The 283,454-nt window shown below is 46.0% G+C and overlaps 17 protein-coding genes and 2 long non-coding RNA genes across 39 annotated transcripts; 10 read left to right on the top strand and 9 right to left on the bottom strand.

The window, feature by feature from the left end:
* Positions 1 to 32,875: 32,875 nt before the first annotated feature.
* On the bottom strand, positions 32,876 to 39,724 carry LOC1270776 (1-phosphatidylinositol 4,5-bisphosphate phosphodiesterase gamma-1). The gene is made up of 9 exons (XM_061656997.1): positions 39,183 to 39,724; positions 38,910 to 39,111; positions 38,312 to 38,832; positions 37,535 to 38,238; positions 37,065 to 37,458; positions 36,789 to 36,970; positions 35,154 to 35,337; positions 34,014 to 35,082; positions 32,876 to 33,921 (listed from the first exon to the last, which is right to left on the bottom strand). Exons 1-9 carry the CDS (start codon positions 39,342 to 39,344, stop codon positions 33,665 to 33,667), a joined length of 3,675 nt encoding a protein of 1,224 aa, XP_061512981.1. The 5' UTR covers positions 39,345 to 39,724; the 3' UTR covers positions 32,876 to 33,664.
* Positions 39,725 to 42,639: 2,915 nt separating this feature from the next.
* Positions 42,640 to 44,945, bottom strand: LOC133393627 (uncharacterized). Its single transcript, XM_061659286.1, has 2 exons — positions 43,338 to 44,945; positions 42,640 to 43,267 (listed from the first exon to the last, which is right to left on the bottom strand). Exons 1-2 carry the CDS (start codon positions 44,562 to 44,564, stop codon positions 43,256 to 43,258), a joined length of 1,239 nt encoding a protein of 412 aa, XP_061515270.1. The 5' UTR covers positions 44,565 to 44,945; the 3' UTR covers positions 42,640 to 43,255.
* A 1,326-nt stretch (positions 44,946 to 46,271) lies between these two features.
* Positions 46,272 to 47,672, top strand: LOC1268932 (grpE protein homolog, mitochondrial). Its single transcript, XM_307508.6, has 4 exons — positions 46,272 to 46,525; positions 46,667 to 46,877; positions 46,941 to 47,102; positions 47,177 to 47,672. Exons 1-4 carry the CDS (start codon positions 46,443 to 46,445, stop codon positions 47,438 to 47,440), a joined length of 720 nt encoding a protein of 239 aa, XP_307508.4. The 5' UTR covers positions 46,272 to 46,442; the 3' UTR covers positions 47,441 to 47,672.
* A 37-nt stretch (positions 47,673 to 47,709) lies between these two features.
* LOC1270778 (putative pre-mRNA-splicing factor ATP-dependent RNA helicase PRP1) lies at positions 47,710 to 51,412 on the bottom strand. The gene is made up of 7 exons (XM_061662294.1): positions 50,828 to 51,412; positions 49,356 to 50,674; positions 49,013 to 49,276; positions 48,810 to 48,932; positions 48,544 to 48,734; positions 48,306 to 48,468; positions 47,710 to 48,221 (listed from the first exon to the last, which is right to left on the bottom strand). The coding sequence occupies exons 1-7, from the start codon at positions 50,875 to 50,877 to the stop codon at positions 48,094 to 48,096; spliced, it is 2,238 nt and encodes a 745-aa protein (XP_061518278.1). The 5' UTR covers positions 50,878 to 51,412; the 3' UTR covers positions 47,710 to 48,093.
* A 379-nt stretch (positions 51,413 to 51,791) lies between these two features.
* LOC1270780 (large ribosomal subunit protein uL14m) lies at positions 51,792 to 52,277 on the top strand. The gene has a single exon (XM_564374.4). The coding sequence runs from the start codon at positions 51,792 to 51,794 to the stop codon at positions 52,245 to 52,247; it is 456 nt and encodes a 151-aa protein (XP_564374.4). The 3' UTR covers positions 52,248 to 52,277.
* On the bottom strand, positions 52,222 to 54,580 carry LOC4577824 (probable ATP-dependent RNA helicase DDX56). Its single transcript, XM_564375.4, has 6 exons — positions 54,417 to 54,580; positions 53,593 to 54,341; positions 53,268 to 53,367; positions 52,851 to 53,191; positions 52,640 to 52,781; positions 52,222 to 52,570 (listed from the first exon to the last, which is right to left on the bottom strand). Exons 1-6 carry the CDS (start codon positions 54,477 to 54,479, stop codon positions 52,319 to 52,321), a joined length of 1,647 nt encoding a protein of 548 aa, XP_564375.3. The 5' UTR covers positions 54,480 to 54,580; the 3' UTR covers positions 52,222 to 52,318.
* Positions 54,581 to 57,631: 3,051 nt separating this feature from the next.
* LOC1270783 (uncharacterized) lies at positions 57,632 to 63,394 on the bottom strand. 2 transcript variants are annotated; one of them, XM_061657746.1, is made up of 4 exons: positions 63,008 to 63,394; positions 59,261 to 59,414; positions 58,201 to 58,337; positions 57,632 to 58,125 (listed from the first exon to the last, which is right to left on the bottom strand). In XM_061657746.1, exons 2-4 carry the CDS (start codon positions 59,345 to 59,347, stop codon positions 57,930 to 57,932), a joined length of 420 nt encoding a protein of 139 aa, XP_061513730.1. In that variant the 5' UTR covers positions 59,348 to 59,414; positions 63,008 to 63,394; the 3' UTR covers positions 57,632 to 57,929. The 2 variants fall into 2 exon arrangements, with proteins under 2 accessions (XP_061513730.1, XP_309503.3); XM_309503.4 differs by lacking the exon at positions 63,008 to 63,394 and adding an exon at positions 62,320 to 62,823 and having other exon boundaries at positions 57,657 to 58,125.
* A 37,212-nt stretch (positions 63,395 to 100,606) lies between these two features.
* On the top strand, positions 100,607 to 162,586 carry LOC1270784 (homeobox protein unc-4). Of its 3 annotated transcripts, none has more exons than XM_061657333.1 (7): positions 100,608 to 102,031; positions 129,806 to 129,859; positions 137,892 to 137,976; positions 138,044 to 138,170; positions 158,760 to 158,934; positions 159,118 to 159,877; positions 160,792 to 162,586. In XM_061657333.1, exons 1-7 carry the CDS (start codon positions 101,599 to 101,601, stop codon positions 161,159 to 161,161), a joined length of 2,004 nt encoding a protein of 667 aa, XP_061513317.1. In that variant the 5' UTR covers positions 100,608 to 101,598; the 3' UTR covers positions 161,162 to 162,586. The 3 variants fall into 3 exon arrangements, with proteins under 3 accessions (XP_061513315.1, XP_061513317.1, XP_061513316.1); XM_061657332.1 differs by having other exon boundaries at positions 100,610 to 102,031; positions 159,118 to 159,913; XM_061657331.1 differs by having other exon boundaries at positions 100,607 to 102,031; positions 158,760 to 159,913.
* LOC133393262 (uncharacterized) lies at positions 129,161 to 129,796 on the bottom strand. Its single transcript, XR_009766058.1, has 2 exons — positions 129,477 to 129,796; positions 129,161 to 129,410 (listed from the first exon to the last, which is right to left on the bottom strand). It is a non-coding gene; the product is annotated as an uncharacterized LOC133393262 (long non-coding RNA).
* Positions 162,587 to 162,894: 308 nt separating the features above from the next.
* LOC1270785 (kelch-like protein 18) lies at positions 162,895 to 166,042 on the top strand. Its single transcript, XM_061654997.1, has 4 exons — positions 162,895 to 163,505; positions 163,583 to 163,713; positions 163,776 to 163,916; positions 163,980 to 166,042. Exons 1-4 carry the CDS (start codon positions 163,230 to 163,232, stop codon positions 165,304 to 165,306), a joined length of 1,875 nt encoding a protein of 624 aa, XP_061510981.1. The 5' UTR covers positions 162,895 to 163,229; the 3' UTR covers positions 165,307 to 166,042.
* A 210-nt stretch (positions 166,043 to 166,252) lies between these two features.
* Positions 166,253 to 177,262, bottom strand: LOC1270786 (tubulin-specific chaperone cofactor E-like protein). 6 transcript variants are annotated; one of them, XM_061655000.1, is made up of 8 exons: positions 177,122 to 177,262; positions 174,070 to 174,337; positions 172,353 to 172,482; positions 171,658 to 172,277; positions 167,629 to 167,691; positions 167,453 to 167,552; positions 167,068 to 167,387; positions 166,253 to 166,999 (listed from the first exon to the last, which is right to left on the bottom strand). In XM_061655000.1, exons 2-8 carry the CDS (start codon positions 174,189 to 174,191, stop codon positions 166,804 to 166,806), a joined length of 1,551 nt encoding a protein of 516 aa, XP_061510984.1. In that variant the 5' UTR covers positions 174,192 to 174,337; positions 177,122 to 177,262; the 3' UTR covers positions 166,253 to 166,803. The 6 variants fall into 6 exon arrangements, with proteins under 6 accessions (XP_061510984.1, XP_061510983.1, XP_061510986.1 ...); XM_061654999.1 differs by having other exon boundaries at positions 177,090 to 177,229; XM_061655002.1 differs by lacking the exon at positions 177,122 to 177,262 and adding an exon at positions 176,888 to 176,992.
* A 173-nt stretch (positions 177,263 to 177,435) lies between these two features.
* On the top strand, positions 177,436 to 178,649 carry LOC1270787 (protein canopy homolog 4). Its single transcript, XM_309508.4, has 2 exons — positions 177,436 to 177,942; positions 178,046 to 178,649. The coding sequence occupies exons 1-2, from the start codon at positions 177,758 to 177,760 to the stop codon at positions 178,494 to 178,496; spliced, it is 636 nt and encodes a 211-aa protein (XP_309508.3). The 5' UTR covers positions 177,436 to 177,757; the 3' UTR covers positions 178,497 to 178,649.
* Positions 178,650 to 178,941: 292 nt separating this feature from the next.
* On the top strand, positions 178,942 to 193,167 carry LOC1270788 (plexin-B). The gene is made up of 11 exons (XM_061659874.1): positions 178,942 to 180,355; positions 181,336 to 182,553; positions 182,629 to 182,860; positions 182,941 to 183,332; positions 184,961 to 185,767; positions 185,846 to 187,589; positions 188,434 to 188,977; positions 189,061 to 190,561; positions 190,653 to 190,832; positions 190,919 to 191,003; positions 191,067 to 193,167. Exons 2-11 carry the CDS (start codon positions 181,630 to 181,632, stop codon positions 191,099 to 191,101), a joined length of 6,444 nt encoding a protein of 2,147 aa, XP_061515858.1. The 5' UTR covers positions 178,942 to 180,355; positions 181,336 to 181,629; the 3' UTR covers positions 191,102 to 193,167.
* A 1,888-nt stretch (positions 193,168 to 195,055) lies between these two features.
* Positions 195,056 to 223,067, top strand: LOC1270789 (unconventional myosin-XVIIIa). Of its 13 annotated transcripts, none has more exons than XM_061659859.1 (9): positions 195,057 to 195,459; positions 197,171 to 197,618; positions 197,689 to 201,180; positions 201,276 to 201,509; positions 207,615 to 207,977; positions 216,672 to 218,716; positions 218,788 to 218,967; positions 219,175 to 220,069; positions 221,252 to 221,392. In XM_061659859.1, exons 2-8 carry the CDS (start codon positions 197,301 to 197,303, stop codon positions 219,800 to 219,802), a joined length of 7,260 nt encoding a protein of 2,419 aa, XP_061515843.1. In that variant the 5' UTR covers positions 195,057 to 195,459; positions 197,171 to 197,300; the 3' UTR covers positions 219,803 to 220,069; positions 221,252 to 221,392. The 13 variants fall into 13 exon arrangements, with proteins under 13 accessions (XP_061515846.1, XP_061515843.1, XP_061515844.1 ...); XM_061659860.1 differs by lacking the exon at positions 221,252 to 221,392 and adding an exon at positions 220,645 to 220,782; XM_061659861.1 differs by lacking the exon at positions 195,057 to 195,459 and adding an exon at positions 196,320 to 196,687.
* A 704-nt stretch (positions 223,068 to 223,771) lies between these two features.
* On the top strand, positions 223,772 to 226,165 carry LOC1270790 (ketimine reductase mu-crystallin). The gene is made up of 3 exons (XM_309511.5): positions 223,772 to 224,703; positions 224,772 to 225,371; positions 225,431 to 226,165. Exons 1-3 carry the CDS (start codon positions 224,493 to 224,495, stop codon positions 225,724 to 225,726), a joined length of 1,107 nt encoding a protein of 368 aa, XP_309511.5. The 5' UTR covers positions 223,772 to 224,492; the 3' UTR covers positions 225,727 to 226,165.
* Positions 225,758 to 229,170, bottom strand: LOC1270791 (testin). The gene is made up of 3 exons (XM_061659872.1): positions 228,543 to 229,170; positions 228,311 to 228,460; positions 225,758 to 228,244 (listed from the first exon to the last, which is right to left on the bottom strand). Exons 1-3 carry the CDS (start codon positions 228,667 to 228,669, stop codon positions 226,791 to 226,793), a joined length of 1,731 nt encoding a protein of 576 aa, XP_061515856.1. The 5' UTR covers positions 228,670 to 229,170; the 3' UTR covers positions 225,758 to 226,790.
* Positions 229,171 to 229,200: 30 nt separating this feature from the next.
* Positions 229,201 to 233,159, top strand: LOC3291255 (synaptosomal-associated protein 29). Its single transcript, XM_061659873.1, has 2 exons — positions 229,201 to 229,678; positions 229,845 to 233,159. The coding sequence occupies exons 1-2, from the start codon at positions 229,583 to 229,585 to the stop codon at positions 230,970 to 230,972; spliced, it is 1,224 nt and encodes a 407-aa protein (XP_061515857.1). The 5' UTR covers positions 229,201 to 229,582; the 3' UTR covers positions 230,973 to 233,159.
* Positions 233,160 to 235,221: 2,062 nt separating this feature from the next.
* LOC133393593 (uncharacterized) lies at positions 235,222 to 236,058 on the bottom strand. The gene is made up of 2 exons (XR_009766273.1): positions 235,972 to 236,058; positions 235,222 to 235,862 (listed from the first exon to the last, which is right to left on the bottom strand). It is a non-coding gene; the product is annotated as an uncharacterized LOC133393593 (long non-coding RNA).
* A 4,469-nt stretch (positions 236,059 to 240,527) lies between these two features.
* On the top strand, positions 240,528 to 276,651 carry LOC1270792 (LIM/homeobox protein Lhx1). The gene is made up of 6 exons (XM_309513.4): positions 240,528 to 241,622; positions 245,009 to 245,204; positions 248,312 to 248,526; positions 259,603 to 260,015; positions 273,245 to 273,509; positions 273,618 to 276,651. Exons 1-6 carry the CDS (start codon positions 241,580 to 241,582, stop codon positions 273,986 to 273,988), a joined length of 1,503 nt encoding a protein of 500 aa, XP_309513.4. The 5' UTR covers positions 240,528 to 241,579; the 3' UTR covers positions 273,989 to 276,651.
* The last annotated feature ends 6,803 nt before the right edge of the window (positions 276,652 to 283,454 follow it).

Here is a 283,454-nt window from a genome sequence, read left to right as displayed (position 1 = left end):
TGCTACTGCCCGGGGGTTAAATATATCTATTAACTTATCAATCATTTAACGTCTCTGTTAAATCCATGTCGTTCCGTGTTTTGTTGTCCGCGAGTTGCCATTACCGCACGCTATGCTCCCCCCCCTTCCCCCCTATTACTGCGCGTCTAATGAGCAAAGGCAGTAAGCTCGATATCCGAACGTGCCCGGGTTCGAGGTGAGCACCTCCTATTAAGCAATGTCTAAATTTCAAACCCCCTCGCGCACACCCGAGATCCGATTGGTGTGGCGAAAAAATCAATTTTGTTTTACTTTTTAACGGCCGCCGTAAAGTCGGTGGAATCATTGCCCCACCGGGGTTGGGTAGTGGAAGAGTGCACGGGCGTAACACGAGCTGTTTCGAGAGCTGGACTCTCGTAGCGATTTGACTGACAAATGGGTATGGGTGTGAATGTTGACAGTGATTATTAATTTCATTAAACGGGCATAAAATTAACGAGAGAGATATGTTAAGCGCTCGCGCTCGGACCTCTTTTGCAAGCTAATTAATAACCGCGGCCGCAGTAACAGAGTAGTGTACCGGGGGTTCTGCAGATGCTTGAGAGAGAGATTTTCAACAGCACAGATGAAAACAAAATCCCAACTCCCGATAGTTTGAATAATTCAATAAAAGTGTTATCCTCGGCTGACGATCTTGGCGGGCATATGATTCTCCGATGTCATAGATATAGCTGCTACACAGCGCAGCTATGAAAAGCAGATGATGAAATGCTGCCCCGATGCGATGCAAAAGAAAGCTCCAGATGAACGGCGATAAAATGGTAACTGCTCGGCGGTCGGGGTCGAGCACGGGGAAACAAAACGCGCGCGCGTAACAAAACAAAAGAAACGAGGAGGAATGAAATAGAAACTGGCGGGCCGGTGTGTGTGTGTGTCTAGGGCCTGCAGCTATTACCCCTTTGCGACCGCATCGTCATCATCCTCGTCAGCAGCATAAAAAGACGTTGCGAAGCGACAGCAGCAGCAGGCGGCAGCAACCACAGCAGCCGCAGCAGCAACAAACCACTGCACAAAGAATGTGAAATGTAAATAACACCATATCGCACACACATACACAGCGTGTACGGGGCCGTTAGAGAGGAAGGGTTAATGGGGCAGGAGAGGGTCAATGTGAAGGAACCAGGGGAGAAGCGCGACCGTGTTACGGAGAAAACGCCAACGGTTCAAGCCCAGGGTTTGAAGGAAGGCGGACACTGCTTCGCGCTTATGTGCGGGTCTACCGGGTCTACCGGGGGTCTATTGAATACTCACTCTCTCTCTCTTTCTCGTGCACAAGCTCTAGATGTCCTCTGCGGTCTTCGGTCTCGATCCTTTAGGAGTTTCATGTTCGGCAGCATATCGGTTGATTTCCGTTAGCATACTTGAACCTCAGTCAGGTCAGAATGCTTTAGCCCTTTCAAGCAATTGAAGATATCATAACGTAATATGCACAAGATACTATCCCGAAACTACTAAAACACTCTTTTGAGTGAGATCAATCGGAATAGAAGAGTGAAGAGTAGAGAGTGAAATGTCCTACTCTCTTTACAGATCCATAGCTAACTATTTTTTATTCAACTAACTCACTCTTTGAATCGAAGAGCAATTCACTCTTTAGAAAGAGTGATTCAAAAATGGTGAGTTATCGGAATGCTTTCTTGAGCACTCACTTAAGTGGTTCTAGTGACTAGCTCGCTTCTTTCATTCAACTCACTTGCTCTTCGTGCTGACCAAAAAATCACTCTTTTAAGATTTAATTCACTCTGGGTGAGATGCGCGTCAGTTTAATAGAAAAAGAGTTTTAAAAAAAAGCTCTACCAGCTGAGTTATATCCATATCTTCACTAGCAAGATTCAAATCATTCATTTAACCTCTTACTGCGGGTGCACATCGCTAACGCTAATGCTCCCATTTGATTCCTGCTGCTTGCCTCTGTACTGCAATAAGCTAAACCTCATGCTTTCCCAACCTTCCAACTGACTAGCCCTCCGGTCCCAATGGTCCCGTGTTCGATGACTTACCTATTAACACTTGGGCAGTCTCTGCATAAGCCTCGGAGCCCGCCTTCCAGCATCTTGACGCTGGTTGCTCATTTAATGGCAGTGCAGAGCTCGCAACGTTAGCCGCTCGAAAGCAAGGCAGGCGCTTTCATGCCACCTAGTTATGTTTGCATGTCTGCCTGCCTGCCTGCACTCGACGGTGGGCCCAAACTCCGAGAAGTGCAGCGATGCCTCTTCTCGCGCGTTTGTGTGCAACAAAACGCGATGTTTGATTTTCTCTTTGTCTACCACACGGGCGGTGCTTGAAGCACTTGTGCCCGACCGGGTTACATTACTTTTTCACCCACCCTTCCCAATCCCCCCCGTCTGCCATTCATTCCCCTCGGAGTCTCCGCTTTGCAGAAGTTTGAAGATGTCCTTTAACCTTTCGCTTTAAAAAAAAATCCCCGGCCCCGGTATAGGTGCCACCAATGCCTAATTTGTTGTCCTCTTGGCGTTTTAGCAGGTCGACAGCAGGTTTTTCTTCGGCAAACACCGGAGTCCTCAGCCTCCGAGGGGAAAGCGAGTGGCTTGGGTTTGCTTTTTTTGCACTTTACCACTCCGTAGCATGATGGAAATGGACCCCCAGCTGGGCTTGAAGCTTCGCCGGCGATCACCCGGCGTGTCTGTGTCCTTGCCGTTGTTGCTGGGTCCGGGCTGGATAGATAAAACTGTGCGCTTTCAACCTCCCGGTCTGTTTGCCTCCTGTAAGTGTGTACATTCCGAAACAGTTAATCTTGTTTGTTGCTTTTCACTTCTTGTGAAGGTGATTCTTGGATGCATCTTGGGAAACAAACAACACGGCCGTACTCCAGCTTTATGCTCTTGCCGTGTGTTTTGTTTTTGCGCCTTCGCTTGTGATTGCGTGTATGTGTGTTTTGTCTTATTTTTTCTGCCCCCTTTTCCGTTGTCTATTGACTTTAGGAACAATCTAACCAAATTACGCCGGGGCTCGCCGTCTGGAGAATACGCCGTCTGTGCGGCCGCTGCGCTGTTTTTTTGCTGTAAGGTCGGCCTTTTTTCTGCTGCTCTTCAGCATTTTTGCTTGGAGTGTGAATTTTTCGCCTACTGAGACCGAAATACACACACACACACATACTACATTCTCCTTTCGTTTATGCAGCAGTGCGTCCCGGTAGGTAGACCGACGACGGCGTAGGAGTGTGTAAACACTTGTCCGAACCTACGGCCAGCCACGTTTGGCGCAAAAGCTGACGATAATGATGTATGGTGGTTCTTTTTGTTTTTTTTTTCTTCTTCAAGGTTTGCCTTTTTCGGCGGGGAAAGGAACGCTCGGTTTCGGTTACGTCGTTCGCGTACCGTTTCTATCACCTCGCCTCGGAGTGGTGTTCGTTATGGGTCTCTTCCAAAGATAATATTTACCCACCCCGACAAATGAGGATGATGGAATCTCACGTTGGAAGTTACCCCGTAGCCGTTTCGTTTTTGTTTTATTTTGCTCTACCACCTTTTTGCACTCCCGTCATAAAATCTCTCCTCCGAGTGGTTTTTTTCGGCTGAAGTTGAAGGGGTTCCGGGAAGGAGTGCCAAAATCCTTGCACGGTCTGGTGAGAAGTAGTTCCGAAAAATCCGAAACCTTGGGCTAGACGGGCTAGAAGCTGACAATTGCAGTGAAATAAAACTAAAAAAATATAGAAACTCACACACACACACACACGCACGGAGAGACGAACAAATAAAGGTAGCATTAGATGGGCGTTTCGTCATTCGAACCGGGCGCAACAAATAGGGCGAAAGATAAGGCGCGTTGCGCGCTCGCTCATTAAGAAACAAGGCCCGAGGCCCCGAATTGAACAAATGAAGGTCTGCCTTTGTTTTGCTAACGTTATGCGTTTGTTTGCTATCAATTATGTTTCGTGGATAATGCCTGTTTGCCTCGAGCGAGTTAGTGTTGCTAATTCGGAAACGTTTTTACTAGAAAGAGAGGTAGAACAGAAAAGGTTCGTTCTTCCGAAATGTGTTCCAATGGACCGCTGAATATTTGTAACACGCAATAAATGGCACGATGCTCATTGTAACACCTTTACACAACCAAACATGCACTATTGCTGGCAATCTTTAAGCTGTTCAAAATGAGTTTTCTTCGACCTTTTCGGACACATTTGCACTCCAACATACTCCTCTTTAGCGCATCACTCACCCTCTCTCGTGCAGTCGCGCTGGGTGTTCACAACCGCCTAAACAGCAATTTGCTCGACCGTATCCAACCATTCTCCCCCAAACCATGCCACACCGAAAGTCCTCTTCTTGTTAGCCACACAGTGCCAGTAAGCCACAAAAGAGCTCTTATAAAGAGAAGAGAGTGCACATACACACAACAGAAGAGAAGAAAAAAAATGCTGAAAGGCTCCTTAACATCGCCAAACACACGGTGGGAATCTGCCACAACTGCCAAGGCTACAGGGACCAAGGCTCTGCGCTTTGTGTGCTGCGCGCCAGATTTGCGTCACGACATATGAATTTTCCTGCCCGTAATCGAAAATATGAATTTCCCACCCGCCCTTTTACCCCCTTCTTTTATGCGCAGCATTCGTAAAATACGAATGCGGATTATTACGATTGAATATGCCTTCCAGGTGTGTAAGCCGCATGTGTGCGCCTGTGTGTGATATGTTTGGTGATTTTGGTGGATAAGGGCCGGCGCGAAAAAAACGGGGTATAATCGAAAAAAAAAAGAATATACGTTGGGAATATGAGGCGGGATCAATAACAAGCGCAGCGCAGCAATAGGAGAGAGGAGTAAATTCCCTCGTTGGTCCGAATGTGTGGTTCTACTGTGGCTTCGAGGGCGAAACGAAGGCCCCTTTTGGGAAGGGCCCTGCAAAGCGGCAATGGCAAAGGGGAGGGTGCTGGATCGCGCGTCAGTAGCGTGTCAAGAGGCGCGAGATGTTTGACTCCGGCAGTGGACGGCCGGCTTCGGGAGAGTATATTATTTCGCTGCCTTTTTTATTATTATTAATCTCCTTGTACGGCTCACACACGCTCACGCTCCTCGTCTGCGCGTTGCCTTCGGTTGCCCTTTGCCAGCTCTGGGAAGAATGGTTGGGGCCCAAACCAAACCCGCTCCGCTCCATCGCCACCGTTTTGATAACGATCGCGCCTTGTCGTACTTCCGCCTACGATTTCTCACACTCCCGCGGTGCAAGAGCGCGCCGTGTTATGAGGTGCTTTATAATGAAACAAAAAATATTCTCACCTTTTCACATCCAACCCGGCCTAACCAAAAACGTTGTTGCCGCCCTCCCTTCACGATGCATGTAAATGCATTCTTCTACCCTTACTGCCCCTCCCAATACACACTGCCGCTACCAAATGCCCAGGGAATGAGCAGCGGAGCAGTGGAGAGTGCCCGGCACACACACACACACGCACACAAAACGTACCACTACAACTACCGTGTCAGTATGGTGTTGCAGGTGCCAATCATTGGAAATTGAAAATTAAAGAAACAATCCGATTGTTGAAGCTCAGGCACGCGTGCTTGGCGCGCGGGTTTCGGCGAGGATCGATCAGGATTTCAGGCACGGAAGGGACATGGAGCGATGAGTGTTGCAGCACGGGGAAGATCATGTTTCACATGACTGAAGAAAGGGAAGAGGCTTTTGGGGTCTTTGATCATGCCTCGTTGTTTATGGGTAACAATTGTTACTGGCGGTGTGTTGGAAATGTGCTCCAGAAGCAAGAAGAAGAAAATAGTAAGAAGCTTTCGATCGAAATACGAATCGGATATGAGTCTGACAATGAAATATGTTTGATTATTGAAAATGTCCAGAAAGGCGTTATTATCACAAGGCAGTAATTATAGCCGTTTAAGTGAGATATTGTAATCTACCTGGAATGTGAACGTTGACAGGTTTTAACGTTAGTCAGAACGAGCAGCTTTTCAGTGGAGTGGTCAAACCGTCTAGCTCATGCTTCGAAGTTCGTGGGTTCAAACCTGATGTAGACCTTTGGATTTTTGTAATTAACATCTTTTACTGTAGGTGTATATAATTGATGTAGTATACATTTGCCAATAATTTGATCATTTATCATCAAAACGATTCAGTATTCTCAATTGTGGAACGCGCGCAGGTGAGGGACTTTAAAAAATACAGAATAATACTTCTAATCACTATTGGGCCATTTTATTCTGATTAAGCAATCTTTCCGAGGTGTTTAGCAAACATTCATTCCCCCCTTCTCGGATATGGTCAATCTCGGGGCTTGTGCAACAAAACCCCGCCACCACCACAAGAAGAGAGTAGCATAGTGCGTGTTAAGTGTATCCGGCTCTCTTACCTGATAAGAGGGCGTATCGTGGCGCTCGCTATTCCGCACTCCTCTTCTGCCACCAAACATCCTTCGATTGGTGGTGCAGCTTTTAAAACGGTAGAGAGGTGTTCGACCCCCTCTACGTGTAGCAGCAACGTGTTCGCGGGGAGAGTGTTGGCTGTAGTACGGGAGAAAAGATTCCTTCAAAACCTTCATCATACGATGGTTAACGCCTCCCTATATACCAGGTTCCAACCTCTCCGGCTTGTTGTTGGTGGTGGCATATGTGTGTACAATAAACCACACACCAGTGTCGAGTGAGTGCTGCGCGACTCCTCTTTGAGGTTGTTCTCTATGGCTTCATGGGGTCGCACAAGGTAACGTATGATTAATTTTGCCTCCGGTCGGTCGGCGTCCAGTGGTCGCACGACACCCTACCCCTAACCCAGCTCCAACAATACACACACACACACACACCGCTGCATCTCCTCTTGCGTCTTCAACCTGATGCGACCTGCATACACACCCGGGGCCGGTTGGAAAGAACTCTATCCGACTCGAATCTCTCGCCGACCCCGAAAGTCCGGCCCCGGTCGGACAGAGAGAGAGAGAGAGACGGTTATTGATCCAAGGAGGGGGCATGGCGGTGATCGAATGGGGGAAGAAGTGCACTGATCGGACTGTTCGGAACCGCATTAAGAAGAAGCAGCAGAAGACCAGGTTCTCCCGGGTGCGGAATGCGTACACTGTCCCGGGCCCGCCCGAGACACTTGTGAGGCGTTTTCAAACGGTTTCCTCCCGCCTGTGCCCCAGCAGCTTTTCCGGCTCTCCTTAAGGCGCACGTATTACTGTTCTTTTTCTTCTGTGCTTCTTTCATTACACCTGCCCCCCCCCCCCCCCTCTCCCTCGCTGTTTAGGCTTCTTCTGTTTGTTCTTCTACATATTATGACGCGCCGAAGGGAACCTGGAACCGAGCAGAGGGCAGTTGAAGTAGATTTGGATATTCGGACGGAGGGCAAAAGGGTGTACGTTTGTTGTGTGTGTGTCCGTGTGTTCCCTTGCCAAGCGGCTGCGGGACTGTGGCCCGGGAGCTCTAGCCCAAACAGGTGATAATGAAATTACCACACAAACCACACAAGCGCGCGCGCACACACACACACGAATGCCCCAGGGGAGGAGGAAGAGTTTGTGGAGGTGATCGTATGCGCGCCCGGGCGTGTACCGAAACACGCACACGCAAGATCGATGACGGCTCCGGCGGGGCGATGGCGCACACCGGCGATGATATTCGGGGCGTCGGTCGGTCACACGGTGTCCGGTCACACGTAAATACCATCGATTTATAAACACACGCACACACACACACACACACACATACGTGGTGGTGTACATCAAACGGGCACCAACGGTGGAGCGATATGATGTCCAAGGCTCTTTTTGTCCATCGATTTTTGAAACTGATCGACCTCCAGACCCCCGGCTTGCAGAGATATTGGGCGGCGGTGGGGGATCTTTGAAATTCCTGAAATGTCTATGAAAATGAAACGGTCATCGTTCAAACCACACTTGCTTTGCGCTTGGGAATCCGGGTGAACCGGCGGCCAACAACTTACTTACTTATTTGCTTATTAGTGAAGGAAGACAGCAACCAAAAGTGGAAGTGACGTCCCGAAAACAGGGGAAAATGGGCACCAGGGAGAATCTAGCACCACCACGGACCCGTGGGAGTGAGCGAGAAAGCGAGGATCTGAACTCGGCCAGCGCGGCACCCTACCGGACCGGTTTTATTACATTTCGAGATGCACCGGGAATATCCGACGCACTATTGGGCTTCTATTTTCATTTATCACACCTGTCTCGGCGTCTTCCCGGGGCAGGCATTTCACCACGCTACTGGGGCTGTCGGGCGGGGCGGTATGGTGGGACCGACGATCCTCTCTGGTCGATCGATTGGTTAAACAGAACAACGTCCCCCCCCCCCCCCCCCCCCGTCCGGAATATATCTGGAACGAGTTAGAACGAGTCCTCAACGAGTGCTGTTGAGCCGGTTGAGCCGCCACAAACGGGGAAGGCAGGAAGTGCCTTAAGCCTTCTTCCCCAACAGTCCATCAATGCCCCGGACACGCTAGAGTTAATGGAGTTGCGCTGCGTTCTTTAATAGACACCCCAAACGCCCTTTTGGTTTGGTTTCCGAGGGCTCATCCCCATCTCACGCCGCACGATGGTGGTGGTGGGTGCCTTAAACCCCGTTTTTGGCAGGTTTATTGGACATCGCGGGTCCAACAGCATCGAGGGTGGATCGTGTTTGATGATGGGCACACATTTGTCTTTAATTTTCGGCAGCCCGTTGATTGTTTTTCCCATCAGCGGGTTTTTCTTGTTGTAGGGGGATATGGTCACGGTTCTCTCGGAGGGCGAGAATGGTTGTCAGCGCGGCTTAACAAATTAACAATGCAATTATCGCTAGTGCGCGCCCTCAAAGGGATGATCGAAGATCGACAAATTAGTCATAATCATCGGCTCATTTAGAGGTGGTGAGGGCCTATAAAGGGATGTTTGGAGGGCGTTGAAGCCAACAGTGGAAGAGAAGTGGAAGTCGTTGTCGGTTTTTTTTTACTCACACTCAGCCGCGTTGGTATAAAACGACTATTGTGTGAAAATTCACAGACAATAAATGATTGACGAGTGAGTTTGTTTTTATTATTACTATAACTATCCTGCGCGGGGCTTACAAGGTATCGTGGTTTGTGTCTAACCGTCGACGGTGTCGGTGGAACACACCCATGTTCTGCTGGGGCCGTGCTGGTTTGGTGGAATTTTCCTAATGCCCCACGGGGCCGCCACGGGTGTGAAGAATGCGAGATATTTATGATTCATTTAACCCGCAAGCGACGAACGCGCGCTCGGCGAAATCGCTGCGACCGCTACAATGTGTGTATGTGCCGGGTGAAAAGGGCAAAACGGGTGAAAACACAGCAAACAAAACGTTTCGTGAAGTGTTTTGTTTAACGGATTCAGTGTTAAACCACAATGCGCGGGTGGGCGGCTTAGGGCAAACCCATTTCCCTTTCAGGTGCGATGATCCTGTGGCCTGCACTCTATCACGTGCACAGTTAGGTGTCCTGCGAAAGGACTCGGTTTGATTATTTCCCCATACACACACACACACACAGAGCCGTGTTCAATGGCCGTTGGGTTGGGATTAAGAGTCCTGCCTGGGCTAATAGAATAGAAGTGTTAAGCCATTTAGCAGTAACAGCAGCAGCAGCAGCATTGGTTCTTTCCCTTGGTCCCGAGAGGATAATGCGGAATGCCCGCCCGTCTACAGGATGTTTTCCTGTTGTATGCGCACTTTCACCGGATCAACACAACAAAAAAACACGCCGTTTTGTCGGCCTCTACTTCTGTAGCACACCTTTGTGTAAGGCAAATAAGAGCCGAAGCGAATGTGTCGTTGTTTTTTTTTACTCTCCTGTATTCCAACCACACAGCCCCGAAATAAGCCCACCCCGGAAACAATCCCGAGAGAGTAATTTGTGTGCCCCTTTTCCTCTCCCAAAAGGTTCTGCTCCAGCCCATTCAGTGCACTCAATGGGATTTATATTTATAACGCTACGCCTAACAATACGAAACCATTTAGCTTTTTCAGCACGCCCTTTGCTGGGAGAGAGGCATCATAAAAGTGTCATATGCGAGTACGACTTAATTTTTTTTCCTTCTGTCTTCATTGAACAGTTTATGGCTGCTCCAGACACAAAAGACGCCTAAATCATCGCCATTCTGATTATGGCGGGGACACACACACACACACACACAGACGGTGGCATATTATTTTTGTAAGAAATTTCTCCATTGACAGTGACAGTGGTTGCATGCCGGTCGGTTTTATGTGTCCCTGAGCGGTATGGCCCTCCCTCACGAAGAAAAATGCGCTTTCCCTCACGTTCCAGGACAACAGTTTTTTGAACGGGCGCAGACGGATGGCATCTTCCTTTGGCAAGCTTTGAAGCATGTTTGGACAAATTTATGGAAAACTCCGTTCGACAGCCGTGGGTAGGAATGAAGAGCTTTGGCTGCTCGCGGCAGAGGCCCCCAAAAGGGCCATAAATTTTGAGCCCATTCTTATCCCAGAAATCAGCTCGCTGGTGTAGTATTTTTTCCCCCATCCCGGTCCGATAGTACTGTCGTTTCCATAATAGCTTACCCTATTTGAATGGAAAATAGTTATAATGAAAAAAAAATCACACCCAAACCCTTACCTCGCCGGGCGAAAGGGCAGTTGTGTTGTGGAACGGTTTTCATTGTCGCGACCGGCAAATGAGAGAATCACCGCTGGTGGTCACTTCGACAACTGTTGTATGATTTATGCTCGTAGCCAGCATACGACAGATTTTTGCACAGCAACACCACACACACAGAGAGACAGCCCGCCAGACAGTCTTTTGTTTCCTGGCCGCTGGTGGATGGCATGGTAGACTTGGAGACTTGGTGGAGCATGGGACCCGATTATTTACAAACCATTTAAAACTGTGCGGACCCGGGGGCGCTGTGGTCGCCCCATTCGGGTTTGGAATGATTCATTCATCTCCCAGAAGACAGGCAGTGATTCTTACGCTGTCCGTGTCCCATCCTAGACGGGAATGAATCCTTGGGAGTTTGCTTGTCCCGGGGAGGAGGCCTCCCAAGTACGCAATAAATAAGTGTGCCTCGAGGAAAGGGCTTATTTTTCCGCTCCACTGTTTCCTTTTTTAAAAATAAAACGGCTGTCTCTGTGTGGTAAATTTTGTGTCCTTGTGCAACCACACCGTCTGGACGGGAAGTTTGATGTGCAGGGCCCGGTCAGAGGAACGGGTCGCTCGTTCCCACCCATGCTGGCGCATAAATAGTATGCGGCGATGGTTGCGCCGCACCGTGTGACCGTTTGCGCTGTTTTGCGATGGGATAGAATTAAACCGATGGAACACATTGGCTCACGCACAGCACGGGGGGAAAACGTGGTGATTTGGCTGTCGAAGGACACATTTCGTTTGGTTGGCGTAGACGCGCATCCTCCGATTGTGCATTTTCTTTCTTCTATTTTTAAAAGTGCACTCTTTCCCGCTCATCCATAAACATTTTGAAAGCACATGAAATATGTATGATCTGTTTGTGCCTCCCTCAAGCTCCCTGCAATCCCGTCAAGTATTGGCCAAGGTGAAGAGGTGTGTCATTCAACTATTGGAACCCTCCCTCACGCCCGGTTTTGGTTCGCGTGTGGTCGCTCTTTCGAAAACAATTTTCTTCAACCGATCCTCTATGGTTAGTACATTTTGAGCCGCCACATTAAGATGCCGTAGCATTAAGGTTCTAGCGTACGAGGAACTCTATTCTCTCATCCCACCCCAAATAAAGACTGATCCCCGTAAAGAAGCGGTATAGCGAAAGAGCTCTTTTATGGCTGCCCTTATCGGGGCAGGCGGGCGAGCAAGGATCGAACGAGAGCGCACCAGAGATCCATGGATCGAGTTCGGCCGGCGCACAGCGCGATGGCTTTAGCGAGTTTAGCATTCGATTAAAAGTCCATTGGTTTCGCTAATTTGACATGCTTTTACACAGTCACACTTCACAGTTGCTTTCGCAAGTGGAAGGAAGAGATTCCCGGCGGCGGTGGCGGCGGCACTGTTTGTTGCACCGATGGCGTATCGATAAACGATTCTGCCAAGAAGGGCGCTGTCGAAGCCGTTGTCAAAGCCACAATCGACGACGACGACGGCGGTGCAACAGAATAACAGAACACTGCCCCGAGCGCATGGGGGCCAGAGGGAGAATGCGATTCCTTTTTGCCAGCATATGAAGTGTACCATAAAGTAAAACAAATTATATTCTGCCTCATAAATGGCATCAATTTTCCGACACGCCTCTTCGACGCAGGCAGGCAGCAGGACACATGTGCGAGTGCCAAACAAATGCAATAAGCGACATGAATTATTATGTCGCAAAGTGTGTAGTTGTTTTTTGTGTCTTCTTTTCTTCTGCTCTTGTTGCTGATGTTGTTTGTAGTTTTCGTCGTTGATTTGCTGCTCTTTCTCCTTTGTCCTTTTATATTTATCGTTTTTTGCTGTTTTGTTTCTCCTTATCCATGTCTGTTGCTGCTCAATTTGCATTATTGAATTACTTTTAAGTTCTTTTGAATAGATTTGATGTGAGTTTTTTTTTGTTTTTTACTTTTCTTCTATACATATCAATAGGCAAGAGAGACGCCCTTCCTTACATTTTAACTTTTTGCTTTGAAATGGAGGCTTCTTTTGCTATTTTTCATTCATTTTGTAAAATTATTACGATTTTAAACGAAAAAATAACGAATGAATTGATCTTGCTACAATAAATGGTCTCTTTCTTGTTATTTTTACACATACCGACACAACGCAACATAGTATCCAAGTCATCATCAAAATCTATTTTACAATTACGATTAACCTCAATTAAAAGTTGAACGAGCACGTATTGATCCGATCTAACACCCAAGAGCAAGGAAAGGATTCGATCTCATGCCCTGCCGTATATTCGCCTGTACGCTTGCCCCTGCACCATGAAGCCGCACCTTTCAAACGCGTGCTCAAGAGCAATATAATAGCGTAATTAGTGTAATCGCACAGATCGCTTTCAAAGACGAAGGCGCCAAAACATGTGCGAATAAATTAGTCACGCTCACACGCTCGTCGGCCGCATCAAACAAAACTTCCATCAAACAAAAAAAAAACAACACAGAGCCATTAAAAAAGATACCGCCAAATTGAAACGCATTAAAACAAAATGTGCAAACCCGCCTAAATGAAGCAGATTTGGAAGTACTTTACGGGCGCCCTTGCGCCGGGGATACATTACAGCCCTGTCGTAACTTGCCACACACTCACACGGAAGGCAAACGATGCACATTTGTGACGATAGCTTGCAGAGAGAGAGAGAGAGAGAGAGAGAGAGAGAGAGAGAGAGAGAGAGAGAGAGAGAGAGAGGAAAAAACCATTACCCCGGTTTCCGATCGATTGAGATCGTCTTTTTCGCAGAATCGTTTGGGCAGAGGAGGTGCTTAATTGGATAAAATCTTCCAACCACACGGCGCTCTCCCTGCTGGCGTGTGATCGGCGGTTTGCCCGTGCCTTGTTGGGATGTGGCCCCGGTGCATCAGAATGTCTGTTGTGCCTGTTGCTTACCCGGGCGCAGATAAAACCGACGCAAAACAGACGATTAATGTTCGCTTAAAGATTGCAAACGATCGATAATCCATGATCGTCAGACACCGTGGCATAATAGAAGCAGGCAATACGGAGAGATTGGAAGTGGGGAAAGGGGGTGAAGGGAGGCATCATGTGCAAACGGTGATGGTGCAGTTGCAGTTCGGTGCTGGGAAACCGAAATGGGAACACGGACGCGGGAAACATTAGCAACAACTCACATCTCTCTGTAAGACGAAACAACGTTTAACAAAACGGTGCACAACACACGCCGAGCGAACGCACGGAGGGGATCCCATCTTATCACAACGGTCCCTCGTACCTTGTTGTGGGTAGAAAGATGTGTGTGTGGCATCGTGCGAAGGGTTTGTAGAAAGCGCTGTGTGCAAGGCTTATCCTTTTTCAGAGTAGAGAAGAGATTGACTCACTTTTCACGCAGTGCACATCGTGCAGAACAGCTTCTCCTGATGTTATTTCAACCATTTTGAGAATGTAACGAATAAAAAGCTCCAACGCTTTTGAGCTCCACTGCCGTTGAGCGAGCGCGGCAAGGAAGGAAAGGATTCCCGATGCCGGGCGAAAAATGCGATCCCTATCGGTTGCAATCGATGCAAAAAGCTTGCCCCGAAACATCCCGTCCCGTCTTTGGCATGGCTTTGCTTTCCGACGCATCGCCCCGATGCATCTGCAACTTGCCGACCGACCGACACCGACATCCTGGTGCCTTATGCCCGTGTTGGGCTCGGTTGTTGGCCACCCTACATTTCCACGAACCACGTCCAGACGCTGTCTCGCGCAGCGTACGTTTATCGTACGTCTTTAAGGTCGCTTTTTAGATTTTAGTAATGAGATACGATCTCTCAAATGCGGCAAGTTAGCCGCGCGGCATCGCACCGGGACCGGGGCATGGTTTCCCGGGTGTGTCCTCTATTGTAGCTCTCGCGCATGGCGCATGTCGCTTGCTTATTATGGAAATTAGATTAGCAGCAAAGATAGGGCGAAACTTGGGGGATTTTGGTTTGGAATTTTTAATAGTCGATCTTTTAGATCGGAATAGCAAGATGAAGAGCGCTCTCCATGTTTGCTAGTGCTCCATGTAGCGCTGGTTTTGGTGTGCTGGAATGCTGGCACTGCCCGACCGAACCACCACGCGCGGATGATGAACGTTTGATTTGTTGGCGAGTTGTGCCGTAGAGCATACGAGTGATCTTTCGATCTATGGGCATATTAAATTAATCTCTGATCGTACCATCAACCACTCGATATCGTCGCGATCTGCAGTAGAGGATCGTTTTTAACAACAATTCTTTCGTATGCCGTTTTTCTCCCTCGACAGCGTTTGCGTTGGTCCCCCCATCGTTTTGCAAACCGTTTTGTGCCGTTATGCCAGCCGCTCAATTTATGTAATCGGTTTTGTGACACTTCCTCACATAATGCATCTTCATTGCACCTTAATCCCTCCAAACAGCTCCGTATCGAATTGTGGGCCCCATCGTACGAACGCAAATTAGCGAACGCCACAACTCCTCGTAACCCGCAGCAATACATTTTACTGCACCCGCGAATACGCCCGCGGAAGAGGCGTCACCCATCGACACATGTAACAGCAGCAGCAGCAGCAGCATCACAAATCAATCAGCGGCGTGCGGCAGAAGATTAAAATAAATGAAGTTCCGCGCCGCGGTTTTTCGCGCATTTGATTGGCAAACGTGTGCGCACCGTTTCTGGGTGCAATTGCGGGCTTCCCTGCCCGGTCGATTTAACCGTTGCCCTTTCCGTTTTTCCGTGTCCATGCGGCCCTGTACGTGCAGCTCTTTACGCCCGTGTTGTGCCGTGTTGCCTTTTATTTCTTTCTTTACGACGGTTCCTAGGGGCCATCAGATTGACCGTTGCTGCTGCTGTTGCTGTTGCCTGCTCGAATGCCGGGATCTGCGGCTTTGTTGGATACTTTCTCATCTTTTATCACGTGTACACGATGGCATAATAACATAATAACATGGCCAGTGGCAGGCGCAATGCACAAACCCTTTCGGAAGCACACGCACATACACACACACACACACACGCACATACAGGCATACCAATCGCTTGTGTTTAGTGAAGACATTGATGTTAAGTGATATGTCGAGATGATGATGGCTCCGTCACCTTTACTTACTTCCGAAGGCGGGTTGCTTACCGTCCCGGACGCGGAATGGAGTAATAAAAAAAAAAAAAACAACACACAGCGAGAAACACACGTGTGCGACAATGGTTGAGATTGTTGATTGCAGGGAGCAGCAGCAACAGCAATAATACACACAAAAAAACAAGGAAAGGGTATTTGAAAGGGCCCTGTCTTGACCGTCGCATATTGACACTTGTTGGAACCGTAGCAACAGCAACCGCAAAAAAGAAGCTATCCATAAAACAATGCGCCAGTGTGTGCGTCTAATGGTTGTAATGTAATGAGTAACCGAGTAACGTTTTTTGTGCAATTCCCGGTGCAATTCCGCTGTCGACAAAAAAACCAATGGCAAACGCGGTCAAACGGCACCACAAAACGCCTTCCCCAAGTCTGGGACGGACGGGGAATGGGAAGGGACGTGTATCGACTTACCTGTCCCAAAAAGGGTAAGGTGGGGAAGAGAGCAGGGGGTTGCATTCGCGTACATACGCGCCTGCCGTTTGCTGATTTGTTGCACCTGTGCCGCACGCTCTCTCTCTCTCTCTCTCTCTATCGATGCTTCCCTCCAGGCTTGCCACCGGGTTTCGGGGCTTCGGGTTACCCCCGTAGGAAGGGCGAGGGACAGAGGCAGCCCATTCACCCGGTGTACGGAGCGCCGATAAATCTTTCACTTAGCACACATTACACCTCATCCCTCTAATTGTACGATATCGGATTGCAGCTGCGGGCGACGCAGAAGACGATCGATTACAGAGCCCGCGCGCAAAACGGTTATTTTATATTTCGTGTGCTTGCGCGGCGTTGTGGTGTTGTTTTTCCTTCCTTCTTCTTCTTATTCCCTCCGTGTGTTGTACCCTCCATCACCCCCCACCCCCCTTCTTTCTGCGCACAAAATCGCCGTTCTCGACAACTTTCCTTTCGGTGCTGGTGAACGGATTTTTGCGTGCGCTTGCATTTGCTCGGATTACCGCTGGAAGCAATCGCTGGGTTGCCGCAGCAGGGAGGGGGAATTGTGCGGTGGAAAAATCGGACAGCTGGGAATGCGGTGCGGCGGCTGAAACAGGCATTTCGGTGTCCATTCCATGCTGGCGGGAGAGCAAGGGGGGGAAGTAAGGTGGAGTAAACATGCAACCGGGTAAAACAGCCGCGCAAACCGAGACGATATCGAAACCCGGGAGTGTTCATATTAGCTTTCCACGCACATACACACACACACACGCACGCACAAACATACATATGGCACAAAAGGGTGAAAAAAGTAAAAACGACAGTGCATCGTTTGCTAACTTTTGCCGCCCTTTCCCCTCCCGAACGAGCTCGTCTTTCTCCCGTGTTTAATTCCAACACCTTCGTTTGATCCTTTTACTAGGGTCATAGGGAGAGGATAGAGACGCAAAGGGATAGGTTAGAGATTTATTGGCGAAAACTGTGTTACCGATGCAAGAACATTACTCGAATAACACTTCCTAACACGCATATATCATTCGCATTTGTGAGGAGAGAGAGAGAGAGAGAGAGAGCGAGAAAGGATAGGGTGAAAGCCACAACCCAGCGGGCCCTCGAAAGGCAGCCCCGAATGGCGATAAATGTTATTATGAAACATTATTTAAATCGGCTTTACCCACCGCCCACCCCAGTGCCACCAGTGAGGGCTTTCATTACTGGTGGTGGCGAATAATTTGTTTCACATTCGTTTTTTTCCCACAATGATGGCGTGTTAAAATGGACGTAAGGCCACACGGGACGATGGGCCGGATAAGCGGTGCGAATGAATAATTGCCTAATTTAAAGCACATTTGTTTTGAGCTTTTTTGTGCGAGCAGGCTAATAGCGAAAGACGAAGTGCATTGCATTAATTTTTGGTTGGCAGATGAACCATAATAGTCCTTATGACGCACTAGCGTGCCGGCATGATAAAACAACCGAATAGCAGTGACGCAAGCGACGCGACATCCTAGCGTAAGTGTCATGTGCATGATTTATGACAAGGCGGATCGTGAGTTCAAGCCCAGGATTTAGGATCAGTTGAAAAATGTGCTTTTAAGATATTCTATTTCAAGGTTTGCCGCTAGGAAGTTATATCAACTTCTCTTAAAAGCAATGACATTTCTGGAATCTAAAAATAGTAGAAGAATTTCCTCAATTAAATTTGCATAATTAATTAGATTTTCAAAGCAAAGTTTGTTTTATCACAACATTATCTCCATAACTATTCGAATAAGGTGTCTGAAATGAGATTCCTTTTAATTTGTATAAACACGCTCTCGTCCATCTCCTTGAGAGTAGTCAGTTGATTAATTTCGAACTAGTTCCCCCCCCCCCCCCCCCATATAGCGCTCCCTCATCATCCTCCGAGAAGAGAAGTGCTCGTGAGTTCAAGTCCAGGATTAGGATCGGTTTGAAGTATGCTTTTAGGATATCCTATTTCAAGGTTTTTTTATCCTCTTAAACTAAATTGAGTTTCTCGAATCTATAAATAGAAGTGGTTCCTTCATTCGATTTGCATTAACTATAAAAGCAAATTGTGTTTTATCACCACTTTATCTGTCTTACTATGAAAATGGGGTCTGAAAAGAGGTTTCTTTTAATTTGTGTAAACACGCTCTTGCTGATCTCCTTGTAGAGTGCAGTCGTTTGATTAATTTCGAACTAGTTTTCCCCCCATAGAGCTCGATTATCGTCCTCTGAGGAAAGATATATCCGTCCATTTTGTTAATCTTCTATGCGCTTTAATAGAGAGAAAGAGCGTCTTCTTTTTGGCGTGCAAAAAAACACACATCGAAGACTGCAGGCCCGGCTTCTTGTACGTGCGTCATCGGTCAGTGGTTGCAATTAATTGTCCATCCGTTTCCTCCCCGCCCGTTTCTGGGAAAAGGAGACTAATGGCGCCTGATGCGGGTCTAAGAAATGAGGTGACATTCGGTGCGGCGCACCCTTTGATCAGTGGGCTTTAGTGGCAGGACCGGGGCCCGGGAATCTTGTCGACATGGGTTGCAATCGGCACCTACTTAGCAGCAGCAGAAGCACCAGCACCGGCTACCACATTCTTGTCCCGCATCAAAATGTCATATCGGTTGCTTTTTTTTTTCTTTCTTGCGATCGCGAATGACTCGCGGAATAGATCGGCAACAAGCTGGCGACTAATTGCTGCCACAGTCCATTACATTTTTCATCTCACCCTCGCGCAGCAGTGCACGGAGCTATATTGGGGTCTCTACGCTTGTTGCGGGCTGGCACGATCATAGCATGGGGTTGGTTTCATTCCGCTTTTTTTGCCTTTATTTAGCCAGTGCGAATTAAATAGCGGAAAATTATAGCTGGAGACCCGGGAGCAAAGAAGGAATGCCTTTTTGGTGAGCCGCTTTGAAGTATGTGATCTAGTATTTTGTCACGTTATGTTCACTGGCCGTCTGGTTTCCCTTCCCTTCTGGGCGGGAGGGTTTTTGGGAAGGAAATGAATTAATCACACCGCATTGACTGGGCTACAATTTCACAACACTAGCCAAGGGCAGCGTAAAACAAGTTCCGTGGACGCTGGAAGTTGTAGTAGGATAAATGTTACAGGGTGTGGCAAGAATAAATGTTCGGAATTGTTCAAACTTCAAGATTAAACCAATTTCTGTCGCTATACTAACCAACACAAGAACAGAAGAACTGGACCGAATCCGAAACCAACTCGGCTCAATTAAAGATTTACCAGGAATTTCATCTGCAAATCTCCTAGAGAGGCTAATGTTCTTAGAGGTTCTGGGTTTTTGTTCAACAAAGATCGCCTTGTGCTCAAACTTATTGCAGTTCGGTCTCGAAATTTGAGTTCGAACGCCGCTAAGGCGTAAGTATTTAATTGGAGATACATTGCAGATGATCAGGAAATTGACTTCTCAGGATTCTCAGGTTTCTTCCGATTGAGTCTTGATGAGAGATTGGGTCTTCACTTACTAGCATGTTTCGTATGTCACTATTTCGTTTTATCTATATGATCTGGTTCTGTTATGATCAAAACGAGGACCTACTGAAGCTGAATGGATCATCTAAGGACATATGTAATTAAACCAAAGATCAATCAATTGCATGAAGCTTCAACTGGTTGATTTAAGGTACTCTAGTAGCGGATGCTCTTAGACTTGTGGAATCAGTGGAATTGAACGTATATTAAAGGAACATTATGTACAGCAAATGACCCTAATATAAAGATCTTCTTGATCATCATAGCGTGAATATGAAGTTGTACAAGCAAACGATGAAATCGGAGGAATCTATTTCATCAACTTGTTCTAGCTTCTGATGTCGCTTTGAGAATGTCTGTTGATGGAAAAGAAGTGTTTGTGAATTAAATTTAATTCCAGAAGATGTTGGAAGATTTTGGCATTGTCCATTTGAGTATCTAAAAATAGGAAATACAAAAAAATTGTCTGGCAACACCCAGTATCAAACGCCTCGTTGAAGCGATGGCACCAATTTTCCTTCCACCAAGGACCACGATCGTAAAACACACAAAACCCCGGAAAGAAATGCTTCCCGCTGATCAGCGCCACTGACAGTTTTCGGGGAAATTACGACGCTCGCAGGCGTGGGAGAAGACCCCTTCAAAGCCAAACTCAAAAAAAGGGCCAACAGTTCTTTCATTTGCTCACTTTCCATTTCGTTTCGTGTTTGTTTCATTTGCTCAATTTTTCCATGCCCCGTTGTTGTTACACACGGTCCGCCGCGCGCACCCTATGTGGTCCACATTTTGGCGCCATAAATTAAATTGACCGTTGGCGGCGACGGCTGCCCCATTGTTTCACCCCCACCCCACACCCGAGCCTTTTCAAAGACACCATTGCGATGAACGTGTGCGTTACCCACGGCACGGCAAGGGAAGATGTATGCAATTTATAACCTAAAATGGCATATTTTGTACCACTGATTATATCTCCATCGCTTCCATCGCGAGGCCAGGGATGCGGGATGGGTAAATTTTTGGGGTGATTTATTTAACCGGGGCAATGTAGTTTTGGTGGCTTGGTTTGCTTTGGTTGGCTTTGGCTGCCCTCCTGCAAGCGCAGCCGGTGACATGTGGCCGTTCGCTTATCTGCTGCGGACCGATCACGCTGTGTGCGCGCCACACTTTTCGGCGCTCTCGGTGGGAACTGCGCTTCGAATGCGGTGCCTGCCACGCTGCGTCCTAACAATCGGACAATCGGAAACCGATCACCAGCTGAGGCGACGTGGCAATCGGCAAACCCAGTCGTTCGCCCCACAGTCAACAGCCACAGAGAGACGAATTAATAAATTATCACGTAAAATATACGCACACACCGGGGTGTGTCCTCCCGTGGGATCGTGCGTCCCATGTGTGTGTGTGTGTGTGTGAACTGCCGCCGGGGACAGACAGAGATTGGAGATGAAAGACACGAAAAGTGTGAATTCGAACTTGCTTGCAGCAAGCTCCAATTTCTCAAGTCTTGGAGCAAGCTTCGCTTGGTGAAGGTGAAGCCAATTGATATGACGATTGAGATTATCCTGCCACGAGTTGATCGTAGTTGCTCTCTTGCGACCATTCTCTTTCAATCCAATCAATTTACCCTTTGTTGCACAATACTTGCCTGCACATTATGCACACCAAAGTTCCCTTTTTTGGGAAGTTTTGTTGGAGCATTGTTTTTTTTTTTTTTGTGTGTGTACTGTTTCGAATTGCTTTGACATTCCATCACTCGCGCAATGCAGAAACTGCGTCGAAATGGGGGCGCCAAGATGCCATTAGAGGTGCCACACAATTACACACTGTCACTGTCAATAGAATGCGCCATTTAATTGCACTTTGTGGCGGTGCCACTGCCGCCACCGCCACGCAATCATCGCGATCGATCGTTCGGACTCGATCTCGCCCCGCTCTTGGGAGCAATTTCCGACCATTATTAATAACGAACTAACTCGCATCGCCAGCGCTCGGGCCCGGCCAGACGACTCCACCCGCCTGTGTGCCGGCTACTCCCCGCCCCGGCACGCTAATAGAGTTGTGAGTTGGCGACGCGTACTGGCCGCTTGCCGGCTAATGATACTGCGCAAAGGGGTTTCCGTTTCTGCGTGCGGCTGTGCCCGGTGGTCGTCATCTGGTTGATAAATGTCTTTCCTTTCCCTCCCTTCCCCTTCGGTGTCCCACCCCGATCTCAGGCTAATAGTCTTGTTTGGCGTTGTCTTGGGCGTACGCGCGTACGGATGTTTTTGCGCGAATGGAATGTTTCCACCGCTCGGCAAGCATGATTAATAGCAGATCAAGTTTTGGTTTGAAAGGCAAAGATACTTGCTCTGTCTCCCACTATCTTACCACTGGTAAATCACAACCACTTTGCTCGTTTCGGGTGTCACAAAGCATGTTTGGCAAAGGGTGTTTATCGCGATCTTGGTAGCGATCGTTTGACGCGCGCGCGTCTGATGTAACGTGCAGAGCACAGACAAAGCACGTGTTTTTTGGTTCGAAGTGTTCAAACAACACCCAAACAGGTCGTATCCAAATAGGTTTGCGAATAATAAAACCCCTCTCCCGATTACTGTATCACGTGCTAAGGCGGATCGTTAACCGTAATCTTATCACGCGCTCGCGCGCATCATTAGCTTTACGGCGCAAAACGAGGAATAAAATCGATAAAACCGGCAAAAATCACAACCGCGCTTCAAATGGGTAGATAGATTTGTTATCTTAAGTAATCATCGCCCGGGCGAAAAGCGCACCGTGTGCGTTTATTAACCTATATATCCTACATCAGGAGCACTCGCCATTCCGCGCCAACAAACGATCGTAGCGGCAATCTCTTTCTCTCTCTCTCGACACGGTCTCTCTGTCCGTGGCTTCTCGGTGCCGCCAAAACACACGATGATGTTCTTGTTTTTTCGGCTGGCTGTACCGTACAATCCTAAGGTGGACCCTGGGGCCCGCCATTGCGCCCCAAGCGGTGCACGCTGATGGGGTTTTTCTTCTCTCCATTAACTGCAAATCGATTTGTGGACATCAATTTCCAGCCAAATAGCCTTATGTCCACACACACAGCGACTTCGTTGCACCCTCCCTCTGGTACCCTTTGCCTCCCAGTGCACACTTATTCACACACCGTGCCCTCGGTCACGTCCGCGTCGTAATCGCAATCCGAACGCGCTCTTCTCCACAGTTCTCGCGCCGGCGTTTGGAGCTCGCTAGGTATCTTTCTTCCCCATTTCCCGTCCCTATAGCTCCTCCACTTCCCTCGTATCACACCGTTTTTTTAAGTGATGTCGATTAGCTGCAATTAAAGTGGCTCCTTGCTGTCCGACTCGTGGTCGCCGAACGCGGCCGGCAAAATCGAACCACGAACGTGGCGGCGGCATCGTTCTCGTCCAGCGGGGCACCGATCGAAGGGGAATTACCTGAATTATTACCCCGTGTCGAACGCCTCCCTACAAGTCCTCCTTCTCCTCATCCTCCTTCTCCCCCTTCCTCCTGTAACTAAGGGTTCTCCCGCAACCAGCCAGTGTGCGTACGAAAGCCGCCGAGACCGACCGGAGCGGCTTGAAGGATTGTCGCATTGCGTAAACAATTGCGCAAAGGCCCGAGCGCGCGCGGGGTTGAGCGGGCGCAAAACACACCACCACACCTCGCTGGTGTGGCGCAAAGTGTGCGCATGGTGCCGCGCACTTTTAGCGCGAAGCCAGGTTGCCATAGGCAGTGTCAAGATGCCGCGACCGCGCGGCTTTGTCGGGGCGCTGTGCCGGGAGGAGAAGCAGGACGCTTTCGATGGAAAATCAATGCATTAGATAATTTCTCTGTTTGTGCTGGCTTTTTTTCTGTTGTGTAGTTTGCGCGAGGTAATTCACCTGCCGCGAGCGCTCGTTGATGAGGGCGGCTTACTACGAAAGCGAATGGGCGGGCAAACGGTTTGAGCTGCGCATACCATCGAGATTCCATTCTGTTAGCGCGTGAATTATTATCTCACCACATCCGGTGCTAATCAGACATTCCAGAACGGCGGCAGGGCAGAATAATTAGAAGCGATTGACACAGTGCGCCCGCCATTAGTTTGTCGCGCGTTGCAATGTGTGAACCTTCCTGTACCTTGTGCGGTTATGTCGCCTGACACAAATGGTAGATAAATGCTGGATAGGATCGTTGTTGTTTTTTTAATTGGATATCGATTTGTTTGTTTTTATAATTCTGAAAAGTGAAAGCAACAGTTTGCAACTTCCATGGAATAATCTCGCTTGTGAAGGTTCGTCGCTTAAGCGATACAGTCGACTGGGCTCTTTATGCAATACAGGATTTTCCAAGTTAGTTTCGATTGTCCACATTGTTATTCACAGCTTGCAAAATGCTGTTCCACATCGATCTGATATTTCATTTCCATCATAATAATTTTTAATTTCTCCAGCATGATTTTCAACACGTCGCAAGCTGGATTGAGTTTGACCGTTCTTTGTTATGTGTTGAAAATCATGTGTTAAAACTGAAATTTCATTTTGAATCAAATAAACCATTTGACAGCTGTTAAAAAACATCTTGGATGCGGTGAATAACAACGTTTACATTCGAAACTGACTTAGAAAACCCTGTAAATAAAAAAGGTTCGTCGCTTATGCAGTTTCATACAGAATGGATTTGTTTGCCTAATGTTTTAGTTTCTTGCATTTTTCAATGCAAAGTAAGTAAATAAAATATTTTCTTAATAGTAACAAACTTCTTCCATGTTTGTGAATATTTCCTTTTTGAGTATCATTAAGTTTTCATACTCTACTCTCTCATTGTTGAATTATTTCAATTGATAAACAATATTTTATCCATACAACACTGCTGAATTATAAGCAAGTATTTAGTGACATATTTTAAAAATATGGTCGTTGATGTTTTTCATTGAAAATAAAATTAAATTATAGAACTCAATCTACAAAATTACAACAATAAAATTAAAATTGAAATAATTTTTGAGTTTAAAGTCATTTCAAGAGTCTTGAGACCTGACACAATGTTGGATTTCCATAGTTGCACTGGGGATGAAGGGAAAAGAGAGCTATTGAATGAACTTTTGTTCGTGCTCGTAACCGTCTATTAAAAATGCTGACTAGAGACATACAAATCTTCATCTTCACAACTGTTAATGTTTCCCTGTTTCTTCATTTGCCCCATTGCAGAGATTTTCAGTGTCGTTGCCACGAAAATACGCGACAATCGGGTTGCCGTGACGATCTACTCCAAAGAGACGAATTCGTACATCTGCTTCGACAAAAACTGGCGCACCAAGGCGATGGTAAGCATCAGAGATCAAGTACATCCCCCCGTCTTCTTTCCACAACCGATCTAACCCCCTCATCCACCCCACATTTACCCCACTCAACCACTGTATATTCCGCAGCGTGCCAAAGGGAACATCTCCAAGCGGTGCATGTTTATCGAGAACATCGAAAAATCGGGCGCCATCCGGTACCGGTCGGTGGTCAACAAGAACCGCTCTCTCGGCTTCCAGAAGAACGGTAAACCGATCGGGCCTGCGCGGGCCGGCAGCCGGAAGCGACCGATCGACGAGCGGTGCTACACCTTCAACCCGTCCGATGTGGGCACGAAGCATCCGGACGTACTGTCGCAGCCACCACCAGCACCACCATCATCATCACCACCACCACCACGGAAGCCGGAAGCGAATCTTCCATCACGTCCACAGCCACCGCCACCGCCGTCACCACCACAACCGCCACAGCCACGCCACCGGCACCATCGGCAGCAGGACGTCGCGTCGCGCAAGGATGCGTCGGTCGGGGAGGCGAACGCCAGCGGCAACTCGCTGCTAGCGGCCGGGCCGTCGCCCGACCAGCACCGACAGTCGCCGACGAACCGGCACCGGCACAAACACGGGCTGGTCGGTCGGACGGGTGGTGGCAAGAACCACCAGCACCAACACCAGCAACACCAGCAGGCAGCAACAGGACACCCGAATCTCGATACTGGCGCGAGCGGAGCGATCGCGCCCACCCTGTCCTCGCTGTACGGCGCCATGCTGGACGACCGTGGGCCGCTGGTGCGGGCCTACGGCAAGGGTACGCACCGCCGCAGCCACCTCAACTCGTACGCGTCCGCCCCGGGCGAACTGGCGGCACCGTCGCTGCCCGCCGCCATCGTCACCAAGCTGCCGCCAAAGGTGGCGGGGGCAGGAGAGCCCGCCGGCAGTGGCAGCCTGCTGCTGGACGTCGTCGGCCAAGGGGGACTCTTCCGCAAGGAGCCGGCCAATGGTCGCAGCCAGGCGGGAGGAGGAGCAGCAGCAGCAGCAGCAGCGAGTGGGCGGAAAAAGTCGGCCGTCAGGAACGCGCCACCCTCCAGCAAGCAGCAGGGAGCGAGCACGCGAGGGAGAGACAAAAGGGCGTCGGGTTGAGCAGCCGCCCACCCGACTCAACCGAAAACCCACCCACCATCCCCGTTCTCACCGCCTCATCCTGCGCCTTTGCGAGGGGATGGCCCCACCTTTACAACAACAACAAACAACAAAAACCCGCTTGTTGGAGCTTTAGCCCCATTTTCTCTATTAGTGTTCACACACACACACACACGCACACACGCACAGGAGCAGGACAGGAAGGAAGCAGCGAACCGTGACCGATTCGGAGGGAGTGTGTGTGTATGTGAGAGAGAGAGAGAGAGAGTTTGTGTGTAAAACGAAGAATGGTTAGCATATTACTATATTATTATTATATTAATATTATTATTATGATTATTAATATTATTATTATTATTAAAATTATGCCAGGTATGCTAAGTATGATAATATATGTATACACACACACACACACATAGACAGACATACACAGACAGACACACACACACACACGCACCTGCATGTAATATTATAGTTTTGTGACGTTCCAATGGGGTTTTAAGCCTTCCTCTTTAGTGTGTAGAAAAGAGAGAGAGAGAAAAACAGAGAGTAAGTGTGTGTGTGTGTGTGTGTGTGTGTGTAAATGTATGATTTAGGGCACGACAAGTTTATACTTCCTTTTCTTCTTGTGTAACGTGATCTATTTTGCTGGTTCGTTTAAATAGGCCGTTAATCGAGCGATAAGATGCTTGTGTGACGGGATGAATGATAGACAGGCGTACACACACAAACACACACACACGCACACGCGCGTGCACATTGCCATAAAAAAACCTCCAAACCATACTCCACCTATTTGCAAGAGTGGGTGGGAAAACACAAAGGTTCAATGCAATTGAGTGAGGAGTGTATGGTGTACGGCATCAAATCCAAAGGTCGAAAGCGCACACATACACACACTCAGGCCGAGGAGCACACCAAGGGCAAGGAAGGACAAAAAGCGAGCAGGGGGGAGCAAATTGAAATGGGCCATTTTTTAGGTGAAAAAAGCTACAAAAAACACACACACACACACAAACACGATTGCGTTCAAGTTTTAATTTTGCGCATCGGTAGCCTCTCTATTGTAATTGTTTTCTTTTTTTATTTAGAAGCTTTTTTTAAAGAAACCCCCAACAACAGTACCGGTCTTGGGCGGTTTTCCACGAGCCTTTGTAGCCCTTTTTCTCCTTAGTATAGCGGCAAGGAAGGAAAAAGAAAATTTTGCAAATTTTGTTTATTCCATTTGCCTTTTGATAATGTCAACATAAAAATATTTAAAAAATTAAAAAACAAACAAAACGGAACAAAATAATAAAGCGCACAGTAGCTGGGAACAAAACTCCAACAAAGTGGGCAGGTGTGAGGCAGGTTTTTGGGGCAGGAGCGTCCACGTGGCCGTTAGCGTTGCAACGGCTCTGCAATAAATTGTGCCATGAGAGAAAGGGGAAGTCGAACTGCAAATGATAGAAGGGAAGGTATGATAAGGATTGAAAAGAAAAAAAAAGAAGCTATTTGCTTCATCCTCCACTTTCATTATTGACAATAGAAAGCTAGATAGAGCGCTGTGCGTGTGTGTATGTGTGTGGTTTAAGACATAAACAAAAAAGACAGGAAAATAGAGGTTAACAGAAAGATACAGTAATGCAGTTTACTAACAGTCTCATAGCGTGTGCTAGACGTGTTGTGTGTTGTGTTGTGTGTGTAGTGTAGCCATGGGCAAGCCAAGAGGGTATTAGTAGTGTGGTGGTAGTAGCAGTACTTTGTAGTAGCTGAGGTCTAGTGTCTAGTGTTAGTCGAGCCGGTAGCAGTAGGTTTGCTGAAGCGCGCGCGCGCGCGCGCAGATTGATTAGGAGCAGGAACGAACGAAAGCAAACAAAAACCGCAGCGCAAGAAATGATAAGGAAGAGTTCATGAAAACAAACAAACAAAATTGTGCCTTTTCTTGGTCCTTTCCACGAGCCTTTCAATAAGCAGCAGCAGCAGCAGCCGCCGCATGCTAGCCACTTTTCAAGCGAAAACGTCTAAACTAAACGCCATACACACAAACAAACAAGTATGATAATAATTAGTAACGCAGTACAGAACAATAACTCGGGCAGTGGTGAATGTTAGTAGTACAGCAGCAGCAGCAGCAGCACCAGAAAGCTTCACTACACAGCCCGGCCTTTTAAACCCGTTTCACCGCTTGCGCTTTGCAACGGAAAACAGAAAACTGCAAAGAAAAACACATCCTTAGACGACTGTCTGACGCTTGCCTGCCCGTTTGCCAGCCAATTATGTTCTCCAATACACACACAAAAAAAAACAAACAATAGTACCGCACATAAACGAACCGCTGCGCGACCACTTGCTCGGTTGCGTGTCGGCTTGCGCATGGTGCGGTTCGTCGCGCGCAGCGCGTTTAGCTCTCCGTGTCACCGTTGTTGGTTTACGTTTTCTCCTAGGGCTTACAGCGCTATGGGGTGTGTTTGTAATCACGAGCACACGATGTCTACAATATATCAGTATTACCAGTAATAACCACAGCAATATTTAACATACACAAGCGCACACACAAACACTCACCGCGTGAAGAAATCCTTGCGAGGCTTGCTTGGATTGTTACTATTATTGCTCGACCACGGCGGGAGTGACAGTTGCCCAGGAATATGTAGTGGACTCTGTAGTGCATTGTATGTGTGTGTGTGTGTTTAATTTCAAACCACGTTGCCATTTCGAATATTGCGCGTTGAGTGCCTCTAGTTCGCGTGATTAGTATTTTTGTTTAGTTACGGATCGGTACATGTATCCGAATAGTGTAGAGTAGAAAAACAAAAACACACACAAATACTTTCTTTTTTGTTAAATGGTGTAGGTGTGTGCGTGTGTGTGTAGCATAGTAACCCACTGAGAGTGTTTGTGTCGGTCTTCTTTTTTTTTTGTCAAGCTGAATAGAACCTCCAGTATTTATGGTCAAGCTTATGGTAAGGCTTACTGTGTATGAAATGCTAAGATGATTGAGAGATGAAGTCGAAGAGAAAGTTAAAAGTAAGGGAAAGGGGTTTCAAAGCGATGGAAACATGTAAAAGAAGAAAACAAAAAAATAAAAGACACAAACAGAAATAGAATACATGTAGAGCACAGAAAAGGACAGTAAAAACAGAGCAGAACAGAATAAGAAAAAGAAAAAGACAGTAAAATACAACAAGCAAAATGAAGCAAACCATTAACAACAGTTGAAAATTGATTAAAAAAAAAAACATTAAACAATACAACCACCTACATACACACACACGCACGCACACACTCAAGCACACTCACTCACACATGTTTGAATTTAAATTATTAGTGACAGTTTGGGGAAAACTCTCAACTAGCAATTATACTTCACGGTTTTGCAGCCTAAAACCTTTCAGAAAAGTATCCATTTAAACAAAAACATAACAAAAAAATCACACACACACACGTGGAAAAGACGCAATTTAAACATTTACCCTATTTTACACTATATTACACACGCCTCCCCGCCACTATACACCGTAAATACACCTACCTTACTCATGATACCCACCCACCCAAAAAAAAACAATTAATAACAAAATAAATAAACTAAATAAGCGTAATTTCGACGAAGCGATACACAACGTGCGCCGCACAGCCACCGTTTTTTTGCACCACGTGCGCGCGCTTGCGCGATATTTGCAATTTAGAAACGTATAAAAAGGAAAAGAAGAATAAGTAAAAAGGCAGAACAAAGTACGCGAGCAGGACAGAGGGCAATTTAAATTAAAGTTATTAAAAACAGAACAAAAACGAAACAAAACACACACTATATTAGAGGTGGAAAGCGTACACTTACACAACAAAACAAATTATAGAGCGCAACAAAAAAAAAACAAACAAAATCAATCTCATAAAAAGTGGATTAGCTTACAGCTTAACTCACAACCACCTTCACTAACCACCACCTCCACCACCACCACCACCATCACCACTAATTCCACCGTTAACCCAGCAGGGAATTAAGCGCAGGACAAGGCAGTGCTGAGTGCCACTGTGTGTCTGTGTGTCTGTGTTCTGTTTGTGTCGTAGAACAAGAGGATAACGCCAACCTGGTCGTTTAATGCCAATTAATATTAACGCTCGCAGCAGCAGTAGTAGCAGCATGTTGAAGAATCTCGAAATTAATGTAACTTCCGAAATATAGTAATGCAAAAGCGCCAACGCATGCAGCAATGGGCAGCAAAACGATAAGCAAAAATAAAAATAATAATAATAATAATAATAATAGCAACAAAAACCCGAAAACAGAAGAAAATAGAGATGAAAAATACATAACTAAACACACACACACACACACAAACAGAGTGCCCAGGCGTGTGATACGAGCGAGAGGCGAGCGAAAGGGAAAAATGACTAAGAAAGACACACCCACACACAAAAGAAGCGGAATAATTTTGAGAAAAAGGAGAAGAAAGAAGAAAGAAGAAGAAGAAGAAGAAGAATAAGAAGAAAGAAGAAAAAGAAAGGAGAAAGGAGAAAGAAGAGAAAAGAAGAAGAATGAAAAAGAGGAAGAAAAACGCTTACGCTAATAATATATATATAAAACAAAACAAACAACATCAACAAGCAAAAAAAAAAAAACAATAAAACGCCAACAGTTAATGATAACATTCCAATTATAACCGCACCACGAACAGAGCATTCCGATTTGAAATCAAAAAAGAACAGTGAAAAACAGTAGCAGATTAAGAGGAGCAGAAGGAAAAAGATGAACAAAAAAACATAACGCGCGTAGCATCGTTTCGTTGATTTATGATCGTTTTCGATTTTTTTTTTTTGTTCGTTCTATGTGTGTGTGTATGAGAGGGGCAGGGGGTGGGGGGGGGGGTTGATTAGGGGAAGGAGAAGTGAGATGACATTTCATGTCCAGTTGATCACGGATCTTATCAGGGCAAAAGGAGGGGGGGTGAGTGGGAATTCACAGTTTTTGCTCCTGTCTCTTTCTGCGCTTTAATCGCGCTTGACGAGTTTGTTTGCGCTTGGCACGTGTGGTCCTTTTTTAGCCGGTTTGAATCCTAATTAAATGGAGAAAGAGCATTGAGAGCAAAGAGAGGGACAGAGATAGACACACACAGTGAAGGTGTCACAAGCTGTTCTGATCTTTGTGCAACATGGCTACATGGATTGCGAAATCGTACTTTTCCGTGGATCGTACATCTTCTCTCCCACACAGCTCCCCACGTGGCGTGTAGCAAGCCATGCTTTCGTGTCTCGCGGAAGCCATTGTAAAAATAAAGGGGTTTTTTTGTTTGCGCGCCAACAACGCTTCCCGCTAGATAGATAGTCTTCATCAGAGCGGGCTCATCATTGCCGCCCGGGCACACATGACATTATTGGGAACGTTTTCTTTTTCTTTTCTTCTTCTTTCGTTTAAGCAACTTGTATAAAAACACACACTCAAAACTTGTATTAATATGTTCTTCTAAGTTTAAAAAAGGGATGTATGGAACCCCGCCCCAGTTGGATAGGGCAGAAAACAAAGAGAGAGAGAGAGAGAGAGAGAGAGAGAGAGAGAGAACGAGAAAAAGTCTCTTTGAAACAAATCTTAGCCGATAAAACAATGCTAGAACAATACAGAAAAGGGAATAGGGAACAGCAAAGGAAGAAGCAGAAGTCATACAAATAGAATGATACCCTCACACCCACACACACACACACACACACATCGGAGGAGAGGACGGGGGGACAATTTTTCACTTTTTCAAACCCATTTTTGCTTCAATCATTATTGCAGCAAAACAAAAAAATCAAAAATCACGATCAATGTACTAGCAACTAAAGAATGCCATTTTCATCGAGAAGTGCAGCATCATTCGCGCAATAGGACCTTTCATCCGTTTCACTACAACCCCCCCCCCCCCCCCCCGCTCCCTCCCTCCACCGACCCTCACCATTTGCCACCACCCACCCCGCAAAAATGCCGTTTATTTATTCTGTAATGATTTTGTTTTTTGCAAGAAAAAAAAACCAACTTATTTAAGTAATAAATTATCTACCACGACAATAATCGTTCATTGTCAACAGCAATAACTGTGGAGCGGTTTTTGTGTTTTTTGTGTTTTTTGTGTTTTTGTGTTTTGTTTGTTATACGCTGTGTACCAATTTAAATTGCCAACGTTGATAGCAATTTAAAAACTGGGGAAAGAAATCTGTATTTTATTTTATTTTATTTGCATTCCCTTTTTCTTCCGCTGCTGATTTTGTTGCCCATTGCTTCCGGATCGTTCGCTTTCATCTCGCTTCGCAACGCTTCCAGAGAGGACGGCAGAGGACGATGGCCACTATCAAGCGCTTTATTTATAACCGAACCTCGCCGACCGAAATGTGGCCGGCGGCGTTGGGTGGAAACAGCGGAAAAAAGCTGCCGGCATGCGCTGCCCCATCGAGCCAAGATAATGGCGATGAAAGCAGGGAACCATATGAGCTAACAAACAAGCAGAAAAAAAACGCCTGTCCCATCGGGAGGAGGATGCGCACAGTGATAGGGAACCGTGGCACGTGTCGCAATAATTCATTTATGGTCCATCACTTTTTGCGCCATTCCCGCGATGATCGCACAACGATGCGCGAGCGCGCTACAATAAAACGGTTCGATTACACTCCTTTTACGCTCTTTTTTAATTCAATTAAAAAGCGGAAAACATGATTCATGCGCTCGTTAACGATCGTCATATGAAAGAGTACGCAACGGCTAAGAACACACACACACACACACGCGTACGCGACATGTTTTCTTTCATCTTCATCTTCCTTGCATTACACGCCGTGGGGTTGTTGCGCATCGAATCAAAACCGATCACATACACACACTTTATTGCTTTCATCACTTGTACATAATGTAACACATTTATGGCTTTTCCTATTGAATGCTTCAGTTAACGTCTTCTTCTTCTTCTTCTTTTTGTTCCATTTTTGTTCAATAAGCTCACTGGTTTCCATCCTACACCGACCAAACCGATGGTGCGGGATACATAAAAGTATATAGCAGGGGATGATGATGATGATGATCATTTTAACCCTTGGATCCTTGCCTCCCCGGGGGGCAAGAATCTTACACAACGATGCTGTGTAGCAAATGCTCCCATTGTACCCGATTTGTGTGCGCATTGTGGTGCTGCTACCCGTGTTTTTCCCCTGTTTCCTGTGTGCGATTCTGTGTAACAAACCCTTAGACACCATTTAATGATCGCTTAACTGATTATAAATCTTTTTTACGCTTTTGCTTTTGCAATATATGTGTATATATATATATATATCTATATCTATACAATGTAGTATAATGGTAGAGGCACATTCGATTGTTGCGCGTTTCGCGCCATTGTTGTACACAAAAAAAACATCCACACACACACACACACACACACAGACGTAACATGCTTTCGTTTCAAATACTGTTCAAACGCTAGATTAGCATTCGTTCTCTAGACTCCACGATCGATAAGCCACATTGCGGGTAAGACACAGCGGAAACCAAAACATCAGTGAAAGAAACGATAGGGAGAGAGAGAGCGAGAGAGAGCGAGAGAGTGACAACCCGTAACCGTGCACCCCGGGCGGGCGTCACTCCGTCTGCAGTGGCCGGATGCTGGTGTGCACCAGCAGTGTGGCCAGCTCGAGCTCCTCGCTGTACTTGTTGCGCAGCACCACGCTCCGGTAGCCGGTGCGGATCGAGCCGAGCGGAAAGACGGCCTGGCCAATAAAGTTCGGCTCGCCGAACATGTCCTCGTCCTGCACCTCGAACCGTATCATCGCAAAGTGTGGATTCGCTATCCGAAACTCGCAGATTTCGTTCCAGATCGGGTTCAGCCCGTTGTCCGCTTTGAAACGAGAAAGAAAAAGGGAATATTGTTATAAAAATAAAAAGCTGGTAAGTAACAACCAGGGCGCGGAGCACGCGTGACACACCTACCTATCGCTCTGGTACGATGCTTGATGCCACCGTCGAACGATGCGCCCAGCACTTCCACCTCCACCAGCGGGCTGGTAATGTTGCGGCTCACCTTGCACAGATTGCGCCCGCCAATGATGCGCACGTTCACGATCACCTCGCCCACCCCGACCAGCGTGTTCGGATCGGTCGGATCGAACTCATCGCGAAACATAAACTCCGGCTTCAGCAAATACCCGCAACCGCCATTGTCCCGAAACTTGGCCTGATTCAGCTGCATCGGTTTGTCCGGCGTCTGGAAGTTGAGCGCAATCATCTGCGACCCACAGTTCCACAGTGCCGTCGGATGGTAGTTGGACGAGTCGAGCCGCTGCCCCTTCGGGTACACCCGGCTCAGATGGTTCCGGTGGTACCGCACAAACAGGGCGCGCGTTTCCGCCTGCAGAAAGTACTTTTCCGCCTTCGTCTCCGGGAAGCTGGACATTTCGTAAAACACCCACGCCGCCGGATGATGCTTGAACGGCACGCTGCGGCAGTAGATGATCAGATCGGACATCTCCTTGGCGACGCGCGAGTTACGCTCCATCTTGCGCCGCTCGTTCTCCATCGCGCTCGCGTTCTGCGCCGCCTCCTTGATCGCGCACATCCACTCGTACGCCAGCTCTTTCGTCTGCACGCCCACCTCGAACACGTTCTGCATCGTGGGGTTTTGGATGCGCAGGATGCGCTCAATGTCCGGATGGTTGCTGTACGCCATCTCCACCACCGCCCCATGCACGTCCAGCGAGCCCTTCTGCAGGCTGCCCAGCATCAGCGGCTCGTTGGCGCCCTCCTCCACCAGCGTCCCGTCGTCCATTGCGCTCAGCTCCTGCACGTAGTTGGCGGGGAAGTAGTGCTGCCGCTTGCCACCGTAATCGCCCAGCCACCAGTCGTTGCCCCGCTTCACCACGTTCGTGATGATGGCGTGCTTGCAGAACGACAGCTCGTCGTCCCGCTGCGCCTTGTAGTCGTACAGCGCCTTTACCGTCACGTTTTCGTTGGTAACCGTGGCCGGATCCATATACCCGTAGCCGCCACTTTCCTCCGGAACCTGTGAAAAATTCAAAAAAAGGCACTTTTGGAACGGAAAAGGGTCCTGCAAAACAGGTGATCACTACTTACGTCCATCGTGTTGATGCGGCGTATCATCTCGCGCGGTATCGGGTACGTGAGCGTCACCTTCCGGTACAGTGGGTGCTTCGAGTAGAAGTTGACCAGATCGACCAAACTTTCAAACTCCATCCCGCCCATCTCGTACAGGCGGCCTTCCACCCGGATCCGGCAGTGTTTAAACTTACCGTGCGCGCTGTCAAGCAGAAGAGGGATAAGAAGAAGTTAGTCACGATTTGAGCCAAACACTAGTGGTGGGAGCTCGGAATCGGACCTACCCGAGTACGATTCCGTGTTCGGAATCCATTCCGGAGCTGATTCCGATATTGGTGTCGAATCCGATTCCGGAGCCGATTCCGGAGTTGACACCGGAGCCGTTGGCGGATTCGATTTCGAATCCGTAATCGATTACGAGATCAGAATCGGCTCCGGAATCGGAATCTACCTAAGAATCGCAATTTGCTCCGGAAACTTCGGTATCCGAATTGACTCCAGAATTGGTATTAGCTCCGGAATGACAATCAGTTAATGAATTGAAATAAGAAGTTTCAGAAGCGAAATCGGACCAGGAATTTCCATGAGTATTGATCGTTTAGCAGTAAATTTGGATTTTTTTGCGGACGTAGCATCCTTCGACCCAAATGCATAGTCCTATGGAGATGCCGGATCCGGCTCCGATTCCGAAACCGATTTCGATTCCGGAACCGAGTCTGATTCCGGAACCGGTTCTGATCCCGGAACCTATTCCAGAGCCAATTCAGAATTCGATTCCAGAACCAACTCCGGAGCCGGATTCCTATTTCAGAGACGACTCCGATTCCGAAGCCGATTCTGATTCTGGAGCCGATTCCTATTCCGGAGCCGTCTCTGATTCCGGAGCCGATTCCGGAGTAGAATCCGAAGCCGCTTCCGGTGTCGACTTCGATTCCGGACTCGACTCCGAAATCAGAATCGACCAGATAATCACAATATGATCCAGAAACGGCATCAGAATTGACTCCAACTCCATTGGAATTAGTTCCGGAATGACAATCAGTTCTTGAATACAAATTTAGAAATTTAGAAGCGAAATCAGTCGGGGCATCTCTATCAGAACTCATCGTTTACAAATAAATTTAGATTCTTTGCGGCTATCAATACGTAGCATCATTGGACCCAAATGCCTATTCTTATGGAGATGCCGAAACGGACTCCGATTCCGAAGCCGATTCTGATTTTGAAATTCCGATTCCGAGGCTGATTTAGATTCCAGACCTGATTCCACCTCCGGAACCAATTCTAATTCCGAAACCGATTTTGATTTTGAAGCCAATCCTGATTTCGGAACCGATTTTGATACTGATTCCGAAGCCGATTCTGGAGCCAATTCCGGAGCTGTTTCCCATGTCGAAACCAAATTTGGAGCCGATTCCTATTCCAGAGCCGACTTCGATTCCTGAACCAATTCCGAATACGGAACCGATTTTGATTCCAGAACCGATTCCGATTCTGATTCCAGTCCTGGAACCAATCCCGGAGCCGATTACAATTCCGAACCTACAAACCGAAATCGATTCCAGAAAACTTCGCAGCTAGCAGGAATCGATTCCGATGAAAACTTCATGCTTCCCATCACTACAAACAACACACACACACACGAACGCTTACCGAAACGATATAACGAATGCTTTCGGTCCCTTTTCACTCGGTCGCACCAGAAAGGCGCCATCCTGCGGTATCTGGTTGAGCACGATTTCCGACTGTTCGCGCGTGGTCGTCTGGTGGTACCATTCCTTCGTCTCGTGCTTGTTCGGCTGGGGGACCGGTTCCTTTAGTGTGATGTAAAATTCCTACCAAAACAAAAAGAAGAAAAAACAAACAAAATGCATTTAATAATAAAGAAAAGGATAAATTACTTCACCCAAAAACCGATGATGCACCTACCGCACTTCGCAACGCATTCTGCCGGTAGTACATGATCAAGCTGTACAGACTTTCGAACAGCACGTTCTCCATCAGGTAGTACTTCGTCACGCCCTTGTCCTGCTTGAGCTTGATGCGACAGTGGTTCGGTTTGCCCTGGCGCCAGAACGACAGACAGTAGTCCCCCACGAAGGTGACGCTTTCGCGCACGAGAAACGTCCCATCGCCGAGGTGGGAAAACTGTTGCAGCAACTTTTCCGCCTCCTCGCGTCCCCCCGACAGCTTGCCGTGGAACCAATTCTCGCCAAAGTGTAGCTCATCGTTCGACAGCACTGCCCCGTCCCGGGACTGTCGGCTGGTGGCGAATCCGTTCTCTTCGCGCTCATCATCCCGTCCATCCGCGTCACGATCGGGGCTGCGATGGGGTTGAAGAAGAACAATTAATCCCTTCAAACTACATGACCCCCCACTACCCCCACCACGTTACTTACCGCTGACTGTCCGTGTAGAAGAGCTTGTGCTGCGTCAGCACGAAAAAGTGCGCATTCCAGCCCTTGTCCACCGGGTCCTCCAGGTAGAGGATCCCGTTCTTCACCGTGTTCCGTATGTCCAGCTCGCTCTCATCGTTGCCGCGCATCAGTACGGCCGACTCCTTGCCCGCCTCGTCCACCACCAGCATCCCGTTCTCCGGCAGCTTCTTGTGCTTCAGTATAATCTTGCGCTTCAGCTGCTGTGGCGACGGTAGCTGCGCCTCCGCCTTGTCGATCGGTTGCGTCAGCAGCATCTCCCCGAACACTTCCAGCATCGCTTGCGCCATCCGGCGCTGCTGCGTCAGCGAGCAGTTCTGCTCGATCGACAGTATCAGCGGGTACTCGGACGTGATGAACGCGTGCTCCTTGATCGTGCGTATCACGTCCATAAACTTGATGCGCGTCGTGAACGTGTGGCCGTGGAAGATGAGCGGCATATTGTCCGGCCCGTCCCAGCAGTCCAGCTCGATGCAGCGGCACCCCATGCGCAGCGCCCGGGCGTACGCTTCGACCGACGATTCGCTGGAAAACTGGTCCCCGGTTAGGTAGGTGTTGTGCGACGACGAGATCCAGTAGTGGGCGAGCGGGCGGCTCATGTCCTGGTACACCGTGTCGCACCGCTTGTCCCAGATTTCGTTTTGGCGGGAAAACAGAAAGTCAATAAACTGAAACGAGCACATGGGAAATGTTTTTTTTTCGTTATCGCGGATTGCAAAAATCTCACTTTCGAACGCTTACCTCATGCAGCCGAAGGTACGGTTCGCTCACGTCGCGTGCCGGATCCTGGATGTAGTCGTTGATGAACTTCGCCACCGTTTCCTCACTGTGCCCACCACCGGGACTTCCCTCGTCCTCCTGCTGCTCTTTGGTGAGAAAGCGGCGAAACTCTTGCAGCGTCACCGTCTCCCCGTTCTGGCTGTACGTGGCCATCCGCAGGCCGTCAAAGTACTCCGGCAGCGAGGCCGGCGGCAGTATCAGCCGCTGGTACAGGCGGGTAAAGTCGTCGAACCCGAGCTCGTTGCGGCGCCGCGTGTCCACCTCGTGGAAGACTTCGTTCAGCTTGGCGGTGGATATTTTGCAGTTAATCTTCGGCAGAAAGGACCGCACGTCCTTCAGGCTGGCCGTGCCGTTCGCCTCCATCAGGTAGAATTCGCGCCGCAGCCAGCGCTCTATCTGCAGCCAGTACGGGGCGCTCACCGTGTCCGAGATCAGATACTTCAGTCCTTTCAGCCACATGTCCGCTTCCTTTTCGGAGAATGCTACAATAAGGAGAAAATGTGTTTCATTGGTAAAGGATTGTCCTCTCTGCTGCAGTGCTTGCCCACGAGTCACTCACCCACGATCGAAACGGTGCGCAGCTTAAAATCATTCCCGTGCAGGATGACGAAACATTTGCGCGGTTCGCTCTTCTTGGCCTCTTCCGGCCACTTCTCAAAGTCTTTCGACTTTTTGCCGGGCCGCACCTCCTTCACCTCGCGCAGCTCCAACGACCCCTCGTAGTTGCTGCGCCCGTTCGTCTGCACCGAGGACCAGATGATCTGGAAAGGGCGAATCGATTGCATTAGTGTACCGTTCCGGCTACCATATGGTGTGCCCCACCACCACCAACCTGTCGCGTTTCGCGGCGCAGCATAAGCGTTTTCTTTTCCGGCCGTTTGCGGGGGTAAAACTTCTGGATCAGGGTGCCCCGCTCGAGCTGGCAGATGATCTGTTCCATCTCGCCGAGCGCCGCCAGGCAGCTGGTGCCCGTTCCGCCGATGCTGAAGCTCATCCTGTTGCCACACTTTCTTCCCTTTTTCCCCTTCTTTGGGGGCCCAAAATTGCGTTGCGCTGGCAGGAAACGAACGAATCGCGCGCACACACACAGAGGCCTCTCGTTCTTTCGTTCTTTCAGGAGACTATTATATCCGGGGGCACTATTATATCGACGTGGATCGGGCGCTGCGGGAACGGTGCGTGTCCACGATCTCGGGAAACATTGTGCCCCGTTTCGAAACTACCAAGAAGGCAACGGGGACGGGAGGGAAAAGAAAGTTTCCGTCCGTCCTATCGTCGACAGGAAAACTTAAGCTCGCGAGAGAGAGGAAAAAAAAGAAAACAAGAATAATAAACGTTGGTCGGATGTGAAACGTCAAACGCCAGCGCACAAGTGATTCACGGTGGAGGCGCCGGATGGACATGTGGATTCAAAATACGGCACCAAAACATTGCAGGGGTAATTTATTTTAGGGTCGAAGGATTTTAAATACCATTTTCTTGACTGTGAAAAATTATAAGAAAATGGAATGGGATTGAAATCTTATCAAAATTGGAAGAAAAATACTGTAATGATTAGAATTAATTTGAATTAATTCAAATCAACCGATGAACTCAAACTGAGCACAGTCCGAAGGCAGAAGAATAAAGGCAGAAGAAATAAACCGACACAGAAGAAGACTGAAGATGTTGCCGGTACGACGATCCGTAAACGAATGACGTTTATTGTTCATTGCCGCGCGCACGATGATCATGACAGCGGTCATGATCAAGTTTGACACACGAAGCACAGTGGCCGCATCGTGGTCATATGTCTAAGATATTACAGCTCGGCTATCCTGACCTAGGATTGACCTCAATTCTATTCTAATTAAAGCAATACGATGCTGTCTAGTAATACATCATGTTATATGTTATTAGGCCATTTCCTAAGTTTGTCTACCTCTAAAACTCCGTCATAAGGCATCTGCGTGATCTGAAATCCATCAACATCTCTAATTACATAACGGTCGTGGGGAAGTACTTTATGAACTATATAAGGGCCGCGGAACTTGCAGACGAGTTTCTTATTTGCATTAGTGGAATCTGTGTATTTGATAGCTACCAGATCTCCTTCAGAGAAACTAGGGGCTGGCTTGGTTCTATTGGCTACGTATTGTTCGTTTCGATATTGTGAATATTCAATGTTAGATAACGCTTCAGAACGAAGAAGGTTTAAGTCACGGTTTGTTGTAACATGCTTATCATTAAGGAATTCATGTAATTCGTCTAAGATCTGGCCTCGTTGCTCAATGCCGAAAAGAAGAATCGAAGGAAGAAAGTTTGTGGAACTATGGACAGTATTGTTGAGGGCATGTTCAGCGGATCTCAAATGCGAACTCCAATCAGAATGGTCAGAAGAATTGCATAATTTGCTTAAAATGGGGCGAAGTACACGATTAACACGTTCCACCTGCCCGTTCGCTTGGGGGGAACCCGTTGCATTAAGAACATGAGTGATATCATTAGAATCAACAAACTCTTTGAATGCGGTTGAAGTAAAGCATGTTGCACGGTCACTTATAATTCGCTTCGGTCTGCTATAATATGACATATATTGAGTGAGAGCTTCACATACTTCATTAGTATTAGTTGTAGCGGTAGCGTATAGTTTTGTAAATTTGGTGAAGGCATCTATGACAACCAATATATATTTCTTGCGAGATGTAATGTTGGGTAGGGGTCCTAAATGATCAATATGCAACGTGTCGAATGGTACGGGTGTCTTTGGAATACTGTACATATTTCGGTTGTTAGTTCTTGGAGGTGCTGAATAGACGATGCATTTTAAACAATTTTTAATGAAGTTCTCAACTCTTGGTTTCATATGAGGGAACCAATAGTGTTGGCTAATGGTTTGGCAAGTTTTGCTGATGGCAAGATGACCAATCTTTTCGTGATTGTGTCGGATAATATTGTCTACCATTTCTCGTGGCACATATAATTGAAGATGATTTGTGGAAGACTGACGATATACCAAACCATCTTGGAGGATAAATCCTTGAACAGAACCAGCTTCAAGTTTTTGTCGTAGGGTATTTATTAAGGGGTCTTGGGATTGAGCAATCTGAAGTTGAAAATCAAGATCTAAGTCGCTGATTGCTCCAACGGCTTCAGTTCGGCTTAGAGCGTCTACATGAGCCATAGAAGTTCCAGATCGGTAATGAATTGTGTAATCATAGTTTTCTAAAAACAAAGACCATCTTGCTATTTTAGCCGATGCATTCCTGTTTTTTAAGGTTTCGACCAATGAATTGCAGTCAGTAAAGATTTTTAAAGGCAACCCATGTACGTATACATGGAATCTTTTAAGTGCATAGATAACGGAAAGCGTCTCTAGCTCGTAGCTATGCAACTTTGCCTCTTCTTTTGATGTTGTCTTCGAGAAATAAGCTACAGGATGAAGTTTATTATCTTCTTGTTTCTGTAATAATACAGCACCAAAGCCGAACGAGCTGGCATCGCAATGAAGCTCAGTCTCCTTTTTGGGATCAAAAATAGCAAGGATAGGGGATTGAGTAAGTTTCTCTCGCAATGTTTCAAATGCTTCACAACAGCTTGTATCAAAGTTAAATAATTCATCTTTTTGAAGTAAGTTAGTGAGTGGTTTAGCAATGCAAGAAAACGAAGGGACAAAGCGTCGAAAATAAGAGAAGAGTCCTAAACATCTTCTGAGTTGTTTAACATTAATAGGCATCGGATAATTTCTAATGGCTTGAATGTGCCGATCACTAGGTCGAATACCGAAAGCATTTGCTTTGTATCCTAGATAGTCAAGTTCTTGATGCGCAAATTTACACTTGTCAACGCGAAGCTCAAGGCCACATTGTTTGATTCTCTCTAGAACTGCCTGAAGGGTTTTTAAGTGAGACTGAAAGTCCAAGGAGGCTATTATAATGTCGTCCAAGTAGACGACCACTTTTTCATCATCGATAAATTCACGAAGAATGGAGTTAATAAATCTCTGGAACTCAGAGGGGGCATTCTTAAGACCGAAGGGCATTTTGGTGTACTCGTACTGACCATCAGGGGTGACGAAAGAAGTGTAGGGAATGGAAGATTCTTCCATCCGTATCTGGTGGAAGCCACTTTTGAGATCTAGTAAACTGAAAAACTTTTTGTTGCTAAGATGCTCTAAACATGTTTCAATCAACGGTAGTGGGTAATTATCCCTCACAGTAATTTTGTTTAACGGTCGATAGTCCACGCACATTCGAACCTCTCCATTCTTCTTCCGCACGAGTACCAGAGCCGAAGCATAAAGAGAATTGCTAGGTCTTATAACCTTTTCTTTAAGTAAGTTTGAAACGATTTCCTTCACTTGATTACGTTCCCCGTATGATAATCTCCGAGGTTTTGTGAAAATAGGAGTTTGATTAGTTAGATTAATTTTCATACAGTGATTTGATAGTTCATTATTTTTAGAAGTATTATTTATATAAGAATTTTCAAAAATAGACAAAATGGTTGAAGTCTCTTCGAGGGATAGAGAAGGGCCAGTATCAAGTTTAAATTCAGATTCAAATGTATCAATAGCACAGATTTCACTAAAGGCATTATCTAATATACCAGATTTGCTAACGTTCCTTTTTTGTTCCTCTATAGTTTTTGTAGGGATAATGCAAGTTCGTTTAAGCGGGATGTGATCTTTTAAATACATAAGATGAACATTAAGTGCTGGAAGTAGATCCTTCCCTATGATTATTGGCCATGCCATAGATGTATGTGGCAGTATAACAAACATGTGATGGAGAATCGTCTCCCTGAATTGAATTCGGCAGTGTATTTGGCCACGAGTATAAAGATGCGAATTTCCTAAACCTTTGTAGTTGGAAGGAACTGGATCAGATAACAGGCATAAAGGTACGATCTTCTCATTAATAAAGCTTACTGGGCTACCTGTATCAAATAAGGAATATTCTTTGACTGTCATGATTATTTTCCCTGACTTAAGAAAAGAAGCACTCACCTCGTGCAATTCATTTAATGGCAGTGTTTCTGCATTATCGATATCAACGCGATTGGCCGCATCCGGATAAGCAGCAGCGCTGGTTTCAGCATTCGGACAGCTTTTATAGTTGTGTCCCAGCTGGAAGCAACGGAAACAAGCTCCTGGTGGGCGGCGTTGGCGTGTACAAGCACTCTGATGATGACCAAACTGAGAGCAATTGAAACAACGGACAGTTGTTGGTGTTGTTCCCCGATTAGTTGTAACCCGTTTGCGATCACTGGGAAAGGGCGTCTCGGATGATTTAGCAACATATCGTGGTCGAATCGCCTCGAACTTGTTCAAAAGTGGCTTCAAATCCTCCACTTTTTCGACCAGAAAACGCATTCCAGCGGTGTGGGACGGACTGCCAAGCCCTTCGAAGATGATGTTAATTAATTCAGGCTCAGGAACGGATGCGCGACTGGCGATTCGCTGCATATCTAATACGTAACGCAGGGCTGTCTCATGGGGCGAGAGACGACGGTTACGCAGCTGTCGGTAGACGCCTTCGGTCGTGGGTGTCACATAAAAGTTTGCAACCAGCTCGTCTTTTAATTGTTGCAGTGTTGAAGCACGAGAGGCTTTAGCGACCATAGCAGCAGATCCTTTCAGTAAACGGTACACGTAGAAGAATTTATCAGAATCTTGGACGCGGCACAGAGAAAAGTGATGATCTAGCTCGTCAAGCCATTCAATGATGCACTTTGATGCATCGTCTCCAGTAAAAGGCTCAATAATTCCATCTAGCTTCAAATCGCTTGCCGAAAATTTTCCCGATTGATATTCAAGGGTTTGGACCCTTTGGCGAAGCTCTAAAAGTTCCAAGCGTCGTCGCATTTCGTTGAGTTCATTTTCGTTGTCGGCGTTAGCAGGAAGCGAAGAAGAATTCTCATTGTTAAGCGCGATGGGAGCACAAGCTACGGAAGCACTCAAAATGGTGGCAGAATCGGTATCGTTGTCGCCTTTCAAAATGGTGGATGCGCAATTTGCCGCGACGGTAGCTACGGCGGTGGTGGTGGTGGCGGCTATGGCGGTGCTCGACGGGGGGCATATCTCACCTCGTGAGGTTGTTGCGACTGCTTCCGCTGATGTTAGTTGTAGAACGTTTTCAGAAAACATATTCCGAATTTGTGGAATAGAAGCCGTAACGGGGACTTCTATGCCCTTACTTTCAAGAGCACACAACATCTCATCTTTTGTAGGCATCGCGATGGCGGATCGTGGCGTCACCTCGCACACACATACACACGCACACACTTTTCGCTATACTTTTTATCGTGAGGGTGCAAACAGCAAAACAGGTGTAGTCGATAGGACGTATCCCACTTCTGAGATGTAATGATTAGAATTAATTTGAATTAATTCAAATCAACCGATGAACTCAAACTGAGCACAGTCCGAAGGCAGAAGAATAAAGGCAGAAGAAATAAACCGACACAGAAGAAGACTGAAGATGTTGCCGGTACGACGATCCGTAAACGAATGACGTTTATTGTTCATTGCCGCGCGCACGATGATCATGACAGCGGTCATGATCAAGTTTGACACACGAAGCACAGTGGCCGCATCGTGGTCATATGTCTAAGATATTACAATACTCTTCTAGAAATACTTTTCTAACTTCTATGTAAATTACCTTTCCATATGCAAGCTTAGTGTATAGGTACCTTAATCTTTGAGAGCTGCGCCATCAAAGTGACCAGAAATACCGATTTACTTACTAATTCACAGATGAGCACCCTAAAAATATCGATTTTTTATATTTTTCGTACCGAAAAACACAGGTTTTTCTTAATAATGCTCGAGAAAGTATCAAATCATTTTCCTTTTCATTCCACACATTAAACTCCTTTTTTTGATTAGTAGGAACGGATTTGCCATATTGTTTAATTAAAGTCTATATGAAGATATTGAAACCACAAAAAAAAACTATTTGATCGCTCGGTGTAATTATGTTGGATTTGTAAGAATAATCTCAAATTTACGTTTTCTACCATTGAACCTCATCAAAATAATCGCAGTTTCAATCGAAATAGTGCCATTTTAATCGAAATTGCCAAAAGAAATAGTTCACGACAGCACCGATAAAATCACATCCGTTGGAGCTCAGCCACTGCTCTAACGCCAGGACTCCACAGAGCATAACACGGAGCGCAACATAACAACTGACAGCTGCTAAACGCTTCATAAAACGCTTTATTGCCGGTACCATGTTTTGAATATCCTTAGTAGGCCGCTCATTTTTCGTTGAAAAGCTACCAACCTACTGCGATGACCGCGGTCTATCGCGATAGTTAATGAAACGCTTAACCTCCTTTCCCAAGCGTTTTCTCAAGCGTTTGGCAGCTGTCAGTTGTTATGTTGCGCTCCGTGTTATGCTCTGTGTAGTCCTGGCGTAAGAGGCGCGTGAATCAAGGTGTGTTTATTAAGGAGGTGAATTGTTAGCGCGTTTTCCGGGCGCCATCATTGAGTATTGTTATGTCAAATCGCATACAATTTTCTATGCCCCCCTCCAGCCCTCCCCGATTTTAATACCGGAGCCCACAGTATTGTTATGTCAAGTCGTGAAATGTCAATTTGCTCTGAAGCACTTCACCTCCTAATATCCATACACCTTGGCGTGAATCCCCGAGAAAAAGAACTTTGGCTTAGAATCCTTAGTACAACTTTCAGATCGACGCTTAAAAAAGGCTTGCATTTGTGTGGTCGCTGAACCAAATCTAATACATCTCTTTGAAATAGATGAACAATGCATTTTCTCGTAATATGGATGTTTCGGTTTTGCAGATAAGTCCTCCCTCTCTCCGCTCAACACTTCTTTTTATTTGAGTTTCAAATTTTAAAACCGACCGAAAATTACAGAAAAAAACCGAAACTCCTGACCGAAGACCACCAAACTAATCTGGTCACACTGGCAGTCATCCACGAGCTGTCAAACAGCTACCACTTTGACAGCAGCAGATAGGCAAAGATACAATTGGAACCTGCAGCGAAGACTTGCACACTGTTGTGTTATTTTCGTGCGAAACAATCGAGTTATTGGCGCGTGCCGTGTTTCACCACAATCCCCCCACTGCTTCAAAGATGCATCGTTCTAAGACCGCACTAAACCTGCTGCAACGGTTGGACGGGCTGCGAACGGCTTCCAGCGGATCGCTCATCACAAGGTACGGGATGGACAAACAGCACGTTGTTCCATCATCACCCGGTGAAATGGGATGATGTAACTCCGAATGTTGCACCGCAATAGGCCCGGTTTGTGGCGCATCGTCCTGTTACTAACTACTCTTCCTTTCTCCCTCCCCAAGACAAATGCAGATGGCCAGCACAGTACAATCAGCCCACAGTCGGTTGCTTTGGTCGGGGTGCAGCCACCAGGCACCGGTGCGCCACTTTTCCACAGAGAAGGACACAGCACGTGTCGAGGAACCGACCGAGAACGAAAAGAAGCTAACCGTAGAGGTGGAGGAGCTGCGCAAAGAAGCGGCCGAGCTAACAGAGAAGGTCAAATCCCTGGATGTACGTATGTGTAGGGCCTTATAGCACGTTCATCCTAATTGACGCACGGATATCTGCTTACAGGATAAATACAAACGTGCACTGGCGGAAAGTGAAAACATCCGAAGACGACTCACGAAACAGATTGACGATGCAAAGCTGTTCGGCATTCAGGGCTTCTGTAAGGATCTGCTGGAGGTGGCGGACATTTTGGGCCACGCGACGGAAGCCGTGCCGAAGGATGAGGTAATACGTTGCGTCGCCCCTTAGGAAACTGATTAGCATTTTCACTCACACTGCTGCTACCTCTCATTGCGCAGATTTCCGATAAGAATCCTCACTTGAAAAATCTGTTCGAGGGACTTTCCATGACGCGGCAGCAGCTGAACAGCGTGTTCAAGCGGCACGGGCTCGAAACGGTCAACCCGATGAACGAGAAGTTTAACCCGAACCTGCACGAGGCCCTGTTCCAGCAGGAGGTGGCGAACGTCGAGCCGAACACGGTGGTGGTGGTCAGCAAGATCGGCTACAAGCTGCACGACCGCTGCATACGTCCCGCGCTCGTCGGCGTAACGAAGGGTTAAGGAGGAGCACACACACAAGAGCGAACGAGGAGGTGAAGAAGCATGTTTAGCTGGTTCTTACCCAAGGGACACAAGCAAAAAGAATTCCACAAATAAAATGAATCCGTAGGACCGTTGGTGTGTTTTGAGCGGTACAACCGACAACTGTGTGTCTGGTTTGTGTTTAAATAAATCATAAACAAAGATGTTGCAAATATAACTTAGGTATCGAAATACACATCCATTTCTTTCTTTAGATCAGTCGTGGAAATTTATCGTGTTCGTGTGTATTTTTGTGTGTACATATCTATTGCCTTTATTACTGACTTTAGCCACATACCGCGTTTTCAGGGCGCAAAGTATCCCGAAAGCAAAGAAATTAAGGTAAGTTACTTCCCTAAAAGCCTACTTTTTGTATAATCGCACCGTTCTGTGTTTGTGGTATGGGTATGGAGATGATGCTTTGACGGGACAGAGACGCACAAAAAAGAACTGAAGAAACTTAAAAGCAGATTGATACTTTTCTTTGATTGAAATGCTCTCACCTCTCACACGTGGGTGCCGCTTGCCGTTAGCGTCCGCTCTTCGCTACCTCGCGCGCGGTATGAAGGTATGACGAAGAGGGATAGCTAAAACGCGCGCGCGGTGCAGCAGAGTTTGAGCATAATTACATTTTAAAATCCTTGCTGGAACTGCTTCGAGTCCATGCGCGCCAGTATCAGCTCGAGCTGCCGTTTCGCCTCGCATAGAGGGAAGTTATTCATGTCGTAGTACTGTGGGGCAATCTGCAGTAACCATTCCGCTGTAAGGGAGAAAAGTACCATTGAGAGTTACACATTCAAGCCCTTCACAAGAGTAAAAAACAAACAAGAAAAATGCTACTTACGCTTTACATCCGTGACAGTTCTGATGTAGTTTTTCGTCGTCAGCACAAACTCGTTGTAAATTACCCATTCCGGTTTGTGGTCCAGACAAGTGGACGGATGCAGTTGCACCACCTGGTTGTCCTTTATCGTCTGATAGTGCTTGGTTCGTTCCAAATGTGCGACCTGTTGGTGGAAAACAGCACAAAGAACAACATTAAGAACAAACAACTCGACAGAGGAAGCAACGCTGGCACCTACCTGCATGAAGAAGCCCTGTACCAATGCTTTGCGAATGTTAAAATAGTACTCTCTCGAGGTGAAGTCCGTGCTGGTGCGCTGGAGCTGGAAGCGGTCCATAATGCGGGCCAGCTGCTGTCTCACGTTGTCCGCCGACTTCAGGGAGCGGTAGTTGATGAAGTTATCATAGCACCATCCCTGATCTTCATTGTCTGTGTGGAGGGGAGAAAAAGAATAGCACAAATTAGAAAATCTCTATGTTAACTTCAAATTGCGTGGCAACTTACTCTGCTTAAACGCATGGTACACGTTCAGCAGCGTCAGATGGTCGCCATCGACGTGCGCGAAGCGCATCTTAGCATCATCGGCCGCTTTCTTCATCTCGTTTGGTCGCACGAAGCACTGTGGAACTGTGGGGAAGTAGAAAAAATGCGTTGAATACCTTCCCAAACCACCAACATTCCCACTCCCCAAATGCTGACCCCCTTACCCGACAACATAGCGGTGATGGAAAGAATTTCGTTGGAGCAGTTGTGCTGACAGCTGGCAATTAGCATTTTCGCTAGCTGCGGATCCAGTGGAAACTCGGCCATAACTGCACCGAGATCGGTCAGGTTACCGTCATCGTCCAGGGCGGCCAGATAGTTGAGAAGCTCGAGCGCACGCATCAGCGTTTCCGGCGCCGGCGGATCCATAAAATCGAAGTGAACCAAATCATCGATGCCAAGCTTCTTTAACTGCAGCACAACCGTGCCTGTGAAAAAAATTGGAAAGAAAATTATTTGCGTGTGTGCAACGACATGCCGGGACATGACTTTGACAGCGAAACTTACCCAAATTGGAACGCAAAATTTCCGGATACGTGTTGTCCTGCATCTCCGTCTTGTACGCCTTCTCCGTGTACAGGCGGAAACACTTGCCGGGGCGCGTTCGGCCGGCCCGGCCGGCCCGCTGCTGGGCCGATGCTTTGCTGATCGGCGACACGAGCAAACTTTCCACCCGGATGCGCGGATTGTACACCTTCTGCTTGCTGAACCCGGGATCGATCACAAACACCACGCCGTCGATCGTGAGCGACGTTTCCGCAATGTTCGTCGAGATGACCACCTTGCGGCCGATCGCACCGTTCGGCCGTTTCGGCGGTGCCGGTTCGAAAATCTTTTGCTGCATCGGCGGCGGCAGCGTCGAGTAGAGCGGGATGCACTTCAGCTCGCCCACGTCCGGGCCGAGGTTGTCGATTTCGCGCTTCACCCGCTTGCACGCCTCCTCGATCTCTTCCTGCCCGGTCAGGAACATCAGTATGTCGCCCTCGATCTCTTCGCACATGTGTATCTGTATGACGGTGCGGATCGCGGCCTCCAGATAGTCGCGCTCCGGCTCGGGCGTGTAGAAGATCTCGACCGGGTGCGTCCGGCCGGGGACGTTCATGAGCGGCGCGTTGTCGAAGTACTGCTGGAACTTGCCCGCATCGAGGGTGGCCGACATGACCACCAGCTTCAAATCCTTGCGCTGCCGGATCACCTCCTTCAGCACGCCCATCAGCAGATCGGTCGCGAGCGTCCGCTCGTGCGCCTCGTCGAGCAGGATGACCTGGTACGCTTCCAGCATCGGATCGCTCATCCCCTCGCGCAGCAGCATACCGTCCGTCATGTACTTGAGCAGCGTGCGCGGGCTGGAGCAGTCCTCGAAACGGATGCTGTAGCCCACCTCCTGCCCGAGCATCACGTCCATCTCCTCCGAGACGCGCTGGGCCACGGACATGGCGGCGACACGGCGCGGCTGCGTACACGCCACCCCCTTCGAGCTCGTCTGCAACGCGTACTCCACGCACCACTGAGGTATTTGGGTGGTTTTGCCCGACCCGGTCTCACCGACCAGCACGATGCACTGGTGCTCCGACAGCAGCCGCATAAAGTCCGTCTTGTACTCGAACACCGGCAGCGTGATGCGCTTTTTGTACAGCTTGTAGTAGTTCTGCGTGTAGGCGATACCGTTCAGCGGGTTCTTGCCGCCCGACTCGGTGGCGGAACCGGCGGCCGCTGCTGCCGCCGCCGCCTTCGAGGCGGAGCTGGGCCCGCTGGAGGACGAGCCGGCCGCATCGAGCTTGGACGAGCTGGCGCCAGCCGCCCCTTCGGCCGCTGCCTTCTCCTCCCTGTGGGGGAATGGGAAAAAGGGAAATTATGTTAGCGTTTCATACACACACAGCGGATGACGCCATGTTTGCGGGAGGAACGTGTTCAAGAGCAAAAACACACACACACACGCACACATGACATGTACAAACAGGCGGAAAGGTGCAACCTACCTTCGCTTCTTAATGAAAGGGTCCATCACCTCGATACGCCGCTTGGACATTCTCGCGTGCCTTTTTCCCCTATTTACCCCTCGAAATAGTACACACGATGGGGCAAGATGCTAAAGTTCCCGTGGCGGCTGCCACAAGCGTCCCCCGAACCGGCGTTATTCTACCTTTTTACCCCACCCTGGTCAAGCTGTGTGTTTACCCGTGCAGACCGCTGTGACCTTTCCTTCAGCCCTTTGTAGCGTGGGAATGACGGCGGGTCGCTTCGTTTTCTTCTTTGCACTCGATGCACGAGGAGTTTGATGTGTTTGATTCTGTCCCTTCCGGCACCGCGTAGCACAAGCCAGGGGCCAGCTCTTCATCCGTATGGTGCCACCGAGCGTCGCGAAATACTGTAGCACATTTTAAGAACGGGGGATCTTATTGCCACAAGGAAAAGGGGATCGAAAACCGGAGCGGGCTTATAAAAGTTGGAGCGTATCCGCGAAACAATTATAACCACACTATTGATCTCGGGCTGCGTGCCTCGGTTGCCCGAAAAATGGCGTTCGGAAATGTCAAACGCGCGGCCGTGGCGATGTTTTTTCTAGCACAAGGTTGCTGCAGGTGAGGTGTATTCGCAAGGGGAAATTCCGAAATGTGTGCGTACATAAAACATCAAATTTGTGTAAAAATGAGAATGGTTGCAATTATTTGTATTTATTTTAATACTACATAAATTATAAATATTTTTTATGGATCGTAATATCTCGCAAATGAACTAAAAATACAAAACTTATATTTTGTTTATTGTTTTGGCCGCTCTGCCCACCTCTACTCAAGCGACCTTGCAACATGTGCTCGGCCGACAGCCGTTTGACAGCAGTCAAAGCTAAACAAAGTTTCGTCTTTCCTCGCCTGTCCCAGTGGCCGCGGTTACGCAAAATCGTTTCCAAAACTCCGGGCACAAACGTTTTCGGGCGAGAAAATGTTGCGAAAATCGTTCGCCGCGCTGGTTCCGCTTGTGGGCTCTTCCCGGCCCCTGCACACAACGGCCGTGTGCAGCGAGATTCGCAAAATGGCTCGGCTGCGCGTGGTAGACAACAGCGAGATCGGCAAGCGGGCCATGGCGGAGGGCAAACCGCCCAAGTGCATTCACGTGTACAACAAGCAGAGCGTGGGCATGATCGGCGACAAGGTGCTGGTAGCGATCAAGGGGCAGAAGAAGAAGGGCATCCTGGTCGGCTGCAAGCAGTTCCAGAAGCCCAAGATACCCAAGTTCGACAGCAACAATCTGGTGCTGATCGACGACAACGGAACACCGCTCGGCACGCGCATTCACGTGCCCATCCCGACCATCCTGCGCACGATACTGAAGGAGAAAACGCAGGCCAAGGGCGCGGACTACACGAAGCTGCTCGGTATAGCTAGTAGATTTGTTTAATAAATCAAAAAGTTTGTTGGTTTTACAGGATTTTCTGTGTGTTTGTGTGCGGTGCTATTATTTACATTCTATCATCCTTTCTTCATGTAATCTATACCGTTCACCAGGAGTGGATTGTCGGACTTGGCCCGCTTCTTGGCGGCGGCGTACTTTTCGCTCATCTTCTTCTTTCGCTTCGCGTTCATGATGTCCACCATTGGTTTCAGGGCGGCCGGCACCAGGTATTCCGGCACGTCGCCCAAATGTTCCTGCACGTGCACCGTGTGAAGGGGCCGGTCGTGTCGAAGCGTCTGCAGATCGCGTGGGTTTTCCTCAAAGAACGACTGTGGAATAGATTAAATTAATTTTCTTTTAAAATCCTCTTCCTGGGCAAGCTTCACCGGTTAGTTTACCTTTAGCTTTTCCGAGTTGAATATTTCCATCTTTAGCTCCTTTATTCGGGCCTCTCGGATGGAAATCTTGGTGATCGCTCGCCATGCATCCTTCGCTCGGTACCGGAATGCTTCCACCTCGTCAAAGTTGAAATTGAAATCCCTTAAGAGAGTAGAACAAAAATCATTAAAATATCATTACTTCCTTCGACTCCGCGCGCTTTCAACCTACTTCATGGAAAACTCCGCATCATTCGACAGTGTTTGGAGAAACTCTTCGACATTCCGTTTCAGTTCCAGCTCCTCGATGCCAACGAACGACAGCACGCTGCCGTTGTTCTGTCCACGTGCCGTTCGCCCTGCCCGATGGATGTACGAGTTGAGGTCGGAGGGGAAATCGAAGTTCACCACGCACGAAACGCACTGGAAGTCTATGCCGCGGGAGACGCTCGATTCGGCCTCGGTTTGCTGCAGCAGCTGCTTGGTGGAGGGCTTTTTGTCGCTCTTCTTCTTCACCAGTGCTGGATTTTCTGCCATCAGTTCATCCGAGGCGATGATTATATCGTAGCTACCCTGTAGAAGAATCAAGTTTGTTTTTGTTTAATTTAACGAATATTTTTGAAACAATTTTATAAATTAACTAACTCACCTGATTGAACTGGTGGACCGTGTGACAGCGAATTTTGATAGGCAGCTCGGAGTTTAGAATGCACGACCGTATGCCGAACTGTTCCAAGAACAATTTCAATCTGCAATTAAACAACCCCATTATTGCTCTTTTCACTGCTTCATCTTTCGACAAACAATTGGCGGAAACACACATTCAGAGAGAAGATTAGTCCAACAGTCATTCGACAGCCAATGAGTGATAGCGACCAAGACCGCTATCGTTCAATGCTGCCTCCAAGAAGGAAGAGGATTCATCATGGCAAATTCCAGCACAAAACCCACCACCATCGCCCCTCCCCGCTTACCTGTAGCACCGGTCCACCGACTTGACGAAGATGATGCACTTGCCCTGGATCAGCTTCAGCTTCAGCACGGTGTACAGTATCGCCGCCTTGTCCACCTCTTCGGCCTCAATCTGATAGTGCGTCAGCTGCGTACCGACCGCCAGCTGAGGCTCCTCCAGCTTCAATATCACCGGATTGCGAAGCACCATCTTCTTCATCTGTGTCACATCTTCCTCCAGCGTGGCAGAGCACAGCACCGACTGGTGCACCGGTGGAAAGTGTTTCAGCACCTCCTTCAAATCCTTCTCAAACCCGAACGTAAACATCAGATCGGCCTCGTCGATCGTCACGCAGCGCAGACTTTCCCGCACGTTCAGCGTCCCGTCGGCCAGCACGGTGCGCAGCCGGCCCGGCGTCGACACGACGATATCCGGCCGCTCGGCCAGCAGATGCCGGTGGGTGGCTTTCTCCTCCTTCGAGGACAGATCCGCCACCCGGATGAGCGGACCGCACGAGTACGTCAGGCTGGCAAACACTTTGGCGATCTGGTGGCACAGGTCCTGGCTGGGGGCCATCACTAGCACGGACGTTTCACGAACCGCCGTTTCGGTTTTGTACCGAAGCACGTTCTGGATAATGGGGATGGCGAAGGCGGCCGTCTTGCCCGAGCCGGTACGGGCGCGGATGAGCACATCTTTGCCTTCGAGCAGGAACGGGATGGCTTTCTCCTGCACCAGCGTCGGGGAGATCCATCCTAGCCGAGCTATATCCTGTCGGAATGGGCAAACAAATGAGCAAATAATGGCCACCGGAACAAAATGGCGGTTCTAGAAGGGATCAGTTACCCGCAGTAGACGATCGTCTAGCTCAAACTCGTGAAAATTCAGTCCTGGTCCTGGTTCGTCCATGCTGGTTTGTTGTACCTGCTGCTGGTATGTTTTCCTCGCTAGCGTAGCGCGTGCTTCTGCGACAGCTCATTTGACAGTTCCTGAATGCACAGGGTATATAGACAAGGTGTACATAAGGTAATATGTACGCGATGTTTTCCATGTTTTGAACATTTACAGTAGGCGCTTCACTTACGTTCATTTTAAAAGAAAAAAGGTAAACATTCTACAGTTGTAAATTATTACCAAAATAATAAACTTTCGCGGCGATACTTCAAAATGAAATTACTGGAAGCTTTAGGTTTGATCCCGTATGTGTGGATGGATAACAAAACAGCTGCATCAGGAACTCTTACTACGATTTCAGAGTGCAAATGAAACCGAAAGGTCAAGTTTGTTTGGCAAGAAAGTGTACGAAGAATCTACTAGCGTACATCGTAACCGATATGACACAGGATAAGGTAAGTGCAACGTGGAAATTGTTGATTAAATTTGTTAGGAATTCGATTTAAGATAGTTTAAAGAGTCAATTAACTCCAATGGGTAAAAAGTCCTTAGATATGCAAATGAACAACAACGTCATACAGCGAATAAAACTCGCTGGTTGATATCATTTGTACAATACCGGATGATCTAGCATCTCAACAGCGAATTGACCCGAATGGGGACTATCAGCGTGCAAAGGATAAAGGCCCTGCTGATGTGTCGGGAATGGAGTTTCGTGACTCGAAATGCAAAGCTGAATCTGCAACAATTCACATGCAATTGGGGAGTGGGCTTCTTACCTCGGGGACCCAGATGACCGCTTAGTTCACGTGTTCTTTGATTCGCCACTCCCTTCTAGTGATGGGGTTTTTGGAGTGCATCCACGGTTCAAGACCAGGATCGACTAGAGCAGGACTCGGTAAGGTCGGTAGTGTCGGGAGCCGCATGCAGTTCTACCCAGCCTGGGGGATCTTTAGCCTTCTAAGAACTGCCCACAAACAAGCCCTCATATTGATGCTTGTTAGAATATAAATTTGGCGCTTAATGTGAAACTGTGACTTAATGTGACTGTTGTAGTACAGTCGTCAACTCGTACGACTGAACAATATGCCCGTCATGAGTTCAAGCCCCAAAATGGACCGTGCCGCCATACGTAGGACTGACTATCCTGCTATGGGAGGATCAATAACTCATTAAAAGCCAAGCCCACAAGTAGTGGTACAGGCAGGCCTTGACCGAAAACGGTTGTTGAGCCAAAAGAAGAAGAAGAAGATTGTTCATAAATATTGGCTTTTTATGCGACAAAGCTGAACACTGGGCTAGAGTGATTGTCATCGCCGCCGGTACAGTCTGCACTTGACGGAATCGTGGGATGCGTTGCAATTCTTTGGAGTACTTGAAATCGTAAAAAAAATAACCCTCAAATGCTAAAACTGCTGTTATATAATCGATTAATCGTTAATGCTTTATGTTACAATGAAATATGCTGTTTGCCGATGATTGTATATTCCTGCAAGACTGCATCGAAATCTTCTGTTCGTGGTGCAAGCGCAATGGACTGACTATCGGCATCGAGAAATGCTTCTGTGTGTCCTTTTGTCGATGCAGGAGCTCAATTACTGGTACCTACTTCATGGACGGCACTGCAGTTAATCGACAAAATCATGCCAAAGAACTGGGCGTTCTTGTAGCCATGACGTTCTAGCCAGAGGAAACCAACTACTTGGCGTGGTTATCCGGGCAACTAATGAATTCCGCAACCCCATGTGCATCAAAGCTCTCTACAATAGTATCGTTCTGGATTATTCGTGCGTAGTCTGGAGCCCAACTACTGCTTCTTCAATTGCTCTACTTGAGACGATTCAACGTAAGCTCTACGGGTCGCTCAACCTCGTTCCAGCGCTGGTCGGTCTGATCCTATGTTCCGCATATCGGCTGTTTTCAACACTGTTTCGGATTGGCCGCAGTGAATTGCGATACAAATCTTGATTTTGCTATGTAATTTTTTTGTGATGTTACTTATCTTAATTAAGCCATACGGCCCTGTGAAGATTAACCTATTATTTATTGGTTAATAATAAATATAGCCGGTCTCGTAGTACAGTCGTCAACTCGTACGACTTAACAGCATGCCCGTCATGGGTTCAATCCCCAAATAGACCGCGCCGCCATACGTAGGACTGACTATCCTGCTATGGGGGGGAATCAATTAGTCACTGAAAGCCAAGCCCACAAGTGGGTACAGGCAGGCCTTGACCGACATCGGTTGTTGAGCCAAAGAAGAAGAAGAAGAAGAAGAATAATAATAATAATAATAATAATAATAATAATAATAATAATAATAATAATAATAATAATAATAATAATAATAATAATAATAATAATAATAATAATAATAATAATAATAATAATAATAATAATAATAATAATAATAATAATAATAATAATAATAATAATAATAATAATAATAATAATAATAATAATAATAATAATAATAATAATAATAATAATAATAATAATAATAATAATAATAATAATAATAATAATAATAATAATAATAATAATAATAATAATAATAATAATAATAATAATAATAATAATAATAATAATAATAATAATAATAATAATAATAATAATAATAATAATATTAGTAATATTTTACAGAAAAAGGTAAATTATGACCTTAATAACTTCATTACTGACACTTGTCGATAGTAGTAACGAAGTTAATACAGTCATAATTAACCTTTTTTTGTAAAAATTCTGCTATACGAATACTAGATGGGCTCGCTGTAAGGAAAGCGGTTGTGGAATGTAAAGCTTTTTTTGTCAAAAAAACGATGTGGATGCAGGTTTCAATTTGATTAATTAAATAAATCCCTCTGTGCGAAAAACGAAGAAAAAGAACATGGGAATAGATTCCAGTCTTCCTTTGCTCCACAGGACGTCTTGTTTTGGGCATCCGCTCCAGGATATTCTGTGCAGGTAATCGGACACCTTCTTCTTTAACCCATCCGCAAGGTCCCCGCGTTGATGAGAAGTCGCACGGAAGTGTTTTGACATTTGCTCTGATGGAAACAAAACAGCCTTTGATGTCCTTTGAAAGTGGGTTGCATGATGAATGAAGTTGTTAAAGCATAATCTAACAGGCATGTCAAAATATGTGCCTGCTTTATAGAGGTAACGAGGTCAGTGTTGGGAAGCACAAATTGTTCCACAGATGCGAACACACACACACACGTGTTTGACCTTAATTTTCCACGAATCATACACCACATCAAAGTTGGCCACGGAGGCGCTTCTTTCTCACATACAGAGGAAGTCGAGAGAACTTACATTTTGAATGTAAATGTAACGATTTTCGTCTTTATTACATACTGAATAGAGGGTCTCATCCGCTGATGTGATGCTTACAACTAATTTTGTATTTTCTCCGCCAAAAAGGGACACCCCAATTCCTTGGCAATTAATTTACTCCTCTAAACTCTACTTCTCATCCGCCTCCCTGCCAAACAGACTCATAAACCGAAGCATCGTCCGAGCCGAATACAGGCACAGTGGATAGCGCCGGTAGCATTGCTTGTAGTTATCCTTCGCCTTTAGATTGTCGTTGTACTGCAGCCCGTTCTCGAACGATTCCCTCAGTGGTGCCGGAATCGTTTTGCTGTTCTCTACACTAAACCTGTGCAATGTGAGCGGACAGTGTGTTGTTTGAGTGAACTATTCGTATTCGGTTATCGTTTAACTCGGTACTTACGCGATAAATTCATAAATTATCTTTGCCTGCGCGTCCTGCGGTTCGGCACCGGCGGCCAGCTGGCAGACGAGGGAAAATGCACACTTGAGTGGATCCGTTTGCAGGATTTTGTTCCAGTTGATTTTTGACTCAAAATCCTAACCAAAAAAAAAAAAAAAAAGGATGAAAAATGAAGAATGAGGGTGGAATTTTAATAACTATTTTCGGGTGGTAAAACACTTTTTCGTAATATAAGTTTTTGCACTTATTTACATGAATGTTTTCCTCCACCCATTCCTCTCATAGGTACACACACACACACACGGAATGGGAAAATTCTAATCCTAAGCTCCTCCCACTTTTACGCAGCAGCACGTTTTCCATATGCGCATGGCCCGACTGCAGCCAGCAACAGCCGAAGCATCCTTACCCGGGGAAAAGCGCGACCCCTGTGCATGCTTGCACGATTATGGCCGACGACTTTTGATGGCAGTCCACATTTTTGTTTTTTATTCTGTATTTTTTTTTTCGCTCCCCGCCGAATTGGAAAATACATAACACACATAATAACCTAATGGCGGTTGTACGTGGTTGTGTACGTCCTGTGCGTTGTTTGCCATTATCTCACCAATCCCCCGTAGGATGTAATTTCACCCCCCTCCCCATCCCCACCCCCCCTCCCCCTTCTCCTCTTTCCGTCGTGGGAGTAAAAGCACACTTGAAATGTGCATTAACTGGATAACAACTATCCTGCCTATGTGTCCTACTTGTGTCCTGCGGCATAATAGTTTGCCCGCACATTTCCCTGCACAACAGATATGTCTTAAAAGGATTGCATAGTGAAAAGCAATGCAGTCTAAAGCAATGAGTAAGAGTCCCTTTTGTGAAGGATGTTGTGCTTTTCCGTGACAAATCTAAGCAGCCTGGCAGTAAGGATGTAAAATGACCAAAGCCCTCTTTTACACTCCAATCCGTCCCCCGCCCGCCCAACACACTTAACATGGCACTCGGCACATTGAATGGTGCAATGTGTCTTTTGTCCCCCCGTTCTGTTGTATTTTTTTTCTCCAATTTCACTTACCAACAGTGCGGCGGTTCGATTGTAGCGTAACGATGGGCCCAGATCTCGCTTCCCGGACGACATGAACAGCGGCTTCGATAGTTTCATAAAGTCTTGCGCTAGTAGATGTAACGTGAACAGCGAGCCGAGCGTTACTATTCCGAGAATGATTAATCTGAAACATGGGAAGAAACAGGGATGTGATAGAATGTGTATGAAATGGGTTTTAATATGGATTAATTGTGAATGCATGGTAAGTATTTGCAATGTATGCCGTCGGTAATTTTGGCCTTCCTTTACATTGTTCTTGCAAATGATTTAAAATACTCGTTATTTTCTACATGTTTAAATACGCGTTTTCTACCAAAGACCAAAGATCAATTCGAGTTACTGTTAGTGTTTTTTTACATTTATTCGCTAAATCTCTCTCTCTTTGAGCTATTCTATTAATTGCTTTCTTGACTCGAAAAAGTACTCCTTATATGTGTTCTATTGGCTATTGTTGTGCAAACTTCTACAGTAGTTCACTGCGCAATCCAATGTACAATGCACTAGTAGAATTCCGATTGAATGCCAACTGTAGAAATGGTGCATGAATTTAAATACAGAAGGTCCCCAAGGTACACGTTTAATGGGGACAGATAACGGCCGCAAAAGCCCAAATATCACTAATATTCGTATACTTTTACAAGTAGGGGGTTGTTTATCCTCTTAGTAAATTATTTGATATGATTCTGACTGAATATAGGGTAAATGTACCTATAGTGGTGGTAGTACCAATAGTGGTGCTATTGCTCTAAAATGCGGTTCATAGGGCAAATTAAAAGTAATTAAGTTATTTACGTTATTGTGAAATGTTCTTTAGCCTTTTACAAAGCGTTTAAAATTTAAATGAGGCCATTCCGTTACTTATTGACCGAAAAATCCATTATTTTGTGAAATGGGTTAACATTTTTCCAAAATCCTTAGGATTTCATAACGATACTCATTTTTCTGTTAACGTTCTAAACGACCACATAACCACGCAATTATTAGTTTTTCAACATAACTGTTATGTAATGTTATTGTTTTACTAAAATTATTTGCCTTTTTACCATATTTATGCATTTTTAAGTGTTTTTTACCATAGTGCCATTATAGGTACACAAAACAGGCATGTTCCTATAGTGGTTATAGTTCTAAAATCAATAAATACAGGTCGTTTTAGATTTTTCCGAGGAAATTTTTGGCATGAGGTACTGTTTTCTCTAAAATAAGCAACAGAAATGATTTTTATGTAGGTAATTTACCAAAAACAGGCCAAAATTCGCTTATCTGGCTGAATGATAAATTGACTTCAAATCAAGCACACTCTTCCGGGTGTAGGTTGACAACAGGTGTGATGCAGTACTTTAGTCAATAGTTTCATCAAGCAAATTTATACATTTTTTTACGATCAAATTACGCAAGAAACCAACATTATGGCAGTAATCGTTGCTATTCATACGAAAACAGCTTCGAAACTAAGTTTCATTAATATTATACACCGTTTTTTATGCATCTTTGTTTACCACCACTATAGGAACACAATACGACGACTATAGGAACCATACCACCATTATAGGTACAACGAAGCAATCAAAAAAATATGTAATTATTCGTAAATTTGATGTGTTTCATGGTAAAAATGGTTGTGATTGCGAAGATAAAACATATTCCAATTGCTATGTGTTAAAATATTCAGAAATTGTCGTTCCTGACACTTTAAATCCATTAAAACACATCGGAACCACTACAAATTGCAGCACTATTGGTACATTTACCCTAACAGTTTTAAATATTTTGAAATGGTTTTTAATATTCGATTAAAAGGGAAATTAGTTGGCCTTTGACAGTTGATGTCAGTCTCATAGTGTATTAAGCCGGTCTCATAGTACAGTCGTCAACCCGTACGACTTAACGACATGCCCGTCATGGGTTCAATCCCCAAATAGACCGCGCCGCCATACGTAGGACTGACTATTCTGCTATGGGGGGGAATCAATTAGTCACTGAAAGCCAAGCCCACAAGTGGGTACAGGCAGGCCTTGACCGACATCGGTTGTTGAGCCAAAAAAAGAAGAAGAAGTCAGTCAAATCAGTACAATTTGGTCTAAGAACGGTCAAATTTAGAAAACTGCGTATCTTCTTTTTCGCTTATAAGAGGTACCGTGTATCTCGGGGACTACCTGTACAAAAAACTCTGTTGATTCTTTTTATACTATGAGACACTGTGATGACTCGGGTTTCCATACAAACGTTGCCATTTAGTTGCACTGTAAAACATCTAACTGAATAGTGCAAGTGTTCTACTATTTAATTCGTATTGTACTTGTATCCCGGGCCGAGGTCCCGTGGTAAAGTCACGACAGGTTGTACGACTAAACAACATGCCCGTCAAAGGTTCAAGCCCCGTATGGTTCTTCTATTCTGCAATGAGTACACCAATCAGTCACAGATAGCACCAAGGCCCCATAATTGGTTTGTGTGGGTCTAGATAGCGACTATGGTTGTTGTACCAAATAAGATGAATAAGCAAGACTTTTTTGTGTGTACTGCTCAGGGCACATCAGCATGATAGAAAATTGAATTAAACTATTAAAATACATTCATCAACTTTGTATTTAAATACAACAGAAAATAAAAAAAACACGGAAGTTGAAGCGTTCCCGGATTGGCGGAAAATTGTAACTCGGGCCGGGTCGTATGTCGAGGATCTTCTGTACATATTTTAGCCATTTTTCATTAATTTCCAAATTAATTCCTAACAAACATATATTACTCCCAAGGCCACATAGCAAGGCCGCCGATGGACAGCTCCCTCAGCCGATGGATTTAAAATTGAAATATTGCTTTAGAACTATTTATAGCCTGTCTTGTTTTTTTTTTTAAATTGTCTTATCACTTTTACTTTAAGCGCATCATTAACCATCATAACACACTTCTAATAATTCTTCTGTTAATTACGCTTCGAGCAAATCATTCACTGTTGTAGTTTACAACCACGCACATTTTTACTTTTTCCAGCACTATTTCTTATCAAATCACTAGCCTAAACCTACCTCCATCCCATCGTAGCTGTGTAGCGTTGTCCGTTTTGCGCAAAACCAACAAAAAAAAGTCACTCTTTACATAACTCTTGCTTCGAGTATCACCACCGCAACTCCCAAAGCCCAATATAGGAGGAGGTTTGGTTCTGGTTTGCCAACCGTTATCACACGCACACGGCCTCTTTTCGCAGCTTTTCACCAACCCGCCGCTGCGTGCACCACCATCGCAAACGGTGACCGCAATGGGTGTGATCTATTTTCACTTTCGCTTAAATCCACCCAACCGGCTCACCCAATTCGGCGAGTTGCGCTTCAGCAAAGGTCCTGCACGCGCAAGATCGAGATCTCAAGCTTCGCGTTTGGTCCAGCGCAAGTCGCGCGCGCGTCGCACCAAAACACTTTCTTCGATTGCGCGTACACGCGAACGTACCGACAGACGGCAATGGTTTGCGCGAACCGAAATCGAAAGTGTGCGCCGAGACCCTTGCGTCGGTTTGCTGCGAAGGAGAGGGAAGTGTGCTGGGTTGGTTAGTTAGGATATAGTACGGTTGTATGTATGTTTCCCTATCGTGTACGATTTTTTTGTGGGTTTTGCTCCTCATACACGCACCACTCATACCCAGGTGACAGTGTGCATTGCTGTCCGCTCACACGAACTCCAACGTGGTTAGTCGGTGGATAACGTTGTGGTGAAGCTTACCAACGGGCATCCAACACGTTTGTGTGGATCAGTTGATCCGAACATAAACTCCCCTCAAAGCAGCTGGAAAATAATCATCTCGTTGCGTACGGCCACGAGCTCCTCGGCAAACAGCTTCAAGATACGGTTGCCCGGCACCACACGCGGATTACGTTTCAATTGCCAGCCATTAGAAGAGGACCGCCGACCGAAACCTAACGACTAACCCGAAACCGGGCCCACCTGAACGACTTTTTCCGGGGTTGTCTCAGGTGCGTTGGGGCTGCGCTTTTTTTTGCAGACGACGAAACTGCACGAGAAAGAGATTACGTCGTCTGTCGCTGGGCTGTCGTCTTCAGCGTGCGCGGTTGCCTGGGCAACATGAGAGGCCGTCCGTCTGGGCAGCCGATGCTGTGTTTGCCCGTAAGAACGAGCGTGATGAGGTGAAGAGATATTAGATACACTATTGATGGAATTACTGAACACCGTTTAGTGTCTTATTAAAAGGGGTTTAAACTTATTGAACTAAAGACAAGATCAGTTAGGAGCACTCCTCTGTCTACTTGTGATGACAACTTCGAAAGGTTCTCTGCTCGGTCGGTCACCAATGGCAATTATACTTTATTTGAGTGGATTGACCAGTTTACTGTGATGCACGTGTGTCCTACATGTCACATCTATCCTCAAACGTGTTTGCAGTCATGCACGACACACCAGGCCCGGGAAAGAAGTGATGTTGACATTTTTTTCCATCAACCACGAATGGAGACAAAACGAATTCCGATGCTCCAATGTACTCCAATGTACCGTGTACCTGAGCTAACCAGTACTACATGGGAATGTGGGTACAAACTTACTTTCTCCCAACAACAAGATCCACCCGCGGTAAAGGGGCACCGGTTTGTCGGTCATCGGTAACATCATCTGGCATCAGCTGCTGGCACAAACAACATCTTTAGGAAAGGGGGCTATTGACTGTTGCGCAATGCAGGAACACGGCAGGCCTTTACTTACAAAACAATTGTCGAATATTTTAAGCCCGGCGTGCAGGTTCGAACAGCTGTGCGAGCAATGGTTACTTCGCTTGATCATCATTAGGCAGCGGTACATCGGAGATCGTGCATCTATAGGCGAACAATTTGCCTTTCGGCGGGTGGTTGGGTGAAGAAGATGATGCCGTGACTTCGGGGGTTATAAGATTAAGTGTTTACCGCATCGCACCCCCCTGCCCTCCCCCTTCCCCAACTTACCGGTTTGTCATTTTGTTTGCACTTTTGGTTATGAAATTAAGCTGATGTTGTGTCGTTTTGAAAAATGATACCGCGGTTTTGGAAGCTGTTGCATAAACACTTTCTTTTGTTAAGGATGCGCCATAAATCCGGGTGAAGGTTTTAAGGACGCGTGTGTTACTTCGATAAATCAGTCTCGATTGTAGTATTTATGATATTGATGAGCCCTGAGAAGTCTTTTCTCTGTGACCTGCTTTTGTCCTTTTTGGGAGTGGTTGTAATCTTCGCAGTACAAGGAGTTGTTTTCTGTTATGTAAAGGCTGTTTAAATTAACTCATCACTTTTATGGGGCTATTATACTATCTCTATGATATATCTTTTATACTCATATTTAAATAAAATATCCAAATAGTTCTACTAGAATATGTTAAATGTTGTTATTAAGCAGTTTACTTGCAGTTCGTTTGCCGAGCCTTAATACGTGAACCTATAGATCAGTGGTCGTTAACAGAAGTGGTCTGCGGAAAAAATGATTTTTTTAAGAAAATGCATACATATATTGTATTTTTCCCCTACAATAAAAATTAAATTTTTAATAAGATTTAAACATCTTCTTCTTCTATTTGGCGTAACGTCCTTACGCGAACATGCCGGCCTATACAGGCTTTCGAGACTTAATTCATTACCACGCAGCCGGATAGTCAATCCTTGCAACGGGGGGACGGTCCATTCTAGGCTTGAACCCATGACGGGCATGTTATTAAGTCGTTCCGAGTTGACGACTGTACCACGCGACCGGCCCAAGATTTAAATATATTTTTGGTTAAAAACTTTGAACTAAGTCTGTAAAATGTATCCCCTCATTCGGAAAATTTAAATCAAATCAAAGTGGTCCGCGATGTTTAAAAGGGTAGAGAGAACTGGTATAAGATAATAATAATCATTGGTGCCATTCATTGCAGGAATAAAGTAACGCACTTTTAACACTAATGATAAGAAATTTAGGATTTCGTTAGCTAAGGAAACAGTTTCCAAATATGTTGATATAAGCTGAGAGTAACAACAAATTGAATAAGCAATTCAAACGCTTCAGGGTCTTTCGAAGATTCAAACAAAGAATTTTTGAAACATCCTCAAATTATCCCATTCCAATAGAACCTTCTAAGTAGATAATTAAATATTCCATGGATCAAACGATTGTAAAGACTCTTTCGAGATTACCAAACCACCCAAACCATCGAATATCAGGCTCAAAACTTATTTGCTGCTCTAATTCACAGCGATGTCAAAAGGCTTCATAAAGCCTCTTGTGTGTCGGTGTATGATACACAATTGAATAACGATGATAATGTGAAGTAGCAGCACGTGAATGCAAAAAAATAAATGATGCGACATGATATGATTATTATACGAATTTTTTATACCCATTACGCATTTCCCTCAATATGGAAACCGTTGCAGGAGTGGATGTTCAACCGAAGAAAGTGTTAACGATGCCCGAAACGACACTCTCATTTGCATTCGAACCGGGGACGAGGGACAGTTTTTACGCGCGCTCGTTTTCAGTGTAAATTATGCTGACGAATTGCTTTCCTGTGATCTTCCGGCTCGATTGGCGCGATCGGGCCGAGGTGTCGGCCAAGTGGGGGGCACGGGTGATAGCAAAAACCTCAAGCAACCTCATTATAACCGTTAATGGTGCTTACCGCATTAGGCGGAATTTCTCGGCTTTATACAGCCGGGTGTACCGCAAAAAAAAACTCAATCCCATAACCAGAGCGTGTAGGAGAATGTGTTTGATAAGGAGCAAAAAATAAAAAAAAATAAAACTCCACCAGGACACGGGAGCGAAAAGCGGGTTGGATTACTGGCTAGAGGTCGAAGCTGAATAATGTATGAAACGAGTGAACTGCACTCCTGCTTTTCTGCAATCCCATCCGTTCCTTTGGCTTGCCTTTGTGCCTTCATTCCCACCACCTTTGGGATATTAGGATTCGCATGATTTTTAACACGGCGTAACTGCTGCAAAGAGGAGAAAAAAACCAGTCGGATAATCTATGAGCAAGAAAACAGTGATGGTAATGATTTTATTTAAAAAAAGTTATTTTTCAAATCATACACAATCACAATCAAATCATAGTCACAGAATTTATGCCAGACAGCATACTATTTAGAGACAATTATGTCTAAAAGATAGAAATAAGCAACCATGTCTCTTTTACAGTGTCCCTAAGCGCCTACAAGTATGCAATGTTTGTAGTATTTCGAGTAATAATGTAGTACAGAGGAGCACCGTTTATCCGGGCTTCTCGGGACTTGACTCCGCGCGGATATGCGAATAGCACGGATGATGAGTCAAATGATATATTTTATCACCAATTTCTGATTCTGATTCTGATTGAAAGTTATCTTATTTTTTGATGAAAATAACCAAGCTTTTATTAACTTATTTTTTTCCCAATGAGAATATTTGAAATTTGCCTTGAATTATCGTTATTATGACAATGTGTTTTTTAAATCGCTTTTTCAAATATCCTCCCCATAACGCAATGTCACCATTGTATTGAACTATCATTTCTCAACAGCACGGATAAACGGACAGCCGGATAAAAGGTACCCGTATAAACGGCGCTTCATTGTATTTATTTATTTTTAATTGTCTTTTTAATAAACGCAAATTGGCGTTTTCTTCTATTTGGCCATCGTGGTCTTGCAAACGTTCGAAGTATCGTTTTGAAATCGGTTTCTTTTCATTGATGTATGATGTATTTTTCATTCATTACAGAGAAAACTGATATTTTACAAACATATTTTTTGGTTGTAATAATTTTACATCGATGGTATAGTTTTTTTTGTACATTTGTTATAATAATTGGTCAATGAAACATTTTTGGTATTTTATTTGCATGTTTGTTGTTGATTTGCCTTAAAAGATCTTATGTAAAGAATAGATCTAACTTAGAATTAATCGATTTTATCCTCTGATTCCATCATTATTTTGTATGAATTAATAGTTTTCTATCACACTGAAAAGCAATGAAGCAAGACTAGTGAAATTGCCTTCATAAACCTACCTTTTGGCAATAATTTCGGCAACCACTGTAGCCATCGCCCGAAGCGTTTGCAGCTTGCACTGCAGATTTGAAGCATGGTGAAGTGCCCTATCTACCAAACGCCTCTGCTGAGCAGGCCATGGAAGGCGAAAACCCCCCAGTGGGACCCAACACCATAGCAACAGCTATTAAGCAGCTAGCCAGCATTCAAATCTTTCATGTTTTCAAATCTCGCTTACAAACCGGGTAGTGTAGTGACGGGTAACAATCGGTGTCACTGCCGGCGATGGCTGCAGTTTCTTATGAATATGGAGCTTCGCTCCGTCATGCTAGTGCCATTCTTTGCGCTTACATTATCCATCTCGTCGTACTGCCGAGAGCAAAAAGGCAGCAGACAGGGGGACAGGGGGCAGGCGACAACAATAATGTCGTCGTCTACGGTACGCGGGGCTCCTTCCTTTCCTTTCTCACACACGTCCAGTGTGTTGGTAGTGATGCCTGCTACCATTATCGGCGTCAAAACTGATGACGCCATCAGCGGCAAGGATTTCGTACCGTATCGTAGCGTTTTTTTTTGCTGCCACAGTTTCTGCTGGGAGTGTTAAAAAATGCCATAAAATTAATTACTGAATTTCGCCATTAGAAGCATCCTGTCCTGTGGTAGAAAAGAAAGAAGAAAAAAAAAGGTTCGTGAATGATGTAGTGGAAAATTATGCATCCCCTAAAACCAACAGAGAAAGAGAGAGAGAGAGCAGGAAAGCATTAATTCGAGCATCATCATTATTCCATTTGCGCTTGGGCGCTTTCAGCAGGAATGACGCTTGCTTGCACCATTTCCCTTACAACCAGCATGCCCACCGCCAATGATGCCCGCGAGTGATAAAGCAGTTGAAATAGAGGAAAAAGGACAAAATTAACTCACACGTACACATAAACGCACACACACGCCCACGTGAGGTTGGTTTGCCCCCTAAGGGCCCAGGACATATTGTACGCGTCGGGAGCGAGAAAATGGAAGCGAACGGGCAAATTTGTACGGGAAGGAAAGCAAATAGAAGATTGTGTTTCTTTTCCCCCCAAGGTGTGGTGGAAGGGGGGATGCTGTGGAAAAGGCATTCCTATATGGTCGGTGAAGCGTGTATCGTTGCCGCTGTGGAGTGTTTAATTACGGGAAAGAAACTAAAAGTTATAATATGTCTGGCACCGCACCGGGGCGTCCTCGTCGTCGTTCTCGTTGTCGTGCGGCTATTAGTGTGGCTGCTCATTTGGCAGTACCAGCATTCCGGCCACACCAGGGCATCCAATTAGGGATGGAAGCGCTGTGATGACTGCGGGCTAAAACACGCTATCCCCATTCCTCGTTATCCTGTAGTGGGAGCTTTGTAAAGGAGGCGGTGGCTGATGTTTTTGTGGGCTTCTGTAAATTGAGTAATGAGCGGTGGTGTGGTTTTATAGCGAGAATATTTATGCAAGCGAATAATGATGTGCCTCCGTGTGAAAAACCTAAAAATAGTAATTATATCTAAAGCTTTTGTGAAAGTATTTCCAAATTAATTTAAAGGATGTTTTTGTCTTTTTTTTTGGGGAAATTGGACAGATTGTCGTGAAATAATTGTTCATTTTTGACTTCTTCAACAGGATTTTTGTTCTCTGTTATTCAAGGTTTTAAATAAGTGATTCACAACAAAATATCTACTTTTCTTTTCACTGTAGCTGCTTTAGTTGATAGTGCATGCATTTAAACCTGACGGTAAGAAACTGCATGCTGAATTATAAATTTACTATGCTTGGCAATTTATTTACTGTTTCAATTTAACACTTACCCATCTCAAGATTTCTTTTGCTCTTGAAAAGTATTCTATTCCCACTTTGCACAAATGAATGATTATCACAACCGTTAAATCAAACGCCTAAATATAGAATTTGAACGATGTTCGAAAATGTCACGCGGATTGCATATGCCACAGCGTTTACGCGGTGAATGCGGATTGCATACTACTGTTCGAATTGTTGCACGCAATCCCTCTATTGGAAAAATGGGTGAACCAACGCTTTCAATCTTCGCAAGCAGCCAGAGCTGCTGCATGCTATAGCGGTACGTGGTTTTGGAACACGGTAAATGGTGCGGATTGCATATGCCACAGGCGTTTGGGGAATGAGTATTGGTTTGGATCTTTTACCTAAAGGAAGCGCTGGCCGATTTGGTTTTATGTTTCTTGTTTACACAAGTCTTGTCTGTTGAAGGGATATACTTTAAAAATGATAAATGTTTACGATTTACACTGTTGTCGTAGTGATTTTCCAATGTTATCATAAGTATTTAACTTTGGTTTTTAATGACATGTGAAAAATATGTGTAAAAATAACTACACAATTAACTCAAAATGAACTGTTCAAAAACTAACTTGGAACTTCTAGTTTAAAAGTTAGAAGAAGCTCGACAAACATATCTGAAGGGTTCTCATCTCTTTTTCTCTATGTATTTCACTCTCTCTCCCTTTTTACCTCTCTTTATCTCTCTCTCTCTCTCTCTCTCTCTCTCTCTCTCTTCATCTCCTTTTTTTCCTTATCTTTTGCTTTTTTGAAATTGTTAGAAAATGAAATTTAACAACACACAAGCCATAAGCATATCGATTGATGTTAATAGTCGTTTTAATACTTTAGCTAAAGTAAAAAAATGGAAAAGCCTCCACCAACTTTGCTCCTCAGTGTCATGTTTCAAAGGCACACCAAACGATACAAATTGACCGTAAGCTAACAATTGGACAATTAAACCAAAATCGCTAGAACAAGCAAATCCAGCCAGCTGAAACATGAGCCGGGTTCTAACGGGTCTAATTGATTGCCATGGAACGTGTTTTAATTAATTGTCGTTTAAACGATAGCTTTCCGGTCAGCTGTGTGAACCATTCTCCTGTTACAACCCTTTAGTTGGTGGGAGCTACCGAGTACCTTGTCAGTTGTCGATTTTCGAATTTTTGTGTTGAAAACTAAAGGTTTGTAAATGATCTACAATCGAAAAGGGAAAAGGTATAGCTTCTTTTTTTCACACTCAATTCAAGTGAGGATTGCTTCCTGCTTCCAGTGTAAGATACAAAACTTTTGAATTAGACGAAATTTTGTTAAAAAAAAGGTTGAATATTTTAAAATCGCTGTAAAAGGGCCTAGGTGAATAATTAAACGAAATAAATTGGATTTAAAAATGGTCCGACGGTATTTTAACCACCGTCGGGCCGGGCGAAGGTTAGCTTACCGTAGCAGTTAGGAGATTTCAGCTAGAACTTTAGTATAAAATTTTACACAAAACAAAATGAAAAACCTCTATAATATGCCGAAAATGAACAGTGGTGGGGAAGGAAGCATTAGTGGATGAAACTTTTTAATCTACACTAAACCCATTATAAATGCAACTGATGCGATGGAAACATGCGCCTACAAGAATGTATGTATGCGTATGCCTCAAGAAGCTTGTTCATGCAATTGTTGCATTACTTTGATCTTTGCACTTGAACCGGCGTGATCAAAGGAGACCACACTGACTAAAGCTCCAATTGCATTTATTCCTTTCACAGCAACCCTTGGCGCATTGGTGCTTGGGGATACTTATGTATTTAACCTGCTGTTAAATGCTAAGAGGCTCCCCCTCAACAAGAGGATGTAAATTATTCCACAGCCACAAGCCTCAAATCATACATGGTTTTGCAAAACCACCGACGTGTAAAACTTTGTGCTGATCAGTTTAAAAAGCTGATAATACACGGTAGCGCGGTGCTTGATGTTGATGAGATTTTAATTATTCACACACGCTGGAACGAATCCTTTTGATCGTGTGAAAAGTAGTCTGCAGTAGCGAGAAGATCTATAAGCACAAATTTATTTATGAGAGTCTAAAATCAGTTTTCCCCCTTCCATGATAACCGTGTTGTGTTGGGAGTAAAACACGGGGGATACAAAAAAATGTTCGAAAATGGTCAAGGAGCAATCATTATTATGCAGTCAATGTTATTCATGGAATATAAATGCAATGTTTAACAAATGCTTGTAGTTTGAACTCTTTTATATATCAGGGTATGGATGAAAAGGGCGATAAAATACATAATTTTTGGACTAAATACCTTTGAAGTATTGCTTTGTAATTGAGTATTTTGTGGTAAACATCTTTCTTTATAAGCGTAGCAAATATACAAATATAACATATTTTATAAATGTGGTGTAATTTAGCTTCAGTTATGGTTTATTTTCGGCTAAATAAAAATACAGAACAAAATACAATGGGAAACGTTGAAATTGGGTTTAAATTCATAAGAAGTCTAGAAGTAACAGATACGCTCACAAAACACCCCGGAATCTAACACTAAAACAAATAAACGTTTAAAGCATTTGTGATAAAATGAACCAGTTAACTTAACATACATCCTATATAACCTTTTGATATTACTTGAAATGTGAATATCAATCTAACAACTACAGATAGAATAAAACATAAGTATCTCATTTAATAGTATGAAATGACATGTGATTAATATGTTATTAAATTGAAGTGAATGTTTAAGTAAAATGGCTTCTAATGTATTTAATAACAGATTAGATTATCGGATTACAGCTGCAGTAAAAATGTACTTGAAATATTGGTTATTTATCATTCTTCTTCATCTTTGGCTCAACAACCGATGCCGGTCAAGGCCTGCCTGTACCCACTTGTGGGCTTGGCTTTCAGTGACTAATTGATTCCCCCCATAGCAGGATAGTCAGTCCTACGTATGGCGGCACGGTCTATTTGGGGATTGAACCCATGACGGGCATGTTGTTAAGTCGTACGAGTTGACGACTGTACTACGAGACCGGCTCAAATTTATCATTTTTTATTTATTTATCATTATTATCAGTTATTATCATAGACCAAAAAAGAGGACATTCTATTTAGAAAACTATTTCGACTATAAAACATATTGAAATAGTGAATTTTATGCATTTCCTTGTGATTTCCCACAGACGATTACTTTTTCTCCTTGAAGCTGGGAATCACAAGGATATAAATTTAATTCATTTTTTATAACATTTTTAAGATTATCTAAATCAGCGGTCGGCAAACTTTTGATGCCAAGGACCAAATTTAGTAAATGATCATAAGCCACGGGCCAGGAGAATGAAGTTTTTTTTACGCTTACGTTATTGCATCAAAACATTTTAGAAAAAAAATGATATCGAGAAAAATGGTGATATTGTTGTTTTTCTGTAATTATATCATCAAAACAAAGTTTAAACTTGATATTTACAATTTTAAAATCATATCAAATGCAAAGATTCATCAGTAAAGTATCAGTAATAGAGTGCGCAAAAGTGTGATCAGTCAAAATAAAAAAGCAAGAGTAATATATATTATTGATGACCTCCAAAAAAGTACATTAGCTAATTATCATAATGCTCCACGAAAAAGTACTTCTAAGCCAGACAAATTGATATCAGATTATTCACGAACAGGTTCTATAGTTGTTCTCGTAAAAAGCAACAGTTTGTGTTCAATCATGGAAAGTTTTCGGATAATTTTTCGTGTCTTTCATGGCGTTTGTTAATACTTATTTTTCTTACTCGCACTGATTGTTAGCCAAAGATGAGGATTGCGAAAAATCCTTTTCGTTTCTTATTTATTAATTTTCTTTCACTAGCGAGATGCCTGCAATGTTAATGTTAGATAGTACAAATGTAACCTCGAGTTCGACCATAATGATGATTCCTTTTATCCACATTATGATAATCGAAGATGGAAGAGTTTAACGGTATGAAATGAGATACTCCTCAAAGATGATCATTAATATATGTACGAATAGGTTCTTCCCATCTTTCATAATTAGAAACAAAAAAAAAAAAACATTTCGCGGGCCAGATTGAACGTTGTAGCGAGCCGCATTTGGCCCGCGGCCCGGACTTTGCCGACCGCTGATCTAAATAGTTTTTAATATCCAAATAGCTAGAGAATTAAATGTCCTTTCTTTTGGTGTACGATAAGGCGTGTTCTGATCAATATTTGATTATTTATGTTAAAGATATTATTGATATTAATATTTCACGTTCATTTTCACTGAAGGTAGTACCCGTTCTTAAAGGTTATTACAATTAAACTATAATTAATTGTTAATTCATACGAATTATTTATGTTTTTGATATATGAGTATACGTTTAGGAATGTTTATTATATCATGTTGTACTGACTGCGAAGAAGACTGCGAAAACTAAATGTTTTTGAGATTAACCCTCGATTTGTTTCATTTTGGTACATCCATTTTTATACATTTTGCTTCAATCGTTTTGAAAGCACTCATACACAAACAACAGACAACCGACTGCAATGCCTGCAAAAGGAACGAAACTGGGCTCGTCCTCTGCAACCGTCACGCAAACTGGGGCAATATTCCGTGCGTCGTGAATACCGCAATAATGCTAACCATAAATAAAGCATTTTTTTCCCGCACTTTGATGGCGGTTGGCCGAACGGTAAACATGCTAATGCATTCATTTCATCTGAAGACCCCTTCAGAGCGTGTACTCTCCCATTGGCCCCGCCAAGGCCCCGTTGAATCGAACTTTTAATGAATCGTGACCACCTTTCAATCACCTTCCGGTGTCCCGATGGGCTTTATTTGTAGCAGAACACGGTGCTGTGAGTGTGTGTGTGTGTGTTTGTTGCGCTGCTGGCAAGTAGTATTCAAATTTAGCGTCCCTACTCCTCGATAGAAGAGTATCCTTGCAACGCTTTTCGCTCCCATTCCGGCCACACATACTGCGGGCGGTTGTTTGGTTGGGGTGTGGTGCCTCCCTTTTTCTCGCTCACCGTCCCTCCTATGCGCAGAAAAATCAAAACCATGGGGTGTGAAGAAAAAATACATCGCTGTTGGCTTTAAAAAAAAACGTTGTCCTTCAGCAAAAGTCAGCTACATTTGCACATCAATGACAAACTAATTTCGCCGACCCTTCGGCTTGCGGCTGGTTGAGCGAGGCATTCGCCGTATCGCGAAGAAGTGGGAACGATCTTGTTTGCCAGCACTGTGCCGTGTGCTGTGTGCGAGTGAGCTACGTGATTTGATGAACCGCAACCGAATATTCGAAGACCCGGGTGCTCATTAGCGGCACGCAATCGCTATCCTCCTTGGTGTCGTCTTTTGGGTCGATTGGGAGTTTGGTGCTCGCGGGCGCGCACCAAAATCCATAGCACGACGGCCAACAATCTATCTCGCTAACGATGCTGTGGGATGAACTGGATATGTTTCATTTTTGGGGAAAAGTTTTAGAGAATTGGGGCTTTTCTTAGCAACGGTTTGTATTTGGGAACAATATCAATGTATGAAATATAGATCTGTTGATAAAAGGGATGAATTAGTTATAAACAAAACGAGCGACGCAATGACCTTTTTTAATTCTTTAATTTTCTAATTTTAATTTTGATATTTCTGGAAACTGTTTATTCTTTTTTTATTTAAAGACAAACCAGAGACAAATTATTTCAACAAAATTAACTTAAACGACTTGAAATGGCTGTTTTCTGGCTTTTAAATTAAAATATACCAAACCTTGACACGATTTGGGGTTTTAAATCCTTCGTTTTAGTATTATCATAATGTTTGTGATAAGTTTGTTTGATTTGTTCCTTTAAAAATAGGTTAAAAAATAGGTTTCGTTTCAAAAAACAAACGGACATGTCGCTTTCAAAACTTAATTCATTACCACGCAGTCGGATAATAGTCACAAAGTCCTTGCTACAGGGGACACCGGTCCATTATAGGTTTTAACCCATGACGGGCATGTCGTTAAGTCGCACTGCTTGACGACTGTACCACGGTATCGCTCCGGCAAATTTGCTATAAATCGGTCCATAAACCAAATTTTACATATTATTTTCTGCTTTTTCTATATGCTGCATTATTCACGATAAAAAATTACTCAAAATCATATCAGAAGTGTAAAAACGTTGAATCGATGTGTGGGGAAGGGAGCAAATTAATTATTGTCGATTAATTATTAATAGGTTCAACAAGCACTTGACAACATACTAAAATACAATTTGAAACTGTAACAATACATAAAAGTGTTTCGGTGAAACCAAATCACAATTCACTAATCACCCCTATCTATCAAGCACGAAACAAGAAAGGAAATTGTAAAAAAAGGAATAAAACCATCGAACCATTACTCGTTATGGCGCCATTGGAAATTACTTCAGCGATCGAATCACTCGAAAAAAAAATCATGCACAACACCACCCAATATCGTTGAAAATCCTCCATTCCTCCATTTCCACTGTCAGAAAACCTCGCTTCTGTTTAGCATTTTCAGCTCCCCCCTCTGCCTTCCCAATATCACCGCTTCGCCACGGCATCTCATGCTCTTTCGCATTCGGCTTCTAATGATGATTATTAAAAATGCCATTAAGCGGCGTATATACGTACATACATACGCAATCCCCCCCCCCTCGCACACACAAGGGAAGCATGTGAGGCAGGGCAACAAGCGCATTGCGCGGAACCGAAACGGGAGAAGCCGCGTGAAAAAAAAGCAAAAGGGAAAAATAATAACAAACCGAATCAAAGCAACCCTCGACAATGAGGGCAAAAATCAGCCAATGGCAACGGCAACCGGGGAGGGTTTTTTTGCGAACCTCGAGCTACGAACAGCAACAACGGTGTTTGGCGCAATGAGGCAATGGCTGCTATGATGGCTGCTGCCTTCTCGCTTGTTTGGTACGTGCCTGCCGCTCCCTCTCTTGCGTGCTTTCCGCGTCAGTAAAGCTGACTTCTGATGAAAATCCTTTCCCTTACCATCGCTCGCTCCCTGTGAGCGGCCCTTTTTTTGTGGACTACTTGGATCGGGTGTTTTCACATGTGGGATGGGATGGTGAGTTTGTGCGCTATGTATGGCTTCTAATCTTTTCTTCGTTGCTTTGTTTGGGGCCCAGGCTGCTCCCTGCAAGAAGCAGGGACACTTTGTCCGAACGTCATGCACCCGGGGGAGCTGGTGATCCAATTTTCCATTAGGGAATCGGTTTTTTTTGTGCTACCATTCCCTTTTTCTCGTGTTTTTTTCCATTTATTCCCTTCGTTGCTTTTTGTCGGTTCGCATCACTTCCCGAACCAAGCAGAGTGCGACCTTCCCTTTGCATTTCAGTTCCGTATACTGAGCGTATTTTAATGCTTCTTCGTTTTTCCCTTCTATTGCGCACCGACGAGTTATGATTCGTCCGTCCGTCCGTCCGGTTCTGTGGTTTGGGCGGGCCACATGCACACGAGGTTGGATTTTAATGCTGATTTTATGATTCGGTGGCAGGGCAAAAGCAGCGCGAGCCGTACGTTTCGGTTATATTCTTCGCTTCTAACCACACACACTAAGAGGGAGCTGCATACGCCAAAAGGATATCGTCGTGCTCGTTTGGATCGTTACTGCTTTTTTTGGTGCTTTTCTTCTGCTTCATTTTCTGCTCCCCAATCTTCGCAGGTTTGATCCACACCCATTGGAGTTGATGGGGAGACTTTTACTGGCTTCTTTTTCGTCCAATGCCACTCATTTCTCGATTGGTCGTCGTCCGTCGGTTTCGGGCTGCGTATGTACGGCACACGTTGCGCGGCGCTGATGAATATTGGGACCAACATAGCGCATGCAGCACATAAATGGTGATGATAAGGAGAGAGACATAGAGAGTAAAAAAAAAATAAAAAAAACCCCAACAGGAAGGAGCTCCCTAACAAGTGGGGCGGAGGCGGTTGTATGTATGAAGAAAACGCCCCACAATGCTTCTCCATCGCACAACGGAGTGTCATTATCCATTTCCGTTTCAGTTATGGTAAGGATCCTTCGCACGTTGCTGCTTGCAATTCCACTCCACCACCGAGCAGCGATGCGATTATGATCTACTCATATCCGTTTAATATGGAACGTTTGCTTGCAGCCTTCTTCCCCCCTCCCCCCCACACCACAACTTGTGATAAGCACAGGACGCGGAAGAGCACATCTTTTCCTATCAACGTTCCCTGCTTTATTACGTGTTAGTGTATTCCATTCTTGCAATGCATTCCACACAAAGAAAGCAACGTTGGATTGGAAAGGAAGCAACGCTTCCCCAGCTTCCCGTTCGCATTTTCAATTTCAAAACGACGTTCCTATGAATAAAACCCAACTCCTACACCATCCTTATTTTCTTTTGCTGCACATAATTATTATTCACATAAATCTTTTCCTTCGTGCGGAAACAGGGCGGAAGCAGAACTGCATGCATGCATGCATGCATGAGCAAAGTTGTGCATGCAACTGCGCAAGACGCAATGGCGCCATAAGTGCATACGCCAAGCGAGCCAGCGATGGCATCCATGCAGAATGATTACGGCGGTGATATGTGAGGTGCTGTGTGCATTGAGGAAGGATGTAAGAGAGAACAAAATATAAAACAAAAAGGAAATGCAAACATGGATGGATGTCTGCGATGCTCGCGACGGCTTCGTTTGGTGGAGCTTCCGCGCATACACTGAAAACTACTGATATGGCTGTTTAATGGCAGCAGGCTTTGGTATTTTCTTGCTCTCCCTCTCTCTCTCTCCTCTCTGTTCAATGGCAGTTTTAATGATTGCACTGCATCGTTGTGGCGTGGCGTGGGACCGACCGACCGACGGGATATAGGATGGTTGTTAATATTTTACGATTGAAAAATCGCACTGCTAGTATAATGAGCACTGGTGCATTATCAATGCAAAGGGTTTATTGGTGCGATTGGAATAGTAATTTGCAGTGAGGCGAATATATTCGATTTGCGGAGTGTGTGATGGAATGATGATCATTAAAAAAGCGATACAAGCGATGTATGCAGTTAACAAATGGCTTGAGGTTTCTAGTATTTAAAAAAATCATGTATTTACTGGTATTTGTCGGTGATTATGGTTGAACATATGAATTGATTACTAGCTTAAAACTGTACCATTTAATATTCTATATTCATATAATTCTTTTAAGTGACAAAACGGTTTTTCAAACCGTTCTTTCTGAATATAATGATATCATTTGTATATCCTTTTTTCGCTCAATTTTAATTCTATGTGAGAAATATTTCAATAATAAAAAAATAATAAACACTTTTGTTATTAAACAATCATTTTCTTTTATAAATTTCTCTCGCACTGTTGACATTTAATTGATTCTGTGATATTTGTTATTGAAAAGGGCTGTTAAAATAGACCTATAGCATAAAATAAATTGTTTTAGAGCTACTGTCTACGTACATGCCTTTCCTTGTTTTAAATAACAAAACGAACCGTTAGTTTACATATGTTTAGCTTTGATTGTACTAGACACTAGGAATTTCTTGTTTACCCAATAAGCAAGCATTTATAGATCAGATATCACTAGAGAAGGTTCTTCTTAGGTTAGGTTAGGTTCCTTCAGCGCTTAGTTGTGATTTTAGTTACATATTCACCTAATGATTCATCCTATAACAAATTTTACAAAAAGGTTCTCATTTTCAATCTCTCACTATAGAGCGTTACTTTTTCACTCTATAGTGAGACGATGTTGGTTAGTGAGTTGATGTTAGGTGCGGATAACTTGGATGAGTTTTTTACCGTGTTGGTTTTCTCGGACATTTTACACCGATATAGCGATTCATCGATGTAGGCGTTGGACGTAATACGACAATCATGTTTACCTCAAATAAACATACGTATAATAATATGTTGTGTAATATTTATGAAGTGATATAAATAGTTTAAAAATTAAATAAGTACAAGTAAGCATAACATTAATTACAGCAGCTTCCATGGTATGTTGGTACGGGTAACCAGTGGATCACACACCGCTGCCAGACTAATATCGTTATTGACCGCATGGTGTACTGTTGATGTCTGGATTTTTGCAAGACGACACCAAAATATCCAGGACCCTACAGGAAGCAGTTTCATTTGGAATGCTCAACATCTGCATCACCTATTTTCCCTTATATTGTCGGAGGGAATGTCCCAGAATCCTCTTTTATTGTAGGACGCAAACGTCGTTCTAAAGACTTTTACCGGCGAAATCAGAGCCGGTGCACCGTACACACTCCGAGCAGAATCGGCTGCTGCGAGCTGTCAAGCGCCTCAAAGTGTTGCGACTCATTGATCAGCACCTGAGCGAAATAGCGCCTCAGAAGACGCTGACGATGTTTCCGAGTATGCCGCAGGTATCTGACTTTATGCAGATAGGACCAGACCTGCTACAATGCGCCATATCTGTTGCCGAAACATTTTCCCTGATGGACGCGGAGCACTCTTATGCTATCGGCGTGCTGGACAACATATTAGTATACGTGAACCGTTTGAACAACGAATAATAATACGAATACGACGCTTCACTCTTCATTCAAGATATCGCTATACCTGGACGCTAACAGTTCCTGTAACATCCATGTATAGTCAGCACTGGCTGAATTAATGCAAAAGGCATCACTGATCTTATGGAACGAGACATCCATGAGCAGCTGCTATGCTCTAGAACAGGGGTCTATAAACTAATAATAGGCTCTCGAGGGCCGCATGCGGCCCATGGGCCTTAGTTTGGAGACCAATGCTCTAGAGGCTCGCGCTCTCGATCACGCCCTGCAGGACGTTATAGGAAATCGCCGAACGTTCGGTGATAAGGTGGTGCTGGTATGTGGCGACTTTCGACAGATATTGCCAATCGTTTCGCTTGGTACCAACGTTCAGGTCCTGCAGCAGTGCATCCGGCGGAGCATGCTGGGAGGCAAATTTAGGGCATTGTGTTTGCGGGAAAACATGCGTGTGCCGACAGCCCAGACTGTTCAAGATGCTGTAGAGCGGAAAGAGTTCGTAGAATACGACATTCCCGGGATTCGATAAGGCGTATGCCAAGATACCACGGGACTTGATGTTACCAGGAACATATGACCCGAAAGATTAAATTTATCGCAAACAGTGTGTATTTTGATAAAAAAAAATATTCCAACCGGTACACCACTCACAATTCAATTTGTAGTACATTAAACAAAGAAAATTATCAAATCCTATACACTGCAAAGTTTGTTATAAATAATATTAGCACACAAAAAATTCTTTTACAAAGGATTCAAAAACAAAATGATTATTTGAAGTGCAATTCTTATATCGTTGATAAGACGTATATGTCCCAATAAACGTTGCGTAGCCCTGTAACCGGGCCATTTTAACTAGTATCTAATAAATGTGCTACATTTAACATTTTAAGTAACTGTATTTCAGGTATCAGATATTTCTATTTAAAATCATAGATAAAAATATACAGGCATGAGTGATCCTAGTTTTAGTATTAGGAAGGAAATTATTTGAATTCTATGTCGCCGCCAAAGTCGACAGAAATTGTCACTCAGTTCAACGTTGAAACGTAAATAACAGATTGATCTAAATTATTATTTAATTAATTTATTTAAATTTGATCAATTAAACAGAAATCATAAGACGCAAGGAGTCAAAACCAGTAAACAGGAGTGGTAAAAGGTGCAAAAGAACTCAAATTGTCATTCTTTGTTGTGGAATTTGATCAGGGAATTTCTATAAGAGATAAAAAATACCATATCTAGCTCCTTTTTTAACTGGATGAGTTCGTATTTTAAAATGAAAATCTTTGAGATTGGCAATGCAATTATATTTTGTAAAATATCTTCAATGTTATAAAATATTTTATCAAATATCCCCAAAGAAATCCTAAGCAGCTTAATGGAACTGCAGAAAAAAATCCCAAAATAATTACCACGATAATCAAGACTTTGTATTTTTCTATTAATCTCACCAACAAAAGCTCTATACACAAATTTGCTGTCAACTTTTGTATGACAAAATCCCTTTTCGCAAGTTAACACACAACAAAGGCCCACAAGTAATGCCCACTGCCCGTTAGTGATGGTGATAATGGTTTATTTTCCCTTTTCGCAAATGTAACGCAAAATTAATGCTGATGAATGCTGATTGCTTTCCTTGCATAATGATTGCCGATGGAAGAGGGAGGGGAAATAAATGTATTTTTTCGTTTTCCCTCCCTCTCTCTTTCTCTCTCTCTCTCTCTCTCTCTCTCTCTCACTCTCTCTCTCTCTTTGAAATTTGAATGCTATACACGATGAATAACAGGAAAGAAACCGACAATTTCAAAGAAACCATATTTGAATTCGAAAAATTGAACTACTCCAATAGAAAGTTCCCAGTACCAGTGGCCAGGGTAGTGTGGTGAGGAGAAGAAGAAGGAACGGGAAAGGCACAAGAAAAGAAAGCTAAAAAAGGTTTTCCGAGATAATGACAAATGATAAACCATAGCTGATAACGAGCTGCCCGGGTAACGATAACGAACTAACGAAGATGTCGAACTAACGAAACGATACGGTTCTTCGGTCGAATGCAAAGGAGCTCGTGATAGGGTGGCAAGGGGGGGTGGTGTAACGGGGACAGGTGGAAAGGTGGGGTGGAACCGATGATGATTATGATGATGATCAAATCAGTTTTGTGATGAATAGCATGAATAGGAAAAAGGCGTATTTTCTCGTCAACAACCCGGAGTCGGGGAAGGCAAAGGAAAATCTGGCAACACGGCAAGCTTTTTTCGCTATTAATGTGCAAATCTATGGAAAATTTTGCTTTTCTGTGGAAAGAAGAGAAAAAATGTACCGATAATATACATGCAAACGGTAAATGAGGTTTTGAAAATCCGAGAATTTTGCGATAGGAAGGTGGGAATTTTTCGCCATAGAATTTCACCGAAAGTCCGTCCGCTGGATGGAGCGGCGCAGAACGAAGAAGGATAATTTACCCCGCCACTGAATGCTGATTCAAGTGAAAGTGGGGGAAAATAAAAGCAGCTCGGTAAGCCTGAATTGATAAATAAAGGAGCGTATTTCAGAGGCGCTTTCAAAGGGAAAAGGGAACTTGAACGAAGCTGGCAACGATCGATGTTTGTGGTCTCACGAACATAACTACCTTTCAAAGGAATGGAGAAATAGACAGAGAAAGAGAGAGAGAGCGGGTGGGAAAAACGTAAAAAAAACTACGATACAAAAACGATTTCTTCAAAAACCGCATTTCTCGATGCGTTACCAAAAATCTGCATCCTTCCCCTTCCCGTCATGGCCTGCTGCTCGTTTTCAAGTGGCAGCCCAAATGGCTGCCTTTGTTACCTCGAGCCGTTGTTTTGTGCTGGCAAAGAAAAACATAAACAAGTGGGCCATGCTTTCACCACGTCACCGAACGGCTGTAATAGGAAAATAAGATATCATCGGGACCCGTCATGTAAACAACACGCGTGTTTCCTCGGGACGAAAATACACTTCCCAAAAGGGCCCAAAAGGTGTCAAAATGGATGTACCTTTTGCTCTGTGTGCTGTTCGAGGAGCTTTCAGAACAGTAGCAACACAGAAGGAAAAAAAAGTCTACAGAAGCTCTTTAGGCCTCTCAGCCACAAACAACAGCAAGGACCAGAAAAGGAAGCATAAGGATAGCAAATAGGGGGAAAACAAGCCACAACACACAAAAAACTCTAACAAAACTCAATATCGAGATGTTGTGTTGTTTGGATGGTGTGAAATTTCGAACCTCGTGTGTGAAAAATATCATCCCGCTCTTTTTTTTTTGTTACACGACGGCTTCGTAATTATGATGATGCGCGAATGGTTTTGCGATAAAATCGTACCGTGTAAGGTTTTTGTTCGAGAACAGGCACACAACAACTAAAAAACTATCCAAAACGCCAACAACAGGCCTCGGCGGCACCAGCACCAATCAGAAACAGGGCATTCGTTCGCAGCAGCAGCTGGATGCCTTTCGGGGTCGCTCCATTGCCCAAGCCGCGCCCGTGTTGTACTATCTACCCCTTGATGGGCTCTTGAAAAGAGACACGGGGGAATGGGACTTAAAATGGGTTCTCCCGGCAACGCAGAGCCTCTTCCCTCGCCCAATTTTCCCCTTAGCGAGCTGTCAGAATTGACATGGAACGCGTCAAAAACTGCAAACAACGCAACGCAACGTGCTTTTAGTAGGGCGGTGGCGTAATATGGGCTGCGGATACGGGGAGGGCAAGCACAGGGGAGATGGAAGTGGTTTGTTTATTAGTGCTTCTGGTGATACACAAAATAGAATAATAGCGAATACAGCGACGGCTGCTGGGCAGGGTTCGGTTCGGTGCCAGATGCCACTTTTCGATACTCACATCCAGCACCACCACCACCATCGTTTGATGGGCATTGCGTGTACCGTAAGCCATCGGGCGCAGTTAGTCTAAATAAAAAGATTACCCATCATGCAATTTTGTGAAGTCGAAAATCGACCGTCGCGAGGAGTTTGTTAGTTGTTTTTTGTTGCTGTTTGCTGTAACAGTAGCATTGATGCAAATAACACCCAGGGCGCGATGGTTCTGTTCGTGCCTACGTTGATTGCTTTGTTGCGATAGTAACAGTTTTTGTATTATTTGGTAGTGATGTGGGGGTAAGTAGAGCCTGCACGTGTGGCTATAATTAAGCGCTATGAACTGGTTAAGGGTGTTAACAAGATTAAAGAAATTATAATTAACAATGACGTTTTTTTTAATTTATAGCTAAAAATCGTTTTGAACAACTTGTATGTAATATTTTGATGATGAGTTTAGTGTTTTAGTTAAAGACTTCATTAAGTAGAAGCTCTAAAATGCGGTAAGCTTGATATAATGTTGGAAAATTTGACTTTTGCTAGTATTGGTCGGAAATTCTGATGAATAGGATATTCTAAATTGAATTCATTTACATTCATCTTTCAAACTAGTGTTTGCTACTTTTCATGACGGCTGCATAATTCACTACGATTCACTCACTTACAGACAGATTTGCATTGAACAATCATCTATGGTTTTTGATGGTACATATTCAAGAACTTTAAAGGTTTGGAATATTTTACGATAGAGAGATCTGTAGTTCAATATATGAAGTTAATTTTCTATAAAAAAAACTCCCGAAATGACCATTTTTGTTATTTGTGGATAATTTCTTGGCATTGACGATGGAAAATGTGAAGAATAATGACATGTAATTTGAAATTGCAATTATCAAATGTTGGATGACATAAACAAGCAAAGCTCTAATTGTATATTCACTTACAAGCTGCCACATTTCTTGCTGCTTAAACAGGCAATTCAGGAGTTTCTTTTTAACTTTTTCGAGGTTTGTCTTTACCGTTTCTCGAATTCTAATTTATGATTTACCTATAATTGCCTGCATACAAAAATGTGTTGAAAAACAGTCGGTTGACTTGACTAACCCTTAGACAAGTTCATAATAACAATGAAGGAGAAAGATGTGTTCAAATTGTTCGTATAAACAATGTAAGAACATCAATTGTATGAAGATCTTGTTAGAAAATAGTGATAAAGAATTTAAAAACGAACTAAATTGGAATCAAATATGACAAGCTCAACATAAGAACTTTTGGGAATTTCGCAAAAAAGCCATCACAATTTAAAGGATGTTCATTCTAAAAGTGATCTTTTGTCTTTTATTGTCAATACATTTTATAATATCATCGGTATCTTTATCATCTAGGATATTCGATTAAAAAACCCCGACGGCTCATTTGAAGTTTGAAGAAAACCCTTCACCTTTAAATGCTACGTTTCATCGTTCATTCTTTATTCAAGTACCAAAAAAGCAGCATGCTGAACCCCGAAAAAAAACCTTGAAATTTGTAATAATATTTGGTTTATTAAGGGTAATAACAGCAAACTAATGACACTAAACAATTCCACGTATGAAGTCTTTTGAAGGCTTGCTTCAAGGCTAATGTTTATCATCTTCAAGTAAATTTTGGAATATTTATGACAATATTTTAGTGACGAAAGATATGATGAACATTCAGTGAAGATCATGGACATTGAGGCCGCACAAAAATTGATCGTTTGTCATAACGATCAGTCATCATTAAAAAGATACAGGTGATCATTTACGCCCGTGTGATAGAATGGTAAATCATCTACAAAAATTCAATTGCTGCCTAACTCTTACATGAGCAGCACAATATTATTTTCCTAATTGTATGCTTTAGAGTTCTTTTGCCAGAAATATAAGTCTCATATAATGAGACCCTTCCCTCGTATAACCACCCCATTAACGTACGAGCGAATCCGGGTGATCGCTATTCATAAACATCACCAAACAGCAAATGGCAACTGTATCAAACCCCCGAGTTTTTGGAGTAAAATATCCGGTAGTAGGAAACTACTACTACCATCCACCGAGCACGATAATTATATATGCATTCAGCCTGTGCCTGTTCAAATGAGGACCTGTGGTGCTGCTGCTACCATTTTTACAAACACTGAAAACCACCACCCCCGTTCAAAAGTGTCCAAAACCGTAAGAGCCGCCACCGTCATTATAATGTGCATTAAACCACGAAAGGGGTTTTACATCCGTTTGCAGTGGCATCAGCAGCACAAAACAACGAACCCCCCGCCGTACAAGCGTGTACAAGCCATTTCCGCCATTTACAAAACACTCGCGAACAAAATGGGCATGATGGCAGAATGCTTTCAGGCCACGGTCCGGGTATAATTTCTACTCCAGCAGCAGATTTACCCCCTTCGGTGGGGGAGAGGGGGAATACGGGAAGCGAATTGTTGTCGCGATCATTTGTTGGTTGACATTTGTTTGTGCTGCTTTTTGCCGTATTTTTTGTGTTGTTGTGTGGTGTGTCTTTGTTTTCAGCACTTCCAAGCAACATGAGCCATCTTGTTAAGAAACAGGGAACTGATCCGCGATTTCTCTAAACAACAAAAACCTTCCATTCGAGCTCGCAACATAATGGCCCAGGGCCCACAATGCCGCCGAGTTTTATCTCAAATACACTATTTCGCTAGCATTTACACCTCTGCCGCGGGCGGATCATCGTTATGCGGAGAGGGGCTTTTGTTGCGTTGTGAAAACAATACCTCCAAATGGTTGCGAGAGAAATGTCAAAATATTTGAAAGCAAAACCATTCGTCATTCGTCACAACACGGGGACGCGGTGCGAAGACGCAGCATGCTGTGACTCGCACTTCATTTACTCATTTCACGCTCTAAACGGCTAAAAGGGCAGAAGACAAAGCACAAGGCACAGAAAATCAACAATTATAGACCTTTTTTGGAGGGGATAAAAACATGGAAAAGGAACTCTCACACGAGGGGGGTTGCATTTAATCATTCCACCGGAGGAGAATTGTGGTGAAATGGTGGAGCTAGGAAGGATGGAAATAATAATCAGTAATGTGAACGAGCACAATCCCTCTTCCCAGTTCCCCTATTGGGACCCCCCCACTCAACGATCAGAAGGGAGCGTCCTCCCTTTTCTGGAGCCCCCAAACAACCTCCACCCGGTCGTCGACTTATTTGTGCTAACGATCGTGTGTTCGTTACCAGGTCCCCCTAGGGCCCGTTTCTTCCCGGCCCGCTAAAGCCCGCTTTCGTGAAAGCACTTTATTCGATTACTAACTGATCGAGATTCATTATATTTTTGCTGTACCACTTCCTATCGGTGTGATTGTGAAGGGATAGGTAGGAGGTAGCGAAGGAAGCAATAGCATTTCCACTTATCCATATATTCACACACCCGCTTGGCCGGAGCGCCGGAGAAGACCATCCATCCCATCCATTCGTTCGATGTCGATCCGTTCCGGGCCGTGGTGTTGGGACAGGTTTCCATGGAAGTTCTGTCACATTATTTCTTTAGCCTTTTTTCACCTTTTCGACGTTCTCTTTTCTTTTTAAAACCAATCAGCAGTAGCAGCAGCAGTAGCAGCAGCGCTCATCATTAGGAAATTTGATCATAGTGAGAAGAACGAATTGGTGGCGCGTTTTGTAAATTGGAAGTAAACCGACCCGAAAACCTCGGCTGTCTTTATAAGAAGCAGTAAAGTCTTCAGTGGAAAGGGAAGGGAAAGCTGGTGGCGACAAATCCCACCCTCATCCTGTCCTTTCTCCTTTTCCCGTTGCCACTTCGTGGGCCAGCGTGTGTTTTGGCAAACAAACAAAAAAAATGGGCCAAAAAAAGGGAATTCCCTAAACTTTTGATGTTTTTGAAAAAAAAAAAAGAATCTGTTTGTGTGGACTTTTTATGGTTGATAAAATGTGATTGTCGTTATTGCTTCGAGCGCTGAAGGTTTGGAATTAAGTTGTAATCCTATTATGGGGACATAAACACAACAGAAAACATGAGAACACGGACTCGTTAAGCTGTCCGACTGTGTCGCTATGCATGGATGAAATGTCGCCTGCCATCGTCGAATGGATGAGATATCCATTTCCAATTCAATAATGATGCTGATGCGGTGGGTGGTACAAAAATTCATCAAATGCCATTTGTTTGCCCCTGAAAATGGGCGAGTGTTTCTTAATGGGTTGTGTGTTTTATGTTAAGATGCTGCAGTAATTCAAGAATTGGTGGGAATGAGGTGGAATTGAATATGATGAATGTGTTGTAGATGTTGATAAGCAGAATGTTTTGAAAAGTATAATTGGAGCGGCATTAATCGAGTGCTGTTTGGGTTCCTTTTCTTATTCTGCATCAGCATTAAACGGCATCAGCAAATTTTATAATGAATATATCCAATTCTATTCAGTCATTTAATCAATGAAAAGTACCACCAACTAGCATAACCTGTACACGAATACATCCTTATAAATTTACAAAAAGTATCAACTTTCTTCATGGGTTCAAGTCCCGAATAGACCGTGCCTCCATACGTGTGACTGACTATCCTGCTATGGTAACAATAAGTCACTGAAAGCCAAGCTCACTTCACTAGTGGGGTACAAGGCAGGCATTGACCGACAGCGGTTGTTGTGCCAAAGAAGAAGAAGAATTATTATTATTATTATTATTATTATTATTATTATTATTATTATTATTATTATTATTATTATTATTATTATTATTATTATTATTATTATTATTATTATTATTATTATTATTATTATTATTATTATTATTTTTACTATTATTATTATTATTATTATTATTATTATTATTATTATTATTATTAATATTATTATCGTTTTTTTTTGCTGTTCTTAATTTAGTGCACCTACTGGGGATTTTGAGAGATAATAGAGGATTTATGCATAAGTACTTGTTTAATATTCCTAACCTGAAACAAATGTTCCTAGAAACTTACCTGGTAGTTAGCAAATGTGTAGTAATCTTGAAACCAATGCCTTGGTAATGACCTAGAGAAGCGATACTATCTGATGGAAGTTTTGGATCACTTTCACTGAATAGATCGGGAGACCTGTATCGGTCATTTGGCTTAGAAGCTCGTCGTTTCCAAAGCCAAACTGTATGGTGGCAGTGGATGGCTGTACACTCAGCAATTTTTAGTGATCAAGATACCAAGATAACACTATGGGGCGGCTCCGTGGTACAGTCGTCAACTCGAACGACTCAATAACATGTCCGTCATGGGTACAAGCCCTGAATGGACCGTCCCCCCGTAGCAAGGATTGACTATCCGGCTGCGTGGAAATGAATTAAGTCTCGAAAGCCTGTGTATAGGCCGGCATGTCCGTGTAGGACGTTACGCCAAATAGAAGTAGAAGATAACTCTGTCGAACAGCACCGTGAGCAGGCTAACAAACTTGAAGCAAGTAGTGGAATTTTGGGCAAGTGTGCCACCTTAAGCATTTCATGTTATAACTCTCAAAAACGTGTTTGTAAAAAGCCGATCTAAATGTCATAACCATTCTCCATCTATTTTCTTATTTATAAATGAAAAAAGTGGAAACAAAACTATTTTTGAAGCGTTTTAAAAAGGGTTCAAAAAGACTTTGTTTTTAGGGCTATGGGGCAAGAGTGCCACTCGTATGGGCCACCTGGTTAAAATAAACGTATTTCTTAGATAATTGAAAATTGTTACGTTTGTGGCACTAGTGTATGTATTCCTACATGTCTTGAGTCACCAATTAACCCTTTTTCATCACAACCCCACCAAAAATCACGTAGTCTCAGCTTTACGGTGGTGTAAATATTTTCTCGGTTGATTGTTCCCATGATTTTTGAGTGCTTATTTGGTTTGATTAAAAAACTATAATATTTTGCTCAATTTTGAAACTCAACATAAATCAGTTCAAAACAATGGGAAACATCGATTGATCTATATGAAATTCGGTACAGTATACCTAGTCATTGGGACGCAACCAACTGTACACACAATTGATTATTTTAATAAAGTTTCTATGGAAAAAATGCTTGGGCCACTTTTGCCTCTATGGCACACTTGCCCTAAATTCCGCTACAGCAAGCCTTTTGGGGTTAAAGGTTAGAATAACTTTTGTGTATTTTCGGCATTCTCAAAAGTAGCTAACATGACTCCGAACATTTCGAATAAACGCCTATCAGTAGAGTGAGGGCACTGAGTACTGAGACGTTTTGTTGTAGTCGGTTAGAAAAATAGCATCGAATCCTTCAACATCTTTAGCAATCGTTACAAGCCAAGCACCTGTAAGGCAAGCTAACTTTGTCATTTGATATCCTTATTATCGATGGAAAAGAAGGAAGAGTGAGCTGATTAAGGCTACGCGCGTGATACTGGTAGCAATTGATGGTTCATGGTCGACTTGTGAATGTTGCTTCCTATAAAGAAATTACCTTTTCCTTCCCAATCCTTACCATTTTGCAATTATTAATAATAATATTTATTCAAATTCAGTTACAGTTTTGAATAATATTTTTTTTTATAAAATAGAAAAACGTGCTATTTGACTAATGTTGTGTAAGTTTGAGGAACGTGGATATCATCGGCACGCATCCTTCACGTATCTTAGGAGCATACTGCTAAAGGAACAATGTTAATCATTTATTGTGAATCAAAGTCAAACGAGTTGTATTTAAAGTATCTGACAAATAAGTAAACAAGAAGCCTAAAAATTTTCAGTATTTTTAAACAAGAAACCTAAGGTAGACTCTCAAATAAATTGTTGTACGTACGCATTGTTGTACGAACCATAAAAATGAATGAAAAAAAACAACTAGGCAATACATTTGAAGAACATAAAAACTAACAAAACATAATGAAAAACTGCCCCATCTACAATATTCGTAAAACTCCTTCATCAAATATCAGTAAAACCGTACCATACCGAAACAACACGGAAGCAAAAAGTAACGAGCAGCAGAAGAAAAAAGTGACAAAATCACGTAACGTTATGTATTGTGTGACCGTTGACAATCATCGCCCCCGGGGAGAGAAAAAGAGAGCAACAGTCATAAAGCGATGGCGCAAAGCACACGAAAATCCTGCCCCGCCATTGGCAACCGTGTTGGCACATGACGTTGGTGGGGGGGGGGGGGGGGGGCGCCCAAACGCTCGGCGAAAGGGAAAAATAGTAATTTTCCACCATTACCGGCGCGGCGAGTTCCCCCTCCGCTGCTTCGTTTTGCTGCGGATGTAAGATAATAATAATTGTGATGATTGTGATGACTCATAAATTGTTCAATCGATCAGGACATGTCGCCGGAGGCAATTTGAAATTGATGTAACGGGTGCGTGCCGCTGCCAAGCGTTCGCTGGGCTGCGTGATTATTAGGGCACAAGCACGTGACAAGTTGGTCCGGGGGGGTCAGTACTAAGAGAAGGACGAACGGGGTTTGGAAGGCAAGGGACGGACAGAGGGACAGAGTGATGATCCACACTGTTGGAAGCGGATTTGTTGCATACTTCAGTGACAGTCTCATCAAAATAAGTGTACACACACACACCTTACCATTCCGAGGCTGTGATGTGAAAAAGCATGACCCAAGGACCTGCATCCCCTTTTGCTGCTGATATGGTACGGTACAGAATTAATAGCCCGGGGGGCCATTTTCCGACATGCTTTTCGGAGTTTTGGTGCCGTTTTTCGGTGAATTGGCGAATCGTGCAATTGAATTAATCTTCCCATTTTACCAGACACACTCCACGACAGTGTGTGAGTGGTTGTGTTGGATAAGGGTGCCACACGATGGGCATTGCCATCCTATTCCATGGTTTTTTTTTTGTTGAAGAGGGCTTTTGTTTATAACCCCGGTGGAAACACCCCGCCCGGTGGATGGGCAGTGAGTAGTTGCCGGATAGTAACTGTGTTAACTTTTTGCTGAAGTCGATATTAAGCTCGAATGAAGCCACTTACAGTGGCGTGTGGATGGGGTGTTAAGGAAGCGTGCGCTGGACAAAGGCTTGCTAATAGCTTATTCGTGACTAAATAGGACGATATGAGGTTCGGCATGTACCAACAGTGCGCATCGAGTGCGCGGTAAAGATCATGTAATAAAAGGTAGTTGTAGTTGTAGGAAGCTGTTTGCAATACAGTTGGAAGAATATATACCTTTTCTGGAAGCTTATCGAATACAAGAATGCTACTAAGGCGATAACTATTTAAATCTTACAAGGAAATATGTGTTTTCATAAAATATTCCACTATCTACACGTTGAAACTGATTCCTTCACACATTTTATTTTAAAGGAATATTGAACCCATTGGTTACATATTGTAAAGGACTGAAAGTATATAGTAGATAATGAAGTTACGTATAAAATAAAATAATTAAAAGAATTTAAATGCTTGTATCTCGGTACTGTTGTATGTTTGAACGGTGGTGAATTTTGTGTGGTAAGCATAAGCGCCCTCTGTTAAACAGTAGCTGAACCATGGTCGCAATTCACCACACGGCTCCGGTATCCAGTACACAAACCCGACAAAAACAACAGAGCTCAGGATATACATGGGCAGGATTTTTTCGAATGTTGGTGTAGATTTCAATTGAATAGAATGGGATCAGTCGTCGAACCTCGAAGTCATTAACATTAAGAAATTAGTAACAGTTTAATAATAAATATTATTTTTTGCGGTTTATTTATCTCACAACATTTACCTTATGGATAAAGATATGGAGTAGTGATATAGTCCCATAAGGCTTCCAAACAATCCCTTTACACCAGTGGTACTTGTGGTGCACGGGCCACTTTTGTAGATTTGTATTTCTATAAAAATCGTGCAACGTGTCCCACAATCAAGATTAAATTTTCATCAAACAGGTTTCGAATAACATGTAATTATATTATTTATTTATTGTTCACAAATTAAATCTTAAAGCTAACAGGTAATTCTAACTTTATACAGTTCAGTTCGCAGGCGAGCGGAGAAGGCTTTAGTAATATTTTTGATTAAAATTGTTGCACTATGTTTACAAAATGGCATGGATGTGAGCCACGGCAAATGTATTTTCAAAGCCACAAGGTCCACGATCCTAAAACGATTGGAGAGCACAGCTTTACACGATACGCAGAAAGTTCCACTTTGACGAGGTTTCGATTCAAAGCTTTGCAAACTCACTAGCGATCATATATTGGGCCGAAAATATTGAACACACTGAATACGATACTACAAAACGGACTCAAAAAGAAAGAAAAAGGGTAATGATGAAAGGGAAGCAAAGGAAAGAACAATGCCCATAATATTAATAGAAAAAAAGAGTGACTGCGCTGCATTCGGTCTTACATTAGTTAAAATCTTTAGTTTAATACTGTTCTGGCTAGGTCTCACCTTTCCTAGAAACGCGTGGACAGTGGTGCATGAAGTAAAAGAACTTAGTTGATTTGATTTAATAGTTTATTACTTTTATTATTACGATGTTGAGAAATAGTTAGAAAGATCCTGCTGGTGCGCAGGTTGTAAGAACTAAAATACAGACATCAAGAGTGGCACTGGTTGACGCCTTATTTTTGACCAATTTCCACTCATTCCATTCAACAATAGCGTTAACATTTTTTAAGCATAATAAAACCTTGCGAACCTTTTAATCCTACCAGCTACAGCAAATAAATTGTTTACCCGCAGTTGTTAAAAAGCAGATGAAGTGCAAATGAAATGAAGCCTAGGCGACTGCAGGGAATGCTATTACGAACCCATTACGCCCATCCTTATAAAACGCATCCATACGGTAATAATCTTATGTCAATGTGTTCATCCTTCCTATTTCGGTGCTTCTCCGGCGAGCGACAAAAATTAGCATGGCTGCTCGAGTGCACAAATAGAGGTAGCTAGCAAGAAAGGGAAAAGGTCACACGCCCTGCACCGCCGCACACGTTTGAACTAACGAAAGTGGCATCCTAAGTGCATGTTGTCAATCGGTACAAGTAGCAGCAGCAGCAGCAGCACTACACACATTCGCTCGCATCCGATTGACAGTCGAACGGCACACACCGCAAGTAGGATCGATCCATTTGCATTTCGGTGCGCCTCGGTGAAAGGAGATGGTGCCTGATGGCAGGCGGTGGTGGAGGCGAAACCTCATCATCGTCACCATCACGTCACTTGAAGGAAGCGCGTTTTGCGCACAAGTACCAAATTATCTCTCCTACCTTTTGCGCAATGGCCTTTTCGTCGCACACGGCGCTGCCGGGGGGAGTTGATCCTCCTTTGTAGTTTTGCTTTGATCCTAGCAACCATCACCACCGCCGGTGCGATTGTGATGCAGATTTCTATGTCCACAGCAGGCCACGGTGGTTTATAATTTGGCATTGTTGAGGAAGCATCATCAGCAGCAGCAGTGGCAGCAGGCTGCATAAGCGACAGAAGCAAATGGACGGCAAAGAATGGGTCTTTCAGTAGTGTGTCTTTGGAAAGTTTTAGTTCTAGCTTCAGAACTAACCGTGATCGTTACTATCCAAGCAAACCAAGCAAAGTGTGATCGCACAGGTGACAGCGAGAGAGAGAGAGAGAGAGTGAAAGGCAACGATGGAACGAAGAGAACGGAAGGCGTTACCATCCATTCATTAGGATGCGGAGTAATTAACGCGCGTCGCAAAAAGGAAAGCGAGAAAAATCAAACAACATAATTAACTTTTCAGTGCCGTGTGTAATGCGCACTGCACTGCTGTGGTGGGGGGGGGGGGGAGATGCGGACTCCATTTGAGGTTGGGAGGTGGGGAAGGCGCAATAAATGAGACGTTAACGTAAAGAATGAAGTGGAAAACAAGGCTGAAGCCTGAGCGCAAGGGAAAGCAGTAAAAAAGCAGTGTTCATAATTCGCAAATCGGCCCATAGCACCGTGGCAGATTGCATTTAAGACGGTTGGCAAACCCCCACCACCCCCCCCCCCCCCCCAACCCGTGGTGGGGCGCATCGGTGAAAGAGGTGCAGCGTTAAAATGGTTGAAGGCATAATTATGAATTTGGTGCGCCTGTGCGCACGTCATCTCGCCATGCCATCTTGCCCGCGGCCACGATAGAACATTGTTGGGCCACGGGACAAAGACTGACTGTAATTTGCGACCACAAAAGGGTGGTGGTGGGAGTAGCATTTCGCACTTGCAATTGAACGGATAAAGAAAAAGTGGAGCCAGAGAGCGAGAGAGAGAGAGCGCACGAAATTCACACAATTCACTTCACTTCCAGGGACGCTCAAGTGGTTGCTATGGTGGCGAAAAGCGAGCGCGATGAGCATTCCCAACGCCGCTACGCGTGTTTGAAAGAGGCTTTGCGTATCAAATTACGCAGCGAAATCAGGGCAAGAAAAAAAATCGCCCCGACGAATGGACAATGGACAGTTCCTGTTGGTGGCGCATCTTGCAAGAAGACAGCCTTTCCTGGAAAGAAGAGCTGGAACAAACACATTCACAACAAAACATAAACAAAACTTACGCCCCAAAACTCAGGTTTTTTTTTGTCTGTGTTGTAATTCGATACAGCTGCGTCCTCTCTTGCGTCGGTTTTGCGCGTGTTTTTATATTGCTTTATTTTCTAAAATCAAAGCTTCCCGTTGTAGTAATTGGAAGGCCCCACCCGGTTCACATGATGCCATGAGTGGGAATTTGGTTTTGGGTAGTTTTCTTTTCTTTTTGTCTTCCTCTCGTCTCGCGTGGCCGCGGTGGGCCAACTAAACAGCGCCGGACGTGCGCTGCACGTTGCTGCGTTGATTGTTTTTATTCGAGCTGACATTTGCCGATCAAACTATTGTGGCTCGGAAGCCAATTGCTGCTGTCAATACACAGTGCGCGAGTGGAAGAAAGGAATGAACGAAAGAAATGAAAGAAAGAAAGAAAGAAAGAAAGGAAGCCTGGAGAATAATGGAGTGCAGAACAATTTGTTTGTTTCGACAATGAGATGAAATTTCTTACCCTCGTACATCCTCGGGGCCACACAACTTTCTCCCCGGGGTGGTGTAGTTTTCTTTCTGGGTCGTTAGATGCTGTTGCTGCTGCTGTTGCTGCTAATGGGTAATTCAAGCCCAGATATTCATGCCTCTTCTAATTAACCTGATACCGCAGAGTGACGCAATGAACTGGGTAGTTTAAAACTTTGATAGTAATGCTTCATCATTCGGAATGGTAAAAAATTTGTGTCGAAAAAGACTGAAATTTCAGCTTTCAGAATAATTGAAGAATTTGGCACAATATGGTAGTGAATATTGTGTTTTGAATTGAATTGATTTTGAAATTGAAAAGTTCTTTCCCAAATAGCCAAAATTAGTTAAGCAGTTGCTAAAGATCGCTGCATGAATTCGCCTTTTGCAGTAGATAAACAGCATCAAAGTTCCAAGTGGTCCTTCTAAATAGCGCCAAAGCAGCTTCCTTATGCTAGGGTGATGGGGATTATTTTTCTTTGCGATTTTTTTTTTCAAGCAAGGCGTCATTGATGACATAAAAAACAAGATATGTTTCGTTTAAGCACATGTGTATATTTTTAAATCCTTTGTATTGATGAATTACATACAATTTCACACAATTTACTTAACAATCACAATCACTTTACTCAAAATTCTTTGTTCAATCAACGAATCTAACTTGTGCAGCAGCAATGAAATGAAATAAACGTATGTCGTATGTATGACGGTACCAGTCTTTGACACTTTGAAAATAGTTCCATCGCGAACCATACACATCAGGCTAATCAGCTACAAGGTTCCTGAGAGTACCATGTGCTTCTTAAAAAGCTTTATGGTTCCACCAAGTACCGTTTCATCTCTTAATCATCTACAAAGTTCGAAATCGGAACGATTTTTCGTTAAACAGCCTCAAATCAGCTATAGAGCTCGAGCTGGTTATTTGGGTTGGATGGATACTAAAATTCTTCTCAATGTACGAAAAATATTTATAAACTTGCATTGTTTGTATTTTTCGTATATTTGAATGTTGTTATAACTTATTTTAAAGAAATTCCAGAGGTTTGTGAATGTATTTAAAACTGACTCAAAGTTTTAGCCAATAAAACAAGCACATATGTGAATTTTGCATAATGCTCTTGCGCTGTTTTAGCAAATAAATTCTACATAATTTTAAATTGAATTGTGTAAGAATGACATAAGAGTCTCAAAATGACAGATAGGAAGAAAAACTATTAAATGTTCTTGATGTTTCATTTAATAATACTGATGCTTAAAATGAAGCTTTTTTTTTAAGATTAATTCATAGAAACGGTATGATGTACCCAGTTGAAAGATAATCAGACTTAGGCCTGTTGGAAAGTGTTTCTAAACGTATGAAAACCAATTTCTTCTACTAGAATGCATCACACATTACAACAAGATACAACGTAGAAGACTTGTATCGTTTCATTTTTCCCTTTTTTTATAGAGTAACATGACTAATCGCATAATTGCTGCTTCCCTGATGCTACATATCGAACATCAGGGCTCCCCATTTCTTACCTTTTTAGCTGGGAAATGCTTTCGAACTAATGAGGCATATTGCACATTACTGTCGCTGCACACATATCGATGCATTTGCCAGTGCAGGAATAAACACGAATGATGATGCTTGATGGATGAGTTCGTGGATCGATGCTAGAAAGAAGACGCACAGCATAATAATCGGCACCTTTGCTGCATGAGTGCAGCTTATCGTCAGAATGGTATATTCTCAACGGCCTACATGGTAATATATCGAACGCATCCATTAGGTCGTTGCAGCAAGGAGGATAGTGTCTATGTACGTCGATGGTTGTACGTTTGAGTAGCTCTTTTCATTGGATTGGCGTGCATTACTTGATAGTTTATTCGCTCGCAATGGGTGAAGAAATGAGCTTGGGGTGTTGTTTGATCCGGGGAGAATTCGTATGTCTTGCTCATATTTACAAATGAATGGTTTTGAGTTTGTTATAATTTACATGTGGCTTAAGGTAATGGCGTTCATCTAAAGGGCAATGAGATGCTGTTGAAGTAAGCGGAACCATTTTTAAACATGCTCCCATAAATTGTAAGATTTAAGATAAAAGTTAAAATACACACACTATGTAATGCAGAAGCAAAAAGAAAAACACTCCCCAGCCCGGAAGCTGCCAGCCTGTGACATAATCCCCGAATTCGCGCTGCGTTGGCCAAAAATCGATAAGAAAGTAAAGGAACAAACGGCTCAACCCCTCCGCTCATGCACACACAGAAAACAACACTGTGGCTTGAAGACGACCCGCATTGATGGAAGATTCGCTTCGCTAATCCCTTTCCGTTTAATCAGTGTCGAGCTAAGAAGTAACAATGCCGCACCAAAGGGAACGAAAGAAAAAGAAAGAAAAAAAAGGGAATCTCCGGGAGCCTGTGAGCCATTTTTGTGTTTAATTTTCAACCCCACGGAAACGGCCCTGTCCAGCACCAACGGGAACCAACCGGGGGCAACGCAAACCAATTGACGTGTCCCCGCAGTGTGAAAAGCGTTACCGGGGAATTTTCCCCGGGGCAGAATGGTAGCAACTGCAAGCGACTACGCTCTGGGTAGGCTTTGAGGTTTTTTGGGTGCATAGCAACTAGAGGAGCAACCAGCACAAAAAAAAACCAGTTCAAACACACACTCACCGGGGGAAGAGAGTGTTGTGTGTGTGAGAGAGAGAGAGAGAGGGAAGGCTAAACCCCCACACGCTCTTCTTACTCTTCGAGGTCGGTCCGTGGGCGCCTCTCGAGCTGCCAGCACAGAAGAATCTGTCGATGGCAACAGAAGATTTCGGGATTGAAGCGAAATGGTTTTACCCACGGGGTGTCTTTTTTTTTTGGTTTGGTTTGGTTTGGTTTGGCGTTTTCATTGGTCCAATGACAATTTCCGCCATTTGAGTTTGATTGAGAATGGACCGCAGATGTGCGGGACATAATTGAGATTAATAAAAAAGAAAGAAAAAAAAAGAGAAGCCCCGAGAAGCTGTGTGTGGCTGCGTCTGGAACTAACTCTTCACCGAGCGGAACGAACGAATGCGTCTTTGTTGCTTTGATGGTTTGAAAATCACATTTCGGTGCGCGCGGATAAAGCATGCGGTGCCGTGGGATTAGTTTGCTAGAATTGGTGGGAAATTAAAAGTTTTTTTTTTATGTTTGTTGAGGATTAGAAATTTTACAGAAGTCATGCTGGGTGTAAACGCGTGCCTGGTGGAAACGTGGTTGGTTGACGATGTTGCTCAAGAGATGTTTTTAATACTATGTACAATTGAAAAGTGGTTGCAATGTAGCAATTATTGTAAAAATCTGCAAAATTTACGAATGTAATACAACAAATATTAAGGTTTTTTGTCGGGAACATAAGCACATACACAGCACGTCAGACAATTCCGGAGTGCTAAAATTTAAAACGATTTTAGACATCACAAAAAATGGTCTATTAATCATCCATCGTTATAAAACCTAATTGGTGTATTCTTCTTCCTTCTTTCTACTCATGTATGCAAAACAATGATAAAAAATGCTAAAAAATGTTCGCGTTATATTTGTTAAACTAACAATGTATATTTTGTTGAAAACGAGCATTCAATTTCGGACTCTTTTTGAAGTTTAGAAAATTTATTACAATGTAAACAAAAATTCATTTTAACTTGACAATTTTACTATTTTTTTTAACAAGACAACTGGCGTTTTAGTTTCAAACACGTACAAAATCAAAAATGTCCCGCATTGAGAAACAAATTCAAAGAATCAACTTCCAAGAAATGTCTGTTTACTGGAATTTCTACAGATCCCTACTGCATAATGGGCTATTGTGCTGAATCAAACCTAGTTTTTGGTAGCCTATGGTCCTTATTTAATTCGTCTTCCCCTGGTGTACTATGTAGCCACGTGTTGAAATGTATAAAATCAAAATGGATGAAATCCAAAGAAAGAACATGACATATTGCTAAAACAAACACCACAATTGTAACAGTCTAGTGAAAAGCTAATTAGAGCTGTCTAATATACGCTTCTCGATGAAGTTAGTATCTAGAATTTCATCAATAAATTAGAGCTCTACCATTCACAACAACATGATCATCTTCCCTAGAAGTCATCAGCCTAACAGTACAAAACCCTTCCATTGCGCTGAACTTTCTTAATTTAAATCGAGCCTTTCGTCACCTCAACACCTCAACACGGTTCTAAATATATTAGTGTTCTAAAAAAAAAACACACACACACACAAAAACGTTCCCGCTTTGCCACGATCTATGGTGTCTGGTGTGGCGACTGGTTAGAATTAAAAGCGACCAAAGCGTTCCATTGCCATCCGTGAGAGGGGATGTGGTTGCGCAAAAACAGAACCCCCGTCCCCAAACAACTTCTTAGTAACTATAGACAACGGCACACAGACACACAAACACACACACACAGCGCGACTGCACAGACAGCTCGACTTTCAGCCCAAAGCATCGTTATCGTGTCTATCTGCACCGGGATGATGCTCTGGCTACTGTGCTGGCCTGAAGCGCGGCACGACCACTCGCGCGCACGCTCGTGCGCTCGCTGGCAAGAGTGGCGAGAGCCGACGCCACTGTCAAGATTCAGCCAATCAATAACAAACTAATTACTGTTTTAATTAACATGTTCTCATTGTTAAATCAGTAATAAAATTACAGATTTTACGACTCCATCGTTTAAAATACTACGATCCGCGCGTTGCCACCATCGCACCACCAGCAGCACTCTGTCCCTGTGCAAACCGTTTTTCCTTTTTCCCCTGGCCGTGTGCTAATCCTGACTCGTAACAAGCTGACCGAGCCCGAGCCTGAAAAGCAGGCAAAGCAGCAACAACAGCAAAAAATGCGTAGTATATAAGAAAGTAAGTGGCAGAAAGATTGCACACAGCACGCAAACGCCCCAACGGCGCGTTAGCCACGCCCCCTTTCTTACGCGAGTTCAATGGCGGAGTGTGCAATGGACGCAACGCCTATGTACACGCAGCGCAACAGAAGCAAAGCAGAGAGCGGCCGATAAATAACGCAACAAAAGAACAAAAGCGTACCGCAAAGATAGTGAGCGCGAAGGAGAGCGGGCGATACGGTTTGTGCTCTCGCTTTGGAAACCCGACCGCGGTCAAAACACCCGAAGCGCGCGGGAGCCAGTTCCACGCGCCGACGGCATCATCAGCATCATCATCTCATCGCGGGCTCATTTCACTTCACCATTTCATGTTAGGATTCCAGCCGCGCTCGTACTCCGGGACACTCGGGCAGCGCAAAACGCAAAAGGTGTCGTTCGTGCTGGTTGGTGGTGGTGTTGTGTGTTGTGTGCCGGGCCGCGTATTAACGGTTGGCGTGCGCGTCGTCGTGTTGGGTGTTTTGGGTGGTTTGTCTGCGATAACGTGTGCTGCGGTGTTGGCGTTTTTTCTTTGTTTTTGTTGGTTGTTCGCAGTCGAATTTAGCACGCCAACCTGTGACGTGTCCGATGCGATGATGCTACTTGTCGATGGGTGGTGTGGCGTACGGGGGTAATAGCAATAGCGTAATAGCCTATAAAACAAATGATAAAAAGAAGAGTATTTTGCAATAGAGAGTGAGTGAGAGTGAGGGGGCGAATGAGAGTGTCCTTTTCTCAGTGTGTGGACTCAGTAACGATAACATTCACGGTGATTCGTCGTAGTAGGCTGCCACGTTGTGTGTTTACAGTGCTTAACGGGGAGGGCTACGCGTGTGTTTGTGAGTGTTGGTGCGATTGTGTTGGTGCGTTTAATTGTGTAACAATTATCCAAGTAAGCGCCATGGTGATGTGGGGGTTTGCACGAGGATGTTGATAGTATAATGCGCTGGCCGTTAGCCACTGAGTCGCGCCTGGGGCGTGTACTGCCCCGTTGGGCTGCCACAGACAAGCATTCGAAACAGCTCCTTGCATAACTTGTGCATCACGCCAGACAAGGGAAGTCTTGCGAGCGAATAGAGCAATTTAGGAAGTCGCCAAAGTCAAAGCCAGCAGATCCGAACACAGTCACAAAGCAATGTGTATGGCAAAGCAGTAGGTCAGAGCGGTCAGCAACAGAGAGCCTGTCCCAGGAGCCCTTACAACGCCTTGTTGGGGCGCGCCTGCAGGCTTAAATTGTTGCCTTTCCATACGTGCCACAGAGCAAACCACACGTCTGGAGGGTCCGCGCGAATGCGAAGCATGAATCTGGAGCCCTTGCCCCGAACCGAAACGATACACGTCACCGCACCGGCCGCAGCGGCGGCAGCAGCAGCAGCAGCCGCGGCCCTCCACCGTCCCGTACAGACCATGCCGCAGCGGTCACCGTTCGCGATCCAGGAGCTGCTCGGGCTGGGCAGCAGCGGCGAGTCGACGCGGCCCAGTGGCGTCGTGTCGGCGGTCACACCGTCCCTCTATCCGACCACCGTCGGGCAGGCCTCGTTCGCGGCGGCGGCCGCCGCCGCCGGCTGTGCCGATCCGCACCAGATGCAGATGGCGGCGGCCTCGCGGATGGCGTACTTTAACGCGCACGCCGCCGTTGCCGCCGCCTTTCTGCCCCACAACATTGCGAGTGCGGCCGCCGGCGGTGGGTCGCTGCAGCTGCACTCGGCACAGTCAGCCAACAGTAAGTAGTGCAGTTAGTTTGCTTTTTTAACAGTGCTTTGGTTTGAAATGTTGTTTAAATTGTGTTGATTGATTTGCTCAAATTTTGTCTATAAAGTTTAGAAGTTCAGTGTTGCCAAACTGTTATTTATTATGAAAATTACTTCAATGGGTTTCATTGTTCCATGGTATTACCACCATTGGCAAACTACCACCTGATATTGACTTGTTGTTATGATTAAATACAATAAAATTAAAACTTCAGAGATGCAGCCACCTTTACAAAACTCATTTATAAAATTATTCACCTATTTGTATCTTTCCTTTCATGGAACTAAAAAAAAATTGCAAAAGTCATGTAAAATCATCAATCATCCTGAGCAATTGACAATTTTTGAATCATTTCTGTCACAAACATTGCGGAAATATTGGATCAAGCGTTCAAATTCACTTGCATAATACATCTATGTTCTCTTATTTTGATGTACATAAAGTTGTTGAAATTAAGCAAAACACAATAGTAACGATTAATTGTGTTAATTAACTTAATCGTGAAAAAAAGGCTTTTCGCTAGATAAAGAGAATATAAAATGGCTATTGTTTTAGGGTTTGATTCATGCTTTTGTGACAGTAAGTGTACAGTGTGACAGTAACTAATGCCATAACCAATTGTAGCACTTTTGTATCATTATGCTCATTATTTTAACATTTTCTGAACGTGTGTTGAGACAGATTAATAGCTTCAACTAACCATAACTTAATAGCAATAGCAAATTAAAACGAGTAGAGGCTTTAAGCAGCAATACACATGTCCAGAGCCCTGTTGGAATGTCTAACGGGAGGTTGAATGAGAATTTCTTCTCGGTCCCCTAAGCGGTTGATTAGTTTGTCTAGCCCAGCGGTCGGCAAACTTTACGACCGAAAGAGCCAAATTCTACAATAATGTTCGTAGAGTTTCACGCGAAGAGCTACAATTGTTAAACCAAGAGCAAAAATTGTGTTCTATGAAATATATGAAATGTTTAGAGCCCCCCTCACGATATCCAAGAGCCGTTGTTCCCTCACTGTGCCTAAAAGTGTGATAGAACTATATTTTCTATCTGTTTGGTACATGATAACATGATAGCACTACATGATTGATGAGGTAACAATCTGATCGAGCCTGATAATAGAGAGTAAGAATTGATGATCTCTTGATGATGATGAAATGATAATACAATCTAGACCGTCGGCCAATTACTTGTGCCTAGACACCGGTCTGATTATTCGAATACATTTACTCTTCTAACGGGCTGTTCTGTACGGAACCCTGAATGCATACGCTGTTGAAGCTAATAATGGGCTTTGATGTATGTATGTGTCCAATTGGTTTACCCGCAGCAGGATAGTCAGTCCTTTGATTGGGAGGCATGGTCCAAGGGTATTCAGCGGTTTGAATCCATAGGGACAGTAAGGACGAGCGGCTTAACGACTGTACTAAGGAAACGGCCTAACATCAAACTTTTAATTTGATGATGAAATAGCGCTAATATATTGTTAATGTTGCACGTATTTATCACACTAATTCGAATCGATATTGCTCGTTATGTCCCTGAAGGTTTATACAATTATATAGTGTATATTAATTATTGTAACACAAACAGTCATTTGCTTAAAATGTTTCAGTAATATGTGACTTTCGCTAGATAAAGAGAATATAAAATGGCTATTATTTTAGGGTTTGATTCATGCTTTTGTGACAGTAAGTGTAACAATTCTATTGAGATTAATTAAACATATGAAAATATGTTCCACTACACCTACTTACAGGGTTTCCCACGATTTTTTGGTTGGTTCCCATCAATTTTTGATGGGTTCTCATATTTTTTTGGTGCGTTTCCACGATTTTTTGGTCGTTTCCCAGAATTTGTTGGTCCAATTGTATTGATATCCAATCGGAAAATACCAATAAAATATGGGAACGAACCAAAAATCTATGGGATACGACCAAAAAATCGTGAGAACGCACCAATAAATCATGGGAACTGACCAATAAATCGTGGGAAACCCTGTATAGCTGAGGTCCAAATCCATTTGCCTATTGCTTGTGCCTTTTAGTGACAATTCTCGGTCACAATTAGTGTCACCATGTCCGTATCAATATCTTTGAATGGTCTTTCTTGTACACTGTGTTGTTGCGTTTTATTGGAGTGCAAAAGATTCTACAAATGAATGATTATTTACAGACCTCTTTCTTTGCTGACTTCGGTACACGATGTTTCCTGCTGCCAGCGAACCACAATGCCCTGCGCAGGCGCATGCACTACGGATGGATATCCTGCTGCAGGTCCGTCTACTATTGGAGTGAATTATGATGTAATAAGTCACTACTTGTCGTTCAATTTAACCCTTGAAGGGGAAAAGCATAAAGTTTTAGTTAGTAATTCTTTAAAAGCTTCCCAAATGAATTACTCTGTGTTTCGTGGGCCATTTTTCCTGTTGTAGCTGTACATTACTATGTCTTTTGTGCAATATTAATTGAATCATTATCGTGCATTGCTCTTCCTTGTGAAAGGAAAACTTTCTCTACCGTTTAAAAATAATAAACAATTTCGCTCGCGTAAATGAATAATGCATAATCTATCTCGTGCGCAAGCACTCAACACAGGCCACAACAGCCCAAAACGCCACCGAGTGTGGCAAATTACTGTGTGTGCCCGGCTCGCGGCTAATTTCGCACGTTTCTCATGAGTGTCCCGTACCGCTGCCGGTTTGCCACAATCTCTGACGCCACAGTGTCGCGTGACATAGGCGATGCAGGCGTCACAGGACTACACGTTCAGCTCGCGCAATGTCGTGCGACTGCAGCAACACATGCATGCATGCACGCCCTTTGCGCCTCGCGCTGCAGGATGGGCCGCTTCTGTTCCGTCGCCCGGCCCGGCAGTTCATTCTGTATGTTTAGCAGGCCGTAAACGGTGCCATTTCATCATTCCTTAACGAGATATGGTGGAGTATACGTATACAACTTGGTAGCTCTGTTTTTTTTGCGGATTTTTTTTTATTGCGGTTTTATATGGGTGTGTGTGTATGTGTGCTTTTGTGTCCTGTGCTACAGGACTGTACAGAAAGGATGGCCGGATGGGCGCTGGCGCTGGTTACTGGCGAATTAATTAACCTAGTGAGACAGGGCTGGGGCTGTTTGAATAAATTATGATAAGTCCAGTGTGTGTGTAGGCGCCGGCGAGGCGGTTAATGTGTCAAGTGCTAATAGTGTTGGGCGGCCGTTTGCCGATCATCCTTTAGTGGAAATATTAGTCACACACACACACACACACACACACACACACACACACACACACACACACACACACACACACACACACATTGTGCGCATACAGTAATTACCTTGTGGCGAAGCGAGGCCTTTTGGGGAAAGATTTATAATATGCTTTGTGTATGTGTGTGTTTTGTTTGTTTTTGGATAACATTTGCTCACATTGATCATTGATGCATACAAGAAGTACATTTTGAGGAGCAAAATTTGGGACCAGCTTGGTGCTATAGGAACGAAATCAATAACAATAAATAGTCAACTTTATTTAAAAAAAATACCTTAAATTGTTGTTTTTTGTGCGGTAAATTATACTACATTAAACTGAAAATAATATCACTTAATCGCAAGAAAGTTGTATGAAAAGCCTTAAAATATTCCTCTACTTTTTTCGTATGTTAGCTTAAAGGCTCAAACTACCGACGGCATTTTAATAGAAGGATTTTTCTACCCTTGTTCTTGCTTTGGTTCATGCTTTTCGATTAAATGACTCATATCCTTTGTCAAGCAATGTAATATGTAATCTTTCTGATTATTTTATGATTTTAATTCAAGAAAATGAATTTGAAAGACTTAGCGTTAGTCTAGAACCTTTAACCAAAGGGCTTTATTTAGTTTAATTTTAGTAAATAACTCAACTCGTCAATATCATCCATGTTTGTGTTTAATTTGTTTAAACTGCCTTTTGTTTTAGAACATAAAACCATTCCCAATAAGAACTTTTGCAAGAACTCTTTTAAGTGTAATATGAGCTGGGGCCAAAGATAGACAGCAAAAACTGTCCCGTTTTACGAGGCAAGCAAATAACACACCGAGACACGTTTACCTATGAGAGGAAGCTGGAAAAAGGTGAGAAAGAAGGAAAGAAAAAATATGTGAATCCTTACAGCACAAGATTCCCCGCGCGAGCTGCTGCCACTGCGCGAGCTGCCTGCCTGCAGTGGGGAACAACAGAATTGAAGGAGCAAAAGGGAGAAACGGTGCAAATTTCAGAAGAGAGGGGAAGTGGCAAGCGGTGCAAAGTGGGGGCTACGGGAGAGGAGAGCTGTGCATGATATTCTATGCGCACGAGAATAATAAAGCCAAAAATTTAAGGTGTGAAATAAAACAAACAAATGGAACCGTTTTACGATGACGATTCGCAATGCTACGGGGAAGCAGGAGGGGAGGGGGGTTGAGATGGGAAAGGGCACAACCTTCGCAACCGGATCCACACACACACACACACACGCACCAAAAGTAGGGAAGGTGGTGAAGAGGCCATGAGAGGAGCAAGCAAACCAGAGGCACCAGGATCGGAATGTTCCCGTATACACACACACACCAATACTACACGGCTGCATTTAGGTAAAGGGTTGTGCCTTTAGTCATTGTTATCAGTACATTGGCTTCAGGATGCTTTTTGGATGGTTTTGGCTGGAGGGACAGGGCAGGGGGAATGTGGGGCAAATGTACCGGCAACGGGAACGTTGCAAAAAGTTGAAGCTGATGAATGTCACATGAATATTTCGCTGAAGCAGGAGAAAGACTGAGCGAGCGAGACAAAGAGAAGAGTGTGGCCGGCCGGCTTGCGATGTTGAGTAGCTGTTATTTTGCTCCCGTTTGTTCCACTCTTAGTTTATGAGATGCATTACCAGTAGTAGCAGCATCGCATCGAAGCAAGCTATGGCTCCAGCAACAGCTCTCCATTTACGGAGCTCACTTACTGTTGGGACGACAGCGTCAGCGTGGGTAACGCGGGGGCACCTTTCGCGCAAAGCCCGATAGTGTGTATGTTTACTATCCGTCATGTTTACGTGATTATGGGACTGCTGAAAGTGTCTCTAGAGCTTCTGTAGTGCCCCATTGCAGTGCAATAGCCCTCTCATACCCTCGGGCCGATGCTTTTTCCCTTAGACTGGCCCAGGCGCTAGGTAGGAACCATTGGCATGACTGCAAACAACTGACTTCAGCGCGCCGCATCGTTCGTGATGACACCAAAAAGACATCGAGACACATGGTGTGGAGTATGGGGCGGTTTGGAACACATCGGAACCTGTGAAAGAATAGGCTGGTTCGTGAACATAAACTGCCCGTTTCACTCCGTCGTGCCACGATGAAGGAGTATATATCTCTCTCTCTCTCTCTCTCTCTCTCTCTCTCTCTCTCTCTCTCTCTCTCTCTCTCTCTCTCTCTCTCTCTCTCTCTCTCTCTCTCTCTCTCTCGTTCTTTCTGTTTTGTTTTCACGACTCGGGAATGCGCTTGTTCTTTCGACAGGAACCGGGCTTACGTTAAGGGCTGGAGGTTGCTGGCGCCCCCATTCCCACTAATAAAGTGGGTTAATCTGCTCCGGCACACCGGCACCAGCACACACACACACACACTTAGACACAAACATCCTTCCGTAAGGCTTTACGCTAGAGCAGAGAGATTAAGCCCAGCGGCGACAGGCAGCATTCGCGTTCATTGTCCTCCCTGTGACCGAAAAGGGGGACTTGGGGACTCGTGGTAGAGAGAAGTTTTCACCTCGCAGAACACGAAGGCTAATTAATGATGGGAAGTACACACACACAAAAAACGGAACATGCAGTTTCCGTGCGTTTGGTTTTTTACAGTTTTTTACAGCAAAAAAAAAGGCCTGACACCACCACCACCGCCGTGTGGTATTTTGTGTAAATGTGCTATAGAAATCATTCTAGTTTGTATGTGCGAGCATGAGCGGTAAGCAAGTCCGTTCCGTTGCCCTTTCTGTGAGATGAGTTTGTCTGTGCATAATTACCATATAATGCACTTGTTTACCGGCTTGGAAACTTGTGTCTGGGCAGCTACAAAGTATTTTGAAGCTTATTAAAATTACTCTCTCTTCTATTCGTAAATTGGCAGCTAAGGGGGTCCCTAGATGGTTCTTCATTCTGTCCAAATTTGTGCAGATTTTCATTTCCTGCGAAACGGGTTTCTATTTCTTCTGATGTTCTTTTTGTTTTTGGAGGAGATTTCACCGAAAAGTGCTTCAATATGCATGCACCCGGTTGGTCATTTTGGTTCTGCACCACTTCACGCCGTCGCTCGAGCCCATTGTTGTTGCTCTGCCCGAAAGGCTCGTGTAATCTCGAACAGGATTAGTGCCCAAAAGGCTTCTCCTCTATCGACAGCTTGGAGGTTGAGCTTGAACGCATTTCCAGGAAGCTTCCTCATGGGTATGGGGTTTTCTCACAACCCATCCGTCCAATTTGTCCGTGCGAACCACGGCTGCCGGATTTGTTTGGGCCGGATTTAAACAGTTTTTAAGTGGATTATGGAAACACACACACTCCCATTTTTGTTGTTGCTCCGTTGTTGTTGCTCCTTGCACTTCTACGAACACTTATCCCTTGCCCGTGTTTTGGTGTCAGCAGCAGCAGCAGCAGCAATTGCAACAAAACCGATCGTTTCGGTGCATCATCGCAAACTGCATTCAGCCCGCGTCACGTACCTTGCTCTCTCGCTTGGGGGCGGAAATGAGAAGGAAATAGCTACTCCCGGGAAGTGAGATTGGCACCGGAAAAAGGCAACGGCATCAGGATGCGATTGAAATAGTTTGTGTGCGGTTCGTGTGCGGTGTGTGTGCAGCAGGAAAGATCAGGAACGGGGACGAGTCAGCCGTGTACAGAGTACAGTATCGAATTTCTATGCCCTCCCCCCACCATCAGCCCCGCCTCACCGCACAAACGATTAGCAGAAACTGGCGCGCATGAGGTATGAGAGCCGCACAGCATAGCATTTCATCTGAATGCACGCGTTCCCTGCAACCACCGTTTGCGCCACCGAACTTTGGCATACTTGGATGACATGTCTTTTGTAGGCTCGCGTCCTCCTGAGGACGTTAGCAAGGAGACTGCTTCTCGTGTTTCGCTATGGCAACGAGGTGACGATAGTGACAAATGTGTACGACGACATACACACTTTAAGGATTGCAAATGTAAAGAAAGGATTTAAAAATAATAATAATAATAATAATAATAAAGCCATTACTCATCCGCTCTTAGCAGCAGCAAAAGCAACAAAAAAAAGGGAAGGTGTGAAAAAATTGAAACGAACACAAAACAGAAAATCAAAGGCAATCTTGTCAGGATGGGATAAAGCGCATTTAAAGCGTGTTATAATGCTGCCTTTTCTGCAAAGAGAGCGAAAGAGAGAGAGAGAGAGCAACACAAAAAGGATCAACAACTGTTGGGAGAGGGTTGGGAGCGCTGGGCAGCAAGGTAAAGAACAAAGCAAAAAAAAAAAAAATCTCGCTTTAATGGCAGTTGTGGTGGCGTTTGAGGAGATTAGAAAGGCGTTAACTGGTAAAGAGGAAGGAAGGTGGTGAAGAGCTCACCGTAGCAGCAGCTCAAGGAGCTGCTGAAATAGGTAATCTTTTACCAAAATAAACCGCCTACGGGTTTGACTGCTTGTGGGTTTCCTATTGCCGTATTTTCCTACCGTTTTTTTTTGCCCTGTTGCTTTGGTGGGCATCGAATTTCGTAACCCGTTTTGTTTGTGGCAGAGCTCTCTCTCTATTGTACAGTGCGTATGATTCTAGGTCTGCGAAAATTTGAACACCGTATCGTATGGTTGTTTTGTTTTCCCTTTTCTTATTTTACTTCCCCACATATCACCTCGGTGTCTCGGTCATCGGTCATAGGGCTGGAATTTATTAGCACGCAAGGATCTTTCTGGTGCGTAAGAGTGCCGGCGGTGGGAGCGCGATGCTTCACTTAACTACGAATCTGTGTCTAGAGGGAAAGGGGAGGAAATGCGCGATTCAAAAATTCCAAACATTTTAAGGAATGTTGTACGCTGCTAGTAATGCAACAGAAAGCACAAATAAAGGAAGACACAAAAAACAGAACAGACTCACACATAATAGAAACGGAAACTGATGTGAGATGTCTCGTCCGCCGTCCGTTCGTCCAACGCTAACAAGGGCCTGTGTACCATTGTGTGCGTGTGTTGTGTGGAGCTGCTAATGATATGATGACACTACGGTCCGTTGTTTGCCATTTGCCTATTTATTCCTTCACACCAGGGCCCCATCGGTTACACCTTTGACCTCTCCCGCCCACGGCAGTTCAGGGATTTTTTTTTTTTGCGCACACCGCGCAAGGGATGTTACGCGCAAGCAGTGAATGTTCCGCCCGTCAGTCAGCCAAACAGCAAAAACGAAAGACACCCTTTTCCCTCCGATCGAACGCGGGCGATTGAATTCTTTATCGATTGCAGTCAGCACGACCCCGTCGCGCGCGGCACATCATAATATAATCGCGGCCCCGCCGCGTCAAAACGCTCAAGATAACCTCATTTTCATGACAAGTTTGCTGTGAGGTTGACGTATGAATGGGCCTTCCCTTGATAGTTTTGGGCGGTAGTAGGGTGTGTGCTAGTGAAAGGATGCGTTGGTGTGATGTTGTTCGTTAATAAACGGAATGATTCCGTGGCAGTACGGGGGACAGTGTTGATGGGCTCGCGCCCCCAAAACCCCACGTTTAGCGCAAAAGGACACACGCAAACGGGGTCCGCTGATTTTTGCGTTGGCGTTCGTGACAGGGCGCACAAATAACAATGGCTGTAAGGTTGTAGGATCTTCTGTCACGCAAAACAGCAACAGCAAGATAACGTTGGTGAGGAATCCTTGGGGGGGGGGCGCAAAGTATCATCGGAAAAAAGGTTTGCAGGTTTGCTATTCTATCGACACAGCAGAGAGGGGTGATGTGGAGAAGGTTTCGGGCGAGCGGCCTGTTGGCATGATTGCTTGCGCACTTTTACAACGTTGCTGTGTGTATGGGTGTTTTTTTCTGTGGAATTTCTATTGTAAGAGCTTTGTTGTTAGGGCGCTAAGTTGCCACTAGAATGGTTGGCCAATGTGTTTCGCTCTTCCATTCGGTAGGGAGGAACGTGTAAAGAGGTTGGTGTCATTCAACCGTTTGCAAAAGGCGGCCATAACCTGACGGATAAACGTTGTACTAAAATATTGTCATTATTAGAACAACAGTAAAGGATTGCTAAAAAAACACATCATTGGACGAAAAATTAAAACCGTCCTTAAATGTATAAAAATAAGATTATAAATGTAGACTCCTAACCTTTTATTTGGCGTAGTTTTAATACACGTATAATTCATTCTACGTGAAAATAATTCCTTGATCACTCAAGGGTTGAGCAGTGGCAGCAACAATGCTTGATGAATCCTAATTAGCGACCCCTCCTGGAAAAGGAGTTACGCTCTACGGCGCATATCGATCGGTTCCTGGAAGCAGGCCGCTCGTAGCGTGTAGCCCTTTTCGTCTTGCGCGAAGGCGTGGCTTACAGCGCTGTACGTACGCAAATGTTTGTGGCGTACTGTGTTGTATGAGTAGTTTTTTTTTTCACTGTTGGCTTATTGGAATAAGAATGTATTTACAGAAGTATTTTGAGAGAACGACATGAAACGGCCCTTGATCAGCTGTTTAGTTTAATATAATCGATTTCTATACGTGGGTTAGTTAGCTATTGAATACGGCCCTATATTCAATCACGTTCGTTTAGAGTTATTTTTAAACATTTCTTTTTGAGTTTGAATCGTTCGAGGGACATAAATAGTTAAGATATTTGGTGTACGATAACTTCGATTAAAATTAGTAAATTGGTTAAATTTAGGTGAAGGATTCGTTGTGTAAGTGGCATTTTTTTGCTTATCCCAAGCGTTTAATTATGTGTGTTTGGTAAACTTTACAAACGTTTGGTGACCGTTTCGTAGGTGTGGAGCAGAGTAGTGAAAACATAGAGAATATTTCAGTAGGAAGAGTGGAAAATATATAGATAATATTTCAGCAGGAAGAATATAGAATATTTCATATCTTTCCGACTCATCTGAAGTTTCTTAAGTTATGACAACTTATTTATAATCAAATTTGCACCTGCGGAAATGTAAATGTAAGGAAATGTGTCTTAAAATATCAGTTTCAGTTGTCATGCAACGTATAATTAAATCCACCTAATAATTGTAATACAACAGTTGATAATATTAAAAAAAATCTCTGCTTTTTACTTCAACTGCTTTCTTGCGTAAAAAAAGGTTTACTTTGCGGGCAAATTTCTCACTGTTGGCACTATTCAGCCTTTTATCGAGTCAGGGTAATCTTCTTCTTCTTCTTTGGCACAACAACCGCTGTCGGTCAAGGCCTGCCTGTACCTACTAGTGAAGTGAGCTTGGCTTTCAGTGACTTATTGTTACCATAGCAGGATAGTCAGTCCTACGTATGGGAGCACGGTCTATTCGGGGCTTGAACCCATGACGGGCATGTTGTTACGTCGTACGAGTTGACGACTGTACCACCAGACCAGCCCCGAGTCAGGGTAATACACAATTAATCATTGTTTTCTTAAATCGCTTATGATTTTGCTAAATGACCGTTTTCCATGTAAAATTGCATAAGGGATTTTATGGCTCTTATTGGCATTTTATTAAACATTTATAGTTTATAGCCATACGTTATTGGGTTCTTCTCCACACACTGATTGTATAGACTCATTGCACCAAATAATGTAGTCATCCTTCGCTAAGTGGGGACAGTCGGCATAGGAATCGTACCCTATCTGATTGTTACAGAAATTGGTTGCTTTTATCATATCATAAAAACTACTTATACTACTTAACGACATGCAAGGTTTAGGCCTCTGTTTTAGTCTTTTAGTGTAAATCTATTAGTCACAGTTTGCGATTCCTATTAGAGGCTTAGGTAATTCTTTTGTAGGTCAGCGTCGTACGACTCAATAATAGCTCCGTGATAGGTTCAAGCCTAGAATGGACCGTCCTCCCGTAGCAAGGACTACTAAGGACATTACACCAAAAAGGAGAAGAGAAATAAGAATGGAACATACGCTTCAATGTTGTTTCCAAAGGGATATTTTATTCAAAGAAACTTTATGACTCTCTCTCATCTTTAAGTTGTGTTTAAACGTTAAACTCTATTTAATTGATGATAGTGGATTTGTTTTTAAGTTTTTAATAGTTGTAAAGTATGCTAGGATTTTGTGAAGAATAAAAAATGCATTAGAATCTCTTCCAAAGTTCAACGGAAATCGATTTTCATGTGATTAGTTTCTTCGAAGTAAATAATTATTGTATAGTTAATGACGTTGTTAATAACAGTAAAGGTTGAATAAGAAATCCTGTATATGTCTTATGCTTTATATTATTCTTTTAGGTGCTATGTCTTTCAGTCACTATCGTGCCCCAATATAACGGTAGCCATGCGTTAGTGCCTAAGATATACGTTGGTTTCGAGGCTATAAGACTATAACGAAACTGTTGCGTAAACTGTTTGTATTGTTTTGTACCGTTTTTCCATCCATTCTAAACACCTCTAGTCCCCAAGAGGAAGTGAATTTAATATATTCCGGAGAAATTGTAATTTCTGGTTCCTGTTCTACGAAACCCACATCCACATCGGAAGCGTGTCCCCAAAAGAAAACACACTAAATAACCACTCAAACAAATTCCCACTGAATGTTTATTAACCACTAACAATTTCGGCACTGTGCGTGCGTGTGTGTGTGTGTGTGTATTATACCTTCTTCTAGTTGATAGTTTCATTGGTATTCACTTGTGGAAAATGGTCTACAAATCGCACTACCACACGCGTTCTCTCTCTGTCTCTTTCATTCACTCGGTCGGTTCACTCCGGTCTGGTCTGGTCACGGCACATACCGGCAGGATTTCGCGTCATTCGAAAGCAAAAGAGTAATTGAATATTCATGCACGAGTTGCCTACTTCTATCGTGCTTCTTTATTAAGCCTTAAAACACCATTTGTGGCCCGAGCACCACCGAGGCCGAGGGCAGTACAGCGGCATGTAGAGGAACGGACGGTACGCATTCCGATTTCTCTCCGTCCCGCAAAGTGTCCCCGAAAGTTGAATTGGAAATTGTACCCGGGGAGAGGGGGGGCTTTAGCGGACCGACCGAAATCCTTCCCAGGGCCTAGGGGTTTTTTTTGTTGTTGTTGTTGTTCGTCAATGCCTGTCGGGGCCGTACCGGGCTGGCACTACTGCGAACGTAACGTAATTTGCACGTTCAAACGGGTGTGCAACAAACGGGTGGACTCCGCTCTATTGCTAGTGCTTGGGACTTGGGTAGACATGCGCATCAAGCACATCGAGCAACATCGACACATCGGTGTGCCGTATCACCACCACCCATTGCATTGGCCATATACCGTTCGCGCAAAGATCAGCAGCGGCAGCGGCTTGCTAGTTGGGAAATTTGTGCAAAGAGCTTGGTGTGGGTCGTCATCCTAGCTTCCTGGTTTGTTGCCTTAAATATTTAATAACCTCCTCAGCCCAACGGACCGACCTGTTCGACCGAACCACCATCCCCCATCCACCATGGAAATGGGTAAACCTGCTGTTTACAGCTTTGTCTTTCGGTACGCTCTGTGTGTATGTTTTTGCGTGCGGTTGCGTTTGCTTGCTTTTCCCCGGAGTTTGTAGAGGTTTGATTTCTAGCGGCGTTTGGCGCTGGGTTGGTGGTGGCACGTGGGATGAGCAGTGGGGGGAGCAGATATTTGGATGCTAAACGGGAGTGCGAATCCCTAATCTGTTGTCCCTACCGAGCGGGGAAGCGAAATTGGGCGAAACTGATAAATAATTTCCGGACGGAGGGCAAAACCTTTTGCCTATTCAATTACTACTACAGTTCAGAGTGTTTGGCAATTCGTTTTTTTTGGGAGAAGGGGGGGGGAGGTGCGAAATGGTGTGGATGTGCGCCGCCTTACATCGAATGTTAAAAAGTTATAAAATAATCATCCAATTCATTTCACTTTCGATGGTGACTAGAATATACTGATGTGTTTTTGTTTGGAAGTTAGTTTACATTTTTATTTCTTTTTTTTATTATTTGAGATGAGGTGTGAGCGATACGTGGGCAATGTCTATAATAAATTGTAACACTCGTTCATAAAACAAAGTACAAAATGAGGGTTGTCCGACGTTATATGTTTATGCCGGCAGGGTTTCCCTAATCGAATTTAAGCTACCGCTTCTCTTTTTGTCCAACAATGAACTACTTTTGGGCGTTTTATCATTTAACTTCTTGAAACAATGTACATATTACAGTCAAAATAATTACACATTTCATAATAATGTTTTAAATAATTGACTGAGTTCATTTAAAGCAAATAAAAAAAAAAACAAAAAATAAAATAAAATAAAAACTACAGCAAATAATTATGTAGAATTCTAAAACAATTGAATGTTTATTCCAAAAATACATATAAATTTTTTACCTCTTTTTCCATCAGGTTAATTGATTTTCTATATTTCTTTTATTTTTTTTGTATGGGGATACTTTTTTTTGGGGTCTTCTTTTGGTCGTGCCAGCCTATAAAAAATTTGTCGAGACAATCGATAATTTTAATGTTCGTACTGCTCATCAACGACCTATCTTATGTAGTACCAGTAGCGAATCATTTTATGTACGCAGATGACATTAAAAGCACGAGAAATTAGGAACACCAGCTACACAGTTAACGGTATACCAATAGAAAGCATCAATGCTATGAAGGATCTCGGTGTCATACTTGATTAAAAGCTGTCATTTGACCAGCAAACGGAGCAGGTGATTACTCGAGGTAATCAGTTGCTTGGCATGTTGTTACGGGTAACAAAAGATTTCAAAGACCCAATCTGCATCAAAGCGCTATACTGCGGTATTACACGCCCGGTACTCGAATACGCCTGCGTTGGCTGGAAACCTTCAACCCAAAGACTTTCTGAGAGAATGGAATCGACTATCCATCCCTGCTCCAGCAGTTAAACTGTTACGTGCCTGCTGTTCAGCTTCGTTCTTGTCCGTTACTTGCCCCGAACCGCAGTCGAACTGGAAATGGCTCTAGAGACCCCTTCAACTCCATGATTAGGGTGTTTAATCGTCATTTGTTTAAGTTTTGGAACCTCAGTGCAATCCTTTAAAAACCGCCTTCGAAACGAGATATTAAGTTGATCTTTCTACTTATTTTAAACTAATATTAGACTTAAGAACATTCACACGGATCACTGTTATCCAATGAACGAGAAATAAACAATTAAACAATTAATACCGGGGAACGATCCGACTGGGAATCGATTGCTTACAGTCTTATAGGATCCGACGCATCAAACAAATAGATCACCAGGCCACTCTATCGGGTTTTGGAAGGCTCTATTACTATTTTTATCAAGTATATTTTTAATAAAAATCAATCCATTTTAGTCACGAATAACTAAACAATTTCTTCAGTGAAACTTGCATTCTATTTGGTTGGAACATTCAGTAAGATATACCCGGCATATTAAACATTAAGTAAGGCTGTGTGTAAATCAGTACAATGCGTTACAGCGACATCGGACCGATAGGATATTCTATGAGATGCAGTTCCGTAGGCAAATACCACAATCATTTGCGGTTAGTGACCAATACAGCCAAATGCTGACGACATAATCCTTCTTTGAAAACCGTTTCCACCCAATCAAATTAAAACATAACTTTATCGAATGCAATTGATACATTTGAAAAAGCCATATATAATTTAGATACGATTCTACAAATTCCATTCTTCGTCTGCTTTTTCTTATGGGCGCTAAAACCTACACGATGCTCGCATAAAAGAGGTTAGCTACACTTATGTATGTTACTGCTCAACTGGACAGCAAGTCCCGGGTGGCTTCCTAAGAAGGGACGGCCCAGATGAGAATTGAACTTCAACTCTGCCTTTTACAATCCGACACGCGTGTTGTTAATTTTAAATAAAATTGGCTGGTATGGTCACACCCAGAAATAGCTGTAGACTCATAGAGTATTCCATGTTTGGTTCAATGTAGTATTTTTCATAACGTTTCCATTTCAAGCAAATCAGACAAGAGTTACGTAAAGAAGGATAAGTCACAGGTCTGCAGCTTTATTTCTCTCCTCTCCTGTACTTTTTGATGGACTTTAATTTCGGACGTTATATTTATTTTATTAGAGACAGAAAATAAACACTATCCAATCGATTTTAAATAAGCAGGTTTTATACGGAAAACAAGATAAAGAGTATACAATATATTAGTGTAAATTTAGAGGTTGTTATTTTATCTTCGTCGTGGTGTCTGATGTGATGGATGTGCCGGCTCCTACAAGATCGGTCGGAATCGAATCTCAATCGGATCGTTCCGTCGTATCAAAGACTGACTATCAGACTAAGAATTTTGCATCTCATTATTTTGTTATTCAATACAGTCTTTCCCCGAGTTACGCGAATATTGCGGTCCGGAGACATTCGCGTAACTTTGATTTTCGCGTAAGTCGAATATCACGTCTTGCAGCCAAAATACTCTTGATTTTATTTTTTTATCTTGAATATTTTTTTATTAAAATTAGTGCTTTTATGCACTTTATTACTTATTAATTCAATCCGTGTTACAAAATTGGTTATTTCTGTCTATTAGTTATTTCAAATTTTTGGACAAATTGCAATTTATTTTTCATTTGACAATTGTTGGAGAAAATTGTACTGATTTGACATATGAACTGTCAAAAATAAAAATTCGTGCAACTCGAATTCGCGTAACTCGAGTGTCGCGTAGCTCGGGGAGAGACTGTATTTTGAAGCGCACAAATGCATTTCAAGTTTATAACCTTTAGGATAGTGTGATGAAATAATATAAAGCTGTAAAAATATTACTTACTTATCCGGCGCCAGTCCGTTATCATTCCGTTTTCAGTAAAAATATACATTCGTCAATATATACTTTACGAAATTGTTGTGAAGATTAAAACAGTATAATAGACAGATCTCTTAAAGATACATATAAGGGTTTCTTTAGTTTCAGATAATCGTTTTTTAATCATAATGCAACAAGAGCATATTATGCTGTTTACGATTATCAAACAAGCGTTTCAATGTTCAAAAAAGGAAGATTCGTTTTGAGAATCGTTAAGTTTGATTTATTATATTTGATAGCACAATTAGACGTGTGTTCGTCAATTATCAAACTATTAATAACAACCATTTAATTGATATGTTCGCTCATTTTGATTACATGAAATCACATTTTCAATCTTCAACAGGGACGGTCCCATGGTACAGTCGTCAACCCGAACGACTCAATAACATGCCCGCCATGGGTTCAAACCTAGAATGGACTGTCACCCCGTAGCATGGATTGACTATCTATTCGGCTGCGTGGTAATTAATTAAGTCTAGAAAGCCTGTACATAGGCCGGCATGTCCGCGTAGAACGTTACACCAAAATAGTACTACATTTGCAATCTATGTGAAATATGATTGAAAGTAGTAATAATCTATCCAAGGGGTGGGGTCCAGTTATCAACTCGAACGACACAATAACATGCCCGTCATCGGTTCAAGCCTAGAAAGAACCATCCCTCCGAAACAAGGACTACACTATCCTTTTGTGTAGGAATAACTTAAGTCTCAATAGCCTGTATAGTCCAGCATGTCCGCATAGGACGCTACGTCAAATAGAAGAATCTATGCAAATTCACTTGCAATAACGATTTGAAAATGTTGAGCAAATGATGGATTGTTTTCTCCACTCCTCGTTAACTCATTTTAGATTAAAAACACAAGACTTTTTATAAAAATGGTGAATTTCGATAGAATGTTAGCGCTCAAAAGTATAGTAAAGCGGCTATTATGTGCTATGGTAATAATATAAACGTACGTACTCCAAAAATGAATCTAACGATCACCCATTCACGATACATTCATTCACGTATCCAGTTGACATTTGCTTTGTTTTCCTAATTCAATCGATCGAACGGGATAATGAGCAAAATTGTATTTAACTGCAGCCTGGAAACTGTGACTCTGTGGTGAAAGTAGATCCCGATGGGCCACACTAAACTCCTCTCCCCTAACCGGTTTGGTGTACATTTGACTGTGCAATGAATTGTGGTTTAATTAATTTTGGATTTCGATATGACGTGCACCATTGCTACGGTAGGGTAAGGTTAAAACTAGTAGGGTACAGTCGGGTGATTCAGCTAATTTAAAGAGCATTAATCGATGTTACAAACGCGATTGAACGAATGAATCCCAGGGAATGCGCTCAATTAGATCAATTGGTCGTTCGTAATGATAGCAGTGCCTTTTTGGGAAGGTAATTTAAAATGTGGTTCAGATACTCCCAGAGCAACAGCTGTAATTGCGAGATAACACATCCGTTAATCGAAACCACGTGATTCTATTTCACTTTACTAAACAGGGATTGAATTTTTTGTTGGTTTTGTTGTTGTACCTTAAAACGTTGTAGTTAAAACAACAAGTGGCTAGGTAGATTATAAGTAGGACCACTCTTTTATTGGTCGCCATGATGGATTTGGATTTCTACGTTTCATGAGAAGAGCAAAGGAGTGATTGCTTAGAAAAGGGGTATAAAAACTTGGTTCTTTCTGAACGTCTAATAAAGATTTGTGAAAGGACGGACCGAGCATGTCAGCATAAGTATTTTAATCACAACCGACTATTTTGAATTAAAAAAAGTACATTATACATACACATTAATCAGTTAAATGAGAATGTTGTGGCTTTGTTTACTGATTACCTCTGTGTTCCCGAGCATGCGCTGTAGGTTGTGATATTAAATTTGCTCTAAATATTCAATAGGCTAATTTTATACATGAATATCATACGGCCCTTGTGGTACAATATACCGATGGATAATTAGCTAACTCTACGTTGATTAACAGTATCATGTAGACAAGAAAGCTTTAGTCATCTGTCGCACTATAATGAAGATACTCTTAAGAATAATTATGTAACGCACATTCTGTGTACATTAGGAATTTTATTTGATTTTTTTGCAATAAACACAATTTCAATGAATTTGAATATTCATGCAAAAAATACATTGAGAAGCCACATTGAAAAGTGTAAAGTAAAATCAAGGAATTTGTTTTTAAGAATTAAGAATTTATTTGGCCAAAATTATCTTAACAGTTAAAAAGTATCAGTTAAGAAAGAATGAATCTTGTAGTCATCAATATTTATGTTTAATTTGTTCATATATTTATTATATTGTGTCGGTGTTTATTGATATGTCGTTATCTTTGATGCGATAAGTAATTTAGATATTCTGATATGCTTAACATTTAATCATTTTCACAACAAAAGCTTTCTTATTAAAGTATTTGTGTGTGTAGTTGAAGTATCTCTTTCCTTTTTTCTGTTTTTTTAGTTTTTTCATTAAAAACTCCAGGATTTTATTGCTTCTATAGCAAAATGGAATATAGATGGAACTTACTGAATTGGCACTCGATTGTTGTGTTGTTTGACCGATGTTATATATTTATTTATTTATTCAGTAAAATTTTCCAATGGCCTCCACAGTGGCCTGAGCAACTTAAACCAACAATCTTAACATTATGTGCTACTTAATGATCTAACATTAATTGGGGTCAAGAGCGACTATCAAGATCGTCGATGTTGTGTTAGCATTTTTGCAACGAATACACTCTGGGAATCCATGCGGCGATATTTGAGAGATTGAATTCTTAGTATTAAGCACCTTGTGCAGTAAGGATCGTCGTGCCGTGGTGTGTTAATTAGGATTCGACGGGTGTATTTTTTTACGGATTCTAGTTTCTTAATCCAGATAGACGAGTAGGGACACTATAAAACAGAAAAATACTCCAGAACTGACCGAACAAATAACAAGTACAGTGACTTAATGCAATGTATATTCTTTATAGTCTTAGAGTGGCGATTAATGGATTGGTAATGGACGTGGAAATTAAGTTTAGTGTCAAGCATAACTCATAGATCACGGATGACACATGGTCGTTCCAGGTTAGCACCTAGTAGCTTATAATCATAATGGATGCGGGTTTTTAAACGATTAAAGGAAATCACGGTACATTTGTTCACGGAGCTAGATATGACGAATTATATACAGGTGTCCCCCGAGATACGACTGTATTTGGGACAGAAAAAATGTCCCAAAGCAAGGCGTAAGTCGAAAAAGTCGTATGTCGAATATCTATGAATATTAAGTTTATAACCGAAGTTGAAGAGTTGGAATTTATGATATCGTGTATTTTATTTTAAATAATGTTTGATAATGTAATAATTATATTTAAAAAACCGTAAACAATATAGATATTCAAGATAGGGTAGTTGTGGAATCTTTGGAAATGTGTGTATAACGGTTATCAGCCTAGATATTCAAAAAATACATCAATTTCTTGTCAATGACAACTTTTAACTGTCAAAATCAAAATCGTCGTATCTGCGAATCGTCGTAACTCGAGGGGGTCGTAACTCGGGGGACGCCTGTATACAGATCCATAGGATAAAATTCAATAACAAAACATTGCGATTTATAAGCAAATACTTTCCATGGACTATAATTAATACACAATTACGAATGAACAACTCGAAATTAGAATTCACATAAAGAAAATATCAATACATATTACCATTTAAGCCATGCACAATTGGAATGGTCTAACATACTGAAAATTCGTAAATTTAAGTTAATTCCATAGCAAAAGTCATTCCCAACGGATAATGTTGCGTACCGTCTGGGATTGCTGATATTAACCTTGGCCTTGGGATGATGTATTAAAACTCACTGTAAAGCGAGTTAATTTATTCTAACCACAATTCCACAACAAAAAAAAAAAACCCTTTCTCATCTGACGTTACCATGCCACACAGTTTTCAACCAGCACACACACACACACACAATCAAAATGCCAGCCTTTTGCACCTTATCATTACGTTCTTATTACGTTCTTTTTCCACTTCGTTATGTTCCTCTTCGTTATGGGCACCCTGTGTTGCCCTCCACCCGAACCTGACGGATGATGGAAAACCGGGTAAGGAAAATTAGCCCTCCGAGAATAACATTTCCACGGCACGCACTGCCAAGAGCACAACCGAATGCCGCTTCCGGTGTGTGTAATGCTATCGGCCATTTTCATGATCACACCGCCATCGCCCGGCTCACTTCGCTCCATCCGTGAGCAAGTCAGGGCGGTAAGGTGGTGGAAAATATTACCCATTTTCCCCGGTTTCCCTCGGTGCTTATTTCGGGCGACTGTCCTTTTTCCGTTTCTGCCTCTTACCTACTCCCGTGGTGCTCTGTCGATGGGCGCCTTTTCCCGACGTTCCATTTTACTCCCGACACACCACTACGTAGCAGCGTAAATGTGTGTAATAAGCACCCGGCCCATTCACAACTACACAGCCCCGAGAGCACGCGAGTAAATGGTGGATGTGTGCGTGTGTGTGTGTGTGTGTGTTTACTTTGGTCTGGTCGCAATTAAATTCACCACAGCGAGTCCTTGCCGTTCGATCAACATAACGCGTATGGTGGCTGCTCACACAACTCACCTCAACGCTATTATTCTATTCATTTCGCGCAAAAGGGGTTTTGCGCGCGTCTGTACATATACATGTGCAGCAGCGTTGGTATATAGAGCGCGTTCGTGCTTCCATTGCTGTTTCGTTCCTCCGGCTGCTGCTCCGCTCCGTCACACCAGTCAAGTCGCATTTGGTTGCCATCGCAGCAACCAGCGCCAACGCTGAGGGGTTGCTGCAAAAGAAGTAGAAGTGCACTTTGTTTTCGTGACGAAGCCATTCCGCCGTTGGCCATTATTGCGAAGCGGTTGTGCGCGCCAGTCAGTGTATGTGCGTTGCGTACGTGTATATGTACAAAAGCAGCTCCCTTCTCCCCCTTCTCCTTTTTCCGCATTCCGCATTATCACGCCGTTGTTGTTTTACTGGTTGGAAGAAAGGGAGCAAAACCGACAAAGATGATTGTCGTGTACTGCTGGTGTCCATTCCGCTGCACCGAACGCGCTGCAAAGCATCGAGCGAAAACACGCCACAATCGTACGTCCTTATGCGCCCGCCCTGCTCCCCCCCCCCCCCCGCATCATACGTACATAAATGAAGCGCACCAACACACGCTCACACGCGCTCAAGATGAACGCGGAGGGGGAGCGCACAGCACAAAAAAGGCAACATAAACGGCCGCCATTACGCGACTGTCGGTTGGTGGTCGACTTTATGTTCATCTGCTGCTACCGGGAAGCAGCATTCATGCTACAACAAGATGATTTGCCACGCGAGAGTCCAGAGCAATGGCTGCGACGGTGGCCCGTGTGATGCCGTCTTGCGCACTGCGAACGCACTGGCATCGTGGCCTGTTCGTGCCTGTTCCTTGGAAAAGCAAACCGAACGAAAATTGTGAGATGCTCGTGACCAGGTTTGGGGGAAGGGGGAGGGTTTTTGGTGCCAACCGGGAGACAATTTATGGCCGCAGGGATTGGTGCTTTGGTGGTGGGCTCTTCGAAAATTGTATTAGAGCGTTTTGTTTGCTCATTTGTGCTGTGTCGACTGTGTAGTGATGGACGTGCTTAAGACTGATACAATTAGATTAAATTAGACATAAATTGAAAGCATAAAGAAGCATGCATTAGTCACTAGAAATACATAATAATTGCTAACTTTCCATCTAGAACCACGAGGAAACAACTCCAACACTATCAATAAGCAATCAAAATGGAAAGATTGCTTCAATTGATCCACTAAAGTAGTATAAAGGAAGCACTCAAACCTTCACCGACTGCAATTGTAAGGAGAATTGTGTATTTGATTGTACTTTGCCACCAAAGCAATTCCTGCCTTTCTTTGCAAACGATTTGCGCACAAAACCCGAGTTTGCAGAGTTTCCATTATTTTTCGTAGCACTCTCTCTTCACTTTTTTGCACTATTTTTGCTACATTCCTTCTGTCCCGCGGATCCCTTTTGTTGCTTTGTGCACAATTCTCGTTTAACACCTTACCTTAGTGGGTCCAAATGGAGCGCAAAAAAAGCACAAACACACACACACACACACCTGAAGCCGTGCGATGCTCTCGATGCTGTCGATTGTGTGTCGGATGGTTGGATGTCGAGCTGCTTGGCGCAAGAAGTTCTGCTGCGTGTTTGTTTTGCACACCTCCGTTACGGCACGAATGGGAATAGAAGAGTAAAAAAACATCATCAAAGGAATTGCACTTCGCATGCACAAAGGACGCTACAGCACCCAGGTTAACCCCGCTGCACGGCACTGCGCACTGTGCAGACACGAGTGTAAGCGTATTGGGTCGCAGTAGAGCAAAAATCGTTTAAACTTTGGCGTACGAAACGTACCGAAAAACTAACGACGTCTTCTACAGTGCGCAAAGGGCAAACAATCAAAGTACGCTGCGGGAGAACCGGCGCCTGCACTAAGCTCAAGTGACATTAAGTAAACGAAGGCAAGCAAACAAGCTGCAGCTATCCGTCGTTATCCGGTCCTTGCGGCGAAAGGATATTGTAATATGGGATGGAGCAGGGCAATGCAAACAAACAAAAAACTGGGAACAACTTTTCCCTTATCTCGGGACACAATCAATCGCAGAAGAAAACCCCCGGAGAGGATCGATTGATTTTGTTCGATCGCGATGAGCACAAAGACATCGAGTACAGCAGCAAACGAGAATGTGTATGTAGTAGTAGTAGCTATACTAACTTCTCCCAGCCAGACTATGCCCCAAAACTCCATCACCTCTACTGGCTTATATGCTAATTTTAATGAGGAACTCAAGTATCGTTTACGTTTTTCGTTCGCTGTACCATTCTTCCCATCCAGTGTTCCGACCGCGTCCATCCACGACGACGGCGACGACGACGGCTGGCGCATAATCAGCCCACGAGGAAGAGAAAAGGTGAATAAAACATGAATTGGCAATTTCACCATCAAGAAAATCTACCGGCACACTTGAGGATTACGAGAATTGCCCTGAATGGGATCGAATAGATTTGATTATGCCCCGTGCTGAACCGGGGCAGCAGTACGCCCAGAAGCGTTCTCTTTCTCTCCCTCTGTATGTTTGCTTTGGCAGCGGAATCATCAAAAGAAAGTCCTCAGACATGCGCATATTTCTGCTAGCGTGGGGATACATTGGAAATGTTTCTCGTTTTTTTTTTTGTGAGGTAGTTTTCTGCTGTTCTGTAGTGTGAAGAAATTGGACGACATTCTTCTTTGAAGCGTTTTTTACTAAGGAATATGAAGATGTAAGCTTAATTCTGGAACTCTAGAAGATGTAAAGATAACTCAGGCATCGAGTGAGCCAGTTGTTGTAGTTTTAATTTGCGACTACTCTGGGGCTTCTGAGGCTAGTGCGCTAATATCCTGTTGAACGTCTCTCGATCTCGATGAGGAATATTGAGATACTTTCGCATAGTGCAGCCACAAGACTTTGTAAGATGCTCTACAACTCCTTATTATTCACCCTCTTTGATTAAACAATCGTAGTCTATTCCTTCGCATTGAGGACACAGTCCATACAAAGGTTGAACCTATGAGGAGTATGTGGATAAGTTCTGCAAAGCGTTCATACCGTACCATAGCGAAAGACCTCACCATTTCACATTATTAAACTCCTTCCTTCTCATACACGTACAGCGCCGATCAGGCATTCCCCATTACACCGTTTGTTCGAGTGCAGTTCGAAAACTATTAACTCGATTGTGATTGAGACCATACTCTTCTAATCCTGGTTTGATCGTTTCATTACCCCTTCCCTTCCGAGAACACGAACCTAGAACACCCAACGAAACGTCTTGGTCCGGACAAACCCGTGTAGCATGTTGTGCTCTTCCCCACACGACAAGCCCGAGTGGATCACTTCAGTGATCGGTGAAGTAGTTGATAGGCGATAGGTTGTCGGCGAGAGTAGAGTTTCTTTCTGACTTCTCTGACCCCCGAGGCTGTTGCACTGTGTTGACAGACCGTTTCGTTTTGAGAGTGGCGTTTAAACGAATACCGTGAGATCCGGATCCCGGTGGAACGGTGGTCTCGAAGAGACAATCATCACACTCGCACTCATCCTCACACACACAAAACAGACAACAGTGTGCGTGTGTGCGTGTGTGTGGACGGCTTGAAAGCAAGTTCCGAAACAAAGCTGGCGCCTTGTTGAAGGGCATCGAATTACCTACTCGATTCCACTCTCCGAAAACTAGCCGAAGAAGAGGGGGTTCTTCAAGGGAGAAGGGTGTCGACAAGGGTGTGACGAAACTCTCCGCCGGTATCGGTTTGCCCACGGGCCCCGATTGGTTCCAGCCGCTGTCGTTTTGTGAGGTGGCGTTCTTCCTTCTTCCTTCCTTGTTCTGTTCTTGATCGGGATGTCTTATACTTCAGCCTTGCCCAGGTCTCAGGTTGGAGTGGATTTTCTTCGAAATGTGAACCAAACTTCCAAAACATCTTCATAGATTCCTTGGAAAAAAGACACCCAGTTGGACCAGTTGGAATCGCTCAAAGTTGGAGCGGTATGCTGTGGTGTGTATACTTGTGGACGCACAAGAAGTCAATCTTGGTGTGGACTGTTTTCGCTCTCACGAGGCCCTCGGGGAACGTACCTCAATTACGGGAAAAACTTCATCCCATCCTCCATCGACATCGGCTGACATTGGCCAGGTTCGGTCGCTGACAATGCGATAAAATCGATCAAATTCTTCTCTCCGGAGCAACACAGACTAATGTCATACGTCGGAGTGCGTCGGTGCGGTGCGGTAAAGCAACGGCACTGCCGCGGCACGTGGCCATACCAATTTGTCGTGCTCGTGCGTCCATTTCGTCAATCGTCGCACGTTGAGTTGCAATGGGAAAGGCACGAAACAACAGTTGGGCGCACACGCCCAACCGGCGGCGGCCCCCAAACAACGGACGGACGGAGCGATGCAGATGATGATGGAGCCAAGGAAATGGAAATCGACAAACGCGTAATTGGATTTTCCGATCCGTGCCCGTGGGCGGTTCGTGGCCAACGGTGTGCACACTTCGCAACCAGCACGTTGAAAAGTGTTGGGAAGAGCGCCGTTCGAGTTACAGAAGACTGGAGAGCCTGTGGAGCTAGAATGGTTTATTGTGAAAATAATCTCTTAAAGTTCAGTGAATGTGATTATGATACATTTAGAGTAACTTCTAGGTTACTTTACACCTTAAGGAATTCATCTGTAGCTAACAACTGCAAATTTGGCACTTTTCAATTCGAAAAACTCGCTCCAACTACAGTTGTGCGATATCTACGTTCCGGTGATTTTGCTTCAACGATTCCAACCTGCTCACGAAACCTGACGACGATCATCCACTACAGTTCGGGACTGAAACGGCCCCTTGCAGTAAGGGGGAGGGAGGTAAAGTAGGCAAGATAACCGCCGTTTCGTTTCCGGAATTGAATTGGCAAGTAATTTATACAGTTTCTGGCTTTCTGGTTCCCAAAGTTGCCAAGCCGAATCGATTCCAAAAGGCAAGTGCCCGGTAGCTGGCGTCCTGGAGAGAATGGGCAACCGAAAAGTGGAACCCGATAAATAACCAGCACGAAGGGAGGAGCGTGTGATATTCGGGAAGGCCACCAGGTTCCTGGGCAGCTGGTAGTAGTAGTAGTGGTAGTGGCAGGCCCATCGGCTGACCTGCGCAATCCGATACGCCACATTACTGGACGGTGGGAAAGGCAAGTTTTATTCACATGAATCGTCCTCGGGCAAAAGCGACGTGCGGGTTTCGTTGTGCCGCTTTTCTACGAACCTCACTTGACCGTTTTGGGGTGTTGGGACAGCACGAAGGACGTGGCGCGGTAGTGATTTACGTGACCTCGTAAACTGACTCGAATCATCCGAGCGAATTGGACTGGATCAAATTCAATTAGGAAGTAGGTGAAAAGGCCTGCTAACATATCTAATTAGAGTGAAGCTACTCTTGGGCTTTGGACCGAAACGTGTCCTAACTTTGTGTGGCAATGCATTTATTTAAAATGCTTGCAATGTTTAATTATGCAACCCAATTTGTAGTGCTCACTCTACTCACCCCTTTCACCGAGCTGTGTTAAATGTAAGCTTTTCTGCTGTCTGCTGCTGCTGCTGCTTTACACTGCGTTGCATTTCTTGCAGCTTTACGGGGAGGGCCAGCTCGCCTCTCAACAAGAAATTGCTTATTTCCTGCACTCTTCCTGTTCCCAAATTCTCCCACAGGCTTGCGTATGGGTGTGTTTGCTTTGACAGTGTGCCAGCCAAGGGGGTTGGCTAGAAAGGATAGTTTTTAATTGAAATGCAGCAGTATTTTGATACCTTCTTCCTTTTCCCCCTGCGAGAACACGAGCCTGTACAGCATGCGATGTGCAGCCGAACAATGCCAAACTTCTTGAACTCGGCAAAGAGTTAAAAAGCGTCAAAATCCCGCATCATCATGCGAGGAGAAAAGGCGTAACGAAAAAAAACTGTCCCTAGAACCTTGGCGTTGAGGCAGTGCGATAGAATTTCCTACTACCATCGTTTGCCATCGATCGATCCTGTACTGCAGTGGCAGACAATCGCTGCGAAGCAAATCCTCTCTCTTTCTCTCTCTGTGTGTGCCAAAAATTCTGCCCGTAATTCGATACGATTTCAATGGTTCTGCCTAATTGCTTGATTGGAAGATGATATCCGCTGCTCAACCACACAGAAGGGCACGGGGAAATTGATATTTGATGCCTGGTTACCTTTTTCGCTTTCGCTTTTCAACGCATGTTCCTGCTGTTCCAACGGTGCGATAAATTATCCTCACAATACAAACGCAGCTTTCTTTTCGAGAATTTCTTCACCACAAACGGAATGTGGCGCGAGCGCTTAGAGTGAGAGAGATCTGTGTTCTTGATGAATTTCCCTTTCCGGGACGATTTCGGGGCTATTGATTAGTATTTAGTTACGAGATCTTCGCAATCCAACAACACAATAGGTTGATTGTGAAAGTGTGTGTGAGAATTGTCGCCGTAGGAGGCACACTCGGTTGGGAAATGTGAAGGAACAATTCTGCAAGCTTGTGTGTTTATTGATTTTGAAGTTCCACCAAACCCGGTATCGATGGCATTTCCAGCAGCCCCGAAACAATGGTTTGCTTTCTTGAGTTTCAAAACCCAACTCTTGTTTGTCTGATTTCCAGAACGCAGTTTGAGGGATTTGTATATCACCGTATCGCCAGTTTCGCTCGGTACCCACAATACAGTAAATCCCGTACTATTCTGCAGCTCACCTTAAATTATTCCTCCAATGTTTTTGTTCTGCAAGAAAGCATCCTTCGAAAAGCGTCATCTCAAAGCAGGCGAGCAAAACGCCCAAACACTCACCTCGCTTCGATTCCACAAACATTCCGATCCAATCAATTAATGAAACTCGTCTGCACTTAAACAGTCTACCCCAAGGGGACCAAGGGGACGAATTCCTTTTGCTACGGCTCGAGAATTTTCCATCCGAAACGGGTAATCTTCCTATTGCCGATAATATCCCCCTTGTCATCTCTTCTCACATGCGCGCCCGATTCCAGCATTCTCCGGTCTAATGGCAAATTACTAAATTCAATAATAATGAGATTCGTGCGGGGGACCACTGTGACGGCACTTTTTTCGCTTTCTCATCACTCTCACTTTCCCTTTTTTTCTCTCCCTCTTTTTCGCAGATTTCACACACTTAAAGTCAACCTTTGGCGGTGGTGGCGGTGCGTGCTTACCGGGTAAGTTTGCCGTTCACAGTGTACTAGATCGAAAATTTTCCCCACCGGTAGAAGCAAAAAAGAATACTCCTGCCTTCCATCATCATCATCATCATCAGCAGCAGCAGCACAAGCATCGCTCGATTTCAATTTGCATTTTCATTCGTGTTCTTCGCCCGGGAGTGTCGTTCCGTTCGCCATGCAGTAATGGAGAGAGTTTTTTGTTGTTGTTGGTAGGGGCGATCGCTGAGACGACGACTTCACTGTGGCAGTGGAGTACAGTACAGATGACTTTCCTAAATCTGTTGCCGAAGTTGACTAATTTTGCAACCAGTCGGGATCCATTCGGTTCGGTCTCCTGGGGTGGTGGGGGGGACAGAATTGAGGAGCACCAATCACCAACACCCGGGGCTGTTCGTTGCTTTTGCGGCTCCGGCACAGGGCAGTCCTGATCATGCGCAAGAATCGTCGTATACACTCTCTCTCCCCACACACACACACACACACGCATACACCCACACAGCATAAGGTGGTGTGTGTTAACAGCCATTTATGTATTTTTTTCTCTCATCCACTTCCCCGTTTGCATCCTCCGCAGACCCTCCAGAAGCTGCAGAAGTTAGTTTCCACGAAGGACTTTTGGGGATTTTTGTGCTTTCTGTCCTATGTTTGGTGGGCTGCATTATGTACCGTAGCAGTACCGTTTCAGTCAGTCACTTTGTGACTTTTCTGCTCGCCCCTTTTTTGCTTTTGCAGCCCTCCTTTCTCTTCACCACCTCACTCGGTGCGTTCATCTCTTCTGTTTATTTAATGTGCGGCGCTTGCTTCGGGCAGCGTCGTTCGTTGGGCTGTGTGCGGAAGATTTCGGTACATAAAGCGTATCGTAAAGTACGTTCTGATATTTTAATCTCATTTCGCGCACAATGAAGTAGACGTGTGGCAGAGGGCGGGGAAGGGAAGGTGGCGTACACTGGTTTGCTTTTGGGTGTGCGCCCTCTCCATCTCGGAAATCTCCCCCCGGAGCATGAAACGAAATCCACTGGCAAGGTGCACGTACCACCAACAATGCGATAATTGGTTTGGTTTCAAGAGAGCAAATTTTCGCGTGCTAGAAAATAGAAAATGGAAAAACACCTTGTGCCACAGAGCTTTCTTCTTCGTTAGCTCGTTTTGCCACTCGTTCGGAACCACTGCCTTGGGCTGCCAAACATGGCTGCCCGGTTTTTTGCCTCAAGAAAAACCCCTTTTTTCCACCACTCACACCAGGGGAATAAATCCCAACCTGCCTGCTGGGATTTTATGACGAGCTCTGTACCGAGCGAATGCTCCCAACTCACCTCAAAGCCTACTTGCTCCACAGGGGCGTTCGACTTAAAATGGGATTCCATGCTTTTGAATACGCACGACTGTATTCGTTGTGTGTGTGTTTGTGTGTTGTGATTCGGTTTGGAGACGGTTCAGTTGTTTAAAGCGGTGACAGCTAAATTAAATTATCTACCAACCCTCACGGCAGGGTTTTTGGGGGGCGTTGATGTGCGTATTGTGTTTACCAAACGGTACCGGTTCGGGCCTGGGCTGGCATCCCGAGGAGAGAAAACGCGTGAAAAAGCATTTTTGTTTGCTGAGCGCGTGTGGAGGCGTGAAACCTTCCACCAGACGCACTGCTTCGGAAAGCGACTTTCATCTGTGAAGATATTTGGGGGTTGTTGTTGTAGGATTGAAATGAAATAAGACGATGGTTTAGGGCGAAGAAATTAAGCTAAAGGAATCAGTGGTTAAGATTTGTGCATTTTTTAAGTATTGCGGCAAATTTCAATACTTTAAAAATTGGTCATATGTAGTATAAAATTGAGCGTTCGTCAGCAACCATCAACCGATTTGTATTTTCCTTGCCGAGACTGACAGTAATTTCGCTTTACATTGATTTTTGACAGTTTTGTTCATATATCTTCAACTTGTTTTAAGGTTGTTTGCTCTGTTTTGTATACATTTCATTGATTTTATTAATTTGTAAAGCCTCGATTTAAACAATTGGAAGCTTCTCTAGACAAAATACCTGCAATTGTTTACCTTCCTTCCGGCTCAAAATCTGAAACAAATTTGACGCGTGGTTTTGTATGGAGTTCCAATATAATTTCCGCTACCAAATATCAAACTTCATACATAACAACTACTTAGAATCAGAAATTCCTCTGTATAATACACAAAAGATGTTAATGCTATTTGAAGATGATATTAAAAAAAACCTTATCATGTCCTAACTTTTGATAATAATCGGGCAATTGGAAAAGGATAACTCCCAGATCGCCACAATCCACTGAATAGAACCTAACAATTACACTAATAGACCTATCGCATTATACCCATTGTGGGAAGGATAAGATGTGTTTCCCTTTTTTTACACGTCTCAAACCCCCTTTCACCAACTCCCATTCACCACAATCGGTTCGTCAAATCGGACCCAACTCTAAGAAGCAAAAAAAGACTGTGAAAAAAGACTACCAAGCACACACACACCCTCTCTCTCTCTCTTGAACAAGTATTGCCATTTGCGACCACGTACTCGGCCACGCACTGGGGTGTCATCCCAATCGCCTATCATGTTCAACTCTCTCTCCCCTCAACAGTAGTAGGGTTTACAAGTGTAATCGTACCAGCAAAAGACTACCACTAGCCGCTCCTTGCAACGGTACAGCAGACCAAAGTGACACCCAATTTCGGATCGATGCTCTTAAGCAGGATTACCCGACCACCTTCAGTGTGTTCCACATTCCACGCGTGCAACAATCGTGCAAAAACCTCAAGCACAAAATGGAACAACAACACTACAGCACGCAACCCTATTCTTCGTTCCCTGGTTTTTTTTTTCTTCTTTTTGTGGCCCCCCTCTTTGTTATCCCAAAAGGACGAAGGGTTTCGAAGAAATATTTGTCCAAAATTGGGCATACACCGGCCATTCCGCGGAGGAAACACGCCGCCATTCTTTCTCACCTGTTCGCCGTAACTCACGCGCGCTGAACCGGATGTGGCACTGGATGGTGATGTTCGTAGGGGGGGGGGGGGGGGGGGGTAATGTGCGCCTGGGTAAACAGCTCTCTTCTGCCGCATGTTCGCATTGTCCGGACAATGCCAGGGGGTATTTTGCATTTATTTGGAGACTCCTTGTCAAGCGCACTTCATAGCAAAAGGTAAACGGATCCATCATCCTCCAACATTCCACCGAGGATCCGTTCTGGCTGGCTTGCTGGCTGGCTGGCGGTGTGCAAATCGCAGCTAAGATCCTGCCGTTTTTTTTACTGTCGTCATCGTCTTCTATTCTTCCCACGTGGCCCTTTGGTATGTAGGGATAATGTGTTTCCTTTTTTTGTGGTGTATAAGTATTGTCCAAACATGTGTTGTAGCGAAGAGAAGATGTAAGGATTGTGTTGAATGGTGTGCAACCAACCAGCAGAGTGGGCGAGAGAGCATGGAAATGGACAATAAATACAGCGCTGCTGGTTGCGGTATTGAAGGTAAATAGCTCGTTACGGGAAGCGAGTATTATGGATGTTCTTTCGCCCAAAGGCAAATTGGATGAGTTGGTTTATTAAATAAATTATTTCGGTGGGTTTTTATGTAGTACATTTGTGCAAAACAGAAAACAATTAAAACAGTCTCACACAAGAACAGCATGCATGAAACTACGTCGACTGTTTATTGCCGTTTCCGTGTGGAATGTTGTTTGCGCCGGGAAGTCACTATTTTACGGTCAATTTTTCTTCCCTTTTCACGCCGTCGTCAACTTCCAACCCGATGGATGCGCGTTATTAAGACTCGTAACTAATCGAACCGTAAATAACGTTTTCCTCTCCACATACACACTCATGCTCTCATACGCATGTAAAGAAGCAAAGCACGGGCTCCCCCACCATTAACTGCCGCGGGGACATGTTGCGTAGCGAAACAATCGTACCAATTTATGTGCGCAGACATTCACACACCGACCGAAGGACCGAAACTCTGTCCTGGTGGTACCACACCATGTGTGTGTGTGTGTGTGAGTGTACGCACACATACAGGAAAATTAATTAATTTACCTTAAAACGAACTAATAAAACGAAATTGGTAAAATTCTTAGCCATTTTACATGTCTCTCGTGGTGGGAGAGTGGCGACAGAGGGAGTCAAAGACAAATTAAATAAATTTCCTTCACACGTACGGATGTGCGTTTGCTCGTTTTGCATGGGATGCACACATTGGGATGTGGTACCAGGAACCAGGGCGATTTAGTGTCGGCTTTGGAATGCGGAATACACATCCTCCCGCCCAGGAACGCATACGTGTGTCTAAATAGTGAAATATCATTCACTTTCATCTCTCACTCCCTTTACGTTTCGCTTCACTGCAGACATACCACAGGGACACACACACACATAGTCGCTAAAGTCGCAAGCAAAACAGGTCCTTTGGGTTCCGACACAGCTAGACACGTACGCACACGTAATAGGGATAATGCGGAAAATAGTCAATTTTCGTTGCGCGAAAGGGGTTTCTGTGCACAGGATCAACCGGCGCGAATTTGCTACAATTCAAGGGTGTCTGCGGTGTGTTTGCATTGGGTGGTGTTGTTACATACACACCCACAGACACTGCTGAGCAACACTCACTTGACCAGCTGGCAGGGAACGAGTTGAACAGTTGATTTTGTAGCTTAGGTAGGGAAATTAAGTGGAAAAAGATAGTAGAAGGGACGAAAGTGGACGAGAAGTTGGTACGAAGCTATCTTCTATATTTAAAAATAGATGTTCAGATGTACAATCAGCAATAAAACACTTTATCCATATATATTTTTTTAATATATTTGCTATTTGTTTTTCCAATTCGAACTCTCTCTCTCTTTCGATAATCTTATATTCTAAGAGAAATACAGATTCAAACTGTTATTTTGATCTGCAACAGGATCAATTGCCTATTTGCTAACGTGTTACCTTAATTTGTGCATATAGTTTCCTTTATGTTTTATAAATTGGGGCGGTCCCGCGGTACAATCGTCCACTCGAACGACTCAATAACATGACCGTCATAGGTTCAAGCTCAGAATGGACTGTCCCCCCGTAGCAAGGATTGACTATCCGGGTACGTGGTAATGAATTAAGTCTCGAAAGCCTGTATAGGCCGGCAAGTCCGCGTAGGACGTAACGCCAAATAGAAGAAGAGTCCCTCCTCCAATTATTTTGATCTGTTTTTTTATTATTTTGAAGAGAAATTCTTCTATTTTAGAATGGGGATATGAACGAAGGGCTTGCATGTATTGAGTAATTATACCAATTTATTGTGGAATATTCCACATTCACATTCAAATGTCTCCAAATTTACGGTTATTTCTCTGCTCCAAAATTGCAGGCTGATTTGGGGAAGCCAGAAGTAATCCCTTAGTGTAAAGGCATGTTTTAACAACTATTTAACGCAAATATTGATTAATTTTATTGGACGGCACTGCTGGCAGCGACATCGCTACAGGACCAATAAACATTTTAATTGGAAGCAAACCATTGTTTGCATCTTTGTCCACCACAAGAAGCATTTGCCACACATTTGCCTGAAAAAAGTGTCCCTACAATACAGGTGCTAGTACATTTAAATCAATACTTCATGCTCTAATTAAATCACCAAACAATATTAACCCTTTTGTTTGTTCAATTGCGTATTAAATTCCCGTTGTAATGATTGTAATACTATCCTATGGGGAATGTTCACTCTTACCGTGCACTTCACTTTGAGTTCGAAATTTGTTTACCGCTTTCCCCGCATTTCCACAATGTTCCACCCCCATCAAGGGTATTTGCACTCAACAGCTAATCCATTAACCAAAGCGCAGCAAACGTTAAACAAGGTGTTTAATGGTCACAGCAATAACAGTCACCCGAGGAAGAAAAAAAAACACACACACACAATATACACCCCGCAAGTGTGACATCACCAACGAGGCATGAGGGTAGAGAGAGCGAGAGAGAGAGGAAAAATCATTTACCGGATTGATTAAAACAACAATACAAATAATCACACCATCCACCACCGACAGCAACATTCACTATCATCATCACCATCATCATCAGTGTCGTCCCAAAGGTGACAGCTACGACCGAGAAAGAGAATGTTTGTGTGTGTTGCGCTTTACGTACGCGCGCAAACACCGAGTAGGGCCCGCGCGCGCGTCCGATGCGCGAGCAAACGGGAAAAGCCGGGGTACAGGCGAACCCGAAAGCAGGGGCCACCGTTTCGGTAACATGATATTTTATTTTGTTACAATACGATGATGAAGAGCAAAATAATCAATTAGGGAGCAATTATAGCACCCTGGAGAGAGATAGAGAGAGGGCGCCGTGCGTCGCGTGCGGGCAGCCCCGGGAAAAGGTGTAGGGCAGTGCTGACGACGAGCTGGGGTGATGATGATGGTTGGGTGATGGGTTGCTGAGCGTGTGTAAACAGGCGACAGCTAGCGACACAGGATAGGGATACAGACAGACAGTGAGTGAGCGTCCCATCGGTGTGGAAGTGTTGACCACCCGTACGCGATAGAGTGGTCCGGGGTGACAGATCCCCATCCCCGACAGTAAAGTGGATGTGAAATGAAGTGACTCCGAGTTCGGGGAATTCTCGTTTCCAATATTAATGATTCGTTCGTATAGAACGTAAGGTCCAGGGAGAGGGGGCATGCTTGTAAATTGTTCCAAAAAAACATAAAAAAGGAAGACCTTGATGATCCTGTTGTGATCGAAACAATTTCATCGCTTCATCCAATATTAACTATGATTTACCACCAGAAATCCTCGAGCAAAACCCTTTTTTTGCAACCTTTCCTCCCCGACCACATGCCAACGAGAGCGTTTTGATTCGTTTCACTCGAATCCCTGTTTTATTTTTGGGCGGCCTATTTTGGGGTCTTCTCACACACTCACCCAACATACGGGAAACAAAATGTTGAAAAAACGGCGGCAAAAGTTTGTTTATGCTTTTCCCCGTGTCGGGATTTTCGGAGTTTAACGCTGCCCTATTAAAGCTCCAGCGCCCCACTCGAAGCCCACCCAGGCCCAGGGAACCTACCGGCAGTTCCCCGTACGTGTACGTGTTTGGTTTCCTGAAGATGCCTCCAATTAGGTACGAAAACCGAACCAAACCGAAAGCAAAACAAAAATCGTTTGGAATTTTCCTATTGGGGAGCACCGAAGTGCCACTTGGTCGAGTATCGTTCGGCCGCGCCACTTTCGGCATCGGTTCAAAGCCACAACGGCTAACACACACACACATACGTGTGGAGCGATTTTCTCACCACGTGGTTTCGCGCAGCGGCGGCGGCAGCTCGAAAGCCGCCAAAGGCCGGCCGACCGACCCATCATCGACTCTGGAGCAGCTGCTTGAGATATAATGAGGGGAAGGAAAATCAAAGACGTCGTCCGCAGATCACTATCGGGCCCCGATGCTTCCCACTTTGCGCTGTACAGAGCGCCGTCGTGAAGGGGTTGCTGCGCGCGAGAGACTTAAACTGACCAAACACACAACCCAAAACTGACCGAGACCATCGTGGTAGTAGTAGTAGTGGAAGTGAGGATGGTTTTCGGTACATGAAATTAGCTAGTCGAGCGAGAGAGAGAGGGCAAACGGCTCTCAAGAAGGCACTCGAGCCTTTGGCGGTGGCAGGGTGTGCCCGTCGTCGTGGTCGTCGCTGGAGATCTCTGGTGAGCCCTCTAGGTAGACTGCTCGCCGTAATTAGAGTGCCACCCATTTGCACACACACACACACACAAACCGGACGAGAGAAGCATTTTTCCCGCTTATCGGCTGGTGTTTGATCGGTTGTAAGTGATTGATATATAAAGTGTGAATTAAAGCGGGTTCCCTTTGTCGGCACAAAATGGCTTCAAACGGTTCAAACTGGAATGTGTGTGTGTTGGGGCAAAGTTTACTAATCCGACTCTCCGAGACCGCTCGGACAATTAATTGGATGAGTGCCATTTTGAATGTTGGCTTAATGTTTTATTAATCCTTTCTCTTCTCTCGCTCTCTCTCTCTCTAGGTGGTGGTGTAGACTCCAGCAAAGACTTTACCATCGACGGGCTAAATAGTTATGGCAAGAAGAAGAAGAAGAAACGAAGACACAGGTAAGACACAGTAGTAGGCTTTGCCCGATCGCTCCTTTGCATTCATCTCTGGGTTTTTGTTCCTCAGTCGAACGATATTTACCAGCTACCAACTGGACGAGCTCGAGAAGGCCTTCAAGGAAGCGCACTATCCGGATGTGTACGCCCGGGAAATGCTTTCCCTCAAAACGGATCTCCCAGAGGACAGGATACAAGTAAGTTTATGTTTCCTTTTCTGAATTTGATTATATCACTCTTAGGAAAGTAGCTGTAGTAGTAACGGAAATACACACAAATATCGCCTCAAATTACATTAGATGCTTCCCTTAGTTCGATTTTTTAGTTGTGCGCCCAATGGTTCGCCAAAACCTCGTCACCAAATCAAAAATAATGGCATATTATGTGCCGTTGTAAATCGCACAGTCGGTCACCCCCGCTCCTCTATAGATCAGGCTTCAGGTTTACAGTTCATGGCAAACGATAATTAAATTTGCCGCAGCAAAGAACGTGCCGCAGCGCGCGCGTGTGCCCAAATGGCGCGTTGGCAATGGGAATGAAATGTAGCAAAACTCTCCATCGAATGCAATAAAAAATCGTACACTTGCAACAGAAGAACAACTAAAAAAAAGACAACAAACTGACTGCTCGTTTTCCGCCGAGCCACAAATGTACGAATCACTACAAACCCACCACCACTGTGTTGCGTACAGTGGCGGACAAAAGAGGCAGGCAACAAAAAATGACACCGATGCGAAAAGGGACCCCCAATCCACTCCCAGAAAGGGGGAAACAACGGCCGCTCGTATCACTAAATCACGGTGAAACGTTTTATAATTCATTTAGCAGCAGATTTAAGGTCCCGGTGTGTGTCTGTGTGTCGGTGTGTGTGTGTGTGTGTGTGCATCATGCAACCCCTCGGCAAAATGGCAAAAGGCGCAAGAGCGCACCACCGGGCACGATGACAGTCTGCAAACAATGTATAAATTATTCTATTATAAACATTATCAAATTATGAACCCAACAAAATTGACAACCGCGGGAGTGGTCGCGTTGAGTTGCTAACGGGAGGGGGGGGGGGGGCTTCGGTGCGACCGGGGGAGGTTTGCCACAACATCGAGTCCTATGTGCACGCGACCGACAAACAGGGAGGGAAAACGCAAGTTTGCCGAGTGGGTGTGCGGACGCTTAGGCGAGAGTGTGTAACCCCCGGGCCAGCAGGCGCATGCTTGTTCGCTTTCGGTCGATGCTTACTTTGCTTTGGAGTTTGGAGCTGCTACACAAAAGCTGGGCTTTAATTAAACGTTTTATCATGTCTGTTTAGGGTAGAATGAGAATAACTGTTTTTTTGTATTTTGAAATAATTTTTTACATAAAATAGAAAGTGAAATTATTCTGTTGGTTAAAGCTAAACAAAAATCGATCAATTTTAAACCACACTGTAAAACAGCGTGGCTCGCGCTCCCCGCGATACAACATTGTAGCCGAAAAGTGGGTGCAAAAATTGAATTAAACGACCATTATTTGCCGTCTTGCGCAGTATTATAATCAGGCTGGGACGGTTGGCTGGCTGGCTGGCTGGCTTGCTGGCTGACTGGCGACACCAACGCGTCAGACGCGTGGTCGATGACTCGTAAAATATGATCCGATAAAATAGCACACCAGCGAGGAGGGGAATCTATCATCCACCAAACCCTCAAACACACACACACATACAGAGCAAAGCACACGCTCGTTCCGATTGTTTACGTTGAAGCTTATTGGTTAATGGAGTAGATAAAATTTAGGATGCGCTAAACAGGCGAAATGGAGTTTTGTTGGCTCCACAGGGATCCAACAGTTACAATCCCGGGAAGGACGAGGAGTGGCCCCGGACAGGAGAGATGCGGGAATTGGATAACAGAATAAGTTTAAAGTAGCTTGTGCCCAGGGGTTTTCTCTCCGTGCTTGTTGTTTGTTTTTGGCAAACCTATTTATCGGCAATGAGCCAGCCCCGTTTGTGCAAATTGTGGGAAGGCCAAATTAAAGCTGACAGTGGATAAATAAATTGAATTTATCATCCCAAGGGGGGAGGGGGGGGGGGGAGCCCCCGTTCGATGTGCGCGGGATTGGTTTAAGTTTGTGGCTCGAGTTAGTAGCTGTGTGCAGTTAAATAATGGCTGCTGGTTGATGGAAAATGGGCATCTAATTTTGGATAGTGGACTGACTGACTGTTAAAGTTATTGCTCTTTTGGGTTTAATGTTGTTAAAGAAGTTTATTAGGTTTGCCGTTTGGATGTTGGGGAGATTGTGGGGATTAAACTCACGCTAACTCATACATTACAACGAGGAATCTTTATACATTTTATGTGTCTTTGGCTTCATTCAAAGCCAAATTTTCGCTTGGTTGATTTTATACTGCATTTTGAGCAGGAGATGGTATTATTGCTTTTATTTGTATTTGTTTTGGCTTTGAATGTATTCAAATGCCTAGTTTTAGTTATTTATTTGTTCGAACAAATTTTGCGAAAGAATATAATACACAGATTTATAGCATTCTTTCAAGAACTTAAAAAAGATAGCATTAAAAAAGTTTGTAAAGATATCTTACAATGTTTATTGGTATTACAATTTATTAAAGATCACTTACAACTGTTCGACGTTGCTTTAAGAACTGCCGTCAAGGTCTCGTTCAATTTTGTCATGTTGGTTTAATATATCGACATTTGCGCTACACTGCATCTTCGTTGCATCAAACCAGTAACTATAAAAGGCTGATTCAGTTGACGAAATTGTGGATTTCGTTATAGTTTTACATATGTTTGGGACGTTTAGATATTTCTTCGATTTTACAAATAGTTCCTGTTCTCGGAAGTCGCAATGTCTCAGATTTTGAGGCTGGCCACATGCAAAGTTTCTAAGTTGTATTGCTTTTAATATTTTAATGTGAGATAATATCTGGCATAATTCGCTTTCAAGATCTCTTAGGGTAAACGAACGTATAGTGCTGGTAGTACCAATAGTGGTGGTATTGCACTAAAATGCGGTCCATACGGCAAATTAAAATTAATTAAGTTATTGATGCTAGTGTCAAATGTTCTTTAGTATTTTACAAAGGGTTTTAAAGATAAAGGGGACCATTCCGTTACTTAGTGACCCTAAAAATCCATTATTTTGTGAAATGTGTCAGAAGTTTTCCAAAATCCTTAGGATTTCATAACGAAATTCATGTTTCTGTTAACGTTCTAAATGACCACATAACCCCGCAATTACTAGTTTTTCAACATAAATGTTATAAAATGTTATTGGTTTCCTAAAATTATTTGCCTTTTGACCTTATTTATGAATTTTTAAGTCTTTTTACCACAGTGCCATTATAGGTACACAAAACAGACATGTTCCTATAGTGGTTAAAGTTATAAAATCAATAAAAACAAGTCATTTTATATATTTTTTGAGGATATTTTTGAAATGTCGTACTGTTTTCACTAAAATAAGCCACAGAAATGAGTTTTCTGTAGGTAATTTACCAAAAAAAGGCCAAAATTCGCTTACTTGGCTGAATGAAAAATTGACTTGATATCAAGCACACTCTTCCGGGTATGGGTTGACGACAGGTGTTATACAGTACTTTAGTCAATAGTTTCATCAGTCGGATTTTATTTTTTTTACGATCAATTTACACAAGAAATCAATATTATGGCAGTAATCCGTGCTATTCATACGAAAACAGCTTCCAAACTAAAGTTCATTGATATTATACACTGTTTTGGAGGTATCTACGTTTACCACCACTATAGGAACACAATACGACGACTGTAGGAACCATACCACCATTATAGGTACAAAGAAACAGTCACAAAAATATGTATTTTTTTGTAAAATTGATGTGTTTCATGGTAGAATTGGTTGTGATTGCAAAGATAAAACATATTCCAATTGCTATGTGTTAAAATATTTAGAAATTGTCCTTCATGACACTTTAAATCCATTAAAACACATCTGTACCACTATAAATTGCACCACTATTGGTACATTTACCCTATAAGATTTATACAGGGTAGAGTAGACTTCATAACACAAAATGAAGGGTTACATATGCACCGGTAACTTCAGCAGAAAGTCATCCAAGCAGCCCATACTCATCTTAGTGCATTGTAGTGCAGATCTTGCCTTACTTATTCATTCCTGCAGATCACTCAGAGACGCTGTGACGACTTCCTTTTTGTTAAACCCATGCATATTTTCAAACAAGTTCCTCAACATGAAACAGCAATGTCTTTCAATTGCAAATCTCCGTTCGGGAATCAGATCTCTCATCAAAAACGTTTCGTATAATCCTCATCATGACTCCGAATTATTCTTTAAGACAATGGTGCATTTTTTAAAATATCTAACTACAAACTGCTTTCTTGCACAGCCCATGATGATACATTATAATTAAGCTACAGTACGTCACTCAAACGAGCTTCAATTGTATCTTGATAGCTGCACAAACCTTGCACAAATGCAAATCTAACTTATAAAAACCTGCTTCCAAAAGCGGCAATCATCCCGCAAAGCGCCGATCCGTAACCGGGACCTGCCGCCAACTCTAATCGGAAGCCGCCATCGCCGCGTGGAGCGTAGCGATGATGGAGGCGCTCCGAACAAAACAAAACACACAAAAAATGGTGAAAAATATCGCCTAATCATTCGATAGTGAGCTGCAGTGGGTGAGAGGGCCTTCTGCTGTGCAATTAGATCTCTGACTCACTTGCTCACTTGCGTTTCGTTTCACTTCACGCCCTCTAATGAAGTGGCGTTCGTGTGTAGTTGTGCGCAGCGGCCAAATGACGTCGACTGATCCCAATCCCGTCCCAGCCGTATAATAATGATAATGAAACATGTTAGAATGCAAACAAGTTAGTTAACACGTGTTTATGTGGCCGCCCGCTCGGCGATGAATTGTGCCCGAGTCCACTCTGTTCCCTTCGTCCCTTCACTCGTCCGCCATCCTAACAGCAGCAACACACACACACAAGCTTGTTCTTTCACCCGGCTGCGTTTGTTTACACATTTCTCATCGCACCGGCGGCACACACAATCCGCTCGAGTAGCAGCTCTGGCCAGGCACAACCGGGCCCGAACCACCCTTCGCAGAGCGCCGCAAGCTTTTCACGCAACTTGACCACTTAAGCAGCGTCGGGCCGCTGGCGATGGCTTTATGACCTTCTTCGGTGCAGCGTGGCCGTGTTCTCACCCCTCCCCGTGTTCAACGGTCGAGGCCAATTGTCGGGCGCGCTAAGGACGATGATGAAGCTCCTTCCGCCTGTCATCATTTTGTGCCCATGCAGCAGCAGCAGCAGCAGCTTCTTTTTTTCTCTCTCTTAATTCGAGCGTGTTTATATGTGTAGCAGTGTGCATAAGAAAAGCACCCCCCTCACACTTCTTATATCTAAAGGGGCCGCGGGGATGAATTCATCCCTTCATTTTCACGCTTGTTTTTTTTTTTTCTTCTCGGTGTCTTGTTTTCTGTCCACCCCACCCCGGGGCTCAATCAACACATTTGCCAACACATTCCCTCTGGGGCATGCAGGGGTTGCAGGTAAGATCACAAGTGCTTCTTGTTATTACTGCTGATGATCGTGATGATCATGTTTGATGGGGCGGCCGTGTTGCTCGGCTTCTTTTAGTTTTGCTGCTGCCCGCTCGCTCCTTCTTGTACCTAACATCACCCCATTATTGTTATTATTATTTTTAATCCACAAGTTTTGCCCCTGGACGAGCACTCCTTCCTCGGTCCGTTTTGGACGCGAAACAGGCCGCGCGGCATCTGCTTCATCACCGTGGTCACTGTGCGAGCCCTCACTCCTTCCTCGTGCTTTGCCGCGTACGCTTTCTTGCGGCGGTTAATTCTATTTTTCAATTTATTACAATAACAATGAGGTGCTGTTTTTTTTCTCGAGCTGGGTCGGGACCGGCGGGTTTTAAAACTCGACGCGACGCGGTGCGGGGTTGGAAACAAAATTGATACCGGCTTTGGAGCTTAAGTGCGGCGAAATGTAGAGCTGAAACGAATGCGCGAGGGATGGCGATGGTGGTTGATGTTGGCCACTTCAGGCGGCAACCCTCTCTCTGTGTGTGCTGCCCCGCTGCTCTATCTCCTGTCAAGGCTTGTTTCATTGTTGCACAACTCCTTGAGTACCGTGTGAGCTTTCGAGCTCTGCTCGGGCGCGATCAAGCGATTACACCGTACCCCGGCCGTGGCAAAAGATATCGGTACCGGACCCGGGTTAAGCAAACGTTGGCCGCGCACCGTATTCCGAAGAGGGAGGAGGGAGTAGAAGCAGGGCACAAAGAAGAAGAAGAAGCAGAAAAAAGGGCAAGCTTCTCAAGTTAGGTAAACAGACAACTCAACAACCATTCTTGCGGGCTTGAGGGAGGAAGAATGTAGTGGGAAGCGTTAACTGCTCGTGCCGTGGGGGAACGGCGTTGATACAATAATCAATTGTCAGTTCTCAAATTGGTGATATTGAACTGTTCCTCACCGGCTCGGTGAAGGATGAGACAGCAGCAGCAACGATCGAACACGGTGAGTCAGGTATTGAAATAATAAAACTCATCTTTTAAACTCCCTTCGGCACGATCTTTTGGGCCATTTTACTGTTGCGGGTTGTTCACGTTCCGGGGAAGGAGTGTTTGACGATAATTAACCCCTACTGTCCCACGCACAGATTGGGCAAATAATAAATAGACACCCGACATAGATCGTTTCGATCGTTCACCGATTGGGCACGATCGATCGGGTGCTGCGTGCCTAATAATTATTCTGCTCCCGCGCGCGCGCTCACACACACACACACAGTTCGATCGAGATTCGAGGCTGTGTGATATTTTCAAACGTTTTGCCGGTTTTGAAGGCAACATTCCAAAGCGCTACAAAACGCTCTACGGTAGCCCTGCCTGTTAGTGGGAAGAAGCGTTAGTCTTGCGCGATGATGTAAAACATCGACTTCACTTTGGGCACTAAAAAGCCAAAGCAGCAACCAAGCGCGATCATGAAAGATCGCTTACGGAAGGGTAATGTCGGTGTGTGTTGCGTTGCGTTGCCATTTTTCTTCTCTTACGAAAGTGGATGAAATTTGAGACTACAGACTACCACTTCGCGTTCGGAAAACGGAAAACATTTACATTCGTTTGTAACACTTTGGTCTGTAGTCTTTTTTGCTGCTTTCTCCTTTTGCCCGATGTCGCGCCATTCAAACTACACCCACTTGTCTAGGGAAGGGGAGGAGGGAGTTTAAATTTTCCGCTTTTCCGGTGTGCCTTTTAAAAGGGCAGCTGACGCGTTACACCTGACACCGAAAGGTTTGCATCTCATCCACAGCGCCAACGTTCGTAGCCAGCGCGATCAGCGTATTTTCCTACGTCTATTCCAAGGGGAAGCAAAAGACGCAAAGGGTGGCGGCGACAATTGGCGAAGCAATAAATTGGTTTTCAATCATCGTCACAAAGAAGCACAAAGTGGGAGACACTTTAGTAAACGAAAGGAAGCAAAGGCGAGAGAGAGAGAGAGAGACTGAGAAAGAAGCAGCAGCAAAAAGCTTTTCACTGCTCACTTTCTTGCCGGTTGAGGTGTACCGGAAAGAGGTGCTGATTGATTCGCTGGCAATTGTGTTGCTCATGCCAATGAAATGCATCCAAACGTGGATGCGAAATGTTTGCAGTTCGCCGGGAAGCAAAAAGGTGTGCGCTTCGGTAAACAGGGCTCGCCATTGTTGGCGAATAGTTGTTTGGTGGAAAATAAACGGAAGCTATAAAATGAACAGAGAACGATGCTTAACGATGATGTTTTTTTCAATTGAAATTTACTTTATTCTTTTATTTTTTACCTAATTTCATTTTTAAAATGCTAAATTGTATGTTTGGCAGTAAAATGCTTGTTTCCGATAATAAATATATCATCCCGAGTGACTTAATGTGAACATGAAATAGCAATTAGACGCTGTAACCCTGCCTGTGACTTTGTGGTTAAATCGGTTGCGTTTGAGTGATGACAACATGCTATTTCTTAGTTCAACTCTTGTTAAAATTGGAGTTTTTTCTTGTTCTAGAACTTTTCACGGCAATAGTTGAGAAGTACGATCATTTATTGATTTTATTTATTTATTTATTCATATATAATTGTCCTGCATATTTGTGCTATTAAAACGTATTAGACTAACTTATTGTAAAGCTTCAGACTAATCCCGATATCAACGACTATTATCACCAAAATTGAACAGTAATAGGAGGCTCGACTTATACGAATCAGTCGAGAGATTAAAATCAAAATGATTGCCTTGCCATTGATAATAAAGGATCGTTAGATCCATAAAGTGTGCGTCTAGGTACGGTACAGAGTAAATTACGCGATCGAAGTGTTCTAGCAGGTGCATAAATGTAAGGTTTTTTTTAATAGAGATGGTGCATCCAATTCATTATTTATCAATTTGCTAACAAACACATTTTCATTTACTTTTTGACGATGTTCAAGCGTTTGAAGACCTAATAACAAACAACGGTCCCTATAGCTTGGCATAACATTGACTCCTCTCAAAGGTGGAAAATTCATAGCTAGTCTAGTAAATCTGCGTTGAACAGCTTCTAATTTCTTTACCCAATTAGCACTATGTGGAGACCAAATAATAGAACAATACTCAATACTTGAACGAACCAAAGAAAGATAGAGTGATTTTAGGCAAAATATATCATAGCATTCGCGAATTTGACGATAAATAAACCCTAATAACGTATAAGCCTTACTAACAATATTGTCAATATGCAAGTGAAACATTAAGCTTTGGTCCAAAGTTAGTCCTAAATCACACATAAATGACAAGCGAATATTACAGTAAATCAGCAGTTTCTCTTCTCCCATGGCTTTGATCATTTCTCCCACAAAACGAGTGCTTGTGGTTCCGTTTCCCACAGAGAGAGCAGTATCCAGTATCACTTAGCCGCGTAGCGCGTAGCATGGTCGCGCGCGTTTACAACCCGGTTTCGTAGCAACCGCCGCATCCTATGCGGCTTCGGTGGTAGTTAGTTAGTTAGTTAACACTGCTTAAATTTAACATTCCGTAACCCACAATCCCTTTCCGAGAGAGAGAGGAGCGTGTGCGGCGGCAGCCAGCCACGCACACGAGCAATGAACACCAGCTGTGTCGCCTCTGTACACGTGTTTTTGTTTCGTTACAGTAATAGTTGTCGAATAGAAAGAGAAGAAGGAATAAAAAACAGAACACTCATGATTACCAATTGCGCTACTGTTGTAGTTAGTTTTTCCAATTTGCTGTCTATAAGCTTTTTTTTTGCCAGAGGGAGAACGTACGCCACTTAGCACTAAAAAATTACACACACCCTTAGCGGTGGCACACTGCCGCACAGCAGGTGGGGAGGGGTTGCGCGTACCTTCACTACACTGTGTGTGTCCTTCATTAGGATAAAGTAACCATTTTGTAGCTAACGCAACCGAACGCACCGCTTAGGGGGAAAAGAACTCTCTAAAATGTTGTAACATTTTTCGATCGAACCCCTCTAAATAAGAACTCAATGTTGATTAATTAAAAGCGTCCACCCCACCCCAAGAGGTGGCAGCACAACACACTACAACGCAGCAACACTTCATTTGAATGACTGTCCACCTCCTCATAACAGTTAAGAAAAGAAAAAGGAGAGAGAAAAAAAACCATCACACCTTGTCACACGCCTCCCCAACCATTGCTGACACGGGTGACAGGGGCATGAAATTGCCGACAATGGACAAAAATTGACAAGTTAAACGATTCCGCGCCGCTCCGTGTGTTTGGTACCTTTACAAAACGGGACACACAAACACACAAAAAAGTTGCCAAACCAGCAATCTTCCTATCATCGCCATCGGGCCCACGCGTTCATTTGCAACAGAAACGCAAAAACTCGAATATGATTGAAGTTCGATAAAAGGTACTTCGTCTTTTTTCCTCTCCCTTTCACACACACTCTCTCTCTTTCTCTTTCTCCATGCTATTGTGGCAGAAAACTGTCGCAAAAATGCATCTGACGGCTGCTCTTCCCACCCGGGCGTATACAAATGTCTGCTTCAACGTTGCTCTCCGTCGGCACAGCAGGTGAAACGCAAGCGGCCTGGGATTGGGAAAGATGTTCGGCTTCGGAAAGGCCCCACCCGGGTGCGACACGTGCGCTAGCGTTGGCCAATTATTTCACCAGTTTTTGTGGTGTTATTAAGCATGTTTATCATGGTCGGGGTCAGCGGGAAAGCAAAACGAAGGTGCTGCTGCTACTGCAGCACTACACTAATGAAAGCACTGGGAAGGTGGAAAATTGACTGCAGACAATAGGGGTTTGAATGTCCCGAAAGCTGCTAAGGACACATCTAGTCAGTCTCCTGCTCAATATATCCTCCTGCTGCACCGTCTTAACCAACACCGAACGTGGTGCTCTTATCCTGTCAGCAAAATTTTAGCCATAACTCACTCATTATGTGCAGTAATGAAAAAATAATCTGTTATAAATTTAATTTGCTACTCCCGCTTACAGCCAGCGGTAACGGTAGATTACGAGCCTTTTACACACTAATAATCCTGCACGAAATCCTGCCGGTAGGAGGAGAAAAGGGGGTGAAACAGAAGGGGGACGAAAGCACCAGGACAATGGTGAAAGGTTTCGGGGCTGGATTTAAATTAACGCCCGCCGCGTGGTACGTTGTGTGAAGGCGTGTGGGACGAGCACGAGCTGCTGATGCCCAAAGCTGATGGACAAATCAATAAGTGGATAATAACAACGTTTTGCGCGGGATCAGTGAAAGGATCGCACCCTCACTCTCAGCCTCGTACACACGTACACACGAGTCACGACGAAACTCTACCACCGATACTGAAGAAGCGTAATTTCTAGCGTATGGCCACGGGTGGACGGGTCCGGCGGAGTTGGGATAGCACATAAGGCGCTTAATTATGGGCTGGTGTGAAACTCGTCTGCCGCGAGTTGACTAATTGTCTGACTTTCAGTTTCTCCTGCCGGAGTCGGTGGTCGGTAGGCGGATGAGGACGGACGGCCACTATCGGCAAAAGGGATACCAAGAGTGGGGGGGGGGGTATGCGGGGGCGGTATGCAATGATTGTGCCGGTTTCTGTTTTCCCTCACCACCAGGGGCGTATGGAGGAAGAATAGAGCAACGAATGGTGGAAACCTTTTTTTGATTACAAGGTGCAAACCTTTACGCGCCCGAGTGAGCAGCAGGTTTGAGGTGAAGAGACGACAAGAAACTGTTTTGCATGCGAGATCTGCTAAGGGGAGGTGGGTGGAGGTGTGGGGCGGCGATGATTGCAAACATTCGTGTGTGTGTCAAGATAGGCCGCGGCGCTGGCTGAATGAGAATGTAACACAAAGGAAACAAGAGGGGAATATCTTAAGATCATGATCAATGGCACAATGGAGGTTTTTTTGATGGGCACGTTAACTAGACTGTTATAATTATGATGCAGTAAATGCTGTGCGCAGCGTTTGCAGGCGTTATTTGCATACTTATTATCACGTTTAGTGCAACAAACGGTGATTTTGGGCCCATAGTAGTCGTTTCGTTTGGAATAGTTTATGGGACTTTAAATGTTCTCAATGGTCAAGAACGATATGAATATCTCAGTTGTAAAGTCCATCTAAAGTTTGTTGAAATGCATTAACGGGTTCTCTCTGTCCAGCAATGAATGAGCAACATAGAAGTCATCTGCAATAAGTGAGTTTCCAAGGTTCCAACATTTATTTTTTCCTGTTAGTGATGTACCCAAGTAATTGTTCTCAATTCTGAGAACATTTTTCAACAAAAAATATTAATTTAAACCGTTGTATTAGCTAGTTGACTTAGGTCGGTCTGGTGGTACAGTCGTCAACTCGTACGACGTCACAACATGCCCGTCATGGGTTCAAGTCCCGAATAGACCGTGCCCCCATAATACGTAGGACCTGACTATCCTGCTATGGTAACAATAAGTCACTGAAAATCAAGCTCACTTCACTAGTGGGGTACAGGCAGGCCTTTGACCGACAGCAGTTGTTGTGCTAAAGAAGAAGATTAGCTAGTTGAAATTTAATCGAATTTTCTGTAGATGATTGGAAACAAATAGCATCCAAAATGTGTATTTCCTTTAAGAGATACTAACTGGTGTAATTTGGCATTTTTTAATAAAAATGCCTATATAACATGTTTGAGTATAATATCGACCTGCATCCCGAACAGATGCACCAGTGAGTATTGACGCCTTTGAGTTATATTTTCATCAACATATTTTGCGTCACAAAGGGCCTTTCATCCATACAAGTTTGATAGAATTCCTCGTAAAGAGCGAAGTTGACAAACCGTGATTCACAATACAAAATTATTGTAGGTAGGGTGAAATAGAATAATTAGGCAGAATAGAGTCGTGTAATGTGATGATCGTACAACTGTACCTCGAGTATATCCATCAACGTCGCGGTAGGTCAGTGTTTCGCTGACATGTATCGAGGTAGAATAACACTTTGTTCGAAGCGGACTTTTCAACACTTGATCGTCCAGGCCAGGGGTCTCCAAACTACGGCCCGCGGGCCGCATGCGGCCCTCAAGAGCTAATAATGCGACCCACGATGACTTTGCCAGTGTTAATATAAATATTACGTTATTATGAATTTTTAAAATTAAAATGTTTTTTTTTTTACTTTCCTTAGACAAAAATCAAGCTTTAGTAACATGAAACTGTACAAGTATCGTTGGTATTTATAAAAACGAGATTTAAACGTGCACTCATCAGTTAAAGGTAGCGTCAAATCGCCCTCAACATAGTCATTTTTGAAGCAATGCGGCCCGCGAGCTGAAAAGTTTGGAGGCCCCTGGTCCAGGCGATCATAGAATCCTTTAAGAGGTTTCCCATACTGGAAACGTTGGAGTTTAGATGCCTTACCTTGGGTGGGGGGACATAACTAAACTCTTGAAATAAGTTGAAAGGCGAAGTATTAGGAAGCGTAACGTCCTATCTTGGCAGTCCGAACGAATCTGACATGCCATGGTCGGAATTGGTTTTATTTATACTCAAGATATGTAATGGGTTTCGTACATTTGGTTTTGGAATATGTCATTGTCCTAATTAAATGTTATTGTTAATGGTAACAATTTATAAATTGAAATGGTGTGGGGTGTTTGTCGATGTGTGCCTATGCTTGGGTTTTACTGGATTACGAAAGAAGGGTTCAACTATTGTTGCTAAAGAATGGATGTTTTCGTCGCTGAGCTTATGACTTGCTATGCGTTCTCGGTTCACCTAGTTTGCCTGCAGTAACGCCTGATTTGCTTATTATGTGTCTTTTCAAGAAGTGTGTCACAATTGTTTTTATATGAACGGTAGGGCCTGAATTCTTCCGGTTGCTTTGTTATGTGTGTGATCTGATTTGGTGAGTGTGTTATAATGAATGAATGTGTTGCAATAGTGTGGTTTGGCTTTCCGGAGTGTGTTACAATGTCTCTATAGCTGATAGTGTGGTTTATAATAAGTTCTGTTTAGCAGATATGCTACAGTCGTATTTGGTTCTGTCACCGTTCTTTGTCTACCATTACACATGATTACTGGACTAGACTAGATGCATACAAACTGATGATTTTGTAATATTAAATACAAAGACATTAGTATATGATGTTTACACTGTGAGTTTTTATCAGATAGAAAAGTAATCCAATAAGTCCAGTTATGTTGTTATAAACGCGTCAAATGGAAGGTCTTTCCTGGGTTAAATAATGATGCCTTATTAACATTTTAACCACAAGAGCTACATTTGATGATTGGAATACAATGAGTAGTAGAATCATAGAGGGCTATGATTTAAGTCTTCATACTAAGGACCTCACCGCGCGGCCACATGAGGTGAAATATACAGCGAAATGAACTATTTCGAACTATACAGGGGAAATATGTGTCAGATAACGCATCACACCAACCGCATATGTGCAATATAAACAAATAACGTGCACAAAATTGTAACACAATCCAATAAAGATCTGCAATGTTAAGTATTTTGGTAATTTTCAATCTACAATTCATCATTTCTTTCATTTTGGGAATGTTCTGCTTAAGAAGATATCCTTTTAAAGAGAATTTCTACAGCGGATGTTCTATGTCCCCCAACTCTTTGGCAGCAGCTGTCAGATATTTCACCCTTCATATAGTTCATAGTTCATTTCGCTGTATATTTCACCTCATGTGGCCGCGAGGTCAGATAGTTTCTTGTAATTTTCACAGGTTATTTATACCCGCCTGTTTTCAGCAATACCAACCGGTAAAATCCTGCACGCTTTTACACCTAATGCTGTAAAAAAAGAAATGAAATTCCCCGCCAACAGTCGTTTTGCATCGCATAAAGCATTTAATGCCTTTCCTCATCATCATACCTCAAAAAACAATACCGAACTGCGAAAAACGGCAGGCATTGCGCATTTCAAACTCGATTCTAAATTCCAACTTTTCTAGGAATGTATTGTCCTCCATTGTCCCAAGGTCATCCAACCGCCGGGGCGGATGGGTAATTTCGCACTGCACTGCTGAATTAATTGCCCATTTCTCCACCACCGAACGTGCGAAGACCACTTCTGCCAAACATTCCGCATTTTATTTACGATCCTTTATTAACCGCGCGCCCGTTGGGTGTTGCGTTGGGTGGTCGGAATAGCAGTCATCATCGAAATCGGAGCCATCCCCACGATGCTTTCACCCTGGGCGCAGCAGCAGCAAACCCTCCACGACCCTGGACCCCTTTGGACGCATAATTTATGCGTAATCATGACAGGAATTTGTAGCTTATTGAATTCCAAACTCCTCCGACCCGGTGCTAATCCACGGAGGGGACGAGTGCGACGGCGAGGACAACTCGTGCCCGCCACTTCACATGCCGGAGGGTCAGTCGAATGACTTTTTACACACCATTGTCTTTTGACTCGTTTAACTCGTTTATGCTCCTCGTCTTGGTACGCCACAATGCAAGGATCTTCCACTGCGTTCCTACATTGAAATTGACTCTCTGAGGGGGGAGATGTGGACAGACTGTGCCACAGATTTTCTTTCCAACCCACCCAAGCTCAGAGGGGTTGGGGTGCAAAGATTAAACTGTTTGCGTGCCACTAAATTAAATTATCTTATTATGTGCTTTTGCTTGCTTGTAATGCGGCAAACTGGCAAACTCCCGGGCAAGGGAGGAGGGTGGAACGCGTTGCATTCAAAGGAATATATAATTCGATTATAATTTCAGTCAACTATTTCACCCCCGCGTTCGTCCTTACGGAGCGTCGCTCTCGATTTTCCACACGGGGGTAGCACGGTCTTAAGCACCCACGGCCAACGGTGAAGTGATGTCATCAATAATGGTCGGTGGTGCTTTTAGCCATTTATGGTCGCTATAAACATTCATTAGTTATTTATAACGCTCCGCACACGCTTGCTGCTGGAACCTTTGTTCGGTGTTCCGGGTATCATCAGCTTATAACAAATTAAACTAGCTCGTGCTCTCTTGTCGACGGGTTTTGATGACGGGAGATTTTAGAGAGACATGCCGCACTATTTATTGTGCTGCTGTATGGTGCCATACCAGCGGGACAAAAAAGTGAAGTGAAGTGCATAATTTGATTAACTTATTTTAAAGTTGATGCCAGGGTACATTAGCCGAAGAAGAGGAAGATGCTTTGTCGGGGTTAATTTGTTTTAGGTAACTCGTTTTTTAGATAACTGAGTGAGATAGTGTGATTTTTGAGTGTCTTTTAAGTGCTTTAAGTTTGTGCAAACTTTATTCAATTTACATTGTATGGATTTTTTATATTTGTTATTATGCTAAACATAAAGAAATAGGTTTTCATGTTCCAGCATTGCTTTTTTAATCAATGAACTGAAAAGAAGACCGAAATTAGTAAATTAATTACATATTGAATAGAGGAAAAACGCCGACTTTTGATTAGTTAAATATTAACTAACTATCAACAACCTTTTTTTTGTACTATCTACAAATATTAAAATGTTCTTAGCGCTCTTCTATATTGTATGTAGTCATTAGTCTATTTTATCTGTTCTATATCACTTTGGATAGGAAAACTAGTAATCGAAAGTTGGTTTCTTGCCTTTTATCCTTATTTGGTTTTTGGTATTTGGCTTTTGGGTTTTTTATTTCAATATCCTTGTTCTGAACAGTATCTATCTGTTAATTCCATGTACATATTAAACGCTCGATTTGAATGTCCTACCTTCATCGCCTACTTTGATTTTCCCTTTACAAATATCCAATCGATTAAATCATTCACCGCAAGACCAGACGAGGTAAAAAATACAGCAAAATGAACTATTTGACAGGCGAAATATCTGACGGATAAAGCATCACAGCAACCAGCTGATGTGCAATGTAAACAAATAACGTCTACAAAATCGCAACTCAATCCATTTAAAAACTTCAATATCAAGTATTTCTTTAATTTTCAGTCAACAGTTCATCATTCCGCTTAAGAAGATACTCTTTTTAAGTGATTTTCGAAAGCGGATGTTGTATCGCCCCCAAGCCTTTCAAATATTTCGCTTGTCAAATAGGCCTCACGGTCAGTTAGAAGGCTGGTTTCAGAGCTCCATCGGATCGGAATTTGATCGATACTCCGTGCGATTTCGTCGTACGACCGAATCAGAATAGTTTTAATGCCGTCGGATCGTCACATATTAAACTATTACAAATTGCCAAACTTATCCAAATAATTGCAATGAAGCACTGACACCAACCTGAAATATGAATTTAAAGATGATTATGTTTGAAAGTAGAAAAGAAACAGGCTAAGAAAATGTGTTAAAAATAATAGGATTATTCTTCTAAAAATTCTTATTAATAACTCTTCAGTAAAACGTTTTTTTTTTCACAGTTGCTTAGTACATATCTCAATGAAGTGAGATCATTTTCGAACATTATACCTTCTCGTTCCCGTTCCATTCGAATTATTTACTTCCTCTTTTATTCCAACAAACCACACACGCACACACACACCAACCATAATCCTTCACAATTGAGCGCAACTTTAAATTGATACGCTTCTTATCGCTTGTACAATCGATTCCTTTCTCCACAAGGATTACCTACTCCCACCATCGGACGCAAGCTCGCGGCTTTGCAAATCCACCACTTGACACGATAATTATAAAATTGATAAACAGGATTGAAATCTGTCGTTTGTTCAATTAAATTAAAGTAAGTCACACAAAATCGTTAGCGCAAGGGGTTGGTCGCCCCTTTTCCTTCCTTCCCAAAAACCCCGGAACGCATAAAATCGATGGATGCGCCTTGTGGGAGGGAAGCGCCTATTCGCCACCCAAAATTCCCATGGGGCGGCGTCTCACTCACTCCGTCCCGCACACAAAAAAAGGGAGAACCCGATGAAGTGCAAAACGCATTATCAACGCTACCGCGAACAACAACCTTTTTATAATCTTCCTTCGCTAGTAGTGAAAGTGTTTTTCACTTGATCCCGCTACCCTTGCCAATCCCTTTGGGCGCGCCATGTACGACCGATTAGACACGCGCCTCCGTACAAATAGACACCATATGATCAAGTTGCTCACCGTTTTGTTCGCAATGTTCGCTTAGGGATGCTGGGAATTGCCGGTTCATTGCGCGCACGCATTGTGCCACAGACAAAAACGGCGTTTTCGGGTGGTGGGTTTTTGCCAATGAATAATAATAATAATCACCCCTTATATCAAACCCTGCGCAACGGGCACTATCTTCGCTCGGAGACTCGGGATGACCTATAAACCCGAACATCGGTCCGGAAAAACGGAGGGGGAAAAGCCGACGGAGGTTGTAATAGTTGGCAGGTTGTTGTGTAACATTTACCGTGACAAACAACGACTTAACGGCTCGCAGGGATGCGAGTTCAGGGCGCGTAGGGGCGTTTTCGGAAGAACTCTCCAAGGTATACGGATGGAATTAATTCGCGTGCAAAGGTCGCACAGATGGATGTAAAAATGTAAGGAAAGGAATAGCAACTGGCAAGGGAAACGGACTCTGCAACTCAGCTGATAGATGTCGTCAGACTGCTTGGAGAGCATTTTCAATCGTCATGGTTAGAAATCAATTATGGGTTTGATGGTGTCATTAAAATGGAAATGTTGATAAAATAATTTCACAAAAAGTATCCCAAAAACATACAATTTTAATTCCATCAGAAGGATATAGAACCTTAATATAAATAAAAGGATAACTAAACTCACCTCAACCTCCCAAACAGTGACTCAAACTACTCACTCAACCACAGCAAATAACGTGTACCGCGAAAGTAGACACAGAGAGAGAGAGAGAGGCTTAGTTAATTGAATTTCAGCTATCCCACCCAAATGCGGCCAAATCTTTATCCAACCTCCGGACGTTTGTGTGCTTGAGAAAGCACATTCATCGCTAAATCCTACGCCCAATTGATTCAATTCTTCTTCCCCCGGGTTCGAGTTGACGGGCAACGGGCAACCGGGGGTCGTAAATACTTCCCGTGGTCGGCAACAGTAACAACATGTCGATATTAATAACATAATGATAATCTATCGGGACTCGAAGCGAAAGCGAAACGAAGAGAAGGACATGAACGACCAAATGCTTCTATTCTGCTATTCCCTTTTCCTGGAAATCTCACATCTACCATACCGTCAGTATGGCTGGTATGGCGAAACTGTTTCGGACAGTGAGAGACAGCTCATTTCTATTAATTAGATCGCCTTGGCTCCTCCTTGCTTGTCCTCCGTGTGTGTTTGTGCGGTCGTTTGAGTTCAATTTTTGGTAGTGATTTAATTGAGTTACTGGAAGACATATTGAAATAGCGTTTCTAATAGAAGTAAAACGATTCATTGCTGGGACGTGTGTGTGTGTGTGTGATGTGGTTTAGGGAAGAAGTACTAAATCAGTGCGGGGTTTGAATCACTTAACGATTGTTTATGCCAATAAATGAGGTCATCTTTCGCCTATTTGGGGTTCTTTACCAACTTATGTTAGATGTCGTACCAATTTTCTTTTAATTAGTTCTCGTATTGTACGATTCATGCAATATGAAACTGAAAGCGAACTCAATCTTTTAGCTGTTATATCTGGCAAGGAAATACAGTCTTAGTTTATAGGTCCTAAACCATGCATGTTAGCTCATAATGAGTTTCAGCCTTGCACTTGTTTGCGAAGGGTCGAGGAACTTCGGGCATCTTTAGCGAATAATGTTGTTTGTTTTAAAATTTATAACAATAAACAAAAGTACAAAAAAATATAATACAAACACACGAACAAATGTGAGAAAATGATGCCAAAACGAACCGAATGTGCGATGTATTGTGGTATGTTTTTGAGATAGTCACGGTATGTTCGATTTTGGGACGGTTGCCATGTAGTAACTTTGAACTCGCGTTGGCGAGGGTGGTCTTCAAACATTGTAAAGGAAGATCATCGTTTGCTGAATTAAGCAGAACTGAGGTGGATACTGTTCCGAAGCGGACTTTCGACACTTGATCGTCCAGGGGATCATAGAAACCTTTAGGAGGTTTCCCTTACTAGAAACGTTGGAGTTTAGAGGCCTTACATTGGGCAGGGGGACATAACTAAACTCTTTAAATGAGAAGTCGATAGATGTATAATGGGCATAGTCCTATCCTGACAGTCCGAACGAATCTGACCTGCCATGATCGGAGTTGGTTTTATTTCTACTTAAATGAAGGGGTTAAGGGTTTCGCACATTTGGTTCCGGGTTGTATGTTGGAAAGTTATTGTTTTCATTCAGCTAGTTACGTTGGTCTTTTGTTGACAAGAACGATGATTCTTGTCACTAGGTTCCTGTTTTGGGTTTAACTCATATACTGTTTCTGCTTTGGGTTGTAATGCAAAACTGTTCCTGCTTATGTTGTACGTTTCGTTTGGTTCTAATAAGTGTGTCACAATTGTTTTTATATGAACGGTGTGGCCTGAGCTCTTCAGGGTGTACATGGTATGATCTGATTTACTGAATGTGTAATGAATGTGTTACAATAGTGTGATTTGGCTTCCAAAGTTTGTGTTACAATGTGTCTATAGCTGATAGTGTGTATTATAATATGTTCTGTAGAGCAGATATGCTACAATATCAATGAAGTTTAATGACAATTGCTCTTGCACATCATGAGTTTCGTTGGTTGGAAGTCATCTGTACCACTTATAATCTCCTGGCTGGCAAGCGACACGGTGGTCTATTGTATACACGTGCCAGCTGCTACAAAGCCGAACGGGTTCGATTCCCACTTGGCGCCCGGAAGTTGTTAACCAAAACAGAAGAAGAATACGCGGACACACACAAAACATGACTTATTTGAGAACTGTATATGGAATCTGGCAATTTTGACCGGTCAGTAACCGATCTGGGATTTTGACCGATCAGTAACCGATCTGGGATTTTGACCGATCAGTAACCGATACTAGCAAAGTTTTGTCATTTAAATACTTTTTTGTCATATAAAACTATTTCTGTTTACAACGACTACACTAAATTCATGAGAAGAATTGTGATTTAAGACACTGCAATCATTTTTGGTATATTTTATATTACTTTTATAGTAAAATAGACTAAATGTACTATCAAGCCAAATAGTCAAACATTCACTAACCATCCTTTTCAATCTTTTCTTTTTTCTCTCTTTCTGTCTCCCACCCTTTTTCCCACTTTATTTTCTTTCCTTTTTTCTTTCTTTCTCTCTTCTCTCTCTCTTTCCCTTTTTCTCTCTCTCTCTCTTCTTTTTCTCGTATCTCTTTCACCCCTTTTATCACAGGTGTGGTTTCAGAACCGGCGGGCGAAATGGCGCAAGACTGAAAAGTGCTGGGGCCGCAGCACGATCATGGCCGAGTACGGGCTGTACGGGGCGATGGTGCGGCACTCGCTACCGCTGCCGGAAACGATCCTCAAGTCGGCGAAAGAGAACGAAACCGTCGCGCCCTGGCTGCTAGGTATGCATCGACCGTCGGGCGACTCGGCGGCAGCGGCGGCCGCCACGGACGAGCCGGAACCGAACGGTGGCGGCGGCGGCGGTGGCGGCGGCGTCGGCGGACAGCGCCTGCTCGACTACTATCGCAACTACACCCGTGACCCAACCACTGACATTAACTTGTCCGTATCCGTTTCGTCTGCAGGCATGCACAAGAAGTCGCTCGAGGCGGCCGAAACGCTCAAAAACTCCGAAGATAACAGTGACCGTGAAGAGACACGGACGGAGTCGAGCGAAACGAGCGGCGGCTCGGCGGCCGCCCTCCACTGCACCCTCGGCTCCTCGCCCCTCAAGTCGCCCCCGCTCGCGTCGGACGGGTCCGGGTGCGGTCGGGGCGACTGCGGCGCGGATGGTGCTGGCGGACGAGACGGCACCGGAGGGGGAGGTGGGGGAGGAATGGGAGGGAATGGGGCACCGCTGAACGGCAAGCACGGCAGCAGCGCCGGGGCGGCGCGATCGTCCGCAATGGCGAAAGTTTCGCGGTACGGGTCACCGACCGGTGGGCGGCCGCACTCACCCTCCGTCACACCACCGGCCCCGGTACATCCGCACCATCCGCCACCATCCGCTCACCCGTCCTCGCTAGCAGCCCATCCGCTGGGGGGCCACCCGGTCTCCAGCAGCCACAGCTCGATGCACCCTTCGCCCACGACAACGACCATGACGGCCAGCACGGGCAGCGGGATCAAGCTGCAGCCACGATCGCCACCGCTCGGGACATCGCTGGCGGCGGGCGGGGCCGGCAGCGGGGACCACCATTCGCCAGTTGGGCATGGACCGCACGGACCGCACCATACGGCCGGCATTCCGCCCGGGCTGCCGGGCGATGGCGGCGGCGGCGGCGACTTTCTGCACACTGCCACCAACAACAACTATCACCCCGAAAACGACCACGAAGCGTTTAGGTGGGTTGACTACAAGGATCCGGTCGCGTTCATACGGTGATTTGACATTTTCTTTGCTACTAATAATTGTTACTATCTCACTCACTTGTTGTATCTGCTTCTATCTTTGTTTGTATTTCTAAGACTCTTTCTTCTGTCAGTTAAGACTTTGCTTGATTCGAGCTACTTGCATCCATTTCTCTCTCTCTTTTTAACAATCTTTCTGTTGCTGTTAAAATTTTATATTATTTTTTCCGTTTTTTGATTGATTATATCAGTATGATTATTTGTTTCTCTTTCTTCTCTTTATCTTACTTTTTATGTATATTTTTATCTAATTTTCATATTTTCATCCTCCTATTGAATTCTGTTGGTTAATATTCTTCTTTATGTGTGTAAATTTAATCAATTTCTCTCTCTTTCCCTTTTATTTATTTATGTCTGTCTTTGTTATTGTTTCTTTTTGTCATTTTTAGTTGAATTGTGCCTATTTCTCTGTTTATCTCTTATTCTATTAATGTTTCTTAACATTTTCCCCACTTTTGGTTAATTTTGCTATCAATTTGAGCTACTTACCTTAATTTATTTCACTCTTCTTAATCTATATTTATTCTTATGTTTACTTATGTGTTTTTTTTAATATTTATCTTCTTTTGAATAGGATTGTGCTTGATTTGAGTAAATTTCATCCATTACAGTTCTTATTTTATCTTTATTACTATCTTATGTTTATGTTTTTTAGTCTCTTTCCTTTATTCGGTTTTGTTATGTTTGATTCGGGTAACTTACATCGATTTTCAACATTTTTTGTACAAGTTCAATCAATTACTAAAATCAAATCAAGCAGAATTTACCTACTCTTCTTCTTTATTAATTTGTTCTTTTCTGCACTCTCTCTAACGCGCTCTCTCTTCAATCTCCCATTCTCCAAACAGGAACAACTCAATCGCTTGCCTCCGAGCGAAGGCCCAAGAGCATCAGGCCCGGCTGCTCAACAGTGGACTCCTGCTCCAGGTGCGCTCGCTGGCCGGTCTGCAAACGCATCCCGCCTTCGACGGGGGCTCCGTGCCGTCGCTCGGCTCCCCGTACGATGGGTCCTGCTCGATCGCGGGCCATGCCGCCCTGCACGCCCAGCAGCAGCGCACACCGCCCCCTTCCCATCCAGCGCAAGCCCCGCTCGACGGGACGCTCACGTCCGCCGCGCTACTCGAAATCGATCGACAGCGGGCCGACGCGAACAGCAGCAATGGGTCCGCGATCTCGGTGAAGGGTGCGAGCAGCAGCCCCAACGTCAGCACTTTTTGACAGCATTTATAAGCGCGCCTCACCTTCTCGTAACCCGAAAGCCTACTATCTACTACTACTACTGCTACTTCGAAACACACAACCATCACAACAGACACTAACACAAACCGCACACCATTCAACGGCTCGTCCGATTTTTGTGTAGCAAAGAGGAAACATCAATAAAACAAACAAGTACAACGAATCGAAACGAATCGATCATTATTTAGGGGATGTAAAACAAAACAAAAAAACCAAAGAGGGCGAAATCGTAACCAGTGAGGACAGTGTCTCTGGCTCTGTACATTTGAATTTGAAATAAAAAAGGATCGCTTTCCTCCGGCTATATGCACCGTTGTGGTGTGGTTTTTTTTTCTTTCCCACACAGGGCTTTTGTTTAAACTGTGCGAGATTATTGGTGAATAAAGCATACAAGGAAAGGGATGATTTTTGTACATACTGCAGCATAATATCGTTATGTCAAACAAACACACATACACACAAGCATTCATTTTTCTTCCTGTTTTTTTTTTAATGTGCAATCTCTGAAAATCTGAAATGAGCCTAAACTCTTAAATGAAATTGCGAAAAGGGGGGAGGAAAAAGTAAAGTATAATAATATAACAGTATAATTTAGGATTTAGGTGATACAGTAAATACGTAACTAAGTGCGTGGTCCGGGAACGAAGATAGAAAAAGCAGAAGCAGAAGAACAACGTTCCGGGCTAAATAATAACTTATAAGTGGAAACAGTAGCAGTATAGGAAAGGACAGTGACAAAAGTTGGAAGGAAAATAAGAAAAAAACACACACACACAAATGTTCACAAATTCATCATTCATCCGATCGTGTCCTAACCGATCGATTGAGATCGCATTGTATATAAAGAATTTAAAAAAAAAAGTGAAAACATGAATTAATTTATTTCAAAAACCTAAAACTGTTGTCAGGTGAACGAGAACTGAAGGAAGAAAAAAAACAATTTAAAGGACACGAAAAGGCAGTAAAAAATGACAAAACATTAGATAAGCACAATCAGCCAACCATTTCAAACAATCCACAAAAGGCAACATACAAACAAACTATACCCCACAAACAACTTGTAATACATAGATAGGAACACTCTGTGCAAGGAGTAAGATGGGCTCTAAGTTCTAATGATGGTTTTATGAGTTCAGTTCAATTGTTACAAGCAATTCATTTACTTGTGCGTTCCGCTCTACTGTCGATTGTAGCAAACTACACAACAACACAAAACCGATTTCTTCAACAAACAGAAAACTATGTATAATTAAACTAGCACACACACACACAGCTAGAAGTCTACAATCGCTAGGAAACGTATGTGTGTGTGCTGAAAGTTGGAGCTGGAGTTGGAAACCGAAGCGAACAAACACGAATTAAAAGCATTGCAAATAAACAAGTGTATCATGTGAACATTTAAAAGCACGGTGCTTCGTTTAATACCTTTATTTGATGCCAGAAAGAAATTATTATTGCGAATTATGGTTCTATTTTAATGTATGAAACAGTTACATTTAATTTACATTTCTTTTAAACACGTTTTACGAACGGTGTATTGATGTTTAAACCGTTTCATAGAGTTCAAATCCCGTACACGTGCTGCCATCTAGCGGCGAGTAGTGCAACCTCACCTTCTCACCAAATTTGACGCCCCTTGCTCACCAAGCAGCTGTCAAACATGACACTCACGCACACACTCGCATACGATTGTATGTGTGTGTGTTTGTTTATTTTCTGCTTCACAACACAACTTTTTTCCACCCAGCAGTAGTTGGGCCACTGCTGCTTATCGTGTTTCTCCGTGATAAATTATCAAGTTTTAATTAAAATTCTGCAAAAGTGATACTGAAAGTTTACGTGAGTTCGTGCGTGTGTGTAAGCTTACCTTCTTTTTATCGTGAATTTGTGCTTGTTTGTATGCGTGCAATCAGTTTCAGCACAACATTCCAGCTCCAGCTCCATCTTTTATCTCATCCAGCTGTTTATCTTCCATTCCTGAACAAGACGAGAGAAAAAAAGACCGTTCGACCGTACACTTTGCACTAAAAACGTTCAATGTGAAAGCATGTCCTCGTCCCCATCCAGCCTGGAGGACGGCGTCCGATTGCTCGGCACGGTGGAACGATGTGACTGCTCCCGGAAGGTGGTTGCGGTCGGCACGGGGTCGGGGGGCACGGGGACGGCCGGTTCGAGCAAGATGATCGAGATGCAGCCGGCGGAGCTGTCGGAGACGGAGGACAACTCGTACATGTACTTCCGGCAGGAGGGTCTGTTTGCCAACAGCTTCCCGAAGATGAAGGAAATCCGCCGCATGGGGAAGCTGTGCGATGTGACGCTGAAGGTTCGTTCGTTTTCCCCTACTGGAGCGGGGCATTCCATTTGCTAAATTGCATTGTTTTCCCCCCCTCATTTTGGCAGGTTGATTCACACTCCTTTTCGGCACACCGGATCGTGCTGGCCGCAACCATCCCGTACTTTTACGCCATGTTCACCCACAACATGGCGGAGAGCAGAATCAAAGAAATCACCATGAAGGAGATCGAACCAATGTAAGGGAAGCGGCACCAAGGCAACGACCGTTTGATGTGAATTCTGTTGCCTTTCTTTTCAGGGCACTGGAAAGTTTGATAAACTTTGCGTACAGTGGTCTAGTCAAAATCGATACCCAAAACGTGCAGAGCCTGATGGTCGGGGCGTCCTTTCTGCAGCTGAACGAGGTGCGCGATGCCTGCGCCAAGTTTCTAAAGCGCAAGTAAGTCCCTATGCGTTCATTTTATTGGGGAAAAAGTCACTCAATTCCATCTCCTTCCGCTAGATTCCATCCGCAGAACGTGCTCGGCATTCGGCAGTTTGCCGACACGCTCGGCTGCTCCAAACTGATCGTGTCCGCCGACCGGTACATCCACCAGCACTTCTCAAAAGTGGCCGCCGGCGACGAGTTTGTGGCGCTCAGCTACAGCGAGCTGATCGATGTGATCGGCCGCGACGAGCTGAACGTCAAGAGCGAAGAGTGCATTTTCGAGGCGTGCATGCGCTGGGTAAAGCACGAGCAGGAGTCCCGCTCCGAGTATTTGCCGCTCATACTGGCCAACATACGGCTGCCGCTGCTGTCGCCCCAGTTCCTCGCGGACAGTGTGGCGACGGAGGAGCTGATCAAGACGTCCCACAAGTGTCGCGATCTGCTGGACGAAGCGCGCGACTTTCATCTGATGCCGGAGCGCCGTGCGCTCGTATCGACCACGCGCACCCGGCCGCGCTGTTTCGACTTTGTCGTGGGCCTCATCTTTGCCGTTGGAGGGCTGACGAAGAACGGGGAGTCGGTCAGCACGGTGGAGATTTACAATCCGGCCACGAAGGAGTGGAGCATGGGCGAGGCGATGACGATGCTGCGGTCGCGCGTTGGCGTTGCCGTCACGAACGGGAAGCTGTACGCGTTCGGTGGCTTTAACGGTACGGAGCGGCTGTCGACGGTGGAGATTTACGATCCGCGCAAGCACCGCTGGTCCCAGGGGACGGCAATGCGCTGCAAGCGCAGCGCGGTTGGGGTGGCCGCCCTGGAGGATTACGTGTACGTGTGCGGCGGGTACGACGGTGTGACGAGCCTCAGCACGGTTGAGCGGTACTGCCCGAAGACGGATGGGTGGAGTACGGTGGCACCGATGATGAAGTACCGGTCGGCGGGTGGTGTGGCCGCCCTGGGGGGGTACGTGTATGCGCTCGGTGGGCACGATGGGTTGTCGATCTTCGACACGGTCGAGCGGTACGACCCGTTCAGTGACACCTGGACGAAGGTGGTTTCGATGCTGAACCGCCGCTGCCGGCTCGGGGTGGCCACACTCGGCAATAAGCTGTACGCTTGCGGTGGGTACGATGGTAACTCGTTCCTGCGGTCGGTGGAAGTGTACGATCCGGTCAAGAACAGCTGGTCACTGATCGCACCGATGAACGTGAAGCGAAGTCGGGTGGCACTGGCCGCGAACATGGGCAAACTGTGGGCGATCGGTGGGTACGATGGGGAATCGAACCTGTCCACGGTGGAGGTGTACGATCCGAAGACGAACACGTGGACGTTTGTCGCACCGATGAAGCACCATGGCGGTGGGGTCGGTTGTGGCGTCATACCGACACCGTTTCAGGATTAAAGATTAAAGGGGGGCGCATCCCTTCTTCACACTGGCAATTGCACTGACGCTAAATCCTTGTTTCTACAAGGGGAAGGTCCCAAGCTACCTCTTCCATCTACCCGACCCGACCCGGGGTCGGGTTCATCCCTCTGCCTCCCAATCCCAGGCCCCAAGATTTCATCACGCGTGTTAAATTCAAATTAGGATCTCGTTATTCGTAAAATTGTTCATCGTAGGCAAATCCACAGTACGGGGAGAGGGGAAAATAGGCACAATGTCTAGCTTAAAATACTAATAATAATAATAATAATAATACTGTACAATATATACAGTCTAAATACAGCGCGTTTCGTTCGGTGGCGCATGCCGCATCACACGGTGGAAGACGATCGAAGATGATCATAGTAATACATCAATACATTAACTATTAACTGCAAGCGAAATAGCTCAAGCTCGTCACCAAGATATATATATATATGTTATCCAAATGCACACACACACACAAGGAGCCCTTCTTGTTGCAAACTACCTTCACTTTCTATTGTACTTCCATCGCTCTCTTAATTGTTAACTCATCGCAATGCTCGTTTGTTGTTTGCTGGACCAGCTCTTCTGCAGATCAGGAATCGCGCGATCACGGATTTAAATTGTATTATCACCCCGCTGCGTGTGTGTGAATGTGTAAAATGTCTATCCGTGTAATTGTTCGTTTTAATTGAATGAAAAGCAAATAAATAGATTGCATCCAAGTCAATGTTGTGGTTTATTTTTGCTCCAGTTTTGGGGGCTACAAATGTCTAAACAACATATCACACTACGTTTTCATTCAAATCGTCTCTGAGTTTCGTTATCCTGTACTTTGTTTGAGCTAGAAACTAAAATTAAAACAAACAATAAACTTACCATTTACATTTTAAAACACAAAAAAGAGAGAAAAAGATACAAGTAACATAATTCCAGGAAGTTTGGTTTAAGTTAATTGCAAAAATGCTCCTTTTTTATTATTAGTAATATAGTAAAGTGTAGCTGCCTCTACTCTCACGAAGGGGGGCTAGTAGTAGTTACCTGTGTGTTTATATAGCACAAGGGCACAAAACGGGGGAAAACTAAACAATTCGTAAACGACGGCTATACCGTAACACAGTCGCGCCAAAAGGAACGTAATGCTACGCACGTAAAGCAAAAACAAAATGAAAGAAATGGGACAATTTGCAACCCACAACACAACAACAGAAACTATAATACAGAAAATAAGGGAAGAAGGAAACCAAGAAGTCAACCTTTTTGGGTCTGATCTGCGCCACGGTGGCAAGGACTCTCTCACACTGTGTACTGGATGTAGAGACGACACGGCGGCGGCGCTTGTGTTATCACAATTACAATTGTTTTCGCTTCAAATCACTTGGGACAGGGGGAGGAAGATAAGTATAATTGCTTGGTGTAGAGTAGCCGATAGAAGGAAGGAAGATGTAACGCTCTCTCTCTCTCTCTTTCTTTAGCGGGAACGCACATCTATCAACTTTTCACCTTCCGCTCGATGATGATCTCATCGCCGGAGCGTATGTTGTAGCTGTACAGCACCTTGTGCGGGTACTTCATCTCCTCCAGCCCCTGCAGATCGCGAAAGTCCTGATCGACGTAGTACAGCCGCATCCGGGCGGCCGGCACATCGAACAGCCGCTCCAGCCGGGACTTCAAATCGCTTACCGTGCTTTAAAAAAAGGAAAGGGCCATTGAGTTAAAAGACAATGTCCAAATGGGCATTTTTAAAACCCTCACCGGTTCACATCCACCGTACGCTCGATCGCCTTATCCTCGAAGGTGAAGCGCACCTTTACCTTCCGCTCCGGGCGGAGGTCGATGTTGACGAGCGGATCGAGCTGCCCATGCACCCCGATCAGCTCGTAGTACCGGCGGGGCCGCTCCGCATCCGGCTTGTCCAGGTAGTGGCGGATGAAGGACCGTTCCGCGTCCTCCCGCTCGACCGCACCGATCGTGTCGCCTCCGTTCAGAATACTGATGTTGGGCAGGCGCGCTATCAGCAGCTGGCGCCGCTCGTGCTCGGTCGTCGAGTCGGTCCGGGCCCACAGCGGCCAGTACTGGAAAAGGAACGGAAGGGGAAGCTTGAGTCAAGCACGAAGCGTATCGATTTGTTTGCGCTCACCTGTAGCCGAACGTTGCACAGGGACGGAAACTCTGCCAACCGGTCGATGTCTTCCCAGGAGTCGATTTTAGCATTGCTCAGGTTTAGCAGTTTCAAATTCCTGCAAGGAAAAAGATACGGTTTATTTTTAGCTGACGCCAAAGGGCACAATCACACACACAACGCTTCTAACTTACTGAAAGTATTTATGACTTTCTTCCTCACTTTCGTTGCCTTGAGGGTCGGTGGGTTTGAGCGATCTGTAGAGGGGGTAGTAGAAAAAAAGACAGAAATCATTAATTAGTTTTTAGAGCATTTTAGTAATAAAAAGGGAAATCTTTAAAATGAGCGTTTGTGGTGTCCAAATTCTTAGCCAAATACTCGTTAAAATATTACATCTATTTTTATTATTTTTATTACTAAGCGATCAAGGAAAGTGATCGTAAACTGGGAGGAGCCCGCCTAATCGTCCGCCCCTCGAAACCAATTTAGTGTGTCCGTTAGGCCACCGTTCTCAATGTCAAACAGCTAAAAAAACCGTACCACGCCAGACAAGCGTATCGAAAGGGTGGAGGGAGTGTTGTACAATGAATTGCACACCCCACGGCGCGCTTTATCACGCAACACACATGCACACCACACTCACTCTCCCCTTCAATGACCCCCTTTTTTGTGTTTTGTTGTGTTTCATCAAATCCAAATGGTAGCAGTATTTATTTATTCCGCTTCAGATGATTCATTTTCGCTAAAAAAAAGGGCAGCTTCAAGGGGGGAGGGTGGGGGGGGGACGATCGGAGCCAATCTGGCCAATTTTTATCACTCACGTTATGACCGGCAAATGACAAGCTAAACTGACCGTGACCGAGTGAGGGGGGGGGGGGGGGTTAAAATGGAGCAAACGCGAATGTGTTGCTCACGGAATGAATTGTAAAGTTTAAATTTATCGCAAGCTTACATCAGGTTTGGTTTTGTTCTCGAAAAATAAAAAGCTTAATTTGTGAAGTGTACTTTCCTCAACCCATTCTCCAGCAAAAGGCAATGGATGGAAGTAATAAAAAAGAAATTTTGTTCTCACGACATCCGACAACAAACATATGCTTTGTGCTTCCGGCCTTATTATACTTAGACCCTTTTACACACAAAAGCGGATAAGCCGAGCGCGCTTTGTGTGTGTTTTGTCACGTTGTTCTAATGTGCTGGGCTGGGCTGCGCGGCGTTAGCGTATGGCAAACACGTGGAATGGAGCATTTCGCATTGGATCCAATAGGATTTTCCATGCTCTTTGTCGTATAAGAGTTACTTGCACTGTTTTCTTTGGTGTCAGATTTCAATAGTGAGTGTATTATTGAACAAAGAATAAGAAATATTTTCCATAATTTTCCAATGGTCACATTTCTACGCTGAATGTATGCATCGAATCTCTATCCAAAAGCTAGTGCCGGTAATGGTTCATACACACAAACGGTAGAGGAATCAGTTGCAGGATTGAAGAATGTTATGTATCGGTTCCTGGACAGAGGCAGACTAGCAGTCCATTCGATGACTGAGAAAGGAACAGGTACAATTTTTAGACAAGAATAAAAAGAGAGTCCAGGTGCGGTGTAAAGCTTTAATTCCAGCAGATCGAGATCAGCTTCAGGACCGAGGCATGAGATCTGAATCATTTCCAAGACTTATTTCGAGTTGGGTACAAAACAGTGGCGGATCTAACGGTAGGCGGACTAGGCGGTCGCCTGGGGCCTCGCCGACTTAGGGGCCCCGTAAATAGCTAGTCTATAGTATGCCGTATGGACAGAGTACTAGCGACAAGGGCTCCCGGAAGGATGAACGTTGGGTCATTTGCACCCCCCGCCCCCTCCCCCCCCCCCACCGCCAGCAAAAAAATAGAGCTTGTGACGTATCGTAGGGGCTTCAAGTTTACTGTTCAATCTCCCAACCCAAGAGCCAGTAACACCCCCCCCCCCCCCCCCCTCCGCCACTGGTACAAAACCGGGAACGGTATGAGTTTAGGATCAGTTTAAGAATTGGAATCGAAGATCAGTTCCAGAATCGAGGATCAGTTCCAGAATCGAGCTTGTTTTTATAATAACTTCAATGTCTGGTATTGGTGCAGCATTACTTACAAGATTGGTATGGGTTATAGGATCAATTTCGGGATCAATAGAAGTAAAAAAGGTCTGCACCAAGGGTCTGCGCCAGGGAGACGGGCTTGCCTGTCTCCTATTCAACTTGGCGCTAGAGAGGGCCATCCGCGACTCGAGGGTGGAGACTACGGGAACCATTTTCTATAAGTCAACCCAGATCCTGGCATACGCTGATAATATAGACATCATAAGTCTGCGGCTCTCCTATGTAGCAGAAGCCTACCAAGGGATCGAGCAGGCGGCAGAGAGCCTCGGATGGCAGATAAACAAGGCAAAGACCAAACTGATGGTGGCAACATCAGCGGGCCTACCAACAAATAATCCGAATCTATGTAGGCGTGATGTACAGATAGGTGAACGCACTTTTGAAGTCGTCCCACAATTCACCTATCTGGGATCAAAGGTCAGCAACGACAATAGCATGGAAGATGAGTTGCGCGCAAGGATGCTGGCTGCCAACCGGTCATTCTACAGCCTGAAAAATCAGTTCACCTCAAAGAACCTGTGACACTGTCCAAATCTGACGAAACCCTCTTAGCCGCGTTCGAGAGGAAGATGCTCAGAAGGATACTTGGCCCCGTATGTGTGGAAGGACAATGGAGGAGCCGCTGTAATGACGAGCTATATGAGATGTACGACGACCTCACTGTCGTACAGCGTATTAAGCTCGCCAGGCTCCGGTGGGCTGGCCATGTTGTACGCATGGAAACGGACGACCCAGCCCGTAAAGTCTTTTTAGGCCGTCCACAAGAACAGAGGAGGCGTGGTAGGCCCAAATTGAGGTGGCAAGATGGCGTGGAGGCGTCCGCCATTAAGGCCGGGATAACGGACTGGCAGACGAAGGCGCGAGACCGTGAGCGGTTTCGGACACTCCTGAGACAGGCCAAAACCGCAAAGCGGTTGTAGCGCCGGATAAGTAAATAAATAAGAAGTAAAAAAAAATGGACTTAGGATCAAAGTACAGATCAAGTGAATATTAGTGTGTGGACAAGAATAGGTTTGAGAATCATTTCTTTTGGCGTAATTCTCCGAGTTAAGGGAGTACTTTGAAAACGCGTTACGTAGCAGTGTAAATGGGCGAAATGAACTAGTCCAAAACTAGCCGTTTTGATCGTAATTCAAGCGTCGAGTAGTATATCAACCATAACCATAAGAAATCTGAAGGACCAATGTCTAGGCCAGTGATTGGGAAAGTACGGCTAGTCAGCCACATGAGGTCGCTAGTGACTCGTGTTCCCTTCGTATGATCCATATAACTTTCACACACTTTAATGCTTAGTGAAGAGTCATCTTCACGATGTACGTTCACTCCATAGAATTTTGTTCTTTCCACCGCAAAAGCTTGACGGCCACGGGTCTAGCCTTTACGTCGGATGGGATAGAACTTCCCGTTTGAGTGTTTCTTAGCGCGTTTTTACAGATACTGCAAGAGCCCAGTTCATCATCTCTTGGCTCTTCAGTTCATAGGAGATATAATTTCTCATCTTTCGTATCATTTTCAAGCTTTTCTTGATATGAATCGGCAAGAGCTTTAACGAGCAACGCCTCTTTTGAGCGTAGCGTGGCGCCCTAGAGCATTCTTCGTCTTCTCCACCAAAGTACGATGGTTTTCAGTAGACGTTTGCACTATATTATTAATAATGAAGCAGAACTCCCCACAAAATGCAACATTTTTATAAAAACTGCCAATTTTGCCTACAAGAACATCGTTGTATCCACCATAGGGAAATGACAGATAGTGGAAAAAGAAAGCTTGACGTCAAAACGCTACGAAATTATTGAAACTCGCTGAATAAATAGTTAAACTATTTAGACAATATTACGTACAATTACGCTTCTTTTGAGTTGGCGAATGGTCCACATAAAAAACAGACACATCTTCCGTATTGCAAAACACACAAAGAAAGGCCGACACCTTCGTACACTTTTCCATGGCCCCTTATCAGTCGGCCAGCTGTTGCGCATTTACTGTTACCCTACCACGGCCGTTATCTGCAAACGTAATCTTTTCCATCACGCACACACACGCACACGAAAAAAAAAACAAACTAAAATGATTCCACAACTCACTGCTCTACGTACCTCAGCGGGCAGTCGGCTAGCACCAGCGCCTCGAGCTGTGGGAAGACTCGCCCAATGCGACAAATTTCGCCCCACTCGGAGATGTAGTTGCCGGTCAGGTGCAGCTTCCGGACGCCACCGTGCGGATCGGTCTGTAATGGCGGCGGTTCTTCCGCGTCGGTTTGCTGCTGCTGCGACTCCGTGGAAGACGTAGAACAGGAGCAGCTGGCGTAAGGGGTTTCCTCCACCTCCTCCTTCTGCTGCTGCTGCTCTTTCGTTTGACTAGTGGCAGACCCATCGTGGGTGTTGTTATTGCTAGATGCATCTGTTGCTGTGCCCTCACTGCTGCCTTCATCAGTGCTGCCCCGCTCACTGTTGGCGCTGTTGGACCGTTCGGTTGGGTTGACCGTGTCGATCAGCACATGCGTATACTCATTCAGGCTAAGATGCAGCTCCTCGAGGGCGGGCAGCAAGCGCAACAGCTTCTCCACGCTGCACCATTCCAGCTTGGTGTTGTTCAGCACCAGATTGCGCAGATGGTCCATCTTCGTGACGGGGGGCTTCTGGATCGGCCCGGTCAGATGGTTGAGGCTGAGGTTCACAAACTCGACCCGCGGCATGTGTGACAGGATGACAAATACCTACCGGCAGACAAACAATAAATAATAGCAATATGGTGTAATAAATTCGTTACAATCTCACAGCCGCCAACCTACCTCATTCCAGTTGTTGAGCTTGTTCTGTGCCAGGTCGAGTTCCTTCACGATGCGACACTTTTTCTTCAAATCTTCCGGCTCGCCGGCCCGATCGATATTGCAATCGTTCAGTATAAGTAGCTGTGGTGTGCTGTGGTAGGAAAGGAACGAGAAGACAAGGGTAAATATTCTCATCATCATCAGCAACGTCATTGGCAGGGGGGGTAAACAAAGAAAACATTGTACAATCCCAGAGCTTCACAGTGTGCAAAAAAAGGTTTGGAGCGGGGGGAGAGTTTACACACCCACCCGAAGAAAAATTTGTAGAACCAACAGTGAAGAGGGGGCAAAGTAAGGATTATGACTCGTTTGACCACCCGTTTGGAGCTCTAAAAGGAGTGTGTGTGTGTGTGGTTAATGAGAGTTTGCGAGATGATTATCATCACGATGAGCGAGCGAGAAGGTCAAGACGCAATTGGAGACGCCAGAATGACTAAAGAGTTTTGCAATGAGTGTGAGTAGTGGTGCAGAGAGACTTATTATTGCGTTTTTTGAAGATCTAATTTCTTGTTTGTGTTCGAACTGAAGTCATCATGGGAAGAATTGTGAAGTGGTATGATGCTACATTGATTTATTTCACTTTGATGGACTCCTATTTAGAGTTCAGATTGCGGGAGATATGATCCTATATAATTCTTAATTATTTATATGAAGTTTTGTGTGTGCTTAAGGCAAGATCATCTTAAAACAGCACTAAGAGAGGTTGAGTGGAAGTGAATGTGACCGACGAAAAATTGTGAAAACAAACTAAAACTTTAGTTTTTTTTTAGCTTTATGGACCAAACTATCGGTAAATGAATCCTCCAATCATAATATCATTCCAAATTAATTATACTAAACAAAAGGCAATTGAATTCCCCAAGAGAAAACATACAGTATCTTATCGAAAGAATCTCCCTTCACTTTGACCCTTATTACTATTATCCGGCAATTTGACGTACATGGCCGTGGGAAGTTGGATTGACAATGATACAGTATAGTAAAGGTGTTTAAATTTGATTGAAATTCATGTAGATCAATTGAAGATCTGTGTATGATCAATCGTTTGATGCCATAATACCACAAATTTCTCAAAACCGGAATGAATTCTTCTTGAAATGACTTAAAACCACAAGAAGGATCATCTGAAAGATCGAGGATATCGGCTTTCTGGTGTTATCTTTGTCAGGAGAGATATCTCCAAGTGAGTTCTTAGTAGAATCAGTACAAATAATGGTGCATTCTCGATCAACAAGTAAAGACATCGTCTTGGAGGGTTAAATCTGACTCAGAACAATATCTCTATCAATTTAGTTTGAACATCTTCAATCAATATTGTAATAATTGCGCGTAAACTTGTCTTTTTAAACTATTTCTACAAGAAGTTACGACCTAAATCAAAATAAATATTCTACCAGACACTAATCGTTGGCGGAACTTAACGTTTCCGTCTGCATTTCCGCCTCCGCTTCGCCGACCATTGAACTTCCCGCAACCCGATTGAGCTTAATTAATCAACCTCTTCCCTATTTAATCGATCTAAATTCTCGCACCATTGATCCACATGCTTGTTAGCCACAACACAATGACATTGACCATTCCCCTGCCGCTCGTTATGCTGTTGTTGCATAGCTGCCTTCCTCCACCTCAAACCCCCCTCCCACACCCACCCCACCCTCCCTATCACACCATCTCTTACCTTTGTCTCGGGGGCAGCTTCGGAACAAAGATCGACACCAGCACTTCCTCCTCCACGTGTTCTTCCTTCTCGTCCGGCTCCATGCCGTACTTCTCCTCGAGCGCCTCCAGCAAGGTTGGCATTTTGGGGGTTGTTTCTTTTTTTTGTTGAGGGCACTAACAGGAATTGACTCCCACACACACACACGCACAAAGAACACTATCTTTTTTCACTAGTTTTAGTTCCTCAAATTGAATCACGTACTTTTCAGCTACCCTTTTTATCTGGTCTGGATGTAAGAGAATGAGAACAACAGAGAAGCACGATAAAAAGTGACTATCTAGCGGAAACCCACATGCTAGAGATGATTTAATTTTAAATCCAACTGTGCTAAACCTCCTTTCAATTAGTAGCAATATCGAAGCGAATCACGACCAAAAACCCCATTGCAGCACAGCCAACGTAGGAGCGCTTTGTTTACGTTCTTCTTCTTCTACGTCACAACACCAACGACCACCGACTGGCACCTACACACACCGAACCCGACATTCTTCACGAACTGCGCACGGGCACACCGAGCAAAACACACACACACACGCCGCGTGCTGCTGCACACGCTGATCTCAAATTGCTCTCGTTTTATTTCACTTGCGCGTATCGAACCTCGCGCCAATTGCACCCGCGTGCCCGTGTTTGCGCCAATTTGTCCGCAAAGCGTGCGGGTGTGTGCGGTGTGTATCGCTCTCGCTACACTTATTTACTATTTAAAACCATTATTATACAATACACCGTTGCATGCTGCAGGGGGAGCAGTGCGGAGGGAGGTTGGAAAAACAGCAACAGAAAGGAAAAACACACACACACACAGACTAATGGGAAACAATAATCATCACTTTCGACGGGTATCGTGTAACCGGGTGTTTAGTGTGTCTATTGGAAGGGATGCTTTTTTGGATCTGCTAGTGTAAGCAGCACGGAATGGAGACACACACATACACTCACGAGCAATCGTTTCACGACACACACGCACACACAGTGAGTCTCACACGCGCGTTTTCACGGTGGTTCCAAAGCCCCACGAATCAGCTGTTGTTCTTGGTGTTTGTATAGTAACGGCCCACACGGTTCGTAGGCCAACAAAACGCCAACTATCCCTCCCCACCCCACACTGCTGAACGGGTTGAAAGGGAGCTCGTGGCCTTTTGAGCTGATCGTGCCACCTCTCCTCCCTCCCCCCTCCATCATCATTCCTCTCAGTCGCTCGTGTGATGAAATGTTTCGCTGTTTTCAACTTCTTGCGCGCGCGAAGGTGAATCACGTAACAAAGAAACGGCGTACGGCGCAATCATATTGTTGCAACCGACCGACCGACCGACCGATCGACCCCGTCCGTCTCAGACGTTCCAAAAAAAAAAAAATTGCAACCCCTTCAGTAACATCAACCCCCCTCCTCCCCTTGGCCACCATCCATGAAAGCGAGAGGGAAGGTAACCTTCCCTCTGTATTTCTGTGCTGTTTGGGGCACGCTTTTCGCCGTGTTTTAACCTTCTGGAAAATCGATCGCAGCATGCTTAGAATGCGACCTGCGTGTCTTTGTGTGTGTGTCTTTCATGGGACAATCTCGTTTGCAAATGGCGATACACAGGGAGCGCTTTTCTTTCCCCTCTGTGTGGTGTGGGGGGTGGTTAGTAATACCTTCTTTTTTTTCTTTTGCTTCAGCGCAAAAACAGGTTTCCTTCTGGGGCTCGTGCTGTTCGATTTGTTTTTGATTTCTGTTTATTACACTCGCAACACGGGTATGCCTGCGTTTGTGTGTCTGTGTCACGGGGATTTCGTCACTTGCGGGGTGTATGAATTTTCCACCAAAAAGGCCCGTTTCACGCACAATCCGTTGTGGATTTGACGGTTAATTTTGAATGGCAACCCTATGTGTGTATGTGTGTGTCTCCATCCGCGCTGGGCAAATAACGATCGCGTGCCTGGCCAGATCGAGGACACACTAATTACACACGCACGCACGTACACTCACACTTAAATTTAATCGAAACACCAAAATTTTACAGTTTTCCGTTTGTTTGGTTTTGCTTTTTTTGCTGCTGACTGCCGTTACACGAAACTAAGACCGAAATGTTGCTCCCTTTTCCACACACATTCGATTTCTGCCCTTCTAAACCCATTGCCCGTGTGTGTGTGTGATTGTGTGTGTGCTCAAAAATAAACAACGAAAGGAGAGTCGTAGTAGCAGCATCTAAGCAACCCAGCCCCGCCGCCGTGTTCAATGTCAACATGTTAATTTTGCGTTTTCCTTCCCAGCAACAGCAACCACCTCCTCCTCCTTCTCTTCTTGCTGTTGCCTCACACTCAAGCGCGTGGGGACACTCGACTCGATTCTGGACTTTCTCTTTTGGCACATTAGAGACGGTGTGTGGTGGTTTGCGCTTCTGGTACGGACCACTTCCGGAAGAAAGGTAATTTAATTGACACTACTCTTTATTGTTTTGTGTTCCTGCCTACCCCGAACCCTTCCCACACCAAGCTACCGTACAAGAGGAAGGTTGGTGTGATTGTTGTTTGTTGTTGTTAACTCTACGCGCAAGCACGACACGACACGCGCGAGACTTTAACGCGAAATGCTCTGCGAGCGCCGCGCTGCACACTGTCTGGGGGGCGACTCGAGTCTGGCAGCAGCTGGTTCTCTTTCTCTCTCACTCTAGACTGACAAGTACAAATCGCGGGAGGGGATGGAAAAAAACACAACCCCCACAACAACCCTTAGGACAGTGCCGTTCGGTGACGGTGATTTGCTTTTTTTGTACATAAAAAAAACACCAAAACGTACTAGAATGGAGGATGCAAATGGTTTTGTGAGATGCGAAGGAACGCGCGTTTTCTTGTGAAAACACCGAATGCCAATGCGCAATAGTTCCCTTCCTCCCTGCTGACCAGCACGAATCGACAGTGACATAATTTGTATGTGTGCGACTTTTGCCCTTTTTGTTAAAAATAGCAAAACCCTTTGCACTATTTTTAAAAATACAAACCCTGCACCACTGCACTAGACCTTGTGACCTACTTTCCGGAGCACGAGACGGGAAGGGCTATTTTTTACGCATTTCTTTGCGTGCGTTTTTTTTCTTTCTTTTCTCTCAAACGCACAAATCCGGATAGCAAAACGGCCCAGAAGGAAAACTGTCCGTGTGCGCTCGTCTTGCTTTGTTTACATTTTTCTAGGTAAAGGTAAAGGTGCTTATAGAGAAGGAAAACACCTTTTCGGGTCTACACACCTTGAATCAAAACAACAGAAATTCTGACTCAGTTTTTCGGGTTTACAGCACCCGGTTCAAAACTGCGCCGCTTTACCGTGTTGTATTTATGGTTATGTTGTTATTATTATTACCCCCGTCTGACGCAGCCAACAAGCAGTGTTTGTCTAGCTGCCGCGAGAGAAGTTAGTTGCAGTTTAAATCCCAACCCGATCGTGTGCGTGTGTGCATGAAAAGATTGCCAAAAGGGCCAAATTAACTTCCCCAATAGAAAGCAAATAGGAAAAACGCTTTCCTCCTGAACAAACCGGCTCCTTATTGCGGTGCTGTCGTGGTGGACCGTCTGATAAGGAGGGAGGCGGAAAGGCGACGTAGCATTCTCGGAGGCATCTTAGGCCTCGTTTCTTAATTATTCGCTATCAGCTGTTGCCGATCGCAAAGCCGCCATGCAGCATACAGTGCTGGCACTTTTCGCCCTTGCTGCGTTACTCATCCCCGCGACGTACGGTGGACCGGAGGAGAACGAAGGCGTCAAGTATGCGGATCGCTGCGAGGCGTGCAAAATACTCGCCACCGAACTGCAGGCCCGGCTCAGCGAAACGGGCCGCTCGCACGACGTCATCGAGCTCGGGTATGTCGATCCGTTTTCGGGTTTCGTTTACCCTCCACGCTTTTCGATGTTAATGTTACCCTTTGTATGCTTTTTTTTTGTTTTGTTTTTGCCCTCCTCACAGCTACTCGGTGGACGATGTGAAGCCCAAGAAGCGCACCGAGTACCGGCGGAGCGAGCTGCGGCTGCTCGAAACGCTCGAAAACGTGTGCGAGCGCATCCTCGAGTACAACATACACAAGGAGCGTAAGGACAGCACCCGGTTTGCCAAGGGCATGTCGCAAACGTTCCAAACGCTGCACGGGCTGGTCGACAAGGGCGTCAAGGTGGACCTGGGCATCCCGTACGAGCTGTGGGACAAACCGTCCGCCGAGATTACGCAGATGAAGACGCAGTGCGAAACGCTGATCGAGCGGTACGAGGACGTGATCGAGAAGTGGTACTTCGAGAAGCAGGAGCAGAAACCGCTGATCGAGTACCTGTGCGAGGACAATGTGCTCAAGAACGGCAACCACCAGTGCCTGTACGAGCAGCTGGAGGAAAAGAAGCAGCAGGATGCCAAAGAGGAGCTGTGAGGGAAGCGAAAAGCTAAATAGGAAGCGATGGAAATTAGTATAGAATATTACATTAAGCTAAATAATGGCGGCCACTGCCACGTGTTCGAATTGTGAACAAAATCTCCGAACAACGGTGTGAATAAAGTATAACAAAGGACGGTCGAATTAAAATCGCATTTGGGCTTTGGTTTGGGTGTCGTTCAAAACACAATTATTCTTTTGTCACACAATTGTTATTTTGATTGCTTCAAATGTGCTTATTACTGAACTTTTATTAAGCTGTTCACTATCTTAGTAAGTAGTGATCTCTATTTTGTGTAAAACTGCATAAAAAAGGATATTTTTTATAATTTTCCTCTTGCGCCCCATCAACGGCCAATTCAAATCTCGCAGCTGAACGAAAGCGACAAGCGCTGCGACGAACGAACTGAACGAAGCAAACGTCAACCCGAAGCCCGTCCGCCATCTTTGCACTTTGCGAGAGAGAGAGCAGCAAGAATAAAGGGAAAGAATCTATTAATCTTGTCATAAACAAGTTTGGCCATAAACAAATAGGAGAAAAAAACGGCACCACAAGGCAAAAGGTGCGCAGCGGTGGTGGCGTTTGCGTTTGTGTGTGTTCTCAACTCCGGAGCTGGTGCCACACAGCTTTTTTTTGCGCTCGGCCGTACATGCATGAAATTCGGTTAATTCGGTGCCTTCGGTACGGTGGAAAGCGTGCAGGAACGCTCACGGCATCGCGCACGGGTGCGGAACGGTGTGGAAATTGTCAGTGAAAAACGCCTCCGAACCAGTCCGAAATACGACCCGTGTCTCTGTCGACCAGTGCTGCCCAGTGAAGCGGAAGAAGAAGAAGAAGGTGGTGGTAGTGTGGGAGGCTACAGCACACAAGCCATTCCGTACAAGCAGCGGGGCAGGCAAGATGGCGGCCGCCTACTAAGAAAGAAGACACACACAGAAGCACCGAAAATTCCGACCCCGAAAGTTGTGAACGAATAATCTCCGTGTGCCCCGTGTGTTCTTTCTTCTTTAAGAAGTGTTTTTGTTGGAAAAGGGAAAAAGGAGAAGAAAGGGGTAATTTTGGAATTAAAAAAAAATTGTGCTATGTGAAAAGTGTATTTTATTATTTTTCGCTTTCGTGCGTGTGTGTGTGTGTGTGTGTGTGTTGTTTTCTTCTCGCCAAACGGTGTACCAAGGGGGGAGGCCATTGTTTTTCACAACGTGCCATCGGTGGCCCCACAGGAAAGTGGCAATTAGTGATTGTGAGTGGTGCTGGTGTGGTGCTTCATTCTGAAAACGGTGCAGTGGTGGAAAAAAAAGCCCCGGAGGGTGGCCAATTTAAAGCAAATCAAAAAAAGGGGTTCTCCTTAGTCCCCGCGGCGAGGACGACCCCCGCGCGCGTGTGTGTGTTTGTGTGGGGGAGGGAGAGTGTGCGTGCGCGTGTGTCTGTGAAGATGGGACTGTGCGAATCGTAATGGATGCAACGAGCGGCGGAGCGTATTGGGTAATTAACGCAACAACACAACAGCAGCAGCAGCAACAACAACAACAACGACGTCGTCGACGCAACCACTCAACGCCGCCAACGGGAGGGAGGGCAGCAGCAGCAGCAGCAGCCGCCGCCGCCGCAGCCGCAGCGACAACGCAACAACGACGGGGGAGACGACGGCGGTGCAGGACTAGGACGGGCAGCAGGGACTCCCCGCCGAACGACGTGCCAGGACGAGCACGAGCACGAGCACGAAGCCGCCGCCGACAACGACGACGAGGGGGCGACGACAATTGCAGCGCTTCTGCTGCTGGTGCATTCAGCGGATAGAGAGTGGGGGAGGTGGTGGTGGTGCACGCAGGGAGCCAGGAACAGAAACAGGAGAACGGTAGGCAAGAAAGAAACCCCCCCCCCCGTTCCTTCCTCTTCTCTGTACTCCCTCAAACAACCCGCGCGACTGCACACGAGACATACTGCACGCGCGGGTGCATACACACATACACGCTGGGAAGGAAGGAAGGAAGAAAGGAGGCATGTGTGTGTGTGTGTGTGTGTGCATTCCAAATATCGAACAAAAAACGAAAAAGCAGCCCTCTTCGCGCAAAAGAAAGGGGGCGCGAGTGCGCTTCTCATAAGCACCCAATCATTCGTGGGCTCCCCCACTCCCTCCCCCACCCTTTTGCTCCCACCCGAACCCCCGTTTTGCTGGAGTTCTTTCTTCCTTTCCTTTCAGTTCAGTTTCTTTCTTCTTGTTTTTGTCAAGGGGTTGCACAAAGCACTCTTACCCCCCTGTGTTCTTTTCTCTCCCTCTCTCACTCTTCATCTCACCCGTTGCACGTTTCATTCTCTCCTCTCTCACTCTTTCGCTCCCGTTTCCCATCACATACACATTCGTTCTCCCCCTAGTTTTTTCGCTTTATGCTTATGCTTACGCTTTCCATCTCCCACACCGTCGCTTCCCGTTCGTTTCTTCCCCCCCCCCCCCCCTCCGATCATTGGATCAGTGTTCTTACACATGCTTGACAAAAACTCAGCCCTTCTCCCCCCATATCCTCCTTCATCAGGTTTGGCTAATGTTCTGTGTGTGTTTCGATTTTCCGCACGCGCGCGCGTGTGCATAATTTCGCGTATGTGCGCTTGCGTCCCTTCATCCATCCATCCACACACAAACACACACACTCCACGATATCCTTTTGCGAATGGAATTTTTGTGTGTAAATTTCGTTCGCTTCTAACTTCCTTTTCCACCCTCCCCCCCCCCCACCCTTCACATGCTCTTCTTCTGTTTTGGATTTTCTCACCCTTGCTTCATAATTTTTTTCTTTCTTTTCTGTGTTCTGTGCTCTCTTTATTACCTTTTTACCACAGAGTCCCCGTTGAGATATTACACACGCAGAGCGAAAACATAGCAACGACGACGACGACGACGACGGCGGCGGCAGAAAACAGAAAGGAAAAGATTCTGCAAACGGGCTTCTCGTCTGGAGTGCCCGTGTGAGCGTGTTTGTGTGAGCGCGAAAGAGACAGAGACAGACAGGCAGACAAAGCAGGCACAGCAGCACGCGCAGCGTACACACAAAAACGAGAGCGGTGTTTGTGCCGTCGCCGCCGCCTGCTGCTGCATTCGGTCGATTGCAGTAGTGTGCGAACAGCGGCAACAGTATGAGTATGCAACTGCTAGTGCGCTTGCTATTGCTCCGGTTGGTCGGTGGCATGCTGCCGCTGGATGCTGTGCTGAAGGGGAAACAACAGTCGGCCGGCACCGGCCCGGACCATGGCGGGCATGGGCACGGCAGGGGAGGAGCGCAGCAGCAGCAGCACGCCGGACACGGCGGCCCGCTCGACGATATTATCGCGCGGTACAGCCTGCCGAACGGGACCAGCCGCTTCACCCACCTGACGTACGATCCGACCCGGCGGCTGTTCTATGCCGGCGCCACGAACCGGGTACTGCAGCTGAACGAAAACCTGACGCTGCTGCGGGAAGCGATTACGGGGCCGAAGCTCGATTCGGCCCAGTGCCATGCGGCCGGCTGCCCGCCCGACGTGCTGGACAGCGTGGAGACGGACAACGTGAACAAGGTGCTGCTGTACAACCGGGACGGCGATACGCTGATCGCGTGCGGCAGCGTGCATCAGGGCGCGTGCGACATCTACTACCTGAGCGGCCGGTTCCCGGAGTCGTCGAAGCCGATCGAGGTGGCGCTGGCCGCGAACGATGAGCGGTCGTCGACGTACGCGTTCATCGGGCCGAGCCGGTACCAGTCGTGGAAGCGGGAGGACATCATGTACGTCGGCACGACCTTCACGAACGTGGGCGACTATCGGCACGACGTGCCGGCGATTTCGTCCCGCCGGCTGGACGATCTGACGTACGCCGAGTTTTCCATCCAGCAGTCGAACATCAACATCGACGTGAAGTACCGCGACCACTTTCTGGTGAACTACGTGTACGGGTTCAACAGCACGGAGTATGCGTACTTTGTGCTGGTGCAGAAAAAGTCCCACCTGGCGGACGAGGCGGGCTACGTGACGCGGCTGGCACGGATCTGCGTGAACGATCCGAACTATGATAGCTACACGGAGGTAAGGGCTTTCGAGAGGATCAGGATCGTGCAAATGGGCGCATCTCTATAACCTTACCTTTCGTCTGTTTTGTAGGTAACCATCACTTGCATGGTGAACGGGACGGACTACAACATACTGCGCGATGCCAAGCTGGCCCAGGCTGGCCAGAAGCTCAGCAACGATATGGGCATCAAGCGGGAGGACTATCTGCTGGTGGCGGTGTTTTCCCCGTCGAAGGAAATCACCGACGAGCCGCAGAACCGCTCCGCCATCTGCATGTACAGCCTGAAGGACATCGAGGAGGTGTTTAACGAGAACATTCACTGTACGTTTGCTTTCTTTTTGTGTGTGTTATTTTTGTCGCAAGATTCACAATTAACTTCAATCTCTTTCCCTGCTACACAGCCTGCTTTAACGGCACGATCAAGGATCGCAATTTGGGCTACATTTCGGGCACGATCAATGACGGCAAGTGTCCGGTGGCCGGTTCGCTCGGCAACATCTTCAGCTTCTGCCACGTGGGGCTGAAGATTAGTGGTGTGACGCCGGTGATTGCGTCGGCCCGGTTCGCGTTCGGGGAGGGCGTTTCGCTTACCTCGATCGCGGTCACGAGCATCGGGCCGCATACGCTCGCGTTCGTTGGGAGCAACGATGGGTGGATACGGAAGGTGCTGCTGTCCGGGCGGGAGGCCGGTGAGTACGAGCGGATGCTGGTGGATGAGGATGGGTCGGCCATCCTGCCGGACAGCATGTTTGCGCCCACGAACGATCATCTGTACGTGCTGACGGAGCGAAAGGTAAGCTGTGGAGGTGTGGAGGGTTTTGTGTTTGGTAAAGGTCTAATTAAACCTCGTGTGAAAGTGAACGTGAAATTTTTGTTTTTTAATTACATTTTTCGTACTTTTTGTACAAATTAGAAACGCCTATGCAAGAAAAGGAAGTTATGATACATTCCTACAACTATTTACTGTACATCACAGACAAAAATATATTAAAATGAAAAATTTACAATTAACAATTTAAGGGAACTCCCTTCGAAGGAGTGTTAAAAATGATTTCATAGTGAAACGTGTATGTCAGCAAGCAATGACAATATGCAAGCAATAATAAAAATATGCTTTATGAAACGTTTTATTGTAAAAAACATTGCCATTAATGGGATTTGCATCATATTTCGATGAATATTTTTTGATTTAGCATTAAACAAACAATATTTCACGTTTTTCTTTCAGTTACACTTTAAGCACCGGGTTACAGCTCGAGAGAAAATGGTCGTGAAATGTTGATTTTTTTTTAATATATTTCATTAATTATTAATCAGAATATGGCTTATCGTACACCAAAAGAAAGTAAATTCAATTCCTCAATAGTTTTAGAATATAGAATATAGAATATGGTTGGAATAATAAATTAAATGTATTTCCTTGGTATTATCCACTGTGTTCACGGTGAAAAAATGATCGTCAGTGGGGGAATCACAATGAAATGTATTTTATTCATTCAATTTGAATTACTCTAAATAGTTGGGGAACTGAAAATCCTTTCTTTTTGATGTATGGTAAGCCATATTCTGATTTGATGAAATATAGCAGAAAACCCCAAACTTTCACGTTCAATTGCACTGGAACTGTAATCTGGACTTACAGTGTAAGTGAAAGTTAACGTGAAATATTGTTTTTGATGCTAAATCACAAAAATATTAACGAAAGTATGATGCATTTCCTATTACTGGCTACGTTTTGTACAGTAAAATGTTACATTTAACATTATTTTTCATTATTTCGCGCTTATTTCCGGGTTACAGCTTCAGTGAAATTGAACCTAATCTTTATTTTTTTGCCTTATTGCATTAAATATTAATCAGAATATGAATTATAGCACACCAAAAGAAAGGAACTTAAATCCAACTATCTAGCGTATTGAACATTTTGAAATAATAAATTAAATGTATTTCCTTGTGAATTCCCACTTTGTTCACGGTGAAGAAAGTAATGTTCAGCGGGAAATTATAAGGAAATTCATTTAACTCATAACTTTGTTTACGATAAGCTTTATTATGATGAACTTTTTATGAAATATAACCAAAAATGACCAACATTCCATGTTCATTTTTACGCAAGGTCTAAATCAACCTTTAAATTTACATTTCACTGTGAAATCATCTTGAAAACTCATTCAAAGGGAACCAATTGATAATTTTAATACATTTTCCTTTGCAATTGAGTGTCAATAGTCCTTGAATATTACATTATTTTCTTCTCTTCTATGAAACGCATCATTTGTCTAAAAAATGCGAAAAATTTAATTAAAAAATTCAAAAACGCACGTTCACTTTCGCTCGACCACTAACTGAACCTTACCAAATGTTACCTTAAAATAGTACTAACTTCCCTTTGGCCTTTTTCTTCACCCACCCCTTTTGCAGATCATCAAGATGAAGGTGGAACACTGCGGCACGTTTGGCAACTGCTCCGCCTGTCTGGAGTCGCGCGACCCGTACTGTGGCTGGTGCTCGCTGGAAAAGCGCTGCACGGTGCGGACGGCCTGCCAGAAGGATACGAGCGCCGCCCGCTGGCTGTCCATCGGCACAGGCCAGCAGTGCATAGACTTCGAGATGGTAGCGCCCGACCGCGTCCCCGTCGGCCAGATGTCCGTCGTGCGGCTCGTCATTAAAACGCTGCCCGAGCTGCCCCACAACGCCCAGTACCGGTGCGTGTTCGGCAATGCGACCCCGATCGACGCGAACGTCACGAAGGAGGGTTTAATCTGCTCGACGCCACCGGTAAACGAGCGGCCCGCCCTGCCCGACGGGCAGGATCACGTGCTGGTGCCGCTCAGCGTGCGCAGCTCGGAAACGAACAAAGACTTTGTGTCGCGCAGCTTCGCCTTTTACGACTGTACGCGCCACGACACCTGCCGGAAGTGTTTGGTGAGCAACTGGGGGTGCCACTGGTGCATTTACGATAATCGGTGCGCGTTCAACACGACCGCGTGTCGCAATTCGGCCAACATTGTGCAGAACGAGGCGTCCTGTCCGCGGCTGAAGCACCGGGCCGGGCCGATTCTGCTGCCGAACAAGGTGCCGAAGGAGATACGGCTGGAGATTGAAAATTTGCCCCGGCCGCAGAGCGCCCACACCGGCTTCCTGTGCACGATCAACATCGAGGGTGCGCACATGGTGCTGCCGGCCCGGGTCGAGGCGAACAAGTACATCGTGTGCGAGAAGACGCTGGTAAGTTGGCCTGAGTCTAGTTTTGTCTTTTTTACACAAATCATTAAACAATTCTTTCTTTTCCACCTCTTTTTGCAGTATTCATATGAAGCGGCAACGAACGAGTACGAAGCGACGGTCGATGTGAACTGGAATCGAAATCACTACATCGATACGGTGACGGTCATACTGTACAAGTGTGAGATTCTCGGCTCGCACCGGGACCATGCCGATTGCAGCCTGTGTGTGACGCGCGATCCCAAGTACCAGTGCACGTGGTGTGGCCAGCAGTGCAGCTACAACGAGTCGTGCATCGATGGCGGTGCCGGTTCGATGATGTTGCGCGGTCGCAGTGAAGAAGGAGGTTGTCCGCGGCCTCGCATCGATTTAATTAAACCTCTGAGCGGACCGATCGAGGGCGGCACGCTGGTAACGATCGAGGGCAGCAATCTGGGCATACGGGAGGAGGACGTACGGGGTCGCATCCACATCGGTGAGGTGCCGTGCGAGCTGGAACGGTACGAAATCTCCGTCCGGATTGAGTGCAGAACTGGCCCGGTACGGTCGGAAATGTCGGCGCCAGTGAAGGTGGGCAATGAGGCCGGCTACACGATGTCGAGCGTGGAGTTCCGCTATCGGGACGTCCGGCTGGAGGGGCTCAGTCCAACGATGGGCCCCCAGTCCGGCGGTACGAAGCTGTCCATCATTGGCAAGCATCTGAACGTGGGTACGGCGGCGATCGCCTACCTGGACGACTACGAGTGCCGCATCAACCGTACGCAAGCATCGTCGAGCCGGTTGACGTGCGTCACGTCGGCCGCCCGCTCGCCCGAACACATCCGCGTGCTGACGCTGCGCATCGATGGCGCCAATCGTACGCTTGCGTGCAGCACCAGCGCCGGAACGTCGGGCGAGCGGGTGCGCGGCTCGTCCGCGTACGGGTCCGCCGGCACGTACCACAGCCGGTACGAAACGTGCAGCGTGTACAACTACACGGTCGATCCGAAGATCATGCAGATCAAACCGCTGAAAAGCTTCCTGAGCGGTGGCCGCATGATGACGGTGCACGGTACCAATCTGGACGCGATTCAGCTGCCCGAGATCGAGGTGTACCTGAACGACGAGCGGCTGAACCGGTCGATCTGTGCCGTGCTCAACTCGAACCAGATGGAGTGCCCGTCGCCGTCCGTGCGCGAAGCGTGGACGCTGCTCCAGCAGCAGCAAATCCAGCTGCGCAATCTAAGTGTCGCCGGCGTCGGGGCCGGGGACTACTCGCCGCCCCGGATGCTGTCCGGGTTTGTGTCGGCCGATGGTCGCACCGTTCCTATCCAGCAGCAGCAACCGCCAACGGCGGCCGTGCCCATGCTGCTACCGTCCCAGTATTCACTGTCGCCAACGTCCGGCCCGTTGGTGACGGCGGCGTCCGCCCCACTGTCGCCGTTTCATCCGTCCGAGCAGCAGCTGCAGCTGCTGCTCCAGATCAACTTCCTGATGGACAGCGTGCTGTCCGTGCGCAACCTGCCGAAACACTTTCAAAACCTGCGCTCCGCGATCGTGTACGTGGAGGACCCGGTCTACCAGCCGTTCCCGAACGCGGTCAAGCTGTACAAGGGCGACACGCTCGTGATCGAGGGCGAACATCTGAACGCGGCGAGCGACGAAACGGACGTGAACGTGACGATCGGGACGGCCCAGTGCAACGTGACCAGCTTGGCGCCGACCCAGCTCGTCTGCACGCCGCCGCTCGAGCAGCCGGAAGCGACGGACGAGAACGGGGTGCCGACGGCGAACGACTTGCCGCTCGTCGTGGTGCGCGTCGGTCGCAACTTGCGCTTCCCCATAGGTACGTGTAGCAAAGTAGTGGTGAGAGCTTGGAATCGGATTTACCAGATTACGACTCCGTGTTCGGTATCAATTACGGAGCTGATTCCGATGCTGGGACCGATACCGACTCCGGAGTTGACACCGGAGCCGATTCTGGTGCCAATTCCGATTCTGGAAGCGATTCTGGAGCCGATTCCGATTCCCGAACCGTGTTCGTTTCTGCCGATTCTACCGAACCGATTCCGGAGTAGAATCCGGAACCGATTCCAGAGTCGATTCCGAATCCGAAATTCATTACGGACTCGACTCCGAAATGAGAATCGGCTCTGGAATCGGAATCGACCTAAGAATCGTAATTTGTTTCGGTAAAGGAATGAGAATTGATTCAAAAATGGGAATTAGCTCCGGAATGAGAACCAGTACGTGAATTGAAATAAGTAGTTTCAGAAGCGAAATCAGTCCGAGAATCTCCATGAGAATTGATCGTTTACAATTAAATTTGGATGCTTCGCTATCAATACGTTGCATCATTGGACCCAAACGCCTATTCTTATGGTGATGCCGAAACGGACTCCGATTTCGATTCCGAACCCGTTTCCAATTCCGGAACTAATTCCGATTCCGGAACCGATTCTGATTCCAAAGCCGATTCTAGGGCCGATTCCTGAGCAGATTCCTTTTCCGGAGCTGACTCCGATTCCAGAGCCGATTCCGGAATCGATTGCAGAAAATGTCCGAGTTAGTCGGAATAGATTCCCACGAAAACTTCTTGATTCCCTTCACTAGCGCAAAACAAGGAGATAGAGGGAATTGTCTTTACGGTATCTAAAACAGGTTTTTGTGTTTTTCTTTTCTTTTGCCAGGTTTTATCAAGTACGATCTAATTAAACCGTACGCCTTCTCGCACGTCCTGTTCGGGGTGATTGTGAGCGGCATCTTCTTTGTGCTCTCCCTGCTCGCCATCCTGTTCATCTACCGGCGCAAGAGCACGCTGGCGGAGCGCGAGTACAAGCGCATCCAGATACAGATGGACACGCTCGAGAGCAACGTGCGCATGGAGTGCAAGCAGGCGTTCGCGGAGCTGCAGACGGACATGACCGATCTGACGGCCGATCTCGAGAGCTCCGGCACGCCGACGCTCGACCTGGTCAATTACGTGATGAAGGTGTTCTTCCCGGGCGTCGCCGACCATCCGGTGCTGCTGGCAAATGGTGCAAAGCTGCACGGCGGCGGCGGCGGTGGCGGCCACCATCACCATGGCCACGGGACGCACCACGGCCATCCGCATCAGCGCAACAATTACGATCAGGCGATGGTGATGTTCGAACAGCTCATCAACAATCGCGTCTTTCTGCTGCTGTTTATCGACACGCTCGAGGCGCAGAAAACATTCACCATAAGGGACAAGTGAGTGGAGTGGCGATTGGGGCGAGTTCGTTTGTCAAGCACGTAATACTAACATTTGTTTTCTTTTTCTCACCCTTCCACAGAGTTAACGTGGCGTCACTGCTGATGATAGTGCTGATGAATCAGATGGACTACGTGACGGACATACTGAAAAGCTTGCTGCTGCGGCTGATCGACAAGTCGGTGATGACGAAGCACCCGCAGCTGATGCTCCGCCGGACGGAGAGCGTAGTGGAGAAGATGCTGACCAACTACATGGCGCTCTGCATGTACGACTACCTGCGCAACTACGCCGGCAACTCGCTCTTCCTGCTGTACAAAGCGATCAAGCACCAGATCGAGAAGGGGCTGGTCGACGCGGTCACGCACGACGCCCGGTACTCGCTGAGCGAGGACCGGCTGCTGCGCGAGCAGATCGTGCACAGCGTGGTGACGCTTCACATCATCCAGGACGATCTGGACGAGAAGGTGCAGTGCAAGGTGCTGGACTGCGACACGATCAGCCAGGTGAAGAGCAAGGTGCTGGACGCGCTGTTCAAGAACACGCCGTTCTCGCTGCGCCCGAGCGTGCACGATCTCGACCTCGAGTGGCGGCACGGCCGGGGCGGCCATTTGGTGCTGCGGGACGAGGACGTCACCACCAAGTCGGTGCACGGGTGGAAGCGGCTCAACACGCTCGCGCACTACGGTGTGAAGGAGTCGGCGGTGATGTCGCTCGTTGCGCGACCGCACGACGGCTACAATACGCCGGGGCGACACATCTTCCCGTACTGTTACTACATCAACAATCCGCCGTCCTCCAACCACCATCTGTCGTCGTCGGCCACGTTACCCCACGGGGGTAGTGGCAGTGCGGCGAGCGGGCCCGGCTCGTGCGGCAGTAGCGGCACGATGGGGCCGGCCCACACGACCGACACGCTGCTGGCTGGCAGTGCCAGCCACCACCATCACCACCATCCGCACCTGCATCCGCACCACGTGCATCAGCAGCACGCGGCACAGGCGGCACAGGCGGCCGCCGCGGCAGCCGCCGCAGCCGCCCAGCAGCAGCAACAGTCGCAGGTCGGCGTGTTCCATCTGGTGAAGCCGCTGGACGACCGGTTCTCCACGCTGTCGTCGTACGATCAGCACGGCTCGTCGTCCTCGTCCGCCCACGGCGCCCTGTACGGCGGGGGCCCGGGCAGCGGCAGCCACCACAAAGCAATACCGGAGATCTTTCTGACGCGCCTGCTCGCGACCAAGGGCACGATCCAGAAGTTCGTGGACGACCTGTTCGCGACGATCCTGACGGTGAACGAGGCGCTGCCGCCGGCGGTCAAGTGGCTGTACGATCTGCTCGATGCGGCCGCCCGCCACCACGGCATCCACGACCCGGAGGTGATACACGCGTGGAAGTCGAACGGGCTGCCGCTCCGGTTCTGGGTGAACTTCATCAAGAATCCGGACTTTATCTTCGACATCTACAAAACGCCCTCGGTCGACGTGTGCCTGAGCGTGATCGCGCAAACGTTCATGGACGCGTGCTCCACGACCGAGTACCGGCTCGGGAAGGATTCGCCCTCGAACAAGCTACTGTTCGCGAAGGTAAGTGAGGAAGTATTGAATGATGATCGGGTTTAAGGTCGGGTTTTTTTTTCTCTCTCTAACACATCTACTTTTCCCTTCATCTTCACAGGACTTGCCCCAGTACCGGGAAATGGTTTCCAATTTCTATGCCGACATTGCCATGATGCCTCAGATCAGTGATCAGGAGATGCGCAGCGCCATGCAAAGGTTATCCATCCACCAGCAGCAGTTCGATACGCTGGCCGCATTGAAGGAGCTCTACGTTTACGTTAGCAAGTATCGTTTACAGGTACGGAGCAACTTCGTTGGTCGGTCGCAGGGAGATCACATTGCGGTTTGCTAATATTCTTCTTTTTCCCTCCCACAAACACACAGATTAAGGAAGTATTAGAAATGGACTTGACCGCAAGCAAGTTACATTTAGCGCATAAGCTTGACCTCGTTGCTGCAACATTAGAAGGTTTGTGACGCGTGTGCTTGCGCGATGCTTCTTGCGCACTATCTAATTGTCCCTTTCTTCCAGATGATGAGTGCAAAACGATTGATTATTATGAATAACAACAAATGCCAGCCGGGACGACGACAACGACGACGGGAAGAAAGAAGCAGCAGCAGAAGCGACAGTTTTTAAAGAATGGCCATATTTTAACGCACGCAGCAAGCACGCCTGCGTGAACTCTTAGTGAAAGCATTTAACACACAAACACAAACATAGAACATACACACACAGAGAGAAGATAATGCGGTTAAAAAACAAATGTGCTCTTCCGTCTTCGCATTGCGTACTACTTTTCCCAGTGTGCTCTCAACCCACCACCATCACCACGACCCCCATGAAAAAGGCGCGCGAGGGTTTTAAAACGGGGGAAGCGGAGGGTGAGGGCTGTATCCAGTTTTTGTTTTTCTTTTTTTGTTGTTCGGATTGGGAAGCCGTGTACCGACGAGGAAAAAGGTGTATTACAGGTAGTTTAAGGACGGTCCGCCAGCGGGATAGCGGGAGGACTAATAGTAGAGGCCGCGTAACGCCACATCCCCCTTCCCATCTCGCGCCACTCCTCGCGATCGGTGGCGTGTTTTTTTTTAGGGGAAGAAGAACAAGAAGCATTTAATAGTTTAAATAGTCACGTAACTATTTCACTCACTCTCTACTTAATCTTCGCATCGTGTGCGTCCCGATGCGATGCGATGCGTGTGTGTGTGTGCTCGCGAGCCTAGTGAAAATAGGGGAAATATTGGGGAAACGGGGAAGTAGTAGAAGCAGAGGAGGACGTAAAAAACAAAATACGGATTAGTGCATTTAACGCATTAAGTGGTGCGATTGATGATGATGATGATGACGATGATGATGGGACGTGTTATGTCCATTTATTTATAGTGTTCACGGAAAGGAAAAGGGCGGAGATAAGATGATAATGACGATTATACTCAAACGCTCCATCCTCCCCACCCCCTCCCCACGATCTAGCAGCTCTCTCCATACCCTCTCGATCCTCTCCTCCCCTCCCATATACCCCAACTCGATGCCACTTTTCCCACGATCTCGTATCCTCCGAAGAGGGTTCAGGAGAAGCTGACTGCTGGGCGAAGGGAAGAGAAAGAGAGAGAGAGGTGTGCCGTATTAGGAAGGGGGAGGCGGGGAGGTGGTTAGGATTTAGGCAGGAAATGGGTTGCGCGGATAAATTGCGCCCCAATTGCATTTTAACATGGATAGAATCTAAGTTTTTCTCCAACCAACACACAAACACACCGATAGACACACACATACACACTCGTAATTATTCTCTGATTGGAGTTATTTTTTAAACAGAACAAGCGCAATAGTTGGCGAATGGGGGGAGCGGAAGAAGAGGAAGAAAGTAGGCAGCAAAAATACACACATATATAGAAAGAGAGAGAGAAAGAGAGTATTTGCGTGGAAAGCGCGCGAGCGACGACAACAAAAAAACACATTATATATATTATATATACTCATGCCACGAATCTCTGACGAATGAGTCGGGGTCAGGTGCAGTCTCACACACGCAAGTAAGAAACGGAAAGACGAATTATTAGTCAGAATTAGGTACGAGAGAGAGAGAGAAAAAAAAAGTTAATGCGAAAACAAAGCAAAACAAAACAAAACAAACAAGAAGTAAGAAGTAACAAAACAGTGATAAGCTAATAGAATTCAAACAGAAACACAAAACAAAAAACGAAGTAACAAAAAAAGAAGAAGAAAAAGAAGAAATACTTGGCAGAAAGACAAGAGAAAATGTGACTGATTGAAATAATATACAAAAGGGAGAGGAAGGCGACAACACAGAAAGCAGCAGCAGCAGAGAGAGAGAAAGAGAAAGAGAGTGAAGAGCGTGCGTAAGAGTTGTGTGAAGAGTGAAGAGAGGGTAGTAAGGGTAGTTTACCCGTTGCCTAGAAGGAGAGATGAGGAGGCCATGCACACCACGAACGCGCGGGGCTGCGGAACAAGCCTCGACAGACACTGTACTCTCTCACCCCAATAGCGGGAGGTGGAGTTGGTGCGTGCGTGCGTGCGTGCGTGATGGGTAGCGAAACAAAAAGTACACAGTGTGTAAATAAAAACAATTCCGTCTGATGATGAATATGACAGTGATACATAAACATGAAAACATGGCTCGATCGATGCGTTTTATTTTTTTTTTTTCAAAATGTGAAAGAAATGCAAAAGAAAAAGAAATAAATTTACGTTTTAAATGTAATTTTGCGTAAGCAGTTTTTGAACATTTCACGTGCGAACGAAATGTGTGCAATAGAATACATTATGTTTGTAAACAGAATTCGTTAGAAATAAGTAGGTCAGCTCGTTCGAGCTGTCCCCATACCAATTAGATAGACATAATAGATGAAAACAATGGCGAACGTCGCGTAGTAGTAGTACGCAACACATCACAGCCTCCGCCGATCTTCCGCAACCGTCGAGCCGAGCGTCAAAAACTGCGCCTTTCCAGATAGTGATGTGCTCTTTGGAGCGCACCCTCGACTCCGATTCCGACACCGGCCAAATCCAAAATACTAGTTCTGCTCGGATTCGCTCGGAGTCGGAGTCGTTTGGAGTCGTCTAGAATCGGAGTCGTTTGGAGTCGTCTAGAATCGGAGTCATTTGCAGTCGTCCAGAGTTGATCGGAGTCGACCGGAATCGGGGTCGGTTGGAGTCAATAAGAGCCGTTTGGTGCTGTTGTCGTTAAAATTTCAGTTTATTTTTCACTTTTGCTTTGTCATTTGTTATTTATCAATTAAAATTCAACGGACCGCGAGTGGCCCTCTTGAAGCGAATTCGCTAACATACATTACATTACAGTCGGGTATTAGTTATCGTTTTGTCACGTTTAGTCTTAAGTTACAATAGTTAACACGTAAAAGGTTGCACGGTACGGATGATAAACGGATCAGAGGAGTCAAAGCGAGTGCCTCGTTCCTCTACGTCGAGTAGCGATCTAGCTCGAAGCGATCTCGGCGGGACATACATGTTGAGCTTCGAAAGAAGCGCGGGCGTGTCGATCCCATTGTCAAAAAGTCCCACTACAAACAGCTTCTGAGCGTTGCTGTACCTTTGCTTCAGTGTCTCTATGCCAAGCAACGCACAGCGCCCCTCATAGTCCAGTTGGACACTCCAGGAGCTTTTGCTTTGTATTTGAACCTAGTATTTGCGAGTTTTAGCAGTAGCTTTTCAACGTCATCATAAACAATAGTGCCAGGAGGCAGATTGGATCATTTTGTACATGAGTGTTTGGAGAAGTATGCTATATGAAAATTCATAACTCACCTACTTAACCTTAATATACCTAAGCCTACTTTCTACGATCATATTTATGTTTTCTGTAATTCGAAAAGTTCTCTTATAAGATCATATTCTGATATATTACTGGTAGTATGGAAATCTGTTGTAATTTTGAAGGCAATGTCATCGAGTGTGATGGAGCCGTCCGGTGCAATGTGCTTGTTGTGAGGCATTTCATTTCGCTGTGTTTTTTGTCTTTCCCTTTGCGCGTGCACTTCGTATACAGACCTTTGGACAAAATTTGGACCAAATTTGGACGACTCCGATGGACGACTTCGACTCTGAACGACTCCGAATGACTCCGGCCGGCTACGACTCCGAACAACTCCGAACTCCGACTACGACTCCGAACAACTCCGAACGACTCCGGGCGATTCCAGGCGATTCCAGGCGATTCCGAACGACTCCGGACAATGCTGACCAGACCTGCCATCCGGAGTCGATTCCGAAATAATTGGAATCGAATCGGAGTCGACACCGGAGTTTTGCCAACGTTATCCATCACTACTTCCAGACAGCAGCAGCGGCGAAGCACTCAACCCGGCAGCGTAACCCTAACGCTCCAGCAAAAAAAACTTTTAAAAACCATCTTTCTCTCTCGCTCGCTCCTTCACACTCTCGTGGGACGGGCGCTCTCTGTTGTCGCTCTGTGCTGCTGCCGCCGTCGTTCGTCCGTTCCAGCCACCACCACCGCCGCTCGCTCACGCACGCTCTCCCACTCACTCTCTCTCGCACAGCTGCACTCGACCCTTTTTTTCCTTCGCTTGCTGCTCTTTCTAAAGAGAACAGCCGCGCGGCGCAGCACAACAGCACAACACACCAACGGCCAAGCGCGACATCTAGCCAGCCAGCCAGCAAGAGCCCAGAAGAGTGTGGACTACTTTTCCCTCCGTGCCTCCGTGTGAGTGTGTGTGCGTGCGTTTTATTTGGTGTGTTTCTGACTTCTGGTCTGCTTCCCGTGCTATTTGCCAGCGCGAACGCGAACGTGAGCGGCCGTGTGTGTGGTGCGGTGCGTGCGTGTGTAGAGTGCTTTCCCCCGTTTAGATGTTTGTCGTCGTCATCTTGGACGGACCAGCCGATTCCCGAAAACCCCGGCCGCCTGGAAGAGGGTTGCTGGCAATAGGTACAAACAAACACGACACACAATTCCTGTCACACTGTTTCCTCCGCTCTAGTTGGGTCACTTACCTGTTCCCACGCAAAAAAACAGTGAAGAGAAGGGCTAAGGGTTGCGGGACTTTTGGCCAGTGACAGAGAGCAGTGCCCCTGTGTGTGTGGTAAAGTTGTGTTCAATTGTGTCTCCCTCAAGTTTTGGAGTTGACGTTCCTTGCATTCTTGCTCCTAATTTGACTCCCGCGGACACACCAGACTGTACACGCCCTTCGGTCCCGTCGGAGTGCTAAAGTGACACAAAAGAGTGTGTGTGTGTGTGCGGAAAAGTCTCTGCCTACTGTTCCCGGAATCGAAGCAGCCTTCGGTGTCGCTTTGATTAAGAACAATCGGGCCGTCTCGCCAAGGGACAGAGGGCCCGGATTGCGGGTGAAGAGAGGAAGCAGCCAGACGGACGGTTGTTATTACCACCAATTCCCTCGTTAGGAGTGTGTTTGTGTGTGTGTGTGTGTGTGTGTGTGTGTGTGTGTGTATGTGTGTGTGTGTGTGTGTGTGTGTGTATTTTTTTGCTTTGTGCTAGCCCTTTTCTGCTGGTTGTCTCTGGTCGTCTTCCGTCACCCACACACGCGCGCTCGGTGATGTATCCGGCTGTCGTTGGTTGGGAGCGACGAAGCAGGCGTCAACACCCTTAGAACAAAACCGCAAAAATCGAACTTAAAACCCGTGCGCTCTCCCACCGTTTTTGCGTGGCGGAATCGAACCCGCGCGTCCGTGCTGCGGTCAGCCGCGAGCCAGACGAGGGACGAAACGGTGGGGGGGTCTCTCCCCACAGCGCCGGATTGTTTTCCCTTTTTTTTCTCCCGCACCGTGTCTGTTGTTTGTTTAACAAAAAAAAAAGCCACGGAACCATCGTAAATCGCTAGAAGGGCTTGGGCGGGTAAAACAAGAAGCAAAAACAGCGAAACAGGAACAGCAGCAGCAGCAGCAGCAAAAACAAACGGCCACAAAAGAAAGCAACCATCGATGCATATTAATAATACGCAAACGCACACACACAAACACACACACACGCCCCTTTCTATATTAAGTAGTCCAAGACACGGTCCAAGATTTGCCTGCCGCGCGAGACTGGTCGCGAAATGCGTCTTGCGGTGGTTTAGAAACCACCGCTTCTTGCTTGTGGAAAGTGTCACGAAGGCATGTGATCGTAGCTGGCCCTGCTGGTGACACGTTCCATTTGCGTAAATTCAGGTGTGGCTGTGGTGTTGTTTGCGCGTGAAAGATAAAGCCAAGCCAAGCGAGCAGATTCACCTTTTTCGAACCGTCTCCGGTAACACTGATAACGCTGCGGGAAACGAGCGATAAAGGGAAGGGCTAACACATACACACATAAAATCCACCAAACATCCCCCCCCCCTCCCTTCCCCGTTTGGTGAAGTGGATGGTAAACAGAGAGTAAAAACACGGTTGGCCCACAAACATTCCACACCCAGCCCGTCGCCGCCAACCCAGCAGTGGTCGCGAACGGGGTGACGAAATCATAACGGGATACCGCATACTTTGGGCCTACACGAAAAAGACAGAAAAAAAACAAGCAAAAGATAGCGCAACACGACCAGCAAACGCGCCCGGTTGTGTGTGTGTGTGTGTGTGTGTGTGTGTGTGCTGTGTGCTGGAGCAAAACATTTTTAAGTAACACAATCTTCTTCTCTTTTCCACGACAGGAAAACCCACGGATCAGCGGCGTTAAATAAGAAAAAAAGAAGAAGAAGAAGCGGAAGAATAATATTTGCAACCGGAAAGGAAAGGATATAACCCACACTCTCCCCTCCCCACACACACACATACGCAGAAATGTTTAATTTTATGAAGAAAGGAGTGGCCGGTGTCGCAGGAGGCGGCGGCGGCAGCAGTAGCAATAACAGTGGCACAGGCAACGGAAGCGGTGGAGCGGGCGGTGGTGGTGCTGGTGGTAGTATTGGATCATCCGGTGGCCTGTCCGTCATTGGCGCACTGTCCGGGCTGGACGGTGACGAGAAGGACCGCCGGAAGAAGGAGAAAAAGGCCCGCAAGGAGGGCAAACAGTTGCTGCTCGGGGTGGGCGGCGGCAGTGGCACATCCGGCGGGCATGCGGGCAGCATGAGCGCGGAGGAATTGCTGCGGTTGGATGAGGTAAAATTGACTATTTAATGCAATTTATTTCAATGTTTTTCAATAAAAATTCTCCTCCTCTCGTTCGCAGGTGCGTCGATCGCTCAAGATACGCGGCAGGCGGAAAGAGAAGGAAAAGCTGCCGAGTGGCATCACGGCGGATTACAGTGCGTCCTTTTTCGCCCAGCTCGACGTGGACCACCGGGAGCTGGACCGGGGCACGGAGGAGGTGCTGGCCGTCGCTAACACGACCACCTACATCGACCGCAACGGGGAGATGGTGGAGCGCGTTTCGTTTTGCAGCACTACCACCACACTGCAACCCACCTCACCCTCTTCTTACGGTGGTGGGGGCGATGGTAGTGTCGGTGGTTCGCAGCCGCCCCACACACCGGGCGGTACGAAAACGAACCTACCGCCCATCCCACCACGGCCGCCGAAGCGTGGCATACTGAAAGGTTCACGCTCGAGCCTCACAGGAACCGGGAGCAGTGGACCGGTGGACGCGGGACTGGTCGCATCCCCCTCGTCGTCGGCCGCCATGCTGCAGCTGCTAGCCTCACCGTCCCCGAGCGCCGACAGCCTTACCGACACGACCACCACGACCACCAACTCGTCCTTCGCGACGCCCCCGTTTTCGCTCAGCCCGGTCGGCGAATCGCAGGGCTACGAGGGACGCATCGGGCGCGTCCATCCGTTCGACGAGCGGGTCACGGCGAACGGGAGCGTCACACTGTCCCTACCGCCCATAAACCTGCAAGCGCTACCGCCGCCCCGGGAGCTGGTAATACAGCGCCAGAAGGGCCCGCGGAACGATTTCGGCTTCAGCCTGCGCAAGGCGTTTGTGCTCGACCGACCATCGGCCGGACTGTCGATGGTGCGGCCCGCCGGTGGTCCCCCGCAGATGAGAGCGATTATTTTCGCCGAACCGAGCGCAACCGGTGCGGTGCGGACGGGCCTACTGCCCGGCGATCGGTTGCTGCGCGTCAACGGGCAGCCGGTGGAGGAGCTGAGCCGCGAAACGATCATCGAAATGATACGGAACAGTGGCGACTCGGTGCTGGTACAGGTGCAACCGATCGCGGAGCTGATTGAGCTGTCGCGGCGGTGTGTAAGCGCCACGCCGCACAGCGGTGCCCCGGCCGAGGACTGCAACACGCTGAAGCGCAGCGCAAGCAGGCGCTTCCAGAAGGTACAAACGGGCCCGGGGGCTGGTGTGACCGATCCAACTGGCAGACACGAGCTCGACCCGTCTGCCGTCGGTGGGCGCGTTTGGTTGATCCATCGGGGTGGCTTTACGGCGGCGTACAAGCAGCAGCTTTCCCCCTCGACCGTTGCGATGCCTTCGCACCATCAGGCGGGGAAGGTTTGGATCCGGCTGGAAGCGACCGGGGAGGAGCTGCTGATCGACGAGGACGATCTGGAGGTGGCGAACCCGGCCACGCTCGATCTCGTCGAGGACGTGTGCCAGCTGCCGCACCTGAACGAATCGTCCGTGCTGCACGTGCTGCGGCAGCGGTTCGCCAACAATCTGATACACACGCGGGCCGGCCCAGTGCTGCTCATTGTCAACCCGATGGCACCGCTCGCCCTGTACTCGGAGAAGGTGGCGTCCATGTTTCGCGGCTGCAAGGCGGAAGACGACATGCCGCCGCACATCTTCGCCCAGGCCCAGACGGCGTACCGCGCGATGCTGGAGACGCGCCGCGACCAGAGCCTGATCTTTCTCGGCCGGTCCGGGGCGGGCAAAACGACCAGCTTTAAGCACGCGCTCTACTACCTGACGCTTGCCAGTCGGCCGGAGGTGCAGCCGGCAGTGCAGCGAGCACTGACGGTGGAGAAGGTGAGCGCCATTGGGACGATACTGGACGCGTTTGGCAACGAGCGAACGGCGCTGAATGGAAATGCGACCAAGTTTACGCAAATCTTTGCGCTGGACTTTGATCACAGTGGGCAGATCGTGTCCGGGTCGATTCAGATCATGCCGATCGACCGTATGCGGCCGGCGGGTGGATCGAACCGCGGAACGGCTGGCGTACCGCGGTGGAGTTTTTTGGCCGGAGTCGATGGAGGAGCTTTGCGGAAGGAGCTGCTGCTGGAACCGGTCGCTGGGGATGCGTCCGCCGGGGGTAATGGTACGGTGGAGCAGGAATCGATCGACTATCAGCGGCTGTGTCAAGCGTTCCGTGTGCTCAACATCGACCAGGGAGCGGTGCGGGGCATCTGGTACGTCCTCGCGGCCATCCACCATCTTTCACAGTCCGGTGCGGTTATTGTCGCCGGTCGGGTGCAGTTTGTAAACCCGCGGGCCGCACAAAAAGCCGCCATGCTGCTTGGCATTCCGATGGAGGATCTGCTGTCCTACGTGTTTCCCGAGACGGGATCGGGCGGTACGTCTAAGGCGAGCCTCAGCACGGCCACCGTAGCGGAGGGACTGACCGCTTTTACCGAGGCGCTGTACACGGAGCTGTTCTACACGCTCGTGGGGCTGATTAATAAATCCATCGCGGCCGTCACGCCCCACCAAACGATCGGCTCGGTGCTGCTGGTGGATGTGCCCGGCTTTCAGAACCCGGCCAGCGTTGGTGGCGGTACGGCGGCCAGCACGCTGGCGGATTTGCGCTTCAACTACCTGCACGAGCGGCTGCAGCTGCTGTTCCACAACGCGATGCTGGTGCAGCCGCGGGCACGGTACGCGCAGGAGATGGTGACGGTGGAGGATTCGCTCGCGCTGATGGCAACGGACAGCACGGGCAGTGGACACAGCAGCCCGGCCGCGATGGTCGCACTGCTCGACAAGGTGCCCCAGAGCCACGAGCCGCGCAAGGGACTGCTGTGGATGCTGGACGAGGAGCAGCTGCTGAACCCTGTCACCGTGGCGAAGGGAGGAGATTCCAGCGCAGTGGACGATTTTGACGACGATACGGGTGTCGGTGGAGCAAATGGCGCTCCGGACGATCGTGACGCACGCTTCCTGGAACGGTTGTTTGCGGCGTACGGGGACCGGGAGACGCGCGAAACGTTGCTGCTGCGTGCGAGCGTCCCAACCGGTGCGTGCGATGTCGTGCTGCAGCATCTGCTCGGTACGAATCCGGTGCTGTACTCGGTCACCAGCTGGCTGCGGGAGGCGGCCGCCCAAGCTCACTACATGCCGCAGCGGGCGCTGAACTGTTTGCGCGACAGTGTGAAGCCGGAAATCAATGGCCTGTTCGTGGGGACGCTTGGCGGTGCGATGGATTCGCTGGCGTTCGGCGGTGGCGGCTCGTCGCAGCAGCTGCAGCAGCAATCGCTGCGGCGTATGAGCAGCATCCGGCGGACGTACACCGGGACGGGCTTCCCGAAGCGCAACAGCGTGATTGTGCAGGTGAAGTACACGGTCGACTGTCTGATCGATACGCTCAGGCGCACCGGGATGCACTTTGTGTACTGCTATCTGCCCCAGCACAACGGTGGCACGGCGATGGCAATGACGGGCTGCCTGTTTGACCAGCAGCAGCAGCAACAGCACCACCAACTAACGCACGAAATGAACGGTAGGCGGGCGGAGGACGACATCATCAACATTCCGCTGCTGCGGAGTCAGGTACGGTTGATAAGCTTTTTTTGTTTTTTTTGGGGGTAGTTTTAGGGTTGCTGTTTGCTTGTATTTACCCTGGTTTTCCCTTCTTTCCTTTACAGCTTCGCGGCTCGCAGATGCTTGACTTTGCCCGGCTGTATCGGCTCGGCTTCCCGATCAGTGTGCCGCTCGGCGAGTTTGTCATTCGCTTCGGGCTGCTGGCGGAGGGAGGCACAACGGGCGGAGGTGGCGCCGGCGGCGGTGCGAATGGCGCGAACGGTGAAGCGGCCACGGTCGATAACATTCTCAGCAACTGCGAGGTCGATTCGTCCGTGTATCGAATTGGAACGAGTCAGGTAAGGGGAATTATGTGGCAGAAGTTGAGATTTTTCAAACAATTCCTAAAACACGGAAAACGGAAAAGAAATATGATGTTAAAGCTGTCCTAAACGCACGTGCGCCCAGCTCACACCTGATTATTCGAGCAGTTTTAAAGCCCCTACAGCAGACAGGTGCTCGAATGTTTTGGCTTATGCTGGTTTGATTGCCGCTTTCACTTGCTTATGCTTACCAACACATCGTCCATACACACACACTCACAATCTACCCCTATTCAGAGGGCTGTGTGTGTGTGTGAAACACCGGGGCTTTCAAAACGATCGATCGTTCCTTGTGGTTGTCCCGGTTGTAAGGTAGAGCATTAGCATTCCGGGGCCACCAGCCAGCCGCCAGCGAGGCAAGTGGTTTTTTTTTTCTTAGGACAGGTTGGCAAAAGAGCGAAAAGAACTCGCACAGGCACACAATTTCAAAAACACACTTTCCTTGATCATCTTTGTGCGTGTGTGTGTGTGTGTGGGACAGTTAGTGGAGAATAGAGGTGAAGCAAAAGAAGCGAAACAACGGGGCATTATAAAAAAAGCATACCCGCTCGAGAAGCAGCAGCATAGAATCGGAAGTGAAGAAGAAAAGCCGCACGCTGTGTTAATGCCTCTCGCTCGCACTCTCACGGTCGCTCGCCTTGTTGATGATCAATTGCTTCCATGGTGATGGTGGTGTTGGTGGTGGTGATGTTGGTTTGCTGCTCCAGCATCACCCAACAAGACGGCGAACGGTGAAGCCCAGCATTCATTCGCTTACAAACGTTCGACCACGGTGGGATCGTTTGCCAAGTTTGCTGCGATCTGTTCGAAAAGGGTTTGGTGTGTAGAGTTGCCCGCGAAAATAAAAAAGACGTAAGGGAAAATTGATCACCAAGTCACCGGCGTGTGCTCCGAGTGTTTGTGTGTGTGTGTTTGTCCCCCAAGTTTCCAGTCATAGTCAAGACGTCGTCGCGCACGGTACGAAATCGATCGCGACCCACCTTCCCGTTTCGCCCTTTTTTGGGGGCGCAAAGTTTCGAGGTCGGCGCTGAGTCGTTCGTTTCAGCAAAGCAGGAAACGACGAACCCCTCCTCCCTCCGCAGCGAATGTTGTTTTTCCCTTTATCAGAAGCAATACGATCCCAGCAATACAGGCATTAACGGTGCAAGCTGTCGGTCTGTTTTTGGCTGTCGGTGCAACGTTGCAACGTGTGCTGCGTGGCCCGCGCTCTCGCGCCTTTCCAGTTTTAGCGAAGCCAAGCGTTATTTGTGCCGTGCCGTACAGTACAGTGCGTGTTGCATTCAGCGTGTGTTGATCGTGTTAAACGGGGGTTGCTGTTTTGTGGGACTTCGTGTAGTGCCGATTGTAAAGAATATCCTTTCCCGTGTTGGCAAGAAAATTGCCGCGTAGAAGCAAAGCGAAAAAAAAAGGTTCGTCGCCTGGCGTGCTTTCACCCGGCCTCCAAGTTTTCTTTCGTGAAAGATCTCTCATAAATCGAACCACAACAGCCTACTCCGCTGCATCGGGTGCGCCGTGTAGATCGGCGCGTGTGAGTGAATATTGTACCTGTGTTAGTGTGTGTATGTGTGTGCGTGTCTGTACCAAAGGAAAGAGAAAAGCGCGTGAAAGCGTATTTCATTATACCTTTTCTATTTCTATACGGCGCTGGAGGAGAGAACTCAACGAGACACGAACGAACGAAGGAACGGGGAAAAAAGTGCAACGGAGAGAAAGGGTGCGCCCCACCACCCCTTTTTGCCAATCACACCTCTGTGTGTGTGTGTGTGTTTTTGTGTATGTGGGGAAGGAAAAGATTGTGTTATGCTCATATCGTATGCTGCTGGAAAGCCACCACCACCAAGGCTAATAATTTTTGTTTTTGTCTATTAAGGAAACGCTACCGTACCCTTGCCTTCCCGCTCTCGCGTTCGTCTTTAAAAAAGCCCTCGCGAGTGCGGTAGCGACGAACCCTTTTTTTCTACTGCTGCTGTTGCTGCAGTTCTGCTCTTCTCAGTAGCAGGCGCCGATTTCCATTGTTGTTGGCGTCTATCAATCGTGCAGGTTTTTTTTTGGTCTCTCCTCTTGTTCGTGTCTATTCTCCTCTCCTCTTCTTCAAAACCAACGGAAAATGGCTCCAAAAAGCTGGGCTTGGAAATTAATGTGTCTTATGATGATGATGATGATGATGATGATGGTGGCGGAGTGAGAGGAAGGCAACGAAGATGCCTGCGGATGTGCTGCGATCATAATAATAATAGGCCAGGCTTCGGCAGTTTGTGCGAGCAATAGAGTGGTGTAGGTGTATAAAGCAACGAACCCGCGAATCAATCTGATGCTCTCTTCTGCATTAGAGTTCATCGGAATTGGCGTAGGTACCGTTCGCAGTAGTGAGTGCGCGCGCCCGCTCTATGCGTCAATGGGTGTCCCTGTGTCGGTCCGTCTGGTCGTTGCGCACACACACACCCTGTGTGGGGGTGAATGTGATCGATTGTGTCATGTCTTTTGATCGATGCGTAAGATATGCCCAGCTCTCGCATTCGCGATTGCGACCGATAATGGTTTCTATCGCTGGAGGACACTGTAATTACACGTCACCCCCTTCCCAACATTTGCCACAGTTGCGCGAGTGTTTTAATTTGTTCAACAGTTTACATATTTCATTCCACTAGCAAGCAGTGAGCTGAAGGGAGTGTGTGTGTGCGTGTTGCAAGCGGTATTTTGTACTGTGTCTGTGTAGATTAGAGAGTGTTTTTTTCTTTGCTGCGCCGTTTGAAGTGCATCTCAGCATCATTCCATCGCCCATCGCCTGCTGTGTGTGCCTGCTTCTCCGTGAGTTTAGCAAAACAATCATGCTGTGGTGGTGCTGAGATGAGCACCCAAAGCAAGCGTAATCTCACGGCCAGCAACGGTGGTAATGTGAGGCGCTCCCAGCACCAGCAGCAGCCCTTGAAAGGCGACCAGTTGCTGTGCAAATGTCTGGAGAAGGGCCAAGAAATACTGCGCAAGGTGGAAGAACTAACGGTTAACCCGATCCGCATCCGCACGGTGTCGCGTGTATCGACGCACTATCAACAGCCAGCAGGGGCAGCAGCGACAGGTGCAACGACATCACCCCAAGCGACGGTGGTCACGTCAAGCGTGATGACCCAAACTCACACAAGCGGTGGAGGTGGTGGTGGTGGTGCTGGTGGTGGCCCCAAAAACAATCACGCCCCAGTGACTACGCCTTCGGTCGGGGGCAGTAAAGCGGCGCATCATCCGGTGGTGGCGGGCGAAAAGAAACATCACCCTTCGGCCGTTACCAAGACGAACGTCGGCTCCGGGGCAGCAGTAGGCAGTGGACGCACCAGCAGCCCAGTTGCCAGTAACAGTACCCGTGCAGCGCTGACCGACAGCAAACGTTTAGCGTCGTCCAAGCTATCGTCCGATAGCCCAGGTGTAGTCGGCAGGCTCTGCAACGGTTTAAAGGGGTCGTCCCGCAGTTCGATTGGCACGGGCAAGCCTTGGCCCAAACCGCCCGCCCTAACGACCGCACCACCGCCACTGAAGTCACCTGCCCTGGTGAAGCAGAACAAGAGCTGCAGCACAGTGAAGGGACCGATTTCGTCCGATTCTTCGTCGGCAGTGAGTTCTCTGATCAGCAGCGGTAATGATAGTGATGGTGGTGGTGGCGTGAAGGTGTCGAAAGCACTGCAGACGGGTTCGCCACCGATAAACGGGTCCACGACGACGACCCGCCGACCATCGTTGACGCCTCCGACGATTTCGCTAACCGTCAGCGACGGTGGTACAGTGGTCTGTGCTGCTCAACCCGCTGCTGCGCCACTGCTAATCAGCACGATGGCGGTCGCGGCCACCACCAAAGACACGTACCACGAGAGCGACTGGAGCGAGGATTCTGGCCGCATGTCGAATGAAAACTTGGACCTGTTCGGTGAGCCGGAGAAACCGAATGGCAGTTCAGCTGCAGCAACAGCAACCGCACCACTGCCCGGCAAGCTGAACGAAAGTCTGCTGGGAATATTCGAAAACGCTCAGTCACAGACTACGACGACGAACCTGGAATCTGGTGGTGGGCTGCCGGAGTACGCAGGCGGACGCTGGAATCGAACGGCCGGCACCGGGACGGCAATTGGACCGCGCAAGAAGAGCACCGGCAAGGGTGGTCAGGTCGAGCAACCGACAATTACGATCAACGGTGGTGCCGATTTCGTCGGGAACGTTGATGACGGCGAAAAGGTAACATTAAAACTCTCGGAGTGTGTGTGTGTGAAGGGGGAGAGAAAGCCTTTCGTGTGGTTTGGGTGCAGATTTGTTGTCGTTTTTTTGCGTTGTTTTTGGTTGGTCATTTATTTTGGTGCGCGAAGCTGCTTTCCGCGATCACGCGATGCGCCGCAACGACGAAGACCACGCTTAATTGTGCATTGTGCGCGATCGGCGATCTGCCGCTCAGTTCGTTCGGCAGGTTTTAGACAATTGGTGAAAATTGCATCGAGCAGCAGAGGAACCAAAGGGGGCTTGGACTCTATTGGGTCGATTGATGGTGCCAAGAAAGTGTGAAGAGCTAACGAAATCGAAAGTGGCGGTACCGGTACTTCTGGGGCTTTCTTCTTGGAGTTGTTGGGAGTGAGCTTTTGTGAGCTAAAATTAGCACTGCCAAACAGTCCAAGGGGTAGGAATTAATTGTTTCTGCAAAACCATCAATTCCTATATACATACAAAGCCAGAGCTAAATTTGTGTGCTGAATTTCTACGCTTCGAGTAGTTGTTGTTGAGGAACCAATTACGGGATTGACAGATTTAGGATTGAATTGTTTGATTGAATTGTTGTTAGGATTGAAGGTTGTGATTAGTTTCAAATCCGGTATGGGTGCAGCAATAGTTCCAGGAACGATGTGACTTCAGGATCATGTCCAGGACTGTGAGACTGAGTAAAGAGTTCAATATCAGTTCCAAGACGTACATGGACTGAGTGTCCATTCCAGGACCAATTTGGTTTCAGTATCAGCTTCATAGCAGGAATGGTGTCTATGGTCAATGGTCAGCTAAGGAGTCTATAGTTACTTACAATACCTCATACAAATTCCTTAGCAACCCTAACTCCCTATCTGCCAATCTCCATAGAAATCTCGATCCATCATGGTTACCAAAATCAGAGCTAAGGACCCATCTGTAGTCTATTCAGGCACCTTGGTTCAGGATCAGTTCCATTGACCTTCATGGGTCCTGGTTTCGATCTAAGAACTGTATGGGTTCTGGATCAGTTCCATTTCATGGATCAGTGATCATTTCCAAAACCTGTGTAGGCACAGAATCAGGACCGATACGGATTCTGGATCATTTCCAAAATTGATATGATTTATGCATCAGTTTATCTAGAGATGATCTTTGCATTTTACGGGCACTTAGCAAATTGTGTTGCCTAGTCCCGACTCTGATCCAAACTAATTAGTTAACGCAAAACTATCTGCGGAGTTGCGAGTTGCGTTTTTCGAAACAGCTCGAAATTTCGAACAAAACTTAAGAAACAACCAATCGTGCGCTCCGCACGCATCTCTCGTGTGTATGTGTGTGTGTCCGGATGAAGATGAAACTCCTTCTCCGCCGTCATGCCTCACAGCCCGAAAGCGTTTTTGGGGGCGAAGGTTGCGCTGTGCAGTGGAAAAATAAGCGATGCTCCAAATGACGAAACATGTTTGATTTTGGCGATGTGTTGTAATTGGGTTTTGCGCAGGAATTTAAAGTGTGTCTCATTTTCCTTATCTCAGCTGCCACCGTATCCACCGAACACCGTGATATCCTCCCTCATTGCCGACGAGACGTGCTGTTGTTACCTTCAGCGGGCTTATGCGGAGGTGAATGCGTGGTGGTTGGTGGTGGTTGGTACGGTAGACTAAATCTCAGCATGCGACGCCCAAAAGGTCACCCGAGCTCCGCATGCTTTTCCAACGCCTACAATGTTTCAACACGCGCGTGTGTGCTTGTTTAGGACAGCTTATCTACTTCCGGACAGTTGGAAGTTCCGTTTACCTTTTTAATTGTTGCTGTGATACGCCTTCTGAATGTCTCTATCTGTTTCTCTTTCCCCCCCTAATATCACAGGTATTCTTCCGTTCCGGTGTGCTGGGCGCGCTTGAGGCAAAGCGTGACGATCTGCTGTCGGATCGGGTCATCCAGCTGCAGGCGCACTGCCGTGGATATCTGGCCCGGAGGCGGCTCGCCCGCCGCCGGCTGCAGGAGCTGGCCGTCAAATGCATCCAGCGCAACGTGCGCGCCTTCCTGAAGGTGCGCGACTGGCCCTGGTGGCGGCTGCTCGTGCGCGTCACACCACTGCTCGCCGTCCACCGGACGGAGGAGCAGCTGAAGGCGGCCACGGTCGAGCTGCAGCAGGTGCGGGCAAAGCTGGAGAAGATCGAGTCGGAGCGGAACGAGCTGAAGGCGACCAACCACAAGCTGGAGGCACGGGTAAGTTGACGAACCTGCCGGTGGTGGCGCGCGACCACGACCTTTCTTTCTTGCCTGGGTTGCCTGCGCGTAGGGTGCCAGAAGTTAGCGGGCGAGGTCCCACTCCCACATTAACCTTCGACCTTCCCGGGACAATGTGGGGGGAAACAGAACTCGCCCGAAGACAGAGGCAGCGTGAAGTTAAGTCATTAGAATCATCAGCTGCATCAACGTGTACGGGGTTGAAGCAGGGTGCATACATGGCAAGACATGTAGGAGGAGGCGTACGAGATCTCCTCCACCGATCGACCGTTGCGAGAGTGAAATGTGGGTGGAAAATTTATTATCGCGCCTATTGGTGCAACCACACAGCCAGACCGAGAGCCAGGGCGTCAGTGTGTATGTAATGCTAGTGTAAATCGCCCGCCGTGTTGATGTTGCTGATTGTCATGGACACAAGCCGTGACCGTGCCGTCGAAGTGGTGTGTAGCGTTCGGTCGGATATTTCGTGAATATCTTCGAGTGCTGTTGGCAGAGGCAGAAAACGAAACGTAAAATCCAAAACCACACCCTCAATCTCCCTGGTACGTGAAATTGGTATTGTTATTGTTGAATTTTCGTGAAATTCGTGCCTACACCGTCGAGGGAGAAAGTTGTAGTGTAGTAAGAGGTGGTGGTGCAGGTGGTTTGTTAGGGGATGTGTAATGCGGCGAAGGAACTCCCGTGCACGTGTTACACATGTCCGAATCCGTGTTTGTTCTGAAATACTCCATTGCTCGATGATGTGGAACATGATGTCCGCTGCCTGGGTGGGCTCTACAGGGTTGGAGAGCTGATTGAAAACACATCGCATCACAACGCCAGTCCACCGACCGATGGACAATCGATGGTGGTTGATGTTTTGGAAAGTCTCCAACCATAACAAAACAGCAACAACAACAACAACAACAACAGCACAATAACCAAGCATATTAGCCTTCCAGTCAGACAGTCCGTTCGTATTTCATTAGGCCCCAACAACGTACACCGAGTCTCAGTTTTCCAACAAACGTTTCTTACGTTTCGCCCTTGTGTGTATGTGTGTGTATGTGGGTTGTGTTTTGTACATCCCGAGCGCTAGATTTACATACCGGCCATAAATCGTCTGCTGTGGCAGCCAATGGGAGTTTTTTTTACCCTCTTTATTTCTCTTCTGCAACACTGTGCTGTGTGTAACTGAGACGTTGCGAATTTTCTACAACACAAACCCTCCCAACCACCCGCTACAAATTTCGGATTTCGCTTTCACGGGAACAACTCGAGCTGAGTAGTGAATCCGGTGGCGTCGTCTGTGTCTGTATGGGGCATTATTTTCTCCGCCGAGGAACTTCCACCATATAAATGTGGTTTGTTGACGTGTTGTTGTTGTTGTTGTTGTAATGTCTGATGTAGATCAAGTTGAGTGTTCGCATTGCTCAGTGTTGATGTCTCTTGATGGCAGACGAGATCGGCGACCCTAGGGCCAAATGCGGGTTAATTTGAATTATATATTGGAGCAGAATAGCTCGAGCAGAAGAAAGACATGGAGATAATTTAAACATTTCCAGTCTTTCATTGAAGTTTGCAAGATCAAAGCAACGTATTGTGAAGTTTATTCCCAATCCTTAGTAGTGAAAACCTAACGTAGGCTTCTTGTCTTGTCTGATTCAGACATTAACAATAGGACAAATGTAATTTTACTGCATCTTTATTAGATAAAATAATTTATTTTTCATTTTGAAGAATTAAAACAGTCTGATTATAACGAAAGGTGGCAAAAAGATGTAAACATTCACAGTTTTTGAAGCCTAATATTTAAGTTACTGAAGTCTGGTATCTGGATTATAGAGCTTAAGATATTTGATTATTCGATATTGGATATAGGAATTGAGATTTAAAATCTCCGGATCGGCAGCATTTTTAATTTCTTCAACCTGGACTTAACTGTTAGAAAGTCCATCAATTCCAATTCCAAGCCCAACAACCCCTGATTTAGAGCTGAGCCAGGAATATTCTAGGAACTCCTAATTTGGTTCTATTTGGTGTTATCTTTAACTATACTTCCCAATATGTAAAGCAAGATCTTCGAAAACATTGTGTTCTAAACTCTAAATCAGTTTCATATCTAAAACCACATAGCCTTCACGAAATATGCTCTTTACGAACAACGGTGATCGAGCATCTAATCGAGTCTCCAGTACCAACCCTAACCGCGGGTGATTTAACAAGTGAACGGAACTTACCGTCCCGTTTTGCCTCCTGCCCATTGATAAAACCGGACTCGGTTAGAGCTAATTGGCGATTGGAGCTCGTTTTAATTGCTTACATTAAAACGTTCCTTTTTTTAAAGGTTGCACTCGGCATTGCGCACTGTTGCATCGGTTATTCCCATTTACAGCAAATCCACTCGGCTGCTTCCTCCATATCGCGCCAAGCAAAACAATGTATCATAGTGCAGCAGAAACGGTGTTGTGCTGAACCCCAACCACTCCTCCCATCAGCAGCTCATTAGTGACCTAGTGTGTGATCGCTCTGGCGCACCGAAATCGCTCTGCCGCGTGTTGTGCGCGCAAGAGGCAAGAGTTCCGCGTTAATTTAAACACCGGGTGACCGAATTTTGCTGCCTGTGTGTTTTTTTTTTGTTTTGCTGTAAGCGTGCACATAACCCGCAGCAATAGAGGAGGACGGTGTGAACGCGGGATGGAGCCAAGATTCGTGTACGCTTCACTTGTCAGGGAGACGGAAGATCGCCGTTTTCTTGGCGATAGCGAAGATACGGCACGGTAATGTTCTTGTCTGTTGCTTCTTCTTCTTCTTGCTACTGTGGCAATTTGTTGTTCTCACTTTCTCATTACACCCGGTTGATTTCAGCCCAAATCCCGCAGTGTGAAGGAAGTGCCTTTTCCTCGATCATCCAACGTGGGGTGACCCTTCAGGGAATGGTTCAACTGCGAATCGCTCGAGCGCACAACACACACACACCCCGAGCGATCCAATTTCACACAGGCGGCAATCCCCCGTGGGGTTTGGTAGCGCCGTTACATGTTCCCGGACGACGACATGTTCGGTTGATGTGCTACTTTTGCACGCCCGAAACAGCTGACTCTCGGCGCAGATGCCAACAGACCGAAGGGAGCAAGATTTATCCTGTCGCTTTGAGCGAGTATCTTGCTCGCCGTAAAGCTGGTCGCCGTCGATTGGTGTTGATAATTACGGGCCCTCCTCCCTGTCCGATGTCGTTCAACGGCTGAACCGGTGGGGATGGCTCTCTATCTCTATGTCTCCCATTCAGCGTTTGGTCGGTTATTTGTGTACTGTATGGGTGTGTAGAGATGTGGTCCCGAAGGAAGGAAGTACTGATTATTTCAGGATTTGGCAGATCTCGTTTTTAGAATCAACATCTCCCTAATTTCTTTGCACTTCTTCTGTTATTGGGACATTGGCATGAAATGTTATCTTCGGCTTCCTAGAACATGACAATTTTCCAACTGAAGAGCTCCTGAAAAATCGTTCATAGTATTCTTCAGAATTTCTCAGGAAATTTGAAATACGCTCGTTATTATCGATGCGCAGAAATTATGAAACCCAAACAGCTCCCACATGCATTGATTGCTCATACGCGTTAAATTATTGATTTTGATTGTGCAAAACAAACGATTACCCCTTTTTGCGTGGTTGCATCAAACCCACACGCAGCGCAACCCCGAGGAAAGGGAGGGTTGCGCGTCACTCGCGTACACGAAACGTCGATCACAACACACTTTGCGGTGGTTCTAAAAATACGATACACTCCGACCAGCCGCCACACTGCGCTCACAACACCGCAGCATCTTCAACCACCTAGGCCGAAGCGCGGAGTACGGCAAGAGAGGCCGAGAGAGATGTGTGTATGCCATAATACCGATGTTACATTTGTCGCGCCGTGGTGTGCCGTTCACTTGACTGATTTGTCTTCTGCTTCTGGCTTGCTGGTAGTGGTGAAGGAGCCACCGGCGGCGGGAAGGGATTCCGAGGGGTATATTTTGTCACCGATGAATCCGGTGGGCCGCCCTTGCGGCGGTAGCGCATGATGATGGGGCCCGTGGGAGGATGGGTGCAGTTTGAGCGATGTTCGGCAAAATACACGACCCGAGTGCGTCGGTCGAAAACGGGAACATTGGATGAAGGTTTGCAGTAGGTGATGGACAAAATTGAGGTGGAAGTTATAGGAGTTTTTGAAATTTTTGGTTCAGAAAGAACGACTGAGGTGTCTACGATCACTTGTTGATTGGAATTTCTATATTCAGGAATGTCATGAATCACATAAAACTGTAGATGAACAGCTCGTCTGCATATTAGGCTCGTGGTAAAGCAGGTACATGAAGGGCCTCGCATCTTAGACGGGGTTTTGGGTTCAAATCTAACATGGGTCATGAGTTCAAAGTTCTCAGAATTGAATGGATTGAGGTGTCTTTTAACATATGTCTAACATATATCCTTACTGCATTAATGCCTAAACATAAGGATCTAGAGGTCTTGGAAGTACCAACTCTCTATGGTTGATGCATCAAATATATAAGAAGATCTATTGTTTAACAAGAATGAGAAGTTCTGATATAAAGATCATTAAATTCAGAGATATCCAAGATCTTCAAATTGTTCACTGAATGTCTAGAGAAGAAGAGAGTTCCTTGAACAATGTCTCGAAATATACCTTTGACCCACATTTTGACCACCATCGGATGGACCACCGATTCCATGGTGTTTAAATAGAAGCGATGAGAGTGCGCCCCAAAGTGTGCGCGCATCGCGCAAGTAAAAGTAGGCCCTTCCCTCTCCCTCCCCTATAGATACATGCACAACGAACGAAGATGCTGGCAAGAACGACAAATTCTGCGCCAACGCAACCGCTGCTTGCTTGGCAGCGGGGTGTTTGGTTGGGGCAAAGCAGCGCCGTACGGGGCACGGACGGTCATCTCGCTCCCGGACACGATCGCGCGCCCTCGTCAGTTCAGTACTGGTTGCGTTTGCGTACGGATGCAGCCAGCCAGGGACGAAACAAACGACGAAATTGCGACCTCTTCCTTGCCTACCCGATCTTCGATCTTTCAGTGAGCGGTTGAGGAGAGTTTTCGACCACCGATTTACGGATTTACAACACCCCAGATTGCTTCACAGTATTTTAGTGCGCGCCCTCTGTGTGTCTCTGTGTGTCTTCACCAAGAAACGGAGCGTAGCGAGTAATCACGCACGCATTAAAGTCAAATTTAATCCACGATCGCGCTTAATCGATCGCGGCCAACGAAGACAAATCTTACCGTGCGTGCGCCGTCCTCTCGGTGGTGTCGAACTCTTGTCGCCCGTTTGCTGTTTCGGGTTTCGGGTCATAGAGTGCTCTCGCAGTCCCGGTTTTACATATCCGGTGGGAGATTGAACAACTCCCCTTGTCGAAATAATTTGTGTCGAAATTAATACGAAATTGTGTCGAATTGTGGGTGCATTGGCTTTTTTTTTAATTCGAACCGCGAAAGTCTGTGTGTGTCGGGGGCAGGAAGTAACAGAGGGAAACGAAACGGAAAAGGAGGAGAGAGAGAGAAAGTGACAATTGTTTAAAGAAATTGTCGTTTGTGTGTGTGTGTGTCGTATTTGGTGTTTATTTTGTTTTAAGAAATTACGGCACACACTGTGCGATCGTAAAGAAAAAGGAAGATCAAAAAACAGTGCGCAGTTTGTGTGGGAGCGGACGAGGTAGAGGACTGTCTTCTGTTAGAGAAATGAGGCAACTGATTGCAGCTGCTGGCAGCGATTGCAGTAACGGTGTCGCAATAAAACTCGCCCATAAAACGGGGCGATCGAAATAGATCATTTTTTGGAGAAGAAATAGCGTGTAGCGATCACACTCGAAAAAAAAAACACCACGCCAGAGAAAAAGAAGGGAGTGTATAATTTTAAGGGAAAAAAACCCCGATAACTGAGCTAGTGAGAGAAGGGAAAACGCATCGAAAATGCGTCCGATCATATCGGCGCCATCCGCGGTGGTGCAATCGCCCTCATCGTCCCGAATTTTCCCCCCGGCAACAGTGACGGCGGCAGGGTCGGGACAGAACGGAACGAACGGTCAGCAGCAGCAGCAGCAGCAGACACAAGCAGACCCTGGCAATGGCGTCGACCAGCCGCCGCTGTTGCAAAACGGCAGCAACAATAACAACAACCCCAGCAACGGCTTTGGCATCGTAAAGAAGGTGAAAAAAGAACCTTCACCATCGCCATTATCAACGGCGGGCGAAGCGCCACTTGTGAAACCGCCACCCGTGGCCAACAAACCACCGCCCGTGGGCGGAAAGCTGTCGTCGTGGAGACAGTATCTTCCCAGCGGTATGGGCGGCGGAGGCGGCGGCACGACGGTGGCGTCGGCCAGCAAAAATGCTACAGGGGCCGTGAAAAATGACAAACCGACGCACGCCCAGAAGGCAACGGTTGTTGATGAAAACAACAACGAAATGACGGCAGGCTTGATGAGCGAGGGCATGACGACGAACAACGGAAACGGTTGTCACTCGGCCGTGATTAAGGAGGAAGGAGCAGCAGCAGCCGCGACGAATGGTTGTGTCCAAAATGGGGAAAACCAGCCGGCGGAATCGAAGGAAAATGGCACCACCACCGAAAAGCTATCAAATGGTGGGGCGGTGAAAAGCGAAGAAAAGCTACCACCACCACCACCACCGTCAGCGAGCCAGCGAAAGTCGAACGGCGAACGGGTGAATGGAACGCCTCCGCTTCCGCCGGCGACGGTCAATGGCACTGGGGCGCGCAAGGAAAGTGTGAAAAGCGAAATTAAAGTAAAAATTGCACCGAAGGGAGAGGAGAAGAAAGAGCCGTCCCTGGTTAGTACCGCGATCGGTAAGGTTTCGACCAAAACGCTGGAACTGAAACGATCCACCAGTGGACACCGATTGACAACGGCCAGTAGCGTAGTAACGACCACCGTGGTGGAAGAAAATGGAACGGAAAAGCCAACGAATGGGGTCGGTGGTGGCGTGAAAGATGGAAAGGAGAAAAAACGATCCGCCTACCTACTTACGGACGAGGCGGGCAAATCGCTGGCGAAAGGAAAACCCGTCCCAAAGACGGCGAGCACGGAAAAAAGTGGTCCGATTGGGGTGAGATTGTCCCTCAAACCGAGCCGATCGGTAACGCCGGACCGCACGGAAAAGAGTTCAACCCCGATTAGGGCGGCAAGGGCTTCCCCGGTGCGCGGTACGGTTGACGACGGGATGCCGAAGGAAAAATCACCCTCCGAGCGGCGCATACTGGGTGAGGCGGTACGGCGCGAGAAGACCCCGCTGCGATCCGCCTCCTCCAAAAGTCTGTCCGCAAAGGGAGACTCCACCAGCAGCAAGTCCACGACGACGATAGAGGTCAAGGAAGTAGGTGACGGTGATGCAACAACGAGCGTGCTGACGTCCACTGCGACCGTTCCATCATCAACGCCAGCATCATCAAGTCGCCCGGTTGTAAAGGTGCGCAAAGTGATAAAGAAGATCATCAAAAAGAAACCGAAAGCGGCAGCCGAAGGGACGGAAGCAGCTGCGAAGGAGGAGCAAGCGGCGAACGCGGAAGTCGCCAAAAAGGAGGACGATTCTCACTCCCCGCCGGCATTGGTGGGGGCAGTGGAAACGACCATTACGCATGAGATGGCGGATAGTGCGGTGGTGAAGGGCATGGTGGAAATAACAAAGATGGAAATTGCAAAGGAAAAAGAGAAGGAGAAGAAGAAGAGTACTGTCAAGAGTGTGCCTGTGAGGGAAGAGAAAGCTCTTAAGGACCTGAAGGATGCCCCAAAATCGATGGAGAAGGTTGAAGAGGTTGCCGTGGTGTCCGGTAAGGAACAGCAACAGACCGAACGGAAGCATTGGGCTATAAAGAAGCGTTCCATGACCGATCGTGCCCTGTCTTGCGGGCCCTTGGAGGATGATCGGTCCGGTGCCATGCTGGAACAGTTCCTACTATCCTTAGCCACTATACCGCAGGAAATCGCCGTCGATCTGCCCGCCGGTGCAACGCTGCCCCGGTTCGGCAGCAACCGCTCGCTGGCCCGCTCCGCCTCGCAGTATCTCAGCAGCAAGATACACGACTTTCTGCGCCGCACCGACCACGTGATGCAGGACTGGCGCAACCTCGGCCGTACGCTGGGCCGGCGGGACGATTACGGGGTGCGCGGCACGATCGGTGACGTCAGCGGGCTCGGCGGTACGGTGCGGTCGCGCAGCGTGTCGAACATTATTGCGCGCGGGCTGCAGCTGCTGCGGGAGCAATCGTCATCGCCGGCGCGCCGTTCGAGTGTCGTCTCGCGGTCTAGCTCGCGCTCCTCGTTCTACTGCGAGCTGCCGGCGGGCGATGGGAAAGGTGGACCGGCGGGGCTGGCATTACGTCGCCGCCGCATTCGAAACATCGGCGAGAGGGTGGTGGAGGACGACGACGACGATTGCAGCACGGTGGTTGATATGAGCGAAGAGGTAAAGCGTTGTTTGCCGCACGCGAAGGAAAAGTATAAGCAAGCGAGTCGTTGTATAGGGGGGGAAACACTGTGGAAATTCTTGAACAAAAATCGGACGGCTTGGCAAGAAGAAGTGGGGAAAAGCATATCTTTACATTCCTTTCCAAATTGCTGTTAAACTGTAATTAACATTTTATTTAACTGTTTCTCTTTCGCTTCAGCTAAGCGACATTACCTCCGAGCTGACGGAGGAACACTCGTCGTCGAACCTGATCACCGAGCGGCTCGCCGCCGAAACGTCCGAACGGTTGCGGCTCGAGAAGGAGGTGAAGGAGTATGAGTCGAAGTACCGCCACCTGCAGGAGTCATCCGAAAAGATGGAGATGGAGCTGCTGTGCGCCAAGTCGGAGCTGAACTGCGACTTTGACGACTGCAGCACGCTCGGCGAGTACGACAGCACCGGCGACGGTGCGGATCTGCCCCTCGGCGGGGTGCCGGCCGACGGTGCCGAGCTGGCCAAGAGCTACCGGCTGCGGTACGAGCGCGTGGCCCGCGAGCTGGAGTTTACCAAGAAGCGGCTGCAGACGCAGCACGAGCACGATCTCGAGCAGCTGGTCGGGCTGAAGAAGCAGCTCGAGAAGAAGCTGGCCGACGCGTACGAGGAGGTGGAGGAGCAGCGCCAGGTGGTGGCGCAGTGGAAGCGCAAGGCGCAGAAGATGACGAACGAGATGAACGATCTGCGCATGCTGTACGAGGAGCAGAACAGCCGGAACAATCTGCTCGAGAAGCGGCAGCGCAAGTTCGACGCCGAATGCCAAACGTTGCAGGACAGTGCGCGGCAGGAGCGGCAGGCAAAGGAGCGGATGGCCCGGGAGAAGGACGTGCTGATGGCGGAAAAGTGCAAGCTCGAGCAGACGGTGTCGGACATTCGGCTCGAGCTGGAGCTGAAGGAGGAGAAGGTGACGGCACTGCAGCAGGAGCTCGATGAGATGGCGTTCGGTGGCGGTACGGAGGAGGAAATAGCGCAGCTGAAGCGGCAGAAGAACGAGCTCGACCGGCGGTGCAAGGAGCAGGACGAGGAGCTGGACGAGATGGCCGGCCAGATACAGCTGCTCGAGCAGGCCAAGCTGCGGCTGGAGATGTCGCTCGAGACGAGCCGAAAGGAGGCCCGCAAGGAGGCGCAGCAGCGGGACGACGAGATGGAGGAGATACGGGGCGCGTCGTACAAGAAGATCAAATCGCTCGAATGCCAGCTGGAGCAGGAGCACGAGGAGCGCACGCAGCTGCTGCGCGACAAGCACGAGCTGGAGCGCAAGCTGGCCAGCCTGGAGGATCAGGACCGGGCGGAGCGGGCGGCCGAGGAAGCGATGGTGCAGCGGTTGAAGCGGGACGCGCGGAAGTATCGGGCGCTGCTGCGCGACGCCCAAAGCCAGCTCGATCGTGCGAAGGGCGATTCGGCAAGCAAGGCGCTCGTGCGACAGCTGCGCAACCAGCTGGAGGATGCGGAATCGGCCCGCGTCGCTGCGCTGAAGGCGCGCCAGGTGCTCGAGGGTGAGCTGCAGGACGCGCAGCTCCTGTTCGAGGAAACGCAGCGCGCTCGCAACGAGGCGGAGGATCGGGCGACGGTGGCGCAGCGCGACCGGGCCGAACTGCAGGCCCAGATCGACGAGAACGAGGAGGAGATGGCGGAGCTGATGAAGAAGTACAGTGCCACGGTGAAGCAGCTGTCGAGCGAGCAGTCGCTGATCGCGGAATACGAGCTGCGCGTGTCCGAGCTGGAGGGCGAGAAGAAGTCGCTCAAGGAGCAGGTGGTCGAGCTGGCGACGCGACTCGAGAGCGTGGAAACGATCGGCGAACCGTCCAACAGTATGGCGTTCAAGCGGCTGGAGCTGCGCACCAAAGAGCTCGAATCGCGGCTCGAGTTCGAGCAGGCGACGCGGGCCCGCATCGAGATCCAGCTCGCCCGGCACAAGGACTCGCTCGAGAAGCTGCAGGGCGAGCTGAGTCAGGCGAGGAATCGGGAGGCGCAAGCGCAGGATGCGCTCAAGAAGGGACAGAAAATGGTACGCGAGCTGCGGGACGAGCTGTCGACGTTGGCGAACCGCGACCAGGAGGGTTTGCTGAAGCGCAAGGAGCTGGAGAAGCGCATCGAGACGGCCGAATCGGAGACGGCCTCGGCGAGGGCGGATCTGCGGCTGGCGCTGCAGCGGATAGCCGACCTGCAGCAGGCGATGGAAGAGGAGGGTGATTCTTACCAATCCGATAGGTAGGATTCTGTGACCCTTAAATCGATACGATCTGGCTAAAAATGTGCGATTTGTGTTTGCTTTTTTCCAGCGATACGAGCGATAGTTCGTCGTCGATGGATTCATTCCACGAATCGACTGTAACGCGCAAATCACCGAGCGTCGGAAGCGGCGACCATTTCGGCACAACGAACGGTGGCAGCAGCCGGGGCAGCGTCGGCAGTCTGGCCAGCAGTACGCGGGATGGGCGCAAGGAAAGCAACAATCCCAGGTGAGTGGTGTGGGGGAATTTCGTTAGCCCATTAATCTCATTTAAATTTAAACAAAGCATAAGAAATTCAACATCATCCTGTAAGCCCTGTTTATGGTCAATCGTGACGCGGTTTCGCGGTTTCGTTTTATATTTTCAAATTTTCCTCGTATCGGAACCATTTAACCATTTTGCAATCATCATATACGTGTAAATCACAAAATCTAGGATTCGTCCGAGCCTGTTCGGTAGCGTGCGGCGCAAGAAGCGTCTGCATCCGACGATTAAGGAGGAGGACGAAAGCTACCTGACCGATGATCAAGCGGGCACAGAACCATCCACCAGTTCCCTGCCGCAAGTCAGCCAAACGCCGGATCTTTTATCCTCGCTGGAAACCAGCCAGCCGAAGCGCGAGGACAGTAAAGCGGCGGCCGACACGGAACACGTCGAGACGGTGGCCGAAGCTTGCCGCCGTATGAGCGAATCCAACATGCAACGGGAAGAAACTGCTGCCGAAAAAGAGCCACAGTCCGCCATTTCGTTGCCTCCCGTACCGAGCGGCGAGCAGTGTGAGTTTCCCTTCGATATCGACACGCTGAAATCGATCAAGGAGAAGATACACTCGCTCAACCAGATCATACGCGACGAGTCGCACGAGTCGAGCACGGAGATCGATCTGGTCGACCTGAAGAACCTGAAGAACCAGATCCACGAGTTTAAGAAAGCGATCGAATGCAGCCGGTCCCGCTCGATGGACAAGCTGGTCAATGGGGGCGGCAGTGCACTGTTGGCGCCCGGCATCATAACGACATCCGCCTCGACTGGGTCGGCCAGCACGGGACGACCACTCTCGTAAGCGAAAAAAAGCACGCGCCTGCCACACACTGCGAAGGACTGCCACATCAGTCACGGGTGCCAAAGAATCCAACATGTAATGAAGGTGCATTTCAACCGAGTGAATGGAGCGAGTCATTTATCGACGCATTTTTAGTAGTGTACACGACCAAACGGGAAGGATGAAAAGAAGGAATATCGCTTTTGAATTATTGCAAGGGACCAATTGGAATTGTGGTAGAACAAGCAAAAATCGCACTGTGCTACAATGACCTCCAGCAGAAACAATGTAAGCCAAGTTACTACATATACCGAGTGGCACAATAATGCCTGCTGCCGGCCCTGCCTTTCTTTTTTCCTGCTCCTGCTTGCTGTGCATCTGCCTTTGAACTTTTTGCCATTTCCAAGTGTCGCTGGGTGGCGCCAAAATGCTCGCCAAATTGCCACCACCACCACCATACCATACCAGCAGGAAAATGCCTCTAGCGCGCTGGCCCTCCCCTTCCCCCCAAGCTGTGTGGAAAATCCTTTGTTGCGAGTTGATTCCGTTCGTTGCCATTCCTTCCCTTCTGCCGGAACAAAAAGCTCGACGCAATGCCGGTTGCCTGTTTTGCTTTTCCACTCGTTCATACCTTTCTGTTCATGTTGCATTTTCATCATTCAATAATATGCATCAATGCGCGTGAGACAAACAACAAAAAGCAGTCGCTAACCTCCTCCATGTGCGCTGTGTGCTGTATTTGTGTTTTGTTCCACACTGCTTTACAAAAACGGTCGGAAATGAATTCCTGTTTTCCTTATATTTTTCTTTGAATTGCCTTTTCGAAAAACCTCAAACAAAAACGAAAAACAACCCCTCAACAGAGCTAGCTTTTACCAAAGGCGCCAACAGCCTCAGTACCAGCCGCCCAGGTCCGTGGGTTCGTCGCCTGCACCGTCCTATACGAGCATGCTGACCGAGTACAGACGGGCGCTAAGTATCGATCATCGCTTGAAGGGCAAATCGATGACGGCGGCACGTTGCAATGAGATCGTGAGTAGGTGCAATGGCCGTGCCAGGACTGGGAACTGCACCCAGAAGAAGGAACCGTCGACTGTGAGAACGATGAGCAGAGGCAACAGCACCGTCAGCAACAGCAGTAGCATCAACAGCATTAGTAAACAGCGACAGAGACCGTTCTATTACTGGTGGCAACATCCGTAGAAGGTAGCGGGGTAAAACCGGCGTGTGTGTGTTCGTGTGTGTGTGGGAAGCGCGTAATGCTAACAGAGAATGTGCGCTATGCCAGTGCTCCCTTTTTGCGTCCCTTGCGTTCTAATAATGAAAAGGAGTGAGATTGCCTAAAACAGTTTTCCTTTCCGTTGTTTTCAAATTGTAAATTATTTTACTGAAGCTTTATTGTTATTTGTTCGAACAAATTCGATTGTACAGAGTAAACTAATGCTTTTTTCATTTCCTTCCATCCAACAGAATCACACTTACAATGGCTACTGGTTCCGAAAGCAGTCCATCGGCGGCGGCGGCAGCAGCAACAGCACCAGCACCATCTTCGGGCACGAGATTGAGCAATGGCAATGGCGAAGGCGGTGGCACACTAGACGATTCGTCATTCGCTTGAACGGCTTGCCCAACCAGCCAACTACTACCAACCAAACATGCAAAATGCGCTTCCGTTTTCCCCAAACTCCTACGCAGTGCAGCACACACACACTCCTTTTGCCATATTATTATGAAGAGAAATACCCTACGAAATGGGAAGAAAAACCACCCTATTGATATATTGACACATATATTCGAGCAGCAATTTTCTCCCCTTTTCTCCGGCTTCGGCTTCTTTCGCTTTTTATCTTAACTTTTTAATCGAAACCAGAAACCAAATTGATTACTCACCCTACTCGTGGGAATAGAGGCCGGTACACGGCGGTGGTTACTCGCTTGTCCCGAGAGGGGGCATTAGAATGTTGAATCCGATCGAGCAATAATCGAGATCAGAGCGGGTATACACCTACAGACAGAAAAGTAACTAGCGAAGCAAGCAAGAAAAGTAAGGAACTCACACAAACAAAACAAACGAACAAAAATTGTCTATATTCGCGCGTATACATATTTATATATAAACGTATATTATAGTGTGCTTATTATGAGCTGTCTGAGGTATATGAGAAAAAGCAATCGAATTATCCTTAATGTGAGGATCTGGATCGTGTTCCATGTCCTTGAGAGAAGAGGATCAGCATGTGTCTCTGCATATTATGACTGCACAGATACAGACACACACACACTCACTACCCTTATCGAGTATGTGTGTGTGTGTGAAAGAGCTGTTTTGAGGTTTTTTATTACCACATTTCTTCCTTCACAAGCATATCGTGTATCGTGTTTAAGTAGAGACGTTATCCCTTCTTTTTTTCCTTTCGAACGTCGCGTTCTGTTTAGAAAAAATATGTATATGTATTTATGTTTCGAATTTTCTCTTCCCTCCTTCAACGGCTAATCTTGTGTACCGGTGTTCCGTGTTTGAAAGATGTTAGTATTAGGCACACTGCAGTGGACTTGATTATATGAGAGTAGAAGAATGATTAAAAATCGGATCTAGGGCAAGCGAATCGAACAAATTTTTAATACGAACTGTGCGTAAAACTGTGCTATGAAAACAAAACAAGAAGAGGGAGAGAGAGAGAGAAACGAGGGCAAAACCTAAGACTCTCTGCTTGCAATCGATGTTGTGGAACACCACTCACTACTCTGTTGTCTATTTGCTACTTAAATTAGGTTAACTGTAGCTTTTATTTGGAGAAAAAAATCAGTTCAGTGTTTTTGATGTATCTTCTGTGGTCGAAGGTTGAGTAGGTCAGTATCTTCCACGCCACCGACGAGGACAAAGGACGCAAAGAGAAAATGCATTGGAATTGCGGATCAGCACAGACACACCGCACCAAGGCAAAAGGAAGAGGACGTTTTTTTTCGAAGTTGTATCGTTAGTAAGATGTAAAGCAAAAGTGGGAAAGTAAAGCCTATAATAATGATAGAGAACACACAAATGAGGTAGTGTTCGCGGCAGTAAAAAGTAAAATAAAACTATCTTTGATACCATTATATCGCGATGATAATAAACACCGACGAGTAAGTACGCGTAATATCCCCCCCTTCACATACCTTGTCTCTCTGTCTCTCTGTCTCTTCTTTAGCCCAAACGTAGTCAAACAAAAAGGCAATTTTTATCATTATTTTTATTGCAATTTATTATTATTTATCGAATTGTTATAATAAAAATATTCCAAAATCATATCCGCGCTGCACGGGGATTACTATTTGGGTTTGCCCTGTTGGGGTTGGTTTGATGACAAAACTTTCTGCAGAAAGCTGTTGAGATGTACCAAGAATCAGTTCTAGTGTCGCTCAAAAGTATCACAAGCCATATAGAGGTACTAAAACCTACGCCTCAACAACTTTGACAACCTGCTCGTGACACCAAAATGTTATCTTTAGCATCTTAACGATCATATTCAGGATCTCCAGGATCCAAGTAACTCAAGTAACTGTCGCAATGTCGTCCAAAACTGTAACAAGTCTTATCTCAAGTAAACCTCAACAACTTTAACGTAGCTCGTCAACACTAACATGTGATCTTCAGCATCTTTGAGACTGCATTGCGCATAACCGAGATCATGTAGGGATCCAAGCTACTCAAAAGTCTTTGGAATGTTTTAGGAATCAGTCCCAGCGTCGTTCAGAAGTGCAGCAAATTTTACAGAGGAACTAAAGCCTAAACCTCACCAATTTTTCCAACCTGCCAATAACACCAACATGAGATCTTCAGAATCTCTGCGATCAAATTCATGAACTCCGAGATCCAAGTAGCCTAACACAACACTCGCAATATCGTCTCATCTCAAGTAAAACTCAACATCTTTGAGGCACCTTGTCAATACTAAAATGTGATCTTCAGCATCTTTAAGACTACATTGAGCATAACCGAGATCGTGATCGGTTCTAAACTACTCAAAAGTCGTTGGAATGTGCCAAGAATCAGTCCCAGCGTCGCCCAAAAGTGCAACAAGTCGTATAGAAGTACTAAAACCTACACCTCAACACCGATTTGGGACACCTCGCCAACCTAGCAATGACTCCAAAATGTGATCTATAGCATCTTTGCGACCATCAGCAGGATCTCAGGTATCATAAAAAGCAATAAGGAACCATAAAGGCAGATTGTACTTGACAAATTGCCATCGTACGCTATGGAGTCATGGATCACATCACCAATAGGTCCAGTACGTAGCATCATCAAAGGCCACAGATGACGGTAATCAGCTGCCATGTGCCATGTGCAACCCCAAGAAATAGAATGATCAATCTGAACCAGAACGAGCCACAGCTAATGAACGGAAGAGCAATGATATCAGCAACACGCTTAACCACAAGGCAGACGACTACCCGCTTTTTGACCTTTTTAAATTTAACCAAAATTGTGAAACAATCATCTCGATACGCGCAACAAAAACATTTGCGGTTATGCTGATTATCTCACAAGATAAGAAAAAGAAATAGAGCAACAGACAGAGTTGCTTCAACTATAAAAAGGCAGCTCCGAAGCACAGCTCGTGATAGATTCTCCACCAACAAGACGTCTTCGCATCGTTCCGCATCTAATAAGAAAACAACAATCTAATAAGAAAACGCAGCACAAACGTAAACAACGCAGCACAACATGAGCAAGCACGCAGCAACCAACACGCGTTCGCGACCCGTGTTTATCGATGAGGATCAGGTGAAGCAGCTGTTGGACTGGAATGAGGCCCGGTACGCCATCGAGCAGTCGTTTGTGTCGGTGTCGAATCAGGCCCGTGATCCGGTGGCACGCTTTGCTGATCAACCCGTAAGCTCCCAGCCGGCTCGAACTTTCGTCCAGGCGGAAGGTGGTAAGTTGTGTGTGACGTATAGAAAAATGTGTATTTTGCTATTACCCCTTCTTATTCCGACCTTCTAGGAGTGCTTCTTTGCATGCCCGGTTTTGTTGGCCAGCATCGGCTTGCTTCCGGATCTTCCGAGCGCTTTTCAACGTTGGCATGTAAGCTGATTACGGGCTTCCGCAAGAACGCCTCCATCGGGCTGCCCTCGATCAATGGGGAGGTGTTTGTGTTTAACAGCACCACCGGCAAGCTGGACGCGATCGTCGAGGCGAACCATCTGACCGGCATCCGGACGGCTACCGCCTCCCTCGTCGCTACCGATCATCTGTTCCTGCGGCCGGCTCGTGCACGCACCGCGGACGGTACGGTCAGCATCCAGCTGGGCATCGTTGGCTGCGGCTTTCAGGGGATGATGCATGCGGTCGGGTTCGTGCGTACGCAGGCAGCACTGGCACGTGTGCGCGTGATACGCCTGTGGAACCGTACGCCCGGCCGTGCGACACAGCTGAAGGAGATTCTGACCGAGGAGGCCAAGAAGACGGGCAGCAACTATTCGGTGTTTGTGTGCGACACGGTGGAGGACTGCTGCCGGGACTGCGACGTGATCGTCACGGCAACGGGCTCTAGTGAACCGCTCGTGTACCGTAGCTTCCTCAAGCCGAACGTTCATATCAATGGTGAGTAGGCTGTGACGTTAGCTAAAGCAATGAATTGAACTTTTTTACGCTCGTTGCAGCGGTTGGTGCTGGGGAGTTTCATCATGCCGAGCTGGCACAGGACGTGTACGACGAGTGTCAGGTGTACATCGACCATCAGGAAGGGGCACGGAAGGAGTTGGCCACACTGCGCTCCAACATTGTCGGCGAGGTTGGGGAGGTGATACTGAGGGAAAACCGCCCGCAGGAGGAGAGTCTGCTACCGAAGCCGGGTGGCATCAGTGTGTTCCAGTCGCTTGGAATGGCCACGGAAGATGTAACCGTTGGCAGGTTAGTTTACGAGAAGTATCTGAAAGCTCATTCGGATCAAGTGTGAGGATCGAAAGGAGGTTGAAAGTCACATTCCATTTAAGTGTTTCCCACTTCGTTTGGATTTATTTAAGCAATATGAAGATAATACTGTAGCGCAATAGTTCAATTCTTGTTCCCAAGTTCGGCACCAAAATAGTTACCTTTTTATCGTAAAAAACACACACACACACGTTGTACTATATTTGTTCGGTTGGCATGGTTTAAAAATTGTGGATTCGTGGCTTCGTGATTAGGCACTATTCGATTTAACTCTATTGTATTTAAAAATGCATTTAAAGATTCTTGGAGTGATTATACTTTACGCACCTTCTCCCTACACATTCAAAGTTCTGCAGGTCACTTAACTATCCTTTTGTTGTTGTAATACTTATCAGCTATCGAGATAAATGGAGTGCATGCACGTATATCTTGTATCAAAAATATATGTTTATGGTAAATACGTATATGGATAATTGTGACAATTTTTTGGCCGAAAATCAAAACTTCCTCTTCAGGCACGTGCGAGTGTCTTTCAATTCCTGTTTTTCTTAGCCCTAGATTACAAGCCCAAAATACTATATCCCTTTCCCTTGTGGATAAAGCTGCCTATTTTGTAATTTACAGGGTTTTCCAGGAGTTCTCATAGCTGTGGGACATTTTATTGACTCTTTCATACGTGAAATGAACTAAATGTAATGGGAATTGGACTCTATAGCACCTTTGTTGCACAAATCCAATTGGAATTTCGAAGGAGTCTGTCCAAAAAGCGTGCCATCGAGTCCAATTTCCAACTTATGAAGTTCACTTCCAAAGGAAAGAGGAAAGGAAAGAGTCAAGGAAGTGTCCCACAACTATGAGAACTCCCTGAAAACCTCTGTAAAATAAAATTCAAAATTTCAAAAATTTCCCTTTTTTTAAACCTCCCAAAATACCGTATACCGTATCTTTTCGACTAGCCTGCGAGTGATCGACTTTGTTAAATGCATCTTTCCAATCTGCCTATTACTATTACTACTATCGGGAGGAAGATTTAAAATACTCACACTGCCCCCTTACTATGGCATCGCTTCACCCCTTTCCGTGCGTGCGTTAAATATCCTTCGTGCACTGTGCGCTACAGTACGGCCGGTTCGCCTTCACACAGAACCGCCCGCCGATCAGCGACTTTTGGCAGCGTTTGCCACTGCACAGAAAACACTCCTTGTGCCAGTGGATCTTGTCCCAGCCGACGCCCTGCTCCGTCGGCCCGATGCACCGCTTGCACGTGGCGCACGTTTGCGCGTAGTGGCCCTTGTAGCACGGCAAACACAGCGGCTGAGCCGACCGCTCGTCCATCACGTACTGCTGCCCGGCCAGCGGTCCATCGCAGTGGTAGCAGCAGAAGTGGCGCACATGGAACGTGGCCCCCTCGGCCGCCGTGTACTCCTTCGTGAAGATCAGCTCGTCGCACGCGGCACAGCGCGGTATTTTCAGCATTGCCGCCAAATCACGCCCACAGTAAACGGCCCCACCGTGATAGAAGTACACCAGATCGGCCAACAGCTCTCCGCACCGGTTGCACTTGAAGCACTGCGGGTGCCAGATCGACCGGTCGCTGCTGCTTGCTCGATCCACCTTTACCGCGACCTCGCCGACCGCGATCGGTTGCGTACAGCCGGTACAGTGGTGCGCCGTCATGGCAACCGCATCCCGTATAGCTTGCTGTGCCTGTGGCATACCGCGTTGCTCGCCACCACCGCCCAGTGCCAACGCTTCCATCGGTCCGAGCAGCTGGGCGTGCGATGGACTAACGGGGATGGACCCGAACCCGGAATCGTTACTTCCGGACGGCACAAGCGTGGCACCGCCTTCACCATATGGCACCGGTTCACTGTACGCGGCTTGATGGGCGGTCGGGAACTTTAGCCGATCCACAAAGTGATCCATTTCGGCGCGAAACTTCGGATTCGCTTGATACTCCTGGTGGAATTTCACGATCGCTTCCGGTACGCTCTGGTCCACTCCACTGAGCACGGTGGCGGGATCGTACAGCATGGCTTGCGCCACCATTTCCGAGCTGCCGATGCCCATCAGATTCAGCTTGTACTTCATCTTGTCCGACAGCACCGGACTTTCCATGTAGTCCGGTCGCTTCGTTCCGTTTGCGATGTCGGCCGGCGCACTGCTGGCCGGAGCCGTTCCACCAATGCTTTGCGCCGGCTGCTGCACGACCGTGCCGTACTGCACCAGGCCAGCCGTATCGCCACCGACGCGCACCACCGTGCCCTGCCCGACGCAGTGCGTTTTGATCTTCTCCACGTAATCGCTCAGTTGGCCGGCCTCGTACGGCGTCAAGTTATGGCACAGGTTCGTGTCGAGATCGTGCGCGGGCACTTGATACTCGAGCTGCTGTTTGCGCTTCTCGGCCGCCTCGCTGCCCACGATCGGGATGTTCTGCTCGCCAAGCGTCCGCATGTAGTCCGAGGCCAGCTCGGGCGTTACGTTCGGTGGGACCCAGGCCAGCTGCACCGGCTTATCGGTGGTAAGCTCGGAGATGCGAATATCTAAAGGGGACAGGGAGAATATGTGCTTAAAATTGTGAAGAGTACTCAAGCGACTTTTTTACGTACATGCCGGCTTGGATCGGATTGCGCCCAAGATTTCAAACTGTGCCCATCCGCTCACATCGTCGTCGATGCAGTCGTGCTGCTCCTTGCGGCACTTGCAGTTGCGACAGATTTTACGCCAAAAGTGTAAATCCAGGCCGGGACAGGAGCTTCCTGGAAACAAAGAAGAAGTATAGGAAGTCAATCCATCGTCTCTTTGTTTCGCGCTGAAGGTCATAAATCCCTGGACTCTTACCACAAACGTTGCACGGTGCTCCATTCCCGCTTTCGTGGCTCAGCTTGGCCTTGATCTGTTCACGGCGACTTTCCAGCTTCAGCAACCATTCCGGGGCGGCCGGAGATTCTATTCCGGATTCGGCCATTCTGGCTACTGGGCGTTCGTCTGCAACTTGCTGTTCCTGTGTTGCTTTCCTTGTTCTGCCTGCGTGTGGCTATGACTCATCAGCACAGCGAGCGGCGAGATTTTGATGCATCGAGGAATGTGGTGAATCGACACTTTATTCCTCGAAATGGTAATTTCTAGATGATCTTTAGGAAGTTTGGATTCCAATTAAAATGCTAAATTAGTCGTTGAAAGCACATTTGTATCACAATTTACGACAAAAAGTTGGACGAGTTTCACCGCACCGAGGAATGTTTTGATAAATGAGCGTTTATACTGCTGGAGGTAAGAACTGTCGGTACAGGGTGGCTCAAAACTCTGCCGGCAATAATAATAATTATTAGAAAGGGAAATAAACTGTTATTTTACTTGTTATTTTACTTAAACATAATATTTTAGACGAGTTTTATTGAGCATAATAAAATAAATCACGATCGGAGAAACAGAAGTCGAAATGCAATCGAACCATCCCGAACCATCCTGTGTAGCCGCGGCCTACGCCCCGTGACAGCTGTCAAATGATGGTAGAGGAAAAAAAATCATTACACAAAAAAAAACATTAAGGCTTGGCAAGAAAAATCCGTGATTCGCTTTGGTGTGCTGCTCGTCGGACGGAGGAAAACGGAGAAAACCCTCGATTCGATTAAAGATAAGCCAGTACGCCTACGTGGACGACGGTGTGGAAAAAGCAATCGCTGCACTTCCACGGTGAAGGAACATCAACATTCTTCCCATCCTTTGCCACCTCACGAACGATAAGGTACTGCGACTAAATTAAGTCCCAACAGCAACATCAGCAGCAGAAGCACCAGCAGCATTCCAGTGGTGGGGGGTGGAATTACGTCCAGAAATTATCATCGGTCTCGGTACGGGGAGGGGGCGGTGATACGGTAATGTCCGGCCATCAATACGTACCGAACCCAGCGAACCTGTTCACGGACGAGGACGAAATAGACGATGAGCTCTTCCTGAGGAACGCCCGTCGCACGGTAAGTGTGTGTGTCTGTGTGTGTATGTGCGTGCGTGTGGGTGAGATTGATTGTGTGCAACGCCAAAGAAAACAAAGGCCAAATCGCGGTCGATAACAAAAGCGTGTAATGAGGTTGTATGATGGGGTGGTTTTCCCTCCTCCCCTCTCTTTCTCTTTCTTTTTAGGACGGCTACCTACCCGGGGATGATAAGTACGGTATGTCGAAGGTGGCGGGCGCCCCCTACACCCGTCCGGACGTGTTGGGGCCCGCGGCAGGGTTTGACGGCGGGCTCGGCGGGTACGGCGGCGGCAGTAGTGGCAGCGCGGGCGGCAGTGTCGTTAGCGTCGGGCCGGGCGGTTACGTGATGGACATGCCGGCGGCCGCGTACGGTGCTTACGGTGCAGGCGTTCCTAGCAGCAAACCGCCGACGGTCGTGTACGGCAGTGCGGCGAACATGTACGCCGGCCTCGGGTCGGACGCTGGGACCGACGTGGACGACGAGATCGCGCGCCAGCGGCAAACGTTCGAGCAGCGGCGCCGGGAGCTGGAGGAAAGCACGCTGCTCACCTCCCAGCGGTGCCTCGGGGTGCTGCGCGAGACGGAGCAGGTGGGCATCGCGACGGCCGAGGAGCTGCACCGGCAGCGGGAGCAGCTGGAAAAGACCAAGAAGCAGCTGGACGAGATCAACAACTCGCTCCGCTTCAGCCAGAAGCATCTGAACAGTCTGAAGAGTGTGTTCGGTGGGTTGAAAAACTATCTCTCCGGCAGGATGGTGGCCAGCGGTGGTGGTGGTGGAGGCAGTGGGGGACCGATCGGGCCCGGAAGCGTCGTTCACCACGGGGACGGTGGTGGAATACCGCGACAGAACATATCATCTCCGACGCCGACCGAGGAGGACGAACTCTACCCGAACCCGCAGGACTTCCGCATTGCGGACCCGTACTGGACCGCGGACCAATCGCCGGTGCCACCGTCGCAGGTGCCCGGCGACTACCACCACCATCATCATCCCCATCATCCGCACCATCCACAGCAGCAGCAGCAGCAGCACCTCCATCAACAACAGCAAAAGCAGCAGCAGCAGCAGCAGCAACAGATGGCAAACGGGGGCGCCGGCTTCAGCCACCAGCTCGACCAAAATCTGGACGAAATGCGGGGCAATTTGTCGCGCTTGAAGAACTTGGCCTTGGACTTGAATCAGGAAATCGACAGCCAGAACGATCTGATCGACGACATCTCGGACCGGGTGGAGGACGTGGACGTGAAGATCGGCAAGCAGAACAAAGACATGAACCGACTGTTGCGGAAGTAAGGTGCTCGTCCACAACCATTAGCGTGTGTGTGTGTGTGTGTTTACATCGAACTCTCTTCCGTGGCAGGGAAGGGCAAGGACAGGGGGTAGTGTGTGCGCCCTGGGCGCTACTAAACTAAACTAAACTAAAGGTTAATGGACCGATATTATTTACATTTACAACAAAGGAGTGTGCGGGCACCAGCGCGGTGGCGTGCATCTTTCCTCATTCGAAGTTGTGGCCGCGTAAGTGTGTGGCGCACGAGATCGCGAGTGTCGTTAAAATGATTGTTTGTTGGAAGCCATATGTGTGGGTATTCTGTGTACAGTATTTACAACCGGCAGGAAACGGGACGGAACAAAGAAACACGCGAAAGTAGGGCAAAAGTAACGCGTTGTTGTGTTTGCGTGTTATCATTACGACTGCGCAGACAAACACGGTGGTTTGAAGGTAAGGCGCGATCAGTGCACACGTTGACGACAGGGAACGTGGTCGCCGTTTTTATTGTTTTTTTTTTTATGTTTTTACCGGAAAAAAAGAACGATTAGACCCCGCAGTAGAGAGGAGGCAGGTGGTGGATTGATTGGTTGGTTGGGTTCCTTGCTGCAGAAAAGCGCTACTAGAGCGATCTATCAGAAGGCTGTTTTTCATTACATATTAATCGAGTGGTTTTAGTTTTTAGAGTAGAAGCAAGTGATTTTAGTGATCGTTCGAATACACACACACAATATATACACAAGAACGGAGACACAACGGTATACGTTTTTCGTTTGACTTTCTAAGTAACTGTTTCGGAGTTGAACAAAGGTTTTTTTTTGTTTTCTTCCTTAATTTTTAAGGTACGTTTCTACTCCTCTCCGACTATTAGCACTTTATGACCGATTTTGCGGTGTCTCGAAGCACACACACAAACATAAACATAATACATCCACATACGTACACATCACTAACAAATAGCGTGTTCCACACTTGACCAGTTATCATAGGGGCGAAAAAGAGGGAATTGTGAAGAAGGAGGGTGTGTGTAATAGGCGCATGGCAAAAACGGCTACAAAAAGGGCATATTCTAATCACGTGCATGAACGTTATACATACAAAAAAAAGTATAAATATATATGAATACATCTCAAAGCAAAAGCAGGACGAAAAATTCAAAACTACCCCCAAACAAGCTAAACAAACGAAACAAACAAAGCAAAAAGAAAATCCATGAAAATATATATATTCTACCAAATCGATAAATGTAAATAATCAAACCGTCTCGCGAAAAGGGCGGGATACAGATACGCGAACAGATAACTAATGGTTCCACAAACCTATTCCTATTTCTCTACACCATTCTCTCACTCACTTTCTGTCACTTTCACTCTCTCTGTCTTGGAAGGCTCACGAAAGGCTCGAACCTTTCCCTCCCAAAACGACTAAAAACGTTCGACCACTCTTCATTACTCGTTTACGCTTGCCACTTCTTAGATACGAACGAACGGAGCAGGTGAGATCCCAGCACTGACGGGGAAGATGATGATGATCGTTCATAGTCGCGCACGCAATGTCGTAACCAGGATGTCTTATAAGAAAATTCAAATTCCAATCCTACAACACACATACCATCAGCCTTCCTTTCTAATCGTAATTTCTCTACTCGTAAACGTAAACTTGGATTCTAAAATCAAAACTAAAAACACACTATTTCACACACTCCCTTTTCATCACCCTTTGATCACCTTACTAAGCGAGAAAACACAAACAAACACTCACACACACATACAAAGCAAACAAATACGATGATGATATTGTTAGATAATCGGATTGAAATGGTAATGATAGAGCAGCAAAAACAAGTAATACAACAAAAAAAACAAAGCCCTATAAAATGTGTACACGGAAGGAATTTAGATAGATGCAACAGCCCAGGGGACGGGTCCCCTCGCGGCACTAGCTTTAGAAGAGAATATGCAATCAGGTTGCAAGCGGAGCAAGCAAAACAAAGTAAGAAACAAAAAAAAAACATTTGCAAGTTTAACGGTAAGAGGTAATCATACAAAAAACAAACAAAACCAAAAATAAAACAAAAAAAATCATATACAACAAATCCATATATTTGTAAGCGAGCGCGCGAGATGATTGGTTTGGACAAGGAGCGCAAAATTTGGTTCCGAGAGGGGCGATGTTGTTGCAAGCGAGAAATGGAAATGAGAAAAGAAAAACAAACAGGCTAACAGACATATACGCTCAAACGAACGTTGGAGAAAAAAAAATCATGAAGAAAATGCATACCACTCAATACCCTCAGCTGGATTGTTTAGCAATAATTATTACAATTTATTACAAATGATTACGAGAGGAGGTAATGTGTGGGTGGTGCGAGGAGGGATAGTCGGAAGATGCATGAAGGTGTGTGGTGCAGATCAGCAAAACATACAAAGACACATCGTTTACGGATATATTTGAATAAAGGAGACTCGTTACAATTTAGTCAGAGGAAAGTGCAATCTAACTCGCGTGTGTGCCAGCCCAGTGAGTGTGTTCATTTGTTAAAGAAAAAGAGTAACAAAGGGGAAATGTGAATTTTGCATGACAATAATTGGCTACTATTAAATTGTTTTGAGTGTCTCACTAACGAACGTAACGGTTTCTAACGGTCTAAAATTAAGAGTTTTAATTTTTGGTACAACAGGGGTGTATAACAAGCTTTGTAGATGGCGCGCTGGTTTGTTATACACCTGGAAGGGATTGTGTATCGGCTAAACTGTATACCAATATTCATATTGCAGGGTTGTTCTGTTCGAAAATGATTGCATTGTTTTTTTGTCACAATGTTTTGCACAATTGTTTTATTATTATTATGATTATAATTATTATTATTGGGTTATTATTATTATTATTATTATTATTATTGGGACACGGATGTACCAGTGAATTGAGCAGTACAAAACATACAGTCGCTTATGAGTGGACAGGGTTGTACCACTAGGTTGGGTAGTACAAAACCCAGATGGTTTTCTAATTTTTGATCTAGAGGCCTATGAAATGGGTGAAAATGAGCGTCGCGGCGAACATTCCCAGGAACGAACGAGTTCGCCGGTATGGCTGATTATAAATAATCAATCGTATGGGTAAAAAAAAATGATTCAGAGGCAGATTCACTATACTGACTAATCAGCCGCTTGGGGCCCAATCCTCCCGATCGCAAGCAAATTTCCATGAATGTAACTCTTGAATATAAAGGCATGAATCTATCACTCAATGTCGTCTCTCTCTCTCTCTCTCTCTCTCTCTCTCTCTCTCTCTCTTGTTGGCCTGCTAATGATAGAGTACGTCGATGTGACATGGCCCGGTCAATAATCATTCTCCAGGATGCTCGGTCCCTGGCTGCAGCCTCCCATTCATGAAGATACCCGAGATCTCCGACAGGTCTCGCTTCACCTGGTCCAGCCATCGAGTTCACTATGCTCCTCTGCGTCTGTCGAAATGAGCTGTCGAACACCTTCTTGGTGGGGCATGAGTCCGGCATCCTCAAAACATGCCCCAGCCATCGTATCCTGCCAGTCGCTTTCGCCAATCGTCAGGATGCTCGGTTAGCCGTATAGCTCAGCAAGCTCGTGGTTCATCCTTCTCCACGCTCAATGCTCGAACACAACGCCAAAGATGGTCCGGAGGATGCGTCGCTCAAACACGCCCAGAGCGTTTGCATCCTCCACTCGGATGGTCCAGGACTCGTGTCCATAGAGAACAATCGGGTGAAACAATGTGCGATATATGTAACATTTCGTGCGGGCTCGAAGTCTTCTGGATCGCAGTAGTCGGTGAAGCCCATAGCATGCACGATTCCCCTGCGCAACGCGTCTCCGGATTACGCTGCGCTCCTTTACTACCTCGAGATTGTCGCCGTCAACTAATAAATACACTGAGATCCCAGATGGTCTGAGTCTCCGGCAAGCAGGTACTTCGTCTTTCGTCTTCATTGATTCGAAATCCTATTATTGCTGATTCGCGTTTGAGTCGGGTGTACGCCATACAAACCTTCTCTGTTGTCCTGCCGATGGCCACATTTCGAAAGGCATTCATCTTTGAAAAATAGTTTAGGTTGATAAGAATAATGACTTGTAACAATCACCGTTTGGTGATCAACTTTGTTCTATTCATCTTCCCATTTGGACCAGGATTAACTACACGACGACTGCTGAACTGCAATGAAAGGTTGAATGTTGTTGAAGATTTGACTTGAAGGCTGGTAAACCAACCTATTTCAAGGGACAACTCAAGCACTTCAATAACGTTTACCTTCATTTCATAGTTCGATCCAAAATTTCTTCCTTTAAAAATGGTCCCGATTATTCTGATATTATTCTGTCACCCGTATTAAGTCATCAAAAGCCAAAAAAAAAAAAGTCAAAGAGTGTCGATCCTTCCTGGTTGTTCCTGGTTTTCTGTTTTTCCTGTTTCACCGAATTCCTCCCACGCCCGTCCGTCCGGCCCCGGTAAACTTTCCTGATCCTCATTTGTTTGGTACCGGTTGGTGTATCGTTTTGTAATCTGCTCTCTTCTCTTCTCCCCCACACGCACGCACGCACGCACACGGGGTTTTGTCTGTCTGTTTAATAATTTCATGGTTGTGATCTTTTGATTAATTGAACGCAATTATCACCGGCATTTTCGGGCGGCGGCGGCGGCGGCTGCTGCTGGGAGTGTTTCTGTATCTTTTGCTCTGTTTTGCTTCCTGCTCCGAATGGCTGCCCTGTTCGGAAGTTCTTTCACGCGGTCTGGAAATGGGTCAGCGCGCATATCTCCTTTGGTAATATGTTGTACTGCTCGTTTCACGTGTTCATTTTTGGGGAATCCACACATCCGTTCCGTTTCGTTACACCCGGTTCGTGTTTGTCGCAGGTTGCTGAGGTCGCAGCAGTGCACTGGAAGGAAGCAGAAGGATCGTCGGGATGGTTGGCTTGCTAGCTTCCCATATGTGGCCGTGCTTTTGGGGTGGATGCGGGTAACATACACACACACACACATACACACACTGGTGAACGTAATTTTACGCACATGTGGCTATGCGGCTGGTTTCTGCTCTCTGATCTCTGTGATCATCCGGTCGGTGCTCCCCGGTCGAATCTCGCCTGTTAGCGCAGATGTTCCGGTCCCGATTCCTGTACCCGATGCGTGCCTGTGCTGTGCTGACGGGCCGTGTAATTGACAGCCTTCGGGAATGGAACGAGCCTGTAGTATAACTTAATTTTAGATAAGATAATACACTCACCGGGGAAAAAAAATACACGCTCCCACACAGACACACACGCAAACACTTTCACACGTGCCTGACGGGGAAACTATGTTGAACAAGACTGACACGGAGCAAAAGACACCCAAAAATGCTGTAAATTAAAGGATCTCCGTCGTCGGGAGACAGGTCGAAGTAGGCGTTAAGTAGGGAAGGCATGGAGTGAGAATCGATTGCGTCGCTGCTTGTCGCTGCGCACGAAATGTCAAATTTGTAATAAGCGATGAAATATTAACTTTCGGTTGGAAATGTGACCCATTGGGGCACGGTCCTTTGATGTTTGCGGTAAATCTACCATCTCTTGTGTGGGTGTTTATTTGTGTGTGTTTTTTTGATGACAGGAAGTGATATCTCGAAGAAAGCTAATGATGCTATTGAAAGGTTTGTTGTTTTCAATTTCCTCTTTTGCATATCTGTTCATGTTTAAGCTCTTGTGGTAAAAGGTCATAGGTCAAACTTGCGTGACTAAGCTTTGTTTAAGGTTTGTTTTGTTTTGTTCGGATTTTATCAGAAACAAAATGGAGGATTATTTTCACGCATTTCAAACTTTTGTTTTATTTTTTATTAACAAAAATTCCCAATTTTACAGGGTTATTGAATATTTCGTATGAGAAGTTAATAGAAGCTTTATTTTTCATCAAATTGCAAAAAAAAGTCAAATAATTCAGATATGCTAAAATCCATAATAAATGATAAAAAATCAAATTTTATCTGAAAATTATGATTGTATTCCTCCATTAAATGAACCTCAATCGTGCTATTAATGTTATATCTATTTCCTAGTTAGAGGCGAGATCATCAATTGAGTATTCCCAAAAAAAAAAGAATAACAAGATTTCTAAAATAACTGAAAATATGTAAGACTTTCTCCACAATGTACAACTTGCTGGTGGAAAGCAATTCAAAGTGGGAGAACAATAAACCATTAACATACTGAAGACAATCTAAAGCACAGAAGAAACAAAATTTGAAGAAAATAATTTAATCTAATAATCATTTTTTAAATTATAAATTCTAAACCTAATTCTAACATTCCTCTTAGGAGGAATGTTAAAGATTCATGTTGATTTAGACCTCTTGAAGGAGGAATGTTGAAATTAAGTTTTGATTTTATAATTGTAAAAATAATTATTAAATTAAATTATTTTCTTCTAATTTTATTCTGCTACACCTTTATGCAGCTACACCTGGTACGCACCTAAACCTTCTGCTACATTTTTAAGCAAATAATGTGGTAATGCAACTGCTATCCCAAAAAAAAAAGAAGTTACTTTAAAGTTGTGCCCCAAACAAACACTCCACTTGCTAAACAACTGTTTCACACACAGGTAATTCGTAATAATTGCATGTTGGAACAATCATTACCATGGGCGATGAGGAAACCGAACCGAACCGAACGCGAGCATTTCCACGCAAGAACAAGGACAAGGACCCCGTCACCCTCATGTCATCCTCATGAAACAACAGTGAATTATGCAAATGCCTGCACACACACACACACCCTCATTTCATATTCACAGCGAGCGCAACTGCGTTGTTAACTGCGCTTTTGTGTCGTTTTTTTATCATGCTCCTCATTTTTGTGCACCTACATATCCACTCACTCACTTCCCCTTCTGTCCTCTACCCCGGAAAACAGCGCAAAATGTGTACCGGCGTGTGCACACATTAGCGATTATTAATTGGTATTTAAACGGACCGATTTAGACACAACAGAATACACTCACACACACACACACACACACCAAAGTGAGAACGGGCGCGGTTCGTTTAATGGCTCTGTTGTTAATGTTGTTGTTGTTGTTGATGGTTGTTTTTGGCCTGTTTTCTCTCTCTCTCTCCCCCCTCAGTGTGCTCCCTTCACTCACGCTTTTCCCGTGCCTGTGAACTTAAACTCTCCTTGCGTACGTGTGTGTGTGTATGGGGGGAGCTTTGCCCATTTTCGCCCCACATTGCCGGTTGGGAAGCGCGCCGGGGCCGCGGATGTGTCGCTTTAATGTGATTAATCGTTACATTAAATTAAAGCCCCTTTTTCGCATCGTGCGCATCGTGCTAGAAAGGCCGAGAGGATGGTTAAATCTCCGACACTTTGGCGGGTTGGTAGGCCGGTCGGTTTGTGAATTTAATGTTATTTTGGCTGTATGTGTGTGTGCAGCAGGCTTTAAACGGTCGATGGCTTTGGGGTAGTGTTTAATTTAATGAGCGTTGATTTCGTTAGTCGAGCCCTTGTGTGGGATGTGCTTTAAGAATTAGCTCGATGGAAGCTGTTTCGTTTTCCAAAATATTATTTCTATTGGGTGGTTCTTGTTTCTCGATTATTTTTTGAATATCACGATGAAAATAGACTAAATAAAATGTAATTATGTTCATAAACGCGTAAAAGAAATCATTTTAGTCTAGTTAATTTTTGCTTTCCAAGGATATGAAGACTACTAACATAAGTTTGAACCTAAAATAGCATAAGCACATGAACCAATTTGAAATGAGTGAATTGGGTAAAATAAGATAGATAAAAATAAGAAATAAGGCACTTGTTTTTGTGGTGGTTTTCTGATTTCTAATCATTTGTTTTTAAAAAAGGCTAGGATGATCGTGGTAAACGATCAACCGTGGGACGAATTGATAAAATATCGAAAAGCCATCAATAAATAATAAAATAATTGTAAACATTGGGAAACAATAAAAAATATCTATTTTTCGCCCTAAAAGAACATTTAGAAAATAAGAGCAACGGAAAAGTGATAGAGTGTTTCTTTATTTGTGTTGTAAAAAAAGTATAATATTTGAGACAATTTTATCGTTTCAAAATCGACAAACAAAACGATAAAAACAAGATAAAAATTGATAATGCTACTGATATGGGGGCTGTGTTGTATCGATTTTTCCAATCCACCGTTTTGGGATCAAACGAGCAAACTTCCCGTTTGTATATTGCTGCTTCGCGGCCTAAAAGTGCGTCCGGGACCTTCCACATTTTTTCAAGGGCAGTGTGCGAACAGAAACAACAATTCGAAAACAATTCATCCTCTCTGGGCTCTAGGGAGCGAAAGAGAGAGAGAGAGAAGGTGGGCGACTCATAGACAAAGACCGAATCCGCTCGACGCCAGTCGGCCAAAGTCTCGCCATTAATAATCGAAAACTACGTAATAATTAATGTGTGCACATCCATCCTTAAATTCGCCCGGTGGGCCCGTCGTTTGTTTCCTTTTCCTCCCAAGAGAACCACACACACACACACACCCACCCACGCGCATACAATTCCAAGCCAAGGGCTGGGTGGAAAAGTTTTCTTAGCAGGTAGCTTTCTTTGGCTTTCCCCCTTTTTTATTGCTACGGTGGAAGGATTAGAGGGCGAAGAAAGAGACAGAGTTAGAATAGAGAGAGAAAGAGAGAGAGCGAGAGGAAGTGAGGTGGTAGAAAGAAAAATCAAAGTTCACTGGATCAATAGTGTTGCGCCGTGTCGGTTGGAGGATGACTTTTTCCCGCGTGCGTCAAGGTGCGTGTAGGTGCACACGTGTATGTGTGACAAGGTGGTGAGGCTGTGTGTCTGTGTGTGCAGTTTTGCTGGCTGCTGCTGCGAAAAAAAGGGCGCCCCATATTTCGCCCCCCCATTTGAACGGTGAAGCGGAAAAATCAAACAGAACAGAAGGAAAACTCTCTGCAAGGGTGTGAAAGAGTGCGAGAGAGAAAGCGAGCGCAGCAACGTGGGAAGAAACAGCACAGCTATCTTTGGCGTTCCCCCGCTCATGAACAGCGTGGAAAATGCCTGGCAGAAGTGTTGCGGGCAGGGGGTGAAGGAGTTTTCCCAGAATCACACCTTTGCGTGGTAGAAAAAAAAGAAGGATAAGCCAGGGAACCCCTCCCGCCCGGAGAAAATCCACGGCAAAGACGACGCCATCGTCCATCGAAATTCATTCACGCTTATTCAAAGCAGGCTCCCGTTTGCGGAAAGAAAAAACACTCACACATACACACCCGCTCCCCTAGAGGCAGCAGCCTCTACACACGGGGGGGTGTTGACAAAAGTGCGATGTGCATGCGTGTGTGCGATGTGCCCGTGCAAGTGAGTGAAATCGTCCACGCCGATTGGACAGAACAAACAGCGGCAGTGGCATCTCTTTCGCGCACGTGCGAGCTCGCTCTCGTGCTTGCGCTTTGCCACGTTGCTAGGGGCAACGCCTTCTTTTCGCTCGGTGCGCCTGCACGGCTGTCTGCGGGAAAGAGAGCTGCCAACTGTCGGTGTGTGCTAGTGGTCTCACTCGCACGGTAATGGGGTTTTGTGAACGGGTGCGGGTGTTTCGAGCGCGGACCACAGCCAGTCAAGTCAACATTTATCCCTTGTTCGGTGCGGTTCGACAGAGCGAGGCGTGCGTGAGAAACCGTTCGATACACACACCGTTCGTGGTGGACGCGCGATATTTGAAGTGACGTAGTGGTGACGGGCAGTGTGCGTGTGCGTGTGTGTGGGGTTGAGTTTTTTTGTTTGTTGGTTTGTATCATCTTGTCCGAAGACGAGAATTTTCCACTGGCCAAGAAATGGGTGCAAATCACACGGCGTGACACAACGTCATCTCTCGATCGGTCCAAGTTGCCCATGGGATCTGTGCAGGAAGCTCGACGACAGGACGGCGACGGAACCGGGAATGGAGTTTAAACAGCAAGTTTAAACAAGGTCCAGCTAACAATAGCGCGACTGTGGTGTGAAAACAGTGGTGCCCCAACATTCTCTACCAACAACCCGACGGCAGTGTGAAAAGCCGAAAAGTGGAAATTCCTTCAGTGCCCACGGTGTGTTGGGAACCGACACCACCGAAAGGATAACACAGTGTGTCAGTGTGTATGTGTGTGTGTACATGTGGGAAGATAGTAAATCAAAGTGACCCGTGACCGAAAGAAATTTCCCGCATCGGAATGCAATTTACACCGAAAGAGAAAAATTAGCAAAAAAAAAAGAGTTGAGCAAGTGCTTGAGAGGTAAAAGAGCTCCAAAAGTGCGTGAGTGCGTGTGTGTGCCGGTGAAGTTGTGATTGTGTTTGTTTTTGTTTGCATTTGTCCAACTCCTATCGGGATAATCGAAAATTACCCTTTCAGTCCTCCGTGCGCCTGCTGGCAAGCGCAACATCTAAAACAAACGTACGCACACACCTTCGGTCACCGTCCGTGTGCGTGCCCGAAGGATTGTTGTCTCTTCGCCCTTCACCCACTCACCCTGCTCACCGGTTCGGTGAAACGGATTTCAAAATTTTAACGGAAGCGACCAAAACGCCCCCACGGGCAGTCGCGCTGGCGTCCTTTCTGGGGGACAGTTACGCAGCAATCGGTGCCCGGGCACCACCGGCCAAGGATCTGATGGCGTTCGGCTCGGTACTGCAGCACAACCAGCACAATATCGGTGCGTACTGGGATAATCGATATGTTACTTTTTTAAACTAATTTTATGTAAACAATTGATTGATTTATTATTCTTGTGGGCTAACATTGATCTAGAGGTTCTGTTTTGTTCTTTTTAAACATTTGCGTTGCCGCCTTCTCAATTTTATGCTCAAATTATAAGAAAAAAAAGTTATCTTAATTTATTGAGTTAGTTATACTAATCGCTCCATTTCTTTCATTTTTCAATGCTTGATTATGAATGATTGTGGACAAGTGTTGTAATTCTTAAGAAATTATAACTAACAGTTAAGCTCCGTAGGCTTTCGGTTACTTCAAACTCAAAACTACCAATTAAAAATTCAATGTGGAAAAAACTGTAAAAATTTGCATTTTAAAAATAATATTTAGTTCCAAACTAAGGCGATTGGAACTGTTTCAATTTATCTTTAGTCGCAACTTGTTACGGTAAAGTAACTTAAGACATGTTGAGAGGCAAATTAAATTGATATTGATATGAAATATAAAAGCGTCCTGGTTCAAACCCAGAAGGGAACGTCCCCCCGTAGCAAGGATTGACTATCCGGCTGCGTGGTAATTAATAAAGTCTCGAAAGCCTGTACAGGCCGGCATATCCGCAGGACGTTACGCCAAAAAGAAGAAGAAGAAGAAAATGAAACACAAAAGCACGAAAAGACTGAAACAATTCTCTAGATTTTGTTAAAAATCATTGATGGCAAACAAACCAAAAAGATCAGGCACTTGTTTGAAGATTTGTTTTGAATCCAAACACTAATCCGCAATGATAACCAGGTTAAGAGAACCGGTAAATTTAATTCCATTCAATAAAAGCCGATAAATCCCACAACCGTCCAATGGAAACCAGTTTAATTGAATGCTTTTTCGCATAATTAAACGCAGCTCGTAATCTAGCGAATCCTTCGGCTAGCCTCAAACTCATTATCCATTCTTTCTCCCGGTGAAACTAAACACAAACAAAACTATGCTCGATTAGACAAACGATCCACTTCCTTGCGATAGATAACCCCCTGGTGAAGCTCATTACACTTGCGCCTGATAACAATCCTTTACCGGCACCGGCGGTTGCACAACTCGTTCCAACGAGGATGTTTGAGCTTGTTTTACTTAGTCCTATGTCAACATGGGTGTGTGTGTAACGATACGGAATGCCGGCAGTTTGCACAGCGTCTACTACCGTAGATTAGAATCGGTCGGTAGTGTGATTTTAAGGCCCAAAGTGATTGGATGTTCGTCACACGAGATAATGAGAAAATAACACTTTTTGTCAACATTCCGGAAGTGTTTTTAATTTGAAAGAGATTTTAATGGAGTTTTTGCAAAGGTAAGGTATGGTTCGGTTGAGATAAAAATGTAAAAATGCTTCTTAGCGAACATTTGGTGGCCATTTTGTTACCACGAACGGCATGATTGATCTCTGCAATTGCAAAGCGTCTCCCAAAATCACAAATCGGCAATTTTCACCAAATCCCCAGGGCTGAAAAGCTGTATCATTTTCAAAGCAAAAGGTACCGTAAATCCGCCATCGCTTACACAAATCGTATCAAATTTCTGGTTCTGGTGTCGGTGGTTTGCCAAAACAAACGCAACAGCAAACCACACATCAACGTACCTCGTAGTAGCGGATCCTTTCTGGCCGCTTTGCTTGCCCTGGCGGTTGAGTGGCTGTAAAAACAAACCACACTTTTGGCGGGAAGGGGCGACCTGGCCCACGGGCTGGTAACTGATACTGTCGGCTGTAAAAATACTAACCCAAAACACACGCAATTGGAAGTTGAAGGATCTGGAAGGTCCTCGGTGCGCTTTTATGTGCGCAAATCCGTAACGCATGTGTGAAAATTCCCGCTTCGCCCGGGGTTTGCCCCGGTTTTCGTGACGCAATTTTGTTTTTTTTTTGAACGGGGCGCCAGCTTGTAACATGATCCACGATTGTTCTGATCTTATGTATACGCGGACCGAGATCAGTGTGGTCGACATTTGTTAGCGATGGGAGCGGCGGGAATTACCTACGCTCTTCGCTGTGCTGAAAAGGATATCTGTTGCTGATCCGGAAAAAGGGATCGGTTGGTTAGATTTTCGTGGAAAGCGATGGAAGCGGGGATTTTCTAAAGTTGTCAAAACAGGCAAAAAGGTGTGACGGTGTGATGTGATAGGTTGGTTGGTGTTGATTTTTGGTGAATGTTTTCTTTCTCGCATATAAAAGGATATTGCGGAAACATGGTACCAGCTGAGAAAAGGAGCAATGGCATCAAATCAAACAAATAAAAGATTTTGATTTTGCCGCAATGTTTGTTTTACATTTGCTTTTGTAATTCGCTTTCGGCAGAGAAATCAAGATGTAGTTTTTTTTAATTTGAGCATTTTACCAAAATGTCTCATAAGGATGCAATCCAATTTTTGTCAATCTTTCTTTACATTTTGAGATGATTTATTGAAAGTAGAGACTAATACGTTACTGTCATATAATCTACGTTAGTAGCAGTGTTTAAATTATTTCTTATTGAACAACTTCTTTAGAAATCACTTTAAACACCAGCAGTACACCTCTCCAGAGTAGTACAGTGTTTAAACAATTAAATTCCTCACAAACTATACACCAATTAAATCAACTAACGGATATGAAGTAGTTTAGTAACAAAAATAACCTTCCAAGGAATTTCCATGATTTTCTGGTTGCTACCGAATAATGTTTTGAAACCTTCTCACATCATTTTGTATTCGATCGACCATTTATTGAGTGTTTCCCAATGTTCTGAATAATTTTTTACTGATTTTGATTGATTGACAACAAAATTATGGAGCTGAATCAAACACTATGAGGAAGACGGTTAATAAATCATTAATAAATTCAAAAAAATTGGGGAAACAACCCTAAAATCAACGCGAAACAGCATAAAATAGAACCGAGTTAGATTATGTTTTCCAGTTACAGTTTTACATTAAACTAATTCATGTGAAATGGAGTCAAGAGAGTACTCTTGGGACTAGCTAATTATTCTCATTTGCCGAGGTTTCTTTCTAACGTGCGTTTCTTAATTCCCAATTGTGCAGGCTTTAGAAAAAGGTTCTTTTAAAGACAGCAACGAAAAATCGCTTCGACGTGCTTTACCTTCAGGACTCTCTAATAAGAATATGCGGGACCTTATTCATCTTATGTTTTTATCATTTTTTCTCCATTATATAAGTCAATGGGGAGTATTCAATGTATTCACTATTGTGACTCATAAAACTATACAAATTACAATTCGATGTTCACGCTGTTATGTTATTTCATATAAGAACGTTCAATCAACAACACATTTCCTTACCTAAACCATTTCACTTACCGCTTTTTTCTCCTTCGCTGTACCGTCCCTTGTCCACCCGCAGGTCGGGGAGAGCCACCGTCCGGGCTGGGCGATCCGTGCGCCGGCTGCAACAAACCGATCCTGGACAAATTCCTGCTCAACGTGCTCGAGCGCGGCTGGCATGCGACGTGCGTGCGGTGCTGCGAGTGTCACCAACCGCTGGCCGACAAATGCTTCAGCCGGGAATCGAAGCTGTACTGTCGAAACGATTTCTTCAGGTAAGCATCAAGCGTTACAATTCGGGAGGGAAAGGGAGTGTTTGTATGATTTGCTGCCCCTTTAAGTCGCTGCCCACACGCTACCGATTTCCGGTAGCAGCTGTACGGAAAACAAACAAAAAACAAACACATTTTTGGGAGTCTGCCCGATCCCGATATCCGTTCGCAGCGTCGGGAGTGGGAGTGGCTCATCAAAATCTGGCCCGAAGCACCTATGACGCTATGATTTACATACAATCAGAAGCACAAAACCACCATTTAAACGGTAGGCAAAACAGTCAAGCCCTCGGGAGCCTCCAGACCGACGACGCCCTCTCTGGTCTCGAGACGGATGGAAAATGCTAAATAAGCGGCACGGCTTGCGCGAAGGCAGGAGTGAAGCATGGAAACAAAAAGTTGATCGGCTTGATTTTGTTTTGTTTCTGTAGTCTTTTTTTGTTTTTTTTTTTCGAGACGAGACGCGCAAATTATAATTATCAACCCGTGCGGTGATCGCGAAGCATTTATCTTGCTGTTTTTTTTGGTGTTGCATCCTGCGGTATGGGAAAACATCATGGTAGGAGGATCTCTCTGTGCAAACTCCCCACGAACGATCATGCAATCATACTCCTGGTTGGATGATGATGGTGATGATTGTCCAAAAAACAGCGGAGGAAAAGGAACGAAACCCAAAAATGGAGAAGAAAATTTCCCATTACAGCAGAGGGAAAATATGCCTCAAACCACAAAAGTGCACCTCAGAAGGGATTTTTGTTGTGGTTGTGTTTTTTCTTCAGTCGGTAACGCCCTGCCATTTTTTTCTGCGTTACGGAAGGGTCGGCGTTGAAATTGTCTCAAAATTGATCCTCACCGTTTTGGTGCACCTTGGTCGCAGCAGCAGAAGCAGCAGCAGCAGCGATGAGCATCCGAGATTGATCGGTTTTCCTGTCCTTCGAAACGCTCCTGCTTCTCCCCTTGGGCGTACCGGCGTGGAGGCTTTTTGGGGCGGTTAAGAGTAGGCCGTTGCTGTTGCTGTTTTGTACGGAGGGAAACCAGCCCACGATGAGAAAGAGATTCATTGAGTGCGATTTTTCGTCCAAGTTCGTCGCGCCAGCCAGCCAGAGCAGCCCCCCTGTTTGGATCACGCATCATCACGTGTTCGTCTCGCGGGCATTGTTGTTGTGTAAATGGGGCAGCTTCACTGTGTAACAGCTTCATGCCGGAGGTCACATTCAATCATCGTCCCGTTTTTAGCCATCTCTCTCTCTCTCTGTCTTTTTCTTGAAGTGTTTTTGTTGATATCGAGAGTCCCAGTGATCGATCGGTTTGGGCTATGTATGAGCCTGTTGATTTCCGAACGGAAGGATTACTGGTTTCTTGCCTGCGCGACGGCTACAATCTCGCCTGCCCTAATCCCATTCCGACACACGCACAAAATAAAACAGTACAAGAAGAAACGGCAGTTTGATTTGATCTTGTTCGTTTGTTTTATTGCCGTTGTGCGTAGGCTGGGCTCGGCTGGGAGCGAGGCTTTAATCGAAAGCATCCCATTACCACCATCCCGCAATTCCCAAATCAAACTCGATTAGCGATCGATTGTTTTCACACACAGACAGACAGACAGAAGAAAAAAAAACAGCACAGAACATACGGCCTACCTCAACTCGCCGTGGGTGCGCGAGCTTCGATGGAGCTTCGGGAGGGTGCCTCTTTAATGTCACAATTAAATCCGGATCGATTGGGCCCGCTTTGGTGGCGCATATGCGCGTGTCATCGTGTGTTTGTGTTGTTGTTTTAACCATTTTTTCCAGATGCAGTTTTGCGATTGAGTTATTAATGGGAAGCAGAAGTGAGAGGAAATAAAAAATTGGCAGCTTTAATTAGATTGGGTTATTTTGAGATTTTGGATTCATGAAACAATAGTTCCACGTGTTTTGAGTAGGATTTAATGTGCTGCATTAATTTTAAAGTATCTCTTTCTTTGGTAAACGTTATATAAGAGAGATGTTTTCAAGATATTGAGATAACTTAGAAAAACGGAAGATTAAATAGGTTTCAGATTTATTTCTAACGCGACTTGAATTATAAAGAATTTGAAACCACACTTTCAGGATTTTCAAAGGATTTTCCGAATTTATGATTGTTTCTCGTTGTTTTAATAAATTGCTTAATGTACTATATTCTGAATAGTCTCCAAAATGGTGAGAGTTATACAAACATATGCGAGACATTTTCTTGGCAAGCTCTGTATGCGCCAGACTCAATATCTGGTACCTTCTGTTTAGCATGATTGGGATTGTATGCAATTGTACAGGTGACTCCCGACGACTGTATTTGGAACCAAAAAAATGTCCCAAAGCAAGGTGTAAGTCGAGTATCTGTCAATATATAATTTATAACCCAAGTTGATTAATCGAAATCTATGATATTGTGTATATTAACTGAAACCTAATGTTCGATAATGAATTAATTTTATTCCAAAATTCGTTTACACGATATAACTATTCAAGTTTGGATAGTTGAAGAATCTTCATAAATGTGTAGGTAACGGTTATCAGTAAGAAGTTAAAAAACAGTACATACAATTCTTCTAAATGACAGCTTTTTACTGTCAAAACCAAAATCGTCGTATCTCGCGGGTCGTCGCAACTCGAGGAAGTCGTGTCTCGAGGGTCGTCCTACAATTTCCCATGCCAACAATGCATAAAAAGCTAGATTGTAATATTGTTAAATGTAAAAAAAACATTGTGTGAGTTAATTTTATTACATTCATTTCATTTATTAAATGAACTAGACAAAAAGTATGGGGGAAAACATGTTTTAGGTATTGAACTGCGCAACAGAAATTCCCCGAAAGTGGTAATTTTCTAAGGTCTCTTTAGTAAGAACTTTAAGCGTGGAAAATGGCATAAGATCACGTTCTTGTTAGCCAGCTTAATCGTGCATCGCCATCATGTATGTTTATCACTGACGTGCCCATCTCATTGCACCCATTCTATCCGCCAAGTACAGCACGTTTTAATTTAATCTACTACAATAATCGACAGTAAAATTAAAGCTTTCTAGCTCTTCTAAGCCTAATAACACTCACCGTATCTTCTTGTTCTCTTCCTCCGTCGCAATTCCAGGCGCTACGGTACCAAGTGCAGCGGTTGCGGGCAGGGCATCGCACCGTCGGACCTGGTGCGGAAACCGCGCGACAAGGTGTTTCATCTGAACTGCTTCACGTGCTGCATCTGCCGGAAGCAGATCAGCACCGGCGAGCAGCTGTACGTGCTGGACGACAATAAGTTCATCTGCAAGGACGATTACATCCTCGGCAAGGGACCCCACCCGATGACAGGTAAGGGCCAAATGGGGCGCACTTCCCACCAACTCGTTCTTCCAAGCACGGCGGATGAGTCGCTTTTCCCGTTTTCCACGAACGCGGTTTGATGTGGAACGTTGTTTTCCCGTGTCTGGGCGAGAGAAATCGATTTTCCGAAAATCCCTTTTGTCTGTGTGTGTGTGTGCTTGAATGTGTGCCCCGTACGATGGGGAGGCCATCTCCGTGCGAAGAAGCGGAACGGAACGACCTAAACCGCGTGTGATGGATTCGATTTTCGCCCCGCAGTTTGCTGCTTTTTAACCGTACGCTCGACTCCATCTTGTAGTGCCGGGCCGGGGTGAGTCGATTTTCCTTTCCGGCTCCATTTTCCTTCCTTCTTCATATGGAGGGGGGGGGGGGGGCGTGTGGGGGGAAGGTGTGATGTTTTCCCGGTCATGCGCATTCCGGTCGGGTAAAGACACGCATGGTCTCTGTCTGGCGCGCGTTTCCCCAAACGTTGGAAGACTGCGATGTATTGGTAGTGGTGAGATTTGTGTGAGGATTTTCATGCTTTCCATGGAACGCACACATAGTGGGTGTCCTCTATGTTGTGTTGGGGCATGATGGGCCGATTTACGCGTTTGTATTTGTACAGGATTTAATGCACCCGTAGCAGCCGAATGGCTTCCAGCGTCAATGTAAGGGTATTTTCCTTCCGATTGATGGTATTTCTTTTAGTTCTTTTTCCCAAGAACTAAGAGCTCTTTTATTTTAAAGCGTTTCGTGTGTGTGTGTCTTTTGGTGTGCTCCAATGGAGGTGTTTTTTTTTGTCTTCTATTTAGAAGATCTGAACTGCGTGACATTTGTCAGGCATCGCAAAATGAAGATGTACTTCTGGCGTTGATGGAGACGTTTGATCTGTGTGCGGTGTTCATTTATTTTGTCAAGTTCTGACAAGAACCAAGATCGTTGTTCAAGTGTACATTTGGGCATCGTTTTTTGGGAGAATTAATGTTGAACATTTGCATGGGAATTGGGATGCTTCAACTCCACAAAAAATCCTCCATTCCATCCCGAGCTCCAACAGTTTCCAATTTTGCATGTAAAGTACTTCGATATATTTTACCTCACGTGTAGCTTCACTGCCATGATTCCAGCCTCTCTCGAAGGACTTATTCCTATACGTACACGTTTCGAAGAAAAATAAAATAAACCGTACACGGTACCGTACCAGCGCGAAATGCCGGCATACATTTTTAATGGTGCCCTGCGAGATGGGCCGTTTTGCAACATAAACAACGCGGCTTCGGACGTAGCGTTGCGTTGCGTTTGCTGTCTTGTTCCTGTGGTGGTTTTTCATCGTCCCTATTTCAGCCCCTTACACAAGGGGCTTGCTTTACAAGTGTACGAGTGTGGGGAAAAGTTCGCAAAAAAATCGCACAAGAAACATTGCACTATAAATTATCCAAACGGTTGTGCAAATGGTAAATCTTCTTACCCGCCAGCCAGCCAACGAGCCCAGCCAAGCGAGCCATATCGACAGCCAACTCGAAAGGTGCCGCACAGTGGAAAGCCACGGGAAACCACCTCAGCACGGACGGGCAGACACATTTTTCGATTTTCGGCAATAAATCGATGTACAACGTTATCCAGCAAACAGGCAAGCAGTCTGTGCCAGCAGCATCGGTACTGACCCTCGCAGCGACGAAAGCTTTTTCCCTTCCTGCGTTCGAGCTTTTCCGGGCCTGTGTGTCCCGGCTGCGCTTGTGCTCTCAACCCAGCCCAACCGTCGAGATATGAATGCTTACGAAACAGGCCCCATAACTTATACGTGGAGCCCTGTGTGCGTACTTAGCTTTTTATTGGTCTGCATTTATCGTTCTCGGCCGGTCCGGTTTTGGGCCGGCGTTTCCTTGCAATTTTGAAACTAACAGAAGAGGGGGTTCGTACAGACGGTACAGGGGTTTTAAAAAAACGTGCCATTATAAGTAGCCATTTTTGCACACGTTAAGCAACACTTTCGTTCCGGTTACAAGTTTGGGTAGTTAAGATCGGCTTCTCGCACTCGTAAAACAGGACGCATGGCGCTGGTTTTTGAGGAACCTTGGACAGCTTGTGGATGAATAATTATCATGCAAAAATTGTCATACTTGCGAGAAAGTGTAGCAGCGGTGGTGTAGTTGTAGCAGCAGCAGCAGTGGTGGTAGTACAAGCAAATAAAAACAAGCCCTTGACAGAGCAATAATAACGCACACACACACACACAGTTGTACCTCCCGAAGGCATCCAACATCCTCTCTGGTGGGTTAAAAGCGAGTATAAAAAAAGCACCACCGCACCCGATCGATGCATGGGAGGGATTAGCATATTTAAAGCATAATTTATGCTGCCTCCTTCCATTTCCCAATGTGCGTGGACGCTGGTCACAAGAGCCCGGGGGAAAACGGTGGTACAACGGTGGGCAACGAGTTCTGTTGTCGCGCTTGTTGTGTCGTGTGTTCGGCGGTTCGGCGGTTGTTGTGAATCGGCCCATTCGTCTCTTGTTTCTTGGGTTGGTTTGGGTTGGTTGCCGTTTTTTCCTCCCGTCCGGTGCGCCACCAAAACATTTCAACTCCTTGTTTTTTTTCTTCTTTTTTTACTACTCTGCGCCCATGTTGTGTTGTCACTTTAGGGCCCCTGCCTTGTGGGGTTGAACGTGTGCAGTTAAAACTGCAGTGGCCGGGTGCACTTTTTGCTGTTGCTGCTGCTGCTGCTGCTCGACGCCACTCGTTGGCATTGCGACAAATGAGTTAATGTGTGCGCTTTGTTGCCGTCCGTCACGTGGCAAATCGTTCTGCCCCAAACGAGGTGTGTGTCTGCTGTTGTGTTGGGGCAATTGGGGGAGAATAAAATCCCAAAGAATGGTTTCGATGTTTTGAATCTCCCTTGGTTTGGCGGCTGGTGTGATATTTTATATTTTAAAAGGGAGTTTTTTTTCATATAACGCGTTCATATTCGTGTGATGCATTTTTATTGCAGCCAGAGGTTTATTGTATTCTATACAGCCGGTTATGATCCTCGAGAGTCCTGTTTTGTTATGTTGGTGTTCGATCCGGTTTTGATTGGGCAGGAAATATTATAAAAGAAATAAAAGCAGCCTTCTGCCTTCGATCATAACTTCGATCATAATTAATACACCATAAAAAGGATCGGCTTGGTTCTTTTTTTTTGCACTCGCTGCCAAACCCTTTCTGTACCTTTACGACCTTGTATAATGGCTTAGTTTATAGGTGATGTTTTTTTTTTTAAATACATTTCGATTCAACCGTGGCTCTCTTGTCGTGCAGGGCCAGTTTTAATACACCGACGACTGGCGCAGTGTCTAGAATTCGCGCTGGCCAAACACACACACACACATGCACGAGCCATAACGAGCCATTTTCGGTGGAATTGAGCCTTCTTTTTCCCAGATTTTTGCATTAATTTGGAGTGCTTTTTTCTTCCTTTGCTTGGGAAAGTATTGACATGCGCAAGAGTTAGCATGGCAGCAAGAACAACAAAAAAAACCAGTTGGTGCATCTCGTTCACTTTATGCGCTTCTTTTGACCGCTTGCGTTAAATGGTTCGCAGTACGCAGTTTTGGCAGTAACGTTCTTGCGTTCCGCGTACGCTTCTCGCCGCTTGACCAAACTGGCCCCGGCGGTTCGTGGCATCAGCGGTTTTTTAAAGTGAGAAAACAACGAGAAAAAATCTGCACCCAGCAGGGGAGAAGCCACGGCGTGGATTTGGTGATTAGTTTTGTTTATACATTGTTAATGAACACGGGCCTCGCGAAAGGGTTGTAGGAAATGAAATGCAAAACGAAAAAAACCGATCGTGAGTTTTACCAAAAAGCTACGACAGCAAGAGGAAAGAGTGGACGGGCGGGTGGTAGACGAACGGACGGACGGTGATAGAGATTTTTTTGTACGGCACTTTTTATTGCCTTTTTTATTTTCGCAAAAGGCAGCTGGACGCATTTTTTCCAACCCTGCTTTTCGGCTGCCCTTGATATGCATCGTGCGCTAGAAGTGTTACGAATGCATTCGAAGAATTTATGTTATTTTAAGCGGTGGCTCCGCATCAACAACTTGTTTCTGGGGTGTGGCTAGGACATTTTTAAACCCATGTTCAATCTGCATCCATGTTTGTGTGTGTGTGTGTGTGGAATTGTATCGGAAGAGGGGTTTCGTTTGGATGTCAGCTCAAGAATACGAAGCGTCAAAATAATAGAGACAAAATGTTACATATTGCACTTGACGTCCCTGTTTAAGTATGCAAGAAATATTAATATAATATAATTTTATTATTAAATTTATGTTTAGCTCTCCTTTGCGTACTTAATTGAATGATAAACAAAAAAATCATAAATGGAACAAATTGGTGCTCTACTATACGAGTTTAAACCACAATCTGAACAACGTACTTCTTGGTATCGTGCAAAGCGCTTGGATTTGCATAGCATATGTGGTGATTTCAAATCTCTAATGGATCGACACGGGGAGATTTATCTTTCCTCTTCAATAAGTAATCATTTTCCTATAACAACTTTGCCTTAACTTATACATAATAGGAACCAAACATATAAACACATAAAGTAAATTATAAGCAGCAAAACTTTTACAAAAAAGTTAAACGTAATTTTCAATAACATTTCGATGTACGGGACATCTACAACCAATACTTTCCTTTTATTATTGATATATCTTCGTTCATATATTTTCAATTTGTGTTCGTCTACGTCGCCATGTAAAATCTTTTTATTGTTTTAGTAGTAATAGTAATCCACCGCATAAACGCACGGTGTTAATCGGTTTCCAAGGCTTTTAAAGCGTCTCATAATCACCCTATGTCAACCTGAGGCTGGAGAAAGATACCTGTCAAAATTTTACAAGCTTAAATCTAGAGATCAATTTACATATTGGATCTGTGCCGTGCTAAATAGCCGCCCGAATGCGATCATCCTTGGTAACACCCGGGGAACGGGATCCGATTTGCGCCCAACTTCCGTACCATTTTGTCTCCATTTCCACCGAAGCGAGATGAAATGAATGGAAGCTGCAAAGCTGCTGCCGCTGCTGCTGCCGGTCAGTTTTGATTGTTTTCTTTTATTTCCCTATATCGGGCAAAAGCTTAAGCTTTTCCCGTTCGGTTCGGTTTGCTCTCGTTCACCTTCACCGATGCGTGTTGGAATTTTCTTTCTTTTTCGGGCTTTCTTCGCTACATCCAATTCCATTGGTTTTGTTCGACCAGCGAGGAGAGCTGTATGCGTGCGATTTTTTGTTTGCTCAATCCATGCTAAACGAGATAGTGAAATGAAAAGTAAACATACCGGGCACGGCCGCGGCAAAAAGGGGCATAAGCACACATTCACCGGGCTGGCGATGGTGGGCTAACCAGATTTACATGTGTAAAACCAACCCGACGGTGTTGGTTAGAGCGGGAAGGTGACGGTGAGATGGAAAACAATCGAAATACCCTTGTCCATCCCGAAACACCGGTAAGCGGTAGGTGACGCACCGGGTCCGTTCGTTCGTTTGTTCACACGCTTGCGGGTGAAGGAAAAATGGCCGGCGCAAATCCTGGCAGAGCGCTCATTCGTCCTTTTTCGGCTCGGTTGATCCTTTTGACCAGGGTCCCGTTGATGGTTGATCCGTTTAGCGGCGGGATCGGCTTTTGAGCTCAAAGCCAGGGAGCTTGCCATGTATGTTAAGCCTCTAACTTTGGGAAGCAATGGCAAAATCCATCGCTCTCTCTCTCTCGCTGTTCGCCAAATTTCGCCTGCCTGAAATGTAATCAGCGTAATGTGATCGTACATCGGGTGATGTGCTTTTCTTCGGCTTCGGCCGGTCTTGGCCGTTCGAATCCCGGGATGAGCAGCCTTCCATTCACACTCGGCTGATCTGCTTTCCTCGCCGGGGTTTTTTTTTTTCGTTGCTGAGGTATACTTGTACCGCCCGCCTTTGCTTGCTTGCTTTTGTGGTTTGTGCTAGCCGTTTGTCGTTTCATCTTGTCTGTCTTCTGTCTTTCTTCAGCTCGTTAAATTTCTCTCGTTTGGTTTTAACTATCCTTTGCATTGCTACCCTGTCGTACATAATTCGCTTAACTTATGCAGATCCTCCTGCCAGCGAGTCGTGTGTAAGCGCGTGCGCTTCCTCCGAGCCCACACAGGTAGCCATGCACGCACGCACGCACGCACACGGAGCCCCCGGAGACCGGCAAAACCGGGTCCCACCCGGAGGAAAAAAAAGTCGATAAGCCAACCTGTGCCAACGTACTTACCCCGGTGATCCCTTTACGATTTCATTAGTTCGATCTCGGCTTTAACGTCGGACCTAGCGCGGACCAGCCACCTGTCTTGCGTGCACGATTGTCGCATGTCTGATTAGACTGGGCAATGTTTATGTGTGCACATGTTTAGCATAAATTACGTGCAGAATGCACCATGTACGTACCCTACTACAGCAGGGCCGTAAGAAAGGTGGAAGATGGAACAATGGCGGGTATAACTATTGCCGGATGAATGCATTTTGTGCATGGTCCGCTGTTTTGTGGTTCGTACGAAATGTTGGTTTTAAGATAAAATTTAATTACCCCAAGGTATGGGTTGCTCCTACACACACACACACATACTTACATTTGGATGTTTATAAAGCATCGGTTTAATGTTGTGGAAATAATTTAAATTATGTTTTGCGATAAAAGCTAATTAAAAAAGGCTTTATGGTGCGTAGTGTGTGTTTTTATTTTTCACTTACAAATTGTTTCTTTGAACTGTTTATTTGAAATTCGCTTTGCATTATTTTTGTACACTCTATTAATACCGAACACCGCTAACCAACTACATCTGCAAAGCTAATTTTGCTCTCGGCGATACCACCGTGCGAGCGTAAAATCAAGCACGATTTGTGAAACCGCCCATCGCTTTGTCGGCGGTCGGGCGGCGGCAGCGGCGGCTTCCCGTAAAAAGGGTGTGAAATTGCTCGCCACTTTGTCGCACAGCTAGCCTGTGTTCTAGCCTAGCTGCACCGCGTTGTGTGAGGTGTGTGTGTGTTTTGCTCTCAAATGGCCCTTTTGGATGCATTTTTCACGCGCGTTTTAAAAGCGCACCGATCTTCTAAGCCGCACACTTTTATCGCACACCGTGGCGGACGAATCCGTGGGACGCTTGGGGAAGAAGGTTGCTGGAAATATGGCCACCCAGCAGCACCTGGGAAGATTGCAATCGATGCACAATCAACGCGCAGCAACGCGAAGCGTTTGCGGCTGGAAGTGACAGACCACCGGCGTCGTTCGGGTTTGTAGTTGGCACGGGTGTGGTTTATCTCTTTCCCGTGGCGTGTCACGACCGCGATGACGGGGTTGTTCTGTTCCGCTGCTTGGATAAGCTGTGGCCTCGAACTCCGGCCAAACGACAACGGTGTCGGTGATGGCGCATGCAAAGCCGATAAGAAATCTCTCGCATCCGTCGGAGTGTAGTGTGAATCAAATGCGCATTCGGCGTGGAAAATGGATCGCCTTATCTCGGTCCTCTCTCGGACGCATGTCATGTTTTGTGATGTGCTGCGGCTTTACGGGATGCGAGGGTCGAAAAGCTTAGATACGTAATAGAAGAATAGGGGAAGCATAAAGAATTTGTCGTGTTTTTTTTTCATCGCTTTTCTTAAACTTGCTTTTTCCGAACAAAAATTGTTAAAGGCAAATTTACAAACCATGATTTCCCTGTACAATAACATGTATTAGTTGTGTGAAGCTAAAAAATGTATGCTCTTATTCAATATTAAGCATGCTAATAGCAAAAAGAACATAAATAGAATGTTGAACACAAGAAACAGAAAGCGATCTAAAGAATAAATCAAGGAACAAAATAAATAAGGATAAAAATCTCAAAATAGACAACAAGTATGTAAAAACCAGATAAATATTATACAAGAATAGATACAGAAATGCTTCAATATTTTCATGATTTACATACTTCAATATTCTCCTAAACACGATTAAAGTTAAAATACGATTTCTCTGTACAATTGCATGCTTTTCTAATGGAGAGAATCGTCACGTCGATTTGAAAAAGTCAAATACATTCTCTTTTCTTATAGAAGATCGAAAACTAATAGAGGGTTGACAATATGTGTCCTGTCATACAGCTCTTATTTGATTGCCCACTCTGCAAATTGTTTGCTTATTGTTGGAAAGCCAAAAGAGAAAGGCCAAACGGCGCAATTCGTACTCGGTCCAAATCGGTTTGATGCGCCTGTATAACACCAGACACCATGACGACGACCCCCCTAAAGAAGCGAACAAACGAGAATAGAAAGTACACTGTCGCCAAAGGAAGTGCAATTCTGTTTAATAAATGCAGTTGTTTATTTTACGACTTGGACAATAATAGTATCGGTGACACAGTTTGGAGCCGTATTGATATAATGTTCGCGGTTCGAGGTGAAAGGATGCAAAATCCTAATCGAATTGAAAAAAACCCCCTCTAAATTAGATACTCAAATAAACTTGACACGTTATTTTTACGGCTTTAAGCCATGCTCATTAAGCATTGGCAAGTCCGCCCAATAAACCTCCATGCGTACATTGCGCACCGAGTGCTCACACACTGCTGCTGCGAGATAATTAATCTTCGACTCATCGCGCGATTTGTTTGGGTTTCTGCTTTCGACACCTGTTGGAATCGATTTCAGCAGCAGCAGCAGCAGCAGTCTGTTTGCTGTTGAACGATCACGATCAACTGGGTACGGGCTTTGGACGTCATCCGATCAGTCTGTCCAGTTCGAAGATGAAGATTTTACGATCCAAACAAACCTCATCAATCATTCGACATGGCGTTCGCCTATGGATGACCTCTTCCGCGGGGGCATTGCCGTACAGAACCCGGTCTCAATTTCGATGAGGAACTCCATGGTATGTGTTGTTAAAGACTTTGGTCATTTGCAACGTTCAGGAAAAAAAAGTCTGTGTATAAAGCACCGTAGCATATGTTCGACCCGATGTACAGTGACATAATGTTGTTGCTTTGCTATTTTATTTCGCCCCGGAACTACATCCAAGGTCACATTCGTTCCGGCTCGCAGCAGCACGTCGTCGTAAGTCCTCAGGAGCGGGGGGGTTTTACTGCAGGGCTTGCCAACACCGTGTAGGGGAGAGAGAGGAGCACGAATGTTTTTGATGGGTTCACGTGTACGCTGGATATGACGGGTCAGGGTTCTCACAGTCGTCGATCACAACACAGTTGGCACGAAACCTAGCAGCTACGGAGGCAAAGAAATTCTTTGCTCACGGGGGCTACCCGAAAACAAAAAGGAAATACAAAAACGAACAAGCCAACTGACAGCCCACTTCCCCCACTCACACTCAAACACTGGCCAAGTCGGCCGATCAGGACCGTGGAGTCCGCAGCAACCTGTCAGTTAAAGTAGGCTCGGAGCGAGTTTTATTCCCAGTTTTACCCGCCGTAGAGTTTTTGGAGGAGAGGGACAGGGAAGTGGAAAAAAATGCGAGCAAACCCCCAACCCGTACTCCGGACAGTTGCTGCAGAAATTCTGAGCTCTACAGGAACTTCTACTACCGGGTGAGGGAGTGAAGAGACGAACCCCCCTCCGGGTTTGGAAGCGCTTTTGATATGGACACCCTTTTCGTTGGTTTCCGTGGCGCAGATCGCAGCAGGCAGGCATGCTCACACACACACAGTGTGTCTGTGCTGTGCAGCTGTCAAAGTCCGACTAGCCTAGGCGCAAGGGTTTACTTGAACGCTGTCAATTTCAGTACGCAACCTTCCGCCCTCGCGTGGCGGCTGTTCGGTGGCGGTGTCAGCCAGGCACACACTGCTGCGGCGAGATGTGCGGCACGCAATCCTCCGAAGTTCTGAGGCGGCCGAGTGGGGTTCGCTTTTCACCTCGAGGCAAGTTGCGGTACCTCCTTGAGGGGATATTTTGCCTACACGCTACACGTCCGTACACCGATTGTCAATCTTTCCCGTCGTCTGGCCGCTTGCCGGCTGTCGGTTGTGCCTGCGTTGGAGAATCCGTCATGTGCACCGTACCGGATGGCGGCAGTTCCCAAGGTTTCGCGCCGGTCTTCGATCTATCTGGAACTGTGCCCGAGCCAAGTGTAAACAGTGTTTTTACATGGCGTTGTTTTTTTGCTACTGGCGAACAAAACAACAACACACATTCCGATCGAAGCGAAGTTTCCGCCGATTTTCCAAAAACGCGAATACGCGACGGGCGAGGCGTCCGACCGTGGAGGTGGCTGTGTTTTTTTTCCTCCCGTTCTTTGGCACACAACTGCCAATTTACCCTTCTCCCCGGGGTAGTAGCAGCAGCAGCAGCTCGAACAGCATGTTGTTGTTTTAGGGACGAGAAGTGGGCAAAACAACAAGGTAAACAGGCACGCCAACCCCTCTGCCGCAACGCAGTCATACGCGAGGACACCACTCGAGCAGGGAGCGCACACTCTCCTCGGGAAGTCCTTGAGCGGGCGCACTCAATTTATTGTAACAATACACAGCGATCGTTGGGCGTTTGCCTTACGGGTAAGGTTTAGGGCCTCCGGTGGTGGTTAGGGCAACTACTTGATGGTGGTTAGGGCAGCGCGTCCGGATGCGGACCGTTGATAAAGAGATTTTAAACGGATTCCTCCCTACTCTCATCGGCATCGTCGTACATTCTCGGTTTTCCTGCATTCATCTCGCACGACTTGGTGAGGGTGGAAAATGTGTATTTTCCCTGCAAGGGGAAGGCTTCGGACAGGAGGAAAGCAAGATGGAAAACGTATAAAACACACAAATAAATACGAAGAAAATAGGGTTTGAACGGGAACATGGCACAGGAGGGGATATCACTGACAAACGGCAAAAACAGATTCGGGGCTTTTCTTTCGGGCGGGGGTAAAATCGATTTTCACGACTCACTTGCTCGTTCACCTCGAGTGGCATTTGTGCTGGTATGGAGGGGAGATGGATGGGAAGACGGAAATGTATGTTTATCAGCAGCAGGTTTTTCATTGCGCTTCCCCAATTGTGTGTTCCAGTTGTTCTTTAATGTTCTATGTATTTCTTGCTTTTCTTTTATTTTTCCCCTGCAGACTCCCTCATGGGTTCAGCCTCGGAAGACGAGGACGAGGAGGACCAGATGAGGCCCGGCGTGCTGGCGGGACTGGTCAGTGGCGGTGCGGGCGCAGCCGGTCTGCACCACGGCGACGGACCGCTCGGCGCGTCCGACCTGTCCGTGCAGAGCATGAGCACGGACAGCAAAACGGGCCACGACGACTCGGACCAGGGCTCGCTCGACGGCGATCCGGACTGCAGGGGCGACTCGCAGGCAGAGAACAAGAGCCCGGACGATGGGGCCGGCTCGAAGCGAAGGGGACCGCGTACCACGATCAAAGCCAAACAGCTCGAGGTGCTGAAGAACGCATTTAGTCAAACACCAAAACCCACTAGACACATAAGGGAACAGCTGGCGAAGGAGACGGGACTGCCGATGCGGGTGATACAGGTAAGTGGTGGTCGTTGGGAATCCTTTTTTTGCGTTTCAGCGCCTTGTCCTTTCTTTTTCGTCGATGTGTGTGTGTGTGTGTGTGTGTATGTGGGTATGAGTGCGCCTAGCGCCTGGCCAATCAATCGTTAAAGGTTATACCGTCCCTCACGGACGGAAAGTGCCCGAGCGTCTCTGATGTCTATTTATCATAGCGGTCTACATGTCCGCAGCGTAAAAAAGGTTCACCTAGAACTCGCCGGGACCGGGAGCGTGGAGAGGAACAGCGGGGTTGAAAATAAGCCATAAATCATATCGGTGGGTGCCCTGGCCGGGTTGCGTTTCACCTTTTACCCGAAAACGCATCAAAAGTTTGGACTTCATGGTGACTTCGACCACTTGATGTGTGGTTGTGAGAGGCTTTGAATAATGATAATTATGATGAAGATGACGCAGTGGATTACCACGCATGGTATTCAAGCAAATGTGCCTTTCGATACTACACAGTGCTTACAGTGACTTACAAAAGTGGAGAAAATTGGGTGCCGATTCGTTCCCTTGGACGATGCGGTACGAAAACCAGCATGACGGAAGGATATTGTTGGTGCTGTTGTTCTGGTTGTGTGCGGCTTTTGCCAAACGGGATCGGCGTTAAACCGTTGCAAATGAGGGGTTGGAGAAAGAGAGGAGCCATGATTGGCTTCTGTTGTGGCAACCCTGGAGAAAAGAAGTTGAGGAAGTTTCTAAGAGCCAAGACCGATTTGCTTTGTACTTTCTGAGTGCATTTTATTGTGTGGAAATGGGCCTTTATTGTTGGAATAAAGATTCTCAGAGCATTTCTACAAAAAGTTATCCGTTTTGATGAATTTAGTGGAATATATTTCTGAAGGCCAGACAATTCTTGCGTTCTCACGATAAAATCTCGTCCAGACTGTACAAGATCGTTAGCCAGATCGATCGCGACTGCGACGTTATGGGGGCAAATTGGGAGCAAAAACTGGCCGGCCCAACAACCAAACACGAACGACAAGCGCACGAGTGGAAACTAATTTCGAGTACTGGGGTAACCGCAACGACCACAATGCTAGAAGATGGCTAAAAACAAAAGTCTCACCAACATCAGCAGCGTACACACAGACTCAAAAAAAAAAACGCATTACAAACTAACCACAACGAGAAACCTCATCATCATACTCACCCCGAAAACTAATGGCGCACAACGGTGCGCACCACCACCAGTAGAACCGTCCGCCGGGCGGCTCCAAAACGCCCCGGTGGAGAATGGTACGCATTCATACCGAACCTCATAACTCATAACGAACCAAACGCAAAAGCCCATTACGGTGACGCCGGTTTTGTCGTTACGATAGAGAGCTCCCACCGTCCCACAAAAAAAAGGAGTGAGCAATAATACTCTCGGTGTGTGTACACGAAAAAACAAAACAAAACAAATGCAGCCTCCGCAGCAGTAGGACCTTACCCCGTTGGCTCCCCGTGTCCAGCTGTGGGGCTGTGAGAAGGATGCTTTCATCATCATTTATTTGATAAATTGCATCCCGAGCTGTCCCGGGACGACTCGCAAGGGTTGTGGACGACTGTCCCGGCACAATTGAGCAGCACCAGTGTGCTCGCGCGCGCCGGCCCGTTCGACGAATTTGACGAAAATCATTCATGCTTTCCGAAAACGAGATTTGGATCCATCAGCAAAACGACTAGCGAGGGCCAAGTCGAGAGCCTCCTCTTCCTGTCCTGTGGATATTAAAACCATAAGGCAAGCTCTGTCCCGGGTGAAGCAGAAAGCCCCGAGTGGTTGAGGGGGAAAATAAATCGTCCATCACTTGCTCGATTATCTCGTTTGGGTTGGTTTAAGGTGCTCTCGTTTTGTTGTTGTTTCCTTTTTTATTCCTGTTTTGTTCTTCTCCTCTTGATGCCACAAATAATGGAGGATTGTCCTGTGTTGGGTTGGTACTGAAGCCGGAACACAGTTACAGTAGCAGCAAAGTAGTCACCACGCACGGGGCCCGTACACAATGGCGTGTATATTTGGTTATGTATGGTATTTATCGCTTTTCAACGATCTGCTGCAGATCTTCTGTGGGGCTGATATTTGGGCGAATAAACGTCGAGTGTGGAGCGCGCACAAATGTATTTGGAATGCAAAAAAAACATATTGACATTGGAGTGGCAGTAGGAGTGAGTCATGGATATGGTTATTGTTTGTATTTGGTATTAGTGTGCGTCTGATTGGAGTGGCGCTATAGTGCAATGGTAAGCGAGTAGGTTTGGTGTAAAGAAGAGCATGAGATCAATCCTTGGTTTAGAGGAGACTCTCGTTATGAAACTTTGCTTTACATCATTGTTGATCAGAGCTTATTGTAATGTTCCAGAAAACAAACTTGGCATTATTTCACACATCGAACATCACATCCTGTCTTGTTACACTATTGATGGAGATCAAAACAAATATTGAAGCACATAACTAAATTGATATCAAAATATGGGTCTAATATTCAACAATGCTCTCGAAATTGATGTTGATATTTATGTTTATCGAACCCCAATGCCACCAATTATAATCTGTTGTGGCGGAAATCTCCTTTGGTCTTGACAACACCCGAATAACTCTTTCAAATGAGCCGTTAGTGGCCTTTGTTTTGGACCGCTCTGTGATTGTCACACCGAATTCAAAACCTATAATGTCTCTATAATCGAGCACGGTACCATTTAGGAAAACGAAACAGCACACGGATGCGGTATGCGGGTTCGCCTCGCAGCATGCGGCATGAGGCTTCGAGCGCGCCTACCCACGACGAACTAACGACGCACAAGGTCCAACACAAAGTAACTGGACCCTTTCTGGCTGCCGGTATCCTCGGCACCGAAACGAAAGAGGACAAGAAAAAGGCTGCACCCGGTTCGATGACAAATCACTTGACACATTTGGTTTTTTTTTCGGGCGACAACTAACCGCTACCCCGAAACACACGACACACGACTCCGGTGTGTGCCGCGTGAGCCGAAAAGCATTGTCAGGCGGTTGAAATGTGATCCGCTCTCGGATCACGATCGGGCGTGATCAGCACTGCGGGCCACTGTTTTTTTTTTTTTTAAGAAGAAGAAGGTGCAACAAGTCCCACCGGCACACAGCCACTGTTTGAGGATGGCCGGCTAATCTGTTTCTCTGTGTGCCTTTGGTCGGTAGCCTTTTGGTGGTGGACTTTCCCACTTACCGAGTGACACTTTTGACTAGTGCGGCTGTCATTAGAAGCGGCTAGCACGGGCTTTCCAACCACTGGTGTACTATTACCGGGCTGTTTCACGCCGTAATGAGAAATTTACTGCCCAAACTTATTGCGGTAGGCTACGGGGCTACGCCTCGATCGCTTTCGTTCGATCTGTGCTACTCTCTGTGCCGTTTTTTTGCTTCTTCTCCGTTCGGCAAGCAATTGGACCGGTTTTCATTCAGTTTCTCACGCTGCCACGGAGCAGAGGATGGTAAAAAGCGATGGCTTCGCGTTGTGGTATATTATGATAGCTGATTTTATTTATAGTAGTACAACACACACCGGAGCTGGAGAAACCGTGGGCTGATCCGTGGGCCGATTATGTGTGTAGTATGGTTGGTGCGCTTAGCCGCAAAAGTGCATCACGATTGCACGCGAACCAGGGAACCATTTTGTTCGTTCATTCATTCGCATTTCGCCTGTGTTTTTAGCTGTGGCGTTATTTGGCCAAACTGTGAGCACGCGGAGGGAGAAAGAGACGCCGAGGTGGTGAGGTGGTTTTATTTCATCCATCCCCCTTTTTTCGGTCTTTCGTCTTTCGATTATCTTCTTGCCCCGGTGCGCTTCCTTCCGTCGCTTGCACGGGCTTGTTTCTGTTGCTTCGTCTTCGCTTCCCCACGCTGTGGTAGAATCTTATCGTATATAATTTCACGCTTGAACGTACTTCTATCAAGCTTTTCTTTCTTTTTTACATTTCCCCCTTTTCCCTGCGGTTCGATTTTTCCAACCAAAATCGTGTTCGCCGTTTCGTGCAACCGGCAAGAAGGATATTGAAGGTGGGTTATGCGCCAACCCTTCCCCGCTTGTGCTCAGAGTTCAGCTCTTCGTTTGTGGTGTAAAATCATGCAAGCAACGGGTTGGGGGACAATTTTATCCACCGCTAGCAAGATCGGAGCGACTTCGACCGTCTCAACCGTCTCAGGTGGTTTCCGTGTGCGGGAAAGGAAGGCTTCTCGTGTTGTGTGTATGTGCAGCGTACAGACGACAGACGAGCTCTCACTGAGGGATGGATTTTCTTCCATTTTTGCGATTTTATCTCGCTCGCTCTGTGCCTTTTTTTTGTTGCTTCTTTTGTGTTTGATGTGGCCCTGGTCGTCTCTTGTGCTGCATCATTTTGCTCGGTCCTCGGTGGTTCGTTCCGTGATGCTCTAGGTCCTTGATCGTTCACGCCCTTTTCTTCTTGGGCAGTACCGTCGGCGGCAGCAGCAGCAGCAGCATCAGCAGTAACGGCAGCAGCATCAGCCGATTGTACGGAAGGATATAATTATATAGAAGTTGCACCGTGATGCAATGGAGGCAGCTTCCACGCTTTCCACGCGAGGCGAATCGGCTAGCCGTTACCGTGGCTCATTTTGGGTGCGCCCAGCAGAACGATGGACGATGTTTACATCATAATCGGTGGGCGCGCACACAGTCACACAGCTGGGTGGGCAGCTGAGGAAAGTGGGAAGCTGGAGGACGGTGGGAGAAGATATGCAATTATTCATTCAGTTCGTGAATTTTGAGCGACGACGGGCACGGACGATTCGCGCGGGCTGCTGGTTGGTCCGTGGCTTAATGTATCATTTTGTTGATGGTGTAGACAACAGCGAGACAACTGAAGGGGGTTTTCGAAACAATAATCGATCAATTGTTGTAGCAGTGGTTGTGAAGATGGAAGGATGCGTTTTGAATAGAGGTTTTGTGTTTCAAAATAAACGCAATTCTTTTAACATTACTTTTAGTGTGCTTTTTGAGTCTTTCTTAATATTTTGGATGTTTTTAATTGGATTAGCCTCCTTTTTTCTGCCCTACACTACTTATGAGACTTTGGGCTAATGTTGATTAAAATTGGTAAAAATCTGTAGTCGACTCCGAACCAACACCGATCACTTCGAAACCTACTCCAGTAGGTAGGTCGACGTGGGCCTTTGAAGCAAAGACCTGAAAACGAAATACACGCGTTACGGGAAAGCCAAAAAACACAACAAAATGAAATGCCTAATCACAAGCACATTGCCCCGGACGGCTCCAGTTGATTCCGACCAATTCCGATTCAGGTTGACTCCGATCGACTCCGGACGACTCCGACACCAAAAACTCCGAGCGACTCCAATAGACTCCAGTTGACTCTGGACGCCTCTGGAGGACTTCAGAAGACTCAGAACGACTCTGACCCGGACGATTACGACTTTGGATAACTCCGACTCCGGGCGGATTATTAGTTATTAGGATATTAGTAATCCACTTTACATAGTTTAGTTATAATCAACATTCCACATTTTGTTAGAAATCCTTTAATATTTTCGTGGAAAAACAAGTTGTGCAACATCTTCTACTGGAAAAAATGCTCAATGAATCATTTCGAAGGCCATCTAGATTTGAACTTTCCACCTACTTTGCAGTGTAGCGCTGAATGTAACGCACTCAACTATTTCTTGGAAGAACTTTAACGCTTATGAGTGTTCCTGTGTTTGTGTGTGTGTGTGTGTTTTTTTTTATTAACATCCCAGGACGTGTAGCACAAAGTAACACATCCGCAGCCTTGTTTCTAATGACCAATCCGTTTAGGGGCATTTTTGTGGTTTTTTGTTGCTGTACTGTCGCTGTTCCGCACACCCCCGTCTCAACCGATGCTCGTTTAACACAGATTTGTTGTCATAAATTCTGACGTCAGGAATTTCGCCAAGAAATATGAGCTGTTGTAGCCTTTCAAACCTTTAGTTCGGAACGCAAAAAAACCTTCACCACAGTATGGCATCCCGAACCTGGCATCTCCCGAACAGCGTACAGGGAATATGGGAAATGCTGACCGCTGAGAGAAGGGTGGTTCTCACCGTGCTATCCCTTCTGCCCTGGTCACGACTGGTTGGTTGGTTGGCCGCTGTTCGGAACGGCGAAATCCCGCAGCTATGCCGCGTGTGTGTCCACGGCGCATCGTGTATCGTTTCGCAGCTTCTCGCGTCAGTATCTCATAGTTAACATTTTTGACAGGTGTTACAAACGATCCACGCTCGGTACGGTGTGCGGCAAAACAAAACAAAAAAAAAGTAGGAGAATTCTCCCGCTCACGGTGCCTTATGCTCAACAACAGCCCGCGGGGCTTTGAGAGGGTCTTGCCGTTGCTGCCGCTGCAGGCTTGCCCGACCCTCCGGTATCCTGCTGGGTCAGCGGTGAAGGGCGTGCCCGACACATGTCACTGTTCGACTGGGTTTCGTTCCATTCGATGCTTTTTTTTTTGGTGCTCTTCTGTTCTCCAAAAACCGTATTTCTCAACCGCGAGCTGTGAGTGATCCGGGACTCTCTCGTGTGTTAGTGTGACGGCACGGTTTTTTTGTGTGGTGTTCGTGTCGAGCTTAGTGTCCCTGTCCGGTTAAAAACTGGTCGTTTAGTTCTGTGCACAGATGAGCACGAACGAATTGAACTGTGAAATTGAAAGTGGCTTCACCGTATCATCCGTCAGTCCATCCAGCGGGCTCTCGCTCGCTCTTTAACATGATTTTGATTAGACTAAAACCCCGGGAAAATAGACTCCCCTCCTCGTCCACTCTGTCCTCATTCTCCCCCCGGGGGTCAGGGACATAGCCCGACAAAGGATCAAAGCGAGCAAAGGGCTAGAGCCCGCCGGTCGACGACAACTGACGGACGGATTCCCTTCATCCACGCCGGAAGGGCAGCTACCGCCGAGGACGAGACCCTCGCGAGACCAACGACACATAATTTATCGATCGTTATTATAGCCTGTCAAAATAATGTGAGTTTTACGCTTTCGCGTTGTGCACAGTTTCGGTCGTGTAGTGCCAAGGGCTGAGGGGGCACAAACGGACGGTCGGTGACCTGAGCCGTGCTTTAAATCATCATTAGACATGCAAAAATTTCACTCCCGCTGGACTGCTGCTGCACGCTCACAAATATGTCAAGGATTTGTGGAGCAATAATTCTTTCCACGAGGACTGTTGGAGTTGGAGAGTGGTTCGTTTGGAAGTGCTGACACTGACATAGAACAACAGGCACCCGTGCCTTGTTATAGGTTCTGGTTTGCGGCGTGTTTGCTGGGACAGTGTAAACTGTGCAATAAACTTAGTGAGACATCTCGGGCACCGTTGCAGTGGCAGTGCGACTGTACCACTTGAAAGACCTTCCGAACAAACTACCGCGTAGAGTACGAAAAGCTTTTTATTTTCGGGATTTCTTCACTCGTAAACTGTTGGCTGTAAGCCATCTCGGACCATCGCAGAACAAAACGTGTAATAATTCAAGGCAGCGATGTGGTGATGCAGAGCGAAAGGATCATAAAATCCAACCCTCCGAGGCTTACCCAGCGCCTCCAAGTGGGGACTGGTTTGCGCTGCTGCTGCTGCTGCTGCTGCTCCACGCTGCAGATCGTTCCAGTAAACGAGTGGCCTAAGGGGCTACAAAAACAGCCGTTAGCTCGGGGCAGGCCGTGCGGCAATTGCACTCCACTTTACGGCGATCGCTCCTCGCGCAATCTCGCGCATCATTCGCAGTTAGAAAGCGGCAAAAGGTTAGCGCTCACGGGGTCAAAGTTGCTTCGGTTCGGTTGGGCTTTCGGGGAAGAGATTTGCCTGCAAGGGATTACACGCCGTTGCATCGTTCGATCGTTTATGCTTTCCATTGTGTGTGTGTGTGTGCAAAACGGGGGCGAAATGGTTCAGAATCGATTCGTGGCCGAGTTGCCGGATGATTGCTCTATTTTTTTTATACTCAACTGCGATGGGTCTTTAAGCAGTGTAGCAAACCTTTTGCAGAAGGTAAGCGCCAGTATGAAATGAAAAGAAAACAATCATTTTTTGCCTTTTGCTGGAAGTGATTTATTGGTAGAAGAGAGAAAAAGAAACGTTAGGTTTGCAAATTAATTAGGGCACAACATCTTCTGAGAAAGCTCGGAGGCCAAAAACAAAAGCCCAAACAACAATCAATCATTCAATTCAATTTTGAGGTCTGTTTTTTTAATGTATTGTTTCGTTTGTAGGCAAAGTTTTGATAATTTTGAGGCATAAAAATAATTCAATCTATGGAAGAAACAAACGCAAATTAAATAAGTGTAGCTTTACAACACAAACCATAATCTACATACTATTACACACAGCCTAACTAAAAGTCCATGAAATGCTGTCATTAATTAAAAAGAAAAAAAAAACAACAACCTGGCGCTAAGTGATAGTGAACATAGGCAATTAAGTGTAAATCACACTCACTCACATACTGTCAGTTTCACTCGAGTGATAACACGGTGTAAAGCGCAGAGATAATGTGATAAACGTTCTAATTAGCATTCGATGCGTAAGAGAGTTACGATTGTCTATAATTTATAGCTTTTAGAATGCATTACTGCGAATGTGCACTTGATGATTGTGATTGTGTACGTGTGTCTTGTCAGATAAAGTTTATAGTTATATGCAGCACAGCACCTTAGTTGCATTTTTACATTCAATTAGTGTTGCCTTCAATTCTATATTTATGTCTGCCGACGAAACGGCGAACGTGAGTTTTAAACTGAATTAAACCCCAGCCGACATGGTGTCTTTTTTTCACGCCCTCATCTGAAGCTCCCACGCTTCTATCCGTAAAGGCTGCAGTGTGAAACGGGTTGGGAGGATGGTTGGGAAATTGTTATCACCATTTGCTCATCATTACGGGCTGCGCATCATTTTCCAACCTTGAGAAACCAGCGGGAGTCTCCATCGCGCGAGTTGTGCTGCATTGAGTCGTCCGCAGTGGATTGGACACACTGGAAGAACTGGAAGAATCAGGAGAGGCCGGGAGAGGGAGGGAGAGAGAGCTTTGCTATGACATTTGCCTCCACCAGTGTGTGTGTGTCGTGTGAAGAAAAGACGTGTTTCCCGAACGCAATCACAATCATTCGATTGAAAGGTGTTGAAGTCATGGCATTTGTAGCGTCGAACGATATCCAAGATCCCGCCAAGATACGCCCGGGTGCCCGGGGCATTGGAGAGAACACTGCGCCGACCCCGGGGTGTAGCGCGTCCGAAGCGTAACAGATCGTTCGATAAGAGTCAAGAAGTCAAAAGGCGGCTTACAGCGAGGCTAGAGGGCTAGAAGAAATAAAGCGAGATGGGGAAATGAGGGCAAAAAAGAAGTGTATTTCTGTTTTGCCCCCACGGTTTCTTTTTTTTGCAAGCTCATGTTGGCAGCTAGAAAAAAACAAAGATTCTTGGTCCGGCGATGGCGGAAGATTCACCTTCTGGAGGAGTGGGTAACACTCGGACACGCGGAGCATTCAAATCGAGCTTCAGAGTTCCGGCGGTTGATATGTGGAGCTTGTCCGCATCATCCTCACGAGCAACCGGCGGACACAATTCGGCTCGCTACCTACTGCTGCTAGGCCGCTAGGCCGTAATGGCGTTACTCCGTCCGGGTCGTGGCTCTCGCGCCTGGTGGCGTAACCAATTCTTGCCCTGCTTTTTTTGCCTGTTTTCTGATGGGCGCAACCTACCGGTGATCTCCCGGGGCGTACCGAAACCTCCGCGTACACGAAAAGTCATCCAACCGGGGGGGTTGAGTGTGGTTGTGGTTTAGCATGCAGTGCCGTTTGGGCCATTCTCGGCGCACACACACAGCGACTTCAAGGTTTTATGATGTCCGGCAGCCACGGTGCGGAGTTGATGTTTCCTCTCGGAGGTGACGGATTGCTGTAGGGCCCGGTTGCCGATAGACAGCCGATGAACGATGACGGGGTGATTTGTGTGTATGTTTCGCTTCAAGACGGTGTTTTGGAGGAGTTGCGGAAGATGGAGGATGATCGGAGAGCATGAAGGAACGGTTCAAACACAGCATGTGTTGCATGTTTTGGCCACCAGTTGTGGCCACCAGTTGTTGTTCGCGGTGCGGTTGTGAGGTAGCTGTGGCTTCGCTGTGCGATCGCTTCCACGTTTTTCTGGAGAGCTTTTGGCTTGGTTATATTGGGTGTTTGAAATTTACCACGAGATGATGACCCCAAAGTGTCGTTTGATGATCTTCGTTCGCGGTAGAATTCTTCTGTGACTAATGCAACGCTGAGATGCTTTGGCAGAAACCGGAAGAAAAGATATTGGGTATTCGGAATTGCTCACGTCTAGGGGCTATAAATCTTCCGGTAGATTGGGTTAAATTGTAGCCGTTTTTTGAGCAAACCGTTTCCAACTCATTTTGGGACCTGTTCTCATGTGACGGGCCAGGTGAATCGTTTCCCCGAACACGATCGATAGACCAGCGCTGCGCTGGCTAGAACGTTATGAATGGAATGAGCCTAATTTTTATCGCAAAACGGGGTGATTAGTGGTTGAAAATCGGTTATTTTCTTCCTGGAGTCAAAGCCACAGAAATAACGAAAGCAAAAAAAAATGACGATCGTAAAACACAGAAATAAAATACATTCTTCCAGACATAAAATTATGTTTGATCGCGCGGACGTATACCGTCCGAGAGCATCTTAAGCTTTTTGATGACCGAAACTGACCGGTGCGCCGACCGTGGAGTCATAAATAATAAACAACCCAAAACGAACACACACATACACACATAGTCACATAAACACGCGTCCCAAAAGCCGTTCTGATGTTCCGTCTTCTCCGTCCGGCGGGACAAATCATCCAGAATGTTGTGTTAAAAGGCCGAAGACTCTTTCACCACAGCCTCGATCATCGAGGCGAAAGCGCAAAATCACGTCCGTGTGTGTCAGTGCCGGTGGTGAATGCTGTGTCGTGTTGTGCCGAACAAAACGTCCAATTTCCCCCCGGGGGGTGCTTATGTTTTCGATGATGTTAATAATAATCGACAACAGCAGCATCGGCAGTCCCCTAGCAGCAGCAGCAGCAGCAGCAGTGGCGGCAACATTTAGCGGCATTAGCGGCAACGGGAAGCTCTCGACACAGCAGTTCGGCAGGGTGTGGCGAGCAAGCGGCAAAAGCCGCCGCTCGGAGGCAAAAAAAAGACCGGGCCGCGGCAAATAAAACGCGCCCGTTAAAGGTGGCCCCCGCTTGCCGCTTGCACGCCGGTGCCGTAAACCATTGGAAAGTCATCATTTCATTGATTTTATTCACGCGACTCGTGGACATTCGCGCTGGCCGCACCGGGGTTCCGTCAGAAGATCATCATCATCATCATCATCATCGTTCGCCGCCGCATCAGTTCCCTCATTATGACACGCGGGTGACAATGCGGCGGCTGGACGGCTTCTTCGGCACAACGGGAGTGCACACCGAGGAGGGGTCGGTCGGCACGGGGACCGTTTTCCCGATTTTTATTGACTCTTTGAGATTTTTTATTGATCGGTCAGCCGGTGGACATTTAGTGCGCCGGTAAGGTTTGTGTGTCTCTCCCATATGTGCTTGCATGCCGTAAAGGCGGCATCGTTCTCACAAGTCTCACCATCCCATTCTGTTGCGGCCACAAATGTCTCCCGGTCCCCAGTCTGCTTCTGCCTGCCCGGAGCCGGAAAAAGGAGTCGTTAAAAATTAGTTCCAGTCGCGGGGTACTCGAACCGCACCGGGGCTCGGTCGACGCGCGGCAGCGTCAGCGGCATTGTTGTCACCGGTTTTTTGTTATGCTAATTTTATTCTCTGCTTGACAAGAGCCGGCACTAATCCCTTGCCGGGGCTTGGGCCGGGGGAGAACGTACGATCGCGTTCGGTGCTTGCAATTCCGACCGCCCGCCAAAACGGGCTCGACCGATTCGGGCGACAGTAGATTACGAGTCATGATGTGATAATGTCCATATCGATCGGGTGAGAAGGTCGTTTGGGCCAAAACATGTATGAAAATATCTGAACATGAGAGGAAACAATGACAAAGAAGAAGGTTGCGTGCGAGAGAACATAAGCATGAATTGTACAAGCAGAATGAGCATGTGTGTGTCATAATGATTGTAGTTAATATTTGTCACATATTTTTGTGTGAATTACGAAACCCGGGGAGGATACGAGTAGTGTTCGAACAGCAGGGCTTCAATTGGACAGTGTGGCGTGGAATGATAATTTGATAAGATGATCGCACGAGAGCTTTTATTGGCGGTAACAGCTCAATGATAATGAGCGGAGCCGATAGTGTCGTGGCATTTGTTCGGGGCCGTCACAGCGTAGGTCGCACGTTCGAATCTTAGTTAAATCTGTTGTCAACGTTATAGCTATCATCCAAGTGGTTATTATTTGCAATTCAAAAGCATTGTTCAAAACAAGATATATTTATGAAATTTAGGACAGTGCTGTTGCAAATGCTGGAGAAAATTACTCCAATTTTGAAAAATACAGAGTAAAATTTAAATATGCTTCTAAAAATGATATATTATTTTAAATTACTACGAGCACTCACACCAATGTAGTAGTTATTTTTTCATTTTTGTACATTAAATTGTCTTCTTCTTCTACTTACATTTTCTTCTTAATCTCAAAAAGACAATGTTTGAAAGAGACTTAAGATGTACTAATCTAGAATATTGCCTACATGAACAAGCTATTACATAGAACTCATCAGTGGTAGTATTTTTGTCGGCAACAGTTTAGCAAGGGTTCATTATGGCAGTACGAGCTGTGACTTGTAGAGGTAGGGAATATAGAACGAACATAGAATGGGTGGAAGAGAAAAACTCAGGAATATAAAGGAACTATGAAAGCAAATATTCTCTTTTCAAAGAGACCAGAGACTCAGACGTAACTCAGAGATATCAGAGACTGACAAACATAACCTTAGAGCGATATTAAACATGCCGACACTTGCCATTGATCGCGGTAAGCTCCTTAACGTAAATTAATCGTTAAGCGGCCATTTAAGCCCTTAAGCACTATCGCACTTTACAGTCAGCAATGATACTGGCTTTCGGTATTGAGATGTTTATCGGCAACCTGTCATTTAGTGTCGCTACGCAACAAAGTGTGATCCTAATGCGATTATTATACTCTTCGATTTCCCGAGCACCGATCGAACAGCTCAGAATTAATCGGAACTCGCTTCTCGCTTTCCCTCCCGCAGGTTTGGTTTCAGAACAAACGCTCCAAGGAGCGGCGGCTGAAGCAGCTGACCAGCATGGGCCGCGGTCCGTTCTTCGGCGGCGCCCGGAAGATGCGCGGCTTCCCGATGAACCTGTCGCCCGGCGGGCTGGACGAGCCCGGCTTCCCGTACTTTGCCGCGGACGGCAAGTTCGACTTCGGGTACGGTGGGCCCCCGTTCCATCCGCACGACGCGCCATTCTTCGGTGGACACCCGGGCGCAGGCCCGATGCCGTTCGGCGGTCCCGGTAAGTGTGCAAAAAACCTCCCCCTTTTTCCTTTCCACACACCCCCTCCCCCACGTTTCGGTTGCAAATAACAGTGCGGTGTTAATGACAGGCTTTTCACCGATGCAGGAGGACCCATGGATCACCCGATCCCAATGGTAGGCGACTTCGGCATGGCCGGTCCGGACGGTGGCCCCGGTGGAATGCTCGGCGGACCGGGTGGTCCCGGCGGGCCGGGCGGTGGTCCTGGCGGATTTATGGGTGGACCGGGCGGACCGGGCGGACCCCAGCAAGGACACGGACCGGACGGGATGATGGGCGGAGGTGTTGGTGGTGGTGGCGGTGGTGGTGGTGGTGGAGGTGGCGGCGGTGGCGGTGGTCCACATGCACCCTCCCGGCCCGGCGGCGGCGGCGGTGGCGGCGGCAGTCCAGTGGAGTTCCTGACGTCCGGCAACTTCTCCGAGTCGCAGAACATGCAGAGCGAGGGCCTGGTGTGGTAAGTGCGGTTGGGGAATAGGAGCGCTCACCAGCAGCATTCCCGTTCCTCCCAGGCACAGCAGGTCCTGCTAGCGGCAGCATCTTATCACGGTTGTTATCTTGCGGATCGGGAGCAGGAAGAGTTTTAATTTATTTTGTAGCGACCCAAACGGAGACCCAAGGGCAGAGTGTCGTCGTGCGAGACGTGACGAGGGACTGTAGGGGAAAGTAAAGTTCAGCAGGGGGTTTCTTCCGCTTCTTCCTTTCGCGTTGCAATGTGTGGTTTGTATTTTGCACTCCCAGACACGCCGAAAGTGTGTGCCGTGACCTTTTGGCGCACGTTTGTTTACGCCAAACGGCACGCACTGTCTTGGGACTTGGGCGAATGGTCGCCAGAGCTCGTTGACAAAACCCGGTTAGGCGTGCATAATGAGAGGCTCCGAGAGGCGTGCATTTCACTTGTTGCGTTTGGTTGTGCATTTGGACAACCATTGGCCAGGCGCCACAGTTTCAATTTCGGTGACTCACATACACACGGTGTAATGTTTAATTTCGTTCGCTGACGCATGTATGGCGCCAGCAGTGAGCTGGGTTCGCTTCGAGCTATTTGCTTATTACAAAATGTCAAACCGACCCGAAGCGCTCGTAAATCAAATTGGTCCAAAGTCCGGGTCTGGTGGAGGGCAAATTACTAGAAGATGACGTAATCACCACCACGTCGTTGCAATGCAATGGGAAGATGAGGGAATGAATGCCACAGGGACACGAGCAGAGGGCAATCGTGGTGTGTGGGCAATGCAATGCAGGCAATGTCTGGAAGCAATTTTGACAATAGTAAAACACAGGGGGGAGGAGGGAAGGATCCACCATCCACCATCCCCGCTTCAGGAACTATCAACCGATCAGTATTAAAAGCGCAAGGCAGCAGCAATCACAATAATCAACACAGACACACAGAATTCCAGCATTATATGACGGCACACACAGCAACACAATCGGCAGGCTCTAGAGCCAATCAGGGTCAGGCTGTTCCCCTCAACCCGATCATATCCTGGTGGCAGTTTACAAGGGACTCGTACACGGCTCGTAAGATATTTATCTGTTTGTAAGAACTGTTCCAACCGGCAAACAGCGGGGATCGAGAAGCAATTGTTGTTTTGTAGTGTTAAATAGTTTTGTTTTCGTGAGTAAGGTACGGTAAATTAAATTATTTGCTGGACGGTGCTGTGGATGGTCAGCATTTTTCGTTTTTGTTTTATAATTACAACGTTCCAACCCCCTCTACCCAAACCATTTTGGCATTTTGGCGCTTTGGTTTTGGAGGAGGCACAGAGGCCACACATTTATGCTTTCCCCAAGCCTTTCATCATTAGGCGCCCGTGTGTATGTATATTACCTAATTCCTAGTTAATCGATTATGAATTATGAAGAATTATGTTTAGAAGAGGGGCGGGGTGGCTGGTAGTGCACGCACCCCCCCAGTGGGTTCGGATTAGCATGAATGTTAGCTGCACAGAAGTTTAGTAGAATGGGTTCAGCAAAAATGGCAAAAGTAGATGGGAGATTAATGTAAAAAAAAAACAATGAACAAGATATAGTTCGAGCGGTGGCTGTAAGCTTTGCTTCTCGAGGCTTCGTCCTTACATTCGAGCCGAGGATTCCGGCGATCTGGCGAAGGTGAATGTTATAAGTTTTAGGCATAACCCACCAATCCGAGTGCGAGTGGTAAAACTGTCGCGAAAAATCAGGTGCAACCCCCGTCGGTATCGGTGTTCGTTGTACGGACCGAACCGGAGAAGTGAGTGAGTGTGTACATAGCGTGAGCGAGGGCAAGAAGAAGCGCTGGCATGTAAATAGAAACTCGAGCCCCCAAGAAAACAGGAAAGCTTCAAGAAACCCGATAAATGAAGCTCAAATTGAATGGGAATTGCAGTAAAACAGCAAAACAGAAACACGGTTAAAATAGTAAAAAAAAAAACAAAGAAGCATACTGCCGGAGCGGTAAAACACCAACAAAAACCCTCCGAGGGTCTTCTCGAATTGTGCTTAGTGAGTTGTAAAATTAACAATTTTAGCGAACAAGTAAAGTGGTTTGCGAGAGAGTGAAAGTAAGTAAACAAATATGGGCATCTTGAAAATAAACACACACACAGACACAAAAACAAACGCATAAAACGCGTAAATAACATAAAAAACAAAGAAACAAAATCATATTCCCGCCGCAGGCTGGTCGTGGTTAGGTGGCGGTAGTGTTGTAGAGAGTCTAAATAAGAGAGAAAAAACAGAAGTAAGACAAGTTGTTTTTGAATGGTAAAAAGTAAAAAAGATTAAAAAGAAAATGAATGAACATAAGATGAACAAAAAAAAATACACATCAACAACAGGAAAGTAAGAAATCGCATCAGGAGATGAGATGAAAAAGGAAAGCGTCAACAACAACAACAACCCAATTGTGTTATTATTTGTTTAAGGACAAGCAGAGTAAAGTTAGGAAGAAATCAAACAAAACACACACACACACAGCGCAGTACAGTAGAAAAGTAAAGCAAGAATGAAAAAAAAAACAAATGAAAAGAAAGAAAAGATGACAAAAAATCATAAAAAACACGAAAACAATTATGTAAAGATGGGCGTCATGATGTGGAGTGGTGAAGCGAGAAGTAATAAATGAAAATAATAACGACAACTAATAGCATCCAGCCGTCTCAGCGGGAAAGAAACGATTCGCTAACTTCACTTTCACTTGCCGATCCCTCCGACCCCGCATCACAGCACTTGGAAGGATTTGTTTGCACTTGGAGGTGTTAAACAATGAAGTGCACCCCCCTCCGAAAAACTCGATTATTCTGTGATTTTTGCTTCCACTGCTGGCATTGTTGGTGGCTGAGAAATCTGGCAAGTTGTGGGTAGAAGGAAGTTTGCCGCCTAATTCTAGGTTAATTAATTTCTAAGCCCTCTGCAAAGTGGACAAGTGGCGCGCCATTTGAGGTAAGCGTGTGAAAGCATGAAAGAAAAAGGAATATTTTCCACGTTTTGTTTTGTATTTTCGTCGATCCCTTTTTCAGCTGTGGTGGTGGTCCATTCTGTACGTCGATTAAGTTTTAATGCTCGCGCCTGTCCCTCCCGTCGGCTACCTGAAGGCTTACCTAATTAATGAACGCTCCGGCATGATGACATCGATTACCGGGTTCGAAACACCGACGAATAAAAAAGACTCCCAAACCACCCGATGGAAACCGGTCCACCGGAATGGAGGGAAGCAGGGCCGGAAAACATGTGTCCGAATTGTGGTGAAATAATGTTCCGGAATTCGAATGATCACGTGCGAACAGCGTAGCGTGAAGTGTGTGTGGTTATGTCTTCATCCATCCCAATTCCAGCGATGGCCAGGGATGGCCGAGAATCCCCTCTTCACGTTCGGGCTTTCGTTGTGCGCTGCATGTCAGGGTGCACTTTGCATGTCGGAAGCTAATTAGCATAGTAGGCGAGGTTGGTTTACCATCGCGCGGGAATTCGGTTCGATATGTGTGTGTTGGCAACGAAACGAGAGAGAGGCTGAAATTATCAATTATGATATGTTTTTCGGCACCTTTTTTGTTGTTGCGTTGCATTTGTAGAAGTGCCCCCGTGAAGCGAGCCAAGGGTAATGATAGGCCCACCGGCTAATGGAACTAATCATAATAATAATCATAAATTCGACAGCGCTTACAAAACAACGCTGTGACAGCCACAAAGGATGCCATGCGCTTCGATCCGTACTCTCTCACTCGCTCTTTCGCTCTCTTTCGCTCTATTTCGTATAGTTTCCCCTCTCAATTGGCACCTTTTGCTGCTGTGGCACCCCGGTCTCGTCGGGAAATTGATGCTGCAGGACAGGCGAACATCGAACATGCCCCGCTGCTGCAAGAAAAAGGGAACGACCACCCCAAACTGTACCCGGGGACACTCACAACACTAAACTAAAACTAAATCAGCCGCTAATTTTTCCGCAATTTCTGGTAGAATAATCGAATCAGGAAGCGGTCCCGGGGCGTCCATGTCCGTGTTTCGACGGTGGCTCGGGCTCGGAGGATGGCAAGATGTCTCTCATGCGGAAGATGAAACATTTTTCAAACGATCGTAAAATACCGGGTCGTCGCCCCTTCGCTTTTTTTCTGCGTTGTTTTCCACACACAAGTGGCTGGTGGCCCTTTGGCTGTGATGCTGATGAGGGGTTGCGTAGGGTTTGGTTTTTCTTCCTCTGCCTCTGCTTGGTGGAGGGGTGTTTTTCGGGTGCCGTGGGATTAGTGTGGCCGGATCGGGCCCGGGTACCACCGGGGATGAATGGTTTATCGTGCGGTGCACAGGTCTGAAACAGATTTACCATGCTTCCCTCTCGGTGTGTGTGTGTGTGTTTATGCTGGCAAGACATCAGGGGTTTGCAGTGAACGCTTTTCTTTCACCCTAGCGCCGGCGACGAATTGCCTTTCCCCCGTGGCCGGGCGTTTCGTGTATACGGTCGGTTGCATTCGTGTCGATAAGACCGCAGCATTTCTGTCCCCGGGATGTTCTGGCCAGATTTTCGGTGGATGCGGTGTACAGTGGTTGAAAAATGTTGTTCTTCATTGTAGATTGAGTTACAATAGGAAATAGACAAAATATCGTATTATATGATGAAAGATAAAATTCGTCGTAATTTCCAGTTAGAAAAATCTAAATTTCGTTGTCAAAAATCAGAATTCAAGTATTGTAGTAAGGAATATTGGAGTTCAGGATCCGGTCCAGGAATGGTATATTTTTGGTATCAGTTCCTTGCCTGATATGGGTTCAGTGTCAGTGTCATTATGCTAACAAGACCAGTTCTTGGGCGAGTATGGGCTGCAGATTTATTACAGTAATAGTATGGATTGAGGTGCAGTTCAAGAAGCGACATGGATTCGAGAAAATTGTATGGCCCGGTATGAGTTTTAAAGAACAATTTCAGTATTGGTTTGGGTTTAGGATCAGTGCCAAAACCGATATGAGTTCAGGAACAGTTTTGCTTCGGATCATGCTTTAGAAACAGGCCTGTGGATTGCAAAGAAGCCTGATAACTCATTTTTTTATCCTGTAACTCAGCATCCTGGAGTTATAATATACACAGACGGATTTTTCTGCTTAGTCCTGTAGTTTGTCAAAACTAATTACAGTGAAATCTCTCTCAGATGGATTATGTTCAAGATAAATTGTTTCTTTAAGATTAATATTTAGACGGTCCTATCACATTCCATTCTTTTTGTGGCTCTTCACGATGAATATCCTCTTAGGCAAATAAACTCTAAGTTGCACAAGTAATTTGATGGCATATATTAACCTAGATTAATTTTAAGAGATAGTTCACACAAATATAGGTAAAAGGATGTCAGAATTTTTTTCGTGATTTCTTGAATACTTCATAGCAACAGCTTCATTAGTTTTCTTTAACATTTAATATTTAATAAAAAAGCCATATAATTTCTCTCTCTCTCTCTCTCTCTCTCTCTCTGCCAATTGATACTACCTTCCCTTACCTATGATATCCTTGTTCATCAGCCTACCATACGTTTCCCCTTTTCCGGCACACACTGTAACAACAAGTCAAGCACATGTTTTGCTCAACCCCTGGTAAACTGCCTCGCACGCACGCATCACCATCCCCTTCGGGTACTGTGTTACCTCCTGTGCCGATCCTCGCCCATCCTTCGATTACTGCTGTTGACGTCGGTAAAAAGTTATCCACGCATCGGTTACTACGATTCTCCTTCCCTGCAACCCAAACTCTGCTCGCTCTCTGACGTGGTGCGTGGTGACGCGTGAGGGACAGGGGGGTGGAAATCGTTCGCATTCTCATCGGCCGAGGGGGTCGAGCGAAAACGATTAAAGCAGTTGCAGGCGAGCGATTCTGTCGGGGCCACTTGTCGATAGGAGACAGCGCAGCCGTTTGGTGGCATGGTGGCCGTACCCTGATAAGGCTTTATCACGGGCACAGAACGTGGGACAGGACAGGACACAGGACCAACCGACCGCCCGTCCGACACGCACCGTGTATCGCGTATCAATCATTCAACCCACACCCAAAACTCTTCGGACTCGCAGAGCGTGGTCGAGATTCGCCTCCCCCAGAAGGTGGTGCAGTGTTTGTTTAGTGTCGTTTAAATGATGACAGATGCGTCGTATTTGAATGTTATCTGTGCGCCAAAGGCCAAATCCCTTCCAACAAAGCAACAAAAGCAAGGACTCCCATGGGGAATGCTACCGGGTCCGGGAGGGAAGGTTCCTTCGGGAGTTGGAATTTCGGTACGGCCCAGGGTACCGGTAAAGCGGAGCGGCATTTTTTATGGCATTCTTGTGAATCTGGCCGTGGATTGAAGCACTGAAGGGTATTCTTTTGCACCCTTTTTGGTTGCATTAAGAAACTCTCGCCGCTTTCGTTTCGTCACGGAAGAGGCACAAGTGTCGGTACAAATTTTGCAGTCACACTTCAACTGGCCCGAGCTGGCATACGACTGGCACGCAGCATGGGCGAAGAACACAGGGCTTTGCTGTCTTCGCCGGTCCCTGGTACGCCGTGCGATACGCATCGTAACGCGGTTAATTACCCTGCAAAACTATGCGCATTTATGTCGAACACGATGAACTGATGATGATGATCGTTATACTAATAAAGAACCTTGTCCCGGACCTGGCCTTAGTAGTGTGCGAGGACGGGCTGTTGTTGGAAATTGGTGTAGTAAAGCAAAATTAGTACCGCTCGTAAAGATTGATGCCACACTTTATGCGCGCTTTAAAATGTGCCGCCCGCGTTCGCTTTCGTTTCGATATTTTGCGAAAATTTAATTATAATAAAGCTTTACCTTTAATCTTCCCCGCTGGTGCATGTGTGTGTGTTAAAGCTACAAAATAAACGATTGGGACGGGGGGGGTGGAAAAATGATACCGTGAGAAAACCACGGTCACAATCCGGCAGGCCCCGGTCCGCCCGTATATTAAGTGGTTCTAACGTAAAGATGTCAATTCGCTTCTAGGTGTTGAAGTTAAACATCATAATAAGCGCGAGCAAATTGCCGATGCAAAATGGTGGTGTGCCGTTCTAATGATAGTTGTTCGAGCAGCAATCGTATCATGCCGGTTTCACGAAAACCGGTTGTCACTAAAAAAAACCCCTTGGCGCGCGCCCGTTGGCCTAATTGGAGAGCGAAACCCCCCAACACGAGGGCGCGATGGCCATAAAGAAGTTTGCTCCCTCGTTGCCTCGTTTAATATGCTCGCGTATGGTTTTGCCGTTGAAAAGGTCAGCGCTAACGGTTGACCTGTTGCGTTTGCACACGCTGTTGGTGCACAGAAGTTGTGAGAAGTTTGGAGCATTACAACTCTTTGCGGAACAACTCTCCGCTTTAATCGGTGGGGGTCGGGTGCAGTAATCGGTTTTTGTGCAAAAAATGCAAAAGTTAGCCTTCAGTGTGGGTTTTTTGCGTTGGACGGTTCAATCGATTAGGGGTTGAGTTTGTTTTAAATCATTGTAGAATGTTAACTTGAGTATGAGATTGTTTTAGAAAGGTTGAATAAATAAAACATTGAATTTTAAGTCCGATCTAATCGGGACTTACATTTCATACACGACATGATCCTTCGTAGGGAAAATAAATCGCTATTGCAGCTTAACACGGAATGTCGTTTTAAACGAGTAAAAACAAAAAACAAACATTTTTAATTAGGGTATTTTTTGTGGAGTTTCCTGCTGATTCCTATCTAACCAGGGTTAGATTGGTGTCGATCCCAAATGAATCGGAACACGTACAAACCACAACCCATTAAAGCAACCACTGGAATGGATTACGACTGGTGTCCAGGACTGTTCTTCCCGTTCTGTTCTTGTCCAAACAATTTCGATGACAATCAAAACAGTGTTTAGCGCGGATGTCCAAACGTGGCCGCTTTTGTATTGTCCCGCTTTGTATTGGGTTCCGCGCACTACATCCTTCAGGACAGTGGCGAAGGTGTTGATTGCGTGCTAACAAACCTCTACCTTGGCCTATGTCACGAAATGGGAGGTGGGGTTACCTGCACAGCAGCGCCTACCAAGACCACCACCTTTCTCCTACATTGTACGCGCTTACATGATGAGTTGTTTGAGGTTTTCCCCACCACTCTCTGTCGGCTGTCCGGCGTGGCGTGACAGAGGTTCATCATTCATGGACTACTTTGGCGGCGGGCGGAGACCGTCTCCTTCGGCGGCGTGTCGGCGGAGCGAGAGAAAGATGTCCTTCCTTGCCCCGGTTTGGTGTGGCGATGGCTAATTCACACGGCACAGCCATCGTGCCAACAAACACGGAGCTCTGTTTGAAGAAGCTGAAGGACAATGAAAAAGAAAGAACGACTCATTGTAGAAGAAAATCAATCATTTTCTTCTTTTGCGGAAAACAAAACTCTTCCCCTTCTTGGGCGCTACATATGCGAAAGACAGATGGCGTTGGCGTTGCGTATGTGGCTGCGTCTGTTGCGGTCTGTTGTTGTTGTTGTTGCGCCTCGACGTTTTGCAATAAACGCAAACGACGACCGCACAGAAAACACATTCTTACCTTGTGCGCGATGCATGGAACAGGGGCGACGGGTGGACAAATAAGACCAGAAGCTCATCGATGTTCAATGATCGACGCGTTTCCCTTCAGGCGGTGGTGCCATTTCTTATTCGTCCCGAGCCCGTGGACTGGCAGCAAGGAGGCGGCAATGGCACCTGCCAAGCAAGAGCGCTCGAACGGAATGACTGATAGAGCCGAACGCAAAAGGGGGGGGGGGGGGGGGGGGGCAGACACTGGAGACACCACACACTGAGCGACACAATAGTGGCAGCAGGGCAGCATGTGAAGGATGCGTGCGTGGTTGTGTTCATGTAATTCTGAGGTACTATTGTACGTTGAGGTATAGGAGTGTGTTGTGAACAAGATTAATTTCTTTTCGAGGTTTTGATGAACGGAACTTGATTTTTTTGCGCTATTTGTGACGTATAAAAAAATCCTTGGGAAATTGTGACAATGTGTGGAGTGTTAGTATTTACCTTTTGAGATGAAGAGAGTGCATCTAGAACTTCCATTCATCTGGAAGTAGTTAAAGATGTGCTACTAGAAGTTCGTTCCGTAGTACTTTAATATAACCGACCACGTTTTGTCTACCCCTAGAATTTAGCGCCCACTGTTCTGGCGACCACTGTACTGTGCCACAGCAACAAAAACGGTAGCAACAATAGTATAACAGACATGACACTGTTTGTGGCCGGGACCCGCAGGCGCAGGCTCTGGTCCCGGTAGCAATACCGCAATACCGCCCCGGCCAGCTGACCAAACCAAACCCACCCTCCCTGGGTGGCCTGGCCTGGGTGTGCTGGCTCGTGGTAAAAGGTTGATGCCGTCACGTCCGGAACATATCATCCGACGACCAGGCCGTTATCCATCGTCGTATATCATCGAACAGCCACACACACACACACAGCAAACC

This window comes from Anopheles gambiae, chromosome 3 (assembly GCF_943734735.2).
Source record: "Anopheles gambiae chromosome 3, idAnoGambNW_F1_1, whole genome shotgun sequence".
Taxonomy (NCBI): domain Eukaryota; kingdom Metazoa; phylum Arthropoda; class Insecta; order Diptera; family Culicidae; genus Anopheles; species Anopheles gambiae.
The sequence above is the reverse complement of the archived record's forward strand: the minus strand, read 5'-3'. Positions and strand labels throughout refer to the sequence as shown.

What these genes read in the sequence shown, in the direction of transcription:
- LOC1270776 (XM_061656997.1), bottom strand. Translation starts at nt 39,344, where the DNA reads ATGAGCTTCAGCATCGGCGGAACGGGCACCAGCTGCCTGGCGGCGCTC. An exon ending in CGTACCTTCGGCTGCATGAG is followed by an intron (nt 38,239 to 38,311) that starts GTAAGCGTTCGA and finishes TGCTCGTTTCAG; the next exon opens with TTTATTGACTTTCTGTTTTC. An exon ending in GCCGCATCAACACGATGGAC is followed by an intron (nt 35,083 to 35,153) that starts GTAAGTAGTGAT and finishes AATTTTTCACAG; the next exon opens with GTTCCGGAGGAAAGTGGCGG.
- LOC133393627 (XM_061659286.1), bottom strand. Translation starts at nt 44,564, where the DNA reads ATGCCTACAAAAGATGAGATGTTGTGTGCTCTTGAAAGTAAGGGCATA.
- LOC1268932 (XM_307508.6), top strand. Translation starts at nt 46,443, where the DNA reads ATGCATCGTTCTAAGACCGCACTAAACCTGCTGCAACGGTTGGACGGG. An exon ending in AGCGGATCGCTCATCACAAG is followed by an intron (nt 46,526 to 46,666) that starts GTACGGGATGGA and finishes TCCCTCCCCAAG; the next exon opens with ACAAATGCAGATGGCCAGCA. An exon ending in AAGCCGTGCCGAAGGATGAG is followed by an intron (nt 47,103 to 47,176) that starts GTAATACGTTGC and finishes CTCATTGCGCAG; the next exon opens with ATTTCCGATAAGAATCCTCA.
- LOC1270778 (XM_061662294.1), bottom strand. Translation starts at nt 50,877, where the DNA reads ATGTCCAAGCGGCGTATCGAGGTGATGGACCCTTTCATTAAGAAGCGA. An exon ending in CCTTTCATTAAGAAGCGAAG is followed by an intron (nt 50,675 to 50,827) that starts GTAGGTTGCACC and finishes ATTCCCCCACAG; the next exon opens with GGAGGAGAAGGCAGCGGCCG. An exon ending in TACAGGGCTTCTTCATGCAG is followed by an intron (nt 48,469 to 48,543) that starts GTAGGTGCCAGC and finishes TTCCACCAACAG; the next exon opens with GTCGCACATTTGGAACGAAC.
- LOC1270780 (XM_564374.4), top strand. Translation starts at nt 51,792, where the DNA reads ATGTTGCGAAAATCGTTCGCCGCGCTGGTTCCGCTTGTGGGCTCTTCC.
- LOC4577824 (XM_564375.4), bottom strand. Translation starts at nt 54,479, where the DNA reads ATGGACGAACCAGGACCAGGACTGAATTTTCACGAGTTTGAGCTAGAC. An exon ending in TCGGTGGACCGGTGCTACAG is followed by an intron (nt 53,368 to 53,592) that starts GTAAGCGGGGAG and finishes GTTTAATTGCAG; the next exon opens with ATTGAAATTGTTCTTGGAAC. An exon ending in CGGTCCACCAGTTCAATCAG is followed by an intron (nt 53,192 to 53,267) that starts GTGAGTTAGTTA and finishes ATTCTTCTACAG; the next exon opens with GGTAGCTACGATATAATCAT.
- LOC1270783 (XM_309503.4), bottom strand. An exon ending in ATCGAACCGCCGCACTGTTG is followed by an intron (nt 58,338 to 59,260) that starts GTAAGTGAAATT and finishes TTTTTTGGTTAG; the next exon opens with GATTTTGAGTCAAAAATCAA. An exon ending in ATAATTTATGAATTTATCGC is followed by an intron (nt 58,126 to 58,200) that starts GTAAGTACCGAG and finishes CACATTGCACAG; the next exon opens with GTTTAGTGTAGAGAACAGCA.
- LOC1270784 (XM_061657331.1), top strand. Translation starts at nt 101,599, where the DNA reads ATGCGAAGCATGAATCTGGAGCCCTTGCCCCGAACCGAAACGATACAC. An exon ending in AAGAAGAAACGAAGACACAG is followed by an intron (nt 137,977 to 138,043) that starts GTAAGACACAGT and finishes TTTGTTCCTCAG; the next exon opens with TCGAACGATATTTACCAGCT. An exon ending in GATCCGGTCGCGTTCATACG is followed by an intron (nt 159,914 to 160,791) that starts GTGATTTGACAT and finishes TTCTCCAAACAG; the next exon opens with GAACAACTCAATCGCTTGCC.
- LOC1270785 (XM_061654997.1), top strand. Translation starts at nt 163,230, where the DNA reads ATGTCCTCGTCCCCATCCAGCCTGGAGGACGGCGTCCGATTGCTCGGC. An exon ending in TGTGCGATGTGACGCTGAAG is followed by an intron (nt 163,506 to 163,582) that starts GTTCGTTCGTTT and finishes TCATTTTGGCAG; the next exon opens with GTTGATTCACACTCCTTTTC. An exon ending in ATGAAGGAGATCGAACCAAT is followed by an intron (nt 163,714 to 163,775) that starts GTAAGGGAAGCG and finishes CTTTCTTTTCAG; the next exon opens with GGCACTGGAAAGTTTGATAA.
- LOC1270786 (XM_061655000.1), bottom strand. Translation starts at nt 174,191, where the DNA reads ATGCCAACCTTGCTGGAGGCGCTCGAGGAGAAGTACGGCATGGAGCCG. An exon ending in AGCTCAACAACTGGAATGAG is followed by an intron (nt 172,278 to 172,352) that starts GTAGGTTGGCGG and finishes GTCTGCCGGTAG; the next exon opens with GTATTTGTCATCCTGTCACA. An exon ending in CGTACGGTGGATGTGAACCG is followed by an intron (nt 167,000 to 167,067) that starts GTGAGGGTTTTA and finishes CTTTTTTTAAAG; the next exon opens with CACGGTAAGCGATTTGAAGT.
- LOC1270787 (XM_309508.4), top strand. Translation starts at nt 177,758, where the DNA reads ATGCAGCATACAGTGCTGGCACTTTTCGCCCTTGCTGCGTTACTCATC. An exon ending in CACGACGTCATCGAGCTCGG is followed by an intron (nt 177,943 to 178,045) that starts GTATGTCGATCC and finishes CCCTCCTCACAG; the next exon opens with CTACTCGGTGGACGATGTGA.
- LOC1270788 (XM_061659874.1), top strand. Translation starts at nt 181,630, where the DNA reads ATGAGTATGCAACTGCTAGTGCGCTTGCTATTGCTCCGGTTGGTCGGT. An exon ending in ACGTGCTGACGGAGCGAAAG is followed by an intron (nt 183,333 to 184,960) that starts GTAAGCTGTGGA and finishes CCCCTTTTGCAG; the next exon opens with ATCATCAAGATGAAGGTGGA. An exon ending in ACATTCACCATAAGGGACAA is followed by an intron (nt 188,978 to 189,060) that starts GTGAGTGGAGTG and finishes ACCCTTCCACAG; the next exon opens with AGTTAACGTGGCGTCACTGC.
- LOC1270789 (XM_061659859.1), top strand. Translation starts at nt 197,301, where the DNA reads ATGTTTAATTTTATGAAGAAAGGAGTGGCCGGTGTCGCAGGAGGCGGC. An exon ending in AATTGCTGCGGTTGGATGAG is followed by an intron (nt 197,619 to 197,688) that starts GTAAAATTGACT and finishes TCTCGTTCGCAG; the next exon opens with GTGCGTCGATCGCTCAAGAT. An exon ending in TTCCGCTGCTGCGGAGTCAG is followed by an intron (nt 201,181 to 201,275) that starts GTACGGTTGATA and finishes TTTCCTTTACAG; the next exon opens with CTTCGCGGCTCGCAGATGCT.
- LOC1270790 (XM_309511.5), top strand. Translation starts at nt 224,493, where the DNA reads ATGAGCAAGCACGCAGCAACCAACACGCGTTCGCGACCCGTGTTTATC. An exon ending in TTTCGTCCAGGCGGAAGGTG is followed by an intron (nt 224,704 to 224,771) that starts GTAAGTTGTGTG and finishes CCGACCTTCTAG; the next exon opens with GAGTGCTTCTTTGCATGCCC. An exon ending in GCCGAACGTTCATATCAATG is followed by an intron (nt 225,372 to 225,430) that starts GTGAGTAGGCTG and finishes CGCTCGTTGCAG; the next exon opens with CGGTTGGTGCTGGGGAGTTT.
- LOC1270791 (XM_061659872.1), bottom strand. Translation starts at nt 228,669, where the DNA reads ATGGCCGAATCCGGAATAGAATCTCCGGCCGCCCCGGAATGGTTGCTG. An exon ending in AGCACCGTGCAACGTTTGTG is followed by an intron (nt 228,461 to 228,542) that starts GTAAGAGTCCAG and finishes CTTTGTTTCCAG; the next exon opens with GAAGCTCCTGTCCCGGCCTG. An exon ending in AATCCGATCCAAGCCGGCAT is followed by an intron (nt 228,245 to 228,310) that starts GTACGTAAAAAA and finishes TGTCCCCTTTAG; the next exon opens with ATATTCGCATCTCCGAGCTT.
- LOC3291255 (XM_061659873.1), top strand. Translation starts at nt 229,583, where the DNA reads ATGTCCGGCCATCAATACGTACCGAACCCAGCGAACCTGTTCACGGAC. An exon ending in TGAGGAACGCCCGTCGCACG is followed by an intron (nt 229,679 to 229,844) that starts GTAAGTGTGTGT and finishes CTTTCTTTTTAG; the next exon opens with GACGGCTACCTACCCGGGGA.
- LOC1270792 (XM_309513.4), top strand. Translation starts at nt 241,580, where the DNA reads ATGGCGTTCGGCTCGGTACTGCAGCACAACCAGCACAATATCG. An exon ending in TGTCGAAACGATTTCTTCAG is followed by an intron (nt 245,205 to 248,311) that starts GTAAGCATCAAG and finishes TCGCAATTCCAG; the next exon opens with GCGCTACGGTACCAAGTGCA. An exon ending in GATGCCGTTCGGCGGTCCCG is followed by an intron (nt 273,510 to 273,617) that starts GTAAGTGTGCAA and finishes TCACCGATGCAG; the next exon opens with GAGGACCCATGGATCACCCG.